Below are 288358 nucleotides of genomic sequence, written 5' to 3'. Positions count from 1 at the left end.
CCCGGTCAAAAAATAGATATCTGTGTGATCGAACTCGATATCACGGCCTCGAATCACAAACTTCCCATCAACAGGATTCCAAGCCCTGATTAGGAACTCGAGAAGATCAGGTTGTGCTCGCAGGCGCGGAGTGAGGAAGAATTTGAGCAACCCGCATGCCCGCATTGCATTACGGCACCCAGCATCGGCAAATGCCACTATATCCTCATTATCATGAGCTCGCTCTTGCCAAACAAATGCCATTGTGTCCTGCATAGCCACAAAAAATCATTAGAGCCCTGACCGTTGAAATTTATACGTTCAAATTGTTAAAATTTTAGTTTCGCGGCGTCAGCGCGACTGTTTTTAAAACAGTCGCGTTGATAATGGCGCCCTTTGTTTTTTCCCTTGGGTCAGCGCGGAAGCACACCTGTTTTCCGCGCTGATCCGGGGGTGGTATGTGTAAAAATTATTCGATCAGCGCGGACCCGATGAGGAAATCCGCACTGACCGAGAGCGAATTGAAGTTCACAAAATTCGCCCAAATTACCACTTCCCACCGTGGAAATGCGGCTAAAATGACTCAAAATGAAGCGCAGGAGAAGGAGAACCTACTTGGAACAGGTTGCAGGGTGGTTGATGTCCGCACGGGATGGAATTTGGTTCGTCAACCTCGCAGCTCCACAACATCCTCCACGGCTCAAAATGGTAACAATGGTAAAAACCTCCTTTTACCCCCCTATTTATGGTAAAATTTTATAATTAACTATCATTTCTCATAAATGTGGGTTTTGTGTCATGTTTTTTACCATGTGCTTAGTGTCAATGTCATTTTACTATGTTTTTATGCATGTGGTACATATTATCTCGAACAAGTTTACGCGTGCGGTGTTTCTTGTGCAGATTCTCATACCGGTGGGGTCACGATGGTCTTATACACACTTGGTCCCAAAACGTCGTCTTTAAGCTCTTTTTCGACGTAAAGCAAGAAAATATGGCCGAGTCCCCCCTCTCGACTCGTTAAAGAAATGAGAGGCGGTCGCCTTTAAAGCTCTTTTTTCGACTGTTTAAACTAAAAAGATTACCGGGTGTTTGTTGTTTCGCACTCGTTATTGGCTCCAAAACGACGTACTTCTGACCGCTTTTTTACTTTTTCGGGTCAAAGTCACTACTTACGAAAAGTACTCCTCGATCATACTGGTCGGGCGGTTCTTTCGAGCATTGTTTTATACTTTTTCGGGCTCGAGAGACACAACTTTACGAAAAAGGACCCCCCTGGAGTTTTCTTTTCCGCTGTCTTTTCAGACTCTCTAAACAGGAAAAGACGCCGAGTTCTTCCTTTGTCAGACTCGTTAAAACTTAATGACATTGGATACCGTCGAAATGACGCTTTCCAAGCATATGCTATCCCCGTCAAGCTTGTCGTCCAAAAATAATCGGGGTACCTGCCAGAAATGGTGGGGAAAATGGAACTGTAATAATCGTCGTGTCGGCAGTATGTCGCTCTTGAACATGGCACTAGTTTGCATTCGTGTCTGGGTGGGAATTTCTCATCTCGTTTTACACTAGCCTCCGTGGGTTTGGGTTATCCTATTTGGCCTCTCATCTGCTCATTGTCTCGTCACCATGACCTCTGCTCATTTGATGTCAGATACTGCCAAATCCACTGTCGTGCCGCCGATATGTTCAAGAGAAGTTTCCCTCTGCAAACTTACAACCTCCCTATGATACCTCACACAAAATATCATATCCTTCTCTGTCTCGTGTCGATGATTTGGGAAACATTATGGCCCACCTTTGATCAAGGTCACTTCCTGTCGACTTCAGCTCATTATCTAGGAAGGTGACTTAGAGACTCCCTTCAGGTGCCTTAGAGCCGGCATGCCTCAATGGCAGTTTCTTCATGTTCGATGTGAGGTTTTCATCATTGGCCTCCGATCGAATGATTCTGCGGGTGTTCGACGCCAGCTCATTGATTCACACGCCGCGGATTGTACCTATAAGTACCTTGAGGACCATTGTCATTATTGGTGGTACCTCTCGCGTCTGTTAACAGTTTTCATTATTGGCTGGTAATCAGATGATGTTCATGCATGTTCGACTTCAGCTCATGTATTCACATGCTTGGACTTGTACTTTGTTCGGGTCGGGTTGGAGCGCAAGACCCTAGTTTTTGTCTGTTGCAAACCGGGTTGCGATTTTGTGGATTATTATTACATGACTCATTGATGGATGGCTGCACCCATACCTGAGTCTTTTGGGATGGCTGCGACCATACCTTATTATCATCATGGTCTCCTCAGCTAGGTGGCTGCGTCCATACCACAGACCTTCTTTGTATGTCTTTTGGATGGCTGCGCCCATGCCTAGACTACATGTAATAGAGATATCAGTTGTACATACGTGCAGATTCTTCCTGGTGGTGTTCCATTTCAGCGAGTTTTGTAAAGCATTTCACCCCTCCCACTCTCTCGGGCTTCATGCTTTAGTGGGCATCTATTACACAGTAATTTGTCACTGTCTGTGTCATGAATTCAAATTAATCATGCTCATGCTCTCTAGTGTTGCCAAATGACCCACTCTTCCAAAGTTTTTTCCATCATCGCGACTGTTATTAAAATAACCGCGCTGACTGGCGCCTCATAATACAACGAATGCGTTGCCAGCGCGGAAGCACACGTGTTTTCCGCACTGGTCGAATTTCATGAACCAGCGCATCCTCTGTTTACATTGAGTCACGCTGACATAACCTTCTCTGTTATTCAGATGCGATGTCAGCGCTCCAGTGCAGTTATACACCCGCGCTGATCCTGTTTGGGTGAGTTTGTTTTAACAGCCGACCTTCCAGATGACTCCAGACCTGGTTGTTGGCCTTGTCAATGTCGCCCTACCTTCTCTGGCATGTTTGTTCGTCATTTGAGCCACCTTCCTTGGAGATAATCTCATCCTCCCACCATTCATGGAGACTCCTTCTCCTATTTAAGCCTCTACCATTGCCATGAGCAGCTAGTTTTTGACAGTGTGGAATTGATAGTGCTTAGAGTGCTGCTGCTAGTAGGTAGTTGGTGTGACAAGTGTGGGATTGCTAGAGAGCTTAAGGAAGGTTGTGAAGTGTTGCTTTCTTGTGTGAACTTGTGTGAGAGAGAGTTTTTGTCTTGGGAGACCTACCTCCAAGGGTGAATGCTTAAGAGACTTGCTGGCTGGACCCTCTTGAGAAGGATTCGACGTCAGAACTTTGGTTGTACTCTTCTCTGTTATTGATTAATAATAGATGACTACTATTATGGTTCCACTCTCATTTGTCTTTGTAATGGTTAATGTGAGTTATGTCCTTTCTGACTGATGTATAATTGCATTTATTAGATTTCACGCTTGTGTTTGTGTTTCTCTTTGTGTGTGCAGGTGTCTATCCACGAGGATTATGGAGGATCATGACCGGCCAAAGTGAAGGAGCGAGAGCGATGGCTCTTCATCAAACAATAGCGTTAGAATCCAAGTAGGTGTTCATTGCCTACCTTTTATTTGCAATTAGGAACTTGCATAGTAGCATTGACTGATTGTTGCTAGACCCATTCTGGGCTAGTAGGGATCGCCTCTATCTGTAGAGGGGATTTACCTCTCCAACAATCTCCATCAGCACCTAGAATATTTTTCTTTCCCTTATACTTTGTGCATCCCTGATTGCCCATTGTGAAGTGTACTTCGCTACCTCTAGAAGGTCTTGCGTGATCGTCAGGAACCGGCTATCTTCAAGCAGCTCCCATGCCACCAGTACTATCAACAACAAAAGCCATGCATAATGGAATGTTTTACCCTACTCCTATGCCTCACGAAAGTTCTCAAGGAACTCTCCACATAGATAGTTTGCCTAGTTGAACTGGACCCCTTCTGCGCATTACGCTGCTAATGCAACCACCAGTGCATGCACCTCATCCGCCTGGCACTTCCGCATCACCTTCCCTGCCAATATCTGTGTCGCAACCTTGACATTAGGGTTTTTAATGCTGGAAATGATGTAACCTTGCTTTTTCTTCTCCAGTTTAAATTTCTTTTTCATGGCCTCCATGATGGCAAAATTTTCACTCTTTCCTTCTAAAATGTTTGTCGGGTCCTCCCCTATGCAAGGGAGTTGGGTAATCCTATGAATCAGATCGTCTGTGATGGGGATGGGATCCTCTAGCCACAAGCACCCATCATACACCAAGCAGAGCAACTGCCTGATGACAAAAATGGTCATTAGGGAGCGATGATAATGTGGCACCCAGAGCAGGTTTAGCAACCCTACTTTCTAAACTCCTCTCAACCATTTGTGTGGCTCCAACTCTATTATTCCAAATGATGCATCTTTCTTCTGGCACATTAGCTGCATGGTCACGAGATGCAGGAACTTCTGGTGGTCTGCAAGGTTCCAATCTTCAAATTTCAGCATTGGCACCTGTCCCAAGTGCGCTCCTTCAAAAATAATGTCATCAGGGAGCGCAGAGTTTGCAAAGAGCTCTTGCTCTCATCTATATCCTTGGGCACCTTTGCTTTACCATTTTGCGGAGGAACATATGTAGGTAACCTGGTGGGAAGGTATGCACCCTGGGTTTCGACCTCCATCTCTACATCCTCCTCCTCAACTAGGATTTCTTCAAACTTTTCTTCCACAATGACCTCCAAATCAATAGCCTTCCCCTTTTCTTCCATGGTGAGCTTAGTCCTCAATGGATTTCTAGGTGATACGTGCACCGGTACCATGGCCTACTTGTCTTTATTAGGTCTCAACATGTGCGGTGATTTAGGGATTTTAGCGACTATCCCGGTGCTCTCTGGGGTTTCAACTTCTGTAATTTCTTGGGCGGCTTCCTCAGCTGTCATTTCTATGGCTTCCTCGAGTGCTACCATAGTGCGATTCCACAATTCTCTCAATGTCTCTAGCAAATGCTCAAACAATGAATTCTCTTTCAAAAGATCGAACAAGTCTTGGCTCATAAATATCTGAGCACACAACATCTCAGTTCTCAAATTACCAAGTGTTGCTTGCTGGATAGCCCTTTATAATTTATAGCACCTTTTTAATTTGAATTCAACTGTTCCCCCCACATTCTGTCCATTAATGCTAGATTGGTGGCAGGTTTTCAAGAATCTAGCCCATAAATTTCACCTTAAATGCCTGTCGCTCACTCTATTTGGTCTCAAACCAAGCATCACACCATGAATAGTGACTGTAATATTCACTTTCCGGTTGACCCACGTGGCAGCATAGCTACCTTCATGCTGTCGCGGACCCTATGACACTTTGCTATTGCTCGCAGTCCTGACATCGCGCAGTCCCCGGGCATGGTAGTTTATAGTCATGTGCCTCCTTTCAGCTGCATGGAGCACTAAGCCTATGCTTCCGTGGCATAGTTAGGTGGTCGAGCCACCTATGTATGGCTTCAAATGATCGCCATTCACTTTTCCTGGGAAGGGCTCTCCATTTAACTTGACCAACTGTACCGCACCTCCATCTGTAATCTCCTTAATAACATACAACCCTAACCAATGCATTTTGAATTTCCTTGGGAATCTATCAAACTTACTATCATACAAAAACACCAGATCGTTTACCTTGAATGTGCGTAGCTTAATATGTCAATCTTTCCAAGCCTTTTCGCGCTGCTTTTGGACCTGCTGGTGGAATCCAACAAAAAATCGTTCTTCTTCGATCTCTTCCAACTACGCAAGGCTCTCCTCCAGGGCTCCGTGATCCATCATACCTGTGAGTCCTACTATGCATAAACTAGGCACGATGTATTCCATAGCCATTATGGCTTCTAGTTCATAGACAAGCCTAAAAGGCATCTGTCCCATCAGCTTCATGCATGTTGTCCGATAAGCACATAACACTGCAGGTATGCATAGGTCCCAAGCACTTCGCTACGCGTTGCATACCTTGTTGAATGCTTCTACACGTGGAATATTCTACGTGATTTCTATTCCTGCATAATGTCTTCCTAACATTAAGAGCCATCCGCAAGGTCGCCCCCCCAACACATGCTCATTAACCATGTATTTTACCGCGGAGTTCATGCGCATCTGTGCAGGTTGTGGTCTTCTCCATATGCCTACGTCCACTTGGCTAGATGTGCATGTGGATCATCCTGTTCATCCTACTTTTCTGCCAATCACATATTAGGCTTCCTAAAGTGTGATCTCATCCTTCTCCTACATTTGCGCCAATCATCAAAGCTTCATTTGTGTGTACCCCACCATCTTGCAGGCATAGCGCACAGTACCTAGTCCAAGGCCTGGAAGTGTTGCTTTTCCAGCACCTCCCTTTCAAATGCATCCAAGAAGGTATATACCTCATTTAGACCATCATAAGGAGGCATATCTCTTACTTTTGTCGACACACAGCACAACAACCTTGTCATCATATTGCAGTTCAACGTAGTTACTTCGTGTAATCGATTCTACCATCGTTCTGTTGGCATTATGTTTTCTGGTATGGCTATATGTTACAGATGTTGTACTTGATGGCAACTCCCGTGGCAAGGCTCTCAATTTGTTGAAAATTAAGACGTACGCAGGAAATCAGTTTAGAAGGTGCGTACCCGCAGGTACACCATGTAGGGACCGCGTCCAGGTACGCAGGCCAGCCGTTCAGGAGGTGCGTACCCCCAGTGCACACATTTCAAGGCAAAGAAATTCATGTGGGGTTTTCTTATGTGTTACTCTTGGTATTTAGCCGACGGTATTGGGTTATTATGGTGTCGGCTCATGGTATTGTTCCATGATTTTAGGAGGAGCTTGCCTATATAAAGCAAAGGAGATCACTTGGCTAAGCATCTTTTGCAATTGAATATCTTTAGATCTGAAATATTGGGTTATGGTCTTAAAAGCTTGATCTATATGAAAGGGAAGTTGAAGGAGAATCTGTGAAGGGTGATCTCTCGAGCGCATGATCAGATCTGAGCAACTATGCCACTCTGGTGGACTGCCTATTCGGCCCTAATCATAAGGACGCAGGTGTTTAACAGAAGAGCTGCGTGGGTACGCAGTGCAGAAACAGGAGATCTGTATGGGTACGCAGAGCAGAAACAGGAGACCTGCGTCGGTACGCAGAGCAGAAATAGGAGACCTGCGTCGGTACGCAGAGCAGAAGGAGAGTTGCGTGGGTACGCAGAGCAGAAGAAGGAGAGTTGTGTGGGTACGCAGAGCGACTAAGGTTCAGGTGCGTCCGCATAGTAAAAGTACGCGGCGCGATAGTATTTTTGGGTGCGTCCCTGCAGTAACAGTACGCAGCGCGATAATGTCTCTGGGTGCGTCCCTACAGTAATAGTACGCAGCGCGGTTCAAGGAACAGTGCGTGGGCACGCAGCTCGGCAGAAGGATCCCTGCAGGTATACGCAGGAAAGCAGAAGGTGAACTGCGTAGCGACGCAGGCCACAGAAGGGAAAACTACGTATCTGTCTTAAAATGTTCTGTTGACTGAATTTTTCTATTGATAAGGTGTTCTGGGTTAGTTCTGTTATTGCTGATCTGATAACTGTAGTGGACTGTAACTTTTATGTACTTAATGATCATTTGATGCTTTATGAAAAGAAGTAGGGGGTTGTAGCTCCCTTCCAGGAGAGACTGGAAAACGAGAGAGAGAGAGAGTTGTAGCTCTCTGCAGGTTGTAGCCTGCGTACTGGTAAAGGACTGCACCAGTACAAAACCATTGTAAAAGGAGTTTCTAATTTGAAAGAAGATAGAGACATATTGCAGCAGGTGGTTTTCACCCACATTGGGTTTCCACCTTACATCTTGTGTTCTTTGGTGTGACTATCTGTTTTCTTTGTTCATGCTCATTATTTTATGGTACTGATTCAAAGAACAAATAAGGAAGATTTATTAAAAGAATTAGATAATACTGATTCACCCCCCCTCTCAGTATTATTTCCAACAATTGGTATCAGAGCAGGTCCTTCAGAGAAGCTTGATCGCTTGAAGGTAGATCGTTCATCATGAGCAACTACGAGAGAGAAGCATCAATCAGGCCACCAGTTTTTGATGGGACAAACTTCAATTATTGGAAGATAAGAGTTACTGCCTATCTTCAATCTCTTGGTACAGAAGTTTGGGACATAGTAGAGACAGGCTACGCTTTTCCTTCAGCTACTCGTACAGATGCAGCTGAGAAAAAGAATTATGAAACAAATGCGAAAGCAGTCAGTACTCTATTAGGATGTATATCTCAATCAGAATTCATGAAGGTAATGCACTATAAATCCGCAAAAGAGATATGGGACAAAATTGTCACGAGCTATGAAGGAGATGAACAGGTAAAGCGTGCTAAACTTCAAACTCTCAGAATTCAGTATGAGACTCTCAAAATGTATAATGATGAAAGTGTGGCTAACTATTTTCCTCGGGTAAATGAGGTTGTTAATTGTATGAAAAATTTGGGTGAAGAAATAAAAGAGGCTATTGTGGTTGAAAAGGTTCTAAGATCATTGTCCCCCAAGTTTGAATCTAAAGTATCTGCAATAGAAGAAAAGGAAAATCTACGAATTCTTACTATGTCTCAGCTACATGGAATTCTAACTGCTTATGAAATGAGAAAGGGAGGTCCATCAGACAGAAGAGAAGATGCTTTCAAAGCATCAGGCAAAGGAGATTATTATGAAGCAAGCCACGTCCCAGAAGAAGAGGAAGAAGAATCAAATTTTGTCAGAAATCTTCAAAGGGGTTCTGGAAGGTTCAGAGGTAAGTTACCTTTTAAATGCTTTGCTTGTGGAAGAGTAGGTCATTATGCTGCAAAATGTCCTTATAAGGATAAAGGAAAGGAACCTGCTAGATGGAACAAGAAACAGAATGCAAATAAAAAAAGCTACTACACTCATGAAGATAGTGATGGTCTATCAAACAGTGATGAAGATGAACAAGGTAATGAATATAAGTTGTTAATGGCATTTGAAGATGATGATTATATGGATGCTATAGATGTGGATAACCTTTATGATGAAATTACTAGACTCAAGAGATGTATAGAAGAAAAGAACATGATCATTGATACTCTACAATTTCAAATTGATGAAAAGGAAAAACATCTTGAAAAATTAGAAGGTGAAATTGTTGGTCTTAGAAAAGAGATTGAGAAAACAAAAGCTATTAATCTCAAGTTTGTCAAAGGATCTGAAACTTTGGATGAGATTATCAATGTGCAGCGGTCTCCACTAAACAAGACAGGTCTGGGCTATAATGGAGAAACTTCTCAAGCATCCACCTCAAAAAGTTATCTTGATGCAGCAAGAAGAAATGAGCAAAAGCAAAATGAAGATCATCAGGTAAAGCAGGGACGAATTACAAACAGAAACTATCAGGGGCAATCCATCTTAAGGGTGAAAAAAAGCTACAACCAGCCACAGGTAAAATCTTCTCAATTTGGTTCAAGAATGGATGACAATAGAAATTACAATCATTTGGCCGGTAGATTTGATAACCGCAGAAGTTTCTTCAATGGACAATGCTTTTCTTGCCATAACTTTGGTCACAAAGCAGCTCAATGTGTTGCATATAAAACAATCATGACTAGGGAAGCTCAAAAACAAAGAAGTATGACCGGGATTAGAAAAAGGACCTATAACAACTTTTCGGTTCTTGAAAATGAAGTTGAATGTTCTATTTGCAATAACTTTGGTCATGAAGACTCTGAATGCAGGAGTAGATTTCAGCAGAAAAAAGAACAAGCCTCAAGCACCAAAACATGGAGAATAAAGGAACCACAAACAGAAAGATGTGGGATAGCATTTTATGCAGAGGGACAGGAAAATCTATGGTACATTGACAGTGGATGTTCGAAGCATATGACAGGTGATAAAGAAAAACTTGAGTCTTATTCTGCTCTAGAAAAGGGAAAGAAAGTCTCCTTTGGAAATGATACTCCTGCAACTATAAAAGGAAAGGGCATTGCTCAGTTAAAAGAAAAGGTCAAGGCTGGAAATGTTTTGTATGTTGATGGATTGAAGCACAATCTTCTAAGTGTCAGCCAGATGTGTGATCAAAGAACCAAGGTTATATTCAGATCAAATGGATGTCTTGTTCGTGATCTTGATACAGGTAAAACAGTGATCAAAGGCAAAAGAACTCCAAATAATCTGTACATATTTGAAGAATGACAACAACAATGCTATCTGAGCAAGGATGATGAGCACTGGTTATGGCATCGGAGGTTGGGGCATCTAAGCTTTTCACAAATAAGGAAAGCATGCAAATATCAGGCAGTTCATGATCTTCCAGATATCAAAATTCCTGACAACACCATATGCAAATCATGTCAGTTTGGAAAACAAACCAGAACTAACTTTCCAGAGAAGGAAGGATCAGCTAGCATGCCTCTTGAGCTAGTTCATACAGATACATGCGGTCCATTCAGGAAAAGAACACCTAGAGGAGAAGAATACTTGATATTATTCATTGACATTTCTCCAGGTTTTTCTGGCTAGGACTTATGAAGCACAAAGATGAAGCATTCGAAAAATTCAAATCCTTAAAAGCCTTGGTTGAAAATGAATCAGGTCACAAAATTAAGTGCCTCAGATCCGACAGAGGTGGGGAGTTTACCTCAAATGAATTTTTCGATTTCTGTGAAGAACATGGGATAAGAAGAGAATTCTCTACAGCTAGAACTCCTCAAAAAAATGGAGTTGTGGAAAGAATGAACAAAACATTCCAACAAATGGCTCGTGCTATGCTTGATGAATCAGGAACTCCCGCAACTTTCTGGGGTGAAGCTGCACATGCTGCGGTTGTTATTCTCAACAAAACAAATGTCCGGGTGAACAGCACTCAAACTCCTCATGAGCTCTGGAGTGGTAAGACTCCTTCGGTAAAGCACTTCAAAATCTTTGGGAGCAAATGCTATATCAAGAATACTGATGAGCAGCTTGGCAAACTTGAACCTAGAGTAGATGAAGGCATTCTTCTTGGTTACTCTCCACATAGCAAAGCATACAAATGCTACAATAAAAGACTTGGTAGAATTGTTGACAGCATTGATGTAGTGGTTGATGAGAAGGGATACATTCCTAGGCAAGTACATCATGAAGACATCGAAGAAGATGAAGGCTACCCTCAAAGACAGAATGATGAAGAAGAAGAACCTCAAGAAGAACCTCAAGAAGAACCAGAGGAGCAGACAAGAATAGAAGAAAAGACTCCATCTAGATATGTTCAGAAGAATCATCCAGAATCTCAGATTATGGGGTAGAAAGAAGCAGGTGTACAAACAAGAAGAACAGTTGCAGAAGCTTCAAGCTATTTGGCTCTACTCTCCTCTACTGAACCACAAAGTGTGAAAGAGGCATGCAAAGATGAATGTTGGGTGAAAGCAATGGATGAAGAACTTGAGCAAATCGGAAAGAACAACACTTGGGAGCTGGTTCCTAGACCAAAGGATAAGAATGTTATCGGAACAAAATGGGTCTTCAAAAACAAATTGAATGAAAATGGAGAAGTAATTAGAAACAAAGCCAGACTTGTTTGTAAAGGGTATGTGCAGCAAGAAGGAATAGACTTTGAAGAAACCTTTGCTCCTGTTGCAAGACTTGAGGCCATCCGAATGTTCCTTGCTCTCTCAAGTTTTCAAAATTTCAAAGTATTTCAAATGGACGTGAAATCAGCCTTTCTGAATGGAGACCTGGAAGAAGAAGTATACATTGAACAGCCAGATGGGTTCATTCTTGGAAATGATCCAAATCTTGTATGCAGATTGAAAAAGGCTCTCTATGGTCTCAAACAAGCTCCAAGGGCTTGGTACTACCGTTTGGACAAATATCTTCATCAACAAGGTTTTTCAAAAGGATCAGCAGATAGCAATCTTTATATAAAAGTTGAAAATGACAAATTGCTAATACTTGTTGTGTATGTAGATGACATTATTTTTGGGAGCAATGAAGAAGCTATGAGTCAAAGCTTTGCCTCGGTCATGCAGAAAGAATTTGAAATGTCTTTGCTAGGAGAACTGACATATTTCCTTGGTTTGCAAATCCAACAAAAAGAAGGATGAATCTTTTTATCTCAAACCAAGTATCTCAAACAGATTTTGAAGAAATATGGTATGGAAGATGCAAAACCAGTATGTACACCCATGGTCACAGGATGTAGCCTCAGTGCAAATGATGAATCTGCAGCAGTACATCAACCAACCTACAGATCTATGATTGGAAGTTTACTTTATTTGACAGGTACCCGACCGGACATCATGCATGTAGTTGGAATAGTTGGAAGATTTCAGGCAAATCCGAAGGAGACTCATCTTCAGGCAGTGAAGAGAATTTTCAAATATCTTCAAGGGACTCAAAATTATGGCTTATGGTATCCTAGAGATACAGATCTTACACTTCATGCTTATACAGATGTAGATAGGGCCGGAAGCGTGGATGACAGGAAAAGCACAAGTGGTGGTGCGTTCTTTATGGGTTCCAGACTGGTATCTTGGTTCAGCAAGAAACAGAGTTCGATTGCCTTGTCTACAGCTGAAGCGGAATATGTTGCTGCTGCATCTTATTGCACTGAACTCCTTTGGATGATGCAGACTTTGCAGGATTTTCAAATCACTTGTACACAACCTATCCCCATCTTATGTGATAACACAAGTGTAATCAGCATCTCAAAGAATCTGGTTATGCATTCAAAAACCAAGCACATACCAATCAAGTACCATTTTCTCCGGGAACAAGTACTTGAACAGAAGGTCAAGTTGGAGTATGTTCCTTCTAAGGAACAAGTTGCTGATATTCTCACCAAACCATTGCCCAGGGACACTTTTGAATACCTCAGGCAAAAGCTGGGGGTTGTTGATGCATCATCTTATTGTTGAACCTTTTCTGATTGATGGTACAGGTTCAGGGGGAGCATATAATGCATTGTTGGCATTATGGAGGATGGTCAGAAGGAGATCTTGGAAATAGCTGCAATATGTCTCTATCTCTTTCATGGTGGATTATGGTTCTTTGTTGCAGATCTGGTTCATTTTCAGGGGGAGCATGATCTTAGGGGGAGCATACCCCTTTGCCCTTGATGTCAAAGGGGGAGAATGAAGCTGAAGTTTGTGAGGTTGCCATCAAGTCCAAAGGGGGAGATTGTTGGCATTATGTTTTCTGGTATGGCTATATGTTACAGATGTTGTACTTGATGGAAACTCCCGTGGCAAGGCTCTCAATTTGTTGAAAATTAAGAAGTACGCAGGAAATCAGTTCAGAAGGTGCGTACCCGCAGGTACACCATGCAGGGACCGCGTCCAGGTACGCAGGCCAGCCGTTCAGGAGGTGCGTACCCCCAGTGCACACATTTCAAGCAAAAGAAATTCATGTGGGGTTTTCTTATGTGTTACTCTTGGTATTTAGCCGACGGTATTGGGTTATTATGGTGTCGGCTCGTGGTATTGTTCCATGATTTTAGGAGGAGCTTGCCTATATAAAGCAAAGGAGATCACTTGGCTAAGCATCTTTTGCAATTGAATATCTTTAGATCTGAAATATTGGTTTATGGTCTTAAAAGCTTGATCTATATGAAAGGGAAGTTGATCAGATCTCTCGAGTGCATGATCAGATCTGAGCAACTGTGCCACTCTGGTGGACTGCCTATTCGGCCCTAATCAGAAGGACGCAGGTGTTTAACAGAAGAGCTGCGTGGGTACGCAGTGCAGAAACAGGAGATCTGCGTGGGTACGCAGAGCAGAAACAGGAGACCTGCGTCGGTACGCAGAGCAGAAACAGGAGACCTGCGTCGGTACGCAGAGCAGAAGAAGGAGAGCTGCGTGGGTATGCAGAGCGACTAAGGTTCAGGTGCGTCCGCATAGTAAAAGTACACGGCGCGATAGTATTTTTGGGTGCGTCCCTGCAGTAACAGTACGCGGCGCGATAATGTCTCTGGGTGCATCCCTGCAGTAATAGTACGCAGCGCGGTTCAAGGAACAGTGCATGGGCACGCAGCTCGGCAGAAGGATCCCTGCGGGTATACGCAGGAAAGCAGAAGGTGAACTGCGTAGCGACGCAGGCCACAGAAGGGAAAACTGCGTATCTGTCTTAAAATGTTCTGTTGACTGAATTTTTCTGTTGATAAGGTGTTCTGGGTTAGTTCTGTTATTGCTGATCTGATAACTGTAGTGGACTGTAACTTTTATGTACTTAATGATCATTTGATGCTTTATGAAAAGAAGTAGGGGGTTGTAGCTCCCTTCCAGGAGAGACTGGAAAACGAGAGAGAGAGAGAGTTGTAGCTCTCTGTAGGTTGCAGCCTGCGTACTGGTAAAGGACTGCACCAGTACAAAACCATTGTAAAAGGAGTTTCTAATTTGAAAGAAGATAGAGACATATTGCAGCAGGTGGTTTTTACCCACATTGGGTTTCCATCTTACATCTTGTGTTCTTTGGTGTGACTATCTGTTTTCTTTGTTCATGCTCATTATTTTATGGTATTGATTCAAAGAACAAATAAGGAAGATTTATTAAAAGAATTAGATAATACTGATTCACCCCCCCTCTCAGTATTATTTCCAACACGTTCTACTTCTTCGTCAGAATCAAAAGTGCAGGAACTCTCACACTCCCATGTAATCCTCCCATCCGCGATGGGATTCACTAGTCTTGGTCTCGAGTTTTTATCTTGTAGAGGCAGTCCAGATCATCATCACTTTCATAGTTGCGGATTGGCTCCGTATAGCGCAATCCTTCATCAGGGTCTAGGGGTATAATTATGCGTAGTTACTTCTTTTCAAAGATCATTTTTTGATTTTTTATATTAATTACCCCATTCATGTCAGTAGCCCAATCAATTCCTAGGAGCATGGGGTAGGGATTGTTGTCATCAACAATCTCTATCACTTCAAAATCAACCAGTGCGCTCGCTCCCTTAATATCCACAGTTATTCCCTACAATCGTCCCATGGGTATTATTTTCTACTAATTGGCCATTCTTAGCTGAATTGGAGACCACTGTAGCGCAGGTCTTCCCATTCGATCCCATGTTTGTTTCGGAAGAACATTCACATTTGATCCTAAATCCAGGATGACTTGATCCATCTCATATTCTCCGATCTACGTGGTTAGCCTCATTTCTCATCCCATCCTTGTCTTATGCTTTCCAATATTCTGGACTACACATGGTTCTCCTGGCGTGGTCCCAGTGCATCTGTTGATGATTTCCTGTAACCCTTTCATAGCTTTACTGTCACGCAGTAACTTCATACAGGTTTCCAGGAATGTTGTGAGCATAGATGGGTCCATTTCCAAATTCAGTTTATTTTTACTTCTTGAAGTGGAGGCATCAGCGAAGCTCTTCTTAGCTTCCATGAAGGTTTCCTGAGTGCACTCCAAATCAAATTCTGCTTCTTTCACCAGAGCTTTGCGAACCCAAGTACTATCTTCTGGCTGTTTGCCTTTGTCAGCTCCCATAGCGATTCCACTTCGAAGCATAATGTTCGCATTCGGATCTTCCTCACACGACTCAGACCTCATCATCTGTAGGTTCTGAGTTATGGGAGGCGGTAGCGCTCCTTTGTCGCATATCCAAGCTATCAGCGTAGGACGAACTTCTCTCATGATCAAACAATGTGCAATACAAACACGATGGGTGCATTAGATTTGTGCAATCGTGGGCATAATGTCTTGGCCCTCTGCAATTGTAGCAAATCAACTATCTGCGACCTTTTCCAAGTCCTCCTCTGCCTCGGCCTTGTCCGCGCCCTGAAATCCTGTTCGCTCCATTCCTGCATTCTGGTCAAGGGGCTACATTTTAGCTTGAACTCGATAGGTGGGATTTCTATCCATCATCAACTCATAACTTCTGCAAGTTCATTCATCATGTCCCACCGATCTACAAAATTTTCAGATTAACTATTATGAATTTTGCGTATACTTATGTAGCAAGTGATAATTGTCCGTGGCATGTTTTCCAGTTTTTTGAGAGATCACACACCACAAAGCAGGTGCCGCACTAGGTCCTACTTAAGCTTCTAGTCTTAAAGGCATTGGTCCTCCTCCAACGAGATAATTTGTAAAAACCAGGAAGTGGTCTTTGTCATGACCCCGAACCTTGAATTTCACACACCACACGTCTTCACACACTTCTGGTCGAACCGTCCTATCCTCTTTCAGACTCTACATCTCAAGGCATAGATTCTTCAGCTACATGTGGATTTGCTAAACTTCTAGGTTAGGACCCTACATCGGGGTCTCATGTAGCCTCATAGCAATCTCTAAGGCCTCTTCCTGAGTCGTTATCTTTTGCTGCGATAACACACTCCTTAAATGTGGTAGTAGCAAAGCTACAAACCACTCGCGATGTTGTCCATCCAGCAGATTCATATTGGCTTCGCGAATCGTACATTTCAGCCTCTGATCCAACTCCCAAGGAGTCTCACCTGGTAGCATCGTAATCTCTTTAAATCCAATGATCAACTGTGCTTCATATTTAGGCCTACTAAATTCTCTATTTAGCCTTACTTAGATATCCATGACTCTCGCATTCGGGTTATCGTTGGAGTACTTAATATACTAGGTTAGTGCATGATCCTGCAGGGTGCTAACCAGCATCACCTTCTTCATATGGTGATCTGTAACACCTTGTGCTTCCCATACAACCCTTACAATGAACCATAATTGGTCCGGATCCTCATTTCCCAAACCTTTGAACACAGGAAACTTCATTGTGCTTGCCATATTGAATCACGGTGGTGGTGGAGTTGGTATGGGTGAAGATGGAGGTGATGGTGGTGAAGCTGGTGGTGGTGTGGATGGAGGTGGTATTCACAGAATTCTTTGCCTTATCAGATGAATGACACTTCGCAGAGAGACCTTCGCAAGCTCTTCCTTGTTTCCTCATGGAAGTGAAATCAAGGGGCTATTTTCTGGACCCTTATTTCCTTTATTCCTGTAAACCTTTCCACTTCGTGTAGCCCCGAACATCAAGGTAAATTCATAACCCTCTTTTCGCACAATAGCATTTTAATCCAAGTATTCAAAGACTTTACGTACTTACCTCGTGGTCCTTTGAGAAAGCGTCACTTTTCCTCACTGTAGCTGACTGAGGTATTAACCGCGGACTCAGTAACAAATCCTCCTATAATATGATCGATCCAATGATCAACAATGCACATGATCTTATCCTCTGATGCTTCCAACCTTCGCACTAACTTTGGGGTCCACATAATAGGACCATAAATTTTCCACCTTCCTTGGCTATTTGCTAGCTTCGTGATCCACTCGTATAGCTCAGTAAGGAAGGACGCGGAGAAGATTTTGTGGATATCCATATACAGGTAGTTGTCTAACCACTCTTCTTTTGATAGTTGTGGGTTTCCATTCTCCTGCGTCGTGAACTCGTGAATTATTCTGCCCAACCAACCTTCGATTTCTTTCTTAGTTGGATTCCAATGATACAACATCAGACATCTCTATGCAGATTTCGGTCCTGGCAACAGAACCATTTTTTGGCTTATGGGGGCCTGAGCCAAGTTCGGAGCTATTTAGCCAAACAAATCCCTACACTACTGGCCCTTTCAACATCAGCTCGTGGAGCGCAGACTTAAGTCTCACTCAAAGTAGTATGGGGGGATGCTGGAACCAAGTTTCCGCACCCTTGAGATGTTTGTGATGTCGATTTAGTCCAACTAGACCTGCCTTCGTGCAGGTGGCTTTGTGCACTATCCCAACCTTTAGTACCCTCGCGAAGTGGCACAATCATCTTTCATGCAGCCCTAACCAGGGGTTGAAATGATTTTGCACTGCTATGGTAACGATCTACGCTATGTCCTAACCTAGACTAAATATCTTACTTATCTTATTTAGTTGATCTTAGTTAGCTTCACATAAATAGATATTCTATCTTGCATTCACTTAATCAACACCATTATACACATTCACACATCATATATATATTAGAAGCGAATTTCAAACCCAATATAATAGATGCATAAAACATGAAATAAATACGCAGAATCGATACGAAGCTTCTCTTTATTAATACTTCCAACTGATATAGACTCGAATTTCCCTGTGCACTCAACTGCAGGGCTCCGCGCACTCAGCTACGGGCTACTAGGCCTCTACGCACTTAGTTGCAGAGCCTTCTCCTACTCTACGACCCGAAACTAGACTTTACTCCACAGATATGACTTAATCCTTCATCATTGCTTCTTCTTAGATTCGGTTCTTTTACTACTTAGAGCCTCGCTCTATTTATACAATCCCATGGTCCATGGACCATGGGTAGATCTCTACAACCAACATTATAATAACAAAATTAAGGGTGGACAACCCTATGACTCTTTAACAAACTAGGCACTCCGCACCCACAAAATGTAGAGTCTTTACATCGGAATTACAAAATTGTCCAAAATCTGGGCTCTAAGCCCAAAACTTCCCTTGGGGGATCCCGCACCCAACAATTTTTAGTAAATAAACTGCATTACCCAATTGATAAATTATTGAAATTCTAAATCAAATCATAAATTTTGGAATACATTCACATAAGTAAATTGAAATTTTTCAATAGAATTTTAATGAACTAGTTTTGAAGCTAGATAATTTTAATAATAACATCTTGAAATTTCACTTGAGTTTTAAATTTACTTTGACTGATGATTTGAATAGTAAAAAGAGAGAGAGTTTTACTTTATTATTTGAAATTTACAAAGATGACTTTAAATTCCATTTTCCACTTATCCAGTGCCTTCTCAATGATTTTATTAAATTGTAAAGTGTATAATTTCAATAGATGTTGGGAAAACCTTTAATTCTTTAGTTGAAATTTTAAATATTTACTTTCATGTTTTACATCATAATTTACCCGAGGTAACATTTGTAAAATTATGTTTCTAATTTGTATTACACATATTTTTAAGAGGTCAAATCCCTTAATCATCCAAACATAAAATTTTAAATATTCTTAACATATATCTTCCCCCCGTTTTGTGGACAATGTTTCCCCATTTTATGGATATTCTTTTCCCATTTTTAGGAGTTTTTTATTTAGGAATACAAATGTTAATAAATTTTAATGATATACCTTAATTAATGAAGTTAATCTTTTAATTGTTGTGTTTTAAACTTATATGTGATTTAAAAAATTAATCATAATAAGGTATTACGTATGCATATTTATAGTGTGATTTTTCTTTAGTGTCACTTAGTTATAAGCCCTACTTAGTTTTGTTCTAATCCCTTTTGTTTATTTATATTTCGTATTTTAGGGTGCGATTTTTTATCACAATAATAAAAGAGGGAGTCATATGATGAGGGAGGTGCATGGATAAACCTAAATAAGGAGCTAAGAATTAATTGGGGTCAAATTGGTGACAACATTTGGCTCCAACTGGGGATGATGCTCCCCCGCGGAGGATCAAGAACATAGACTAGAATCCTTCATATTGGGCATCGAGTCGAAAAAGGAAACTGAAGAGACAAAAATTAATAAAAGGAAAATATTTTTCATCTTAAAATCTCAGTCAATCGATATCAAGAACAAAACAAGAATAAATGTGAGGTCCTAGTATGTATAGATTAACAAGTTCAATGATTATTTACATACATAAAATAAATATGTTTGTATATTTAGTGTATTTGGGTAGCTATGATAATGTTTAATGGAAGATTATTATAAATGATAAATGTCCCACTTCATAAGAGCATTCAACACCATAACAAGTCACATCTACTTACAGTTCATGATCTAGGAATGACTTTCATTTTGGAATAAGCTTGAAACTATGAAGATTAGTTGTTAGGGATTTGGTTCTCTTTTTGTCGCATGACATGAATTTCCAGAATCAAGTGTCACTCGACTTCCAACAAGGGTCCATAGCCTCGACAGAGTGATCCTCTATCCTAAGGTAAGGAAATTTTTGGATTCTTGTTTTTCTCTTCATGTTAGAGGCCCTTTTTTCAATTTATTAGCAAACATAACATTCACATGATGAGAGGATTACACACTGGACTTAGTCCAATACCACTAAACTTTCTCCGCTTCCAACAAGAGTTCATAGCCCCGGTGGAGATGTCAGCATGCATCATTGGAAGTTACCTCAACAGAAGGAGTGGGAGGATTACACAGTAGGTTTTAATCTAATGCCACTGGCCTTGCTTCACTACCAGTGAGCTTGTTCAATACCCCAACGGAGATACCAACATGCCCCACCCAAAAAAAAATCAGTTTCTATCCCTAGGGTAGTATGGTGATAAGGGAAGGTCTCATGCATGTTTATGATGTGACTAACTAGTTCCACTAAAGTTTCAATTATATATATGAAAACCAAATATTATGGTTATAGGTCTAGCCCTGATAACTTAATGTGATCTCTTGGTATCTATGTGTAAGTAGTATGAAAGAGGGATGTGGTGAAGAATATTCAATATGAAATTGACACTAAATAAATTGAGATTTGAGCCCTTTAAATATTGTTACCCCTAAAATATGATTTACAAACCAAGTCTTTAGAAATGTATTTAAAAATTTCGTTAATATGGTTGATACTAAGGACTCATATATGTGTATTCAATTCTACTTTGATCGCATAGATACTCTTCAAGATGTAAAAGACTTAATCTTTATTCATTCTAAACCTAGGAAGCATAAAAGGTTTATTTATGTACATGGTTTATATACAATATGTTTCAATGACAATTTTTATCATAGCAGTTGAAAAGCTAGTGTAATCAAGCAAAAAATTTATCAATGGAAAACTTCCTAACATTGGGCTCCAATCTTAACCAAAGCTGTAATATAGGAAGCAAAGAGTAAGTTTCATCAACTAACATGCTTCCTAGAAGAGAGTAGATATAAAAGCAGCATGAGATTGATGTTCTTTTAAAAACTTGATTCATCCATTCCTCCACAAAGTCATGATATCCTATTTGAAAATTTAAATGATCAAAATTTTCAAATGTAAAATTTTTAACAATCATTTCATAAGAGGAATTATTATTGGTTTCTAAGATGGAGATAAAGTTAGTTCCATGAAATTATTCAAATAATTCATGATTGAAAGCTGGGAAAGATTATCCTTCATATTTCAAATTAAAGCTTGTAGTACTATGATCCAATTCCATAGCATGTTATGAAAGAGATTGTAAATGAAAAGCATTATTTTCATTATACAATGCAACAACATCTTCATTTTGAGTAAACTTGTCATCATTAGAGACATGGGAAACTATTCTTTCCTCGTTATAATAATCATGTTTAGAAAGATGTGAATTTAAATAATGATTATCTTGTAGGATATTACATCGGTTAGAGCTATAATAACTAGGAGGAGATGAAAGGAAATAATTGATATGTTTAATTTCAATTTCATTTGTAAATTATTTTTTCTCATAGTTACCATAAATAGGTTAGGAATTTGTTGATTCATTTAAATTATCATAGCGCTCATTCTAACATGTATCAAAAATATCTAAAGTATGTTCAAAACAAGAACTAAACTCGTGACCAGATTGTAAGCCTACTTCATCATCACATCGATCATAAATAGGGGTTGGGAAAATTCAACATGAACACCGGGCGAAGTTGAGTCAAAATAGCCAAAGATATGTTCATTTAATAGCTTCCCTATTACATCACAAAGAGGTTTAAGAATAGGATCAATAGTTGGAAGAATATCTTTCTTTATTAGTTGTTGTTGAGGAACTTCACGAATATGTGACAAAATGTCTAATTGATTAGGTGTAGAATCAATCGTTTCAGATGTAAATTCTCCTTTATTATTATCTTTATTATCCTCTTTTAAACATGAAATTAAAGATAGTTAAGAACCATTAGGAGTTATAGAATCTGAAAATTTCTCTAAACATAAATGTGTTGTGTGATTTTCTATTAAAGAAAGAGAAGTGTTTTGTTCATGATCTTCAAGATTTAACAACACACCATGTTCATTAGCACATACATTAGAAGATAAATTTTCAAGGTCTTCAAAGTTAGACTCATTAATGTTGTTCTCTATTTTAGATTCATAATCTATTTGGGTTTCTTCATTGTTGTCATCATATTGATTTTCAAGGTTGTTATGATTATAATGTTTGTAACAATAAAGGTAAAGTAATCCTATAGGAACATACATCTATGATAATCATGAAAACTTGTATGGAAATATTTTGGAGAGGAAATTGTACCAGAACATCATGAAGAGTCACTTTAGGGACACAAACATTAATTCACTACCCATAGAGCTGGAAAGTACCTCGACGGAGTTGCTTGCTTCACCTCTCTAGGTAAGAATCCTTTCTCTTCTTTTGCATTTATTTATTTATTTTGTATAGGACTATGCATCTTCACTTATTTATTTCACGGGTAGAAGAGGGATCCCAACTTATTGAGAGAGGAGATGTTTTCCCTTTAGAGAAGCATATATAAGACCTCAAATATTGGTTTTCTCGTTTAGATTTTCCCCTTGTCCTTATCTACTTGATTGAATCATATTGAAAACATTAAAACATAAAGACATGAGTGTAGGCATGAGGTTACAAGAATAGACATGGATATCATGGTTTGACATAAGTCTCTCCTAATGCATAGATCGTATTTTTTGTCGAAACATCATCGACCAAAATATGTAACCAAGACAAGGAAGAAGGACAGAGAGTTAGCCAAATGTTTCAGTGTCACAAAGTCCTTTTCTATTCTACCACATTCCCTTTTGAACCAACAAATCATCTTCATGCAAGGTCGCATAAAAAGAAAGGAAATACAACACACAACAAAGAAACAAAACTAGAAGACACAACAAAAAGTGGCTAAAGTAAAACATGATGCAAAACTAAAACCAGAAAACATAAGAAAAACTCTAGGAAACGAATGTAGGATGAATGCGTAGGTAAACTAAAATGCAACTAGACCTACTCCTAACCTAAGCATCTAGAAGTTTGAGGTCATGTATAATGAAATTTCCAATGAAGCCACCATAACTACTTCTGACCTACATTCACAAAGATATAAGCAATTAAAACTAATATAAATCAATGTGCAACAGAACATATAAGAACTTGAATAACTTGCAAAAAAATTTGAAAATCATGTTTGTCACCATAAAGATAGATCATAACCACTACTTCTAACCATCTCGCATCCTTACCCTTTTTATGAAAATCATCATTCAACAAACCTCATAATCTTCCCATGAATGTGTCTCCATCTACACCAAACTCCTTAGAAAGAACGCGAAAAGATTGAAATTTTCTATTTGTGACAAAGCTCACCAGGTAAGACTATTCCAACCATTCAATGATTGGATAGTAAAATTCATGATGATCATCTTGAAAACCCTAAAATATTTGAAAAAGTGAATTTTTAATTATAGGCATGAGATTACGATGAGAATATTGTGAAGATAAATGTGTATGATCATATTCATCAAGTTTGTCAAGAGTGTGAGGACTCAACATAACCATCCGTGAGTGTGGAAGTGCCTCAACCACTTGACAAGTACCGAGGTAGTGAGATGTTAAACCACAAAAAACAAAGGATGTAAAACAACTATCATTGGATTTTATGATGGGAAAATAGTAAATTTAATGACAGTCATTAGGGACAAACTCATGATCATATGGGATTTTCAAAGCATCAAATTCCCAATTAACAAAGATAAATCAATTTGAACAATTTTTCAAATTCTATGCATAATAGAATCAATTTCCTCATGTGATGAGTGTAACAAACCATTTTCTTGTAATTTGTTACACACTGCACTAGCATTGTAATTGTTGAAAGAAGTAAAAATGAGCGCTAGTATAACAAACACATGAAACTAGCCAGGGTAAAACGAGTGAAGAAGAATTTGATTCATCAAATAATATATGAATTCACTGATACTGAAGAGGATTTTAGGTGCAATGAAGAAAAATATTAGCATCATAATATTCACAAAAAGGATCAGGAGCTCAATGTTTTCAAAATAATGAGACAAGTATGACTCCTTTGGCTAAAGGCAATCTTTAGAATAATCAACTTCACAGTTCCATGATTCTATGAGAGACACATTCCAAACCCGAGTTTGATATAGGAGATTTGCATGAAGAAGAATCATCTAGAAAAGAAACTTGAATCTGATGAGAAATCAAATCTTGAAAGTTCGAAAGATTATATCCACAGTGCCAAATATATTTCAAGAAAGAATTTACATCAAGTGAAACCATGCAGAAAGAAGAGTTTTTCGATAAAAAATAGACCTGACATAGTTCGACAGTCTTGCCAAAGTTGAAAGATCCTGACATAACCATCAACGGAAGTTGAACTGCCTTGACTCCTTGGTGAGTCCCAAAAATTTCAGGGATCGTAAAATCACATTCTGAAGATTGAACCAGATCGTGCATAGTGTGAGGATAATTTCTTTCATTGATTTTGATGAAATCACTATTAACCGAGTGGTAGCCATCTCTGTCACTGAATTGATAATATTTTGCAACTTCGACAACCAAATTACCCAAGGCGAAAGATTATTCTGACAAAAAATCTTGAGATGTCTGAATCAGAGAAATTTCATGAGCAAGATGATTTGAAGAGTTTTATTCATGCCAAACAAGAGATGATATGGGATGGAAAGGATACTCAATGATTTGATTATTTTTTCTTTCATCATGAACAACCTCACTACTTTGTGTCAATTGAGAAGTGAACTCATGCAAAGAATAACTTGAAGAGCATGGAGTATCTTCATCGCATGTAGATGCATCGCAAATAAGAGAGCACAAGGGATAGCGGGATGAATAACAAGTTTTGATAAGAACATTTTCTTCGACTAAAACAGATTCCAAATCTAAATATTTCAAATTAATTTTTTCATGAGAAACTGAGAGATCAATTGGTGCACTTGTACATTCATCATCACATACATTAATAGAATCATCATCATTAGAATGATTATTGCCCAGTAATACAAATATAAACAAAATGATTTCATTTGATTCATTACCGAGATTAACATATTGGTCAAGAATGAGGAGGCACCATCTTCACACACAGGATTTTGAAAAAGAGAGGAAATATTGAAATAATCTTCACCTTATTGCTCGTCTACCTGTGTAATGTGACTATCTTGAACCCAATCATAATTTGGACCAACAACTTGAAAATTGGGAGAGCAGGGAAAATTTTAAGAACCCCCCCTAAATTTATAAATATAATAAATGGGCGAATCTCCATGGTATATAGGAAAAATGGAAGGCGATTTTATCAATAATATAATATGTATATATAAATTTTTGGCGAATCTCTCACCAGGCATGGCAAATATTTTACTCAATTATAAAATCTTGTAAGATCTTGGCGAGTCTTTCACTAAATAATAAAACTTTGTAAAGTCCTAGTGAATCTTAGCATAGGCTACATGCTGGTTTAATTCCCCCATTTAAATAGGCTACATTCCAAGTGAATACCATGGGTCAATACCATGTGCCATTTTTATTTTTATTAATTCTAATATTAGGGTTAATAATGGTTTTTTGCATGGTATTAATAACAATCTAGTCCATGGTATTTGTCCCATAGTATTTTGGCCATAGGTTTCACCTAAATATAACCCATTTTTTGAGTGTTCGTAAATATAAGGTGACTTATGGAGTAAATACAAAAAAATGTTTTATTTGTTTACCATACCTCTCGTTTATTTATATTTTTATTAATTTACCATACCTCTTTTACAAATATGGTATTTGGCCCATAGGATTCACTTAAATAAAACCTCTTTCTTGAGCCTTCATAAATAGAACGAGGGTTATGGACTAAATATAAAAAGATGTTTTATTTATTTACGATACGTTTAGTTTATTTATATTTTTATTTATTTACCATACCTTTTGAGTAAGTATAAAAAGACGTTTTATTTATTTACCATACCTCCACTTTACTTATATTTTTATTTGTTTACACCCTTACATGTATATAAGGTGACTTATGGAGTAAATATAAAAAATGTTTTATTTATTTACCATACCTCTCATTTATTTATATTTTTATTAATTTACCATACCTCTTTTATAAATATGGTATTTGGCCCATAGGATTCACTTAAATAAAACCTATTCTTGAAAATGGGCGAATGGAAGGTTGTAAGTCCTAATTTCAAGGGCTAAATTTACCTTTTTTACCCTCTCCCTTAAAATAAGGTGGGCTATTTGAGGTGATTTGTAAAAATGTCAAATGATACAAAATATTCGCCCACTAAAAATTTAAAACCCCTTAATTTCGCCAAAGGGCGAACATTCGCCCCTAAAATTATCCTTGTGGGAGAGTGCAAAAAACTAGTTGATGGAGCAAATTGATCAAGTGGATCATGGTACAAAGAGTCATGGCATGTAGATGATAGAGGATGAGAGAAATATGAATAAGATTTAAGACTAGAGTTATGAGTATTAATACCATCTTGAGGAATATAAAATTTTGTTTTCACAGTAGGCTTCATGAACCATTCCGGGATTTCCTCTATTGGATTTGAATCATGAAAATTGGAAGGAGGATGAGAATATGGATTAGGAATTCGATGTACATATTTCCTAACTTTACGATCATCTCAATAAGGCACCCACATCAGAATTGAAAAGGAGGAGGACAAGGAACAAAAGGAATAACATGTTCCTCCTATAAAATTAGGGGTGTCTCTTGGTTTACAAGAGTTTGGGATGAAAAAAAATTAGGTGGTATGGATTCATAGTGAAAAGAGATATGAACTGAATTCTCAAACTTTTGTTCCAATAAATCTCGATCCATATCTTGTCCAGGAAATTCATAACAAAGGAGAAGGAATCGATTAGATAAATCCTTAACTGATTCATCAAGCTCCATTAAAAGTTGATAGATTATTTTATAAACATCTTGGTAATCATACCTATCAAATGCTAAATGAAAATTGAAGCTCCTCGGTGAGATGGTTAAGAGAATGAATGGAAGAAGGTGGTAGAGTGTCACACCATCGACAAACTTGACCTTCAAGGGTGAGACAAAAAACAATACAAACCACATATTCACAATAAATTTCATAATATTCATAGAACTTAAGAAAAAGAGATGCATGCTCAACAAAGGACATATCACCCTCACCATCGAACTTGAGTTGAGACAAGTAATGGAGAGACTTATTGGGGATTGAAATTTTACTAGGGGACAAGTTAGAAAAACACCCTAGGAGCATGATTTGAGGATTAGACGTTTAAGATAAGAGGTTCAAAATCGACTCAAAGGGCTCAACTTGTCATATGGCCCTCTTTTTAGCACCATTTTGTTGACGGTGCTAGAAAATTGTCAACCAAGGGGTATCCACAATGTGAAGTCGCAATTGGGCCTCACACCATTTGGAATAGGATCCCCATTTGGGGTATCGTCCCAAATACCATATATTCTTACATATTTTCCTTGGCTCTAACTATCAGCAAGAGAGAGGAGTGAAAACATGCCTTCGAAAATCAAGGGGGTGTGCTTGGTGAGTGTTTAGTCATATGTGTGTCAAAGTTATTTTACTACAAAGGGGGAAGAGAAGTGAGCCTCTAAGAGAGAGGTAACAGTACCACCTTAGTAGAGACACACATAGACAAGAAGAATCCATTCAAAATCCAACAGAATAATCCACAAATATGTGACAGTCATTGAAACCATTACAACAAGAAATATCTATCTAATGTCCAACGAAATAGTCCACGAGGATGCAACAATGGTAATTACCATTACAACACATTCTCAATATGATAAGTACCAAAATAGCCAAAATATTTCAACTACTTTAACACAAATGAAAGAAAACATGAATTACAAATATTCAAAGAATAGTCTTATAAATATTCATAATCTATGCATGAAGAATGTGTTGGCCATAAGTCTTTTGATATTAAGTAAGAGTTCCAAGACACATGTATAAAATGAACACCACTAGCTCCAATAGTGGAGTGTTGAAGCCACTCCTTCCTCCCCAAAAGAACTAGTATGTCTCTCTAATGCCTTGCGAGAGGAGCCGAGGTGAAAAGTCCTTTTGCTCATACAATGAGGGTGTATATATAACCAATGGGAGGTGATGCTTCATCTTCCTTGTGACTCTTTGACTACCCTCATGACTATTTGACTTCCCATGACTTTTCGACTTTACATGAATCTTCATATTTTGTACATGTCCTTTGGAATTCCACTTTAAAACACATTTCTCCAATATTGAATCACATATTCCACAAATTGATGTGGCACATGATGACTCGTGACATGACATGAATTGACATTGATGACATGGAATACATGACAACATGGTAATGTCAAGGCATTCTTTCTTTGTTGCTACTTTCTTTCTGTCTTCTCGAAAATATGGTCCATGTTCTTCTTCTTCCTCCTCCTTATGACTTGAAGATAAGTAGTCTTCCATTTGGTCTTGATATTTCATCTTCTGTTATAGTTCGATGTTATTTCATATTCTTTCTTGATGATCATCTTATCCCCTCAGCTCCTTAGGTGTCTTCTAGTCTATCTTCTTGCTTCATCACCTTCTTTATCATCTTTCTATAGCATGATAGAGTTACTGCATCTGCAATCCACTCATGAAAAAACAACATTAATTCAATAAACCACTAGTTTAAGATGGTGCATATTGATCCACTGACTAAGCCAGAACCGGGTCACAAGCTGGGAAAAAGGCTCAGTGACTACACAATTGCACAACTTAGGTAGTTATGGGTGAATCTTGAGCCTTGATATTTTGCAATTCACATTTCAGGCTGGACTGAGGAAGAAAACTATGCAATCTGGGAGCTCAGTGTGACAGGATGAGGGGTTGGGCAATGGACCAGCCTATTGCATAGTTCTTTGAGGATAGAGGGGCCCAGGTGATTGCGGAATTTCATAGTTCAAGAGATCAGGGATGAGGCTTGAGCCTTGGGATTGCACAATGTGAAGTACTGACTGAGCAGGAGAGAGAAATTATGCAGTTTTGAGAGTTAGTGAGTCAAGTTGATGGATTTTTCACTGCTTCAGCTAAATTCACAGTTCTAGAAGGCAAAGTAGACCTTTTGATTGTCCAATTGCATAGTTAAAGAGCTCATGGTTTGATCTTGAGCTGAGAGATTTCATAATGCATAGTTGGGGCCAAGATGCACTGGTGAATTGTGAAATTTTGTGGGCCAAGGCTTGAGCTTGAACACTAAAACTTCATAGCGCATAACCCTAGGAGACAAAAACTACACTTGTGTAGTGTTAAGATGCAAGGTTGTAACTTGAGGGTTGGGACTGTGCAATGCATAGATCAGGAAGGCCAGAAGAGGCTAAGTTGCTGAGAATTTTCATAAATTTGGCTAACTGCAGTGTTAGAGTTGGTCTGGTCAGTCCTCCAACAGAGATCAAAACTATTTATGCATTTCATTCTTAGGAGTCCCGATTCATTCACCCAGCTGCATTCTGCTAGGAGCATGCCATAATCTGATGGAAAAGGTCATGCTAGTCATTTCCCCTCATGTTTGGCTCCTGCTGGCTTAGGTCTTTTGTCAATGATCACTAAAGTCCATGACAGTCAAGGTCTAGTCCTTTAATGGACAAAAGTCATTTTCGATAATTAGGTCTATGGATTAATCAATTTGGTCTTCAACCATGTCCAATAAAGCCATGAAGGCCAGAGTGAGGCCCTTAAAAATTTATGATTCAAAGAGGTTCATCTTCATGTGGACAAATTTCGATTGTTCTTCAAAACTCTGTTTTGAAGAAAAGTCAAACAGTGTCATTTGTGATAAAATTTTCAAAAAATTCATCAGTTGATTTCTTTAGATGCAGTCATGGTTTCCGTGGCCAAATGCCTTGTCATGCAATCCCTACAAAGAGTGCTGAAAACTTCATCATTTGACCTAAAATTCTGAAGGGAAAAGAGAAATTCAAGTGTTGCTTTAAGTCAATGAAAAAAGCCAAATTGAAACATTAGCAAAGTGGATTTTTGGAGAAGAAAAAATTAAACCCATGACTTCAAAGCCTTTAAATAGAGGTTTCCACAAACAAACAAGGTCATTGTGAAAATCAAGGTCATAGAGAAACGTTGCAAAGTGATTAGAAGAGCAAAGTGCGTGTTTAAGAGTGAGTGGGAGTCGTTTTCCAGAGTGCAGCGCACACATAGAGGGGCGCGGCGCACACAGAGCCACCCCACAGTGCAAAATTTCTACAGGTGCGATGCACACCCACAAAGGCCCGAAACCACGACAAATTTCCTCAAGTTGCCTGTGAAACCCCTCAAATCAATAGGTAGGCTCTATATCATGGCTTGCTCATCAAATTTTGTGAATGTTATGGTGGTTCATGGCTATGTTTAATTGCAAAAAAACTCATAAAACCAACCACAAGAAAACACCAAAAGCCATTGTTGCTAGGGTTGCATAATTGTGGTGTTGATGCCAAGGTTCCATTATCACCCCTCATTTTCCCTTTCTTACCATTTTTCCCTATCCCCCCTATCCCATTTTTCCCTATTCTCCCTACCCTAAAATATTATCAAACCCCTATTCCTTATCCCTCCACTCTTTGGTCAATATAAACCCCAAAACCCTACCTTATCAAAACCCCAAAACCCTACCCTATCAAATCCCCAAACCCTCCTATATATCCCTAAACAAAACCTCTCCCCATAACCCATATTCCCATCATATTATTCCCCTCCTAATACTCCCTTTTTTTTCATTGTTCCCCTTGGTGGCAGATATCACAACAACACCTAGTTTCACACCATCATCAAAGGGCAGCCCAAGTACAGTACACACAACAGTCATGGCATCTAAGCATTCATCAGAGTATGAGATGGAGACACAAAGTGATTCATCCTTGGAAGAACAGGCTCCTAGGAGACATCACAAGAGTGGCAAACATGTTAGGGATGAGCCAACCACCCTCACTGAATTGCAGGCCTTCCCTCTTGCCATGTCATGCTTCCAGCATCTATCATGTTTTGAATTTTGTCAAAGGGTGGCTAATGTTTGAGTTCATCATGAGTTGGCCCATATTTTTGTGCTTCACCTACATGGAGATCACTCTATCTTGGTCGGTGTCACCTTCACACTGACACCTGAAACTGTCTCATTAGCAACCGGCATACCAAATGTTGGAGAACCATGGCACAAGAAATGAAAGGTTGATCGGCAGCATTATGAGCCTTACATTAAGGCCAATTTCTTGAGGTGGCTCACAAGATTCTTTCCATTCCGATATTTGAAAGATGAATATGCTCCACTCATGAAGCTAATCATGAAGTACTTCAGCTGTGAGGGGAGGTTCTCTCATCTATATGTCTATCACATCAGGTTGCTCATGCACTTTACCAGGGTATGGATGATGAACATCCCTTATTTAATTTGCAGGAACATAGAGAGGATGAACACCTTCATGCAGCACAAGACCCCTCAGCAGAAACTTAACAGTGTTTATCACTTTGCTCTTATTAAGATTTTGGTGGTTCATCAGCTGGGATTGCAGGGCATTACTTGGGATGATTTCATCTCCCGTGACCTCTTTAGCACTTCACAGGTATTATCAGAGGTTAAGCATGAGGGTGAACCTTCTCGTTGGTATGAGTGCCATGAGACTGCTAGTGTGTCGGTTTTCATCACATATCAAAAAGGCACCAGACATTTGTTTGCAGTGGCAAAGCGAGTGTCATCTCCACCCGCAGTGGAAGGGGCCTCACTTCCTCCATCAACATCACAGGAACAGGACAAAGGCAAGGAGCCAATGCAGGATGAGGGGCCTTCAGGTGAGCCATTAGGTGAACGAGAGAACGAATTCGTTCTCCTTCATGATGATGATACAGATACAGATCTGCCAAGTGCACAACTTAGAGAGATCATCCAGGAGAAAAAATCAGAGATCGAAGCCTTATCCCTTGACTTGGAGAGGGATAAGTGGAACATGAAATATCTGGAGCAGAGGAAAAAATAGCTTTAGGATCATCAAGCGATCATGGAGCTACAAAACATTCGTGAGCATCGCCAAGCTGCACAAAGGAGAAGAGTTGAGCTCACGTCATTGGAGCAAGAGATTAATGAGGATCGGGAGGCCAACCTCGAGAGAGTTAACATGCACTTATAGGGGATTGCTAGACAAGGCTGACAAGGACCATGCATTGTTGAGACACATGGCTTTCCACTACATGGCGCGAAACAAAGTGTGCAAGGCCTGAATCAGTGATTTGAAGGCAAAATTGAGGAAGGCAATCAAGAAGCAAAAGAGGAAAAGGGAACTAGATCGACTTCAGATATTGGCTGAAGCCTCTCTGGCCCAGCATAGCACTTCATAGAGAACCTCCAGCCCAAATTTCAAAAAATTTGGGGCAATTTTGGTCACATGACAAATTTTTGGGCACAAAACAGGGTTTTTCTCCCTGTGCGTCGCGCCACTAGCACGACGCTTAGGATTGGGAGCTCCAAATCACAAATGGTTTACATTTTTGGATTTATCATGCAAAATCATGACTACTCGTGCTTGGACAAGAAATTTGGGCATGATTTGAGTCTCCAGGAGGTCAAAAACACTCAAAAAATGACCTCTCTGCCCCTATTTTGACACACAGGAAGCCGTCATGTGAGAATGAAGATTTGGAGGGGAAAATGAGCACCAAATTCAAAAATTCCACTTGATTTGGAAAGAAGACAGGCTAGGCTTTCCAACAAGCACACTTGGGCACATTTTGGACTCCTGCAGGTGCCTCAAAACAGCCTCCAAAGTGGCGCGGCGCATATAGAATTAGGCGCGGCACATATAGAGAAAAGGGCCAAATTCACCTCCGTTTCGCGACATTTCGATTCGCGACTTTCTCCAAGTGGGCCCGCTCATCTACACTACACATTTTTCAGCACCTAAGGCAAAATTTAAAGTATTTCCACTAAAGGTTGGCTTCTATCCAAGTGGCAAAGGAATGCGAGTAGTCACCCAAGCCATTTGTCATTTTTGTAACGTTGCACCTGTAACTAATGGTTGGCTTTCCACTTCCACTTTGTAATGATTCGAAAAACTCCCCAACTCTTGGTCATTCTATTTCCTCATGGCATAGTCTATTTATTGTATGCAAACCATTTGCAAAGGGTTGGCTTGTAATTTCTGGGAGACTGTGGGAGAGAAACTCAGTTCTTCATTGTATATTTTGACAGAGGATTAATGAAAGGCAGTGGCTCTGTTTCATGAGATTCATGTGGTTGTGAGTGTAGCAAATGTGTCTCTTATGTTTCATATGCATTTCGTAATGTTTCATAGTTCATTTCATATTCATTTCCAATGAAATTTTCTAAGTTAGATAAGGTAGAATTCATTTTTATTGCTCTGCCTGTGGGAAAATTTCATGTTCAGTGTTCTTCTTCTGTTGAAAAGGATTCATGTACTTATGCCATTTTCACCCTCCTAAGCAATTCCTCCATTCCGCGTTATTTCATACTAAATTTCTAGACTTTCTGCCTATCTTGCCTCATGAAGTAATCTGTGCCTTTGTATTAAATTCTCTGCTCATTGTTGTCCGTTGGTCCCATACCATCCCAGAAACTCAATCTTTCATAAAAAATTACTTCTTGTATCCATATTTACTTACTAGCCTAAGATCAATATTTCACTGTTAGTCATCTCAGACCATTCCGTTTACTTATTCGTTGAGCGTGACTCGGAGAGAGCCCTCTCCTATTCTGGTAGGGCTAGCTACCAGACTGAGCGTGGTTTGTGGTTACCCTGAATTTTGCCTTCCTTCAGCCTAAGGCAGATTTAGGTACTAACATAGTGGCGACTCCGCTGGGGACGAAATTAATCCCCTTACTTCTTGATAATTATAAGCTTCCGGATGATAAGTTTAAGATTTGATAGGCTGAGTAAGTTGTTCAAGTCCTTCTTGTTTTTTTGAAAATAACACGCTGGCTTCGAGACGATATACCAGAGCCAATCCAGATCTGGATCCTCCTCATATTTACGAAAACCCCAACTTGATTCCAAGACTCCTTCATCAAGGGAGAACTATAACTCCCGTGTTCAAATCCCATTCATGTCCTGACATTTTTGAGTATCTTGAAGAGCTTGAGTTTGATGAGTGGTTTGAAATATCATTGTTCGAGACCAAATCCGAAAGGGCTGTTGACTATACTGTCCCCAATCCACAATTTCTTGTAGACTTGGAGATGGAAAGGGCTAACCATTCAATTGATAATTACATTATAGCTCAACTTCAAACTCCAATTGCTATCCCCTTACAAACTATGCACACTCCTCCAACACCTCCAAGGCCAAATCCACCAAGAGTGATGGCTGCCCGTTTTTCACCCCTGGTTCTGCCTCAAGTTCTAGATGATATGCCCGCAGATTATCAAAGAAAAATCCTATTTTTTGATGGCACTCCGAATAGCATTACTGCTCAGCAACATGTGGATAGAATGGCATATTTCTATGAACTTCATGAGATCGATGTGGAGAATGTGGCAATGAGACTCTTTGTACAGACATTTGTAGGTGAAGTGAGGAAATGGTTCAGAGGTTTACTGGCGACAAGTATCACTACCTTGGCCGACATACAAAGACAATTTTTAAACCGATGGGAAGTGAAAAAGGATCCTCTTCAAATTCTGGCTGAATATGAGCAAATCAAACGAAACACTGGTGAGTGGGTCCAAGACTATTACATTAGATTCAATTCAGTTTATAACGAAATTCTAGATCATCTAAGGCCACCTGTGGGACTAGCCATGGTGAAGTTCCCAAATAGTTTCGATGCTGACATGGCTTATCAATTAAGAGAGAGAGAACTGGCCACAATGGAAGACATGCAGAAGATAGCGGTTAGCGTTGAAGCGAATATGTTGACCAAGAGAGCTAGAGAAAAGGCAGAGAATAAGGTCACCGTAAAAGAAGAGTCTTTCTTGGTAGATCAATTACTACAGAAGGTAGAGCAGATGCTTGAAAGGGTGAAACTTGACAAACCGGAGCCACAAGTTAGAAATCCTAACTTTTGTGGTCAGCAACAACCACAATATAGAATAAGACAGAGAGATTAGCGAGCCCAAGAGCAGACAGCACAACAGCCAGTACAAACACCTTTGCAGCAAAATTTTGTGCATGGATCGGAGTTAGATGAGGACGGGAATATAATAGGTGAAGAAAACCACCACTTTACTCCTGATGATTTGCCTATTTATCTCACTGAGGATGAGGAGTATGCAGAAAGTTCGGTTATACACAAAGATGTAGATTTCATTCTAGCAAACGACACCATCTTGGAGGAAGAATCAGATGAGTACCAAAGAGGCTATATGAATGCTCTATCCGCCCAGCAGCAGCGATATTCACTTAGAAACAGAGATGTGTCGGTCAAACCAATTCAGAAAAGGAAGGATGTTGAGGCATCAAAGAATGATTCATCAGTTACACAAAGGAAAGGAAAGGAGGCGGTTGGTCCGGAGAGTAGCAAATCACCATCAACAGAACAATCACATCAGCAAGTTGCATCGAAAGAAAAGGAAAAGAAAGAAATCCCAGTCAAAGAGGTAGAAAAGATTCCCGCTTTTAATTTAGAGAATGAGATTTCTAAATTAAAGGTATCCATCCCCTTGACTGAAATAATGAGGAACAGTAGTTATAGAGGGCAAGTATCTAAAATGTTGAATTTGGACCCAATGTCCGACATGGTGAATGTCGAAGACGATCAACCTGAAATGATTTTTGGGCCAACATTGAATGGTGAGTCTCCTGATAGTGATGTGCCACCCTTTTATATCAGTTTAAGGTTGCATGATTTTGTGTTACATAATGCCATGTTCGATTTTGAAGCTTCTCACAATCTCATGCCCAAGGCTATCATGGATAAGCTTGGTCTGGACATCACCCGGCAATACCATGATCTCTATTCGTTTGATTCCAGCAGAGTAAGATGTATAGGACTCATCAAAGACTTGGTTGTGAGTCTGGATCAGCTCCCAATGAAGAATGTTTTGATGGATGTTGTTGTAGCAGATATTCCTCCCAGGTTTAGCATGCTTCTTTCCAGGTCTTGGGTAGCAAAATTGAAAGGGACACTACAGCTAGATTTCTCCTATGAAACGATTCCGGTGTTTGGCCAAATGAGGAAATTGTAACGGGAACAAAAAATGAAATACATGATCACAAGTAAGGAGAAACCAATAAATCATCCAATTAATTATGTACATACAGATTTAGAGTCTTTTGTTTTGTATTTTGATAGTTTCAATGATATCGTTAGTCAGTTAGTAGAAGTAGATGATATTCCAAAAATAACAGAAAATTTTAGAGGAGTTTTAAAGAAAGAAGGACAAGAATAGCAGAGCACCATTGAGCGATCAGCTGAAAGTAATGGACAGCAAGCAGACCAAGCACAGCAAACAGATTTTCAACACTTGCAAGAGGAGGAAGAAGGTTTGTGGACCATGGATTTCGATGGAGCAATGGGAAATGATGGCGCTGGAATTGGAATTTGGGTACGCAGTCCTTTCTCCGCCCCGAACAAAGTGCCTAGTAACGTGCGGGTATGCTCTTACAAGTTGGCTTTTGATTCTTCAAACAATGAAGCTGAGTATGAAGCTCTAATTGCTGGCCTAAGATTCTAAGAAAGCTGAATGCTAAGAGGATTTCAGTATATGGCGACTCCGAATTGGTGATTAAGCAGGTCAGAGGCGAATATTAAGAAAAACATCCTCAGATGTGGGCTTACCGTAATGCAGTCCTAGACATCCTAAAATTATTTTTAGAATACACCTTGACATGTGTGCCTCGTATACAAAATAGTATTTTTGATGCTCTTGCTAAGGCAGCAAGTAGTTTGAAGATCCCAATGAACTCTAGTAATAAATTCAAAATCCATGTCAAGCATCGTCCGACTGTCCCAGAAAATCAGAGATATTGGCAATTTTTCCAAGATGATGAGGAGATTGATGATTTTCTGCAAAACAAAGGTAAGTTCAAAGAAACCTCAATTGATGTAGAAAATGACGATGGTAAAAGTAATGGTACAGATGATGTGCAGATCAATCAAATGGACGTGTTGCAGCTAAAGAATAACGTTATTGCTAAAGGCTTGATACCTTTAAAAGAACTCTTCGATCAAGATGATGTGGCCCGCAAACCAACATTGCAGCCAACAGAGAAGGGTGTGGAAGAGGTCAATGTCGGAACAACTACTAATCCTAAATTGGTAAAACTGTCTAAAGCATTGCCACCAAAGATCAAGGACAAATATATCAATTTGTTGTCTTCATTTGTAGATGTGTTTGCTTGGGACTATTCTGACTTAAAGACATATGATACCAATATAATTCAGCACACTGTACCCATCAAGCCCAATCAAAAACCATTCAGATAGAAGTTGAGAAGGCTAAATCCAAAGTTGTTGCCATCTATTGAAAATGAGATAAACAGGTTGTACAAATCAGGGATCATTGTTCCCATCAAATTTTCAGATTGGATCTCTAATTTGGTGCCCGTACGAAAGAAGACAGGTGAGATTCACTTACGCATTTATTTTAGAAATTTCAATAAAGTTTTGTTGAAAGATAATTATCCACTGCCCAAAATGGACCATATACTTCAACGAGTAGTGGGAGCATCTCGTATGTCACTACTTGATGGTTATTCTAGATATAACCAAGTTTCTGTCCATGAACATGACCGAGACAAGACAACGTTCACCACTCCATGGGGAACCTTTCATTACACTAAAATGTCTTTCGGTTTAAAGAATGTGGGTGCCACATTTCAATGTGCAATGGACTTGGCTTTTGCAAATGAGAAGGATGTCTTTTTGGTTGTGTACCTGGACGATTTGACGGCGTTTTCCAATTCTGATGAATAGCACATGTACCATCTAAAAACTATCTTTCAAAAGTGCAGAAAATATGGCTTGTCGCTGAATCCGAAAAAGAGCTTGTTCGCCATGGAGGAAGGCAAACTACTCGAGAACATTATCTCAAAAGATGGAATTCGTATTAACCCAGCACGTGTGCAAGCAATTCAGCAAATTGATCTACCCCAGAATAAGAAAGAGATACAATCTTTCAATGGTAAAATGAATTTTCTACGCCGCTTTGTACCTAATCTTGTTGAGCACCTAAGAGAGATGACAAACATGCTTAAGAAGGACAGCCAAGTGAAGTGGACGGAGGAGGCTGTAAAATCTTTCAATTTAGTCAAATTGGCTCTTTCTTCATCTCCCGTTCTAGTCAGCCCGGACTACACTCAGGATTTCATATTGTTTTCATTTGCTTCGGAGCACACTATGGAAGCTGTGTTATTGTAGAAAAGAGATGATCATGAAAGACCCATTGCATTCTTCAGTAGAGCTATAAGAGATGCAGCCTTAAAATACAGCATCATTGAGAAGCAAGCCCTTGCACTTGTGAAGGCATTGAAAGATTTCCGGGTATATATTCCACATTCTCATATTTTGGCCTATGTTCCTAACGCTGCTGTCAAAGATGTTTTAGTGCAGACCGATCCGGAAGGAAGACAAGGCAAATGGATTGCAACCTTGCTGGAATATGATGTGGAAATAAAGCCCACAAAGCTGGTTAAAGGACAGGGATTGGCAAAGTTAATGGCCGAATCAAACTTGTATGCCTTGGACATAAATCTGATCGCTGCTATGTTCGATGAGAATGAGGAAGCATCATCAATTCAGGTATCTAAAATGTTTGCTCTCTCTCCATGGTATTCAGATATCATATATGTGCTTAAAAATTTGTCACCACTGCCTGGCATGACTAGAAACAAAGCGAGAACACTCAAGTTGAAAGCTGCCAAGTTTTGCATTCTTAATTCCGCACTGTATTGGAAAGATCCCGGTGGCGTTCTGTTAAATTGCTTGGTGGAAAAGGAAGCAAAGAAGGTCATGGAGGACTGCCACCAAGGAGACTGTGGTGGTCACCTTTTTTGGAAGTCAACAACAAATAAAGTTCTGAGAGCAGGGTACTATTGGCCGACATTGTTCGCTGATGTATATAAGATGGTCAAGCACTGCCATAAGTGTCAGATTTTCGAAGGAAAGCAGAAGTTACAGCCTTTGCCACTTAATCCTATTGAGGTGAGTGCTCCTTTCCAGCAATGGGGATTGCATTTCATTGGTGAAATTCATCCCGCTTCTTCCGATCAGCATAGATGGATCCTCACAGCGATAGATTATTTCACGAAATGGATCGAGGCAATTACCACCAGACAAGCTACTGATGCGGTAATCATTTCATTCCTTGAAAATAAAATCTTGTCTCGCTTTGGTTTCCCGAATAAGTTAATCACTGATAACGGAGCAGCTTTCAAATCAAAAAGGATGGTAGAGTTTTTTCATAAATATCACATCATTTTGGGTCACTCAACTGCCTATCATCCGCAAGGCAATGGATTGGCGGAGTCTTCAAACAAATCATTTGTCAACACCATCAAGAAGCTGTTGGAAATAAATAAGAAGAGCTGGCATAAGAGGTTGGTCAATGCACTTTGGGTAGATTGGGTCAGCCAGAAGAAATCCATTGGTACGTCACCGTTTGAGCTTGTTTATGGAGTTGATACAATATTTCCTACCTCTCTCGCTGCCCCGGTAGTCAAACTTCTTCAGGAGGTTGGCAGTGAAGAAGATCCCATGCAGAGAAGGTTGAATCAAATGGTCCACTTGTAGTAGACTAGAGAAGAAGTTTTCAAGAACACATCGAAATTGCAGGAGAAGATCAAGAAAATTTATGACAGAAAAGCAAAGGTGGATAAATTTCAGTTGGATGATGTGGTGCTGAAGTGGGATGCAAGGAATGAGGAAAAAGGTAAGCACGGTAAGTTCAAGAATCCTTGGAAAGGTCCTTTCAAGATTGCAGCATATCGGGGTCAGAATGACTTTCTTTTGAAGGAAATGAACGGGGAATATTGTCCAGGAGGGCCGATCAATGGTCGGCTGCTCAAGCGGTACCATTTCTGAGTTATTAACGCTACTTCCACTGTCATTGTAAATACCATTTTTATTTCAGTTTGGTTTGAGTTTGTCAAGTTAGTCTTCAAGTCATTTCAATTTCAAGTTTGAGTAAATTTTTTGGTCATTTTAGTTTCATAAATGAGTCAGATTCCTGTGTTGTTTGTCGAAAAAATGATTCCATAGCCCAATGGACGAAGGCACTGTCTAGCTCTTCCATAGATCTGCTGTTCTTGGAACCTCCAAGGAGCTACCATCCCCCATTGGAGCCAATGTTAGAGTCGGTTTGGTCAGTCCTCCATCAGAGATCAAAACTCTTTATGCATTTCATTTTTAGGAGTCCTGCTCCATTCACCTAGCTGCATTCCGCTAGGAGCATGCCATTCTCTAATGGAAAAGGTCATGCTAGTCATTTCCCCTCATGTCTGGCTCCTGCTGGCTTAGGTCTTTTGTCAATGATCACTAAAGTCCATGACAGTCAAGGTCTAGTCCTTTAATGGAAAAAAGACATTTTCGATAATTAGGTCTATGGATTAATCAATTTGGTCTTCAACCATGTCCAATAAAGCCATGCAGGCCAGAGTGAGGCCCTTACAAAGTTATGATTCAGAGAGTTTCATCGTCATGTGGACAAATTTCGATTGTTGTGAGTGGGAGTCATTTTCCAGAGTGCGACGCACACACAGAGGGGCGCAGCGCATACACAGAGCGCAGCACACACAAAGCCACCCCACAGTGCAAAATTTCTACGGGCGCGACACACACAATGGGCGCGGTGCACTAGGTTTGGCGCGCGGTTCACACCCACAAAGGCCCGAAACCGTGCCAAATTGCCTCAAGTTGCCTATGAAACCCCTCAAATCAATAGGTAGGCTCTATATCATGGCTTGCTCATCAAATTTTGTGAATGCTATGGTGGTTCACGGCTATGTTTAATTGCAACAAAACTCATAAACCCAACCACAAGAAAACACCAAAAGCCATTGTTTCTAGGGTTGCATAATTGTGGTGTTGATGCCAAGGTTCCATTATCACCCCTCATTTTCCCTTTCTTACCATTTTTCCCTATCCTCCCTATCCCATTTTTTCCTATTCTCCCTACCCTAAAATATTACCAAACCCCTATTCCTTATACCTCCACTCTTTGGTCAATATAAACCCCAAAACCCTACCTTATTAAAACCCCAAAACCCTACCCTATCAAATCCCCAAACCCTCCTATATATCCCTAAACAAAACCTCTCCCCATAACCCCTATTCCCATCATATTATTCCCCTCCTAATACTCCCTTTTTTCATTGTTCCCCTTGGTGGAAGATATCACAACAACACCTAGTTTCACACCATCATCAAAGGGCAGCCCAAGTACAGTACATACAACAGTCATGGCATCTGAGCATTCATCAGAGTATGAGATGGAGACAAAAAGTGATTCATCCTCGGAAGAACAGGCTCCCAGGAGACATCGCAAGAGTGGAAAAAATGTTAGGGATGAGCCAACCACCCTCACTGAATTGCAGGCCTGCCCTCTTGCCATGTCATGCTTCCAACATCTATCATGTTTTGAATTTTGTCAAAGGGTGGCTAATGTTCAAGTTCATCATGAGTTGGCCCGTCTTTTTGTGCTTCACCTACATGGAGATCACTCTATCTTGGCTGGTGTCACCTTCACACTGACACCTGAAACCGTCTCATTAGCAACCGGCATACCAAATGTTGGAGAACCATGGCACAAGAAACAAAAGATTGATCGGCAGCATTATGAGCCTTACATTAAGGCCAGTTTCTTGAGGTGTCTCACAAGAGTCTTTCCATTCCGATATTTGAAAGATGAATATGCTCCACTCATGAAGTTGATCATGATGTACTTCAGCTGTGAGGGGAGGTTCTCTCATCTATATGCCTATCACATCAGGTTGCTCATGCACTTTACCACGGTACAGATGATGAACATCCCATATTTCATTTTCAGGAACATAGAGAGGATGAACACCTTCATGCAACACAAGACCCCTCATCAGCAACTTAACAGTGTTTATCACTTTTCTCTTATTAAGATTTTGGTGGTTCATCAGCTGGGATTGCAGGGCATTACTTGCGATGATTTCATCTCCTGTGACCTCTTTAGTACTTCACAGGATTATCAGAGGTTAAGCATGAGGGTGAACCTTCTCATCGGTATGAGTGCCATGAGACTGCTAGTGTGCCAGTTTTCATCACATATCAGAAAGGCACTAGACGTTTGTTTGCAGCGGCAAAGCGAGTGTTATCTCCACCTGGGGTGGAAGGGGCCTCGCTTCCTCCATCAACATCATAGGAATAGGACAAAGTCAAGGAGTCAATGCAAGATGAGGGGCCTTCAGGTGAGCCATCAGGTGAACAAGAGACCAAATTCGTTCTCCTTCATGATGATACAGATACAGATTCGCCAAGTGCACAGCTTAGAGAGATCATCCAGGAGTAACAATCAGAGATCGAAGCCTTATCCCTTGACTTGGAGAGGGCTAAGTGGAACATAAAATATCTAGAGCAGAGGAAAAAATAGCTTGAGGATCAGCAAGTGATCATGGAGCTACAAAACATTCGTGAGCATCGCCAAGCTGCACAAAGGGGAAGAGTTGAGCTCACGTCAGTGGACCAAGAGATTAATGAGGATCGGGAGGCCAACCTTGAGAGAGTTAACATGCACTTAGAGAGGCTTCTGGATAAGGCTAACAAGGACCATGCATTTCTAAGACACATGGCTTTCCACTACATGGCGCGAAACAAAGTGTGCAAGGCCCGAATCAGGAATTTGAAGGCGAAATTGAGGAAGGAAATCAAGAGGAAAAAGAGGCAAATGGAGCTCGATCAACTTCAGATATTGGATGAAGCTTCTATGGCCTAGAATATCACTTCATGGAGAACCTCCAGCGCAAATTTCAAAAAAATTGGGGCAATTTTGGTCACATGACAAAATTTTGGGCACAAAACAGGGTTTTTCTCCATGTGCGCTGCGCCACTGGCGCGGCGCTTAGGATTGGGAGCTCCAAATCACAAATGGTTTTGAATATTTGGATTCAACATGAAAAATCACGACTACTGGTGCTTGGACAAGAAATTTTGGCGTGATTTGAGTCTCCAGGAGGTCAAAAACACTCAAAAAATGACCTCTATGCCCCTATTTTGACACACAGGAAGCAATCTTGGAAGAATGAATATTTGGAGGGGCAAATAAGCACCAAATTCAAAAATTTCACTTGGGTTGGAAAGTAGACAGGCCAAGCTTTCCAACAAGCACACTTGGGCACATTTTGGACTGCTACAGGTGCCTCAAAAAAGCCTCCAAATTGGCATAGCGCATATAGAGAAAAGGGCCAAATTCACCTCCGTTTCGCGACATTTCGATTCGCGAATTTCTCCAAGTGGGCCCGATCATCTACACTACACTTCTTTTGGCACCTAAGGAAAAATTTAAAGTATTTCCACTAAAGGTTGGCTTCTATCCAAGTGGCAAAGGAAGGCGAGTAGTCACCCAAGCCATTTGTCATTTTTGTAACGCTACACTTGTAACTAATGGTTGGCTTTCCACTTCCACTTTGTAATGATTCGAAAAACTCCCCAACTCTTGGTCGTTCTATTTACTCATGGCATAGTCTATTTATTGTATGCAAACCATTTAAAAAGGGTTGGCTTGTAATTTCTAGGAGACTGTGGGAGAGAAACTCAGTTCTTCATTGTATATTTTGACAGAGGATTAATGAAAGGTAGCAGCTCTGTTTCATGAGATTCATGTGGTTGTGAGTGTAGAAAATGTGTCTCTTATGTTTCATATGCATTTCGTAATGTTTCATAGTTCATTTCATATTCATTTCTAGTGAAATTTTCTAAGTTAGATAAGGTAGAATTCATTTTTATTGCTCTGCCTCTGGGAAAATTTTATGTTTAGTGTTCTTCTTCTGTTGAAAAGGATTCAGGTACTTATGCCCTTTTCACCCTCCTAAGCAATTCCTCCATTCCACGTTATTTCAAACTAAATTGCTAGACTTTCCGCCTGTCTTGCCTGACGAAGTAATCTGTGCCTTTGTATTAAATTCTCTGCTCATTACTGTCTGTTGGTCCCATACCATCCTAGAAACTCAGTCTTTCATAAAAAATTGCTTCTTGTATCCATATTTACTTACTAGCCTAACATCAATATTTCACTGTTAGTCATCTCAGACCATTTCGTTTACTTATTCGCTGAGCGTGACTCGGAGAGAGCCCTCTCCTATTCCAGTAGGGCTAGCTACCAGACTGAGTGTGGTTTGTGGTTACCCTGAATTTTGCCTTCCTTCAGCCTAAGGCAGATTTAGGTGCTAACATGCGAGATTAGTGAAACTGATGTGAATAGTGATATGACTTGATTGTGATCACACACGTAGACACTTGAGAACACAACATAGATCATATGGAACACATTAACATATACTCCCCTTAGTACGAAAACCTTTGCGACAAATTACAACAAGTGCTACACTAAAAATACACTTTGCGACAATAATGATGATTGTTATGTGGTCTTATCCCTCTTGCAGACAAGAGTGATCTCCCTAGACTCTAGAGAAATATAGTAACAAACAACTAGGAACTGCTACCTTTCTCTAGACTATGATTTATTGAAACAAATACTATGATAGAGGCCACTTACCATTTAAAATAAATGATTGATGAAATCCCCTTCAAATATTTCGACAATCTGCTCCTCCTCGATGTTTTAGAGATGCTCCCTTCTCTTTCCACAACTTCTCCATGATGTCCTGAAAGAGATCTACATAGACAGAAACAAACATAAGATCAAAGCATCCAATAAATAGAATAAGAGATAAATGGACTAATTAACTCAAGCATGTATCATAAACTCATTAATATGCAATCACAATCTATGTAGGTGATCAAGGAATCCTACAAATTGTATCAACAAAGATATAATTGAGAAAGAGCAATTTTTTTATATATTAATAAAATGGAGAATATCCTAACAACCATGAAGCCTTGATGTTGCAAGTCCCTTCCCATAATATCCAACCCTCTCCTTGAATGAATATCCTTCCGACCTTATTCCTACTGTATAAGCCTAGTTACAATAGTCCTCCTCAATTCTCAAGTATGGGTTAGCTTTATAAGCCAAGAATAGGAAGTTTGGGATCCATTTTCCAAAGGATGAGATCCACTAATGGTGGGATAGGGATTCCACAAAGAAAGTGATTTGCTCCATGATGGGAGGGACCAGGACATAATAGGAAACCATTTGAAACTTGTTGGTTGAGATATATGCAACCAAAAATGCTTCTAGACTTTACTTTTTATTTTACATGTGTTAAGTCATGTTCATAGGTCACAGTGTAAGACATTTCATACTTAAGCGTAGTTCCCATTGGAATTTTTTGCGTATGCACAAAAATTGACTAGGGAATTGTTAAGGAAGCCAAAAATAGGGTTTGAACCATGGGATCCAAGAATTCCACTTTCTTTGGATAATTTAGATCTTAACTTTGCATGGGAATGCTTTGGGACACATTTGTGGATAGCGAAAGATCCAAACTGATGGGCATTTGCCTAATGCAACAAAATGACGTGTAACACGAGTCACAAGGAAACTGAAAATTCATTGTCATTTGTTATAAATAGCTCCTCATAATTCAATTAAATGGCTTGGATTCTTGGAGTCTTTCCTTGGCTTCCCTTGAAGCACATAATAGATAGATCATTCTTTAGAGAAGCAAGTTGTGGCTTCATGTTCACTACTGGATCTAGTGTTTCATCTATGTAACAATGTACTTTGGATCTTTCATTTATAATCATAATATTTGTGAGCAAACACTTCTTCATGCATGTATCATGGATATAGTAGGACTATTCTTGTTAGGTTTGTGGTATATGTTGTTTCAATTACATACTAAGTCTAATGAACTAATTCATTGCTTAGATATGGATATTTTTTAATAGGTGATTTTATACTTTCATGATTGTTGTTTATCATGTAAAATACTTTGTAGGTAATCAACAAGCCTTTCTCATCATTCCCACGTCCCCCCTTAGGATAGTACTATTACTTCCCTAACCAAAGGCCCATTTCCCTTTACCAACCGTGGAAGTTACTTGTGCATCTTACATTGGTTTCACACAAAGCTTACACTCTTGGTTCCCCAAAGAGGTATTGCGATCTCTTGTGTATATATTGTAACCAAGGCACATATTTTAAAACCTTTGCAATGGTGGCTGGACCATACAGCCAGATGGGACTCCTACACCAAAAGGTGTGAGTTCTAATTGGGACCTCAAATTGGGGAGATCCAATTACATGTTGGCGGAATCCAACACCATCAACAAGATCTTCCCTTTATATATTTTCCATGATTGCTTGGTCTCCTTCCTCTCTCCTTTTGTGTTCTCCTATTCCATAGTCAAAGCATTACTTGAAGTCTCACTTGTGTTTTTTTTTCTCATTTCCTTGTTAAGGATAACTGTTATATGGAATTTATACCTACGGATAAGTACATTTTCAAAAAAGTGGGTAGTTTCACTTAGAACAACAAAAAGAAAGTGGTTTAACCTTTTCCTATAATAGATAGATGAGATGAAGGAACTTACTTGTGATATTTCTCTTCCTTTGATCTCCTTTGAATTGCTCTTGTCACTCCCACTCGAACTAAATCTGGTCAATTGGTGCCTATCAATAGAAACACAAGACGACAATGATCAAAGTGCATGATCTATCTACTATAAGCAAATGGAATTGACAACATTGAAACATATATGCATCATAGATATGAACAAGAATATGGGAAACAGAACAAAAACCTTTATTGATGTAGAATGATGATTTACACCCAACGCGGTTCGATCCCGTGTCACTCATACAGCTTTAGTCCAAACCCTCATCACACCAAAAGCACATCAATCCTACATCATAACATTACTTGACATGAACTCAAATCTCAAACCAACATTATTTCTCTACAATCTTCAAATTCCAGCCCCTTGATCACTATGATGAGTGGTCAATTTATAGGGAAATGTAGATGGTTATGTCATAAATTGGGCATTGAATGGTTTTCCAAAATTGGAGTTAGATTCCATGGAGAAAGGGATGAGAAAATAGAGGGGTAATTGATCCATAGCCTATCCAAATTCGACCTCATAGGATGAAATAAGAGTTGGGCATCCTTATAGAATTCTTTAGGATCAGGGAATATTCCTAGAATCCTATGTCAATTTCGCTCATTCTCACCCAGCGCAGGTCAAACTGGGCCTAAGTGCACTGCAGTGTAGCCTGAATGGGCCTACTTACTCTACAACGCAGTTACCCCTGACCAAGGCTACGCTGGTGTCCCAAGGAGGCATTTCAACAGGGTTTCAGGCTAGGAAGCTTCCATGGATGAAAGCATTCAATTTGATGATTTTTTTAGGGCATGTAGCAACTGAATTAGGGTTTGATGAGCCCTAATTGTACTAATTTGAATTTCGAAAGTGATGTGCCCAAATAGACCTATAACAGTTGCCCCCTAAATAATGAAGTCGAAAATGATAATGTCGAGTGATATGCTTTATGATGTGATGAGGACAATATGAAGCAGACAGTGACCTGCATTGATTACAATACATAATATTATGATATCTTTGATTTTTGCATGAATTGCTGAGGAAGGGCATACCCATACTTAGCATATAAACGTTTAATTACATGTACATAAATCAGATAGTTGTCTACAGATATAGACCCATGATAGGATGAGCATTTGTGTAAAGCCATTGTACAAATGATTTAGTACTCTCCTGAAATTGTACCCGGATGGATCAAACTAGATCCGGGGTCTTCTATCTTGTCCAATCGTTCGCTCAAGTACGAGTCTAACCATGTGAAAATGTGATCTAAAGTCAAACATGGGAAGACACCATTTGATTACCAGCTAATGATGTAATTTGTTGACAGACACAAGAGAAATCACTGATAATGATAATGATTCTCAAGGTACTACATTACATTGTGCATGGTGTGAATAAATGTTTTGATGTCAAACACCATACAAAGTCTCTCGGTCGAAGGCCTATGATGTCAACCTATCATTGGAAGCGAGAAACTTTCCATTGATGTATGGAAGTCCCAAGGTGCTGGAAGGGTGTTTCTAAGTCAACTTCCTGAATAATGTGCTGATGTCGATAAGAAGCGACTCATCACAGGAGGGCTTTGATGTATCCCCCATCAACAACACGAAATGAGTGTAATGATTTTGAAGATAGAATGTGACTGATGACACAATGTTCAGGAATGGCAGTCATGAAAATGAAGGTTTATGAGTATTGCAAAGGATGAAGTTTATTGAGTGACTTCTCTTGAACATGTCAGTGACACTCAATGAATTGGAAACATTGACCCAAAACCAAAGTGATGGATGGTGTTGTTAGCATTCAGAATGAACCTCAAGGCTGAGAAGAGGAAATTCTGAGGTAACCACAGACCACGCTTTTGATCTGCCATCTAGCCCTGCTAGACTAGAGACGACTCTCTCTTTCCCAACTGAGGGTAGCTGAAATAAATGAAACTTAGGCTAGATATGAAGAACGAGGATTTGGTTGAAAATTGTGAGTCGAAAATAGCAAGAGAAGGGACCATTGGGCTATGGAATCGAGGCTAGTCTTTGCCGGCAAACTTGGGGCAAAGTAAGCGCAATGTTCAGCCAGATTAAAGATATAATGAGATAAGAAAAGAGGAAAAAGACCACTGCCCTGTAGGATTAAATCAGGGGATGGATCTACAATGGCAACTTTAGAAGAAAGAGAAGCATAGGGTTACTCAACAGAGCATCTAACAGAGGATGGATTCTGAAAAGATAACCACTACATTAAACAACATAATCATTGTGAAAGGAGCATCGTGCGTGGATGGATTCCTAACACTTCCCTTAGAGAATGCTGTAACAAAATTAGCAGAAAAAACAAATCATGGAAATGAATTTACAAGAAAAACATGTTGCACATTAAACACCGTGATGGATCCTAAGTCTAAAGGGCAAAGATTGCTCCAATAGAAGAATATTCAGAAAAGTTTAAGCTTTACACAGTCCAATAGCAGCTTTCCTCTGCTGAAAAATTCAAACCCTTTACACTTTGAAATTCATAAAATATATACAATTAGCTCATCCCCGGACTAATGGAGTCGATCTCAAACATCTCCCTAAAGAGAGAAACAATTACATTAAATTTGGCATTCCCTGCGAAGAATAGGGACCGAATTTATGAAAATAGGGGTCAAAGATGAACTCATATCTCTTGAACCATAATACTTGTTACAAAACAGAAATAGATAAGGTTATTTTGAGAAAAACCTCTCTCAAATTTTGGAAACTAGGTTCCAGTTACTCAGAATTAGTGCCACAAAATAATCTCTAAAACAGGAAATCATTAAATATTTAAATCTGTAAAAATACGTTGTAAATATCTAGTCAAATATTCGAATTCATGACACTAGTGAATAAACTGAAAGAATTTTTTGTTATATTGCTTTTGGTTGACAAAAACTCCTTGGGTTTCTCAAAATTACTTTCCATCTGTTATAAAATGGTGCCAAAATAGAATGACTAAAACGGTAAAACAAATGCAAAATTTGTTTTGTTTTAATGTAGACTTCAAATCTCACTATATATCTCCCACATAGTAACACCTGTGCATAAATTGAAGGAGTTTTTTTTTATTTGGTAGGTGATTGAAAAAAACCTCTTTCGCTTTTGTAAAATTCATGTCCATTACTTCAGAAAATGATTTTGCAGTAAACTTGTCCCTATGTGCAGCAAATGACCTCAAAACCCCAAAAAATCATGCCAATCACCTTCATAAATCAATAATATTGAAACTAATGCTTCCACACATTATAGCTCACATAATCGACCATAGTTCACTGGATTTGCAGCTATAAACCATGAAAAAGGTGAAGGAAGTTTTCACAACGTAAAATTATAAGAAAACATGCATCATGCATAACCAAGAATCAATCATTCATTTCAATCATATCTTCTGATCTAGGAACTGGTTTCGGGCATGCAATATACCATTAGAAAGCTCTTTCCGAGTTGCTTCTGATGAACATAATTAGGCTATGATTTGCACTTAAACTCATGTGAAAATCATCTCTGAAAACCAGACATTGTAAGAGCCCATTTTGATCCCTGGGGACAGGCTTCGAAGACTGGAACTAACATTGGCCTTATCGGGGATGGTAGCTCTTTGGAGGTGTCAAGAACACCATATACCAAGTGTCTCATCCATTGGGAATACAGTCACAAACAACTGCAAATTTGAACAACTTATGCCAACCAAAAAAACACACATACTGCAACTTGTACATTAGGAAACTAAAACAAATGCTGAAAATTGAAATGTTGCTCTGGGCAGCTTATTTATGTACAACCCTACCCTACTTTGCTGCAAATCACTAGATAAAGTGATGTTGTAATGCCAAATTAACCAATCAAGCAATTGTAGCAATGATTATGCTTGGTAATGCTTGAAATAGAACATAAATGTAAATGCTGATAGCCATACATGTAGAAAATGAGTGTGGCTATGTAAAATGAAATCTGGCTTGTTATTCAAACTAGATTTTTTTCCATATATGCCACAACAGGATCAAAGAAACTAGACTTTGTTTTCTGCCCCAACTCCTCAATACATGCTTCCAGCTACAAATTATTAATGCAAATATCCAAGGGCAACTTTACCTTTCCTTCCTTATGCTAGAAAAGGTCCCCAAAGAACAGGAATTGATAGTCCAGATCCTGGGACTGTATTTGGATCTGCAATTCAGTTAGATATTCTTCAATTTTGATAGAAAACTCTTGCAAAATTTTTATCTTAACTTCATGGCTACATCGACAAGACTTCAAATAAGAAGAAAGAGAGGAAGAAAAGTTCTAATCTACCTCATCATCCGTGCACATATCTTCCCATTCTCTAAAGCGTTGAATAGAGGTAGCCCCTACTTCAAATTATTCCTCTTTCTCCATCCATGTTTCAAGAAATGTATGCCAAAAATATGCAAATGACATAATAGATCTGATAGGAAAACTTTTGATCCATTGTCTACATTTCCCTTTAAATGAATCATAAAACAATATGATAAAAATATCCTCTTTCTTGACTCTAAGAGATTCTATAAATGTTTTGAATTTGCTACATGTTCAAGAGTCAAAGTCAAATATTCCCCATTGAATTTAGGGCCATTGCTAAAAAGATATGCATCTTTCGGTAATTGATTAGGAAAAATAGGAAGATTAGAAAAATCGATACATGAATACCTTGAACAAATAGAAACAACATCTAAGTCATTCATTTAGCCAATGGAGCCACCATCAATACTTTGGAACTTGAGATTTCAAACAATGGAGTCATCAGGTAGATGATTTCAGCATTCATATGTGTCTAACTATTGTCCACCATCAACAATCAGATCTACATCTTGAACGATCTTTCCTGGAGAAGATCTGTCACCTCATCCTTGGCAATGGCGCCAATATGTTAGCACTCAGAATGAACCTCAAGGATGAGAAGAGGCAATTCTGAGGTAGCCACAAACCAAGATTTTGATCTAGTATCTAGCCCTGCCAAACCAGAGAGGGCTCTCTCTTTGCCAATTAAGCATGGCTGAAATAAATGAATCTTAGGCTAGCTATGAAGAATGAGGATTTGGTTGAAAATTGTGGGTTGAAAATAGTAAGAGAAGGGACCATTGGGCTATGGAATCAAGGCTAGTTCCTGCCAGCAAACTTGGGGCAAAATAAGCTCAATGTTCAGCCAGATTAAAGATATAATGAGAGAAGAAAAGAGGAAAAAGACTACTGCCCTGCAGGCATCAATCAGGGGATGGATCTACAGTGGCAAATTTAGAAGAAAGAGAAGCACAGGGTTATTCAACAGAGCATCTAACAGAGGATGGATTCTGAAAAGATAAACACTACATTAAACAACATAATCATTATGAAAGGAGCATCGTGCATGGATGGATTCCTAACACTTCCCTTAGAGAATGTTGTAACGAAATTAGTAGAAAAAACAAAGCATGAAAATGAATTTACAAGAAAAACATGCTGCACATTAAACACCGTGATGGATCCTAAGTCTAAAGGGCGGAGACTACTCTAATAGAATAATACTCAGAAAATTTTAAGCTTTACACAGTCCAATAACAGCTTTCCTCTGCTGAAAAATTTGAACCCTTTACACTCTGGAATTCATAAAGTATATAAAATTAGCTCATCCTTGGACTAAGGGAGTCAAGCTCAACCATCTCCCTAAAGATAGAAATAGTTACATTAAATTTGGCATTCCCTTCTAAGAATAGGGACTGAATTTCTTAAAATAGGGGTCAAAGATGAACTCGTATCTCTTGAACCATAACAATTGTTACAAAACTGAAAGAAATTTTTGTATATAAGGTTATTTTTTAGAAAATCCTCTCTCAAATTTTGGAAATTTGGTTCTAGTTCCTGGGAATCTGTGCCATAAAATAATCTCTAAAATAGAAAATCATTAAATATTTAAATCTGTAAAAATAGGTTGTAAAGACCTAGTCAATTATTCCAACTCATGATACTTGTGAATAAACTGAAAGAGGTTTTTGTTATATTGCTCGTGGTTGACAAAAACCTCTTTGGGTTTCTCAAAATTACTTTCCATGTGTTATAAAATGGTGCCAAAATACAATGACTAAAATAGTGAAACAAATGCAAAATTTGTTTTGTTTTAATGTAGACTTTAAATCTCACTGCATATCTCCCACATAGTAAAACTTGTTAATAAAATGAAGGAGTTTTCTGTTATGTGGTATGTGATTGACAAAAACCTCTTTCACTTTTGTAAAATTCATGTCCATTACTTCAGAAATGGATTTTGCAGTAAACTTGTCCCTGTGTGTGGCAAATGACCTCAAAACCGCAAAAAATCATGTCAATCACCTCCTTCATAAATCAATAATACTGAAACTAATGCTTCCACACATTATAGCTCACATAATCAAGCATAGTTCACTGGATTTGCAGCTATAAACCATGAAAAAGGTGAAGGAAGCTTTCACAATGTAAAATTATTAAAAAAACATGCATCATGCATAACCAAGAATCAATCATTCATTTTCATCATATCTTCTGATCCAGGAATCGGTTTCGGGCGTGAAATGTATCGTTGGAAAGCTATTTATGAGCTATTTTTGATGAACATACTTAGGATATGATTTGCACTAAAACTCATGTGCAAAACATCTCTGAAAACCTGACATAGCAAGAGCCCGTTTTGATCCTTGGTGACAGGCTGTGAAGACTAGAACTAACATTGGCCTTATTGGGGATGGAAGCTCCTTGGAGGTGTCAAGAAAAACGTAGACCAAGTGCCTCATCCATTGATAAATATGGTCAGAAACAGCTGCAAACCTGAAAAACTTATACCAACCAAGAAAACACACATACTGCAACCTTTACATTAGGAAACTAAAACAAATGCCGAAAACTGAAATGCTACTTTGTAAAGCTTATTTGTGTACAACCCTACCCTACTTTGTTGCAAATCACTAGATCAAGTGATGTTATAATGCTAAATTAACCAATCAAGCAACTCTAGCAATGATGATGCTTGGCAGTGCTTGAAACATAACATAAATGTAAATGCTGACAGCCATACATGCACAAAACGACTATGGTTGTGTAAAAGGAAATCTGGCTTGTTATTCAAACTGATTTTTTTTTCCATATATGCTGCAATATAATCAAAGAAACCAGACTCTGTTTTCTGCCCCAACTCCTCAATACATTCTTCCAGCTACAAATTATTAATGCAAACATCCACGGGAAGCATTACCTTTCCTTCCTTCTGCTAGAAAAGTTCCCCAGAGAATGGGACTTGACAGTCCAGATCCTAGGACTGTATTTGGTTCTCTAATTCAGTTAGATATTCTTCAATTTTGATGGCAAACTCTTGCAAAAAAATGAGCTTAACTTCATGGCTACATCGACAAGACTTAAAATAAGAAGAAAGAGATGAAGCAAAGTTCTCATCTACCTCATCATCCATGCACATATCTTCCCATTCTCTAAAGCCTTGAATAGAGGCCGCCTCTATTTCAAATTATTCCTCTTTCTCCATCCATTTTTCAAGAAAGATATGCCAAAAATATGCAAATGACTTAATAGATCTGATAGGAATTTTTTTGATCCATTGTCTACATTTCCCTTGAAACGAATCATAGAACAATCTGATAAAAATATCCTCTTTTTTTGCTCTAAGAGACTCTATAAATGTTTTGAAATTTGCTACATGTTCAAGAGTCAAAGTCAGATCTTCCCCATTGAATTTAGGGCCATTGCTAAAAAAATATTCATATTTTTGTAATTGATTAGGAAAACCAAGAATATTAGAAAAATCAATACATGAATACCTTGAACAAATAGAAACAACATCTAAGTCCTTCATTTAGCCAGTGGAGCCACCATCAGGGAAAATTTTAAGAACCCCCGCTAAATTTACATGTATAATAAATGGGCGAATCTCCATGGTATATAGGAAAAATGGAAGGCGATTTTATCAATAATATGATATGTATATATAATTTTTTGGTGAATCTCTCACCAGGCATGGCGAATATTTTACTCAATTATAAAATCTTGTGTTTATTGAATACACAAATGAAATCATTGCATTTCTTTAAAATATCTTTTGAAATCAAAATTACCGAAATTACATATTGATAACCTAGTGGGTGTAGGATAAAATTCACCCGTGCCATTCACAAAAAGCATGAGAAAAAACCTAATACTATATATAAAACCAAGAAAAATTCAAATTCATCACTTCTAGGGACGTCGTAACCACCCTGCCAATACACAATTATGTTCCTGTTTGCAATTAGAAAAATTACCCAAATTACAATCTGTTTACTCCACTTCTAGGGACCTCGTAACCACCCTGCCAATACGCAAGTATGTTCCTGTGTGCAATTAGAAAAATTACCCAAATTACAATCTGTTTACTCCAGCATAAGTTAGAAAGTTATAGAAGGATGACTAGTGCAATCAATCCATTCCTTTTAGCCCTGGATTTGTTTCAGTTTAAAACAGAAGTATACAAATATACTTGTCCAATGTCTATGCTTTAACCATTCACCTTAAGATGTTTTTACAATATAATTTCCTAAGTCTGTTTAATATCTTCATTATCATAAAAACCAACCTATATCCATCTTAACTCCACATCTACCACTCTTAGGGGGATGAAATCTATTTATCCCTCTGAGCACTTGGTAGACCCAGAATTAAGATGGATCTAAGATAGAATTTCCCCTTTAAATAGTCTATGCTCACATGAATACCATGGGTCAATACCATGGGTTATCATAAACCTGGAGCTTAAAAATTACTATTAATAATTTATAAAAATTAATAAAATTAATAGTTGGATTTTATTTTATTTTTATTTTAACCAAGCTAAAATGTTTAACATACATTAAATTACAACATCCATTTTTACTCTTGATCGGATCAAATATTTTTTCACTCTATGCTAGTTTGCATATCATGATATTTGATACCTCTCGAGGGTTAGTAGATCCACAGTAAAGATGGATCTATGCTGGTTTAATTCCCCCATTTAAATAGGCTACATTCCAAGTGAATACCATGGGTCAATACCATGTGCCATATTGGTGAATACCATGGGTCAATACCATGTGCCATTTTTATTTTTATTAATACTAATATCAAGGTTAATAATGTTTTTTTGCATGGTATTAATAACAATCTAGTCCATGGTATTTGTCCCATAGTATAAATATAAGGTGACTTATGGAGTAAATATAAAAAAATGTTTTATTTGTTTACCATACCTCTCGTTTATTTATATTTTTATTAATTTACCATACCATTCATAAATACAAGGTGACTTATGGAGTAAATATATAAAAAAAAAATTATTTGTTTACCATACCTCTCACTTATTTATATTTTTATTAATTTACCATACCTCTTTTACAAATATGATATTTGGCCCATAGGATTCACTTAAATAAAACCTCTTTCTTGAGCCTTCATAAATAGAACGAGGGTTATGGACTAAATATAAAAAGAGGTTTTATTTATTTACCATGCGTCTAGTTTATTTATATTTTTACTTATTTACCATACCTTTTGAGTAAGTATAAAAAGACGTTTTATTTATTTACCATACCTCCACTTTACTTATATTTTTATTTGTTTACACCCTTGCATGTATATAAGGTGACTTATGGAGTAAATATAAAATTTTATTTATTTATTTACCATACCTCTCATTTATTTATATTTTTATTAATTTACCATACCTCTTTTATAAATATGGTATTTGGGCCTTTGGCCCATAGGATTCACTTAAATAAAACCTATTCTTGAAAATGAGCGAATGGATTCACTTAAATAAAACCTATTCTTGAAAATGGGCGAATGGAAGGTTGTAACTCCTAATTTCAAGGGCTAAATTTACCTTTTTTTACCCTCTCCCTTAAAATAAGGTGGGCTATTTGAGGTGATTCGTAAAAATATACTATGATACAAAATATTCGCCCACTAAAAATTTAAAACCCCTTAATTTCGCCAAAGGGCGAACATTCGCCCCTAAAATCACCCCTAGCCACCATCAATACTTTGAAACTCGGGATTTCGAACAATGGAGTCATCAAGTAGATGATTTCAGCCTTCATATGTGTCTGACTATTGTCCACCATCAACAATCAGATCTGCAACTTGAATGATCTTTCCCGGAGAAGAACTGTCACCTCGTCCTCGACAACGACACCAATATGTTAGCACTCAGAATGAACCTCAAGGCTGAGAAGAGGAAATTTTGAGGTAACCACAACCAAGCTTTTGATTTGGAATCTAGCCCTGCCAGACTAGAGAGGGCTCTCTCTTTGCCAACTGAGGGTGGCTGAAATAATTGAATCTTAGGTTAGCTATGAAGAACAAGGATTTGGTTGAAAATTGTGGGTCAAAAACAGCAAGAGAAGGGACCATTGGGCTATGGAATCGAGGCTAGTTTCTACCGGCAAACTTGGGGCAAAGTAAGCGCAATGTTCAGCTAGATTAAAGATATAATGAGAGAAGAAAAGAGGAAAAGGATCACTGCCCTGTAGGCATCAATCAAGGGATGGATCGATAGTGACAAATTTAGAAGAAAGAGAAGCGCAGGGTTACTCAACAGAGCATCTAATAAAGTATGGATTCTGAAAAGATAACCACTACATTAAACAACATCATCATTGTGAAAGGAGCATTGTGCGTGGATGGATTCCTAACACTTCCCTTGGAGAATGATGTAATGAAATTAGCAGAAAAAACAAAGAATGGAAATGAATTTACAAGAAAAACATGTTGCACATTAAACACCATGATGGATCCTAAGTCTAAAGGGTAGAGACTGCTCCAATAGAATAATATTCATAAAGGTTTAAGCTTTACACAGTCCAATAGCAGCTTTCCTCTGCTGAAAAATTCATACCTCTTACACTCTAAAATTCAAAAAAATATATACAATTATCTCATCCCCAGACTAATGGAGTCGAGCTCAACCATCTCCCTAAAGATAGAAACAGTTACGTTAAATTTGGCATTCCCTGCTCAGAATAGGGACCGAATTTCTGAAAATAGGGGTCAAAGATGAACTCATATCTCTTTAACCATAACACCTATTACAAAACTAAAAGAAATTTTTGTATATAATGTTATTTTTGAGAAAAACCTCTCTCAAATTTTTTAAATTCGGTTCCAGCTGCTCAAAATCTGTGCCATAAAATAATCTCTAAAATAGGAAATCATTAAATATTTAAATCTGTAAAAATAGGTTGTAAAAATCTAGTCAAATATTCCAATTCACGACACCTGTGAATAAAATGAAAGAGGTTTTTGTTATATTTCTCGTGGTTGACAAAAAATCCTTGGGTTTCTCAAAATTACTTTCCATCTGTTATAAAATGGTGTGAAAATATTATGACTAAAACAGTAAAACAAATGCAAAATTTGTTTTGTTTTAATGTAGGCTTCAAATCTCACTGCATATCTCCCACATAGTAACACCTATGCATAAAATGAAGGAGGTTTTTGTTATTTGGTATGTGATTGACAAAAACCTCTTTCACTTTTGTAAAATTCATGTCCATTACTTTAGAAACTGATTTTGTAGTAAACTTGTCCCTATGTGTAGCAAATGACCTCAAAACCCCAAAAAATCATACCAATCACCTCATTCATAAATCAATAATATTGAAACTAATGCTTCCACACATTATAGCTCACATAATTGACCATAGTTCACTAGATTTGCAGCTATAAACCATGAAAAATGTGAAGGAAGATTTCACAATGTAAAATTATAAGAAAACATGCATCATGCATAACCAAGAATCAATCATTCATTTCGATCATATCTTCTGATCCAGGAACCAATTTCGGGTGTGCAATATACCATTGGAAATATCTTTCTGAGATGATTCTGATGAACATACTTAGGATATGATTTTCACTAAAACTCATGTGCAAAACATCTCTGAAAACCAGACATAGTAAGAGCCCATTTTGATCCCTGGTGACAGGCTGCGAAGACTGGAACTAACATTGGCCTTATTGGGTATGGCAGCTCCTTGGAGGTGTCAAGAACAATGTAGACCAAGTGCCTCATCCATTGGGAAATATGGTCACAAACCATTGCAAAACTTAACAACTTATACCAACCAAAAAAACACAGATACTGCAACCTCTACATTAGGAAACTAAAACAAATGCCGAAAACTAAAATGCTGCTTTGGGTAGCTTATTTATGTACAACCTATTGGAATAATACTGAGAGGGCGGGTGAATCAGTATTATCACATCAATAAAACTTTTTCATTTCCATATTCACATTCATATATGCTACTTCCACAACTTCTTATGATTCAGTTAGTTGATCCTTAATGAGTGCATTAGAACATTATCAACCATATTAACAGTAAACAGGTGCAGTAAAATAGAACAGATCATCACACATAAGCCACGCACATGAACACCATGATATAAGGTGGAAACCTAATGTGGGAGAAAACCACCTGCTGCAAGTCATCTCAATCTTCTTCTTAATAAGAAAATCCTTTTACAATATTTATGTACTGGTGCAGTCTTATACCAGTACGCAGGCTTCTACCTGTAGAGAGCTACAACCCCCATAGTTCTTGTACTAGCCGATCCATTTACTAGTACGCAGGCTGCTACCTGCTACAATGCTCCAAAGTTTTCAACTGCTAATGGAAGGGAGCTACCACCCCCTTAGCTCTTGTACTAGCTAAGATACTAGTATGTAGGTGCCGGCCTACAATCTTCTCTCCTCCAGGTACCACGTTTCATACATTTTCAAGCTGGATACTCCTGAAGCACAACACATAATCTGAAAGGCCACGTTTCATCCAATTTTCATACTGGACCCATTAATATCATTGAAGCACATAATCAATCAATCTTCTGAATCACCCAAACACTAGATCAATACATATACAAGGATAATATATGTGTTAGCACCCAGATCTAGTCCATCAGATCACATAAATATGAGTCATTATGATCCTGATCCAATATTAGTTCTCATCCATCAATACTGAAGCTAAACACAATCAACCAAACAGGATATGCAGAATACTGACACCTTTAAACTGTCATTAGAACTCATCAACAACCAGAACCACCTGTGACTTCAAATATCATAGCTCAAATTGTATATGCTACTACAATGAACCAAACCTGCATATATACGCGCTTACACCAAAGCCAACCCACGTACAGATCTATAAATATTCAAACATGACTTGCAGCGATTTCAAACTTAAGTTATACCCAGTTCAGATCATTTTTCAATATACAGATCTAGAATAAGCATAATCAAATATATAGAGATAGTTCATTTCAAACCATTTGATCCCGATCTATCCTTAGATATTGTTCTCCATCAACCGGTGAGATCCCTCTTTAGCTCAGATCCAGATCTGAACCATAACCCAATCACAGTATTCCAGATCTAGCACTTTATCAGATATTCAATAATTCAGATGATGATTTGCCAAATGATCTCCTTACTCTTTTATAGCCTTAGTCCTTTCTCAATACCACGGTCCAAAACCATAGGAACAAAAAACTGTTGGACTAATACCATGAACCAACCATGAAAGTGCGTGAGATCAATACTTTTGGATGCAATACCACGGACCAAAACCATAGGATCAAAAACTGTCGGACTAATACCATGAACCAACCATGAAAGTGCATGAGATCAACACTTTTGGATGCAATACCATGGACCAAAACCATAGGATCAAAAACTATTGGACTAATACCATGAACCAACCATGAAAGTGTGTGAACTTTTCTCTTGCATGAAGGGAACTTTTCTCTGCATGAAAGTGCGTAAACTTTTCTCTACATGAAATAAACTTTTCTCTGCATAAAAGTGCGTGAACATTTCTCTACATGAAATAAACTCTTCTCTGCATAAAAGTGCGTGAACTTTTCTCTACATGAAATAAATGTTTCTCTGCATAAAAGTGCATGAACTTTTCTCTACATGGAATAAACTTTTCTCTGCATAAAAGTGCGTGAACTTTTCTCTACATGGAATAAACTTTTCTCTGCATAAAAGTGCGTGAACTTTTCTCTACATGGAATAAACTTTTCTCTGCATAAAAGTACGTGAACTTTTCTCTGCATGGAATAAACTTTTCTCTGCATAAAAGTGTGTGAACTTTTCTCTACATGAAGGAAACTTTGTTGCACTATAGTTTATCAAATAAATTTGTTGCACTATAATTTATCATTTTTGTGATTTGCCATCAAGTACAACACTTGTCTCATAATTCCAACAATCTCCCCCTTTGGACTTGTCATACTGAGAATTGTCAACTGATATCTCTTCCGTAGATTCATCTAGATATATATAAGTAAGTTGATCTTCTATGAGTTGTTTGCCATCAATTACAACACATGCATCATAATGCCAACAATCTCCCCCTTTGGACTTGATGGCAACAACACCAAATCACTCTCCCCCTTTGACATCAAGGGCAAAGGGTGAACCAAGATATTCTCTTTCCTAAATAAACATTCCGCTGTCCATACTCCCCCTGAGTACCTGCTGAAATCTCTGAATGAGCTCCCCCTTTGTATATGCTAAGGTGTACCAATCTGTCCATGCTACATGTTGAAAGCTCTGCTCTTGCTGAATTGTGTTGTTCATGCTCCCCCTGTATGTAAGCAAGGTCTGCAAAAAGGTGTTCTACAAGAACATGACTCTATACATCATACGTGACCTTCCTAGCACCAAATACTCATACATACATCCATCTCCCAACCAAGTGGGGATATACCAAAAAATGACAACCAAGTACATTACATCATTCATCCCAGGCATAGTGGGGAAACCAACATAGGCCGTTACATGACCTTGATATGACTGAAATATTTCATCAAATGACTACAATAGATAGATACACACTATTACATCATGAGTCTTGATATGACCTTTACATCAAATGATATACATGACATTTATGACAGAGACCAAACACCTAAATAAGATCATGATAAACATCAGCAACGACACTGAATGATCTACTCCATAGCATCTGTCACCAGCAACTTGTATTAGTGCATGAATCATCAAGGTATGTCCGTATCAACTCATCCTTTTGAACAGAATTCTGTATATACAAAATCATTCTATCATATGTGAGAAACACCATAGCCATCCAGATCTGCATGGACCAAGTATAATCAATTGGGAATATCAATCAACATATGTACGAAACAACCTATCATCATATAGGTAAGAACTCATCATCATCAAGTCTCCAACAATGCAACTTTGAATAATCATCCATGTATCCATCCAACAATCCTCATCCATATATGTGCCAAGAACAATAGGAATCCTGCATCATAACTGTAATATATGATCTTTATGCATATGACGACTCATCATCAAGTAAAGAAGATGTGAATTCAAGCTATGTACTTCTCCTTATCCTTATGAAGATCACCATGTAAGCACCATTAGAGGATCAACCACAAATCTGATCTAAATATCAACTATGTAACTCCAAGAATCATCTGAACAACTCATAACCATATCAAGATGAATCATTTATCCATATAAGCATCATCACCAAGGACTATTAACCATAATGCCAACAATGCATTAAAAGCATATGCTCCCCCTAAACCTGTGCCATCTTGTTTACTGTCAGATATGATCATTCATATCAGCAAGAAGTATCAATACATCATCATTATCAAGTTAGAAACAAAACACTTCTAACCATCAAGTCATTTCCACACATCATCAACAAATTGTAACCATTATCAAACAGCGCAAATAATAAACCGAATCATGACTGATCCTTTTCCTGAACCTGTCCCTACTACCTTTCCTCAAACAATCATATACGCGACTATGCCATAACCAACTCGCGTATATACGTGACTTCTCTTTAAGAAACTTGCGTATGAGATTTAGGACACTGAAGTTTTACACTTCCAGCTCCCTCTAATTCTATTATGTATGTATGTTGTGCTGTGCCGCCTCTTTCTGACTGTACTTCTTTCTTCTTCCACATCTTCAAGTGTGATGATGATGTTTTCTCCTTTTGGTATGGTGCCCATACTTTGTTCCTGCATTCCTTAGCTATATGTCCAAGCTTGTTACATGTGTAACATCTTACATGTCTCATATTTCTTCTATAGCAATCAACAGCTCTGTGACCAAACATATTGCAAGCAAAGCAATATCCATTAAAGTACCTTGAATGTGATGATCTTTCTGCATGATGGTCTTGAAACCTTCTTCGTCTACATCTGGCTGCAACATGTCCAAGATTATGACATACATAACATTCAACATTATTCATAGGAGGACTTTGAAGAATTTCTTTCCTTGGTTGATGATGAGATTGACCTTTCATCTCCTTATTGAGCATTTCAGATTTTGTAGTCGAGTCCCTTGTCTTACTTTGTGAACTAGATTCACCTTCAATAGATTCATGAAAACCAAGACCAGTTTTGATAGCAGGAGACCTTTGACTATTAAGAATATCATCCAAGACTTTAGCACTATCTTGAAATCGTAACAGTTTATCCTTTTCTTCTAATTTATCTTTTAGAATATTTACCTCAACTTGATGTTGCTCTTCCTTTTCAAGATACTGCTTCTTCACGTTTTCTTCAGCATTTCTTTCTTCTTCCAACTGACGTCTTAGTTCAAGAACTTCATTTTCATGAGCTTGGAGTAGTTCTTTATTCTGCTTCTTTGATTCTTCAAGATCTTCTTTTAGCGAGTGGATCATGGCTTCAAGACTTTCATAGTAATTGGATCTATCTCTGAGTTTCTTGATGGTTTTGCTTCTTTCATTGACTTCATCTCTTAGTGATGTTACTTCATCCTGCAACTTTTGATATTTGTCCTTGAATAATTTCCTTACCTTGTTTCCTTCCTCTAGTTGAGCTTTTAGTTTCGCAGCTTCTTCTTTGAAGACACATTCCCTTTTGTTCAATAGATCTTGTTGATCTCTAATTTTGTCTGTAAGCCTTTTAAATTCTGCCTCTATTTGATATCTTTCTTGCTCACCCATAAAAGAAAATTCAGTTGTTTCGCTATCAATTTCATCTTTTCCAAATGGATAGATATCTGGAACATCAGAGGATAACAAATTCTTACCTGATAGTTCATCTTCATTCTGAAATGATTCTGAATCTGAAGTGCTTCTTCCACATAATCCCCAATCGATTCTCCCACTGTCATAGTTCTTCTGAGATGTCTTCTTCTGCTTAGGTGCTTTCATCTTAAGCTTCTTTCCCATTGTTCCACGGATCTCCTTCAAGCGATCAAGCTTCTACAAAAGGACCTGCTCTGATACCAATTGTTGGAAATAATACTGAGAGGGGGGGTGAATAAGTATTATCACATCAATAAAACTTTTTCATTTCCATATTCAGATTCATATATGCTACTTCCACAACTTCTTATGATTCAGTTAGTTGATCCTTAATGAGTGCATTAGAACATTATCAACCATATTAACAGTAAACAGGTGCAATAAAATAGAACAGATCATCACACATAAGCCACACACATGAACACCATGATATAAGGTGGAAGCCCAATGTGGGAGAAAACCACCTGTTGCAAGTCATATCAATCTTCTTCTTAATAAGAAAATCCTTTTACAATATTTATGTATTGGTGCAGTCTTATACCAGTACGCAGGCTTCTACCTGCAGAGAGCTACCACCCTCTCTCGTTCTCCAGTCTCTCCTGGAAGGGAGCTACAACCCCCATAGTTCTTGTACTAGCCGATTCATTTACTAGTACGCAGGCTGCTACCTGCTACAATGCTCCAAAGTTTTCAACTTCTAATGGAAGGGAGCTACCACCCCCTTAGCTCTTGTACTAGCTAAGATACTAGTACGTAGGTGCTGGCCTACAATCTTCTCTCCTCCAGGTACCACGTTTCATACATTTTCAGACTGGATACTCCTGAAGCACAACACATAATCTGAAAGGCCACATTTCATCCAATTTTCATACTGGACCCATTAATATCATTGAAGCACATAATCAATCAATCTTCTAAATCACCCAAACACCAGATCAATACATAAAATAGGATAATATATGTGTTAGCACCCATATCTAGTCCATCAGATCACATAAATATGAGTCATTATGATCCTGATCCAATATTAGTTCTCATCCATCAATACTGAAGCTAAACACAATCAACCAAACAGGATATGCAGAATACTGACACCTTTAAACTGTCATCAGAACCCATCAACAACCAAAACCACTTGTGACTTCAAATATCATAGCTCAAATTGTATACGCTACTACAATGAACCAAACCTGCATATATATGCCCTTACACCAAAGCCAACCCACGTACAGATCTATAAATATTCAAACATGACTTGCAGCAATTTCAAACTTAAGTTATACCCAGTTCAGATCATTTTTCAATATACAGATCTAGAATAAGCATAATCAAATATATAGAGATAGTTCATTTCAAACCATTTGATCCCGATCTATCCTTAGATATTGTTCTCCATCAACCGGTGAGATCCCTCTTTAGCTCAGATCCAGATCTGCACCATAACCCAATCACAGTATTCCAGATCTAGCACTTTATCAGATATTCAATAATTCAGATGATGCTTTGCCAAATGATCTCCTTCCTCTTTTATAGCCTTAGTCCTTTCTCAATACCACGGTCCAAAACCATAGGAACAAAAAACTGTTGGACTAATACCATGAACCAACCATGAAAGTGCGTGAGATCAATACTTTTGGATGCAATACCACGGACCAAAACCATAGGATCAAAAACTATCAGACTAATACCATGAACCAACCATGAAAGTGCGTGAGATCAACACTTTTGGATGCAATACCAGGGACCAAAACCATAGGATCAAAAACTGTCGGACTACTACCATGAACCAACCATGAAAGTGTGTGAACTTTTCTCTTGCATGAAGGGAACTTTTCTCTGCATGAAAGTGCGTAAACTTTTCTCTACATGAAATAAACTTTTCTCTGCATAAAAGTGCGTGAACATTTCTCTACATGAAATAAACTCTTCTTGCATAAAAGTGCGTGAACTTTTCTCTACATGAAATAAACTTTTCTCTGCATAAAAGTGTGTGAACTTTTATCTACATGGAATAAACGTTTCTCTACATGGAATAAACTTTTCTCTGCGTAAAAGTGTGTGAACTTTTATCTACATGGAATAAACTTTTCTCTGCATAAAAGTACGTGAACTTTTCTCTGCATGGAATAAACTTTTCTCTGCATAAAAGTGCGTGAACTTTTCTCTACATGAAGGAAACTTTGTTGCACTATAATTTATCAAATAAATTTGTTGCACTATAATTTATCATTTGTGTGATTTTCCATCAAGGACAACACTTGTCTCATAATGCCAACAATCTCCCCCTTTGGACTTGTCATACTGAGAATTGTCATCTGATATCTCTTCCATAGATTCATCTAGATATATGTAAGTGAGCTGATCTTCTATGAGTTATTTGCCATCAAGTACAACACATGCATCATAATGCCAACACAACCCTACCCTACTTTTCTGAAAATCACTAGATCAATTGATGTTGTAATGCCTGTTAGAGCCTATATTTTCCTCAGGCTAAAAAGACAAGGTTCTAGGTCCACAACAAACCACGCTCAGCCTCGTAGCTAGCCCTACGAGGACAGGAGAGGGCTCTCTCCGGGTCGATCTCGGAAAAACACAAGCGATGGGGCTCGAGATGACTTAAATAAAAGCTAATTTTAGGCTAGGTATGAAGTACAAAGGTTTGATTTGAGTTTCGGTTTTGTGTTGGAAACAGGGAAAGACAAATTAGGCTCAGGGATGAGGCACAGTTTCTACAAAGTTCTGATTGGGGCAAGGAAGGCAATCATTTTGATGCTTTAAATTGATTGAATGTATAGACCAGACTGGTGAGGAGCTAAGGAGAGCAAGAGAGTCTCAAGAATTCTCCTTAAACAGATGAGAACATGGAAATTTAAACAAATTCAAAGGCAGAGCATAACAGTTAATGGATTCCACCTTAATCACTCATTTGTTCAAATTCAGAAAAAGAGACAAGAAAATGATACACATAACACTAATAAACTTACAATTACTTAGAGAATCACACCATCAAAACATAAAGCCACATGGATCCCAAACAGTGCTGCAAAACCCTGGTCTTTCCTTAGCCAAAAATGCAGAGATAGAATGTACAATGATATGCCAAAGCAATCCCAAGTGTCCAAACCTGAAAATGACTTAGGAATTACATGATATAGACTAGCTCAACCCATTCCCTTGCCTCTATGGGTCGAGATAATCATTCTAGGAGCTGTTTCAACCAATTCTAAACAAAGCACTAAAATCTAGGCAATCAAAACAACTTGCCTCTATAAGGTAGGAAACTAATTCATTCATTAAATTTTCACTTTTTAGTGAATGAATCCTCTAGAACAAGTAAATAAGTGCCAAAATTACATCATGTTTATCCAGTTACATCAAAACAGATCAAAAATTGCATCCAAAGCAAAACTAGTCAAACTGGCCGAATTTCTGAGCTGGAAGGTGAAAAATTGAGCAAAAATCCTCTATGCGTCGTGCCAAAATCTGTATGCATCATGCCACTTTGGAGCTGATTTTGAGGCACTTCCTGAAGTCCAAATTGAACCCCCAAGTGTGCTTTTTGGAAAGCCCTACCTGTCTACTTTCCAACCCAAGTGTAATTTCTGAATTTGGATGTCATTTTCCCCTCCCAAACTTCAATCTCCCAAGACTTCTTCCTGTGTGTCAAAATAGGGGCAGTGAGGTCAGTTTTTGAGTGTTTTTGACCTTCTGAGGACCCAAAACTTGCCCAAACTTCTTGGCCATGCACAAATAGTCATGATTTTTCATGCCAAATCTAAAAATGTAAAAATTTTGCAGTTTGGAGCTCCCTATAAAAAGCGTGCGCCAAGTGGCGCAGCGCACAGGGAGAAAAACCCTGTTTTTTGTGCAAAAAAATTCCAAAATGCAAAAATTGCTCCAAATTTCTTGAAATTTGGACTGGAGGTGCCCCATCAAGCATAATTCTCAGCCAAATAGGCTTTGGTCAAGATTCAGAGTCTATCCTCCCTTTTATGGTGTTTTAGTGCCCTCCTGGTGCATGCAGTTTCAGTTGTAAAGTCACTATCTTGGTCATATAATGTATCGGTGCCCGCCTCCATGGTGTTGAAAGTCTATGCCAAGTGTATGTTTGGTTTGTTGAGAATGAGAAATGAGAACTTGGTGTCTTGTTTCAATTCCAAATGTGTGCCAAAGGGAAATGAGGGATTGTGGCAAAAATGGGACAGTGGGAATAATGAAGTCTTGCCAAGTGGTAGTTTGCCCTTTGACGATTTCACAAACTTTGGAGGAGGGGACAACCACTGAATGTTTGAGTAACTTGGTATTTTACAAATGAGATGGGGAAATAGGAATGATAGGGAATGATGTGACTTAGGGATAGGAAAAGGGGGCTTAGGAGTGAATGAGGGAGCTTTAGGGATAACAGCTAGGGTTTGGGATAGTGGGAGTTTAGGAATATAGGGTTAGTGAATTTATGGATATGGGGATGAAACTAGAAAATGAATGTGGGAAACAAAGAGTGTGGAAGTTAGGGAATGGAATTTGGCAACAAGACACCAACTACAAACCCTAAGCACTTGTTTGTGAGCACAAAAGGTATTAGGGTTTGAATTTTCTTTTACACAAACACCATATATTGCACGAAAAACTCCTTCACTAGCAAGGAAGAGGGCTTAAATTACTTGAAAACTAGAAGAGTTGAGTGAATTTGGAAATTTGAGGGAGTTTTTTAGAGAAATCAGGCTTTTTAGCCCAGTGCGTCGCGCCAGTGTAAATTTACACTGGAAATTACTGCCCAATGCGTCGTGTCTTCCCACTACGCCGTGCCTTTTTCCAGGTGACTTTTGGAGGCCTTCCCGATGTCCAAATTGGGTGCAGGATAGATCTTTGAAAAGGTCTTTGAGTCTAATTTTCAACCCAACTAGATTGTTTCAATTTGGATTTCATTTCCCTGTCAAAAATCAAATCTCCTAAGACTGGTCAAAATGTGCCAAATGAGGCTGCTTCAAGGTAGAGTGCTATTGCAGTCAACTTTTGAATGCCTTCCTCAACTCCAAATTGAGCTCATGATAGCTCATTGGAAATATCTTTGTGTCTATTTATCATTTGACTCATCAAGAAAGTCATTTGGCCAACCGATCTAGGAGAAAACTTGATTTTCCCAACGTCACTTCAGAGGTGCATCAATTCTCCTGAGGCAATTGTATTTTTGACATTTCTCTAAAACCATGACACCTGTGTAAAAAGTGAAGGATTTTTTTCTTCCTTGGCCTGTTTTGGACAAAAACCTCTCTTGGTTTTTCCAAATTCATCTTTCCTTGCTCAAAAACATCATTTGAGTAAAACCTACCCCGATGTGTGGAACAGTGGATTTGTCGAAATGAAGCGAAATGAAGGGGATAGGGGGATTCTAAATTCTTTAGGAAATTTTTCTAGGTGGGGAGAGATGTTAGGAAATAAGGGAAAGTGGAATCTCAGAAATTGAGTGAGGGGAAGGGGTCCAAAAAGGCAAAACACAGGCCTAGCCTAGAAAATAGCCAAGTTGTAGCAAGAAACTAGGGTTAGTGTGAAAATGAGGAATTTGGGGGATCTCAGTGATGGGAAATGTTTAATAAGGTACATTAAGGATAGGGGAAGGTGGATGAACATCAGGATACAAGTTTTTCTGATGATTTGGTCGTCCAAGAGAAATTGCCTTCAAAACCCTAGGAGAGGGAAATGAACTTTACCTAGGCGCAACTGAAGCATGAACAAGGTGTAAAATGACCCAGTGGAACTTGACATGATGATGAAAACCCTCTAAATGATGGTACACTCAGCTGAATGACGACATGGACTGACATTTGGACAACTTTGGAAGGAGTAAAAGCAAACCCTAGACCTAATACCTAGTGACCAAATTTTTCTTGAAGGCTCACTAAAATGACAAAATTTGACCTTAACACCTTAAAATCACTTTGTAAGAGCATGTTTGATCACTAGAGGAAGGCTGCAAAGACTGACACTAACATTGACTCCAATGGGGATGGTAGCTCCTTGGAGGTGCCAAGAACGACAGATCTTTGGGAGAGTGGACCAATCCCTTAGCCATTGGGCAATGGAGTCCATTATTTCAACAAACCAACATGACTCAATTTATTGACTGGAAATTTGACTCAAACTAACTCGATGCAAACTGAAATGACTGAAACAACTTGACTCTAACAAACTAACTCAAAATGACTAAGACCTGAACTTAAAACTTAAAGCTTGGTGGTAGTACATGACCACCTGTGTTTCTTACAAGACAATATACCATCAAAATATATCAAAATTCCAATGTAACCAATCAAGCAGATGCCTTCTTGATTGATTCTCTTGATCAGATCTTCTGGTCAACAATAGATACTTGTAACTGGGCATCCAAAAACATAATTGACCATGGTCTCCTTCATCACTGAACACTACAATAATCACCTTCACTACTGACTGCAACAGATTTGCCAGAGGATCTTGAAAAATGTGAAGTTTGTCCTCCTGATGAAAGATCAAGGTGTCTTTATCCTTTGCTTCTGATTTTCCTTCATAATGTACTTCAGTATGAGTATGTTCTTGATCCTCAAAAAATTCTGAACAAGTAGATGAGCAGATTTCCTCTTCAAAAAACATTTCAGAACATGAGACATATGAAGAAGAATCTGAAAGGGAATCCTGAATGGTCTAATCTTCTGTAGTCTGAATATATTGTAGGTCATATTCATATGCTATGACAGCCAAATTCTCATTACATTCATCAATCATGAGAAACGAAATTTCAGATGTTTCGTGAAACCCAACACTATCACTTCTATCATCTACCAACGATTCATCCAAGGAAACTTTTTCACTTACTTGAACAAAATTCTCATCTTGTTGTTCATGAACCGACTGGATTACCTCTTTATGAAGACTTTGTTCTGGATTCATAACTCTGTCTTCTTTATTCCAGATGTTTTCTGCGGTAGAGTTCTCCTTCGTGAGATTCAACACAAGGTATTCTTGGTCATCACAATCTGAATCTAGATCTGATATGGCTGACTTAACGTTGTCACTTTTTGATTTCGAAACTTGACTTCCCTGCATGTTGTTTTCTTCTATGGACAGATCTGAAATGACACTTTTTCTTTCATCACTTTCAGCTATATGGACATCTTCAACCTGCTGATCTATAAAGCTGCTTACAGGACTGTCATCCTTTTCAGAAGAGGAAAAAGTTCCACCATCACCTTCTTGACCATGTGCACACTGTAGATCTGCGTTAACTTGAGCTGGAACATGACCGTTCAAGAGTTGATCTATCTCGTCTTTAGACAGAGGAGATAATACTTTTTGTTTTCTTCTGCTCAAACAGTGATTGTCTTCATTAATTTCAAGTGAAGGAGTGTACAAATTTTCCTCATACTACTGATCCATTTCATGTAATTCCTGTTGGCTATCAAGATGCAAAATTCCTTCATCTTCCACCGTACTAAGATCTTGATCCTGCTGCAAATTTTCATGATCGTCTTTATGCTACTGAAATGGATTTTCGTACCGGGCTTCCATGATCTCATCATCCATGAAATTATCATCTTCCTAAACTTTCTCAAGATTTTCAATAAAACTATGAACATGGCTACAACAGTCCTGAACTAAAGCCAAGGATGGATATGATTCTTTATGCCTTTCAAAGAATATTGCATGAAAATCTTTTAAGCAATAAATAGAAGCAGGTGGAAAACTTTCATACCAAGATCGGGCTTTGTCTTTCAGAGTAGCCATAAACATTTTCATCAAACAGTCTTCAGGAAAATTGATCTTTAATTTATACACATGAATGTGAAATTTCACCAGATGAAGAGCAGCATCATTACCTTCCACATTTCTGAACATAGGGAAATTCTTTGACCAATCTACCTTGGGCATTTTATTTGGAAAACTTGGGATGTGATCTCGGCTCATGGGAGCATATCTTCTTGCAACCCAATCCGTCCTGAAAACCTTAAAGCTACTGATCTTCCTATAGTGGAATCACCATGAAGCATTGATTTCTGGATTTTTCAGTGAATGGTGTCGCCAGGTGAGTGATTTCAGCCCTCTTATGTCTAATCGTTGTCCACCATCAACCATCAGATCTGAACTTGATAGATGTACTGGGGCAATTAACAAGTTAGATGTCACGTTTACAAGCTAGACCAGAGATTGACTGAAGCAGCGTTTATCTACTTCCGCTAATGCAAAGCAAAAGCATTTCGAAGGCTACCTGGAATAACCTCAAGCTCCGTCTGTAGCTTATAAAAACAAATGACATGAACAAGCAAACCATTTTCTTCCCTAGTATGGTCACCACTATGTTAGAGCCTAGATTTGCCTCAGGCTGAAAAGACAAGGTTCTAGGTCCACATCAAACCACGCTCAGCCTCGTAGCTAACCCTACGAGGACAAGAGAGGGCTCTCTCCGGGTCGATCTCGGCAAAAGACAAGCGATGGGGCTTGAGATGACTAAAATAAAAGCTAATTTTAGGCTAGGTATGAAGTACAAATGTTTGATTTGAGTTTTTTGGGGTTTTGTGTTGGAAACAGGGAAAGGCAAATTGGGCTTGGGGATGAGGCACAGTTTCTACAAAGTTATGATTGGGGCAAGGAAGTCAATCATTATGATGATTTAAATTGAGTGAATGTATAGACCAGACTGGGGAAGAGCTAAGGAGAGCAAGAGAGTCTCAAGAATTCTCCTTAAACAAATGAAAACATGGAAATTTAAACAAATTCAAAGGAAGAGCATAACAGTTAATGGATTCCACCTTAATAACTCATTTGTTCAAATTCAGAAGAAGAGACAAGAAAATGATACACATAACACTAATGAACTTACAATTACTTAGAGAATCACACCATAAAAACATAAAGCCACATGGATCCCAAATAGTGTTGCAAAACCCTGGTCTTTCCTTAGCCAAAAATGCAGAGATAGAATGTACAATGATATGCCAAAGCAATCCCAAGTGTCCAACCCTGAAAATGACTTAGGAATTACATGATATAGACTAGCTCAACCCATTCCCTTGCCTCTAGGGGTAGAGCTCATCATTCTAGGAGCTGTTTCAATCAATTCTAAACAAAGCACTAAAATCTAGGCAATCAAAACAACTTGCCTCTATAAGGTAGGAAACTGATTCATTCATTAAATTTTCAATTTTTAGTGAATGAATCCTCTAGAACAAGTAAATAAGTGCCAAAATTACATCATTTTTATCCAATTACATCAAAATATATCAAAAATTACATCCAAAGAAAAACTAGTCAAACTGGCCAAATTTCTGAGCTGGAAGGTGAAAAATTGAGCAAAAATCCTCTATTCGCCGCGCCAAACTCTGTATGTGTCGTGACACTTTGGAGCTGATTTTGAGGCACTTATTGAAGTCCAAATTGAGCCTAATTGTGCTTTTTGGAAAGCCTTGCCTGTCTACGTTCCAACTCAAGTGGAACTTCTGAATTTGGATGTCATTTGCCCCTCCAAAACTTCAATCTCCAAGACTACTTCCTCTGTGTCAAAATAGGGGCAGTGAGGTCATTGTTTGAGTGTTTTTGACCTCCTGAGGACCCAAAACTTGCCCAAAATTCTTGGACATGCACCAACAGTCATGACTTTTCATGCCAAATCCAAAAATATAAACTTTTTTCAGTTTGGAGCTCCCTAGAAAAATCGCACGCCAGGTGGCGCAGCGCACAGGGAGAAAAACCTTGTTTTTTGTGCAAAAAATTTCCAAAATGCAAAAATTGCTCCAAATTTCTTGAAATTTGGACTGAAGGTGCCCCATCAAGCATCATGCTTAGCCAAGGAGGCTTCAGCCAAGATTCGGATTCTATCCTCCCTTTTATGGCGTTTTAGTGCCCTCCTAGTGCATGCAGTTTCAGTTGTAAAGTCACTGTCTTGGTCATATAATGTATCGATGCCCGCCTCCATGGTGTTGAAAGTCTATGCCAAGTGTATGTTTGGTTTGTTGAGAATGAGAAATGAGAACTTGGTGTCTTGTTTCAATTCCAAATGTGTGCCAAAGGGAAATGAGGGACTGTGGCAAAAATGGGAAAGTGGTGACAATGAAGTCTTGCCAAGTGGTAATTTGCCCTTTGACGATTTAACAAACTTTGGAGGAGAGGACAACCACTGAATGTTGGAGTAACTTGGGATTTTACAAATGAGATGGGGAAATAGGAATGATAGGGAATGATGTGACTTAGGTATAGGAAAAAGGTGCTTAGGGGTGAATGAGGGAGCTTTAGGGATAACAGCTAAGGTTTGGGATAATGGAAGTTTAGGAATATAGGGTTAGTGAATTTAGGGATATGGGGATGAACCTAGAAAATGAATGTGGGAAACAAAGAGTGTGGAAGTGAGGGAATGGAATTTGGCAACAAGAAACCAACTACAAACTCTAAGCACTTGTTTGTGAGCACAAATTGCAAGGCATTAGGGTTTGAATTTTCTTTTACACAACCACCATAAATTGCATGAAAAACTCCTTCACTAGCAAGGAACAGGGCTTAAATTACTTGCACACTAGAAGAGTTGAGTGATTTTGGAAATTTGAGGGAGTTTTTGAGAGAAATCAGGCTTTTTAGCCCAGTGCACCGCGCCTTCCCAGTGTGCCGCGCCAGTGTAAATTTACACTGGAAATTACTGCCCAATGCACCGCGCCTTCCCAGTGCACCGCGCCTTTTTCCAAGCAACTTTTGGAGGCCTTCCTAGTGTCAAAATTGGGTGTAGGATAGCTCGTTGGAAATTTATTTGAGTGTAATTTCCAACCCAACTAGAATTTTTAAATTTGGAGTTCATTTGCCCTATCAAAAATCAAATTTCCCAAGACTGATCAAAATGTGCCAAATGAGGCTGCCTCAAGGCAGAGTGCTGTTGCAGTCAACTTTTGAATGCATTCCTCAACTCCAAATTGAGCTCATGATAGCTCATTGGAAATATCTTTGTGTCTAGTTATCATTTGACTCATCAAGATAGTCATTTGGCCAACCAAGCTAGGAGAAAACTTGATTTTCCCAAGGTCACTTCAGAGGTGCATCAATTCTTCTGAGGCAATTGTATTTTTGACATTTCTATAAAAACGTGACACCTGTGTAAATATTGAAGGAGTTTTTTCTTCCTTGCTCTGTTGTGGACAAAAACCTCTCTCGGTCTTTCCAAATTCATTTTTCCTTGCTCAAAAACATCATTTGAGTAAAACCTACCCCGATGTGTGGAACAGGGGATTTGTCGAAATGAAGCGAAATGAAGGGGATAGGGGGCTTCTAAATTCTTCAGGAAATTTTTCTAGGTGGGGAGGGATGTTAGGAAATAAGGGAAAGTGGAATCTCAGAAATTGAGTGAGGGGAAGGGGTCCAAAAAGGCAAAACACAGGCCTAGCCTAGAAAATAGCCAAGTTGTAGCAGGAAACTAGGGTTTCTGCGAAAATGGGGAATTTGGGGGATTTCAGTGATGGGAAATGTTTAATAAGGTACATTAAGGATAGGGGAAGGTGGATGAACATCAAGATACAAATTTTGCTGATGATTTGACCGTCCAAGAGAAATTTCCTTCAAAACCCTAAGAGAGGGAAATGAACTTTACCTAGGCGCAACTGAAGCATGAACAAGGTGTAAAATGACCCAGTGGAACTTGACATGATGATGAAAACCCTCTAAATGATGGTACACTCAGCTGAATGATGACATGGACCGATGTTTGGACAACTTTGGAAGGAGTAAAAGCAAACCCTAGACCTAATACCTAGTGACCAAATTTTGCTTGAAGACTCACTAAAATGACAAAATTTGACCTTAACACCTTAAAATCACTTTGTAAGAGCATGTTTGATCACTAGAGGAAGGTTGGAAAGATTGACACTAACATTGGCTCCAATGGGGATGGTAGCTCCTTGGAGGTGCCAAGAACAACAGATCTTTGGGAGAGCAGATCAATGCCTTAGCCATTGGGCAATGGAGTCCACTATTTCAACAAACCAAGATGACTCAATTTATTGACTAGAAATTTGACTCAAACTAACTCGATGCAAACTGAAATGACTGAAAAAACTTGACTCTAACAAACTAACTCAAAATGACTAAGACCTGAACTTAAAACTTAAAGCTTGGTGGTAGTACATGACCACCTGCGTTTCTTACAAGACAATATACCATCAAACTATATCAAAATGCCAATGTAACCAATCAAGCAGATGCCTTCTTGATTGATTCTCCTGATTAGATCTTTTGGTTAGCAATAGATACTTGTAACTGGGCATCCAAAAACATAATTGAACATGATCGCCTTCATCACTGAACACTGCAATAATCACCTTCACTGCTGACTGCAACAGATTTGCTAGAGGATCTTGAAAAATATGAAGTTTATCCTCCTGCTGAAAGAGAAAGGTGTCTTTCTCCTTTGCTTCTGATTTTCCTTCATAATGTACTTCAATATGAGTATGTTCTTGATCCTCAAAAAATTCTGAACAAGTAGATGAGAAAATTTCCTCTTCAAAAAACATTTCAAAACATGAGACATATGAAGAAGAATCTGAAAGGGAATCCTGAATGGTCGATCTTCTGTAGTCTGAATATATTTTAGGTCATCTTCATATGCTATGATAGCCAAATTCTCATTACATTCATCAATCATGAAAAAAGAAATTTCAGATGTTTCGTGAAACCCAACACTATCACTTCTATCATCTACCAACAATTCATCTAAGGAAACTTTTTCACTTACTTGAACAAAATTCTCATCTTGTTGTTCATGAATCGACTGGATTACCTCTTTATGAAGACTTTGTTCTGGATTCATAACTCTATCTTCTTTATTCCATATGTTTTCAGCAGTAGAGTTCTCCTTCGTGAGATTCAACACAAGGTATTCTTGGTCATCACAATTTGAATCAAGATCTGAAATGGATGACTTAACGTTATCACTTTTTGATTTCGAAACTTGACTTCCCTGCATGTTGTTTTCTTCTATGGACAGATTTGAAACAACACTTTTTCTTTCATTTCTTTCAGCTATATGAACATCTTCAACCTGCTGATCTATAAAGTTGCTTACAGGATTGTCATCCTTTTCAGAAGAGGAAAACGTTCCACCATCACATTCTTGACCATGTGCACATTGTAGATCTGCGTTAACTTGAGCTGGAATATGACCATTCAAGAGTTGATCTATCTCGTCTTCAGATAGAGGAAATAATACTTTTTGTTCTCTTCTGCTCAAACAGTGATTGTCTTCATTAATTTCAAGTGAAGGAGTGTACAAATTTTCCTCATACTGCTGATCCATTTCATGTAATTCCTGTTGGCTGTCAAGATGCAAAATTCCTTCATCTTCCACCATACTAAGATCTTGATCTTGCTACAAATTTCATGATCATATTTATGCTGCTGAAATGGATTTTCGTACAGGGCTTCCATGATCTCATCATCCATGAAATTATCATCAACCTAAACTTTCTCAAGATTTTCAATAAAACTATGAACATGGCTACAACAGTCCTGAACTATAGCCAAGGATGGATATGATTCTTTATACCTTTCAAGGAATATTGCATGAAAATATTTTAAACAATAAATAGAAGCAGGTGGCAAACTTTCATACCAAGATTGGGTTTCGTCTTCCAGAGTAGCCATAAACATTTTCATCAAACAGTCTTCAGGAAAATTGATCTTTAATTTATGCACATGAATGTGAAATTTCGCCAGATGAAGAGCAGCATCATTACCTTCCACATTTCTGAAAGGTCTTTGAGTATACTTTCCAACTCAACTGGAATTTTTCAATTTTCAGTTCATTTGCCCTGTCAAAAATCAAATTTCCCAAGACTGGTCAAAATGTGCCAAATGAGGCTACCTCAAGGTAGAGTGCTGTTGCAGTAAACTTTTGAATGCCTTCCTCAACTTCAAATTGAGCTCATGATATCTTATTTGAAATATCTTGGTGTATAGTTATCATTTGACTCATCAAGAAAGTCATTTGGCCAGCCAAACTAGGAGAAAACTTGATTTTCCCAAGGTCACTTTAGAGGTGCATCAATTCTCCTGAGGCAATTGTATTTTTGACATTTCTCTAAAAACATGATGCTTGTGTAAAACGTGAAGGAGTTTTTTCTTCCTTGGCCTATTTTGGACAAAAACCTCTCTCAGTTTTTCCAAATTCATCTTTCTTTGCTCAAAAACATCATTTGAGTAAAACCTACCCCAATGTGTGGAACAGGGGATTTGTCGAAATGAAGTGAAATGAAAGGGATAGGGGGCTTCTAAATTCTTGAGGAAATTTTTCTAGGTGGGGAGGGATGTTAGGAAATAAAGGAAAGTGGAATCTCAGAAAGTGAGTGAGGGGAAGAGGTCCAAAAAGGAAAAACACAAGCCTAGCCTAGAAAATAGCCAAGTTGTAGCAAGAAACTAGGGTTTGTTCAAAAATGAGGAATTTGGGGGATCTCAGTGATGGGAAATGTTTAATAAGGTACATTAAGGATAGGGGAAGGTGGATGAACATCAGGATACAAGTTTTGCTGATGATTTGACCATCCAAGAGAAATTGCCTTCAAAACCCTAGGAGAGGGAAATGAACTTTACCTAGGCACAACTGAAGCATGAACAAGGTGTAAAATGACCCAGTGGAACTTGACATGATGATGAAAACTCTCTAAATGATGGTACACGCAGCTGAATGACGACATGGACCGACATTTGGACAACTTTGGAAGGAGTAAAAGCAAACCCTAGACCTAATAGCTAGTGACCAAATTTTGCTTGAAGACTCACTGAAATGACAAAATTTGACCTTAACACCTTAAAATCACTTTGTAAGAGCATGTTTGATCACTGGAGGAAGGCTGCAAAGACTGACACTAACAATGCCAAATTAACCATTCAGGCAACTGTAGCAATGATGATGCTTGGCAGTGCTTGAAACAGAACATAAATGTAAATGTTGACAGCCATACATGTACAAAATGAGTGTGGTTGTGTAAAAGGAAATCTAGCTTGTTATTCAAACTATAATTTTTTTCCATATATGCTGCAACAGGATCAAAGAAACTAGACTTTGTTTGTTGCCCCAATGCCTCAATATATTCTTCCAGCTACAAATTATTAATGCAAACATCCAAGGGCAGCATTACCTTTCCTTCCTTATGTTGGAAAAGGTCCCCAAAGAATTGGACTTGACATTCCAGATCCTGAGACTGTATTTGGGTCTCTAATTCAGTTAGATCTTCTTCAATTTTGATGGAAAAATATTGCAAAAAATTGAGCTTAACTTCATGGCTACATTGAAAAGACTTCAAATAAGAAGAAAGAGATGAAGCAAAGTTCTCATCTACCTCATCATCTGTGCACATATCTTCCCATTCTCTAAAGCCTTGAATAGAGGCCACCTCTATTTCAAATTCTTCCTCTTTCTCCATCCATGTTTCAAGAAAGATATGCCAAAAATATGCAAATGACTTAACAGATCTGATAGGAAATATTTTTATCTATTTTCTACGTTTCCCTTGAAACGAATCATAGAACAATCTGATAAAAATATCCTCTTTTTTTACTCTTAGAGATTCTATAAATTTTTTGAAATTTGCTACATGTTCAAGAGTCAAAGTTAGATCTTCCCCATTGACTTTAGGGCCATTGCTAAAAAAATATGCATATTTAGATAATTGATTAGGAAAATTATAATATTAGAAAAATCGATACATGAATACCTTAAACAAATAGAAACAACATCTAAGTCCTTCATTTAGCCAGTGGAGCCACCATCAATACTTTGAAACTCAGGATTTCGAACAATGGAGTCGTTAGGTAGATGATTTCAGCCTTCATATGTGTCTGACTACTGTCCACCATCAACAATTAGATCTGCAACTTGAACGATATTTCCCGGAGAAGATCCGTCACCTCGTCCCCGATAATGATGCTAATATGTTAACACTCAGAATGAACCTCAAGGCTGAGAAGAGGCAATTTTGAGGTAACCACAGAGCAAGATTTTAATCCGGCATCTAGCCCTGCCAGAACAGAGAGGGCTCTCTCTTTGCTAGTTGAGGGTGGCTGAAATAAATGAATCTTAGGCTTGCTATGAAGAACGAGGATTTGGTTGAAAATTGTGGGTCAAAAACAACAAGAGAAGGGGCCATTGGGCTATGGAATCAAGGCTAGTTTCTATTGGAAAATTTGGGGCAAAGTAAGCGCAATGTTCAGCCAGATTAAAGTTATAATGAAAGAGGAAAAGAGGAAAAATATTGCTGCCCTGCAGGCATCAATCAAGGGATGGATCTACAGTGACAACTTTAGAAGAAAGAGAAGCACAGGGTTACTCAACAGAGCATCTAATAGAGGATGGATTCTAAAAATATAACCACTACATTAAACAACATAATCATTGTGAAAGGAGCATTGTGCGTGGATGGATTCCTAACACTTCCCTTACAGAATGTTGTAACGAAATTAGCAGAGAATAAATAAATAAATAAATAATAAAAAAATAAAAATAAAAAAAATCATGGAAATGAATTTACAAGAAAAGCATGCTGCACATTAAACACCGTGATGGATCCTAAGTCTAAAGGGCAGAGACTGGTCCAATAGAATAATATTCAGAAAGGTTTAAGCTTTACAGGTCCAATAGCAGCTTTCCTCTGTTGAAAAATTTGAACCCTTTACACTCTGAAATTCATAAAATATATACAATTAGCTTATCCCTGGACTAAGGGAGTCAAGCTCAACCATCTCCCTAAAGATAGAAACAGTTACATTAAGTTTAGCATTCTCTTCTAAGAATAGGGACCGAATTTTTTAAAACAGGGATCAAAGATGAACTCGTATCTCTTGAACCATAACACATTTTACAAAAATGAAAGAGGTTGTTGTAGATAAGGTTATTTTTGAGAAAAAAAAAACTCTCTCAAAGTTTGGAAATTAGGTTCTAGTTTCCCGAAATTGGTGCCACGAAATAATCTCTAAAACAGGAAATCATTAAATATTTAAATTGTAAAAATAGGTTGTTAAGATCTAGTCAAATATTCCAATTCACGACACCTGTGAATAGATTGGAAGAATTTTTTGTTATATTTCTTGTGGTTGACAAAAACCTCCTTGGGTTTCTCAAAATTACTTTCCATCTGTTATAAAATGGCACCAAAATACAATGACTAAAACAGTAAAACAAATGAAAAATTTGTTTTGTTTTAATGTAGGCTTCAAATATCACTACATATCTCCCACATAGTAACACCTGTGCATAAACTAAAGGATGTTTTTGTTATTTGGTATGTGATTGACAAAAAACTCTTTCACTTTTGTAAAATTCATGTCCATTACTTCAGAAAATGATTTTGCGGTAAACTTGTCCCTGTGTGCAGCAAATGACCTCAAATCCCCAAAAAATCATGCCAATCACCTCCTTCATAAATCAATAATATTGAAACTAATGCTTCCACACATTATGGCTCACATATTAGACCATAGTTCACTGGATTTGCAGCTATAAACCATGAAAAAGGTGAAGGAAGTTTTCACAATGTAAAATTATAAGAAAACATGCATCATGCATAACCAAGAATCAATCATTCATTTCGATCATATCTTCTGATCCAGGAACCGGTTTCGGGTGTGAAATATACCATTGGAAAGCTCTTTCCGAGCTTCTTCTGATGAACATACTTAGGATATGATTTGCACTGAAACTCATGTGCAAAACATCTCTAAACACCAGACATAGTGAGAGCCCATTTTGATCCCTGGTGATAGGCTGCGAAGACTAGAACTAACAGGTGTGATAGACCATAGGTATGATAACCATCAAGTAGATAACCCAACCCAAATAGTCACTGAGATGAAGTGAAACTGTCATGTTCAAGAGTGACACTCTACCATAAAGTGATTTATCCCTTTTCCCATTTTCCCCAATCATTGTTGACCAGTACCTCTTTATTTTTGTAAACAAGCTTGAGGAGGATAACATATTCTTGTAGTATAATTCCACCCTTTGGGTGAATCCATTGCTATGTGATGTTTTAACAAGTATAGTGAAGGTGAAACTCAGTCTTGTCATGATGGACAAGTTTGTAGTTATTTGATGTTTTAACGAGTTTAACGACAATGATAACTTGATCCCTTTCATGTTTAGAGAGTTTCAAAAGGGACAAAAAGAAAACTCCACAAGTTCTTTTTCATAAATTTGTCTCTCAAGTCTGAAAAAGAATAAAATAATACAAGAGAGAACCTATTGACCATGTTCGATCAACGTATTCCTTTTTCGTAAGTAATCTATCTCAGTCTGGAAAAGGTTTAAACTTATACTAAGTAGATGTCATTTCTATTCCATTTACGAGTTGAAAAGGACAAGTGCCCAAAAATGTTTGCATGTTTAAAGAGTCAGAAAAGAGCTTGAAAGGAGACCCCCTATTTTTATTTTCTTTTAATGAGTCAAGAAAGTAAAATACTTAGCGATCTTTTTACTTTTTACGAGTCAGAAAAGAGCTTAAAGGTGACTCGTCCTAGAGGAACGAGTGGTATAAAGGGTAGCAACTAGTTCTGGAAATGGTGGAACTTCTCAAAACATGTAAATGGTCAAGAGGCTGGATAATAAAACCACTCATTGCAATTGTTCTTCAAAAAGGGTAAAACAACCAAGTGAAAACTTATGATTGGCCAAGCAGATAATGACAATGGAAGGAAAAAAACTAAGGCTCATCTGATAGAAGAGGCTGATAGAATGGAAATCACAAGGGTTAAAATGGAGATGGGTTCATTTTTACACAAGCTTGAACCATAGGGAACTATGCTTGGTTTCAGCTTCATGTTTAGACAAGCTTGAAATGAAAAACTATGCTTCGATTCAGTTTCGATTTTACACAAGCTTGAAACAAGAAAAAACTATGCTTGAAATTGATTTACATGCCACCAGCATGATGACTCGATTCTAGGTGCGTGCCCCTCAAGCTTCATTACATTCACCTAAGTAGACTACTCATGGCTATCAGGGGGATGGAATGAAGGTTCATTTACGAAATCAAGTGAAAGACTCGACTAGGATTTTACGAGATCTAATCAAATTGTCGAATTGGAACTTTGCTCCAGGGGACCTTGTTTCATTTCTTAATGAGCTTGACACAAGACAAGGAACTCTGCTTAGATTCCTTTTTTCATTTTTTAACGAGCTTGACACGAGACAAGGACTTATGCTCTTGGACCTGTTTCATTTTTTAATGAGGTTGACACAATAAAATAACTATCCTCATATTCCTTGTTTCATTTTTTAACAAGCTTGACACAAGACAAGGAAGCTCATATTCCTTGTTTCATTTTTTAACGAGCTTGACACAAGTCAAGGAACTATGCTCATTATTTATTGATCATGACCCATAAGAGTTCATGACTTCCAAGAGGTTCTCATCAGATGGGAGAACAATGCTCTGTAAGGGATACATAGCAAGGAATCCATTAGAGAGATCTAGTTCCAATGCCCCCAGTACATAATTCCCAACATCACCGAATTGATCGTTAGTTGATTTAGGCATGGAATGGGTTGCCACATAATTGACCCATGACGGGGAAGATACCATTGGAACAAAAGGACCATTTAGGGAAAATGGTTGACTAGAAGTCATATTTGGACCAGGAAATGAAAGTTGGTCAACGGTAACAATTCTGCCTTCATGTGGGAAACACATCACTTGAAAGAGTGTTGAAACAATAGCTCCCATGTCATAAACATAGTCATGCCCAACAATTAAATTGTAATATAAAGGGCCTGTGACTACCATCACATTGAGATAAACAAATTTTCCTCCCAAAGTAATAGGCAAACTAAGGAAGGATCGCTAATGGTTGACTGGTTCCTTTGTTAAAAGCCAATAGATACTAGGTAACAGGCACAAGTAGCGGCAAACCAAGTGCCTGCCAAGTAGTGGAGGAAGGGATAGTCATAAATGCACCTTGATCTATAATAGTGCAAGACACAATCATATTATAAACATGTACTATGATCTGGAAAGGCACATAAGAAGGAAGACGACATCCTTCCAGTCGATTCCAATGAAAGGAAGTGACTAGACTACTTGGAGGGGGTACCGTAAGAACATAAGAATTACCCCCTTGAGTTACGATAATGGGAGGATTTTCCTCCTGTCTTGATGGAACATGAGGGTTGCCTCCAACCTCATTGGAATCTGAAGAAACAAAAAGAACTTGAGTGGTATCATACTCACTCTCTATAGCAAAGGTACGATTAACTGAAGGTGAAATCGGGTCAGCTATTTCCTCGACCTTTGATTGGTCAGGTATAGACTCATGGGATTCACATTCAGAGAGAGTGGGTTTGACCGACGGTTGATTTGGATCAGTCAGTTCATCAACTAGTGAAGGATTAAGGGAGAGTCTCCTATAACCAAATGGAAGTCACTGCGAAGAAGAAGGACGATTATCCAACACTTTTTGGGCTTCATCCAGATAGGTACAAAGGTGAATGGGGTGATTCCCTTCACATAACCTATAGGGAAACTTAACTTTACCCTTCTTTCCATGAACTTTACTACCACTAGTTGATGGTGTGTCACCAACATGATTTCTAGAAGTTGGTGACATAGGATGATGTGAACGAGAAGACCATTCTTCTAAGATCTGAGGAACAACATAACAATTTCAAAGAATATGGTCTCCCGTATAAATTTTACAAGGATATCGAAGTTTGTGAGGCTTATCGGATGGTTTCTCATCAAAAGTTGCATTCGAAGCAATGGTTTCTTGGTTGCCCCCTTGCTGAATTTTCTTCTTCTTCTTCTTCTCCCCTTTATTCTTATTCTTACCCACCTGGTTACTAGTTTCAATACTTTCACCAGGAAAAGAGGAAGAAGGGGAGGAAGAAACAATTAACGAAGAAGGTAAAGGGTCAACTTTAGGATCAATAAGAGGTTGATTTTGTCTAGTTGTAGGAATATTCATTTGCAGGGCCAAGGAGGTTGAGAACAACCATACTAAAAAGCCATGGTAAGTCCTAGAAGGGACAATGTAACCATATAAGGAGAACTAATATTTCTGAAAGGAGGAAAAGGACTAGGATTTCCATCGAAAGGAATTCCTTGACCGGTAGACTCCGGAGTTGTTGCCATATGTCTCAGCCTAAGATCAACTAAGGAATGACATGGAGGATGTTATCTGTGGTCAATTAATTTTATTTTATTCAAAATAATATAACAAAACAAAAGAGGGATAATCTAGGCAAAAGGATTACCAAGTAACTGTGAACTGCAATATACTGCCTCAATAAACCAAGGACTTAACATACATGCAAGAAATCTCTCTGGATGTTGTTTTCAATGTCTCAGTATACAATGTGACCGAGTCAGTTACTTATGGATGGATAACAACCTAATGTAGTCCTCCCAAATATACCCAAAAATACGTGGATGCCCAATCCGTGTTAGTGTTGTCTAATGCGAATCCGAACAGTGAGAGCATTCCTTTATACTTTTCGTACAATAACACCACCCTATATACCCAAAATTACATGGACGAGCTACGATATACTTACATACGGGGAATGAGGTATAACACTCAGAATGTATCACAAACAATTAGCGATAGCTGCTATGTTTAACGACGCTAGAACACGTCTCTAGTGTAGACCTCTAGAGGTTATGCATTAAGTTACAATGCTCCATTCGGTTAATTGAGATAAATTTTAGTTGATATTGTTTAAAAGTTTTCCTTTCAAGTTCACCGTGTGATGTTTCTAAAACTCCTAGAATGAAACTATGATGAGAAATATTATTTTCATTTGATTTGAACAATGAAAACTGTAACTAAAAGGGATAGAGCAATCAAAATCTTTACACAAAGAGAATATAGCACATCTAATGCGACTTTCCCTATACTATTCCGACAAGCACACACAAACTTCTAAATGCATAATGCATGTAATTTTTTTCATTCCTTTAATGTTTAGATGAAAATAAGGAAACTAAATGCACAACCAATCAATCAATGCTTTTCATAAGAAATGAAGACTTTACGACAATTTCTTTTTCAAATAAGTGAAGACTTTACGACACTTCTTGTTCAGAAAAGACTAATCGATGTAAGCTAACCTTGACAATGAATTGATAATGATAAAGAAATATCTTAAGAAACACTAAACAATCAAGGCCAAATTAGGGATAGGAGAAGAAATGTAAATTGATTTCAGAGTCATAGAAAACATTCATCTTTCAACAAACAACATCAGAAGCAAATTTGGAAAAAACCAAGCGGAAAATAGGTTTTTTAGCCTGACAAGGATCAATGCAGCCCTGAGTGGGAGACAGTACACTGCAGTGCACTATCTCTAAGCTAAGGTTGCTCTTTTGCGCACTGTGTCAAGACCAACACTGCGCTGGTGCTATAGAGTCCAATCAGGAGACATTTAAGCACACTTTTTGACCAAAAACACTTCGAAATGACTAAAAGGAGATCAATGAAGTCAAGTAAAGTCTACTAGGATGTAATATGATGAGGAAAAACTACCAGGAATGACACTCATTCCCCAGTATGGTCGCCAATTTGTTATATGGAATTTATACCTAGGGATAAGTACATTTTACCTAAGCAGGTAGTTTCACTTAGAACAATAGAAAGAAAGTGGTTTAACCTTTTCCTATAATATATAGATGAGATGAAGGAACTTACTGGTGATATTTTGCTTCCTTTGATCTCCTTTTAATTACTCCCATCGCTCCCGCTCTCGAACTAAATCCGCTCAATTGGTACCTGTCAACAGAAATAGAAGACGACAACGATCAAAGTACATGATCTATCTACTATAAAAAAATGGAATCAAAAACATTGAAACATATATGCATCATAGATATGAAAAAGAATATGGGAAAAGGAACAAACAATTTTATTTATGTAGAAAGAGTTACACCCAATGTGGTTTGATCCTGTGTCACTCAACCAGCTTCAGTCCAAACCCTCATCACACCAAAAGCGCATCAATCCAGCAGCATAACATTACTTGACATGAACTCAAATCTCAAACCAACAGTATTTCTCTACAATATTCAAATTCCATCCCCCTAATCACTATGATGAGTGGTCAATTTATAGGGAAATGCAGGTGGTTATGTCATAAATTGGGCATTGAATGGTTTTCCAAAATTGGAGTTAGTTCCCATGGTGAAATGGATGAGAAGATAAAAGGGTAATTGATCCATAGCCTATCCAAAGTTGACCTCATAGGATGAGATAAGAGTTGGGCATCCTTTTAGAATGCTCTAGAATCAGAGAATATTCCCAGAATCCTATGTCAATTTCACTCATTCTTGCCCAACGTAGGTCAAAGTGGGCCTAAGTGCACTACAATGCAAGCTTGAATGGGCCTACGTACTTTGCAACATAGTTACCCTTGACCAAGGTTGCGCTGCCCTAATAGTACTGATTTGAATGTCGAGAGTGATGTGCCCAAATAGAACTGTAACAATAACACAAATAACATCACAAAACTTTATAGTGTTCGAGTTAGAGATATATTTTTTCACAACCATGACCAAGCCACTCTAAATTTATGGAAATCAGTAAAAAATCAAAAGATCACTAGCCTCATCATTAAAGTGTTCTACTACAAAACTTATTTAACTAGGGACAATGTTAAATTCATTTACATGATAAAAAATAAACCCACCTTCTGGCATATTCATATTAAATAAATGCTTCATAATAAATACCTTGTTGGAAGTTGATGGTTTTTAATATAGTTTAGCCGCTGCTATCATCAAATCCTCCATTGTATTTTCTTTTGAAATGTTAAAAGCCACTGAGGCTACCATGCACAACCAATTTGAAGCAAAGGGGTTTTTGGTACATTTTAGCCAATGTTGACATCAAACCCTCAATTATCTTTTCTTTTGAAATGTTGAAAGCCATTGATGCTATCAATCAAAACCATATTGTTCCTAGTGTCTTTCTATCAAGAATCTCCCATTCTTTGTCTTTCACAATCACTAGCTTCTTTGATACTCTGCCCAATGATAGAAAACACATTTTTTCAGATACAAATAATCCTCCATTTGCATCTTCAATAGCTAGTAGTTTTGGCCATTAAACTTCTCAACCCTAAAACCATATTTCACTATTAGTCTCACTCAAACCAAGAGCCCTCCTTTGCTATGAGTTTTATCATCCAAATAAACCTTTGTCTTTGATAATAGTTGTTAGGAATAAAATCTCAAAGCAATAAAATAAAAATGAACATGGAAATAAAACATATAATGAAACAAATGAAGGAAATGAAAATATATGTATTTCAACCAATTTGGGTTATGTTCATGGAGATATAGCCAATACTTTTATTTCATCGAACAAAATGAAGGGACGACAACCTGCAACACTTCCACAACAATATCCTCTTCTCTCCTCATAATTTTCTCCCTATCAATTATAATGGTATCTCAATAATACATAGTTACAAAACAATCCCCTCATAAGAAAAGGGTTTCCTTATAGGATAGAAAACCATAAATTGGATCTATAACCTAAATATCAATGGTCCAAATTAGCTATGAAATTACAATATTTTAGAAGGAAAAATTTCCAAAAAATTCTCTTTGGGGCTGCTACGCAAGAACCCCTACGAAGTGGGGCTCCAAATAATTTTCTTCATCTCCTGTGCCCCCCAGTTACAAAAGTACTTTGGAAATACGCCTTATACCCCCATCAGCAACAAGGGTCAAAATGTGATTGAAAAAAAAACATTGCAATGAGGAAGATAATCAAGCTCCACAAAAAACATCATGAAGGTAAATTTCTTCATTTGTGTTCATGGTTACATATTTTTGGCATTTACTATAAACTAAAATGGATATGTATAATAGGATTTTCACCATTAGAGGCTTCACCTATCTTGGTTTATCTATTGTAGAAGAATCCCTCTTGTTGGGAGCCTATCAAGTTGTGAGCATTGTTTTCAGTTATTTTACTGTGCAATTCAAAGTTTTTTTAATTAATTCATATCATGTTTCTGTGCATATATATTATTTCTCTCTATATTGTTATCTTTCAACTTTCCTAGTTTTGTTTTAAAATCTTGTTTCAATACTATGCTTTCTTACTTCATTTTTTCGTATAAAGTTGCCCTAGCTAGTGTTTCTTTTATTTATTTTTATTGTTAAATAGGTTTTCCATTGGTTTTGTTACACTAGTGCATGTAATATCAATGTTTAATTATCTTCATAAATGTGGGTTTAATCCAACTTCAGGATGGCATGATCAACTTGATTTTTAATGAAAATTTGACTACTAACCTAATGGTCATTCTAAAATATATTTTCATGCATCAAGGAGACTTAGTATCCTTAGGGAAGAACAATAGCGCAAACTTGTTTAGAAAATCAATATCCTAATAAGTAGTTAGTTTTATTCCTTAAATCAATTCCCATAATTGCTTTAAGAAATCTTTATGGTTTCATCCCAGACTTCATGTTCACTATCCCTAAGATATTTCTTTCCATGGTGAGACTTGAATTTCACTTTTGAGCATAAACATCATGTTGTTGGATTCATGATAGGAATTAGGTTTGCATAAGGTGTCTAATAAAAGTCCCAATAGTCTAGTAAACCAACATATTCAACCTTTTGAAGGAAGGAGCTCTCACTTGAGGCATGTTTGATGACAACTAAGTGATGTTTATAGTATTTAATATTTAGTTGGGATGCCAAGTCCATTAGTTAATCTTTAATCACATTCATTTAGTAAAATAGAACTTAAAGAATGTACAAAAAAGGCAATAATGTAAACATAATCCAAATACATCACTAGCACACAAACATGAGTAAAACTATCCCAAAAACATATGTTTCTCATAATAATTGAACACTAATTGATTAACTAAAATATTTACATAGCATTCCTCTTACATATAGGCCAATGAGGTGGTTATAGAGTCTTGAATATGCTAGAGAATCCACCAGTTGTAATCCACTCATACAAAATTGTTTATGCTTTTAGCAAAATGCATAAAGGGTCAGAGAGACTGTGTGTAGAGTGCTTATAATATGAATCCTTGGATTTTGCACACTCAAGTTTCTAGAATTTCACTTACTTGAGATTACACCACTTCATGTCTTCTATAGATTCATCTTCTTCCAAACTCGACTTTGTACCAATACTGAGAAGAAATTTGGCCATAACAGATCCCACCTGATGACTTGAATTTTAATGATCACTACTTATGGTGGCCTCCCTAGTGTTGTATGAATGCATGTTGCTTATTTAATAATCATGGTTTTTGAAATTTCAACTATTTAAATGGATGTTCAAATAACCAAAATGAGGGTATGGATTCCTTGGATGGAGTTAAAGTGTGAATTAAATCTAGTCATCATAGATAAGTTCATCATGAAACATGCAAAACACATATTTCAAATGATATGATTTTTAGTTATGCTTCCAAGCATCCCAATATTAGTGGTAGCACTAAAAATGGGGCAAGCTACAACATTTACTAGATATAAACTTGCTCTAGACTACAAATGGTCATGTTTGAAACTAGAGTTAGAGGGTCATAAAGCAATATTTGGCACCCAAAGTCTAAGATTTTTTGTTTTTCTTTTTTTAGTTGAGAAATGTTTGGATGTTTACTTGGAACCAAGGAAAACCCTATTTCCATGTTTTCTTACTGTTATGCAGAATTTACTATCACAGACAAAGGTGAATTCCCTAGACCTAGTGTAATGGTATAGAATAATAGAAGAAAAAGAATATATAATTTTCATTAGAGAAGTTAGAGAATGGTAAAGAGGCCTACCTTGAATCTGTAGCAAGCTTCTCATTCGTCCTCGATCGTAAGATCCAATTGTAGCTACAAGTGCTATAAGTATAACTTGCACACACAACTGAAACAAGCAATGGATCTATGACAACAAGTAGCATAATATAACATATCTATGCAATGAACCAACAAGGTATTTAAATACATGAATGTAAACATAATACAAAACATATATGAAAATAAGATACTCTTTGTATTAATAGAAATAGGAGAGAATTTACAACCATAAATAGTAGTTGGTCTTATAGAAGTGTCCCCAAGTTGACTTGTCTTTCCTTACCACAAATCACAACTCAATATCAGCCCTAATGAATGAACATGATGACTCCTTTAGGTTAAAGGAAGCAAAATAAGGGCACAATCAATCTCCAAAATCCAACCTTGATGCTATGGATGGCAGCAAATTTATAGGAGAGTGATGGCAGTATAGGATTTACCATAATGAGCTTAAGATCCATTTATGATGGGAGAATGAGCTCAAGGGATAAGAAGTGAAGTCTCTAAGGTAGGATCAGATAGGATTCGAGCTCTTATCCATGGTAAATAGCTAAAACAACCCTTGGAATCTTCTAGAATAGGAAGCTTAAGAATTTTTTTTTAATTTTCCCAAATTTCTAGAATCAGCACACTTGCAGAAGGGAGCAACAAGTGTCGATCAATGTTGATGCAGAAGGGAGAAATCAGCGCTGAACATAGGTGGATAAAGGGACATGGTGTGGTGGGGCTAAAAACATTTACTTTGAGTTATTAATCCCAAAAACTCATAATGTTTGTAAAGGTCATGCTTAGGGCTTTGTAAGGGGATGATGGCAACATGTTCACAGATGTTGATTGATTCGGTTTGTAGGCCTATTAACCAGATGTGAAAAAATGTCCTATAACATATTTCCCCCTGAAATACAAATTCTGAAATGATAGCTAATGACTGAAGTGCTTTACCTTGTGACAAGTATGGATCAAGAACAACTAGTTGAGATCATCATCTGTTATAATACATTTTCATCATGATATCTTTGTTAAGGGAGGCATACCAATGCTCAACACATAAGCTAACATTACATGTATATTGATTAAAGATTCATGTCCATTGATGACAGAGAGTGGACCCATGCTTGGCTGATTGTTTGTATGATCATGGCCATCATGCTTTGCAATCTTGCATTAATCCTAAAATCGTAGCCCAAATGGATGGAACTAGATTCAGGGTCTTCTATCTCGTTCACTTGATCATGCAATGTATGAGTCTAACCATGCGAATAAACGAGTTGGACTCGAACATGGTAGACACCATCTGGTTACCGGAAAATGATGTAAGTCATTAACAAACATGAGAGAAACCACTAATGAATTTAATGTCTCTCAAGGTACCATAGTATAATCTGTATGGTGTGAATGACTAAGTTGAATTCGAACACCAAATATAATATTTTGATCAAAGGCCAATGATGAAAACCTATCACTGAGAGCAAGGAAACTTGTCATTGATGTATGAAATCCCCAAGGGACAGAAGGGAGTTTCTAATTCAACTTCTTGGATAATGAGCTGATGTCGATAGGAAGTGATCCATTACAAGAGGGCCTTGATGTATCTAGTATCAACGACATGAAATGGATATCAATATTTGAGACAAAATGATGTTGATGTGGAACTGGTTCAGGAATGGAATACATGAATGAAGGCTTAGAAGTATCATAGAAAATATCAACTAAAGGACTTCTCTTGAACATATTGATGACACTTTATAAAGTTCGAAGTATCGACCCAAAACCAACGTGAAGGCTTTGATATGGTGTGATGAACCAACATATAATCATATTTCCCAACCCAATAGTCACGAAAATGATGTGAGAGAGTGTCATGTACAAGAGCGACTCACTGTTATTAATAGGTTAAGTACCATATTTTCCCAATTTCCTCAACCATTTCTGGTCAGTACCTCTCCATTTTTAACAAGCTGGAGGAGGGTAACATATGATTTATTTGTAAGTTAATCCTTCGGTGAATCCCTATGAGTATATTTAATGAACCTTGAGAAGGAGTGGTTCGATCCCATCATGTTCGATGAGGCCAATGTTATTTGATGCTTTTACGAGTCCAACGGAAGTGTAACTCGACTCCTATTTCATGTTTAGAGAGTTTTAAATATATGTGAAAAAGAAAACTCCAAAGGTTCCTTTTCATAAATAATCTTTTGAGACTGAAAAGATATAAAATGATACTCATGAGAACCTCTTCGCCATGTTCGACTAAGGTATTCCTTTTTCGTAAATAGTCTATCCCAGTATGGAAAAGGGTTAAACTTATACTGGGCAGATATCTTCTCACTTACTTTAATGAGTTCAAAAAGGAAAGTGCTCGAAAATATTTTCATGTTTAGGGAGTCGGAAAAGCGCTAAAAGAGGACTCTAGGGGGTTCCTTTTTCGTGAGTTTATAGAGACTGGAAAAGTTATAAAAGTATGCTCCATAGTCAAAATGGTTTTTTTTAACTCAAAAATGCCATTAGTTCCTTCAAAAAGTCATTAACCTACTCAGAACATCATCAAAATATTAAAAATATATTATACATGGTAAAATTGGGTCGAATTTAGATCAAAATAATAAAATATAAATAAATATTCACAAAAATGACTATAAATAGGTGAAAAGTAATTTCATTTTTAACATTTCACACTTTACCTCTTGGTGAGAGAGCTCTAAGTGCATTTTTCCCCCAATCTTCAGCAGCTGATTGTGGCCAATCTGGTGGATTATTTTCGGTGCCATCACTTCTAAGTAGGAGATATTACCTTCCTCTTTCTTTTTATGGTTTTGGTTTTTCATTTCGTGCAATTTTTTTCAAATTTTGAGTGACTTAGTGCCTTAATTTTTTTCCCTAGCTCCAACACACCCTAGAAATGTCAAAAATTATGGCGAGCCAGCAAAAAATCAATTGTGGAGAACGCTGCACTAGACTATCTCCCTTTAGTAGGGTGTGCTGGGTGCATTTTTTATTTTTATTTTACTCCTTTCACTCAAATTTCTCTCAAATTTTTGCTTGGGATTTATTCTAGTGATTTTTTTTTTCATGTTTTAGGTATCTATCAAAATGAAATTGTTTTGATTTGGTGAGAAAGAGATGCTGCCAATGATCCAAAAATCATTTAGGCATTGACAAATTGTGGGCTTCTCAAGCTCTTTTGGCTTCCTGGGATGAGACAACAGATGGAACTATTTAAGTATCTTGCCAGGGCATGGGATGTGCAGACACAATCCTTCAGTCTTAGAGAACATATGCTCAACATACAGGTCAAAGAAATCTATTTCTTGACAGGTTTATTGAGGAGAGGTGCTCCTATCTCACTCTCTTGTTCAAGAAGGGGTGGAGAAACTATCAAGGATTATATTGCTGCAAATTGTAGACCTCGATCCGAGCCAACAAAAGATGGGAAAATTGAGATAAAGGATGTGGTTTGTTTGCCTCTCAGGACAATCCTATTCATTATTTCTAGATTTTCTGGTAGCACTACCTTTCATTTGACTAACAGGTCCCAAATCAAATATGCATTAGAATGTATAGAGCCAAAAAAATTAGTTGCAGCGATGGAGTATCAACAAACATGAAGGAAAAAATCACCAAAGCAAGGGATGTACATTTGAAAAACTTTGGGTGTGGTTCCATTTTGATCTCATTTCCTTTGGAGAGGATTCCATTACTCCATCCACAATATATCTCATTTGAGCTTCCAGATCCTAGAGTGCCACAGATGAGATGATGGGTAGACCTCATGTCTAGACATGTTGGTCCATCATCCATGAGTTTCACGCTTGTCTTCTTTCAATGGTTGTGTATGCAACTCATTATGGTTGAAGACTATCCATATGCTGGGATGGATTACCATGGGGATCGAAAGCTTGTACTACCTGAAGGCCAGCAATGGAGTGGCATATGTAAAACGAGATCATTTTGATTCTTTTTTTATCTTTGAGTTTTACAATTTTTTTGGTATTTTTATGTATCCAAGACTAACTATTGATTTTTACATGCAGACATTGGACCCATTTGACTAGTGGGATCATCCTATCTTCAACGTCCTAGAGACCCACAATAGACACATGTTTGAGTACAGGTTGTTGTAGGGCCATGAGAGGTGTTACATGATCTTAATTTGGTTGAGACTCTTACAGAGTTTGAGTGACATATTGAGGGATTGACCCAAGGAATTCTAGAGACTAGGTTCAACCAAATCCCTATGAAACTACAACAACATACTATCGGGTGAGCGTATTAGTCAGCTACTGTGCAAAGTAGCTCATGCAGTTGTTTGTTATCATGAGCACCATCAGGATTAGTCTACTAGGAGGCTATAGAGCCATATTTTGACTACATGTATTTTTTGATATGATAGGCCATGTGGCCATATGTGTCTTGGGCACATATTTTTGTAAAACCAAAATTATATATATATACAACTATCTACCTATTAGTGTTTCTCATGTGTTCTATTATCTTGTTCAATGTATGTGATGTGAATTGGATTTAATTTACATATGTCACAAATGTCTATCTAAAAAATTATTTTCCAATGCATTTTTCAATGTGTTTAGACTTCTAGGAATGTGTTGATATTGTATATAATCAAAATGTCTTTCCAAAAGGCGGACCCTTAAAAACATAAGAAGAATAGTTAGACTTCTAACTAAATATAAATTCTTCAAGTGTAGTACATAAGTTGTGAGTCAAGTCTAACAACTATACAGTGGATACCATGAGAGATAGAATCAGAAAATAGTTCGATCACTGTACTATACTCAACGATATTATTGGTAGAGTGACCGATGAAAATCCCTTGTAAACTCATTAACACACCACTTGGAGCATATATAGGCCACACTGCGAAGGAAAGATTATGAATACTACGACTAGAACCATCATCATAACCAAAATATGGTTGAAGGGATGCCAAAATTTGCAAACCAAATGTAAAGAAAGATTAACATAAACAATAGGAAACTCTGAAGGGAACACACTGCAGACACACTCAACAAACCTATAAACAATATGTACACAGTGAACTATGCAAAAATGAATTAGCATGTTATTTTTTGAGGTACATCCCATTTCTGGGCTATGCCAATGGTACTCCATAAAAATCAATAATCTTGCAGGATCCTTCCGTAAGAACACATTTAACAATGTACATGCCTACCCACATTGGCTCAAAATTCTTAGATTGTAACTTATCAGACTCATGATCATACAACAAGACAAGGTCACCTTCCAAGAAGGAATGAGGATTAACATTCTTATCGTCTCACACCTTAATGCATTTATTATGGGCCTCATTAGCCATTGTGGCATCACGCCAGGTTTCATATAAATGTGTCAGATGGAAGAGATCCTCTTGTTTTGTGGAAGTGGCAGGGAGGAGTTTGATAGCAAGTTTTAGAGATGGAATTCCACATTCGATAGGAAGGATTGCATCTAGTACATACACCAATTGAAATGGCATGAATCTGGTAATAGTCCAAACATAGTTTTGATATGCCAACAAGGTTTCATAAAGGATAAGATGGAAATCTAACTTATGGATCCCTATCATGCGTTGAAGCATCATTTTCAAAACTTTGTTGATCGCTTCGACTTTCCCATTCACCTATGGGTACTAGGGAGTTGATATCTCATGGTGAAGGCCCAACTTGGCAGTTAGCTCAGACATCATGTGATTACATAAATGCTTCCCATGGTCTATAACTATAGCCTATGGTATACCAAACCTTGCAATGATGTGATTTAAGAGAAAGAGAGTAGTTATTTCGTTGGTGTTATTATATGTAGGGATCTCTTTGGCCCATTTGGTAAAATAGTCTACCACCACAATAATGTACCCATGCCCACCGATCGAGTGAGGGTCACATATCATAAATTCAATGCCCAATTTTGTGAAAGGTCCAATGAAAATGAAAGGGTGTAAAGGAGCTGGTGGAGCATAGGTTTTACAATCATACACCTAGAGAGATAACACTTTTGGACCGCAATGATACAATCGTGAAAGATAGTAGGCCAAAAGTACTTAACACATAAAATATTTTGTATGGTGGCATAACCAAACATATTTCCACAAGCCCCAACATGGCATTCATTTAGATCTTTCTCTACCTCCTCATGAGTGAGGAACCATTAAAAAATTGTATTGATACTGTGACAATAAAGGTTGTCGCAAATTATGATATAATTTTTGACTTGGTATCAGATATGTCACTGGTCAGATAGAGAGGTATTGCATTACAAAGTTTGGTTCTAGACATATATGATGATGTCACCATACAATGACTTGTCTAGAGTATAATCATCATATGTCGCTTTAGTTTTGTAAGTGGGAAGGTCGCAGATCAATTCAACAAAGACTAAATATTTCTTGGATTTGGATTTGATGAACTCCAAATTGAATTCCCGGAGGATGAAAATAAATTTGGAATAATTTCCCCAACCAATTGTTGTGACAAAATGTACATCATGGGGTTGGAGTTAGAAACAACCATAGTCTTGCGAAGCGGGATATAGTGGTGAAACCTTTAGACAACTTGGACAGCCACCAAAGCTAACTTTTCAAGATGAGTATATTTGATATCAGTATCATTTAAGTTTTGAATCAAATGATAAATAGGATGTTCATCACCTACATCGTCTCTTTGACCAATACCATAGCAATGGTAGTAACTCCAATGACGAGGTACAAGAAATAATTGCATTGATAATCCAGTGGATACAACAATGATGCTTGAACCATAACATATTTTAAAGCATCAAATTCCTTTTGGGAAGTGCCATCCCAATGAAAGGGAACCACTTTCTTCAACAATCGAGTAAATCCTTTGGTCAATTCAACATAATTGGGAACAAATCTCCGTAGAAAGTTAGCCTTCCCTTGGATTCGTTGTAGTTGAACAAGAGAGGAAGGAGTAGGAATATCTAGGATTGCCTAGACTTTAAATGGATCAATATAAATTCCTTTCTTCGACAAAACGAAGTCTAGAAGTCGTCTGGATTTCACACAAAACACACACTTGTGCGGATATAGCCTGATGTTATAATGTTGACAACATACAAATATAGCCCCAAGATGCATAGGATGATCCGCACGATGTTTCGAGTGGGAAGGTAAGGAATCCAAATATGGTTGTACAATGTATTTAATATTATGGGAGGAATAATTAATTTCCCTCTGAAAATTTTCCCCGACATTTTTTAATCTGAAAGGGAAATTTTGATATGAAAATGTGCCCCATGGAAAAATAAACACAATTTTATGTTGGTCCAATGGGAGAATATTGATATGATTATAGCAGGAGAAACCATCCTTAAATGAAAATATTTCACCTCAAGCACAATTATCAACAATCTGGTCAATAAACGGAGTAGGATAATTTTCCATAGGACAAGCACGATTTATGTCCCATCGACACACACACATATGGTTCCTTGTTTTTACATGATAAGAAAAATTTTCAACAACTAATCAATGAGAGGTATTAGGTAAATTATACCATCATGAAGAAGTTTTCAACTTCAACCTTAATAGCAACAACCTTCTTAAGATGGACTAGATGTAGGAACTATTGTATGGTTTTAGCATCAAGATATGTCCTGATTTCATGTACAACAATGTTTGGATTTATACCTAGAATCTCTTCATATGACTAGGCGAAAACGTCTCTAAATTCTTGGAAAAGGGATTTATAGGTCTTGATCTCATCAGGAGAGAAAGACACACCAATATGTACATTCTCAACAATTATGGGCTTAATTGAAATATCAAGAGGGATAGTTTCTTCAATACTAGGCAAATTCTTGTCAGAATTGATATCGTGGATAGATAAAAAATTCATAGATATCTCAACGACATTGGGTGAATAGATATTACTAAGATTATCCTCAAAGGAAATTGGTAAGGAGGAACAATGATGATTTTCGTCCCATGACGCATCATCTAACATCATGACCTCCATGATGCTTTCATCAGTAGAGAATGTACTGAATAAAGGATCAAAATACATACCATAATCTAAGGAATGATCAACCCAATTGATCAATGAGAAAAAACTCAGAGTGTATCGAATAGGTTGAATAGATGGCTTCGTATTGAATCTCAATAGGACTGAGTGACATGCGGTCACCAAATTTTTCAATATTAGATGCATTTGATACTATCCACTGATCAGATGTTGTAGTACAAGATCATATCATGTTGATGTAGGCAACCAATTTCAAGTTATTAGGAAGGGGAGAAGGAAGAGATGGGGGCAAATAAAAGGTTCCCATAAGAGAAGAATCCTTAAGAAATCCCACCCCAACATGCTAATATGAATGTGACGTTTCTCCCACAAGAGGGATTCTTCCAGTAACTTGAGAATTATTGGAAAAGAAGGTGAGCTAATTAATGGTCACTATGTGCCCCCAGTGAGTGAAAACTATCATTCTGAAATAAGTCAAAACGACAACAACCATAGCATAAACCCATGTACAACCTAGTAGGAGGTTAGCTCTTCGGCCATATTTCTACCTTTAGCAACATATTTTGTTATAGATGGTAACATAGACTTATAAACCATTCATCTAATAATTGGTCACGAATGAAGGTTTTGACTAGATGATGGTGACATCCCCACTCATGATTATGATAAAAAATAGGAGTGGAATCAGATTGTTTGAAATTGGTCAAAAGTTTAGTTCCAATCTCATAGTGAATGGGAAATTGAAAATGAGTTAAGAACGTGGTTGCTAAGGTGTTCAAATTGTTGAACGAAGATCATGGTAATTCAATATAACACGTTTTTATTGTATTGGTAAGTGTCCGCTAGAAAAGATGCAACCGAATAGAGTCATCATTTAAAGAGTTCGAAGAACACCATAAATTATATGGCATGATGTGTATAGATGGGTTTTCTCTAGGATTTCCAATGAACTTTGGGATATCATTGGAAAATTTCACAGGAATAACCAACCACCAGTGAGAGTGAAAAATGGGATCATCTGTAAGTTGGGTCAGATATGGAAATTCAAGAGTTGCCAAAAATAGAAAATTTGAATTAAAATCTGGTGGAGGGTATCCTAGGTAATATGGGATGGCTTGAGAAATAGGTATATGCACTCCTAGATAGGGAGGATTCTGATAACCTTGATAAAGATAACCCTATTGCATAATTCTGGGATAACCTTGTTGTCTAGTTCCACGATAACCTTGCAATGATTGAAATGGTTAGGTTTGCATTTGCTAACCTTGGTACAAAATTTGAGGAATACCTTTATATGGTTTCCATGTGGGATTTTTCATCATCCCTACGTAAGGTAGGATGATTGTGTCTTTTCCATGCCATAAATAGGTTGAACGATTTATATTTGAGGAATAGCCTAACCAGGCAGTGGATGTTTTAAGGCACCTTGAAAAGGTTGTGTAAGTGGGACTTTGGAAATCCTAGATATTGATTGAAAGGATTGAGTTGAAGATGCAGCTACAAAGGTTTACTTACATGAACGTGAGCTTGAAAAGGTTGAGACACAGGTTGACAAATTGGAATCAGATATGTAGGCAGAACAAGTTGATAGGTTTGAATTTTATTCACAACTGATCCAAGTTGTATAGGCAATGTAGGTTGCCAAGAATTGATAGTCATTCCTAGATATGGATGACTCGAATGAGGTTGGGAACTCATTTGCAATATTTGATTAGGATATTGGAACATTCCGACAAGAGGTTTCCCCCTACTGGAAGAGGATGGGAATACAAACAAAACTAACCCCCAAGAGGAGGGTTCCCAATATGGGATGGATTGGGTTGTTGTAGGTGTCCATACCCACTAACATAAGGATCATATTGCTACTCTACTGAAGGTTGAGAGGGAGGTAGAGTAGAATACTAGGTAACTCTCATCAAAGAAGTGCCAGATGGTATTCTAGAAGAAGATGACATGGGATAAGTCCATGGACTAGATACTGCACGAGAAAAGGCACCAGATAATGATTGGTAACTAGGAGAGACGGACGGACCACAATAAAATTGTGTCTCTAGTGATGTTGCAAACATAGAAGAAGATGCAACATGGGTCATCTTGGTCATAGTAGTAGATATAGGCTGAGAAACCACAACAAACTTAGTCATGGTTAAATTTCCAAAAGATGATTATTGGCGAGGCAAACCCAAGGGTGTTGAAAGGAGATTAATTAGAAAAACAAGCTTGTGATGGAGTATGATGATAAGGAAAAGAATGGGCCTGGTAAAGATGTTTCCCTCTAAAATGGATAGGAGAAGAGGGTTGAGGCTCTTCTTGAGGAATCTCCTCAATGCTCATAAGACCACGTGGAAGTGGTTCACTGTTGGCTCTGAGACAGAGGAAGAGAAGAGGAAGTGCCTGAAGTAAAAGGTGTAGTTAACTAAGGTGCCGCATGTTGTATAAGCACAAGTTGTAATGTTTTTGATACAAGATATTCAGGTTCAATAACGTTAGGTAATGAAATCTCAGGTGCTTCTATTTCGACTGTGTCAGAATCACTAGCTAGCGAAGATGTAATCTCAGGTTTAGTAATCATAGGAAAAAAGGATTCTAGTGGATCAAAATCATATGGAGGACCAAAAGGAGTAGCTCCCGAAGAAACAGATTCGGTAATCTTCATATTTGTTTTTATTCTAACGATTTCCAAGAGTTACCTCAGGTGGAAGAGGAGGAAATACTCTCATCCTACACGAACGACGGAGTTGAGGGGGTTGTTCTTCCACATTGATTTAATAAATTTTAGAAATTGACAATATAAAATAAATAAATAAGGGGAATCTAGGAAAAAGGTTTTACCAAGCAACTGTGAATTGAAATATATAACCTTGGAGAACCAAGGATTTAAGTACAGGCAGGAAATATCACTGAATGTTGTGTTTGGTGTATCATAGTGTACAAGGAGGCTGAATCATCTACCTAAGGCAAGGATAACAACCTAGTGTGGACTTCCAGAATATGCCCGAAGGTACATGGAATTGAAGTCCGTGTTAGTGTAACCATACGATGAGAGAATTATCATATACTTTTCATCCATGGAGTGCCATCCAATATACCTAGAGGTACGTGGAGAATGGTATGATACACTTATGTACCTAGAATAGGATATCACCCCTTGAATGCAATGTTGGAAAAAAATGACAGCTCCTATGTTTATAGACACCAAAACATGTCTCTAGCCTAGACCTCTAGATGCTTGTGTTAATGTTTCAAATGCTCCTTAAGATTGATTCAATAAATTTTAAAGTTTATCTTGGATTAAGTTTCAGTTTTCAAGGCTTAGTCCAAGTTTCACTTGAATATCCTAAATATGCAATCTAGCATGATAAAATGAATTTTTTTCTTTTAAATCTATGTACAGGAGGGACGAAATAAAGAGTAATGCAACATACAAAATGCAACAAACAAACTTTGTTAAATGAATCTCCCTAATGCAACTATTTCAATTTCCAATTTCACACACAAGACCCTAAATGCAATGCATAATGAAAAATGAAGAGATTTTTCTTTTCAATCATCTTAATTTCCAAATGATATGAAAACTAAGATGCTTGCTAAATCATTGATGATAGAAACCACACAGAATGATTACTATAGTATTAATTTCTTCAAACAATCAATGATCAAGCAAAATTTCTCCAATGACCTAAATGACAAGAACACAGAAAAAACCAAACAAATTCATATCAAAGGCTATCAAAACCAAAAGAAAACTAAGTGAAGGATTTTAAGGGAAAAGGACACACTCATTAATAGTGGGAAAACAAGATGGACCAAAGAAAATTAGAGATAAAGGTAAGAATAACAACTTTTTTCATCTTACAGGGATCATAACATGTGCAAAACATGTACTAGTGCTCTACAACATAGGTACAAAGAAGGATAAGGTGCGTTGAAGAAATTTGTCTCTAGACCAACAAGTGCATTGAGGAAGATCTGACTAAATCAATCAAAATTATTTTAAGAGGTGAAAAAGGTGGTAAGGTAAAGGAAACTACTAAGGGAACGAATTTTTCCTCAGTGGAGTCATCAATTTGTTATGTTGAATTTATGATTGCGGACAAAGGTGAATTCCCTAGACCTAGTGGACTAGTCTAGAACAACAGAAGACAAATAATATAGAATTTTTCCTTAGAGAAGTCAAAGAATGGGAAAGAGGCCTACCTAGAATCTGTATCAAGCTTCTCATTCCTCCTCACTTGTAAGCTCTAATTGTAGCTCCAAGTGCTATAATTAGAACCTGCACACATAACTGAAATAAGAAAAGGATCTGTTGGACACCTAATCCTAAAGGGTTAGTGTGGAAGCCAAAAAGACTAAGTAGTACAAGAGACCTTGGGATCTGAAACCCAAGAGTCACAACATTGTATTATAAATGTACATCTATTGTTAATAAAAAATGAACTCACTGATTTATCTTTCATATGTTTGAGCTGTCCATGTGTGTTTAACATGGTATCAGAGCCACTTGTGTTTTTGTGGCCTGTTATGTGCATGGCAGTCCTGGCCCTTTGTCTGCATAAACGCATCTGTCCACAATATTCTCTGTGCATATGCCTAACATAGCGCTGCCACTGCTGAGTATATCGCCCTCTGTCCCTCTGAGCATGAATCTTTGAATGTATCGCTGCCCATTATCTGCGCATCAGTTTTTTCCTGAGCGTTGTCATCCCCTCTCTGCGCTCTGCCCATATACTCTGTCGATTCTCTACTGCCTCATGAAACCTATGTCCTGAGCGCCTCTGGAGATTGCGCCCTCTGACCATGAGTAATTGATGTGCGTTTTTTTTTACCTGAGCGTTGACGCGTTTTGAGCGTTGATGCGTTTTTGAGCCTGATGCGTTCATGTATTCCCTGGAACGCTGCGTTGAAGCTCTGTTGTCGTAACCATGCTATATTTCTAGTGAGAGCGCCCTCATACAAGAATTTTCCAACGGGAGTACCCTTGCCTGCAACCATGATCTTGGCTGTGGTGCCCCCACTTATAATGTTGACGGGATACCATCTGGGAACATTCTAAGTCTTGAGATTTTGTGTAATTGTGGGCGGGTGTATTCAGTTGGTTCTGCTGAGCTGCTGAGAGTGAACGCGTGACGACGACGAGGTCCCTCATTCTGTTCTATTGCATCAGAAGAATCCTATAAATCTAACAACTGTATATCTTACAGACATTTCATGTGGCTATACAAGATTTTCGTTTGCTGTGGCCTTGACCCGTAAGCAGCCGCTGTCGAATTTACAGAAGGTGGTCTCGGAGATTTCACCTTCACCGTTGTCCTGCGTGCGCTGGAAGAGGACCAACGAAATTGACAGAGACATACAAAGGTAATGGTGACTGCGTTTTTTATTGAAGACTAACATAGTTTTTGCCAGAAACCAAGATGCCATGCGAAGGAAGGAAAGCCTGTAATGGTGATTGCGTTTTTATTGAGGCCTGACAGTTGAGCTGGCGCCGTCGTGAGTTTTTCCCTCTCTTGCATAGCCCATGTATTTTATGTGCAGGCATTTTTGCAACCGTTGGCTGTTGCCCTTGCTTTGTATTTTCCCAGGAGGAGTGGGGAGCCCCGATTGATAGAATTCCGCATGTTGAGGAGGAGGAGCTAGAAGGGGAGTTTGAAGTGTCGATCGGATCTCCAGATTGCGAGCTTCGTTGAACACTGAGGCATAGTAGTTCTGCAAGCCGTGCCAAACTAATTCTTGAATAATATTTCGAAACTACTAAAATATTATGCTCAATAACACGCTGCCTTAAGTCCTCAGCAGCTTTATCACCTAAAAATCCTCCAGGCATTGTTCTTTCCTACCCAAATTCAGCTTGGTATATCTCCCAAAATGGAACCCATTGTATCACTTCCATAGTAACAAAGTGCTTCTGTTTATGTGTGTTTGACAATGAATGCAAACTACTCCACCCTGCTTGCAGTAATCCAGATTTGAGCGCATGGGATGAACCCCTGAAGTTCGCTTTGTAGCAGAGCTTCCTTCTGGCTTATTTTGTTCTTTCGCATCCCTTTGGCGATTATTCTCAAGAGCTTGCTTCAACTTACACCCAAGTGTAACTGACAAGGCACTTGCAATAGTTCCACCCAATATAACAACCCAGTTCAGCCCCTCTTGAGGGGCATTTTTCATTGAATTCTGTACAAAAGCAGACTTCCGAATTTTTCCATTTTTTTCAGACGACCTCATAATATTCAAATATATAGTGCCAACTACCACTTAAAGTCCAACTGCAACCTTTGTGTCCTACAGAAGCTCCTCTTCTTCTGGTTGTAGTAGCGGTGGTGGTGTTGACAATTGGAAAGCAAACCCTAGAAAGCCTCATGTAAACGTGCGCGTGGAAGATCTAATATCGCAGCATTCACTTTAATGGTGGTGTAAGTGCTACGGCTGGTGTTGTTGTTGAAACTATTATTTACCCTATTGATACAATAAAGACTCGCTTACAGGTAGCACGAGTTGGGGGTAAAATTCTTGTAAAGGGCTTATATTCGGGGCTTGCAGGAAACCTTGCAGGTGTTTTGCCGGCATCAGCGATATTTGTTGGAGTTTATGAACCGGTGAAGAAAAAATTGTTAGAGATTTTTCCGGATAATTATAATGCTGTTGCTCATTTGTTAGCAGGCGCTGCTGGAGGTGCAACAGCTTCTCTTGTTCGAATGCCAACAGAGGTTGTCAAGCAAAGGATGCAAACAGGGCAGTTTGCCAATGCTCCTGATGCTGTGCGCAGTATTGTGGCAAGCAGGTTTAACATTCAACAGTCTTGGATCCTTTGAAGATCACAAAACTGGGATCTCATTGCCTGAAATTTCGACTGAAATCATTCCAGTTTCCTCTATTCTCATCGTTTGCTTAGAAGATAGCTGAATTTACTCATGCATTATATTATTGTAAAGGCTATGTAATTGTTTTATCATTGCGACTAAGACATGGTATGCGACTAAGACATGGTAATGAAAACCAGCCACCATTAGCACGAGTTCCATGAAGAATAGAAGGGACGAGTTTCTTATTCTGTGACTGGATGAGTTCTCTTTTACAGTGGGGTCGAGCTACTATAGTAGGAGGTCAAAACACCTGTTAATAAACTGCTGGCAGCTTATAATGGTCAAGGTATTCCTCCGAGTGTGAAGATTTAACTGTGTGTTGAGGCTGCCTGTCATCACAAAGAGGTTCAATTTGGGGTCTATTGTTGACTGTTTTCATTAAACAGAGATTAGATTTAGAGATTTGATATGACAGTATTGACACATTATTCTTTGTAAATGCCTATGATAAAGCATCTATTGAGTTGGTACTGCTGACATTGTTGATCTATAGACATGTATTGATGAAGTGAAGTATGATTTCACATTCTAGGGTTTCAGAGAGCTTGACATTCCTTGATTCCACTGCTGCATAAAGATTTTGGTGAGCTGATTGTAATCTTTCATATTGCACACTGATCATTTGCTGACATTTATAAAGGATATTGCTGTGTACTGTGAGTAGATATTACTTTTCTGCATTGAGTAGTAGTTGTGATCAGTTTTTTAAGGTGAAAATCAGACATGGCCAGAACCAGTGAAGTATTACAGTTCCTTAAAACTCTGATATTATCTACTGTTGATGACACATTACAAATCAGTAAGGATTTTCTCTCAGAAATTCAGACATGTCTACAAAATGCACAGGAAAAGATTGATTTTTTGCAGCTTGAATCAAAGCTACAACAAGAAGAGCTACATCAAAATAGACACCATTCTGAACCTGTTTTTGTTCAGAACATTGAGACAACCACCCATCAGCAGCAAGTCAATAATGTTACTGTTCATTCAAATAAAGCAGCAGTTGTATATGCAGATGTAGAAACTCAGTCTGCACTTCCCAAGACCATCATCAGACCTTGGGAACAACTTGTCCACAACAAGCATAGAACTGGTCTTGGATATGACAAGGACTTGTCCTTTCATATTCCAGACTACTCAAAGCCCATTCAGTTTCAGAGTGCTGGATTCATTGATGACAGTTCACCTGCTTCTCATGATAGTTCAGCTTCAGCTGTTCCAGATTATGCCCCTCTTCCACAGCAACAACAACAACAAAAACAACAGATCGTGAAATGCCAACACTGTGACCGAGTTGGCCATTTGAAAGATCACCGTTTTGATCTTCATCCATGTAAGCACTGTCATAAAACCAACCATTCTTCACACAGATGCTTCAAAAACAAACATCCTGCAAGAACAAAGATTCATCTTGGATGGATCGCTTCTTGGCAATGGGCATCAACAGCCAAGAAGATATTCCAAACACATGTCAGAACTTGTTCCAGAATATTGAACAGTCTTGCAGTTGAGTTTTCTCCATCTTCTCGCCTTGTACCTGACATGGGGAGAAATTATGGTCATCTACAAGCTTCAAAGTCACATCAAGCGAGCCTGAGCCACAACCTGCCACACCAGTTTCAGAGTTGTAGCCAGAGACAAAGATTCCTGAACATGCCTTCAGTTGGCAATCTGGGACACTTCCTCTAGCAGAAGACTCCAGCGTCTTGCCAGTTTTGGAAGAGTTCCAGGAATCGGAGAGTTGTTGGTCATCCTTAAACCATCACAGATTAAGAACACTTCCTCTAGCAGAAGACTCCAGCTTCTTGCCAGTTTTGGAAGAGTTCTAGGAATTGCATTAAGCATTCCAGAGTTGTTGGTCATCCTTAAACCATCACGGATTGAGAACGCTTCCTCTAGCAGAAAACTTCAGTTTCTTGCCAGTTTTGGAAGAGTTCCGGGAACTGCACTAAGCGTTCCAGTGTTGGTGGTCATCCTTAAACCACCGCCCTTCTTTTACCAACATTTCATAGAGCACATTCAGCCTAGTGCTGCCATGCATTTTTGCACATTTTGTATTACAGCTCTCTTCTTGGACTCATACATAACCCTTCAGATTAAGGGGGGGAATGTTGGACACCTAATCCTAAAGGGTTAGTGTGGAAGCCGAAAAGACTAAGTAGTCCAAGAGACCTTGGGATCTGAAACCCAAGAGTCACAACATTGTATTATAAATGTACATCTATTGTTAATAAAAAATGAACTCACTGATTTATCTTTCATATGTTTGAGCTGTCCATGTGTGTTTAACAGGATCTATGAAAACCAAGTAGCATAATATAACATCTCTATTTAATGGATCAGTAAGGCATTGAAATACATGAGTGTAAACATAATGCAACACATATAGGAAAACAAGATAGTATTTATATTAATAGAGATAAGAGAGACTTTATAACCATAAATAGTAGTTGATCTTGGAGAAGTCTTCCCAAGTTGACTTGTCCTTCCATGACACAAAGCACACCTCAATATCAACCCTAATGCATGAAGATGATGACTCCTTTAGGTTCAAGGAAATAGCATAAGGGAAAATTAATCTCCAAAAGCCAACCCTGATGCTATGGCTGGTAGTAAATTTATATAAGAGGGATGGTAGTTTAGGATTTACCATAATGAGCTTGAGTTCCACTTACGATGGTGTTGATGATGCTGGACCCACCAACATTTAGGGGATCTCCTTGATATGAAGTCTCAACTAGACCTCACACTGTTTGGAGTAGGAGTCCCAATAGTGGGTGGTAATGTAATTCCTTGACCGTGGAAGCACATAGAGGAAAGCATGATAACTTTAGGTGAGAGCAAGTGTGAGTCAAGTGCGATGCATGAAGGTTATAACACATGGAGGGGAAAATGAAGTGTGCCCCTTAGAAGCCCGTAATAGTACGCAACTTGAAAGGAACACACGAGTGAAATGACATCACAATATAAAATGAATAATAGTCCACAAATTAAGGTGATGAGCTAATCCAACAACACACATTCAACATGATTCATACAAATGAAAACAAATTAGTTCATAAGAATATTCTTAAGTTAAGTAACATACATTTCCAATACAACAAGAATGGTCCTACTATATTAACACCATATGCATGAAATTATGATGGCTCTAATTTTATTATTATTAGTGAAATTTCTATCCATACATACACCATTGACGACCACTAGCCCCAATATTGGAACATTACTGTCAAGAACACCTGCTCCTCCAAAGAATTATACTTTCTCTACACTATGGAGAAGACAAGTCTCTTCAAAATACTCCTAATCTCTTTCTAAGCCTAAGCCTAGCCAAAAGCTTGGCTCCCCAAAATCCCCTTACATGAGTTATGAAGTTCTATTTATAAAAAGAGGGGGTGACTCTTCAACTCCCCTTTGTGACATTTGGACTACCCTCATGACTCTTCAACTTCTTCACTAAATGACACATTACATTACATGATGAATTTTCAAATTCCATTATTGACACTTCGAATTTCACTTACAACATAATTACAAATAATATTACATTTTCCACATGTACCCATATAACATAGAATAGGTGGAGACAACCTAACAAGACACAAAACTATGATTATGGAGCTTGGGGAAATTCTAGCTTAGCAACCTCCACTTGCTGCTCATCAGTCACATATTGGTGCCAAGCTTGGTACTATGTGATGGTATCCCTAGAATTCTTAACAGATTCTTTCTAGAACCAGACTCTAGACTCCATGGAATCTGGGTATATTATCTTGGAACTTGTGTCCAACTTGTTATAAAGCATGAACATCATTGTCTTGATCTTGACAGGACCACCGATGTACTTCTACAGGTTGTGTGTGTTCAACTCCAAGTATTTCTTGGTGGCTTCTCATCTTAGCTACTACAAGTACTCATCCATCTCCATCCAGACTTGGTTCTTGGGTTTAGCATCAGTGAGGGAATCAATTGATGGGATATGGTGTTCTCTCACCAAGAAATCTAAGTTATTGTACAACGACGCATATGAGGCATGTGTGCTTCCAATGAATGAGGTGAGCTGCTTGCTTTTCTGAATCAACATTCAAACCTTTTATTTATCCAGCTCTTCCTGTGGCTTCATCTTCTTCACTAAGTCAAGTGAGGCCCCTTTGTACAACATTGTCCACTCTTGTACATGGGCAATGGAAGCATGTATGTTTTGAGAGTTTGAACAAAATATTTTCTCCACTACGACAGGCCATGAAAATGTACAAATTCTTTATGCACGGTGAAAAATATGTCATAGGGCTTCCACATGGTTTCTCCAAGTGATAATAATTTAGAAAGCATTGTTTTCCTCATATCCCCCAATGTGAAACTACATTATGCACTATTTCTTGGATTTGTTCTACCTCTTTCCTGGTAGCTTGCAAGCTCTTTTCCAGTTGTTCATTCTCGACTCTTAGATACTAAACTTTCGAGCTTGTTGCTCCTGCATAAGCCAAGCTAGATTGGGAAATGGTGGTTGGATGTTTCCTAGTGTCCGATACTATCACCATTTCCTTGATGAATGTAGGTGATGCGTGATCATCCTGAAAGTGCTTCCTACATGCCTATATAATCCTCTTCTAAAACTCATCAATTGATAGCTTGTACACATCCATGACTAAATCATCATTAAGGAAAACAACATCTCCTTGATCTCTTAGGGTTGGCTCTACTACTGGAGGTGGTGGAGACTCAAGGATGACCTATGGTCATTTCGGCATCAGGTTAGTGTCTTCACATTAGGACTCATGTTTCAATGCCATGTTTGTCACTTCAATCAATTACTCAATCTGTTGAGAAAGCTCCCGATCCTACATCTGTTCACCCTCGTCCTCATTTGTCGCCTGTTCTGGCTCATCAACCTATATCAGAATTGTTTCCTCAATCATCGCTCCTTGCCTTTGTTCTTATTCCCGCATCTACTTCTCTTCTCGTTCTCTCCTCCTCAACTCCTACTCTTCCTTCAGCTTCTTCTCTATCTTCTGGAGCTTCAATTTTGCTTCATGCAACCTCTTATTTTCTCTCTTCGTCCGCTCTGCTCTCTTCATCCTTTTCTCCCTCTTTTCTTCCGCTGCCAAAGCTTCCTATGCTATTATAGGATCTTCCATCATTTTTCATCTTTTCTCTCCCTATGGATCGTCATCAATATTACCCTTTCCCTCGTCCTGCACTAAATTGCTGCCTTCTTCTACTATTTTTGTTGCTTCCAGAGTTGCTTCTATATACAAAGAAACCTTCCAAGTTCTTCCTATACTGATCGACTCATTAAGTTTGGAGGCATTGTAACAATACCTCCAAGGATTCTCCTCCGGCCAATGAAATGTATCATTGATCCACAAAAAGTAAACTCTCGTACAATGGTATTTGCAAATACCGTGGGGACTATACGGATTAAATTCCTTGGTGTAAAACCTTAATTTCATTATGTCCTTAGCTTCAACATTTTCATATTTCAAGCTCTTAATCTCATATAATCTGATCCACAAAGGAAGAGTGAGCCGTGGTGCTTTCTTCTTCCTATGCAATCCTACTGAAAACCCTGTAGCGAGGTGATATGAAACTTGATTGGTTTGTTAGTGGCATACCTTGGTAAGACATGCGGAGGCTTCTCTCTACCAAACATTTTTTTGAAGGTGCCACCAGGAGAGGCATACCAATTTGCAATGTTTACCATCGCTTCCATTACTTCTTGGGACATGAAAGGTAAATCTTGCTCAAATATAAGCTTGTATAATGGGATAATAAAATGGCAAGTTAACCTTGTCATAAATCCTTGATAGTTGCAGTCAGAAAGAAAATTGCAATAGATGTTCACAATAGTCTCTTGAGGTGTCCATGTCTAGCTCATGCCAGGGAACTACTGTTGTGCACAAATTGCATCCAGTAAGTATGCGGACATGTAAAACCTTGCTTGCTCATTCTTGGGTGGATTTTAAGCCTTGGACACATGGGACTTCAATTATTGAGCCAACAGATCTGACCAGTTGAATGGCCTCCCATCACTTACCAACTGGTCCAATAAGATTTCCCACCCTTCAGGGAAGGTCTTTATGCTCTCTTGACCATATATTCTACAGGGAAAGATGATCAAGAACTGACAAGCCTTCCTGAGGGATTCATCTTGCAAACATGGGTGTGTGTTTGTCTAAACTTCGATGACTCTTTCACCCAGTGCTTGATAATGTCTCTTGTATTCACATAGCTATGGGTGGCATAGAAAAGTGATTCCATCTGCTTCACCGACTCGGGCAAGTGATACATCTGATGAAAGTCTTCTTGCTTGAAGGTGGAAAGCTTCCTCTGATCCAGGTGGATGTTGATGGCCACCTGCCTATCCCACTTGGACCCCCACAACCATCTCTTTCAGTTTTTCAGTTCCTTAATTGTAGCACAATTTACTATTTTTAGCAGTTTTTCGGGTCCTAAACTTCCAGAGCCGTTTGAGGCCCTAAATGACATTTTTTTGGGAAAACTGGTAGCAACATGGGTCTATGGACTAATTTTTCTCACTCAAAAGTTGTAGTCCTCCAATAGATCTTTATAATGAGGTATTGAGCACGTCAAACAAAAATTGTATGCCAAGGTTATGACCCCGGGACGTTGATGTACCAATTTACCCAAATGGGGCCCATAGTTTGCCGCTTCATCTCCTAGGGTTAGGTTTTTGGATGTTTAGGATTTTCCATTGTTTCTAAACAATAAATAGGCCTTCGAGCCTCATTGTAACATAGTTCAGAGGCACGTAGCCGCCACATCTCTTCTCAGAGTTAAGCTACCATTGCCCTAGTTGGTTTGTTTCAATTTCTGTTTGTAAGCATATTTCAATATTTTACATTAATGAAATGAAGTATGATTTCTGTTGCATCTTTGTATTTATGATTATATTTTTAGTTTGTTGCATTCCTGTTTAAATCTAGATCAGTGGCATCAGAGGGGTCTTCTCTTTCTCTGTTTTTCTTTGCATGTCCCCAACGAGGTCGGGATATAAGGAGTTAGGGCTTGAACTAGTCGAACCTTTACAAGACCAACCTCGCAAATCCCGACAACCTACCATGGCGGATGAAAATAAAGATGATGGGGTAGGAGATCCTATCAAAATATTGCTCGAAGAACCCCTCGAGTGACAAAGGAATGCAATGATGGAAAACTTTTCCTAGATCCTTCAGCGAATACCCAGGGGCGATGCATCTGCTTCCAACAATTAGGCTGGAAATGCCACACCCTTTAAGGTTCAAGTTAACTTTGAAATCCCCATATTCAAGGGTCAGATAGATAGATGCGGTAGATAAATGGTTAAATATGCTAGATGGTTGTTTTTTTGTTCATTATTTTTCCGGCCGAGAAAAGATCACTTTTGCACTTCTCAAAGTAGCCCCCCACATCAAGGACTGGTGGGAAACCTACTGCGAGTAGAAAAATGAAAGTACAGGCTCACTATTTTCAGCTGCACCCACTTGGAATTCATTCCAGGATGCCATCACGGAGCAGTACTACCCTGTCAGGAGCTATGAGGACAAATACATAAAGTGGACCATGCTAAGGCAAGGAAGGAACCAAGATGTGCCAAAATTCACAAATATTTTTCATACCCTTCGCACAAAGTTGGGTATCAAGGATTCTAAGTTGAATTTGGTACTTAAATACCATGGAAACCTACATAGGTACATCTAGGACGAGATAAAGTTCTTGGACATCTCATCGCTCAGCATGGCGTACCGATACACTTTCAAGATTGAGTAGAAGTTTAAACAGAAGAAGCGAGACTTTGGATCCACGAATCCAAAGCAAGGGAAAGGCTTCCCCAAACCACAGAACCAAGAACAAAGCTAAGATGGGGCAACCCAAGACAACCCGTCAAAGCTGAAAGAAAATAACAACACCATAAAGTCAAAGAAGGACACATGAAAGTGATGTGAGTTCCACGAGAGCCCCACTCATAACACAAGTGAGTGTCAGACCAAGTAGTCATTGGTGGCCGAGTTGAAGGCTGCAGAATCAGATGCATGTTTTTACCCTGAGTCAGAACTTGATAAGAGGAATGAATGACAAAGGGAAGTAGATCATTGACACGGAGCCCAGCGCCACTGTTTCCACCACCAAGATTCATAAGAATGAGCCCGAAGACCCAAAGGAGGGGGAGTTTCTTTTCCACTCACAAATGTGGGTGAAGGGTTCACCGTTGTAATTCATTGTCGACAATGCCATCCAAAAGAACCTCATTTCAACGGAGGTCGTGAAGTGGTTGGGCCTACCGATGACACCACACCCATAATCATACAGTATCAGTTGGCTTCACCAAGGATGAGATCTTCGAGTAAGCTAGCAGTGTCGCCTTCCCTATAGCATCAAGCCCTTCATAGATGAGGTATTGTGTGATGTTGCACCTCTTGATGTTTGTGATGTATTATTAGGCCAACCATACTTGTGGAAGCGACATGCTGTGTATGAGTCAAGGCCTCACGCTGTTATTATTTCTTTGGGTAATTCATTATACAAGATAATAGAGGTAGCCCCACCTATCACCACCTCTTTGATCTCTGCTAAGAAATGCAGCAAGATTGTCTCCCAGACTAGGAAATCCATTTTCTGTTTGGTTCACTCCCAAAGTAAGGAGAAAATCATCGCCACATCCATGACCCCACAAAGGGTTTCTCCACGTAGCAGCAGCAGCAGATGGATACAGTCATGAAATAATATAGGAACATCTTCTCCTCACCCATAGGGGTACCGCTACACTATTAGGTCAAGCATTCATTCGATCTAACTCCTAGAGCACCTATACCCAACGGGTTGATATATCGCTGCTCCATTCTAGAAAATTCCAAGTACAAGCAATGACATGATAAGAATTCGGTACCACACAAGTTTCAAGTGGGCGACAAAGTCTAGTTGCATCTATAGAAAGAACACCTTACAAGAGCCCATCAGAATCTTAGACCACTACGATATGGTCCTTACACAATTACCAAGGTTGTGGGAAACAATGCTTTGGTGCATATAATTCCCCCATTCCTTCACTTGCACCGAGTGTTCAATGTGGACCACCCTCGACCATGCTTCCCACCATTACTGGACACATCAAAGGTTGCAAAACAGCTCACCAGGCTCCAAGTTTAGTAGAATTTTCCTCATCTCATGGAGGAACTCAACGCAGTGGGGAACATTGCTTCCTAAGGGGGGAGGAATGATCCAGGTGGATGTTGGTGGCCACCCACCTATCCCACTTGGACCCCCACAACTGCCTCTTTCAGTTTTTCAGTTTCCTTAATTGTAGCACAATTTACTATTTTTGGCAGTTTTTTGGGTCTTGAACTTCCAGAGCCATTTTGAGGGCCTAAATGACGTTTTTTGGGAAAACTGGAAGCAACACTCAAAAGTTGTATTCCTCAAATAGATCTTTCTATTGAGCTATTGAGCATGTCAAATGGAGATCGCATGCCAAAGTTACGACCCTGCGAAAGTTGATGTACCAATTTACCCAAATGGGGCCCATATTTTGGTGCTTCATCTCCTAGGGTTAGGTTTTTAGATGTTTAGCATTTTCCAATGTTTCTCGATAATAAATAGGCCTTTGAGCCTCATTGTAACACAGTTCAGAGGCATGCAGTTGCCACATGTCTTCTCAGAGATAAGCTACCATCGCCCTAGCTGGTTTATTTCCATTTCTATTTGTAAGCATAATTTAGTATTTTACATTAATGAAATGAAGTATTATTTCTGCTACATATATGTATTTATGGTTATATCTGTAGTTTGTTGCATTCCTATTTAAATCTGGTTCATCCTCTTGCTGGTACTACTCAATGTCATAGTTTGTTCATCTGTATGTGGGACAATCCAGCTAATGATGTCCACAAACGGGAAGGCAGGATACCTACTTGAAACCTATGTAACCTTGACTGCTAGATGATAAGATAAACTTGCCAGTCATCTAAGTCTTCCTTAAAGTCCTCTACAAAAGTGTCTTTGATCTATTTCCATGTCAGTGTTGTTTCCTTCTCAATAAACAACTGAGTATTTGCATACACTAGTAAATCAACTAATATTTGTTCAACTACTACCCCAGTACTACTCTTAGCAGTTTTCTTTGATACAACTCTCTTGGATGCCATGTTAACTATGATTTTTGAAGAGATGCTCAACAATTTTTGTATCTATGAGACAGAGATGGCACTCATGGCAAGCAAATGCCAGTTTAAAACAAAAACAACTTCAAGGAAAGTTCAAGTAGCAAGTTGGGCACTTGATGTGAGGGATTGTGCAGTTTTTCTTTATAGGAGTGACTGGATGACTATGGGAACTACGCACTACATAGTCCAAATAGTCCATGTGGAAGCTTGATGACTGGAACTGCAAAATGCACAGTTCATTCTAGTCCAAGGCTTGGGAGAGACTGTGCATTACACAGTCTCAGTTGCAAGGTTAGGAGCATGGCTCCTAGAAGTACATGGTGTGTTAGGAAATTATATATTACGGAGCAATGGAACACATAAAATATTGCAGAAATATAAACACAGAAAACGCACAAAACAAGAGAGACACAGATATACGTGGTTCACCCAGTTTGGGCTACGTCCACCCCGAACAGCCAGTCCTTCCTTTCTATTATCCAGCAAAATGAAGAGACACAACCTACAACAAATCCGCTGTAATATCCTCTGTTTTCTCTCACAGTCTCACCTCTCTATTTCTCGCTCACAGAATACACATCTATCTCACAGCCTCAAATACAATACCCTCATACAAAGAGAGGGGTTGCCTTCTAGGGTAAAAAACCCTAAACTAAACATAAGTTCTATCGTCAGATCATCTGCCTAATGAACGACCCAGATTGACTAGAAATTACTATACTTTTACAAGGAAATTTTACAGCTGTTTTTAGCTTCGGGGGTGCTGCCCCCGAAACCCCCCGCCAGGGGGGGGCTCCCAAAGGTCGCAGCCGCCCCCCCTGGACCCCCCCTGCAGCAAATATTTTACGGGCGGCGTTGCCGCCCCCATTTCGAACTGGGGTCCTATGTGGCGATACCTTTGAATATAAAAGATAATCAGGCTCCACACCCAACAATCTCCCACTTGGAGACTGATTGTAGCAACTCCACGCTGCTCCATTTGCTGGACAATGACTCCTCTTTGGACCTGGCTGTTTCTCATCTTCATCGTCATCCTCGAAGACCAACTGAAACTGAGCATATTCTCAGTTTCTCCCTGGTTACAACTTTTGTTAGCATATCTGCAGGATTCTGGCTAGTGTGTATCTTTTCCAGCTTCAACTCTCCATCTTCCAACACTGATCGTATGAAATGGTACTTGAGTTGTATGTGTTTAGTCCTGGAATGAAATGCTGAGTTCTTTACAAGATGAATGGCACTTTGGCTATCACTGTATAACGTGCCCATATCATTCTCCTTACCCAATTCACCCATAAACCTTTGTAACCAAATCATTTCTTTACTAGCCTCTGTAGCAGCAACATACTCTGCTTCTGTTGTTGAAAGTGCAACAACACTTTGGATTTTTGAAACCCAACTGACAGCTGTTCCTCCAACAGTAAATACATATCCTGTAGTGCTCCTCCTGTTATCTCTATCACCTGCCATATCTGCATCAACATATCCTTGTAGGGAGATGTTTGAACCACCAAAGCATAATGCTTGATTTGTGGTACCTTTCAAATATCTGAGAATCCATTTCACTGCCATCCAATGTTCCTTTCCTGGATTGTTCATGTACCTGCTTACAACTCCCACTGCATGTGCAATATCAGGCCTTGTGCAGACCATTGCATACATTAAGCTTCCAACTTCTGATGCATATGGAACTTTAGACATATAATCCATGTCTTCTTGGGTCTTTGGGCACATTTCCTTGCTAAGTTTGAAATGGCTAGCAAAAGGTGTACTAACTGGTTTTGCATTGTGCATGTTAAATCTTTTCAACACCTTTTGTATGTACTCATTCTGAGACAATGTTAATTTACGATTTTTCCTGTCTCTAGTTATTCTCATACCAAGGATTTGTTTTGCAGCTCCCAAATCCTTCATTGCAAATGAATTTGCCAATTTTCTTTTGAGCGCATTTATTTCCTGCATGTTAGATCCTGCAACAAGCATGTCATATACATACAGTAACAATATAATATAGTTGCCATCATTTTGCTTTTTCAAATAAACACAATGATCAGAGTGACATCTAGTATAACCTTGTTCAGACATAAACTTGTCAAATTTTAGATACCACTGTCTTGGAGCCTGTTTTAAGCCATACAAGCTCTTCTTCAACCTGCACACTAGTTTCTCCTTCCCTTTCACCTCATATCCTTGTGGCTGCTGCATATATATCTCTTCCTCCAAATCCCCATGGAGAAAGGTTGTCTTTACATCTAAATGCTCAAGATGCAAATCTTCAGCTGCTACAAGACTTAAAATAGTTCTAATTGAAGTCATTTTAACAACAGGAGAAAATATTTCATCAAAATCAATACCTTTCTTCTGTGCAAACCCCTTCACCACAAGTCTAGCTTTATACCTCTGCTTTCCTCCATCTTCTTCCTTCATCCTGTAAACCCATTTATTCTTCAATGTAGTTTTTCCTACAGGAAACATGACTAAATCCCAAGTCTGGTTATGCATTAAGGAGTCCATCTCTTCTTCCATGGCTACCTCCCACTTCTTCCTGCTTTCAACCTGCATTGCTTCTTCATAACATTCAGGTTCACCGGAATCAGTCAACAATAAATAATATAATGAAGGAGAGTATCGTTGAGGGGGTCTACATATCCTGGTAGATCTTCTAACACCACTTTCAGGTGTTTGGGGTGCCTATTGCTGTTGTGGTGGTTGCTGTTGTTGTGGTTGTTGATTATTATTATTTTCAGGCACCTTTACTTTTTCAGTGATTTCATCAAGAACTGCATATTCCTTGTTTTCCTTTTCCTGTTTCTTTTCCTACAACTGATTCTTATACAAGACCTTTTCATTGAATATTACATCTCTGCTCCTAATGATTTTGTGATTTTCGTAATCATATAAGCGATAACCAAAATCATTAACACCATATCCAATAAAGGTACATTTCTTTGACTTTGCCTCAAGCTTTGTTCTATTTTCTTTATCAATATGAACAAAGGCCTCACAACCAAAAGGCTTTAAAATAGAGTAGTTTACCTTTTTACCTGTCCATGCTTCCTCTGGAACACCACCATCCAAGGAACTTGAAGGCCCTCTGTTTATTAGATAAACAACAGTATCTACAGCATCTGCCCAAAACTGTAAAGGCAATCCTGCATGCAATCTCATGCACCTTGCACGCTCCATGATTGTTCTGTTCATCCTTTCTAACACACCATTTTCTTGTGGTGTTCTTGGAACTGTCTTCTCTCTGCGAATTCCATGCTCTGAATAGTACCTATCAAACTCTTTGCTGCAATATTCACCTCCATTGTCTGATCTAAGACACTTCAATTTCTTTCCTGTCTCAATCTCAACCAAAGCTTTCCATTTCTTGAAAGTATCAAATACATCAGATTTATTCTTAACACAATAAATCCAAGTTTTTCTAGTTGCATCATCAATAAAAGTAACATAATAACGAGATCCACCGAGAGATGATACCTGAGCAGGTCCCCATACGTCTGTATGCACAAGCTCTAATTTTTCGTTCTTCTTTTCTTTCCCAACTCTGAGAAATCTGACTCTCTTCTGTTTTCCATAAATGCAGTTCTCACAGAAGTCCAAATCAACATTCTTCAAACCCGGCAACAAATTCCTTGAGTGAAGAATCTTCATCCCCTTTTCACTCATGTGTCTGAGCCTATGATGCCATAATGCTGCATCTGCTCCTCTACAAGTTAAAGCGTTAACAGAGTTAGAAATACCATTGCATAAATACAATGTACCAACCTTTTCGCCTTTTGCTATTACCAGGGCTCCTTTAGTGACCTTCCAAGCTTTATCTGTGAAAGTTGTCACACAACCTTCACTGCCTAACTGCCCTGTTGAAATCAGATTTTTCTTTAGATCTGGAACATGCCTTACCTCCTTTAATAGCCATTGGTTTCCATTCTGTTGTTTTACAAGAACCTTACCCATTCCAACAATTTTACAGGGTTTATCATCACCCAGACGAACTTGTCCAAAATCTCCTTGAACATAGTCATGAAAGTATTTCTTATTAGGTGTGGCATGGAATGAAGCCCCTGAATCTACCACCCAGGAATCAGTAATATTTTCGAAAGAAAGAATCAAAGCATCTTGTAACACCTCACCTGTCACATTTGCTTCATGATTGTTTTCTTGCTGTGCATCTCCTTCTTTTCCCTTCCGAGATCTACAGTCTTTCTTTAGGTGTCCTTTCTTTCCACATTTCCAGCACACTATCCCCGATCTGGACTTGGATCTACCTTTCCTTGATTTACTGCGATATCCTGAGCTCTTTCCTCTTTCCATTTTTCTTCCTCTAGACTCTGCACTCAAAGCATTTCCCGATGTCTCACCGGAGCTTTTCCGTCGCATTTCCTCGCTAAGGATAGCACCGACAACATCATCAAACTTTAAAGTACTAGATCCAGAAATGGAGTTACTAATGGCCATTACCAAACCATTCCAACTTTCTGGTAATGAGCACAAGAATAACAGAGCTCTAACTTCATCATCAAAGTTTAACCCTACAGAACTTAACTGACTTGTAACTGTATTAAAATCATTTAAATGGTTTGCAACAGATCCACCTTCCGACATATTCATATTAAATAACCGTTTCATAAGAAATACCTTGTTTGAGGCTGAGGGTTTTTCATATAGTTTCGACAACGTCTGCATCAAACCCTCTGTCGTGGTTTCCTTCGAAATGTTGAAGGCGACTGACGCAGCAAGGCACAACCGTATTGTTTCGAGTGCCTTTCTATCGAGAAGGTTCCATTCTTCGTCTTTCATACCCGTTGGCATCTTTGTTTTTCCGCCCAATGGTAGGTATAGATCTTTCTGATACAGATAATCTTCCATCTGCATCTTCCACAGCGAGAAGTTTTGGTCGTTAAATTTCTCGACCCTAAACTTACCATCTTCCGTCATTGCTCCCACTCGAACTAGGAAACCTTCTTTCCTGCGAGTTTATCAGCCAAATAGACCTTCGGCTCTGATACCAGTTGTTAGGAAATTATATATTACGGAGCAATGGAACACATAAAATATTGCAGAAATATAAACACAGAAAACGCACAAAACAAGAGAGACACAGATATACGTGGTTCACCCAATTTGGGCTACGTCCACCCCGAACAGCCAGTCCTTCCTTTCTATTATCCAGCAAAATGAAGAGACACAACCTACAGCAAATCTGTTGTGATATCCTCTGTTTTCTCTCACAGTCTCACCTCTCTATTTCTCGCTCACAGAATACACATCTATCTCACAGCCTCAAATACAATACCCTCATACAAAGAGAGGGGTTGCCTTCTAGGGCAAAAAACCCTAAACTAAACATAAATTCTACCATCAGATCATCCGCCTAATGAACGACCCAGATTGACTAGAAATTACTATACTTTTACAAGGTCGCCCCCCCCTGGACCCCCCTGCAGGGAATATTTTACGGGCGGCACGTTTCGAACTGGGGTCTATGTGGCGATACCTTTGAATATAAAAGATAATTAGGCTCCACACCCAACATGGTGCATAGTTGGAACCAGCCTAGGCTATGCTCTATGGAATTCTAGAATCCAAGCCAGAGGTTTGAGTCTCTATATTGCGCAAAGCAAGCTGTGTAGAGTGAGATCTGGGTAAGGCTAACCATATCTACTCAAGGGGAGTGCGAAAAACAAGTAGATCTGAAAGATAGTGTGAATCTGAGTGCATATATGACTGAGTGTATATGCATGCATGTGAAACAAGTTCAAATATTGATTAAACTGAAGGAAAAGGAAGAATGTGAGGAGAGTCATCACAACAGCGACCGTTGGTGCAAAAGCAGGAAAAATCATGTCACAATTGGGAAAGGAAATATATAACTTGAAACAACACTTATACAAGTTAAAAATTTTAAAATTCCAACAATCATGCAAAGAAAAAAGTGAAACAACACTCACACAAGTCAAAAAACAAAAAGCGATAGAAAAAGTGGCAAAATACAACAAAAGAAAAATTCACCCAGAAAAGCGGCGATGATTGCATTGAAGGCTCCTTGATCTCCTCGAGAATGCTAGAGCTCCAATATAGAGTGTGAAAATGAGCTTTACAAGAATCGATTAAATAGATTTAGACAAATTATGGTTTATGACTCACATGCCTAAAATCAAGGAAAAAGTGACGCTTGGCAGAAGTTTCTAAAAATAGCGCAAGTGCCTCCTTTGGGAAACTAAAAATAGATCCCTATTTTTATGGATATTTTTGCTTTTTGCTTTTTCTTTTTCCAGGGAAACATTCCATGCACACTATTGGGAAACACATCACAGTTCTGGGAGCTGGGCAACTTTCTGAGTCAGTGCACTGTGCAGTTTCTGAGATCATTGAGGGTTGCAAATTTATGGGCTTAGTGCTGGGCTTCCCCCTCACGACTGTGCATTTTCTGAGCTCAAGGCTCACTGGCATTCATGACTACACAATTCCCAACTGCAAGGCTAGTGTTCCACAACATTTTGTCACTGTCCCTGTAATCCTCATTCCTTGATCCTGGAGGACCTCTACAGTGAACCCCACATGCTTTGCCTTCATGAAGAAACTCCCATTTTGTCCCTCTTCATGAGCAGATAAATTCCCTTTTGCACTATTTCCCTTGAAACTTCTGTTTTGCCTAGTTTACAAGACCAGCGCTAATGGCCTTTGTCTCCCTCATGTTGATGTGAAGAGATTCGCACTACACGTCGCGCCGACCCGAGCGACTTAGCTGTGTTCTAGTCGCGCTGGTCCTATTATGGAAATTTTTTAAAATTATGAGTCGAAGCTTCTAGCTCTAGAAGCTTCATAACAGAATTTTGGTAAATGGTTGGCCGGATGGGGTCAAGGATGATAGTTTTGGCTCCTTTCCCCTATAATGATGGAACTACCTCAACGAATAAGTCCTTCTCCCATGAGAAGAAGATCCACCTCCCATCCATATTTCCTATATAAACCTCCCTTCTTCCCAATCACAAGCTAGTTAGAGTGTTGATGTTAGTGTGCTTATGCTATTTTGTTTTGGAGTAGACAAGCTATTAGTTGTAGTTATCTAGTTGTGTGAGGGAGAAGTGTGATTTGGTTTGGAGTGAAGCCTAAAGGGAAGAGCTTTAAAACTATTGTTGATTGAGGCCATCATGGAATGCTAGTAGAAGTGTGTGGGAACCTGGTCTTGTCAGAGGAGGACTGCAACGTCAAGATGAATGGTTGTAATCTCTCTTTGATATTAATATATGAAACTATCGATTGATTTCCTACACATTTTTTAATATTACATATTCATGGATTAATGTTTCTTGACTTATTAAGTAGGTTGAATTGCAATTTGTCTATTATCATGTTTGTTGTTTGTTTTTGTTTACTTGTTTCAGGTGCTTGAAGAAGGAAGCGAGAGATAGCTAGAGTGAGCAAGTGAGGACATCATCAAGCAAGATAAGTGGACCAAGAGGTAGACCCTCTTGATTGATTCTAACCAAAGGAAATATTCCATAGAATGTATCTGTTGTGGCTAGACCCATTATTGGGCTAGAGGAATTCGTTAGCATCCGCACTTATAATTTTACTTCACCACAAATTGGCGACTCTGCTGGGGATCCCAATCCTTTTGTTTGTCTTGGATTTCATGATTTCGTGAGAAATTTTCTAGTTTCACTTTTTCCCTTTGGTTCTATTTCTTTTCTCCTACTAATTGGTTTGTGTCTAAAATTCATAGTAGCAGATCTGGTCCCCGTTTCAATTTTTTTCTTAGCTTCCTCGACCAGCGTGCTAAATTCGCTGACAATCACACCGATTAGTGCAATTTGTTGAGAAAGAGTGGCTCCGACCAGCCTTTTGTGCTTGTTGTCAGTTGGGCAGTCGCACCGATGCCTATAAGTGAGGATTAGGGCCTGAGCCCAATCTTGGCCAGTGTGTTTTTCTCTTATGATTTTGATCCCATAAGCCTTTTAAACCATTTTCTCCCTGACTAGTAAGCTTCATTTAGCTTGCTTGGTTTATCCCACCCTCTAATGTGTTAAGTCTGGCCCTGTGTGAAGTTCTTTTTTATTTTTTCTATGAATCCCTCGATCGGCGTTATTTGTAGTACTAGTTAGTCATGCCGATCAGCGCTACTTTTGGCCCAAAAGTCGCTCTGGTCTCTCAGTTAAGAAAAATCAGAATTTCTCCCATTCCAGTGCCAGTGTGTCTTGACCCTCTAACTCTCTTCCACCCAGAAGTGACTAGGATGCTTTGTTTTCAATTGAATGAGTGAAAGAGCCTCATTTGTTCTCTTATTTCGAGTGTCTCTTTTCTCTTTCCAATCATAGATTATATTGCTTGGTTTATCAATTGAAGAATTTATGTGTTTGGTTTGTTCGACTCAGTGAAGATGTTGCTTTTAGTTTCATTTATAATGCTTTCGATTTGATTGATTCTCGTTTGTTCGGAATTGTGAAAACTTTCATTTAAAGTGCTTTATGTGAAAGATTCATTTTTCATTTTATGAAAAGAAGAACATCATTCTAGTTTACTTAAGCAAAAATATTGCATTAGAAGCATTACTGAGAAGCTAGAATTGCATCATCATAAGCATAGGAAATGAAATGAAACTTCTTTTTTTGTTATAGGAAGATTAAGTGCATTTATGAGATTTATTAGTGAAAGATTTCATTCTTCGATTGTTGCATTAATTTTGTGTTCTCTATCTCTCAATTAGTGATAACTTTCATCGAAGACAAAGTTTTCTTTTCTCATATAGTTGCATATAGGATTTTTGTCCGATGACAATGGTAGGGCCTTGTAATTGAAACCTAATTCAAGATCAACTGTTAAAATTTATTGAATTAACCTAAGGAATCATTGAAACCTAACGCTCACATTTAGTGGTCTAGGCTAGAGACGTGTTCCGACGTCTTTAAACCTAGAAATTGTCATTCTCTTCGGCACTAGACACCGCTAGTACAGACTTGTGCTCCCCATACCATCGAGTATATAATGGGAGACCCCACTAGGCTGCAATCCTTTTATCCTTAGGAATCTAAGTTGGTCCCTTGCAAACTAATACAACGAACACAACATTCAGGGAGATTTCCTGCTCGTACTTCTTGGTTCACCAGGAGGTATTCTGCAGTCCATAATCCTCTTTACCTAGATCATCCAGAGCAATAATTTGATCTTTTTGACTCATTAAATTTAAAATATCATTTGAGTGCTTGTCCTTTCGAGCTCATTAACTCCGAAAGTGACTAGAGTCACCTTTCTCCCTTTTCTCGACTCTTAAAATATGAAAAGGCCAAGTTTTGTTTGAGTGCTCTAAAATTAACTTCCCACGAAATATTTCTAGTAAAAGTTATCTTCCTTAGCAATTCTTTAGGGTTTATTCTAATTGCAACATTTCCAGAGTCCACCAGTCAAGGGTTCCCCTCGGATGGGAATCCTAGTCCTTTTCCTTCTTTTGGAAATGTTGGTGCTCCTTATATGGCGATGTTGTCCCTCCCTAGGTTAACCATTGGTTTACATGTCTGGTTATTTTCGACCTCGGTGGTCCCGAGTGCCCCGACTCTTATCCAAATATCTCCTTCATTCAAATCACATCACGATGATTCTAACGTTGACCCCTCGCCTTCTTCCCCCATTTCTTCACCCTCCTCTTCTACTTTGCTTGGTGAAAGTTTGAATTCTAGTAACCAAGAGAAGAAGAAGAAGTCAAATAAGCAAGAGGCCAACCATGCAGCTATTACTCCAAATGCACCCCCCCATCGACAAACCTTCTAATCCTTCATGAAAGGTAAAATTCCCTTGAAAGCTATGTAAGGGTGACCATCTCCTTCGAGACTTTCTTGGCATTCCCAGCGTCTTAGAGGTATGGTATCAAAACCTAAACCGACCATCCCCGTTGACCTTTGGAGATCATGTCGATGTTATGCCTGTAGCTAATGATGGTGAGAAGAAGGGAAAGCTTAAATTCCGCTATAGGTTATGTGAAGGAAAGAATATTCTTCACCTTTGTCCTCTTATGGATAAAGCTTCCATAGTTTTGGAAAACCTTATAGCACCTCAACCCCAACTTCTTGTTGGTTATCAAAGGCTTTCTTCTAACCTCTCCTAGTTGGTAAAGAGATTGACTTGGATTCATCACTTTCCCATCCTACTCTTCCTGAGCAAGACTCCCTTGTGTCTGTTCCCGACCAACCATTGGTCGAAAAGAGTGTTGACTTGGTTCTTCCACTAGTTGCTCACTCTATTCCGGACGAGAGTGGTGATCATACTGCTCATGTTCTTATTATCTCCTCAGATTCTCATGAAGCGAAGGGTGACCCTCCCATCCCAGTTGTTCAAGAGAGTCCTTCTCCTATTCCTATAAAACATGGGGGCAATCATATGATACCCCCACAAAGTAGTTATGTCATCTCTTTTGATTGGGGTCCATTGACTGCTTTCTGCCTCCCATCTTTTGTGCCTTTCTAGATCACAATACAAGCCTATAATATGGTAGTACATGGAAATATATTGGATGAAGGCGTGTCCATTAGCATCATGTCTTCTACTACTTGGAAAGCTTTGGGCTCCCCATAGCTTGTGCCTATCACCTAGAATCTATTGGCTTTCAATGGAGGAACCAGTCACCCCTTAGGGATCGTTCTAAAGTTCCCTATTACTTTGGGAGGAAAGATTGTCTGTATAGACGTGATGGTAGTCCAAGGTCCGTTAGATTTAAATCTTCTCCTTGGATGCGACTATGTTTATGTCATGGGAGCTCTTGTTTCTTCACTTTTCTGTGTGGTTTGTTTTCTGCACGAAGGGAGAATTGTGATTATTGATCAACTATCGTTCATTGGTCACCAAGTGCCTCCTTTTCAACCATCATCCTCTATCGACTCTTGTTTGCAAGTAGTACCTTCCCTACCATAGGTCAATTATGTGGCCACCCATTCCGTCTCTGCATCTGTTGATGATCACGCAGATGGTATTGTACATTATATACTGGGGGCATTGGAACCCGATCTATCTTTGGTACCAAATGACATGTATTCCTCCCAAAACGTGGTTCTTCTATCTAGTGAAGACTTCTTGGGAGCCATGTTCTCTTATGGGTTGTTATAGACATTTTTGTGCCTTACAGCATTGAGCATGAAATTTCCATAATCTAAGGGATCCAAAGTCCCTAAACATGTTGTTCCTACCCCTAGAGGAACAAGGCCAACTAACCACAGCAATTCACAGAAGTTCACCACCTGAAAAAACTCAAAAAACAAGCCAATTCTGGATCATGTCAACTGCTCCACTGAGCATCTGCACTGAATGTCAACTGCTACACTGGCTACCTGCGTTGAATGTCAACTCCAACACTAGCTACCTGCGCTGAGCGAGTTTGGACATGTGGCAGAGTCATTCCTCAAGGTGTCAATGCCCAGGAAGCTTCCAAAATGACACTCGCATCAAGGAATTCGACTGGTGATGAGTAAGAGGTTCCAAATCTCCAAGTGGAAGCAAGAACCTCCAAGTGGACTCAAGAACTGAGAGAGGGAGAGGACACTAGTCAGATCTCAAGCTGACTCATCCTCTCTCCAAACATCTATATATGGATCTCTCCTCCATGGGATCTAGAGGCTGGAATTTGGTAATTGCAAAGAATTGCTGTTGGTTTGTGACTGGAAACATTGGGTGTGTAATGCTTTGAAGGGAGCTGAAGAAGGAATTCCATTCTGCTGGGAAGGAGATGCTGGATTGGAGCCCTATGGGTTGTATCTCTTCCTGAACCCTGTTACTTATCAATAAAGCTATCTTGATTCTTTCCTATATGCTGGTGTATTTTGTATGATTGCATTAGTATATTTGATTTACTTCTAATCCTGAATCATTTATGAATATGTATATTTGCCTTTGTATTGTGTTCTTCTCTTGTCGCAAGTAGTTGTTCTCTTGTCACAGGTAGCTGTTCTCTTGTGATCTCGTGGGATTCAAGTAGCTGTTCTCTTGATCAAGCGAGGAGGCAAGTAGCTGTGGACACACAAAGAGAAGAGGATCTAGTTCGAGGGACAACCGGAAGACAACGGTAAGTCTACCGATCTCCTCTCTTTCACATTTCATAAAGGAAGAAATCATGATAGTTGTATTCGTTTGTTGCTAAGGCGCTGTCACACCTTAGGTGGATAGGATCGTCCTACATAGGCATTTTTCTCCACAACAAATTGGCGACTCCACTAGGGAAGAACTTGTCTATTCATTTCATTTGTGTTTCCATCATTTGTTTACTTCATAGACTTGACAGCAACTATTGAACTGCATCTTTCCTGGATGCAAAGTAGAAAGTTGCTGCTTTGATCCAGTTGTTGGACTTTTCTATGATCTAAACTAGATCCACAAATGATTTGATGATCCTTGTGATAGTCTTTAGTACCTCTCAAAGCATCCCTCTATTTACACCTTGCTTGTGTTTCTGATTTGGCCTGAAACAGTTGATTTTTGAGCATTTTGTGACCCAGAAACCAAGGGAAACGAGAGTTTCTCTTTCAGCGCAGGCACTGTGAAGGCAGTCTGCATTTCAACGCAGGTCCCGAAGTGGCTACCTGCGTTGAATGTCAAACTGACAGTGTTAGACCTGCGCTGAACCAGTGTGGCCTTGTGCAGCTGGGGTTCTTTGTCCTCTGTTGCCCTGTTTTGATCTCTGTTTTTGCAGCCTTTAACAAGCATAGGTGCCAGTCTGATAAACCCTTTCCTTTGCTTGAATTCCGCCTCATTTTTGTACAAAAAGATTGTGAATGTTTTTATGTGTTTGTGGCGTCATTTACAGTCTTCCTTTGCATGAGTAAAGTAATCATCCTGTAGCCTTTGATTCAGATCTGATTGATAGTGATCTTAAAAGAGAGTTCATTGGCTGTTTTTCAGATTGATTATAGTTTTACTTTTGCTTATTGGTTTGAATTTGTCTCTTTCAAAGTGTCAAAACAAGTCTTTATTTCGAAAATCACAAAGTGATTGTAATCTCTTCTACCCTTGTTGATTTCGAAGAAAGTGAACTTGTTTGTATTGATCATCTTAAAAGCAAATTCAAAGTTGTGCAAAAAGCTTTCTTTGTAGGCATTTATACTAAGAAAGTGGAAAACAAACACCTGCATTGTGCATTTTGCATTTGATAGTTTGCATGTTGGATTTAGGGAAAGTGCATTAGAGTGTGCTGATTGCTCTTTGAGAAAATATAGTGTTATTCTTTTCCCTTAGTAGCTAGGATTTTCAAAGTTGAAAGATAATAAAGCTTGCTTATCATCTTAGACTACATTTAGGAAGTTGTATCATACATCTCGTGGTGAACCTTGAAAGGCAAACTTTAAAAATATCAACCTAAAATAAACTGAATGAACCTAACAACGCTTTGTAACATAACGCACAACATAGAGGTCTAGGCTAGAGACGTGTTCCGGCGTCGTTAAGCCTAGTGACTGTCGATCTCGAAGAAGGTGGGTGATTCCTCCTGAGAGACGGTAGCGCTAGTACGGATTGTGCTCCCACGTACCGTCGCGTATATATTGGGAGACCCCTATAGGCATATATCTTTTATCCATAGGAAGCCGTGTCGGCCGCCCTACTGATCGCAATGCAGTGAACACAGCATTCACGAAGATCGACCACCCGTACCGTAAAAAGTATTCTGTGGTTTTGCGAAAAGTTTGGCACACCCTCTGCCTAGAACTCCAGAGCAGTTTCTTTTGGCCTTTTTCAGACTCTATAACAGAAAAAGTCCATCCGAGCATTTGTCACTTCGGGCTCGTTAAAACATCGAAGGAGACTAGAGTCATCTTTAGCTTTTTCTCAACTCTTTAAAACTGAAAAAGCAAGTTGTGTCTAAAAGCGTCGTTAACAATTTATTTTAAACGGAACAATCACCCTTTAATTCCTGCGTTGATCTTTAGGTTGGAAAGATGGAGCACACCAACCAAGGAGTTCCCTTGGGTGGAAATCCTAGTCCCTTCTCCTCCTGGGGAGATGTTGGTGCGCCCCACATGGCCACATTGTCGCTTCCAGGACTGACAATTGGCCTACCAGTTTGGCTCTTTTCAAACAATGTCGTTCAGAATACCACCATTCCTGAGCAGTCGAGTCAACAATTAGATCAGACAAGAGTTGCCTCCCAGCCTTCAACTTCATCTTCCTCCCCTCCTTCCTCTTCGCTTGAAGGGACTGGTCGAATTAAAAACCAGGCTCCTAAGGAGAAGAAGGAAAAGAAGAAGAAGGAGCCTAAGGCGACTGGGGGCAAATAAATGTCATCTAACAAAAATCCACACACCGCACTCGTAAGGCCTAAATCGCCATGCGTCATATGCAGGGGAGACCACTTCCATAGAGATTGTCCCTGTATCCCGCGGATACTAAGAGACTGGTCCCCCCGTTTGCACAATTTGGTAGCATCGACCTCTGATAGTCATGTCGACTGCTCACCGTCAACTAGTGGGAGTGAAGCTTCAGGACAGAGCAGGAGAGCTAAATTTCCCTGCAGACTGTGTGAAGGCGATCACGCCATCCACCATTGTCCCTTCTTAGACGAGGCAAAAAGAGTTCTGGAAGATCGCCCGATTTTATGAGCGCATCTCCCTCCTGGATATCAAAGACTCCTGCTAAGTCCCTCACTAGTTGAAAATCCGGCTGAGCCACTTAAGTGGTCAGCCGAAGCATCTGTCATTGAAGAAGAACCGTCTGGATCCATGCCTGACGAAAGTCAAAAGGTTGATACGGCAGTTGACCCGGTTTTGCCTTCAAAGGCTCCATCTTCGAATGACACCATCACAGAGGAGAATAAAGACGACACCGTCCAGGTTCTCTTCATCAACACCGACTCTGATGATCAAGGGGGCAATGCCACCATTCCTTTATCGCAGGAAGGAAGTTCATCAGAGCGATATCCGGCCGTATATTCGGTCCCACCACCAAGCAACCTCGTTGTGTCCTTTGATTGGAACCAACTAGGCAGACCCCGGTTGCCAGCCAATATACCATTCAGAATTATTTGTCAAATATACAGAATGGTAATGGCTGGCACTATCATTGATGAGGGGGAATCTGTGAGTATCCTTTCCTCTATTTCTTGGAAAGCACTTGGTTCGCCAGCGCTTTTACCTGAGATGAGAAATCTATCAGGTTTTGATAAAGGAATCAGTCGACCTTTAGGGATCCTCCCCAATGTGCCTATAACATTGAAAGGGAAGACCATTCATATGAACGTGATGGTCATTCAAGGACCCTTGGATTATAACCTACTCCTTGGACGAGACTGTATATATTGCATGGGAGCTGTAGTCTCTTCACTCTTTAGAGTAATGTGTTTACAATTTGGATCTGAGATGATTGTTGACTACCCATTTGGCCTGAGGAAGGGAGCTGCCTTGAAATTACTTGTGGTGCAACCCTTTGATCGATACACTCTTCATGCTCGTGCTCAATCATATGATTGTTTACCCATTTTGAGGAACAGCTGCGAAGAGTGATTTCACCTAGCCATCCTTGTAACACTGCCGTGCTTGGAAAATTCCAACCTGTACCTGGAATCAGTTGCTATCCCTGTTTATCACTCGTTCCTCAAAAGACGAGTCTTCTTTAAGATCTTTTCAATTGACTCGTAAAATATGAAAAGGTTGCCGAGTTTTGGCCTTCTAGCTCGTTAAAGGACAAGAAGAGCCATCCCTCCTCTAGATTTTAATCTTTTTGGACCTGAAGGATTATTGCACAAAAAGATCGAGCGCTTGTTTTTTTCGGCTCGTTAAAGATATCGAAAACTCATCCCTTCTGTATTGTTTTATACTTTTTCGGACTTAAGGGATTAGATGACGAAAAAGGAATTTTGGAGTTAAATTTATGTACCTTTTCAGACTCTCTAAAAATGAAAAGGACCGAGTTATCCTTGTCGTTAGACTCGTTAAAATTATTAAATAGCGACAAACTTGTCTTTAGACGAGAACGAGTTTCACTATTGCTAGGCTCGTTAAAACATAGCGATGGGCTTGCCCGAAGGGCAGGTTATAGAACAAGCATATGTTATCCTCCTCAAGCTTGACAAAAATAAAGAGGTACTCGTCAGTAATGACTGGGGAAAAATTGGGAAAAATCAAGAAAACTTTGATGGTAGCAGGTCGCTCTTGAACATGACACTTTTCCTCCGTATCACATTCGGGTTGGGTTGTTTCATTCACTGGTCACATCACCATGGTCTCGCCATACCATCCATATTTGGGGTAATGCTACCAATCCATCGTATCAGTGTCGCCATATGTTCAAGAGAAGTCGTTCAGAAAGAGTCAACCGGGTCCCATCCACTGCCATACATTATCCTTCATCCATTCATGACCGCCACCCTGAATCATATGTCACAGATCATTTTCACCTCCATTAAAATCATTAGCTCCGTTCCGTGTCACTGATGTGGGATTTAAGGCCCTCCTATGACGGATCGCTTCTTGTCGACATCAGCTCATTATCCAAGAAGTTGATCTAGGAACAACCCCTTCAGTACTTTGAAGCTTGCATGCCTCAATGGCAAGTTTCTCACTTCCGGCGACAGGTATACATCAATGACCTTCGACCAGAAGATTTTGCGTGGTGTTCGACGCCAAGTCCTTTATTCACACCACGTGAATTGTACTGCAGTACCTTGAGGGTCATTATCATTATCGGTGATTCCTCTCGCGCTTGTTAACGGTTTACATCATTGACCGGTAATCAAGCGATGTCTTTCCATGTTCGACTTCAGTGCAATTCTCACATGGATCGACTTGTACTTAGAGTGAAGATCGAACGAGTTTGAAGACCCCGGATCTAGTTTCATCCATCCGGGCTGCGATATATATATTCAGGAAAGATAAAGACATTTGACATGTACATCATTGCAGCAGATGATCATCCTACTCAAAGGATGATAATTTCGCCAAAATTATCAGTCTACCATCAGACGATCGTCTGTTCTATGTACAAAAATGAATTTATAAAGCTGAGCATGGGAATGCCCGCCTCAGCTAGATCATGAAAGCAGTATGAATCATAATGTATTGTATTGTATTTTATTACAGGTCTCCTCCCAGCAGATGGATGAACTTCGGACCCTCCTGGATAAAGCATTTCACCCGATAAACGGCCTCATACTTTAGGGGGCAACTGTTATAGACATTTTTGTGCCTTACAGCATTGAGCATGAAATGTCCATAATCTAAGGGATCCAAAGTCCCTAAACATGTTGTTCCTACCCCTAGAGGAACAAGGCCAACTAACCACAGCAATTCACAGAAGTTCTCCACCTGAAAACACTCAAAAAACAAGCCAATTTTGGATCATGTCAACTGCTCCACTGAGCATCTGTGCTGAATGTCAACTGCTACACTGGCTACCTGCGTTGAATGTCAACTCCAACACTAGCTACCTGCGCTGAGCGAGTTTGGACATGTGGCAGAGTCATTCCTCAAGGTGTCAATGCCCAGGAAGCTTCCAAAATGACACTTGCATCAAGGAATTCGACTGGTGATGAGTAAGAGGTTCCAAATCTCCAAGTGGAAGCAAGAACCTCCAAGTGGACTCAAGAACTGAGAGAGGGAGAAGACACTAGTCAGATCTCAAGCTGACTCATCCTCTCTCCAAACATCTATATATGGATCTCTCCTCCGTGGGATCTAGAGGCTGGAATTTGGTAATTGCAAAGAATTGCTGTTGGTTTGTGACTGGAAACATTGGGTGTGTAATGCTTTGAAGGGAGCTGAAGAAGGAATTCCATTCTGCTGGGAAGGAGATGCTGGATTGGAGCCCTATGGGTTGTATCTCTTCCTGAACCCTGTTACTTATCAATAAAGCTATCTTGATTCTTTCCTATATGCTGGTGTATTTTGTATGATTGCATTAGTATATTTGATTTACTTCTAATCCTGAATCATTTATGAATATGTATATTTGCCTTTGTATTGTGTTCTTCTCTTGTCGCAAGTAGCTGTTCTCTTGTCACAGGTAGCTGTTCTCTTGTGATCTCGTGGGATTCAAGTAGCTATTCTCTTGATCAAGTGAGGAGGCAAGTAGCTGTGGACACACAAAGAGAAGAGGATCTAGTTCGAGGGACAACCGGAAGACAACGGTAAGTCTGCCGATATCCTCTCTTTCACATTTCATAAAGGAAGAAATCATGATAGCTGTATTCGTTTGTTGTTAAGGCGCTGTCACACCTTAGGTGGATAGGATCGTCCTACATAGGCATTTTTCCCCACAACATGGGTCATGAACAGAGTTGTGAACATAGTTCTTTTTTTGTGTCAAGCTTGTTAAAAAATGAAACAAAGGGTGTGAGCATAGTTCTTTGTCTTGTGTGGAGCTTGTTAAAAAATGAAACAAGGTTCTCGAGGATAGTTATTTCACTATGTCAACCTTGTTAAAAAATGAACCAACTCCCTTTTCCAATTCGAGTCTTTGATTAAGATCTCGTAAAATTCCAATCGATTCTTTCCTGGATCTCAAAAGTGAACCTTCATTCCATTCACCTAGTTGAATGACATGAAGCTTGGGGGGCATGTACCTCATTTGAGTCATTATATTGGGGGTATGCGAACTTATCACAAGCATAGTTTTTCGTTTAAATATTTTGTAAACACAAAACCGAATCCAAGCAGAGTTATCCATGGTTCAAGCTTGTGTAAAAATGAACCCATGCCCAATTTACATCTCACGATTATTGTTTTTATCAGCTAATTTTTTCTAGATGAGCCTTGGTTGTTTCATTCCATTGCCACCTCTCTTTGTCCGATCATATGCTTTCACTTGGTTGTTTTTCCTTTCCCGAGGAACCACAGTGATGAGTGGTTTTTTTAGCCAACCTCTTGACCATTACATGTTTTGAGTAGTTCCATCATTGCCAGAACTAGTTGCCACCCTTTATACCACTCATTCCTCTAGGACAAGTCATCTTTAAGCTCTTTTTTGACTCATAAAAAATGAAAAGATTGCCGAGTATTTTTCCCTTTTTGACTCGTTAAAAGAAAATAAAAACAGGAGGTCCGCTTTCAGCTCTTTTCCGACCCTTTAAAAGAGAAAACATGGCCAAGCCCTTGTCATTTCAAACTCGTTAACGGATGAAAAACGTCATGTTCCTAGAATAAGTTTACCCCTTTTACGGGTTGGGGTGCACTATTTACGAAAAAGGTACTCCTTGACTGAAATGGTCAAGTGGTTCTCTCAAGTATTGTTTTCTACCTTTTCGGGCTCGAGAGACACAAATGTACAAAAAGGGACCATGTGGAGTTTTCTTTTACATGTATTTTTCAAACTATCTAAACATGAAAAAGATACCGAGTTACACATTTGTCGGACTTGTTAAATTATTAAATGACATCGGATTCATCATCATGATGAGCATGAACTTCTCCTTCCTAGGGCTCGTTAAACTTACTAGGTCGAATTCGTCCGAAGGATGAACTTATAATGCAAGCATATGTTATCCCCTTCAAGCTTGCGATTAAAAAATAATTAGGGTACCTGCTAGATATGGTGGGAGAAAACTTGAAAATCTATTAGTTGTGTCGGTAGCTCACTCTTGAACATGACACTCTTTGCTTCGTGTCGGGTTGGGACATCCTCCTTTTCATCATTGACCTTACTGGGTCTTGGCCATTCATTTTTTCCTTCCATTTGATCCCTGCCATGTCATCATGACCACCGATCCTATGGATCTAAAAGCTGCCAAACTTCCATTTGTGTTGCCGATATGTTCAAGAGTTGTCCTTTTGCAGTTACACTTACCTCTGATTCTATGTATCATCCAAAATCATTCTGCATCCTCTCTTCTCACATCGATGATGTGGGATTCATTATGGCCCTCCTTCGACACAGTCGCTTTCCGTAGACTTCAACTCATTATCCGAGAAGTTGACCGAGAGACTCCTTTCTAGTACCTTAGAGCTTGCATGCCCTAATGGCAAGTTCTTCGCTCTCGATGACAAGCTCACATCATTGGCTTTCGATCGAGTGATTTCATGGGTGTTCGACTTTAGTTCTTTTATTCACATTCTGTGGATTGTGCTAATAGTACCTTGAGGACCATTGTCATTAGTGGTGGTTTCTCTCGCGCTTGTTAACAATTTACATCATTGACTGGTAATCAAGAGACTTTCTAGCATGTTCGATGTCAACACATCTATTCACATGTTAGAATTGGTACTTTGATTGGGTCGTGTTGGATCGCAAGACTCAGATCACAAAAAGTCCAAGTTGCGAAGTGATGTTACATGGTTATGTTGATATACATGTCTCTTTCAGATGGATGGTTGCGACCATACCATGAGTTATCACATGTGAACCTTCTCATTATTGGATGGCTATGACCATACCTTGGTTTCATTATGATCCTCTTTGACAGATGGCTGCGACCATACCTTGGTTTCATTATGATCCTCTTTGACGGATGGTTGCGACCATACCTGGATCCATTTACATGATCATTCTCTAGATGGTTGTGTCCATGCCACGATTCATGTATCATTTGACAGAGTTCTCAGTCTATGTATATGTATCTATACTTTCTTACAGGTTTTCTGATGGCAGGTTGGTTCACCACACTTATTTATAAAGCATTTCATCCCTCACTCTAGCTCAGCCTTCACGCTTTAGGGGGCATCTATTACACAACATTTTGTCACTATCCCTGTACTCCCTGTTCCTTGATCTTGGAGGACCTCTACAGTGAACCCTGCATGCTTTGCCTTCATGAAGAAACTCCCATTGTGTCCCTCTTCATGAGCCAATAAATTCCCTTTTGCACCATTTCCCCCGAAACTTCTGTTTTTCCCAGTTTACAATAGCGGCACTAATGTCCTTTATCTCCCCCATGCCAATGTGCAAAGATTAGAACTACTCCTCGTGTTGACCAGAGTGACTGAGTTGTGTTCCAATCATGCCAGTCCTGTTATGGAAAGTTTTTTAAATTAGGAGTTGAAGCTTCGAACTCTAGAAGCTTCATAATGGAAGTCTGGTAAATGGTTGGCCGGATGGGATCAAGGATGATAGTTTGGGATCCTTTCCCCTACAATGATGGAACTACCTCGATGTATAAGTCCTTATCCCATCAGAAGAGGATCCATCTCCTATCCATATTTCCTATATAAACCTCCCTTCTTCCCAAGCACAAGCTAGTTAGAGTGTTGATGTTAGTGTGCTTATGTTATTTTGGCTTGGAGTAGACAAGCAAGCTATTACTAGTTGTAGTTATCTAGTTGTGTGAGGGAAAAGTGTGATTTGGTTTGGAGTGAAGCCTAAAGAGAAGAGCTTTAAAACTATTTTTTATTGAGGCCATCATGGAATGCTAGCAGAAGTGTATGGGAACCTGGTCTTGTTAGAGGAGGACTACAACGTCAAGAAGAATGGTTGTAATATCTCTTTGATATTAATATATGAAACTATCGATTGATTTCCTACATGTTTTGTAATATTACATATTCATGGCTTAATGTTTCTTGACCTTTTAAGTAGGTTGAATTGCAATTGGTTTATTATCATGTTTGTTGTATCTTGTTGTTTACTTGTTTTAGGTGCTTGAAGAAACAACCGAGAGATAGCTAAAGTGAGCAAGCAAGGACATCATCAAGCATGATAAGCGGACCAAGAGGTAGGCCCTCTTGATTGATTATAACCTAAGGAAATATTCCATAGAATGTATCTGTTGTGGCTAGACCCATTATCAGGCTAAAGGAATTCGTTCGCGTCCGCACTTATAATTTTACTTCACCACAACTATTTGCCCTCAAGAATTAAGCAATTTTATATGGAAAGCCCAGAACTACTATGGGACAAAGTAAGGAGATCAACTTGTGAGCTAGAAAATCAACTAAGCAAGAAAACACAAGAGAAACTAGAAATATAAATCTCAGTAGAAGCATGGATACTTGGATCAATGTGAGATGAGAAAGGCTCCAAAAATCGAAGCATAGGCAATATTTTGGAGGGTGGTTGTAGCTGCTACAACATTTGTGACACACTAGTAGAACTACACCTCTTTGTATGGACCTTTCTCATGTAAAGTGAGTCTAACTCTTCCGGAAGTATTGTTCAGTTCTTTGATTATCATAACTTCTTCACTTAGCTTGAGTTAAAGGTGTAGTCCCTACAATTCTCCTTATCGGTAGCACACATACCAAGCCAAGTCAAACTAATTTTTTTAGATTGGGTATGAGAGGTATATAGATGAAAAAATAAAAATATACTGTCAGAGTTTTAGTTTCATCCATGGTATTTCTCTACTGCTAGTAGGCTTGAACAGTACCTCAAAAGAGTCACTTCAGGGACACAAGATTTGCTCTGTTGCTAGTGAGCCTAGACAGTACCCTGGTGGAGTTACTTGCTTCACCTCTCTACGCATGACTCCTTTCTCTTCTCTTTCCATTTATTTCAATTTTATTTCATTTTTTTCATTTTCAAAGAACTGTGCATAGGCACTTATTTATTTCATGAGGTGGAAGAGGGATCTCAACTTATTGAGAGCATAAGAGGTTGTCCCTTCAAAGAAGGATATTTATAAATACCTCTGACATACTTGTTAAGGTTTTCCCCCTCTCCTTACTCTACTTCACTGAGTTGTCAAGGGTTAACTAAAAAGGAAAACCGATTAGACTAGGTTGTACTAGTTAAGAATGCAAGCATTGTGATTACACCATGACTGTCTATGAAAGGAACATATGTTCCATCAGGGTGTCATCGAATAGAAGAAATGAAATATTCACATAAATAGAAGGAATAGACATATAACAAAGTTTTGATAGGTTTACAAGTTCCTCGTGGACTTCACCTTGCTTGTCTAAGAAGCCAAACATAGTTTCACGCGGAAACTAACCTATGGGCACAAAAGAAAACAAGCAAAGGAAAGAAGCAAGACAAGGTAAACAAATCAAGAAGCAAATAAGAAATAATAATTACTCCTACTCCTAACCTAAGCAGGACATTGTCTAACTCACGTAAAGTGATTCTTCTAATTTAGCCATCGACGCATTGGTTGGCCCATGTAGGTGAGAGCATGCATGACATGAAATATATATGAGCAAAACAACAAACAAGAAAGATAAAACAATGCAGACTAAAAAAATTGAAGCTTGAATGCATCGGCATAAAAGTAACAATGGAAAGCACATGAGAGACACTTTGCGGATGGACCATGGTTTCCTAATGCATTGCAAGTAGAAGACAAGCATGTACATGCTTTCAAACTTGAAAAATGAGAAAACATGAAAAAAGAAGAAAATTGCTTGATTTTAGACTTTTGTGATCCATACTGGTTTTGATAAATGAGTTGTTGGTTGACGTTTCGAACCATCTAATGTGGTTCATCCTTAGGACAAAGGTTCATTCTTTGTCTTGAGGATGAACCACATTAGATGGTTTGAAATGTTGACCAACAACTCTTGATGTGATTAATATAAAATAATTTAAAAAAAAAACGTTAATTTGCAACAGTGCTTGCTATGTAAAAACCCTCCAATGCTTGAGCAATAGGATCATGTGATATAGATGGAGGATGTGAAAATGGTATTACAGATTTATTTTCAATGTGAACAAGAGAGTGATGAGGAGCCTGCGAAGACTCAATACACTTCTAATTCGAAGTGGAACTGACATCAAGGCTATGAGAACTTGACATAACCATAAGCTAAGGCTGAAGTTGCTTGAAAACTAGGGGAGGTTCGAATTCATCAGAAGATGGATCATCAAATACTGTTTTCTTAGAAAGATCAATAGTGGAAAAATCAGAATCGTGATTGGATGAGTGAATGAAAAGATCATGACAACCCCAATTAGAAAGTTCAAGATTACAAATAGAGGCATCCTCATGATTTGATGAATCATAGAGAGTGGATGACAAACGATAAATTTCACCCTCTATGTTTCTAGAAATATAAGATGAGAGATTGGGAGGATCTGAGAAGATAGATTTTTCCTCTCCACGTTCAAGTGAAAAATTGGCATTCCACATGTTCTATGAATGATCGAAAGTAGAAACATCCGAAAATTAATTTTCACAAGATGGAACATAAATGAAAAAATTGTGGAAGATGTCAGGATAAAGAAGACGAGGTGCAGACATAAGGAGGTCATCCTTCACTATAGATTCATGTTCATATTTCCACACATACTCATAAAAAATGATATCACAGGTTGGTTGTTTAACACCAACGCCATCAATAACTTGATCCTCGTGAACATCACAAGAAAGATCAGAAACAGATGAACACAACAAACCGAACTCTGGAGGATCAAAGGGACCAAAGGATAGAGGATGAGGAGATAGCACTTCAACACAACCATTGGAGTTATAGTCCAAATCTACCCAAAAATCCTAAGCAGGTCGGGTAGGAGGAGATGGTCATAAATCAATAGGTGGATTCTCAACTTCTCCCACCTTGACCTACAAAGGTAGAGTTGTTTGATGAGAAGGGTATGGAGGGTCACCAGGGAAATAAACCTTGTCCATTTAATATTTAAAAGCTCTAACATCGAGGTATGTTGGGAGAGGTTTGAAATATTCTAACTAGTGTAGATTTTTCGAAACGTGAACAAGATATTGGAAACTTTCATCCAAAACTTCCCGGTCAACTTCATCTTCAGGAAATTCAAAATAGTAGTGAAGAAAATGATCATGAAAGTCTTGAAGAGATTCATCAGGTGTTTTTCACAATTTTAAAAGTTTTCTATTAAGGGATTTATGATCATAAATAAAGAAAGCATGACATGATTCACTAACAAACTAATTGAAAGAGTGTATAGAGGTTGCGGGTAATGTGTGAGACCATTTCTTTGTGTGCCATTCAAACATGAGAGAAAAAACCCACACGCAACATCCTCAGATGACATATCATGGATGTCACAGAAACCAAGAAAATAAAATGTGTGCCTGAGCAAGGTTATTCCACCCTCGCCATTGAACTTGATTCTGGACAAGTCATTTAAAATGCTCGTCGGTACTTCAAAATGTGCAGAGTTAGAAAAATATGTTGGGGTAATGATTTGGGAAGAAGTCATGAAATATGTGAAGAAATTAAAAATAGACTTCAAGGGCTCAACTTGTCATCTGGCTCTCCTTCTATCACTATAAATTTTGACGGTGTTGGACCGCTAACATTCAAGGGATCTCCCTGATATGAAGTCCCAACTAGACCTCACACTGTTTGGTCTAGGAGTCTCGACCGTGGGTGGTAATGTAATGCCTTGACCACAGAAGTGCACAGAGGAAAGTATGATAACTTTGGGTGAGAGTAAGTGTCATTAGGGGAATTTTGAGGTCTAAAGTGGACCTCCTAAGGAAATTATAAAATAATAGTGGAAATAATAAAATAAGATTAGATTACATCATCAAATTTTAGAGGGAAAAAAGACAAAACTAATTTTTCAACTAATCTCCCTATTGGTTTACTTAAATTTTGGGCAGAAACATTCGTTGGATGTAAAATTTGATTCCTCATCAAAGGAGAACCCATGTTGCATACTTTTGATGGACCTTACTACTCAAAAAATGAGAAATGCATGAAAAACGTGATTGCAATCACATTTTTTCATGTATTTATCATTTTTCGTGTAGTAGGTTCCATCAAAAGTATGCAACATGGGTACTCCTTGGATGAGGAATTAGACTTTGCATCCAACAAGTACTCGCACTCGAAATTTGAGTAACAACTTAGGAAGATAAGTTCAAAATATGAGTTGAAAAAGTAGCTTTATTATTTTATTATTTTTTAATCTTTTTACTTTTTTAATCCAAAAACGGTGAATCATCCCCCATGGTTGACATCATCATCTTGAATCCTATTGGCTCGTACAAATTTTATTTTGGTTGTACATTTTTCTTAGAAGGCCAATTTTAGACCTCAAAATTCCCCTAATGGTGACCCTGCAGAGAGTCAAGTGTGATGCATGAAGGTTCTAACACATAGAGGGGAAAAGGAAGTGCTCCCCTTAGAAGATTTTAATCGTACACAACTTGAAAGGAACACGTGAGTGAAAGGACATCACAAGCTAAAATGTAGAATAGTCCACAAACTAAGGTGATGAGTTAGTCCAAAAACACACATTCAACAAGATTCATTCAAATGTAAACAAACTAGTTCATAAGCCTATGCGTAATTTAAGTAACATACATTTCCAATACAACAAGAATAGTCATACTATATTAACAACATATGCATGAAATCATGTTAACTCTGATTTTATTATTATAAGTGAAAGTTTCATCCATACATACACCATTGACAACCACTAGCCCCAACAACGGAACATTAGAATAAAGAACACTTGCTCCTCCAAAGAAGTATACTTGCTCTAAATTATGGAGAAGCTAAGGCTCTTCACAATACTCCTAATCTCTTTCTAAGCCTACGACTAGCCAAAATCTTAGATCCCCAAAAGGCCCTTACATGAGTTATGAGGTTCTATTTATAACAAGAGGAGGTGATTCTTCAACTCCCCTTTGTGACCTTTGGGCTACCATCATGAATCTTCAACTTCTTCACTAAATGACACATTACATTACATGATGACTTTTCATATTCCAATATCGACACTTGGAATTTCCTTTACAACATAATTACAAATAGTATTGCATTTTACACATGTACCCATATAAGAAAAAATAGGGTAGAAACAACCTAACAGGACACAACACTATGATTCTAGAGATTGGGGAAAGTCCAGCTCAACAAACTCCACTTGGTGCTTCTCAGTCACATATTGGTGCCAAGCTTGATAGTGTGTGATGGTGTCCCAAAACTGCTTACCGATCTCTTTTTGGAAGCGGACTCTATCCTCCATGTCGTCCAAGTTTATTGTCTTGGAACCTGTTTCCAACTCATTATGAAGAATGAGCAACATTGTATTGATCTTGAAAGGACCACCGATGTACTTCTACATGTTGTGTGTGTTCAACTCTAAGTCTCCCTTGGTGGCTTCTCGTCTTAGCGACTCTAAGTACTCATCTATATCCAACCAGACTTGGTTCTTGGTTTTAGCATCAGTCAGGGAGTTGATTGATGGGATCTGGTGTTTTCTCACCAATACATCCAAGATCCAAGCTATTGTACAATAGCACATATAAGGTTTGTGTGTCGTCGATGAATGAGGGAGTTGCTGATTGTTTTGAATCAACATTCAAACGTTCACTTTCTTCAATTCTTCATGTGGCTTCATCTTCTTCACTAAGTCAAGTGGGGCCCATTTGTACTGCATTGTCCACTCTTGTACATGGGTGATGGAAACATGTATGCTTTTGAGAGTTTGAACAAACTCTTTCCTTCGCTACTATAGGCCATGCTAACGAACAATTGCTTTATGCACGGTGACAAATCTATCATAGATCTTCCACATGGTTTGTCCAAGTGCTGATATTCAACAAGTATCGTTGTCCTCATCTCCCCCAAGGAGAAAACTATATTTTGCATTGTTCCTTAGAGTTGTTTCGCCTCTTCCCTGGAAGCCTACAAGTTCTTTTCCATTTGTTCATTCTCTGTCGTCAGATACTAAACATTCAACCTTGTTTCTACTGCATAGGCAAATTTGGCTTGGGAAATGGAAGTTGGATGCTTCCTGGTCTCTGAAACTATCACCCTTTCCTTGATGAATGTCGATGATTCGTGATCATTCGAAAAGTGTTTCCTCCATGCCTGTATAATCCCCTTCTAGAACTCATCAAATGATATATTGTACACATCCATGACTCGATCATCATCAAGGAGAACAACATCTCCTTTCTTGCTCAGGGTTCGCTTTACTACTAGAGGTTGTGGAGACTAAGGGATGACCTATGGTGCTTTCTGCACCAGGTCACTATATTCACGATGCAACTCATGTTCCAAATCCATGTCTGTCACTTCAATAAATTTCTCAATCTTCTGAGAAATCTCTCAATCTTGCACCTGTTCGCCCTCGTCCTTAGCTGTTGGTTGTTCCTACTCATCAATCTGTATCTGCATTGTTTCCTCTATCATCATGTCTTGCCTTTGTTCTTCTTCCTTCTTCTGCTTCTCTTCTCATTCTCTCCTCCTCAACTTCTACTCTTCCTTTACCTTCTTCTCTATCTTCTATAGCTTTAGTTCTGCTTCACTGAACCTCTTATTTTATCTCTTCCTAGGCACTACTCTCTTCATCCTTTGCTCCCTCTTTGCTTCTACTTCCAAAGCTTCATTTTCTATAATAGGATCTACCATCATTTCACAACTTTTCTCTCCATCTGGATCATTAGAAATCTTCCCCTTTCCCTTGTCATGCACTGGAATTCTTCCTTCTGCTACTGTTGTTGTTGCTTCTACAAATACTTATGTCTATAGATATGCCTTCCAAGTTCTTGCTATACTGACCGACTCATTGAGTTTGGAGGAATTGTAGCAATACCTCGAAGGATCCTCCTCTAGCCAATGAAATGTCCTGTTTATACAACAAAAGCAAACACGTGTACATTGGTCTTTGAAAATACTATGGGGATCATACAGATTAAAATCCTTGGTGTTGAACTCAAATTTCGCTATGTCCTTAGCTTCATAATGTGAATCTTTCGAGCTCTTAATCTCATATAATATGATCCAAAAAGGAAGAGAGCGCCATGGTGCTTTCTTATTCCTATGTAGTCTTGTTGATAACCCTATAGCGAGGTGGTATGAAACTTCTTGCATGATCAGTTTGTTAGTGTTATACTATGGTAAGACATGTAGAGGCTTCTCTCCACTGAACATTATGATGAAGGTGCCACCTAGTGAGGCATACCAATATGCAATGTTTACTATCACCTCCATTTCTACTCAAGACATGCAAGGTGGATCTTGCTCTATTGGGATGGGGTCCCTTGGGTCAGTTTTGGGGAAAAGGCCCAAGTTTTGATGTAAAAAGATGTAAAGTCTCCGCAAATTGTGGTTGTAGAGCGCGTAGCTAGTTAAGAGTCAAAAAGGGTTTTACCCTTCTTTTATGTAACATGAGTCGCCTTTTGAAGATCTACCCATGGTCCGCGGACCATGGGATTGTATAAATAGGTGTTTCTTATGGATGTCTAAGGAAAGTAAGAAGAATTCTATGGGTATGAGTGAAGAAGTCTAGCAAAAAGATAGAAGTGTTAGAGGAGGGAAAGGCTCTGAAGCTGAGTGCTCAAAGGCTTGGAGTAGTGTCTGCAGCTGATTGTGCTGACCCTTGCAACTGAGTGTGTGGGAAAGTCTTGAGTCTGTAAGCTTAACTGAATATCAATAAAGAAGATTGTTGCATAAATTCCTGTGTTTTATCTATTAACTTTTGTTATGTATGAATGCGCTTTATGTTGTGATGAATAATGGTTTTATGAAATAATGATGTATTGATGCGTGACTTTACTTGATCTGCATTGTTATTTGAATGCAATTAATGTTAAGTAATTACGCGAAGATTATAATTCTTTCTGTTAAAGTTATAAAACACTTAAGTAGATCTGAGAAAATAATGGTCTAAGAGTAATATATTATGCGCGTAAATAGCTAATTCACTTGTTCAGGGTTCGAAAAAGCCAGCCGTAGACCTTCACGGAGGTCTAGAGGTTGATTAAGGGAAGTTCATCAATAAGCCATAAAGGCTTGTTGATCTATGCGAAGGTGGATCTAGGTCACAAAAGGACATCACACTGATCTGTGGGTGCAAAAACTTGGTTCCAACATCCCCCCATACTTCTTCGAGTGAGACTTCAGTCCGTGCACCGCGGATTGATGCCGAAAGGGCCAATAGTGTAGGGATTTTTTTGGCGCAACTAACTATGAACCTAGGTTAGGACCCCCTAATCCAACAAATGGTTCCATTTTTAGGACTGAGATCTGCATAAGGATATGTGTGATGTCGCATCATTGGAATCTGACCAAGAAGGAAACTGAGAAGTGGTTGGATAGAAAGATCAATGAATTCGCGGCACAAGAAAATAGGAATCTGCGCTTGACAAAAGAACAGTGGTTGGACAGATATTTGTACACGAAAATACACAAAATCTTCTTTTTCACCTTCTCGATCGAACTACACAAATGGAGCGCTAAATTGGCAGACGCCCAAGGAATTTGGAGGCTTGACGGTCCAATAGTGTGGACCCCGGAGCTTGTGCGGAGGTTGGAAGCTTCTGAAGATAAGATCATGCGCGTAGTTGATCACTAGCTTGATTGAGTCATTGGAGGATTTGTTACAAAGTTCGTGGTTGATACCTCAGTCAGTTACAGCGAAGCAGAGCGACGCTTCTTCAAGGGACCGCGAGGTAAGTATTTGAGATCTTTGAATACTTGGATTAAGATTCTCTTGTGTGAAAAGTGGGTTATGCCATTACCTTGATGTTTGGATCTATGTGAAGTGGATGAAGCTTTAGAAATCAAGGAAAAATAGGTCCTAAATATAGTCCATTGATTGGACCTCCTTCAAGTGACGATGAGGGAGCAACACAGGCTTCACCGCAGAGCGTTGTCTAGTTGATAAGGCAGGGTTTTCCACAAATACCTCATCTGTCCACACCACCTCCACCTTCACCTCCACAACATACACCTTCACCCACACCACCACCACCGTCGCCATTGGTCAACATGTCAAATATGATGAAGTTGTCATTTTTCAAAGGATTAGGAAGTGAGGATCTGGATCATTTTTGGTTTGTTGCGAACGCTGTGTGGACAACACAAAAAATTATGGATGATAATATAAATAAGGTGCAGTTAGTCACCGCTCTACAGGACCGTGCGTTAACATGGTATGTTAAGTATTGCACTGACAATCCATTAGCGTCGTTGGTAGATACTCCAATTGCTTTGAACAAGGAATCGGTAAGCCTAAATCTTCCTCACAGTCAGTAATTGGATTTAAGGAAATCATGATGAGGCCCGGTGAAATGCCATTGGAGCTAGATCAAAGACTGAAGTTCGAGATCCGCAAAGCTAATATGAATCTCACAGATAACCAGAACCGCGATTGGTTTATAGTTGCACTCCTTCCCCACTTATGGATTGCTTTATCGCAACAGAAGATAGGAACTCAGGTGAAATCCCTAGAAATCGTGATGAGATTACATGAGACACCTATCCAAAATGTTTCTTTGGGAGTTCAACATATTCATGTAGAGTTTTAGAACCTCTCCTTGGATTTGCATAGCATGAAAAAGGAAAAATCACCTCGGCTAGAGGTGCACGAAGAATTTTGGTATCTCAAGTGTAAAAACCAAGGGCATGATAAAGATCATTGCGTTGTATTCGCGAATTACATCACAGGAAGGGTCCTATGCCCCTGAGACAGGAAGATCCAACAGGACCAAGTGCGGGGCCTGCTCTATCGTGCGCTATTTGTCAAGTAGCCAAAAAACATGTAACAGACAATTTTCATTTGCTGCAAAAGTTTGTTCAGACACCACAACAATTCTTCTGCAATTTCCACAAATTGGCAGGCCACGATGAGTGCCAATATCGAAGCTATGAATTACTGATGGAGAGGATGCCTAAACATCAAATGCAAGTAGAAACTTGGCTTCCAGATTAGGGTTTTGGGGGAATGTGTAGAGGTTATCAAGGGTGCGGACAATTCCGAGGAGGAGGAGGACCTGGTAGGGGTCGAGGGCGGGTCATTTATTACAATTACGAAATGCCGGGACACTACACACAAGAGTGTACGAACTAGACACACCTGTCATGTCAATACTGCACTCATTTTGACCACACAATCGAAGAATGTCCTATGCTGATGGCAAAGATGTAGGAGAAGAAGGCGCAACCTTAGCATCCAACCCATAACTTACAGATGATGAGGGCTAAGCCCCATGAAGAGGACCTGAATGTGAATATCGTACTGTGAAGTAGGATTGCAACTAGTGACGATAAGGGAAAGCAGCCTTAAGAAGGTGGATGGGTCCACAAGGCCCCGGAAAAGGAGGTTGGATTTTATCTAGAGTGTACGAAGGAAACATTCATGGAAGTAAAGAAAGCTTCCCTGAGGCCTCTACCTCAGGAAGTTAGGGCAAATTTCCTGCAGAAGTTGACCCCTCTGTGCTTACCACCTTCTTGGAGACTTGTATGAAACTACTACGTGATAGCAAGGCTATAAAAGGGCTACAAGAGTTTATAAACAAATGCGCCAGTAAGGATAATACATCTAATGGACCTCACATAGTCAGAAAGATTGGTAAACATAAGACAAGAATAGGGCACGAGATGAGGCTTACCGAACAAATAGGAGACTATGAGATGGACTAGGTTATTTTGGATTTGGGGTCTGACGTGAACGTATTGCCTAAACAGACCAGAGAAATAATGGAGAGACCTGTGCTATAGTGGTCTCTGATTCAACTGAGGATGGCGAACCAGTACAAGATTATCCCTATGGGACAATTACAAGGAGTTATCATAGATATAGAAGGTGTGAGCACACTAGATGATTTTGAAGTAATAGAGCTTGTTGACGATAGCAATCCATACCTCGTGCTCCTGGGAATTGATTGGGATATTGACATGAATGGGGTCATCAATTTGAAGAAGTGGACAATGTCGTTTGAAAGAAAATCGCTCCACGTTGTAGTACCATTGGACCCTCCGTAAGGACTACGCTATACTGAACTGGTCCACGACTATGAGGAGAGATGATGATTTGGATCAGATCTATAAAATCATAGCATGAGATTAATACTAGGTTAATCCAATAGCTGATGGATGAATTGGATGGGACCGTGAAAATTCATGTACCTCATATCAAACGAAGAGTTGGAATATTGGAAAAACAGGTTGCATGAAGTATCCACACTATGCTTCAACATGATGACCAAATCGTTACGATGTGTGTTGTCGGAGGTAAGAAACTTACCTTATTACAATTTTTTAACTGACATAGGTAAATTTTCGGATGCTTTTGAAAGAGAATTTCCAGAGGATTACCGCTTTGAGGCATTGGACTGGGCATTGTGCGCTACACCCACTTGGTGGTGGGGTACGCACAAAGACAACTTTGATGAGTGGCACAATTACATAAGGATGATGAGAACGCAATTTGGTCATCCTAAAGTATGAATAATTGAGAAGTATGATGGTAGGAATGATCCACGCGATCATTTGGTCAAATGGACTAAGGTATATGGAACAGAACTACAGCTAGAATGGGTGCATTTATTCTGTCACACTCTAGACATAATCCCTATGAACTGGTATTTGGAAACGAATCTCTGCCACGGCTCCGCGGAGTGGTCTGTCTTAACTAAAGGGTTCATGAGGACATTCAACATTGAAGATGGGTTTGAAATCATTGATGAGGTGCTGTAGGAGGTTAAGGTAGTGATCTTCCGAATCTCATAGGATCCTTTGGAATTGATTCAACCAGATTGGAGTATCTAGCTGCGTCATGCACTGGAATGCTATAATATGACTACTAAAGTAGAGGATGAGGATCCAAGGAATATCAATATCCCAGAGGCAAAAGGAAACCGCGAGGTTGAGGGACCGCAGATAGAAAATCTTGACATCACTGCACCATTGAAAACTAGGCAAGTAAATATTGGCACAGAGGCGGAGCCAAAGTTTTTGAAGATATGGGATTACTGGGATGATGCCACAGTAGATAAAGTCATTGAGTTGCTCCACGAATATCAAGATTTGTTTCTTACAAAATTTTTGGGCTTGAAAGGCATCATAGGCAACTTGGGAGTGATGAAAATAACTTTGAAACCAGACATGAAGCCCATTAAGAAGAGGCCATATCGCCTTAATCACAAATACAAGGAAAATGTCCGCTTGGAGTTGGATAAGATGCTTGAGGCAAGAATTATTGAACCAATGGAGGAATCTAATTAGGTGAGCCCAATGGTAGTTCAAGAAAAGAAGCAGAAGGTAGAGATAATGATTTGTGTAGATTTAAGAAAGCTTAACGATGTCTGTGTTCATGATCCTTTCCCAATGTCATTTACTGATGAGGTATTGGAAAATGTGAGAGGATAGAAAGCCTACTCATTTACTGATGGATTCTCTGGATACCATAAAATCAAGATCACACTAGAAGGCTGAGTAAGACAACCTTCACAATGGAATGGGGGTATTTTCAGTACACATTGGTGCCCTTTAGACTCAAAAATGCGTCTACAATATTCTCTCGCTTAGTCATTGCAACATTCAAAGTATTTATTTAGAAATTCTTGGAGGTATATTTTGATGACTCGACAGTGTTTGGGTTACTCAAGCACCATGTAGCTAGTCTATGCTTAATGTTGGATATGTGTTGAAGTTATCAGATCATGCTGAACTTGAAGAGGTACTTGTTCTGTGACCCTTTTATAATTTTGGTAGGTCATGTGGTGTGCAAGAAAGGACTAATGGTGGACCTTGCTAAGATCATGATCATAATCAATTTGGAAGCCCTAAGGAGTGTCAAATAGCTGCACGCAATGCTGGACCATACTAGGTATTATCATAAGTTCATTAAGGCTTATGCTCAGATTACCACAGCCATGGAAAAGTTACTAAAGAAGGATGCTACATTCTGTTTGGATAAAGAATGTCAGTGTAGTTTGGATGTCTTGAAGGAAAAAATGGTCACCGCACAGATATTGGTCTTCCTAGATTGGAAGAAGGAATTTCATGTGCATGTTGATGCCTCGTGTATTGCATTGAGAGCAGTGCTGACACAGACTGGTGAAGGGGAAAGGGATCATCCTATAACATTTGCAAGCAGGATGTTGTCAAAGTTTGAGAAGAATTATTCAACGACGGAGTGCATATGATTGGCGATGGTGTACGCGCTCCAAAAATTTAGGCATTTCCTATTGGGTGGACATTTCAAGATGTACACAGACCATTCTGCATTGAAGTATCAAGTCAATAAGCCTGTGTTGGGGGGGGGGAATATGTAGATGGCTACTGTTATTCCAATAATATGATTTTGAGGTAATTGTTAAACCAGGAAGGTTGAATGCAGGACCTGACCATCTGTCTCACATTGAGATGGGAGAGGAGGCTACTAATTTGGAGGAATGGCTACCCAACGCACAGCTCTTCGTGGTGTGCATATTGGATAACCAATCGCAGATATTATCCACTTCTTGACTACGGGGATGGCTCCAAAAGGATACACCAGTCAGCAGAAGAAAGAGTTGGGGGTGCGCGTGGCTCATTTCTTGGTAATTGCAAGCCATTTGTACAAGATAGGATCAAACAAGATAATTCAATGACATGTTCCCAATATCAAAAGAAACAACATCCTTGCAAAGGCTCATGGAAGGGATGTAGGAGGGCATTATGCAGGGAAAGAAACAGTGCAGAAATTTTTGCGCACTAGGTTGTGGTTGCCAACACTGCATAAATATTCTAAATCATATTATAGGGCATGCAATGCATGTCAAAGAATAGATAGACCATTGCGAAGGGATCAGCTGCCTTTAAATCCACATGTGTCATTACATCCATTTGAGAAATGGGAAATTGATTTTGTAGGACCGATTCAGCTCCCAGGCAAGAAAACAGGTACACGATATATCATCACCGCGACCAAACATATGACCAGATCGGCAAAGGCACATCCTGTGAAGGATTATACAAGGGAAAAAATAGCAAAGTTTTTGTTTGAATATGTGTTGACCAGGTTGGATTACCTGAAGGTATTTATGAGAGACCATGGTACACATTTTCTCAATGAAACAATCAACGCACTGACAAAAGAGTTCCAGGTTTACCATTAGAAAAGTACACCACATCATCCTCAGGCCAATGGAATAGTTAAGGCTTTCAATAAAATATTGGAAAATGTGCTAACAAAGGTTTGCAATGCGCAATGGAATGATTGGGACGTGCATGTACCGATGGTATTATGGGCATATAGGACTACTTGCAAAAAGCTAACAGGTCAAACACCTTTCCAATTGGTTTATGGTGTAGAGGTTGTAATGCCTATGGAATATATCGTGCCTAGTCTATGCATAGCAACTTTCATAGGAATCGTGGACCGTGGTGGCTTAGAAGAACAGCTCGCGCAGCTAATGGAGCTCGAAGAAGATAGGTTTTTTTCTAGATTCCATCAGCGAGTTAAGAAGGAACGCAAAAGAGCTTGGCATGATCGGCACATCAAACTGCACACCTTCAAGGTAAATGACTTGGTTTTATTATATGATAGCAAGTTCACTAAGTTTCCAAGAAAGTTTAAGATGCACTAGCTGGGGCCCTACGTCATCAAAGAAATTACAGATGGTGGTGCAGTTCAACTCGCAAATTTGAATGGAGAAACATTTTCAGGAAGGGTAAATGGAAGTCAATCGAATCCATACATAGGGGATCCGGCTCAATGACTACATGATGGTAGGATAGTCATAGCGCTCCAAGTAGTGGCAAGGGAGTGTGGGACTATAAACTACACTGCCCAGTTTTGGGAGCTATACGACAGAGGGGATCCACAGAAGAGGGTGATGTCACAGTACCAGAAGCGGTGCAAAGGGAGCTATGTGACAGAGGGGATGCACAGAAGAGGGTGATTTCACAGTACCAGAAGTGGCACAAAGGGAGCTACACAACAGAGGGGATGCACAGAAGAGGGTGATGTCATAGTACCAGAAGCGGTGCAAAGGGAGCTACGTGACAGAGTGGATGCACAGAAGAGGGTGATGTCATAGTACCAGAAGCAGCACAAAGCGAGCTACGCTCTGAAAGGAGATACCACACACCATAGCCAGAAAATGACCGTTACAGTCATTGTTCATGATTCGATAGCTAGGAGACAGTTAAGAGGAGTAGGGGGTGGAATTTAAGGCTGAAATCTTTGAAGATCTGCCACCAAATCAGAATTTATGAATGGATTTTGGGGGGAACAGTCGGATTTGAATTCAAATTTTCCTATAAATTACGCATGGTCATTCAGCAGGGAACACTTTGTATCCTTAGGATTTTTGAAAAGTGTTGTCCGTCGTTTATGAATCCTAAGTTTGTCACAGATTTGGTTACAAGATCTGTGTTTGATACTTTACCTAAAGATACCCAGCAGTTTATTCTCAACACTATGTCTAGACCACGAGAGACATCAAGCACCAGAGGTACTGTTGCCTCCCAGGGACTAGCTCCGGAAGTTGTAAGCATGGAGGCTCCGACTCTTGTGCCTATAGTGTTGATGTTGCCTAGGACAAAGCCTACACCAGTGCATGAAAATCCCAAGCCCACGAAAGACAAGCAGAAGAGGCCAATGTCAGTGCGTGAGTCACTGAGGAAGCACTCTGCTACCTAGGTGTAGAGCAAAGATAAACAGTTGATGAAGGATAAGGAGAAAGTTATAGATTTGCAGGCCGAAGAAGGCGTGGAGGATATAGATGCTAAAGGCATGGAGCCCATCTCTAAATTTCTGGAGTACATTCCTCACCGTAAGGGAAAGTTGAAGGTCACTAAGGACCCATATGCAACGAAATTCCTCATAAATACACCCCTGCTACCAGAAAGTATCACCTTTGAAGGCCCACGCCTACCGCAGATTCCCCATTTAAAAATGGAAGACTAGGATTTGGCAGACCATGAGAGGTTCCCCCACCTCGCAAAAGAGAACTACTTGAAGCGGGTGTAATATAAAGAATCTAGTATCACCGCATTGGAGCCAATCGAGTGGATTCATGGAGTGAATCATTCAGGGCTATTGAACCTATTGTGGGTGCCCCATTACCACCGCTCCAACATCAATATCATCTGTTTCAAGGAATTTTTGACCCTAGTACATGATGGATGTTTGTGGTTGAGCGCACCAATCACAATCACAAACATGCTTATCGATCAGATCACGCTCCTGCCACATTCAGGCTTGAATTCGACCAAGAAGTTTGGTGGAAAAAATAGTGAGCGCGACCTGGAAAAAATGATGAAGAAGAAGTTCGATCTAGTTAATAATCCACACGGATACTCCATCACGTCTATCACCAACCCCGCAGTGAAAATTTCAATGCAGATCGTCGTTGGTAAGGTCATGATGAAATGTTGCACGGACAAGGTTCTGATGCTAGTAATCTCTTTAGTTACACAGTGTGCAGAAGGCATGCAGTTTAACTGGTCGTGCTACCTCTGCAGTGAGTTCCTTGTGAATTTTCGCGAGGCTCAAGATGAGAGAAAAACCTTCCACTACACGTGGTTGTTTCTCTCCATCGTGCTAGTAGCTTGGGAGCTGCCGGAGGACAGATAGTTTCCTCCCTTAGAGAAAGGATTACCTGAGACTACATAGTTTGCCTCCCTTTGGGCCACAATAGACACCGTGTGGGTCACAAAGACAAAAATTTTCTAAGTGTTTATGGAGGCAAGCATTCACATGGCCATCAAACAGAAGCCACGATTGTCCCTAACTGTGTTTTAGAAATTATCAGAGTACGTAGAGTTTAAGGCAGACTTCCACCGTGTATATATCAGGGTGCGGAAGGATCCACAACATAAGTGGTTTGATATACCTTATCTTGCCACAGACGATGCCATTCAAGAGGTTATCAAGCGTTGGTTGACAGATTGGCATTCTCCATTTGATTGGGCCGCAGGCAGTAGTAAAGGCATCAAGAGTTCCGTGGAGAAAAAGAAGAAGGAGGTAGCAAATTAGGTGGTCTAGCAGTTGGCCGAGAAGCGAAGGAAGGAGGTTGAGGAGAAGGCTCGGCTGGAAAAGGAGCGTGCTGCAAAGCAGCAAGCTGAATGGGAACAGTGTGACTCTGAGCGGAGCGATAAATCCCCTTCACCCTAGACCAAGGAAGAGGATCAGTGAGAGCAGGGTGGTGGTTGAGATGAAGAATAGAGCATTCCATTTCAGGTGAAGAGGTATAGGGAACAATAGAAGGAGGGGCCTTGGAAGAAGTCAAAAGCAACAAAGCCACCGTTGGATCCCATCATGCTCATAGAAGGCGATCTCGACGAGATCAGAGATAAAGTGCGTGATACCACAGTAGAGCTATTGCAGTAGTTCGAATAAAATCACCTGTAGTCACTAGGCACTCTTTAGAAGGATCTGTGTGAGCTGCAAATCCAAACCAACCGAATACAGGTGGGCATGGGGCAGGTGAGTGCTACACAGGTGAGCTTGGCACTAGGGACTAGTTAGGTTGCAAAGATGGTCAAATCAGTCTATCTTTGGGTAGTAGCACTACTCGAAGGGTCTTTAAGCGAGGAATCGGTCGATGACAAGGTCATCGTGAGCACTCTGAAACACATTGGCCTCAACCTCGCAGCAATCCCCAATGCATATCTTCACACGCTACAGACATGTGTGACAGTGGAGATAAGGATGTGGGAGAAACACACTCTTAGCTTAATCAGTGAATACCAGCTGAACAATGAGAAAATGTTTACCAGGAAGACAAAGGCCTTGAAGGCAAAGGAAACAATCCATGTGTAAAGTGCCCAGCTTACGATCGCAGTGGCAGAAGCATGCAGGACAGTGCCAGAGTTACACATACCTAAGGAGGCACCACTTGAGGCCAAGATCAGGAAGTGTTAGAAAATTATATATTATGGAGCAATGGAACACATAAAGTATTGCAAAAATATAAACACAGAAAGCGCATAAAACAAGAGAGACACAGATATACATGGTTCACCCAGTTTGGGCTACGTCCACCCCGAACAGCCAGTCCTTCCTTTCTATTATCTAGCAAAATGAAGAGACACAACCTACAGCAGATCCGCTGTAATATCCTCTGTTTTCTCTCACAGTCTCACCTCTCTATTTCCCGCTCACAAAATACACATCTGTCACATAGCCTCAAATACAATTCCCTCATCCAAAGAGAGGGGTTGCCTTCTAGGGAAGAAAACCCTAAACTAAACATAAGTTCTACCGTCAGATCATCCTCCTAATGAACGGCCCAAATTGACTAGAAATTAATATACTTTTACAAGGCAATTTTATAGTTGTTTTTAGCTTCGGGGGCGCTGCCCCTGAAACCCCCCGCTAGGGGGGGGCTCCCAAAGGTCGCAGCCACCCCCCTGGACCCCCCTGCAGCGAATATTTTACGGGCGGCGTTGCCGCTCCCATTTCGAACTGGGGTCCAATGTGGTGATACCTTTGAATATAGAAGATAATCAGGCTCCACACCCAACAGGAAGCTTGCAGCAGGTATCCATGATGCCAAGGCAGAGGTGGCCAGAGTTTAGTTTGAGCTGAACAAGAAAATCACAGAACTGGAGCTCAAGTCACAGCCTTCGACCCCGCTAACAGTTAGGGAACAATGTGAAGCTGCTGTTAAGGATGGAATAGCTACTGTCAATGCCACAGTAGTGGACTACACAGCGTTTTTTGAGCAGACCATGGAAGTAGTGACGACCCTACAGGAAGATCCCAACCTACAGAGATTAAAAACAGAAACCTTTGAGTTTCAGCAGCAGTACGATGAAGTGCAGGCGACGGCACGCATAGTGGCTATAGCACAGCACCTTGCCACATTACAGGAGGGGAAGCAACTCCTTACACGAGTCGAAGCCACACAGAAAAAAGAGGCAATACTTAAGGCGGAGTTGGATCCTTGGTTGGAAGAAGCCTACCAAGTCTCCACCAACATATAGGAAAAGTTAGCGAACCTGTAGCTTACACAACAGAAGATCAAGCAGGAGAGCGAAGGACCAGCCACAGAATAATTGGTTGAATAGGTTAAGTAGGAAACCACACAAAGTACAGATGAAGTAGTAGTGGTGCAGGTGGAGCTAGGGGATCTTTGTAGCAATATCTTTGTGCCAGCTGAGTGACTTGAGGGCGAGCCATGATATTTGTGTTGGGGGCCTGTTGGGATGGGGTCCCCTGGGCCAGTTTTGCAGAAAAATCCCAAGTTTTGGGGAAAAAGCCCAAGTTTTGATGTAAAAAGATGTAAAGACTCTGCAAATTGTGGCTGCAGAGTGCATAGCTAGTTAAGAGTCAAAAAGGGTTTTACCCTTCTTCTATGTAACTTGAGTTGGCTTTTGAAGATCTACCCATGGTCCATGGACCATGGGATTGTATAAATAGGTGTGTGTTAGGGATGTCTAAGGAAAGTAAGAAGAAGTCTTTGGGTACGAGCGAAGAAGTCTAGCGCGGAGATAGAAGTATTAGAGGAGGGAAAGGCTCTACAGTTGAGTGCGTAGAGGCTTGGAGTAGTGTCCGGAGCTAAGTGTGTAGACCCTACAGCTGAGGGTGCAGGAAAGTTTTGAGTTTGTCCCAGGAAAGTTTTGAGTTTGTAAGCTTAACTGAATATTAATAAAGAATATTGTTGCAGGAATTTTTCCATTCGTGTTTTAGAGAGGATCAGAGCTACATATAGGGATGAGTACACTGTATGATTTCCATGTTTCAAGCACTTCAGGGTATGCCACAGAAGAGTGCAGGGCGTGTGATAAAATACTATGTCACAGATTCCCCCTAAAGCATGAAGGAAGAACAAGGAGTGATGGTTGAGATGCTTTACTAGATTTTGTAAGGACAAAAACAAACATTGTAAGGAGACCTGCAAATCAAGGATGCATTTACATATACATATACGATATCAAAACATGAACCTACGATATGGACATAGCCATCCAGATAGTAAGGACTATGAAAACGATCCATGGCATGGGCACAACCATCCAAATGAGAAGGATCATTTGTAAATCTAAGATCCAAGGTATGGACGCTTCCACCCAATATAAAAGGATCACCATAAATGTAAAGTCCCACGGTATGGTCACAACCATTTGTATAGAAGAAACTTGTGTACAATCATGAACAATACATAAATCCACACAGCCTGAGTTATATCAGACAAAACTCAGGGTCTTGCGCTCAATCCCAACCCGATCAAAGTACGAATTCTAACATGTGAATGAATGTGTCAAAGTAGCACATGCTAGAAAACCACCTGATTACTGGCCAATGATGTGGATCGTTAACAGGCACGAGAGAAACCACCAATAATGACCATGGCCCTTAAGGTAAGACAGTACAATCCGTGAAAACGAAAAATGAAGCTAGATTCGAACACTCATGGAATCATCTGATTGAAGGCCAATGATGAAAACTTGTCATTGGATGCGAACAACTTCCCATTAAGGCATGCAAGCTCTGAGGTACTAAAGTGGAGTCTCTAAGTCATCTTCCTGGATAATGAGCTGAACTCGATAGGAAGTGACCTGTCAAAGGAGGGTCTAGATGAGTCCCCCATCATCAACATGAAATGAGGAATAAAGTGGAATGAAATGAATAGGATCCAAGACTGTAGCAAAGGGTCAAACAATGTATAGGTAATAGACTACATATAGGACTTCTCTTGAACATCGGTGACATGACTCCAAAGTGTGGCAACATTTGACTCAACATAAGACCAAGGGCCATGATGAAAAAATGGAATAGTCATATGAGAGGAAAAATGGATCACCCAAACCTAGAAGCATAAGTGACAGAGAAAGGATATCCCAAACCCAACACTAGAAGCAGATGAGTGTCATGTTCAAGAGCGACATGTTGCCTATACAAAGGATGTTTCACTTTCATTTCCTCACTATTTCTAGCAAGTACCCCAATTATTTTTTATCACAAGCTTGAAGGGAATAGAATATTCTTGTCATATAAGTTCATTCTTCGAATGAATCCATCCTAGTAATTTTTACAAGACCTAGGAAGGAGAAACTCGATCTCATCATGGTGACGAGTCTTTCGCTGTAAAAATTTTTACGAGCCCGATAGAAGGATAACTCAATATCTTTTTCATATTTAGAGAGTTTGAAAAAGAGATGAAAAAGAAAAATCCATCATGACCCTTTTCATAATTTGTCTGTTGAACCCAAAAAGGTAGAAAAAAGTATTCGAGAGAACCTCTGACCATGTCGACCAAGGGGTACCTTTTTCGTAAATAGTCAATCTCAGCCTGAAAAATGGGTAAATGTATACAGAGACAATGTTATTTCATTTAATTTAACAAGGTCTAAAAGACAAGTACTCAATGGCCTTTTCATGTTTCGAGAGTCAGAAAAGAGCTTAAAGATGACTCCAGGGTGGGGTTCCATTTTTGTTTATCTTTAACAATTCTGAAAATAAGTAAAACAAGAACTCATTGAATCAATTAAAAATGATAATTGTATCCACCAGAAAGTATCGGTAACTGTACAAAGATAACCACATGGCACTAATATCGACAAAAATAGTAAAATATTGGCAAAAAATGAGTTTAAAACTTATAATAGACCCAAAAAAAAAAAAATTCCATTTCACTTGGAGTAAATTGGAGAGTGCATTTTACCCCATTTTCTGCGATTTTTAGGCAAGTAGTGTGGGAGATCAAGGGCATCATTTCTTGAACCATCAGCTGTAGGCAAGAGCTTTGCCTTTTCTCTTACATTTTATTTTGTTTTCATGCTTTTTTATTGAGTCTTTTCTTTCTAGAAAGAAGGATTTCAATTTTTTCTAGCGGGGACAATCATCTTGGGTTTACTCATTGGACTCATGATGGCCACCCCTAGGCCCGAAAGTCTCTCGCGCTGGCATCGCGGGTTTAATAAAAACAGACGCGATGGCAGCAGGGAAGAGAAATTGAAGAAAAACTTCCCCTTAGAGAGAAATTTTTGAGTTTTTATCCATTTAAAGCCACCTAATCAATGTTTAATGGTTGTTTTGCAAGAGATTTCGACAACATGGTCACCAAATGGAAGGAGAGAGGCCATGAGGAAAAAGATCACCAAGGTGCCCAAGATCTGGAATGCGTGAATTCTTTGAGGAACTATGGGCTACTGAAATTCTTTCGAATCACAAGACTCAAAGCCTAAAATGAGTTGCTACATTACCTGATCAATTTATGGGATGTTGATCAGGAGATCTTCATTATTGGAGACCAAGAACTGGACTTGGTAGTCGTAGACATCTATTTCATTACTAGATTGTCTAGAATAGGGGAAAGGGTTCAACTCTTTGGATCTCATCTTGGAGGTGAGAGCACAAGTGCCCTAATTAGGAGACATTGCCTGAGTGCAGATAAAGCAGTGAGCGGGAAGGTAAAGATATTGATTGTCAATAATATTCCCTTGAGGATCATTCTACACACCATGGCTCGTATAGCCAGGTCACATGCTTTACATGATATTTCAAAATCTCAATTCCAGTATGTGGTAGACTGCCTTACTCCAACAGTATTCAACTGGTTTGATGGGTTATTGGCCAATATGAAGAGGCAAATGACCAAAGGTAAGTGGGGAAAACTAAATTAGTTAAGCTTTGGTTTGATCTTGGTCACTTTCTTTCTAAAGTGTATGCCCCTATTTTGGTATAAGTGGACAAAGATGTCAGATACTGCTCCACAAGATCCAAGGTTGGTCAGATGGAGTGAGCTCATGCCTCAAGGAGGAGGGGGATAGCACATGCATATCCCTTTTTTTAGTTGGTTTTGTTGCCAACTGATTGTTGTGGATGACTATGCCTATATAGCCACATATTTCAGATGGGATCCAAATCTACCTCTGCCACCAGGTGAACAATGGACTGATGCACATAAGAGTTGCTTTTTGGATTTTTCAAGTTTTATGAAGGTTTTTTATCAAAGTGTATCTAAGATATAGCTTGTGATAAATGTGTAGATGTTGGACCAAAAAGGCCTCCTGTCATGTGGCCAATAGCACGACAAGTAGCACGTCAGATAAACGATGCTGCATATGAGGAAGGAGCAGATCCCATGGTGGAGATGGAATGCAATCTGGAAGTGATCACCTGCGGGGTTCTAGAATATGTGACTATAGACAACGTTCCACTACAATACTAAAGGCATATTGTCAGAGTATTTGTGAAACTGCATCGATTATTAGGCCGAGTGATTAGAGTGGTATCGTGTTATCACGAGCATCATGTGGGCGAATAGCCTTTCTAGTTGTTTTTTTCACTTTTGTATGATTTGAAAGCCATGTGTCTCATAACACTTCATTTTTTGAGATTTTGATGGAAAACTCTGATAGATGCGATATATATATATATATATATATATATATATATATATATATATATATATATATGCATGTTTTATTTTCTACTTATGAGTTCATGTATCATGATGATATGATCAGTTTTATAAATTACGCAAATGTATATCAAGAACATAATTTGATAATGCATCTGTCAATGTATTCAAGTTACGTGAAATGTGTTGATAAGTGATAAAATCAAAATTTATTTCCAATAATCGAACACATAGATACATACGCAGGATTTGTGGATTTCTTACTGAGTAATGATTATTCAATTATAACACAAGAATTTGTGAATCTAATTTAACAACTAAATTTCTAATGCCAAGAGAAACTGCTTCTGATAACAGTTCAATGATTGCACTGCATTTGGCAATATTATTAGTTGTCCATCTGAGGGAAATACATTGTAAATCGATCAACTCGGCATCAAGGGAAAAGAGTGCCCATGTTGCAGAAGACAATTTCTGTGTGCTACAACAAGCACCATCAGCAAAAATACCATAATGGTTTGATGACATCTGCAAACCAAGTGGAACACGAGGTAAGCAAGAAAAACATGTCTGCAAAGCAAACAATCACACCAAAAAAATCAAAACTGAACACCAATGAATTCACACACTAATGTACAAAGGTAATTACACAAAACTCATGGATAATACTTTTTTAGATACAACCATTACGAGGCTGTGAAAATGCATTTCCTTCGTAGTCATCTAGCTCATAGGCACCTTTTTTCAAGACACATTTTACAATATATGGCCCATGCCACATAGGTTCGAACTTCCCAGATCCCAACTTATCGTTGGCTTGATCATATAGGAGGACCAAGTCACCTTCAACAAAAATGCGTGGAGAAACAGTTTGATCAAAATGGGCTTTAACTCATTTTTTTTGTGCTTCGATCACCATTGCAGCAATACAATGGGTCTCATCAAGCCTCTTGAGCTAAAGTAACCACTCCTCTTCGGGCCAGGTATCAAGGAGTATTTCAATAGCTAATTTCATTGAAAAGATTTCACACTCAATCAGGAGTGTCACCTCTAAACTATAAACCAACTGGAATGTGGTGAAACCAGTGGTTGTCTTAGTCAAATTCCATTAAGCCCAAAGAGCCGAGAAAAGCATGAGATGCCAATCCTTTTTATGCTTCCCAATGGTTCGTTGAAGCATAGTAATCAAAACTTTATTAATTTCTTTAACTTGGTCATTGGCCTATGGATAGTAAGGAGTTGAGCTATCATGGAAAAGACCCAACTAAGCATTCAACTCTACCATCATGTATTGATGAAAATGTGATCCGTAATCATTGACAATGGCTTGAGGGATGCCAAAACGAGCTATGACATGGTTAAAGAGGAACTGAGCAGCAATGATACCATCAACATTATATGTGGGCATCGCCTCGGCCCATTTAGTGAAGGAGTCGATGGCGACGATGATATAGCCATGCCCCCCAGTTGAGCAAGGGTTACATGTCAGGAAATCTATGCCCCATTTAGCAAATGGTCCAATGGTAACGACTGGGTGTAAGGGTGTTGGCGGGGCTTGCTGCTTGCGTTATAAATCTAACATTCATGGCACTTCTAAATGCCCATAATACAATCCTTGAAAATGGAAGGCCGGAAATAACCGGTGTAGAGGATCTTATAAGCAGTGGCATAGCCTAACATGTGACCACCACATGCCCAGAGCAGCAATCATTCAAGACTCATTAAGCCTCTTCAAGCGTTAGACATCTGCAAAGAACAAAGTCAACACCGACTCAGTATAATGTATCACTAATAATCCGATAAGGTTGAGACTGATGCTGAATGCAGAATCGGTTAGATCAAGAAAACTCATATCAAAAGGTTTGGGTCTAAATATAAATAATGATATCTCCATACCACGAGTCGAGAGTGTTTATGAGAAACAAAGTTTCATTAGGGATCTTCTCAGTATAATTGGTGGAAGTGTTTGCGGAAGGAAGGGTGCAAATCAACTCGACAAAAACAAGTGATTTCTTTGATTTGGCCGCAGCAAACTCCAAATCAAACTCTTGTAGGATAACAATCCATTTAGAGTATTTTCCCCCAATCAATTGACGAGTCAAAATATAAGCCTTGGGGTTGTAGTAAAAAATCACCTTGGTCTTCTGTAGAAGAATATAATGACGAAATCGTTGAACAACATGTACTACTACCAAGGCAAGTTTCTCGACATCAGCATATCGAGTTTAAGTGTCAATAAGATTGTGACTTAAACAATAAATCATGTGTTCATTTCCATCATAATCATCTTGGACCAATACCATAGCAATGGTACTATCGGTTGCGGCCAAGTAGAGGAAATAATCATGGTGATAGTCTGGGGGATGAGATAAAGGAGCACCAATGAGCATGTTCTTTAGGGAATCAAAGGATTGTTGGGAAATTTTATCCAAAATGAATGGGATCCCCTTTTTGAGAAAGTGAGCAAATCCCTTAGCGAGTTCAACGTAGTTAGGGACAAAGCAACGAAGAAAATTAGCCTTTCCTTGCAAAATTTGCAATTGATGGAATGACGTAGGAGGGGGTAAATTTACAATAACCTCAACTTTGAGAGAATCTATTCGGATACCTTCTTGGGACACAAAAAAACCCAAAATCCAACCGGATTCTACCTGAAAGACACCTTTATGCGGATCAAGATGAATATTATAGTGCCGACAATGCAAAAATATGGTTCGAAGGTGGTCAGGACGGTCACGACACTTAGCAGAATGAGTGGTAAGGCGTCTAGATAAGGTTGAACAATGTGTCTAATATCATGAAAAGCGTATGGCATTGCTCTCTGAATGGTAGCACCAACATTTTTCAAGCCAAAAGGGAGATTCCTATAGGAAACAGTCCCCCATGGACAAATGTAGGTCGTCTTGTGTTGATGAGAAGGTAATCTATTGATCTATTTATAACGAGAAAAACCATCCATAAAATAGAAAATATCACTGCCGACACACTCATTGATGATTTGATCAATAAATAGAGTGGGATAGTTATCTTTTCGTCATGTGTGACTGATGTCATGATAATCAACACAAACTCAAATCGTGCCCTTCTTTTTAGTAATAGGTACAATGTTAGACACCCAATCTGTCAATGGGATAGGGTAAATAAAACCATCTTTTAGAAGTTTTTCAACTTCTTCCTTAATAGCAGTAGCCTTCCTAGGATGCACGGGACGAAGCTGTTGGCGAACTGTCTTCGAATCAGGATACATGGGTATTTCATGCACCACAATAGTTAGATCAATACCAGGAATTTCCTCATATGACCAAGCGAAAACATCGCAAAATTCCTTGAAAAGGTTAGTGTAAACCTTGATCTCATCAGGACAACAGGAAACTCCAATGTGGATGTTCTCAACAATTCCATGTTTAATGGAAATTGCAAGTGGCATGGTTGCAGTAATATTTCCCATATTACCTTCAGATAAGACTTCATGCACCAAAACAAGTGTTTGAAGAGGATGCGTCGGGTTATGTGAAACGAAAGCTTCAAGACACAAATGAATCTCACTTAGGCTTGGAAGAAACGAGGAACGATGATGAATATCGTTCCAAGGAGTTTCCTTAAGATACATAACCTCAACAATACTCTTGTCGGTAGGTAATATCTCATTCAAAGGATCCGGGGAATCCCAAGAACTAAGCCAAGTAGATTCCGCATAGGTATCCAAGTTCATATTGAGAAAAACATGATTTTCTGAAGCAGCTGATGAAGCTGAGACAATTTCATGATAAGCTTGTTCCAACGGATTTAGCGGCATGGAATCACCAAATGAATCAATCTGATCTAGAGAAGGAATAATCCATGGATCTGTAGAAACGCAGACCATATTGATTGAGGCGACATGCGAAGGTGGGAGATAAGAAATTCCCATTAAATCAGAATCTTTGAAAAGACCTTCCCCCACTCTTTCACATGGAATTTCGGTATTTCCCATATATGGGATGTTGCCATTCAAGGCACTAGAAGAGAAAAAGGAAAATTGGTTGACGGTGACAAGTTTTCCTTCATGAGGAAAACACAGCACCGGAACATACAGGAAATGACAAAAAACATGGCCTGGCTCCAACTTCACCCAAGTAGAAGGTTGTAATTCAAATTTGCATTTACAACTTCCAGTTCTAGCTCGATAGTCTTCCCTTCCAGAGCAATGGGAAAACTTGTGAGAATACCATAAGGATGGGAGCCTCTACCATCAAAGGCCTCCAAGGTGTTCGGGGATTGGTTAAGGAGTGGAGAGCCAGTGGCTTTCCAACATGAAAAATACATGATGTAGGTGGAAGCACCTTCATCAATGGCAGTCCAATGGATCATCTTTCATTTTATAATAACTTGAATCAGAAAAGAAATCTGATGAGGAAGACTAGTAACATGGTTTTCAAGATTGAAGGTAATAAAACTAGAATCAACAAGATCAATGGTTCCTATAGCAGACAATAATTATTTCCATTGCGTTGGACATGTTTGGAGAACTTCGAACCAAAGTCCCTTTCAATAAACGACTAACTTCAGCACGTCGGGGAAAATCCTTGGTATAATGGTCTTCCTCACAAATGAGGCAAGGATAGTTCGGATTTTGTTAGGAGGAACTTCAGTATGATAAGTATATAGGGATGCTCTCATCGACTGGTTATGCATTAGATAGCGCTAACACAGACTTGTGCTCCCCATACCTTTAAGTATATATGGGGAGACCCCATTAGGTTTTTATCCTTTATCCACAAGTAACCAAGTCAGCCACCTTGTAAACGTGATACACCAAACACAACATTCAGGGAGATCAACCATCATACATCAAGTCCTTGGTTTTGGCCAAGGTGTATATAACAGTTCATGGTTACTTGGTAAACCCTCTTGCCTAGTATTACCCATTTTGATTTATTTGTTGTTTCATGTCATAAGATTAACTACCAAAGATAACATGATGAACCCATGAAGTTGCTACTTGGCCCCATATTGAGTAATTCCTTGTAAATTTTATTTCTTAGTAGCCCTCAATGAATCATCTCTTCTTCTTATGCTCTTGAGAGAAAATCATTGTGGCTGAACCATTGAGTTCACCCCATAGTTCCCCTTTGTTTTCTGATACTGAAGGGTCATCACAAGGAGTTCATCCAGAACTTCCATAGTCACTTGAAGCTCAAGTCTTTGAAATTGGGATTGTCTCGAGCATCCAACCCCTTGCTTATCGTCCACCACCTCGAGATTCTTTGTCACCTCAGGAACAAAGGTTTGTTTTATACCCTTCGAATCCATTATTTGATCCTTTTGTGATATTTCCTCAACTTCCTTATAGTCCATATGATCAACCTGGTTTTCCTTTGGAGCGACTCCACTAGGGACAAAGACGATCCCTCTAGCCCAATGAGTGGGACTAGAAACCTATGTGACAATCTACTAAACACTTTCATAAGATACAATCAAAATAGAAGAGGAAGATACCCTACCTTGTTTTGATACTATAAAGTCATCATTTGTTGAAGACCTCTAATCGCTTGCACCACAGGCTCAGTCCTACCTCTCATGGTGTTTGAATTCCTACACAAGAGATTGAGGCACAACAAAAAATACTAATACAAATAGCATAATCAAAAGTAACCTACTTAATAGATCAAGGAGCATTAAGATAAATGATTCATTAACACACACATTTATGGAAAGTGAAACAACAGTTGTACATATTAATAGAATAAAGGAGGAAGCATACAACCAAGCCTTGATGTCAATAATTTCTCCTTGAGTGAATGTCCAAATCCAAGCTCAAGCTCTCCAAGCACTCCTTCTCTAATCCAAATGAGTAGGATGTAAGCACAATCTCAACATAAGGGTGCAAATAGCCAAACAACAACCATTTGGGAATGGGAAAAGATGAATATATAGGCAAGGAAAGGGAGTTAGGATCTCTCCAAAAATAGGATAAGGCCCTCATCTCAACGAGGTAGCTCATAGGGATAAGACCAAAGGGCCAAGTTTAGAGAACTCGACATCATCCATGTTGAAAAACCTCCAACTCATCATTCTGGAAGCCTCTAGATCACGAAGCTTATTTTCCTCTTTGGGAAAAATTGCCTTTTAGGGATCATCATGGGTATCCAAGCCAAAAGTGTGTTGGTAGTGCGAGGATAGTGAATTGCAACTAGCGACTAGCATGGGTAGATAATGTCAGGGGAGCGATGCTCCTCAAATTAGGGTTTTAGAGCCCTTTTTCTCAAGGGAATTTCAAGGAATATTTCCATTAGTGTTTTAGAGAGGATATGGGTTGCATATGTGGATGAGTACACTACATGATTGCCATGTTTTGGGCAATTCAGGATATGCCACAGGGAAGTGCAGGAGGTGTGAAAAAATATTGTGTAACACCTTGCCATCAATCCTTGATAGATGTAGTTGGAAAGAAACTTGCAATAGATGTCCACGACAGTCTCTTAAGGTGTCCTTATTTAGATCATGTCAGGGAACTATTGATGTTTACAGATGGCATCTCGTAAGTATGTGAACAGGTAAAACCTTGCTTGCTCGTCCTTGGGTAGATTCTGAGCCTTAGCCACATGGGATTCAACTATTGAGCCAACATATATGATCAGTTGAATGACCTCCCATCACTTACCAACTAGTCTAGTAAGACTGCCCACCCTTTAGGGAAGGTCTCTATGCTCTCTTAACCATATATTCTGTAGGAAAAGATGATCAAGAAATGACTAGCCTTAATGAGGGACTTTGTCTTGTAAACATGGGTTGATGTTTCTCTAAACTTTGACGACTCTTTCACCCAATGCTTGAAACTGTCTCTTGTATTCACATAAATATGGGTGGCATAGAAGATTGATTCCATGCGCTTCACCAGCTCAAGAAAGTGATACATCTGCTGAAACTCTTCTACCTTGAAGGTGGAAAGCTTCCTCCCTCTAATACTTCTCAATGTCATAGTATGCTCATCCATATGTGAGACAATCCAGCTGATGATGTCCACACACAAGAAGGAGCGATACCTGCATGAAACCTTATATAATGGTTAAGAAAAAACCTTGTATAACCTTAACCGTTGGATTCTAAGATAAACCTGTGGTTCGCCTAAGTCTGCCTTAAAGTCCTCTACAAAAGTGTCTTTAATCGGTTGCCATTTCAGTGTTGTTCCATTCTCAATAAACAACTAAGTATCTCCAAACACTAGTATATCAACTGATATCTACTCAACTTTAGCCCATCACTACTCTCAACAATTTCCCTTAATGCAACTTCCTTGGATTCCATGTTAATTGTGATTGTTGAAGAGATGCTCAACAGTTTATGTACCTGTGGGACAGAGAGGGCACTCATGGCATGCAAATGTCAATTTAAAAACAAAAAAACTTCAAGGAAAGTTCAAGTAGCAAGTCGAGCACTTGATGTGAGGGATTATGCAGTTTCACTTAACAGGGTTGGATGAATGATTGTGGGGACTGTGGATTGTGCAGTCCCAACAGTCAATGTGGAAGCTTGATGGATAGAATTAAACAATGCATAGTTCAGTCTAGGCCAAGACCTAGGAGCAACTGTGTGTTGTGCACTCTCAATGGCCAATATGGGAGGCTGGATCCTGGAACTGCGTAGTGCACAGTTGGAGCCAGCCTAGGCTATGCTTTTTGTAACTCCAGAAGCCAAGCCAGAGGCTTGAGTCTCCAAATTGTGTAGAGCAAGCTGTGCAGAGTGAGATCCGGGTAAGGGGACCTAGATTTATCCATGGGGAGTGTGAAAAACAAGCAAATATGAAAGATATTTTGAAGCTAAGTGAATATATGACTAAGTGTATATGCATTCATGTGAAACAAGTGCATAAATTGATTAAACTGAAGGAAAATGAATCATCTGAGGAGAGTCAATGCAACGACGACCGTTGGTGCAAAAATAGGAAAACTCATGTGACACTTGGGAAAGGAAATATATAACTTGAAACAAAACTTCTACGAGTTAAAAGAATTTAAAAGAATTTAAAATTCTAGCAATCATGCAAAGAAACAAGTGAATAAACACTCATACACGCCAAACAACAAAAATTGATACAAAAAGCAACAAAAGACGACAAAAGAAAAAATCACCCTAAAAAGAAATGAAAATCACACCAAAGGCTCCTTGATCTCCTCGAGAATGCTAGAGCTCCAAGATCGAGTGTGAAAATGATCTTTGGAAGCATCGATTAAATAGATTTGAACAAATTACAGTTTATGATGTGCATGCCTAAAATCAAGGAAAAAAATGACACTTGATAGAAGTTTCTAAAAATAACACAAGTACCTCCTTCGAGATACTAAAATTAGATCCCTATTTTTTATGCATTCTTTTTTCTTTTTTCTTTTTTCTTTTTTATTTTCCAAGGAAACTTTCTATGCACATTGCCAGGAAAACATCATAGTTCCACAAAATGGGCAACTTTCTAGCTCAGTGCATTGTGTAGTTTCTGAGCTTAGTGAGGATTGTGCAATTTCTGGCTTAGTATTGGGATTCCCCCTAATAACTACGTGTTTTCTGAGCTCACGTCTCACTGCCGGCTAGGACTACACAATTCCCATTAGCAAGGCTAGCTTCCCTCAAGAATTTTACAGTTTTCTGGGGCAAGCCCAAAACTACTATGGGACCAAGTAAGGAAATCAACTTGTGAGTTAGAAAATCATCTAAGTAAGAAAGCAAGTGAAACTGAAAATATAAGTCTCATTTGAAGCATGAATACATGGATCGGTGCAAGATGAGTTGTTGTGCTTAAGAAGGAAGGTTCAAAAATCAAAGCATAGGAAAAATTTTGGAGGGTGGTTGTGGCCACTATGACATATGGGAGGATGAGATCGAGGGATAAGAGCTGAAGTCTCCAAGGTAGGATCAGATATGATTCAAGCTCTTATCCATGTTAAATAGTTAAAACAACCCTTGGAAGCTTCTAGAATAGGAAGCTTCAAAATATTTTTTAATTTTCCTGAATTTCTAGAATCCATGCACTTGTAGAAGGGAGCAACAAGTTTTGATCAGCGTTGGTGTAGAAGGGAGAAACCAATGCTAAACGTATGTGGATAAAGAGATAGGGTGCACTACAGATAATTTTTTTTATTTTGAGCTAATAATCCTAGAAACTCAAACTTTTTGGAAAGGTCATGCTTAAGGCTTTGTGAGGGGATGATGACAACATGTTCATGGATATTGATTGATTTGGTTTGCAGGCCTATTAACCAGATATGACAAAATTGCTTATAAAAATTACTATGGGTGAGATTCTAATAGATAAGATATTAGCATACTTGGAAGTACAAAAATATTGTTGTCTCTTGTGGGGGGTAGCTAAAACTTTAAATCAACTTTTTTTTTTCTCCAGTTGCCAAGTTTGCATGGACCTAGGCTCAAACCCTATGTAATTAGCACCTCTCTCCTTCCATTTCATCATGGAAGGATGTCACCTATTAAGAAACCATCTCCCCTGGGATCTTGGGTTTCTTTTTTTCTAATTGTTAGTGCATGATGAAATGATTTAATTCATTTGGAAGAATGTTCACCTTGATCTATTATTTAATTTAAAAGAGTCTTCTTTCTCTTTTTCTTATATGATGATGCCATGAAATGTGTCTGTTTGTTCTTGAAATTCATTTTGCAACTACAAAAATTCACATGAAAATGGATCATATAGAACAACTTGTAGACTTTTAGAGTTGCCTTTATACTATGAGCTAAGAGCCACATGATGCACCCCATCCCTTGTCAACATAGTCTCATTGAAGTGAGAGGAAATATTGTCAGTAAGAAAACATATAAGTTAAAACGAGTAGGGAGCGTGGGTATAGTTTGTCTCCCCCCTCAAATAGGACTAAAAATTAGTGTTTTACATTGGCCATGGCCATTTTCAATAATCGAAATCCCCTAATCATTCTAATGATTGATTGGAAAAACCCATTGATGTGTTGGAATAAGGAATTATTGAGAGGGGGGATTGAATTAGTAATAGTCAATTTCTTTCAATTTCAAGTATAAGTCTTTAAATCTTTTCACTATGGTCAGTTACTTCTCAGAGATTTCATACACAATACAAATGATCAACAAGATAAGACATTCACATGTACATACAATCCATCACATGAGCAACATACACATATTGACACATGTATTTTTATGTGGAAACCCAAAGGGAAGAAAACACCAATCTGTTTGTTATTATCATGTAAATTAAGCACCTACTTAATTACATAAATTTTATTGTGAGCACCCACTTATGGGAGGAACTAGCCCCCTTAAGATAGTAAGAACCTACTTACTAAGAGGCATCAACCTCTTATGAATGCAGGCCACCACCTACTCTAACGATTGTTCAACATTTCATACAATTTTCAAACTAAAAACAGGGGAAATTACATATACAGAGAAATGCAAATTGGATTCATTGCAATATTATTATTCTGATCTTGTCTCTCTACACTTCCATAGGAACTCTTGACCTCACATAGACGTATTGGCCCTTTCTACCCCTTGTCTCTGAACTATGCTCCTTGTTGCTCCTTCATCTCTTAATCATAACTCTCTGCAACAATTTGCCTCAGTTCATCACTTGGGTCATTTTCTCAACATTCACATGCTCCACTCCACTCTCTTCAACTCACACAACAATATTGTATCCCCCACTTTGCTCAATTGTGCTCCTATGTTTTGTTTCTTTCTTGCACATTGGTCGATGTTGCCTCTGCTGCCATCCACACTTCCTGAGAGTGTACTCTTCAGTGTGGTTCTCCATTCTATTGTTGCATATGACTTGGCCATTTCTCCTGTATTAAACATTGGTAATGGACTCCTAAGAATTTCTCCATACTAAGAATTAATTCTTATTCGAACTGCACACTCCAACTAGGCTCCCCGTGCTAATTAATTTCCCATAGAGCTTGAAAGGTACTCCAGCATGTCTTCTCTTTTCTTCATTTAATTCATTGATTCATGCATAGGAGATCAAAAGAAGCTTTCTTTCAACTTAATACAGGCCTAACACTCTTCTCTGCAAACTGTAGTCCTTGCTACCTTGACCTGATGATCTTTATCGTCGCCATTACTCCTGCAGAACCAACTCTTTTGCATGCATATACTTAGCTGCTGACTCATCCATCTACATACACCTTTGTGTTGCAATATCAGATCCAAAAATATTGTAACATTACACCACAATACAATTTCAGAGCCCAAACATTTCGTAACTTTATTAAGAAAATGTTATGATATAATGAAATCTCGACTAGCCTTTAGCCTCATTCACTTAAAACCTTCTTCCTTTTCCTCCACGGGACCTGGTGTTGTGACCGGTGGCATAACACTTAGGTGCTAATGATCATGTGCTAAAAAAATAGCTCAAAATTGTCAGATTGGTGTGGAACCTAAACGACCATGTAGTGCTTGTCGTCATGAATCTGGTGCAATTCGTTTGGCACGAAACAGACACCATATGCTCCCAGAACCATGTTCTATTTGTTTTTCCAAACAGGTAAATCTTTGCAAAATGTGACAGCCGAGTCGGCAGTCCGTACTACTCACGTGGCATTGACTATGTAGGCTGACATGGCAGGGTTGACTAGTCAACATCCTTCGGTGTATGGTATGGTGCCAAGTGGTAGTTTTTTATTGGTTTAGATTTGGCAGATTTTTATTGATCAGAAGGTGGTCAACCACAAGTTGACACATGGCCTAGCCAAAGGCCACCACATGGCAGCCCGGGGGCAACCAAATTTTTTTTTGAGGTTTGGGTGGCAACAGCAAAGGTCACACCGAGGACCTTTAAGCACATGACCAAAGCCTCCTACCAACACGCCACACTAATAGTTCTTAATAACTATAGTGTTCAACGTTTATTTGAATACAATGTCCGCGCCATTTTAGGGAGGGGCCAACCCTTGGGCATGTGCCACCAATGTGACCACCATCAAAAGAGGAGTGAGGGCCTGACTGATAAGGGTGCACTATTGGCCTTAGCCCCAGGCACGTGGTCCCCATGTGCCCATAATTTTTGGAATTAAGGCGTTAGAGGCAATTTAACATGCCTGACAATTTCGCCTCGAAATTGGCAAAATTGGCGCTCCATTAGCGCGATTTGGGGCAAATTTGTAGGATGGTGCCATATTTTGGGGAACTTGCAATGTGATTAATAGAAAGACTTGGAAAAGTCATAACTTCTTCATTTTTGACCAAATCAGGAGCATAAAGAGGCTAAACAGGTATTATTGGGCATTTTGGAGCCATTGGAACAATTTTCAGAGCTATCTGAGCATTGTAAACTGATGTATTCACACTTTTGAGCATAATAGAGAGGGTCAAGCCATTGGAAGTTGGACCAAGGAGACGTAGCCCATGCAAGGTGAACTGCTTCATCATGTTTTGTTGTGATACTATTTTGGTGATGTTCATGTCTGTTGTATGTTGTTGTTCAGTCATTTTCTTATGTTAATTTGTACATAAAATTTACATAAAAACACTCAAAAACTCGTGTTTAAACTTTCAATTAACCTCATGAATCCTTGAGAATTTCTAACATATTCTGAAAAGGAATTTAGTACAGCAAAAAAATTATCCCATGCAAATCAAGTTTGGTATCAGAGCTCTAGGTTTTCTTTGTGCAAGAAGGATTTAATTGTTTGCAAGTGAATGCCATGCTTACAAGGTTGAAGCTCAAGAGAGGAGAAGGGAAGCTATTTGAAAGTCCTGAAGTTGGTTCAAGGAGAAGGAGTGCAAGGTTGCCACAATCTCCACCACCAGTTCTTCCTTAAGTTGCAGTTGAGGCTTGAGTGAGCATGTCACATGAAGGAGAGCCTACAAATATGACAGAAGATGAGAATTTTTTTAGAAAGGCTTTCTTTGAGATGACAGAGATGGTGAAGGTCCTATATGAAGGGAGGAATACTAGACTATAGGGTGAAAGCTCCAAGCCTCCAAAAGGACAAGGTTATTCAGGAGGAGGAGGTGATGGAAATGGTGGTAAACTTCCACCCTCTCCACTAGCATCATCTTCTTCTTTAACTTCACATGCATCTTCATCCTCTTCCACTAATACAACCCTTACTCATACTCATCAACATACCTCAAAAGGAATTGGTAAAACATCGTTGTTAAAACTTGATGTTAAATTTGAACTGCCCATGTATAATGGTGAAGTGAATGTAGAGAAGCTTGAAAATTGGGTTCGTCAATTGGAGGTCTATTGCAGAATCCAAAACCTTCAAGATGTTGACATAAAGATTCAGCTAGCTTCCTTGGGGATGGAGGGTGTAACACTAGTATGGTGGGAATCAAAGACACAAGAAGAGATAAAAAAAAACATGGTAAGATCTCAATTTCTTGGTCTGATTTCATTATTACAATTAAAAGACAATTTTACCCTCTAGCATATATGCATAAATCCATCATGAATTGGTAGAAATTTAGAAAAATTAAAGGTCAAAATGTGCAAGATTACACCCAAGAATTTAGTAAAAGGTCTCTAATATTAGGTTTAAATTTGTAATCGCAAGACACGTTGCTGAAGTATATTGGGGGTTTACACATTTCCCTTAGGCATACTAGCATTATGTTTAATCCCAATAATCTAGATGAGGTGTGTGTCCAAGCCACTCATCTTGAGGCAAGAGGAAAAATTACACCAGAAGAGGGTAGTAAAATTCCATTTAAGGGTAAAGGAAAAGAAAAGGGTTTCAAAGGTAAAGGAAAGAAAAATGCATCCATTAAGAAGGAAGGAGATAAATTAACATGCAAGCATTGTTCCAAAGAGGGTCACGATGAAGCTCATTGTTGGAAGCTTCATCCCAAAATGAAACCAAGAAATTCAACAACAAGGGAAAACAAAAGATAGCTACAACCACTCAACAGGATTTGGGATCTTATTTGAGTGATGAAACTAAAATTATAGCCATGGGTATGAAAGGAAAAGAATCCATTGCTAGCACTAGTACATCAAATTTACACAATGAAACTCCAAATGTAAAGAAGAGGATAGAATTTTTTCACATAAGGGTAATCTCAAAACATAGAAAACTTGATACTCTTCTCAATAGTGGCTCTCAAGCCGATCTTATCTCTAAAAGCATTTTCAAAAGTTTAAACATGGAAACCATTCCAAATCATAAACCATATCCATTAGAATGGGTGTGTGACAATGCACAATTGCAAATAACTAGAAAATGTAAACTGGAATTTTCCATTACTGCAAATTTCATAGATGAAGTGGTGCTTGATGGTGTGCCATTAGACATATGTGGTATAGTTTTGGACAGCTCGTATCTCTATGACAGAAAATCTATATTCCATAGACACAAAAACAAATACCATTTGTTCAAAGATGGAGTAGAATATATTTTAAGAGCTCATAGCAAGAAACTAAATATTTCACTTGTTAATGCGAGGCAGATGAAAAGACTAGTGAATTTTAGCAAGAATTTTGTGCTTCTAATGATCAAACCCAAGAATGATATTGATAATGAAGATTTTCAAGGTTTTGACTCAAGATTTAAATCTGAATTGGTTGATGTTGTTAACCAATATGATGAGATGTTTTAGGAACCAAAATGATTGCCTCCCAAGAGAGGAACCCAACATGAGATATAGCTACAACAAGATAGTCCTCTTTCTAACATTGGCATGTATAGGATGTCATTGATGGAAAGTGTAGAAATTAAAAAGAAAATTCAAGAGTTGTTGGATAAAGGGATCATCACACCAAGTTCTTCGCCATGTGGTTCACCTATTCTTTTGGTGCCAAAGAAGGATGGAACATGCGCATGTGTGTGCACTTTCATGCATTGAACAAGATTACGGTAAAGAACCGTTACCCACTACCTATTTAGATTATTCACTTGATCAATTGAAAGATGAAAGGTATTTTACTAAGTTGGATTTAAGGAGTCGTTACCATCAAATTAGAATTGATGAAGGAAATATTTGGAAGACAACATTCAAGACAAAACAAGGTTTGTTTGAATGGCAATCTGCGCCTTTTGGTTTATGTAATGCTCCTGATACCTTCATGTGTGTGATGAATGATGTGTTGAGGCCATTTCTTGATTATTTTGTTATATTATACTTCGATGACATCTTAATTTTCAGTAAAACTTGTGATGAACATGTCATGCATGTGAAAAAAGTACTTGATGTCTTAAAGAAAGAATAGTTGTATTTAAAGATGTCAAAGTGTGAGTTTGGAAAAACTTATTTAGTTTACTTGGGTCATATTGTTGGAGGAGGTGAGTTTAAAATAGATCCCTCCAACCTTGATGTCATTTTGAATTGGCCAAGGCCCAAAACAGTTACTGAGGTAAGAGGTTTTTTGGGAGCAGACCAATATTAGAGGAAATTCATTGCTAACTTTTCTTCTATAACGATTCCTTTGCATGCATTAACTAGTGTAAAAAAGGTTTTTCAGTGGGGAGGAAAAAAAAAAAATGCCTTTGATTCATTGAAGGAAAATATCAGCTCCAGTACTTTCACTTCCAGACTTGATACAGTCATTTGAGATCCAGACTGATACTAGTGACTACACCATGGGTGCAGTCCTCATGCAACATGGTAAGCCTATATGTTTTCATTCAGAAAATTTTAATGGTGTAGTGATTAATTATCCTACATATGATAAGGAATTGTATGCATTGGTGAAAAGTGTGAAAAAGTGGAAACACTACTTGATGGGTAAGGAAAAAATCATTCACACTAATCATCAGCCATTGCAATACTTGCAATCTCAATCTAAGTTGCAGCAATCAAGGCACTTATGATGGATGGGTTTTCTTCAACGATTCCACTTGGTAATAAGGTATAAGAAAGGTATATAAAATAAATTTTTTGATATGCTTTCTAGGCCTATTATTAGTGTAGCTACTTTACTCATGCATAATTTTGTTTTGCATGAAAGTTATATTGAGAAATATGCATTAGAAAATGACTTTCAGGAGGTTTATGCAAGCTTGAGTCAAGGTAACCAAGTGGATGATTTGGATTATCATTTTCATGATAGCTTGTTGTACCATCTTGTTAAGCTTTGTATTCCACTGGGAGAAAGAGTCAACATCATAAGAGAGGCACATACTTCTCTTATTGCTGGTCATTTCGGTCTAAGTAAGACGGTGGCACATCTACAGAGGTATTGTTATTGGCTTCATATGCTTGAAAGTGTGTCACATTTTATTAAATGGTGTTCATTATGTGAAATTAGTAAGCCTTGTAATAGGAAGTTAGGATTGTAAACACCACTTCCGGTACCTTCAAGACCATGGGAGAGTGTTTCTATGGATTTTGTAGGAGGTCTTGCATTGTCAAAAAGAGATCATGATTATTTGTATGTAGTTGTGGAAAGGTTCAGAAAAATGTGTATTTTGATGCCATGTAAAAAGAAAATTACACTTGAACAAACTACTCAGTTATTCTTTCAGAATGTATGGGTACATTTTGGATTTCCCACATCCATTGTTAGTGATCGAGATTCTCGCTTTGTTGGGAATTTTTGGTCAAGCTTATGGGGATTCATGGACACCAAATTGAAAAAGAGTAAAACATTCCCTCCACAAACATATGGTCAAACAAAGCTGGTGAATAGGACAGTGATGCATCTTATTTGTGGGTATTACAACAAGCATCCTATGTTGTGGGATGAACATTTGCACTACATTCAACATGCTTACAACCGGTCCAAGCACTCTTCAACTCAAACATCACCATTTGAAGCATGTTTGGGATACTTGCCTAGGTCTCCTTTGGATTTCATTTTTGGAAAGGATGTTCCTATTGATGGTAATACTGACATAGACAAAGTAAGAAGGTTCATTTAACAAATCCAATTGGTACACAAAAGAGTTCAAGAACAACAGGAAAAGAGCCAAGGAAAGTACAAAGCAATGCACGACAACCATCATGTAGATCACAAGTTCCAAGTCGATGATGAATTTTGGCTTCAAATTAGAAAAGAGAGGCTCTAACAAGAAGGTAAAAAACTGAAACCAGTTAAATATGGTCCATTTATGATTCTGTAAAAGATTGGTGATAAGTCCTTCAAGTTGGATTTTCCTTCATATATGCAAATTTATGTTGTTGTTAATGTTGAGAACTTAAGTTATATGAGCCTCCTTTGGTTGAAGATCAAGGATAAAATGTCCAAATTCCTTCCATTGAGGATTTTCTCCTGAATACCTTGATGAACTACAACAAGACACCATTCTTGACAAAAGAACAAGGTCTTCAAAACGAGGAAATGTGGACTACCTTCGAGTGGGGCTCAAAGGAACAAATCCTTCAAAAGCAAAATGGATCGAGATTGGGAAGGTGAGAGAATTGTACCCTAAACTGCTAGACAACTGAAAGTGATCTTTTGGCATCCAAAAGGCTTCCAGAGGGGAGGAATGACCAGGTGCTCAAAAAAATAGCTCAAAATTCAAATTTGTCAAATCGGTGTGGAACCTAAACTATCACATATTTCTCATCATCCTGAATTCGGCCCAACTTGTTTCGTGTGAGACAAACACCGTATGCTCCCAGAATCATGTTCTTTTTGTTTTAGCAAATAGGTGAATTTTTGTAAAATGTGACAGCCTAGTCAGTAGTCCATACTATAGACGTGGCATTGACTCTATAGGATGACATGGCAGGATTGATTGGTTAACATCCTTCGATGAATGGTATGGTGCCAAGTGGCAGTTTGTTATTGGTTCAGATTTGGCAGATTTTTATTGGATGGAAGGTGGCCAACGACAGGCTATCACGTGGCCCAGCAAGAGGCTGCCACATGGCAACCCAGGGGCCACCAAAAGTTTTTTTGAGGTCCGAGTAGCAGCAACGAGGGTCGACCCCATGACCTCCAAGCACATGACCGAAGACCCCTACCAACATGCCACACTAATAGTTCTTAATAACTATAGTGTTCGACGTTTATTTGAATACAACATTTGTGCCATTTCTGGGATGGGCCAACCCTTGGGCACGCACCACCAATGTGACCACCATCGGAGGGGAAGCAGGGGCCTGGCCGGCGGGGGTGGGCTGTTGGCCTTAGCCCCTGGCACGTGGCCCCCATGTGCCCAAAATTTTCAGAATTGAGGTGTTAGAGGCAATTTAATGTGCCTGAAAATTTCTCCTGGAAATTGGTGAAATCGGCGCTCCGTTAGCATGATTTACGGCGCATTTATAGGATGGTGGCAGATTTTGCGGAATTTGGGATGTGATTAGTAGAAAGACTTGGGGAAGTCATAACTTCTTCATTTTTTGACCAAATTAGGAGCAGAAAGAGGCTACACAGGCATTTTTAGGCATTCTGGAGCCATTGGAATAGGTTTAGGAGCTATCTGAGCATTGTAAACTAATGTATTCAAAATTTTGAGAATAATAGAGAGGGCCAAGCCATTAGAAGCTGGACCAAGGAGATGTAGCCTAGGGAGGCTAAAATCCTTCATCATGTGCTATTGCGATACTGTTTTGGTGACGTTCATGTATGTTATATGTTGCGTTCAGTCATTTGTTTATGTTAATTTTCACATAAAATTTACATAAAAACACTCAAAAACTCATGTTTAAACTTGCAATTAATCTCATGAATCCTTAAGAACTTTTAACATATTCTAAAAATGAATTTAGTACAACAAACTAATTATCCCATTCAGATCAACTAAGGCCTTTAGGCTCCTTACGGGGGCCTAACTGATTGTGTATTTTCTCTCGCCCTTAGTTCTTTGGGTCTCCACAACAAAACACCAATCCACATCGGAATCCACACATATCGTAACTTTATCCAACATCTATTTAAAGAAAGGTTCCAAAATATCCAACCTTCAATATGCTCCATGGAACTTAGGTGTTAAGCCTCGCTCTATGCCCTTGATTCTATTAGTTTCCTTGACCAAGTGCCAACACATCGGAGCCCCTTTCATCATAAATTTTTCAAATATTATTTGTATAAGATTTACAAGATCTTCAACTTTTGATATATCGACCTCCAAGGTGACATCATGTTGATGTCATCATCCCCGCGTGGTGCCTCCTTATTGATGATACGTGTCATAAATATTTTCCCTATTAGGCCACCCGAAATATTGAATATGACTACCATGTTTCCTCGGTACAAACATGTCATTCTGACGTCATATGCCACTGTCAACTCCTTAGGGTCAATCACCTGTTTCCATGTGTTCTATAGGAGGAGAAAAAAAGTGTCCCTTGTTCTTTGGTTTTTCAACGAATTTCCTTTGTAATTCCTATTCCTCACATTCCTTGACGCTTTCAAAAGAAATAAATTATTAAGAACTTACGAGATTCCTATCTCTAAAATGCCAAAATTCGCCTGCTCCGAGGTTCCGATATGCTGCCTACTCAATCCATATGATATCAGGTCCCAATTTTATGCCTACTCCAATATTCTAATTTCACCTGCTTCCCTGGGTTCAGATCAAAACTTTCATAAAAGGGAATTAAATTGAGGTTACTAAGTTCCAAGGTCCCGAGGTTCTGAGTCATTCAAAGTTTTGCAGTTCTGCCACGATCTCTATTGAGTTGGGAATTGTGGCCAACCTTGTTGAAAAGTGTAACTAGGTTTGGTCTTCATAATGACATGTGTAATTGTGGTTTTATGTAATTGATGAATATATATATATATATCTATATATATATATATATATATATATATATATATATATATATATATATATATATATATATATATATATATATATATATATATATATATATATATTATTGTAAATCTTGTCTTATGGGTTTCATGAGAAAATAATTTTATTTTTAATAATGCCTCCAATTGTGAGCCTTTAGGATTTTTCATTTAGTCATAAAAGTCAAATTGAGTCAATGTCATGTATGAAGGACCATTCTTGGGCGTGTTACATTTTGTATGAGTCATTAAAATAAGAATGAAATCCCTCCAAGACAAGCACAAGACCTCTCCTTCAAGTCGACTTAAAAATAGGATAAATGATATCCTCCAAATGACACGTTGGCTCACGTTCCAACAAGTCGACTTATTTTTATGAGGAAAAAACTATAAATAGGGCACTCAGCATCATTCATGATCATATTTTGGGTCAGGTAGTTCTAAAATCTAGACATGCGAAAATCACCTAGAAGGAAGCCTAATCATCAGTGAAGGAAGAAGGGAGTAGATTGAAGTTATTAACTTCATTTTTGGGTATGTTTAAGGGTGGTTTTGTTGTCACACGTGCAAAGAAGAAGTTGTAGTAAGGTCGAGATCCAAGGTAACCGAATTGGGATAAGTTCAAGTCATAAGGGAGGTCGAGACAAGCTAGAAGAAGACCTTATCCAAATCCAAGAAAGTGAAGGCATAAGATAAGGTCTTGTGCATGCAATAGGGTTTTTGAATTAGGATTGCAGACTTAATTCAAGGAGGCTGAAGATTTGGAGTAGAAGGAGGTCGAAGTGAAAGAGAAGCTAAGAAAAGGGAAGTAGCAGAAGTTTGACTATCATTGTCTAAGGATCTCATCAAGGGAACCATGTCTTGGTATTGGAGTGCGAAATAGTTCAAGGGTCTTGGTCTTTGTATTCATCAATTGGAATCTCTATAAGAAGAAGAATTTGTTCGGGTTTTCCTCTCAAGTGGGAGAGGTTCTGGCCCTGGTGAATAGCCTACATTATGTGTCTCTTGTCTCTTTATTGTTTATTCATTGGTCATTTTTTGATGAAAGAATAGCACAATAATAATCTAAAGAGAAGAATCTAATCTAAGAAGTAAAAATCATTCACAAGCAGTTATCTCTCAAAGAAATCATATAATACTTGATGCCCTAGATTTCTAAACATGGTATCAGAGCTAAGGTGACTAAGTCAAGGAAGGTCATCTTATCAAGGGACACTCAAGGATCAAATCTCGAGGAAGGAATCAAAGTGAAGATCATCTTAAAGCCAAGATCTACAAAGGAATCATCTTAACCCTAGATCAAAGAAGTCTACAAATAAGTATTGGGATCATCATCAAGAAAATAAGGCCAAAACCATACATCTACTCAAGTTGAAGAGATCTACGAATCAAGGTAAGCTTGAATTTTATTCACCGAAGAAAATATCTTCAAGATGAAGATCACATCATCATCAAAGAAGCATTCCTGGGTTTCGCTCTCGATCACTTTGAATTTGAAGTGTTTGGATACTATTCATCCAAAGCTAGATCAAAATGTGTTGTCATCAAGACTCTAAGGTGATCTCTCTGTCATTGAAGCAATATTCCTACCATTGAATACATCATCAAGAAGTCATCATTGATCTTCATCAACAAGACTTCACCATCAAAGGATCCTAAAAAATCTCCATCTCTATGAGATCAAGTATAATTATTGAAGAAAACTATCTTCATCAAGGAGAATTTTTATATTCTCTATATCATCATAAACATCAAGGAAGAAGCAAGAATAAGGAGAATCCTATAAATTAATTATATTTATGTCCACATCTGAATATGTTAAAATGTCTTTTTTCAAGGAAAGAAATAAATTGGTTGGGGCTTCAAACTATCTTGCATGGAAGAAAAGGACATATTTGAATCTCATTTAAAATGAGGTTATGGAACTTTTCAAAGTATCTATCACTAAACCAAGAAGGGAATATGCTCAATCTCTTGAAAAGTATATTAAAGGGGAAGTTAGGGTTCAAAGGATTCTCATAGAACCCATCAAGGATCCCCTCATCCCATATGTATCCAAACATGAAACTTCAAAATAAATCTATGACAAAATAGTAGAGTTGTATTCCAAAAGCACTACTAGAGAAGTCATCTCATTAATTCAAGAACTATGCAAGTTGAATATGTCAAGGGAAGATGGAATAACCTCATAATTTATGGGGATATCTGAAATCTGAGATCAACTACAAGATCTGGGAGAAGTCATGTATGATAGAGAAATGACTGCAATTGTATTAAATGCACTACCAGAGGAGTGGGGTAAATGTACTTCAAGTATTTATGGGATGAAAGAAGCTAATCCATTCCATGATCTATGGTTATTGTGCAAGATTGAAGAATTTAGAATAAAGGCCAAATCTGATGTGGGGGAAGGTGAGCAAAATCAAGCTTATGCTACAATGACAAGAAGAAAGGGAAAATTTGGGAAGTCTGGTTATCCGAAAAAGAAGAGGGACTTCACTAAGATCCAATGTTATTGGTGTCAAGAATATGGGCACTACAAAATATATTTTCCTATGATCAAGAATTACGATAACAAAAGAGGAAGAGAAGAAGCCCATATCACCGAAGAAGTCGAGAATGTTGAAAAAAATCCAAGAATGAGGAAGTAAAATATGTCTATTATGATTGACATAGCCTCCTCATCTAAGTTCTTTCCAAGTTCCTAAGTCTTCTATTGTAATATATGGATATCATAAGAAAAATTATGGGTTGCATCAAGGCATCATAGAAGCATTGAAAGCAAGAGCTCGGGACATCATCATAGAGAAACATGAAAGATGGTTAAAATCTATAGAAACCATCAATGAAGGATGTAGCTCTTAGGACACTCATTGAAAAAACATAAGTGGAACTTATGGAAAATAAACATATATTGATGGGGATAGTTTAGATCCTCAAGTTTCTCTAACGGAATCTTCATTGAAAGGTTCACCAATCAAGAGGGGAAGCAAGTGTTCCATCAAGAATTCCAAACTTGTAGAATTCACGGGATGATGGTATGATGACATAAAAGGTGAAGCAAATCAAGCGATTGAAGCTCTTTCAATCAAGGAAGTTGTTGCAGGAAGTCTAGATGACCCAAAGAAAAATGAGGTATGTATGCATACATTTGATATTATAGAGTCATGTCATATGGTTGCAGGTATCATGGATCAATGATCTATCTTGAGAGAATAATCAAAAGGAAGGATCTCCTCTCTTGAAGGAATGTAGGAATGCATGGTCACACATTCACTAGATGAAATCAACATAATATGTCCTCATAAGAAGTATGAGGTGGTTGACATTAATTGGAGGAACTCTGATTGTAAGTTCCTGAGAATGAAATGTGTGAAGAAAGGAAGGAATAGATTGTGGGATATGCAACCATGGAAAAAGGAAATCAACATCCATAGGCCAAGAATATTACACTAGGATATCTCCATGAAAGATATGAAGATTATAATGGAATCTAGAAAAAGAAAGAGACCCTTGACAATATATATATATTTTTGGGTGATGTATCGATATGTATGCAGGATGTTGATGCAAACTAGAAGATGTCATGATGAAATACCCTCACAAAGGTAATTTTGTTGTTCATTTCGTATGAAATATTTGGATGGGCTTATGTAGGGCTATCAAGGGAAGTTCTATGGATATATTCCACCATCGATTCCCATGTAGTAGGATGAAAAAACCTTATGGAAACAAGGCATGAAGAAGGAAGCATGGCATGAAGGAAGGCCATATATGAATAGATGGATAACTGTCTAAAGTTGACATGACTGACTCATGGATGAAAGTGATGGATGGTTTGTGCCCTATGAAGAAGTCCCAGACATGAAGACTCGTAGATAACAAAAATAAGTTCATGACGTTATGAGGAGGAGTTCTTCAACCAGTTGATTGTCTCCACCTGAGGACTTGTTTTAGGTCCCTATTTAAGAGGGAGCCTGGAAACAAGTGTCTTACTTGGTATAAACTTGGAAGAAAAATTCCTAAGCCAAGAGGGAGATTAGGTACATTACTTCCGTAGGAATGAGTACATTCCTTTATTGGAATATATATGTCCTCCCTAATTAAGAGGGAGAGATAGACACATAATTCTTCTTTTCACCTAGGAATACGTAATGGAGAATTGCGTAAACATTTGGAATTCGATGATCTTTGAGGATGTGTTAGGGAATCCAAGATAAGAGTAGTCGTAGAGGACCAATATTCTTTGAGGTCTAGAAATCCAAGATAAGAATAGTCCTAGTGGAACACACCCTGAGAACCCGCGTGGGTTATGTTCCAAGAGAGACAATGATGAGGGTGTCTATACATCATTGGTCTCGTCAACATTGTGCTCATATCTCATGGATAGATAGAGCTATTAGTCGAGGCCTTTCTATGTAACAATGTTGGTTGATATGATTCTATAAAGATGGGTTACCAATTTGACTCTTCTTATAAGAAATTATTCAAATTGAGAATGACCAAGTACCATTATGAATACCTCCCTAGTTAAGAGGGAGTGTTGAAGAGTGTAACCAGGTTCGGTCTTCATAATGACATGTGTAATTGTGATTTTATGTAATTGACGAAAAATAAAAGGATATATATATATATATATATATATATATATATATATATATATATATATATATATATATATATACATTATTGTAATGCTTGTCTCATGGGTTTCATGAGCAAGGAATTTTATTTTTAATAATGGCTCCCATTGTGAGCCTTTAGGATTTGTCATCTAGTCATAAAATTCAAATTGAGTCAATGTCATGTATGAAGGACCCTTCTTGGGCATGTTACATTTTGTATGAGTCATTAAAATAAGTATAAAAGCACTCCAAGACAAGTACAAGAACTCTCCTTCAAGTCGTCTTATAAAATAAATGATCTCCTCCAAATGACACGTCGACTCACCCTCCAACAAGTCAACTTATTTTGATGAGGAAACAACTATAAATAGGGCATCTTAGCATCATTTCAGGATTAGATTTTTGGTCACGAAATTCTAAAATTTAGAAGTGAAAAAAATCACCTAGAAGGAAGCCTAATCATCAACAAAGGAAGAAGGAAGTAGAGCGAAGTTCTTAGCTTAATTTTTGGGTTTGTTTTAGGGTGTTTTTTCTATCACACGTGCGAAGAAGAAGTTGTAGTAAGTCCAATATCCAAGGTAGCTGAATTGGGATAAGTTCAAGTCATAAGGGAGGCCGAGAAAAGCTAGAATAAGACCCTATCCAAAGTGAAGAAAGTGAAGGCATAAGATAAGTTCTTGTGCATGAGATAGAGTTTATGGATTAGGATTGCAGATCTAATTCAAGGAGGCTGAGGATTTGAAGCACAAGGAGGTTGAGGTGAAAGGGGAGCTGAGAAAATGGAAGTAAAAGAAGGTTTAGTATCGTTTTCTAAGGATCTCATTAAGGGAACTTGTGTCTTGGTATTGGAGTGGAAAATAGGTCAAGGGTCTTGGTCTTGGTATTTGTCAATTGGAATCTCTATAAGAAGAAGATTCGGTTTGGGTTTTCCTCTCAAGTGGGGGAGGTTTTGGCCCTGAATGGTAGCCTATATTTTGTGTCTCTTATCTCTTTATGGTTTATGCATTGGTAGTTTTTTGACGAAGAATAACACTATAATAACACAAGTAAAATAAAATCCTAATCTAAGAAGTAAAAAGCATTCACAAGAAATTACTAATAGAAGAGAAATCACTTAACTTTTATGCCCTAGCTTTCTCAACAAACTTTGGCTATATTCCAAGACTCGTCCAATCACTTGTTAGCTCTGCTTTAATGGAATTATGTCACCCAATTTTGACTGGAAATTACTCCTAATCCAAGAGGCCATTTTCAGACTTCCACATACCATTGGAAATCTATTTCAGAGCACTTTCAAGTGGATAAGGTCTGACGTAGTCTTTGAAACCATTTTCTACCTGAACCATGGCTGAAAACTCTCTTCCTGGACTCTACCTCAATGCAGGTCCAGTTGACATCAATGCCAGCATACCAAGTCCCACCAATTAATCAGACAATGTCAATTGTCCAATAGGATGATGCTTTCCTAATCACTGGTTGGGACCTTTCCCCTAATAACCATGACGTTCCCTCATTTACTACTATCTTTATTATGTCTGGTGTTTATATTCAAGTTATGACCCTTGTGACTTTTCTATTTTTCATTTGGAGAAATGCTTATAATAGATCCTTGTATTATGGTATATTGGCATATACCATATCACATTTTATAATTATGATAATATTCGCAAGTGCCTATGTCAAAAGTTGCACATATGTCCCACCTTTTTTTTTATGAAGGGATGTACATAATGTTTTATTAACAAACAAAAATACACTTAAATTGAAAAAATTTATACACTATATTACAAAATTGAAAAACCCTCATAATAAAAAAGAATGTTTGTTTGATTATGATTATATTGAGAGGGGGGTGAATCAGTATCCAGACCAAGGGCCTAGGGGATGCCTACTATATGGAATGTTTCATCGGTGGCCTCAAGGAATCCATCAAGGCACATGTTAGAATGCATCAAATAACTACTTAGTTGGAATCTTGCCACAAATATTTAGCTGCAATAGTTGTTGTTATTGCCCAATCTAGTCATCCTCCATTCACATATAAGTTACGTCCCACTCCCCCTAATATCCCCACCCAACCCCTTTAGGTGCAAAATGTGTCACCCACAGAACTGGCCGAAAGGTGTGTTACTATTGTGATGACAAATATTCCCCAAGATATAAATGTAAGGAACCAAAGTTATTTTAGATTGACATTAGTGAACATGGTTCTAATGACTAGGCCCCGCCTAGTGAAGTGTTTGGGGAGAACACAATGGAACCCCAAGATACTGCCATAAATACTAAAACAACATTTGATGAGCCAACTATATCACTCCAAGCATTAGTAGGTTATTCTTCTCCATGGATGCTTAAAATCAAAGGCTTTATTAAGCATCGACAAATGGTGGTATTGATTGATAATGATAGCACTTATAATTTTCTCCATAAATGGGTTGTTAGGGCCATGCATTATTTTGTATGAGTAGTATCCAATTTTCAAGTCATTATAGCCAATGGGGGACCATGAAATGAGAAGGTCGTTGCGAGAACATAAAACTACATAAGGGGGCCTATCACCTTAAAACACACATGTTTTCCATTGAAATGGGAGGGTGTGACATTGTCCTTGGAGTTGAATGCTTCAAACACTCGACCCATTACCATGGACTTCCAAGAGCTATACGTGAGCTTCAAATAGAATGGACACACTCATATGCTATGTGGGCTCTAGGAAAGTGCCTCCATTATCATTAGCTCGCATAGAATGGAGAAGCTTCTAAAAAAGAGACACCATGGGGTCATTTCACAATTCAATGAAATCTAGGACATTGAATCAAGCCCTTCTAATATTCGTCTAGATCTACAAAAGATTTTGATTCACCACAACCATTGTTAAAAAATCCAAGGAACTACCCCCTTCTCAAGATGAACATAATCATAGCATTCCTTCGATTCTGGGTAGCCAGTCTCCCAATGGTTGGCCCTATAAGTATCCATTTGAATAAAAGAACAAGATTTGAAATACTATTAAAAGAGTTACTAGAGGTAAGTTTGATTCTTCCTAGCACCAACCCTTATTCATCGCTAGTGGTCATGGTCTTAAAGAAGGATGGGGAATGGTGCATGTGGTTAAAAATAGCAACAAGAAAATCCTATTTTAATTTTTCCTTGAATTAAATTGGAAATTAAATTGTAATTCTATTCTCATAGCAGCTTGTAGCAGTTAAAAAAATTGGCTCAGTAAATTTGAGTTGGAAGTCTATCTAGAGTCATGTAGAGTGATCCCTAAATTTTAGGGGCCCAGGTTGAGTTATTATTTAGTTGTAATTATTTAATTCATTTTAACTGAGTTAAATTCAATTAAACTAGTTCTAACTATTGGAGGAACTGAGTGGTCAAGTGAAATAAATTGGATTTAATTCACATGCAGTGGTCAATTAGATAATTGGTAGTTCACTTAAAAATAACTCATTCATGTCAATTTTGAGAAAGATCCAGTGGATATTAGAGTTCTGGGACAATGTACTATCAATTGTAAAATCATATAAATTAAACTGATGGTGCATGCAATCAAAAGAAGGCCTATGGATGGATTATGTCGTTATGAGTGAGGAATTTCAGAAGTAAATATGTGAAAATTCCCAAGGGAACAACCCAAGGAAGTAGGAGCTTGGCAGGCATCAGATTTGGCTAAGTATTGGCCGGTTTATGAAGCAGTGAGACAGTTTGTACTTGTGCAGAGATTGTTTGGGTTGAACAAACATTATATTTTCTTCTCAGATCTTATGGCTAATGAAATATATAGATAGTGTCATTTTTAGTTGTTCCTTTACCTAGAAAAATATTTTTTTATGTGCGATTGAAATTCTTCCTTTTTTACTTCGTGATTTCATCGATCAAATTTTGTTTCCGCTGATGAGTAGAGTAGATTCCAGTCTTTATTTTAGCATATCACATAAATAGTTTGAATATATAGTAAAAATATACATGGTATCAGAGCTAAAATCACTATAGAAGAGGAGAATACGATTTTTTTGAGCAGATGAAATCAAATTTGCAGTTTCATACTTCAAAGTCAACGGGATGTCATTCTACAGTTTGAGACTTGAGTATGCCCTGGAGAGCAGCTCAAATTACATAGCTTGGAAGGACATGATGGAGGCAATGTTGGAAGAAAACAGGCTGAAGGAATTCATAGATCATGATATTCCAAATCCTCCAACATCTGATGCTAAATATCTAGCTGAATGGAGAAAGTGTTTGGCAAAGGAGAGAATGATTATCCTAGAAGGAGTTCTTATTTGAAATGTGGGTTTGATATCTTGTTATGCTTACAGCAACCTCCCACATAGTTAAAGAAATAAATGATCTAGCTTATATATGACATTTGCAGAATTGAATACTTGAAACAGGTGTATGTTTTCTTTTAACTGTTTAAATGCTTTAAGTCCCTTTGTTTCTGCTGATATAAAACACATCTAATAGCCATATAATGCAGCAAAAAAACAACCACACATAACAGCAAATTTAATCTAGGAGTTCACCCGAATATCATGGGCTATGTCTCCTTGAGATTTTGTCATTTTGACTTGGCTCTTTGGGATTATGGCAAAGTTTCTTTTACAAGTTCCACACTTAACTCCAAATGTTATTGAACTAAACCAATGGTCTTAGAATACCATCTACATCCCTATCATGGCTATCATCAATCTGCAAACAGATCTAAGCTCCCTTAGACTTGATTCCTTCAATCATTTATCTGAGCTACCCTGAGCTTCTTGATGGTAGTAACTCCTTCAGAATTATTTAACTATCACTGAAACTTCATCCACTATCTCCAACACATATCAAACACTGAAATAGATTGAACATTTGCTCAAAATGAGCACTGCATCCCTAGACTTGGCCTTCCTCCATGGTTGGCATTTGGATGCCTGAAACTTCCCTATAGCATCTCGGCCTTTAGAAGTCTCCAAATGCTTTTGAAAATCCCTACAATCGATTCAAAATGCTCATTACAATCAGGAATGACTATTGGTTTTCTGAGAACGAGTACTAGTAGCTCTTACAACTGCCTCCAACCCCTGGTGGCCCTGAGCTCCAAAATCTCCTTGGATGGAAATCTCTATGAAGATGACTTCCTCAGCTTCTCTAGACTATTCCATTGGCTTTAGCAAACTATAATTAGCCTATCTAGCCTCTTGTTTCACTCTCTCTCATCTCTCTTCACTACTTGAAAACTGCTCCTGGAGTGCATTTAATCAATATCCCCTAGGGATATCCACCAATTTTGGCGAATTGCACCTAAATTCAGTTAAACTTAGCATAACCCCTAAGTTTAGTTGGTCTTCCAAGCTGAACATCATAGGTGACTGTTACAATTAATGTTGGGCATGCATATGAGGTGGTATAATCCTGGTGGTTAGCGATAATCCTCACCAAAAGCATTTCAAATAGCAGAATCTCCATCGTTGATCTATCTCACTTGATCCAACGGCTATCACGTCATCCTCTTACCAACTAACCCGGACGATCTCCACCATCAATGTGACCCGTCCAACCAAACGGTTGTTGTGCAATCTCACGTGAAATCTTGCTCGATCAATATTAGATCGATAGTGTATGAGAAAAGCAGTTTTCCCGTGCTACGTGTTGCTCGCTAATGGTAATCGCGTGAAATTTAGGAATACCACTTACCATTTTTAGGGCATGCGAGATACCAATTCCCACTTTCCAAATACTATCCACATGCTTAATTCACACTTTTAAGAGAGGCACTTAAGGAAAGGTTTAGTGCTTAAACCAAATTAATCTTGGTCAAATGTCCATAAATTGCAGTTTACTGGACTTTTAAAATTGTGATAACTCCTTCATACGGTATTGGTTTTTTGAACTATTTACGGCACCAAAATTAGGAATACGAGATCTATCCGGTCACTTAGGTTTGACACTCTTTTTAACACTTTGAAATTTGAGCTATCATTAAGGTCTTGGATCAATATCTGATCACTCCTCCCCATTAGGAATCTTTTGGACCCCAAAAGACTAATATATTGATCTGTACAGTAGATGAGAGTACATCACCCTCTCTTTCAACCTCCATATACTTTCCTTGCATGGATAGTGTCTTTGAACCAAAACTCGAAGGTAGTCAACACTTCCCTTCTTGGATGTGCTTGTCATCATGTTAAGAATTGTCTTCCTTGAACTCATTCAGAATTTCTGTTGAGAAGTTTACAGAAGGTAGCTGAACATTGCTTCCTTAATCATTGACCCAAGGTGGCTCAAACAAACGTGAGATTACATCGTAAATATATGCATATTTAACTGAAATTTTCATATGCACCAATGAAAGTATGTTTTACTAGGTCAAGAAGTCAAACCACTTCTGACCAAGCCACTCCTATGGTGACTTTTGCTGCTGCAAATATTCTTCTGACATCTTGTCAAAAACAACATAATGCAAAAAAACAACTTGACGAGATAAATTCACATCATGTGAATCATCACCATGTCTCTTACATCTTGTGTACAAATTATCGACTAAATCACAAGCTGACAAAAACATACCTTTTTCAAACAACTGACTCTCCAAGTCAAGCATGTACAAAAAAACTTGATGATTCTTCTTCAAAGTAGAAAGAATTCCACCTCTTGTGAAACACTTCATCATTATCTCCCTTTTTCAATCTTGGAGACAAAATCAACTTTTCCAAGCTGACATGACATTTCATGCATGTTTAAACAAAGCAATCGACCACCAAGTCAATTACACTTACATGTTCAAATATAATGAAATCATCAACATTCCTTTGTTCATACATACCATTCTCATGCATGTATTCCATTCTTCAACTTTCTCTCAAGCACAATCATAAGTGCAAGATCCTCAATCATATGTAAATGTACTTACAAATCTGAGATGAATATAATTTGCTCCAATAAAGTGAGTCTCATACTCAACTTTTTCATTCACGTTTTTGGTAAAACCCTGCAACTTGCATTCATTGGCAAAGAGCATGCAACCTTAATTGGATAAGAACTCTAACCATTTCTTACCAATCCACATCAAAGGCACTTCCTTTAACTTCACATTCACATCAACATGTGGATCATCCTGAAACACATCAATTATGGAAACTTCCTTTCCATTCTTGCCATTCTCTTTTTCCACCTTATTCAAATTTCGTGGAAGCATTGTTGGATTCAAAATCCAACACTTTTCAGCAATATGTCCTTGCTTATGGCAATAATTGCAACACATCTTCATCCTCTTTACAGCATAATTTGCCTTGTCCAATGAAACTTTGGCTTCTTGCCTCCTTTCCTTCAAAAGTTTCTTGTATGTGGCCATTTTCTTCCAACATCTAGAAACACTATGGTTAACCAAACCACAAAAGGAACATGCAATTTTTTTCCAATTCTTATGTGGAAATTTACCATGCTTAACATAATCAAAATAAATTTGATTGAAATCAGATTTATACCTTCCTCTTTCACCTTTGTTGCCTTCATGAGAAGGTGAATTGAATGAAGAAGTGGATCCCTTTAGAACACCATCAATTTCTTCAATGATTTTAGAGATTTCATGACTCTTTTGTTTGAGTGCATGCTTATGAACACATTCTTATTGCAAATTATGTTTCAAACAATTGCATTCCCCATGAATACAATCTTTACAAACTTGAGGTAGAGAACCTAAAATGAAACTCCTTCTAGGAATTGTTTCAATTGCCCTCATGGCTGCTTTGGAACTTTCTCCACAAGATTTTCCATAGCCAAGACCCAAATACTTAGGCCTTTCCTCAACCAGTATTGGCTAAACAATGCCCTGTGCATGTTTGCCCCATCATTTTCCTTCATAGCCCATTTTTGACATCAACTTGGACCCTATACCTCTTGTATGTTTTTCAAAAGAACCAACATAAACATTCTTAGAGGAAATTGAAGACAAACTAGAATTGTTTACCTCTTCTTCAAATTGATGCTTGACTAAGGCTTCTTTGGAAATAAGGAGTTGTGTCTCCATCTCATGCATCCTTTCTAGGTTCATATTTTCAATATGAAGTTGGCTCTCCATTTCCTGCAACTTGTCAAAAAGAAACTACTTCTCTTCCTTCATGGAATTCAACTGCTCTCAAAGTTTGGTGCTCTTCCTTTCATCTTCATACATTTGTTTCACCATATCCATCATGATGAACAAGTCTTGCTTCATGTCTTCATCAAAGAATCTTATGACGGAGGAGGATTTCGAGAACTCACTTTTAGAAGTTCTCATTATCAAAATGAACAAAAGAACTTCAACAAAATTCACAAAGCTTGGAAAATCTATTGACAAAACTTTTGAACTAATGGCAGTAGAGTTAAACTCTTATTCAAGAATCTTTTTGCAAACAAACCCTCTTGTGCTTCAAGGGTTACCTTGAGGTCCTTTGGGTAAGGAGAATCCCTTCAATCCTTCTTCCTTCTTGTCCTCTACTGGACTTAGCTATCAATAGCTTTCCCTTCACCTTTGCAAACTCAAACAACAGTCAGTTTACAAACAATCAAACAGTCAAATTATTTGCACTGTTTAAACACCTTTCAAGTCAAACAAGCAACCTTTTTCTCTGTCAATCAAGCAACCTGATCTGATACCACCTTATCTGAAATGAGGGTTTGATAACTTGTTATACTTACAAGAACCTCCCACTCAGCTAAACAAATAAATGATCTAGCTTATATATGACATTTGCGGAATTGAATACTTGAAACAGGTGTATGTTTTCTTTTAACTATTTAAGTGCTTTAAGTCCCTTTGTTTCTGCTGATATTAAACACATATAACAGCCATATAATGCAGCAAATAAACAACCACACATAACAGCAAATTTAATTTAGGAGTTCGCCCGAATATCGTGGGCTACGTCTCCTTGAGATTTTGTCATTTTGACTTGGCTCTTTGGGATTATGGCAAAGTTTCTTTTAAAATTTCCACACTTAAGTCCAAAGGTTACTGAATTGAACCAATGGGCTTAGAATACCATCTACATCCCTTTCATAGTTATCATCACTCTGCAAACAGATCTAAGCTCCCTTAGACTTGATTCCTTCAACTTTGAGCTACCCTGAGCTTCTTGATGGCACTAACTACTGCAGATTTCTTTAACTTTCACTAAAACTTCATCCACTATCTCCAGTACATATTAGACACTGAAATAGACTAAACATTTTCTCAAAATGAGCACTGCATCCCCAAACTAGGCCTTCCTCCACAGTTGGTACTAGGCTACCTGAAACTTCCCTGTAGCATCTCAGCCTTTAGAAGTCTCCAAATGCTTTTGCAAATCCCTGCAATGGATTCAAAAGGCTCATTACAATCAGGAATGACTATTGGTTTGCTGAGAACGAGTACTAGTAGCTCCTACAACTGCTTCCAACCCTTGTGGCCCTAATCTCCAAAATCTCCCTGGATGGAAATCTCTATGAAGATGACTTCCCCGGCTTCTCTAGACTATTCCATTGGCTTCAACAAGCTCTAATTAGCCTAGCTAGCCTCTTGTTTCACTCTCTCTTGTCTCTTTCCGTTGCTTGAAAACTGCTCCTGGAGTGCATTTAATCAATATCCCCTAGGGATACTCCACCAATTTTGGTGAACTGCACCTAACTTCAGTTAAACTTAGCATAACCCCTAAGTTTAGCCACTAGGCTGGTTGTTGGCGGTGACTATTATAATTAATGTTGGGCATGCATATGAGGTAGTATAATCCTGGCAATTAGGGATAATCCTCACTGGAAGCATTTCAATTAGCAGAATCTCCACCGTCTATCTATCACGCTTGATCCAATGGCTATCGCGTCATCCACTCACCAACTAACCTGGACGATCTCCACTATAAATGTGACTCATCCAATCAAATGGTTGTTTTACAATCTCGCGTGAAATCTTGCTCGATCGATATCAGATCGAGAGCGCGCGAGAAAAGCAATTTTCTCGTGCTACGTGTCGCCTGCTAAGGGTAATCGCGTGAAATTTAGGAATACCGCTTACCATTTTTAGGGTGTGTGAGATACCATTTCCCACTTTTTGAATACTACCCATGTGCTTAATTCACACTTTTAAGAAAGGCTCTTAAGGAAAGGTTTAGCACTTAAACCAAAATAATCTTGGTCAAATGTCCATAAATTGCAGTTTACTAGACTTTTCAAATTGCGATAACTCCTTCATATGGTATCGGATTTTCAAACCATTTGTGGTGCTGGAATCAGGAAGACAAGATCTATCCGGTCACTCAGGTTTGTCTCTCTTTTGAACACTTTGAAATTTGAGCTATCATTAAGGTCTTAGATGATTATCTGATCAAGTTCGAGATCATATTTTCTCGAAACTCCACGGTAAGGAAACTCCATTTGTAATGTGAAGGGCATTGACATACCTATTTCAAAATAGCAGTCACCACATGAACTTGATACCAAAGGACAAGCTTATAAAGATCAAGATGGAGAAGGATGACTCAATTCTAAAATACTTGACCAAGTTCACCCAATGTTGGGATGAGCTTGGAAGTGTCAGGGTTAGTGTTGTAGAAGACAGTTTAGTTTCCTAGCACTTCTAGGACTTCCCAAGAGCTGTCACAACTACTAGGACTTAGTTAATGGGAGGGAGAAGCTACCAGAGAGGGAGCGACTGTGGTATGACTTGGTTTATAGGAAGAGATTCAGTGGAACACCAGATATAGATCCTCATCAAATCATGATGATGAGGAGAATTGTGCCTTAGATGAGAAGGAAAAGAAAGGGAAGGGGAATTCATCCCATTGCAAATCATATTCCAGTCAGGGTGGAAAGAAGAAGGACATGTCAAAAATAAAGTGTTTTCACTGTCATGAGCTAGGACACTATGTCACAAAGTGTCTACACAAGAAGGCCAATAAGAAGCCCTTAGGAGGAGCATTAGGTGAAGCTCTTGCTTCGCAATTTGAACTAGATTTTACCCTCATCGCTTGCATGGTGTCATTGGTGATAGGTAGTGTGCAATACCTGGACAGTGGAGCTTCATTCCATATAGCCAGCAACAAAGAGCTCTTCAGTAACTTGGAGGAGAATTATCTCCAGATGCATATAGAGATGGGTGGTGATGGGAGGTATAGTGCAACCAAAATTGGTACTGTTACCTTTCAAAGGGAGTCTGTTTCTCCCCTCACATTGAGAGATGTCATGTATGTTATGGGTTTGAAGAAGAACCTAGTTTCTGTTTCCATGTTGGAGGATCAAGGCTATGATGTGATATTTAGTAAGGGAAAGACTTTAATGTGTCGCATAGCCATAGGAGAAGTGAAGTGGATAGCGGTTCTAGTGAAAAACCTCTACAAATTGGAGGTAGAAAACCGTGCTTCTTTGAGCACAAAAGCAGAGAAGTTGTAGAGCCGAGAAATTGGTGAGTTGTGGCATAGAATATTTGGTCACTTGCACGACAGAGCTTTGAAGATCATGGAGAAAATTTCTACGGGACTTCCAAAGGGTGCGATAGAGAAGAGAGACACATGCAAAGGGTGTACATTGGGGAAGTACACCCAATCTTCCTTTCATGACAAAGATAGTCGAGTGCAAGTGATTCTTGATCGAGTTCACTCAGATGTGTGTGGACCATTCTCGACATCATCCACGACCAAGCATAGATATTATGTAATGTTTGTTGATGATTTTTCTCGTAAGTGTTTGATTTTCTTCATACAGAAGAAAGATCAGACATTCACTAAGTTACGTGAATTTAAAGCACTTGTTGAGAAAAACACTAGCAATAAAGTTAAAGCTCTCATAAGCAATAATGGTGGAAATTATGTGTCGAATGAATTCAAGAACTTATGTTCTTCATAAGGCATTCAACAGGAGTTGATAGTACATCATAACCCACAACAGAATGGGGTGGATGAAAGGAAGAAAAAATTATTGTGGGAGTGGCATGGATGATGTTACATGATCAGGGCATACCATTACACTTGTGGGTTGAAGCATGCAACACATTTGTTTATTTGCAGAACAAAATCCCTCATCAAATTCTCAAGATGAGTACACCAAAAGAGGTTTTTCAGGGAAGAAACCAGATGTGGCACACTTGAGGATCTTTGGTAGATCAGTCTACAACCATGTTACCAAAGATGCACAGAAAAAGCTAGAGCTAACAATTGATTTGGGCATATTTTTGGGGTACAACGATACACCTCACAACTATCGGGTGTACCTTCCAACCAACAAGATTACAGTGGTTCACAAATATGTGAAGTTCGACAAATAGAAGGCCATGAGATGTTCCCCTGAGAGGGAGATTAAGCTACATGTAGTTGAGGAGATTTTAGCTCCAAAGGAGGAACCTCATAATGATGTGGAGCAGCGACATGTAGAGGAGTAGAGAGTGAAAACACCCACTCATTCATAGACTTCTAGAGATGGGATAAAGAACACTAGAGAGGTTGATAGGTCATTGCCTAATGCTAGAGAGAATGTGTGAGAACCCACATCACTGTGCAGGAAGAGGAGGTCACCAGAGAAGCACACTGGCTACATGTATTTGATGAGTGAGAGTGTAGAGATTGATCCATCTTCATTTTAGGAATCAGTGCAGCAACCAGTGTGGGTTAATGTCATGGTTGAGGAGTATAACTCCATTGTCAGAAATAGTGTTTGGGAAGTGGTCCCAAGACCAAAAGACACGTTAATGGTGAGTTCCATATGGCTTTCTAAAGTGAAGCATTCAGCAGATGGGAGTGTGGAGAAACACAAGGCTAGATTTGTGGCCATAGGGTTCTCTCAAGTGGAGGGAGTTGATTAGGATGACATGTTTTCTCTTGTAGCAAGGTACTCATCAATCAAATCTATTCTAGCATTGTCAGCCTAGATGGGATAGAATATACATCATATGTATGTAAAGAAAACATTCCTCAATGGCATGATTGAGGAAGAGGTGCATATTGAGCAGCTTGAAGAATTTGAGACCTTCAACAGAGAGTTGCATGTTTGCAGACTCAAGTGAGTGGTCTATGGACTGAAATAAGCACCCTGTGCTTAGTACACTAGGATTAACAACTATTTCACTGGGTTGGGCTTCACCAAAAGTGAAGCAAATGTGAACCTTTACCATATTGTGGTTGAAGGAAAAAAAATTATTATTATTTTATATGTTGATGATTTGATTCTGACAGGTGATGAGAAGCTGATCAAGTCTTGCAAAGACGATCTTGCAAGAGAATTTGAGATGAAGGACTTGGGGCTCATGCATTACTTTCTTGGTATGGAATTATGGAAAGGAGATGAGGAATTGTTTGTCTCTCAGGCCAAGTATGCCAACAAGATACTAAAGAAGTTCCACATAGAGAGCATAAAAACCATATAGACTCTTCTAGCTAATAGCTTGAGGAAGGAGGATGCTACTTCAAGTGAAGTAGTCGAGGCTACTATTTATAGATATCTTGTGGGTTCATTTGTGTATTTGGTGAACACACAACCAAACATGTGTTTTTCAGTCAACCAACTTAGTCAAGCCATCGTTAAGCCAACCAAAATGTATTAGAAGGTAGCTAAACATGTTTTGAGATACCTTAGAGGCACCACTCAATTTGGTCTTTGGTACAGGAAAATAGAGGGAGTGAATATTCAAGGCTTCACAAATGTAGATTGGGTAGGGAGTCCATATGAAAAGAAGAGAACATTAGGGGGAATCTTTAGTATTGGTTCAACAACAGTTTCTTGGTACAACAAGAAGCAAAGATCAGTTGAACTTAGTTCAGTAGAAGAAAAGTACATGGTTGCTAGTCAAGAAGCTTGTGATGCTATCTGGATGAGTAGGATCCTTGTTGGTTTGTTTGGTCAGTAGATGGATCCAACAGTCATTTACTATGACAATCAGAGTTGTATCAAACTCTCTAAGAATCTAGTTTTTCATGATCGGTCCAAGCATATTGACATCTGGTATCACCATCTACGAGATTGTGTGCAGAGGAGAATCATGTTGCATAAGTACATTCCTACAGAGGAGCAGGATGCAAATATTTTTACAAAGGCAGTGTCAAGATGAAAATTTGAGTTTCAGAGAGGCAGGATTCAGGTAGAAGATAATCCCTTTCTTCTTGAGAGGGAGTGTTAAAAATAACAACAATAAAATCCTAATTTAATTTTTCCTTGAATTAAATTGGGAATTAAATTGTAATTCTATTTACATAGCAGCTTATAGCAGTTAACTAAGCTAATTTGACTTAGTTGGCTAAGTAAATTCAAGTTTGAAGTCTATCTAGATTCATGTAGAGTGATCCCTAAATTTTAGGGGCCCATGTTGAGTTCTTATTGAGTTGTAATTATTTATTTTAGTTTAACTAAGTTAAATTTAGTTAAACTAGTTCTAATTGTTGGTGGAACTAGTGAGTGGTCAAGTGAATTAAATTGGATTTAATTCACATGCAGTGGTCAATTAGATAACTAATCATTCACTCAAAAATAATGCATGCATGTTAGTTATGAGAAAGATCCATTTGAGATTAGAGTTTAGGGACTGTGTACTATCGATTATAAAATCATCTAAATTAAACCGATGGTGCATGCAATCAGAGGAAGGCCTATGGATAGATTGCGCAGTTAGTGAGGAGTTTACCAATTAAATATGGGCTAATTCCCAAGGGAACCGTTCAAGGAAGTAGGATCTTGGAAGGCAACATGTTTGGCTAAGTATTGGCTTGAGCTGGTTTGTGAAGCAGTGACAAAGTTTGTACTTGTGTAGATATTGTTCAGGTTGAACAAGAATTGTATTTTCTTCTCGGATCTTCTGGTTAACACAATATATAGATAGTGGGCTTTTTAGTTGTTTCTTTCCCCAGAAAAATATTGTGTTATGTGCAATTGAAATTCTTTCTTTTCTGCTTCATGATTTCATCTATCAATTTTTGTTTCTGGTGATGAGTAGAGTAGCTTCATGTCTTTTGTTTTAGCATATCACTTTAGCAGTTTGAATCTATAGTAAAAATATACACATGTGTCTTGACTTTGGTGCCCTCAATAAACTCACTATAAAGGATAAGTTTCATATCCCTATGGTCGATCACCTCCTTGATGTACTCCATGGCGCCCAATTTTTTACCAGGTTGGATCTTCATTTAGGCTACCACCAAATCATAATGAAAGTACCAGACATTCCCAAGGCATCTTTTAGAACCCATGAAGGTCATTATTGTTTTTTGATTATGCCCTTTGGTCTCTGTAATTCCCCATCATCCTATAAAAGTCTCATGAATCACTTTCTCAAGCCATATCTCAAAAAGTTCGTCCTAGCATTTTTTAATGATATACTCATCTATAACAAAACATGGGAAATACATCTTAAACATTTTGATTAGATATTGTAGCTTTTATAAGATATTAAATTATTTTCCAAAGTTTCTAAGTGTTCTTTTGGAATGGAGGAGGTGGAGTACTTGGGACACACTATGGGTTGTGAATGATTAAGGGTGGATCAAAAAAATATTCAAGCAATGTAATATTAGCCACAACCTCAGACCTTGGAAATTCTACAAGGATTTTTTGGGTCTCACGGGATACTATCACATACTTGTCAGAAATTATGGATGCATTTCCAGACCCCTAACAAATCTTCTGAAGAGAAAAGCATTCCTCTAGACAGAAGCAACTCAACAGGCCTTCTTGGATCTCAAACAAGCCATGTGTTCCACCCCGATTTTGGCCCTCCCAATTTTACAAAACCCTTGTGATCAATTGTTACACCTTAGGGACCGACATTGGAGCAGGAAATAAGGTCAACCAATAACCTTCACAAGCCAACAATTAAGTGGAAATAATTTGGTTTAATCCACTTATGAGAAATAAATGATAGCCATCTTACATGTAGTAGACACTTGGATACCATACTTTCTTGGTCGGTGTTTCCAGATCTGAACTGACCACCATACTTTGAAGTATTTCTTGGATTAATGCTTATCCTCTCTGCAACATAATAATTGGCTTACCAAAATTTTGGGCTATGAATATGAGATTTTTTATAAGAAGCATCACAACAATGTTATGGCAGATGCCTTATCTCGATAGTTTAAGGAGGAAGACACACTCTTATATCTATTTTTCCCATACCATCTTGTATTGAGGAAAGCGCAACAAATGATTTTCCCAGCTATTCCAAAGGATACAAGGGGATCCTAACCCTCCATTAGGTGATACTAGGTAAGAGAATATTCTTCAGTATAAGGATCATTTGGTTCTATCCCTTGACTCCAATCTCAAACCACGCATCCTAGAAGAGCTACACTCCTCACCTATTGCAGGACACTCAGGCTTTCAGAATACTTGTGCTCGTTCATGCCACTCTTTCTTTTGGGAAAGGACGAAATAGGAAATTCTTATATTCGTGGTTGAATGTAATGTATTCTAGCACAATAAAGAGGAAACAATGAAGACACCTAGAACATTAAACCCTTTCCACTACCTGCTTATATATGGAAAAATTTCTACATGGAATTCATTACAGGTCTCCCTAAATTAACAAAAAATCAATCATCATGGTGGTACTTGAACGACTCTACAAATATGCTCATTTTGATGCCCTATTTCACCTATTCACTCCAACTCTGGTGGCTCAAGTTTTTATGGATCAAATTTTCAAACTGCATGGCATGCCTACCTCTATTGTGTCTAACAAATATCTAACCTTTACTAGTAATTTATGGCAGGAGCTTTTCAAATTACACAACACACAACTCCAAATGAGTATAGTTTATCACCCCCAAACGGATGGTCAAACTAAAGTAGTTTAAAAAAAATTAGAGACCTATCTATGGTGCTTTGCTTTGGGAAAACAACATCAATGGGTGTAATGGTTACCTTTAATTGAATCGTGGTATAATACGAATTATCATGAAGCAACAAATATGACACCATATGAGGTGGTGTATGGCCAACTCCCACCTTCGCCAACTTCTTATCTTTTTGGATCTTCCAAAGTACAAGCATTTGATAAGTTGCTTCAAAATTGAGTTGCTACTCTTTCACTTATAAAGGAGAAACTCCATCAACTGCAAAAGTAGATGAAGCAATAGGCTAACCAACATTTCGTCGAAATGTATTTTCATGTGTATGACCAAGTTTTTCTTTGACTCCAACCTTATAAGCGGACGTCTATCAAAGAAAATGGCTTCCAAAAGTTAGCTCCAAAATTTCATGGGCCTTATCAGGTTGTTTAGTGTATTGTCTCTGTCACCTGTAAATTGGCATTGTTGTTCACTTCCAAAATCCACCCCATCTTCCATGTCTCTTGTCTCAAAACAATTGTGGGGTGCAACTGTAGGATTCAAACCATACTTCCTAAATTGGATGAGGAAGGTTTTATTTGGCTCCATCTGGAATAGGTCCTAGATTCAAGGGAATTACATCTTCGCGATTACGCTATCAAGGAAGTCCTCATCCAGTCGAAACACACCTTACCAGAATATGCAACATGGAAACCAACAATTATTCTCCAAAAAATTCTACAACTCTAGCCTTCGGGACAAGTCTGTTTCTGAAGTGGGAGGGCATGTTAGGGTCTGACCCTAACCCCTTTATTAATGTATTAAACCCAAGTGGCCCTATAAGGGTCATGATTAGTTAGTTTAATAAATAAATAGAGTAAGCATTATAAGTTGTTGACCCGCATTATTAAAAAGGGACCACAATTAGGTATAACAGGCCATAAATAATAAATAAAGTGGTTAACCTGCATTATGCAAGGGACCATGAGTATTTAGTGTTTTTGGGTCTCATAAAACTATATAGTGTCGAAGATAATAAGGAAATTCTTATCTTTCATTGTGTAATTGAGCTTTTCCCTACTGGAGGTTGCCCCCTCGAAGAGGCAAGTAAATAGTAATTCTACAAATCTTAATAATATACTTCCATTGCATCTCATTGTGTTTTTTTTTTTTTTTTGGTGGTATGGCATATTTCGCACTTTTGATATTTTATGTAGGTCAAGCATACTACAATGAGCCTTTTGATTGATTGTCTCCCTTAATACTTTGAATTTTGTTTCCTTCGAACCTAAATTCTCCTTCTCTATTCTCATTCCATATGTAGTGAGGATACCATATAGAGCATCCATTCTTAGTTTTTGAAGGTTGGTTATCTCTTTAATGCCTGAGAATTTTGGATTGAATATTGAGGGAAGATATATGAGTACTTTGTGCACAATTATCTATTCTTCAATTGGTTTTCTAAGTTTGATTATAGTATTGACAATCTCATCTACATGAGGAAAGAAGGCTACATCAGTTTCATCTGCATCCATCTTCAAATTTCCAAACTATCCTTTATGAGTTTGAAGGTTTTCTCTTTTCACCCTCTCATCTCCTTCATAGCCACTCTAAAGCTTGTCCCAAATCTCTTTTGTAGATTTGCAGTGCCTCACCTTGACAAACTATGTATTTTTTAGACCATTCAAGATGGCATTTTTTGCTTTTATATTGTTTGAGAATTTATCTTTATTATATGGATCAATTGCAGGAGTTGTAGGAACCTGATAACCATTCTCAACAAAAAGTCAAATATTAGTTCCTAGAGACATAATATAGGTACTCATACATACCTTCCAAAAGGCATAGTTTGTTCTATCAAATAGGGGAGCTTTGTTTGAGGAAGAACCCTTATGGTTGGTCGTGATCCCTTGTGATCTACCTTCCAATGGTTAAATTTTCTTTGAAGGAACCTTTCTTTGATAGAAATTGTTGGATTATTGTTTACTAAGAGGGGGGATGAATCAATATAATGTCCAATTTTAAAAATTAAAATAATTCACACCTTTTAAGCATCAATCATACAAGAAACACATCATAACACCATATATGTGTGGAAACCATTAAAGGGAGAAAACCAAAAAGCTTACGTGTAAGAATATTCTCATATGCACCAACTTATTGTTACATAATTTGCTAGAACTAACCAAAAGAATATACACATCCCATGATTTTATAGGAACCAACCTAAAGGACACAAATATCTCTTGGTTTTAGAGGCATCAACCTGGAGGAGACACCTATCCCTTGATTTTATAGTGAGTTTGGTTTATGCTCTTCCTTATTCCTCTTAACCCTACACTCTGCTCTCTTCTCTATAGTTTTGCACACGCTTCAACTCTAATCTTCTCAACTCTCCACACTTCTCTCTACTCTGTATGTATAGTTTTTCTAATGCCATTATTCATTACAAGGACTTATCGCTACTCCTCTTGCTTATTCAATAATTTGTGTTGGTGTATTTCTCTCTCATTATTTTTTGCTATCCTTCCTGAGTACTTACTCTCTTCACATATGCATAGTCTCAACAAGTTGTTTCAATTGTTTTCCTCTACTTTCATAGTTTATAGCCTTTCTTTACCATGGGTGTCAGTATGTGGTATTGATCCATGCTATTGAGGATTCTTTGAACAACTTCAACATGACACACTCTATTCACACAGTATTCTATTTTTCTCCTAAAATATCACATGCATCTCTATATTCTTGATCATACACCATTTACGTACAGATCACACACATACGCTTTAACAACATTTTTTTACGCTAGCAATTACTTTCCCTATCTTAGAAATCTTTAGCTCTGAGAGCTTTATTTTACCTATAGTGTTTTTATTTTTTCTAGCACCCTTTCATCCAACCAACCACGAGATAGGTTCTTTAACCCTTTAACACTATGCGACCACATTTTGTGTCTGTGTTATTTGGAAATCATGAATGATTGGAACCATGACCAATTGTACTAAATACCCCTCCATCTGTCATTATAATAATTCCCCTATAGATATAGCTCTCTAGGCCACATATTTTAACTTTTGTTTCCATGCGCTGAAACCATGTCCTCCACTGTGAAACTTCGATAATCTGGAACTGTGACCTTATACACTATCCCAATAATAGTATAATCATAAACCTATTAGAAAAATCATTATTTGGTAGTCATTTTCACCCTTATCTACAACCGACAAATATTCCTCATCTCACCAGACCGCGCCATACCAAAACCTCTAAACTAGTTTCTCATTCTCATACTCCAGTACCTGTCAATTGACGATATTTTCACATAAGGTTTTCCAGATCTACTAATTTTCGGAAACTTCCCCATCACAATGGGAATCCTCATACCACACTACTCTAATACATGTTCATTTCATTCTCTCTATACTCTAGTAGTCTAGTATAAGGCCAACACTGAGCTATCCTTTGGATATGCTAAAGTTAGCTCAAAATGTTGGCTTTAAAACATTTTAGTTAAATTAAAATACACAAGAAAAACTTGCCAAACATGGTCCTAACACAAGTCCCAAGACCTCAATATTGCAAAATAAATCTATAATGGACCAATCACAACCTACCCCATGGTCATTTTTCCAATTCATCTTGGTCTTGTAATACCTCATAAGTTATCTGCTTTGACCAATCAGGGCCTTCCACATGTCTTAGTGTCGACTTGTACTTTCCATGCGTCACTTGCCAATCATCTAATTAGGTCGCTAAATCATCCAAAAATGAATGCCAAATGTCACTCACTTATGTTTCCATGTCATCATATTTTCCACTAATTTGTCCACATGGTGCCACATCAGAATGCTACTATGTCATACCATATATTGAATCAGGTGCATTCCTTGCTTCAACTACTATGCATGTGTGAGCCCAATATGGGTATGGTCATTGGATTAAGGTATTCACAACCATTCAATCCATCATGCACATAACCTTAATTTAAATTTTTCCATGTTGTGAAATTGATTTAAAATGGGTCATTGATCTTTATGCCTGGTATATATCTAGACTATTGATCATCTCAAGGTCAATGTTATCAAGGTTTTGCCAAATTATTATTCAAAAAATGATTTGTGTTAAATACAAAATTTTACACAGTCATCCAATGAGCTTGCAATCTAATTTGAAAAAAATAAAAAAAAAACCCCTTCATATCCATTCTATTTCCTCAACAATTGATAGTTAAACTCTGGTTTTAACAATATGATTTCGAAGTCTTAACAACCAACTAGAATCAATCGCCATACTACATTCTAATGTTTATTTTTCCATGATGTAATACCGAATTAAAAATAATAAATTAACCACACTATAAATTATTAAATTTCTTCTATGCATGCATCCTTACTGCAACAATATTATCACTCACATGCAAATTTTATAGAGTAATAAAATAGCAGGAAATGGTTACTTGGAATATGCATCAATTCAAAAGATAAGTGTGTTGTTTGCAAATTCATTCACAATACTCCACCAAAACCAAAATAATATCATATCTTGAGAGAATATATTACAACAAGATAGTTATTTCCTTTAATGAATCGAGAGAGGATTCATAATGGAAAGAATTGTTGAAAATAGCAACAAGAAATGTTAAACATAACATCTAGAAATTCCAATTTAATTTGTCCTTGAATTACATTGTGAATTAAATCATAATTCTTTTCTCATAGAAACTTGTAATAGTTAACTAAGTTGACTTAATTAACTTAGGAATTCCTTGTTGGAAGTCTATCTCGAGTCATGTAAGTGTGATCACTAATTTTTAGGGGTGCAGATTGAGTTTATTTGAGCTGTAATTAGGTAACTCAGTTTGACTGAGTTATAGATAGTTTAACTAGTTCTAACTGTTGGAGGAACTAGTAGACGTCTAGCAGTGAGTTGGTGCACTAGTGCATCCTCAGTGCTACTCCAACCAACTGAAGATTCTCTCATGAGAAACTCATGCATGTCAGTTTAGAGAAAGACCCAGTTGAGAATAGAGTGCAGGGACAATGTACTATCAGTTGTATGATTTTTTGAGTTGTACAGATCATGCATGCAATCAGTTATGGACCTAAGATTTGATTTCACAGTTTTGGAAGCATGATTTCCCAATTAAATATGGATTTATCCTCTTACGAATTGCGCAAGGAAATAGGGTCTTGGAGAGCAGCATAATAGGCTAAGGTTTAGCTTGGGATAGCTTGTGAGCAATGGGTTGATTATACTTGTGTGAGGATTGTTCTAGTGAGAACGAGCATTGTATTTTCATCTTGGATTTCTGATTAATGCAATATAGATAGTAGGGCTTTTGAGCTGTGGATTTCCTTGAATAAATAATGTGTTATGTTCCATTGATGTTCTTCATCTTTCTGATTATTGTTTTCATTGATCATTGGTTTTTTTTGTTTAAAGAGTAGACTAGATTCTTGTCTTGTGTTTTAGTACATTACATGAGTTGTTAATCTACAAGAAAATATACATGGTATTGGAGTTATATTTGTATAAATAAATATACATGGTATTGGATCTATATTTGTATAAATAAATCTACATGGTATCAGAGTTGAAGACAATATACTAGAGGAGATTTTGAAGTTTTGAGTTTTGGGTTACAGGTGAAATTCAAATTTGCAACACATACTTCAGGATCGATAGATGGCCTTCTACGGTTTGAGGCTCCAGTATGCCTTGGATGGCAACTTGAATTACATATCCTAGAAGGATATAATGGAGGCAGCGCTGGAGGATAATGACCTCAAGGAATTCATTGATCAAGACATTCCTAAGCCACCATCATCGGATGCAAAAGATCTGGTCGAATGGAAGAAGTGTGTGACAAGGGCGAGGCGAATTATCCTTAAGGGAGTTCGAGACCACATTGTCTCGAGTCTCCATGGCAAGGAAACTCCGTATGCTATGTGGAAAACATTAACAAACCTATTTCAAAACAACAATGACCATAGGAATATTGCAATGAAGGACAAACTTTGAAAAATCAAGATGGAGGCGGGCGAGTCAATTCCAAATTACTTGACCAACTTCACCTATTATCAAGATGAGCTTGGAAGTCTTGGAATCACTATTGCGAGAATGGTATGGTGAGCCTAGATCTTCTAGGACTTCCCAAGAGTTGGCATAGTTATCAAGACTCTATCAATGGGAGGGAGAAGCTGTAAAATTGGGAACAACTGTGGTCAGATTTGGTACAAGAGGGGTTTCGACGGAACACCAGAGATGGGACCTCTTCCAAAGAAGTAGAAGAAGACTTTACCTTAGCGAGTAAGGGAAAGAAGGCCAAGGGAAAGAAGTCCCAAGGAGAGGTGGGCGACAAGAAGATGGACTTGTCGAAAGTCAAGTGTTTTCACTATCACAAGCATGGGCACTATGCCACGAATTTCCCACAGAAGAAACCAAGTAAGAAGGAGCCTGAAGTAGTTGCAACTAGTAAAGATCTAGCTTCACAATTCGAACTTGATTTCACTCTCATTACATGCATGGCCAACACTGTAATGGGAGGCGTGTGGTATCTTGATAGTGGTTCCTCGTTCCATATGATGGGGAACAAAGATCTCTTTAGTGATTTTGAGGAGAAATATCTTAAGCAAAGTAGAGAGTTTGGAGATGACGAGAGGTATAGAGCTACCAGAATCAGTACAGTTACCTTTTAGAGGGATTCTGGCTCCCCTCTTAGAATCATAGATGTGATGTATGTTCCAGGACTAAAGAAGAATCATGTTTTAGTCGCAATATTGGAAGAACATGGCTATGATGTGATTTTTAGTAAGGGTAAGGTTTTCCTTAGACACATCGCCATGAGACAGGTGAAACATATCAGTGCATGAGTCAAGAACTTGTATTCTCTTGAGGTTCCATATGCATGCAAATCCTTGAGGAGAAAGGAAAAGGTTATAGACTTGGTGGTTGAGATGGAGAGTAAATTACCTCTCAACATGCAACCCCTGAAGACGCCTCATAAGCAGTCTTAGACAATTGTGAAGCAACCATAATTGTAGAAGCAGAGAGGAGACCGAGTGGAGAGATCCACTCAAGCAGAGAAGAAACAATCTTAGATAATTTGGAGTAGCCACAATTGGAGAAGCAAAGAGGAGACTAAGTAGAGGCATCCACTCATGTAAAGACCTCTAGTAGGGGGGAATTTTGAGCCAAGTGGGTTGAGGGACCACATCCAGCCATACCGCTAGGTGTGAGGTGGGGTGATGTGAAGGGATAGTCCCAAGAGGGTTGAAACTAGGCAGGGTCCATTGAGAGTTTTTATCTCATGGATTGTACCTTTCTACGAGAGCCCAAAGTACATAGTAGCAAGAGGAACTAGTAGTGGTTGATGTAGTCAGAGATCAAAGTGATAGAGGCTAGAGAAGTCAAATACTAAAGAGCATAGAGTAGAGTTGACAACAATGTAGAAATGCAGAGTCAATGGAGGCGTAGAGTTTTCAGTCGACATAGGCAAAGCTTGTTGTAGTCAAAGACTTTGATGATAGATGCATCATACTAATTCAAGTTGGATGCTTTTTTAGTTTCAAGAGTTGTTGTAGCAACAACACTAGAGGGAAGTGTTGCATGTATAACATTCCAAAGTTTCAGGATCGAGATAGAGTTGAATTCCTTTCTTGTTGAGACGCAATGTTGAAAATAGCAACAAGAAATGTTAAAAATGGCATCTAGAAATTCCAATTTAATTTGTCCTTGAATTACATTGTGAATTAAATTGTAATTCTTTTCTCATAGCAACTTGTAATAGTTAACTAAGTTAAGTTCACATAGTTAACTTAGTAATTTTGAGTTGGAAGTCTATCTGGAGTCATGTAAGTGTGATCCCTAAGTTTTAGGGGTTCATATTGAATTTATTTGAGTTGTGAATCTACAGTAAAATCTACAAGAATTAGTTGTATCCTCCTCTTACACTCATACCTCAAATCCTTCTCTATTTCTCCACATACTTTCTAATTTATAAAAAACATCCTAAATCTAAAATAGGATTAAGGTCCATAATAAGTGGATCATACCCATTATTTTAGTAACTAATTTGGAAAATTAAAAACTAAGACTACTTTTTATTTTTTTCTAGCCTAATCCATAATATTCAATGATAATGTTTCTAGAGTATATCTAATTATTAAAAAATTAAAACAACTGCATGAGGAATCCCAAGAACAAAATATCCTTGGACTCCCGAAGAACAAAATATCCTTGGACTCCTGTCTAGGAGATCTTTAACCCTTTGTTATAACTTGTCTTTGGTTGAAATTTTTCATGATGACTTAAATTTCTTCTGGAATCCCAAGGTTCTCCATTAAACAAATGAGTCTATTTTTACATGATGTTGGAAGCTTAGCTCTCTGAATCCTTCTGGCTAATTCCTTTAGGAACTTCTTTGGAAGGACCCAAACCTGTACAATTGAAACCATCTTTCCTGCGCATGAAACAAACATGTTAGAATCAATTTGAATTTTTTTCTTTATGGTTCCCAAGGTATTTTCTTTGTTGACTGCATCCATTTCTTGTCCAAGATATTTTGCATTATGGTTGTCTTCATCTAGAATTTGGTGTTTTTCACACATTAACTTCTCACCGATTTCCAAAGCAAACTTCTCCTTGACATTCTTTTGTTCGTTTATTAAATTATATTCATTCATAACCATTTCTGCCATGGATATTCTTCATTGATCTCTATTTTATATCATAAACATTTCTTTGATTATCATATTATCATATTCATTAAACATATTTTTCTTTTCTTAAAACAAGTGATTTATCTCAAATACTGGTTCACATTCCTTGCATGTTTCTTCATCCTTCAAAAATTATTTGTTATCCAACATTAACATCTGATTATTGTTTCCATCCTTTAATGGTAGAAGTGTATGTAATTTCCCATCTTTCTCAAAACTATAAGTGTTTTGGTTTCCATTATGTGTTACATCCCTGTCATATTGCCAAGGTATTCCTAACAGAATATGGCAGACGTCCATTGACAAGACATCACACACAATTTCATCTTTATAACTTCCAATTTGAAATTTTACCTTACATTGCTTAGTAACCAAAACTTGATGACCGTTTTTAACCAAGAGACCTTATAAGGTGTAGGATGTGGTGTCTTCTTTAAGTTTAACTTTTCTACCATTTCAACAAAGACTATATTATCTATGCTACCGCTATCAATCACAAGTTTGAAGCACTTACCTTTGGACTTACACATAGTTCTGAATAAACTCCTCCTTTGCTCTGGTTCTTTGGTATTTTTTCCTACTTGGATCAACACTCTTTTTAATAGCAAAGATTCACCTTCCTCGGGAGAATTTACAACTGCAACTAGATCTCCATCCTCCCCCTTTGCCTCTGCCTCATGAGTACCCCGTTAGCTGTTTGATATATTTTCAGGACATTCCAAAGACATGTTTCCTAATTGTCTACAATTGAAACATATGGGTTGATCATTTCTTCCTTGACCTCTGCCTCTAGAAAATGATCTCCTCACTCTAAAATCAATTTCTCTTAGTGTTTGACTACTAGAACTTCCTTCTTCTTCCTTTAGAGACTATACTCCTTGTTTGTTGGTTTGTCCTTTATCCTTTACATGACTTCTTCCTCTACTCCTTAGTTTTTGTTTCTCGACAGTCTTCTCTTCTGCGATCAAATCTGCTTGATATGCATCTTCGACAATTTTCAAAGGAAACAAGCTAATTTCATCTTAAATCTCAAACCTTAAACCAATAATGTACCTTGCAACTTTATCATCATTCTCTTTTCCATGTCTAGCCCTAATGTTTAATTTGTAAAATTCCAAAGTGTATTCTTTCACGGTCATGTTCCTTTGTTTAAGGTTTTGCAATTGCCACCATCTTATCCCAAACTTTAATTTTGGCTTTTCCTTTCCTCCTGCATTTAGCTTGTACCTCATCCCACCATAGGGTTGCATGTCCTTTAAGTCTAGCCACTACATATTTGACTTGCTTATCCTCGTCAACATCCTCATAATCAAAGTATTCATCTAATACATGCATCCAATCCATTAACTCATTATCATTCAAGTTACCTTCATATAATGGTACTTTCATTTTTGGCCTGGTAGACATCTTGGCAGACATCCTCAACATTTTATCCTCTGTCGTTTCCTCTGCTTTTTCCTCACTAGAAGCCTCTTCTTCATCATCACTGACAGCTCTCATGCCAGCTCCTCTTTTTTGTGCAACTTCCATGGCTTCCATCCTCTCATGAAGTCTCTGCAATTATATCTGCAAAGCAACATTTGTTGTAGACTTGCCCACTCGTGCTCCCCAAGATGCCCCTCTTGTTTCTCCTCTTCGATCTTCCATAACTATTGTTGTTTCTCTGATACCACTTGATGTCAAGGTTCTACCAAATTATTCTTCAAAAAACAATTTGTGTTAAATAACAAAGTTTACAAAGTCATACAATGAGATTGCAATATGATTTGAAAAAAAAATAATAAACCACTTCGTATCCATTCTATTTCCTCAACAATTGATAGCTAAAATCTCGTTTTAATAATATGATTTTGAAGAATTAACAACCAACTAGAATAATTCAACATACTACCTTCCAACGTTTAATTATCCATGATATAATATTGAATTAACAATCATAATTTAACCACATTAGAAATTATTGAATTTCTTATATGCTTGCATCATGACTGCAACATCACTCACACGCAAATTTTATAGAGTAGTGAAAGAGAAACAAATGGTTGCTTGGAATATGCACCAATTCGAAAAGTAAGTGTGTTGTCTGTAAATTAATTTTCAATACTCCACCAAAACCAAAATAATATCATATCTTGAGAAAATATATTACATCAAGACAATTTTTTCCCTTCAATGAATCAAGAGAGGATTCATAATAGAAATAATTAGCTTTCTCCTCCTCTTACACGCATACATCCAATATTTCTCTAGTTCTCCACATACTAATCTATAAAAATCATTCTAAATCTAAAATATGATCAAGATCCATAAGATGTGGATAAGATCCATTATTCTAGTGACTAATTTGGAAAAATCAAAACTACGAATACTTTTTATTTTTTGCTAGCCTAATCCATAATATTCAATGATAATGTTTCTAGAGTCAAATAATTATTACAAAATTAAAATCATTGCATGAGGAATCCAACTTCCTCAAAAAATTAATAATATCTAATAAAGTTTATAAAAAATTTGTCAATGCTCCTGCATCAGTTAATCATCTTAGAAACACCAAGTTATGGTTTGTGAAACACCATTTTTTTTTCTTCAATGCCTCCATGGGTGTGCCATGAACACACTCCCAAACACCCTGCTTGGCCTTCTGCTTCTTAAATTTCCTTGCTTGAACTTTTGTTGTGCGAATTTCAGGATTCCATCTGGTACATTGTGGAATCATCAAGTTTCATTAGACCAACTTCTTATTATGCCCCATGTTTTCACCCTTTATTGCTTGATCTTCATTTGGCTCCCCTTTAAGAACTTCCTTGTGCACTTCTTTTAATATTAATGACATTGCAGTCTTACTCATACTTCCTTTCATATCAATGACATTGTAGTTAACCTCAAGTATAATACACAATGGCCAACAATATTATTAATAGATTGGTCTAATGATAAATGTGTGGGAATTTCCTTGACTTTCCTAAGTTCAATTTCTAATAAATAAGGGATCCTTATGGTCATGTGCATAGGAGAGTAAATGAGTTTACTCAACCACAAATTATAATATTCCACTAGTTGGGTGGGGAAATAAATTCATAGCTCTAAAAAAAAAGGTGCTTTTCTCTTATTTAACTTTGTTGTAAAATAATGTTAGAAAAAGGAGACGGTGCTCATGATTACACATACACAAGCATGGTGTCATGGATTGTAAATCTTATAAATACAAGCACACATATACGTAAGTAAAATTGTGAATTAAGATAACAAAGTACAAGATGTTGAGTACTTAATATATTCATATAAAAGGGAACACAACATTCAATAAGTATCTAATTTGAAATGTATGTTGGCAAAATATATTAATATAACAAATACTACTATGTTTTGTGGTCATTAAGTCCTCATCAATGGAATGAAGCTTTGCCATGTCATCATCTCCAATGGGAAGAAATAAATGATAATGTGCATTGATCGAAAAAAAAAAGAGATAAGACTCACATTGAAAGAGAGTAAGAGATACATTGTGAAACGCTATCCCAAAGTATAATATGAAACAACCTGCATATATTTTACCTTAGAAACAAACATGGCATTCAATGAGTGTCCAACTAGGAGCACAACATACATTGGTCAATTTTATCCGTAGGCCAAATATTTTGATGTTTTGTATGGTTATTAATTTTTCATTAATGGAATGAAGTTCCTCAATTGTATTTATTAATTTTAAGAAAATAAATGCTAATATACTTTAAACTTAAATATAAAAATTGTGAATTTATTAAATTAGGTGAATTATTTTTTTTAATAAACAACACTGTATAGTTAGTTTTTCTGCTATTTAGTTTAATTATTGAACTTTGAAAGGTATGAAACAACTATCACATTTGAGCAGGGGCTACATTGTAGATACTCTTATTTAGTTTAAATATAGTCCAATTAGAGTAAAAAAACAAAACTTTCATTGAGAGTAATTGAAAGAAACGTAATCATAATAATGGACAAAGTATAAGACTTAGTTTTAAATTTTATATATGTAAAGCTTTGGACTTGATTTTATTAACCTTCAGTTAATCATATTTTTCAAATTCATTGTTTCAAAGTTAATATTCTTGACCAAATCTACAAATTTGTAGACTGTAAAAGCGCATACAGTCATCATATTACACATTAGTATCGAGAATTTAAGCTCGCGACATTAGAATATAGATTATGATATTATATATAATTAAAAATATTTGTTTATATATATATATATATATATATATAGAGAGAGAGAGAGAGAGAGAGAGAGAGAGAGAATTAAATTAATAATAATAATAATAATTACAAAAAAATATAACATCCCTAAATATAGCTCTTGATACATCATTAATATTTGGAGAATATCTATTTACGCATCCCCTGATGATGGACTCACTTGGTAGTCTGAAACGTTGGGTACAAAAAACTCTATAACAGGTCATTCCTACTCTTCTAAAACTATCCTCACCTATATGGATTCATTATTTAACAACATCAAATCCTACCATGGAAGGGATATGATCGACAGCGCATCACAATTCGAGAAATTAAGATTATCCAGAGCTAAACACATTTCCCTAAATATAGCTCTCGATACATCATCAAGATTTGGATAATATCTATTGGCGCATCCCCTGATGATGGACTCACTTGGTAGTCCGAAACATTGGATACAAAAAACTCTATAACAGGTCATTCCTACTCTTCTAAAACTATCCTCACCTGTATGGATTCATTATTTAACAACATCAAATCATACTATGGAAGGGATATGATGGACAGCGCATCAGAATTCGAGAAATTAAGATTATCTAGAGCTAAACTCATTTCCCTAAATATAGCTCTTGATACATAATTAAGATTTGGAGAATATCTATTGATGCATACCCTGATGATGGACTCACTTGGTAATCCAAAACATTGGGTACAAAAAACTCTATAACAGGTCATTCCTACTCTTCTAAAACTATCGTCACCTGTATGGATTCATTATTTAACAACATCAAATCCTACCATGGAAGGGATATGATGGACAGCGCATTAGAATTCGAGAAATTAAAATTATCCAGAGCTAAACTCGTTTCCCTAAATATAGCTCTTGATACATCATTAAGATTTGGAGAATATCTATTGACGCATCCCCTGATGATGGACTCACTTGGTAGTCCAAACTTTGGGTACAAAAGACTCTATAACAGGTCATTCCTACTCTTCTAAAACTATCCTCACCTGTATGGATTCATTATTTAACAACATCAAATCCTACCATGGAAGGGATGTGATGGACAGTGCATCAGAATTCGAGAAATTATGATTATTGAGAGCTAAACTCATTTCCCTAAATATATCTCTTGATACATCATTAAGATTTGGAGAATATATATTGACGCATCCCTTGATGATGGACTCACTTGGTAGTCTGAAACGTTGGGTACAAAAAAAACTCTATAACAGATCATTCCTACTCTTCTAAAACTATCCTCACCTGTATGGATTAATTATTTAACAACATCAAATCCTTCCATGCAAGGGATATGATGGACAGCGCATCAGAATTCGAGAAATTAAGATTATCTAGAGCTAAACTCATTTAACTAAATATAGCTCTTGATACATCATTAAGATTTGGAGAATATCTATTGACGCATCCCCTAATGATGGACTCACTTGGTAGTCCAAAACGTTGGGTACAAAAAACTCTATAACATTTCATTCCTACTCTTCTAAAACTATCATCACCTGTATGGATTCATTATTTAACAACATCAAATCCTACCATGGAAGGGATATGATGGATAGTGCATCAGAATTCGAGAAATTAAGATTATCCAGAGCTAAACTCATTTCCCTAAATATAGCTCTTGATACATCATTAAGATTTGGAGAATATCTATTGACACATCCCATGATGATGGGCTCACTTGGTAGTCCGAAACGTTGGGTACAAAAGACTCTATAATAGGTCATTCCTACTATTCTAAAATTATCCTCACCTGTATGGATTCATTATTAACAACATCAAATCCTACAATGGAAGGGATATGATGGACAGCACATCAGAATTCGATAAATTAAGATTATCCAGAGCTAAACTCATTTCCCTAAATATAGCTCTTGATACATCATTAAGATTTGGAGAATATCTATTGACGCATCCCCTGATGATGGACTCACTTGGTAGTCCGAAACGTTAGGTACAAAAAACTCTATAACATGTCATTCCTACTCTTCTAAAACTATCCTCACCTATATGGATTCATTATTTAACAACATCAAATCCTACCATGGAAGGGATATGATGGATAGCGCATCAGAATTCGAGAAATTAAGATTATCCAGAGCTAAACTCATTTCCCTATATAGCTCTTAATACATCATTAAGATTTGGAGAATATCTATTGACGCATCCCCTGATGATGGACTCACTTGGTAGTCTAAAACTTTGGGTACAAAAGACTCTATAACAGGTCATTCCTACTCTTCTAAAACTATCCTCACCTGTATGGGTTCATTATTTAACAACATCAAATCCTACCATGGAAGGGATATGATGGACATCGCATCAGAATTTGAGAAATTAAGATTATCCAGAGCTAAACTCATTTCCCTAAATATAGCTCTTGATACATCATTAAGATTTGGAGAATATCTATTGATGCATCCCCTGATGATGGACTCACTTGGTAGTCCGAAATGTTGGGTACAAAAAACTCTATAACAGGTCATTCCTACTCTTCTAAAAAAATCTAACATGATTTAAAAGTGGAGCTAATCTAAATTTTTCTTATATTAAATAAAATTTTATTAAATTAATAAAAACTCATATTTAATAAGAGTTGTAATTGTGATATAATAATTATTTTCTTATTAAAATAAATATTATTTAAATAATATGATTTTTTTGCGTGGTGAAATTTAGTGTGGGTTGAAGCCTTGTCATATCACTAAAATTCCTTAATAATTACATCTTCGATATTCCAACAAAAGGTTCAAGCAACCACTGCAAAAATCAAATGTAGATTCTTCATTTCCTTACACTTTAATACATTCCTTGAACCCTATAGAGAGCGGTCTTTTGTCTTCAATTATGAAAATGCCATGTGGAACATGCAAATCATCATAAACTTTCATGTATTGCAAAGCACAAATGTTGCCCAAAAACCATGATGAACAATAAGTCTTATGGAAAATGAGTATTAAATAATATTAACTATTCTTCCAAAAAATTAATATGAAAACCACACTTTAGTGGTCTAAAATAGTAAATAAAATAACTTATCATGTATGGAAAATTAATACAGGTGGAATAACTTTATTAACATTAACATTTTCACATAATAGTTATTAACTAATTAATCTCTTTATATATATATATATATATATATATATATATATATATATATAGATATATATATATATATATATATAATTTTAATACGATGGAACACAAATCAACCAGAAGCAGTGGATATACAAAAAGTTTAAACCCATTCATTCTCAAATTCTGCTACTCCCTAATCCCTAGTTGAAACCACTAGGCGTTTATATGGGGAGTCTCTGTCTCCTTAATAATATACAATCAATTAAAAAAAATTATAATGTTAAATATTTTAAATTTCAATTTGTAATAACGTATTAAATGGTATAAAAACGATTATTTTTTAATAAGAAAAATTTGACTCAAAGTTTGAATTATGTATTTCAAATAAAATTCCATGGTCATGCAATCAAAATTCCATGTTATCTTGGAAATGTGTAAAATGTTTATTTAAAAATTTGGTACACACATTTCCATGAGGTTTCCAAATAAACAAGCACATAACCATAACCATGTGCCTCGTGGGCGGTGGACCTCCATAACGATAACCATGTGCCTCATCCAAAAAGATAACCATGTGCCTTGTGCCTCATTTTGTACTCTCTAACGCTTAGCTCTCTGTGTTTATGTGAACTGATGAATTATCTATGTCCGCTGACAAACAAAAATGTGGAAACATTGAAACGATAACAAAAAAGGCAGAAAAGGGAAATATTCCAATGGAGCCAAAGCCATCGCTAACGTACTAGTGAGAGAGATGAACCTGCACACGTTACAGTTTGAAGGAAGAAAGGTATTGCTTCCCTAATGACCCTAGGGACCCTATCCCAACAAGTCCCCAACACAAAGATCATGACTCGCCCTCGATTCACTCAGCTAGTGTCTCTATATTGATGTGTAGACCACAGAGCTCAACTTATAACATTGCGACTTCATCAGCGCTCTTTGTCGCAACCTACTGCACTTCGTCTACCAATTTTCCTGTTGTCGGGCCTTCCATTGTCAGGTGCATTATCCTCTATGTCTGTTGTAGCACCTTTAGCTTTTCCTAAAGTGACAAAGTAAGCTCACAAGCTTCCTCTAGCCATGACTATAATATGGCCTTTAGAATAGCCTCTTTCCTCTGCAATTCTTTCGCCTGTCCTTGCAGCTACTTTCCTTCTTGTAACTTCGTGAGGAGTTGTGCTGGATCCAAAGTGTGTATAGTTGCTTGAACCTCATCATACTTATGTTGTGTCTCTCAGATGTCAGTGTTCAACTTCTGCAAGTTCTGGTCCTTCTACAGATTTGTCCATAATTCCATTGCTTCGTCGAACATCATTGCATAGTCTATGACTGCATTATCCATTGTGATCATATTTTCCTTGGTTGTTGCTCTGTGTTTCTCCTAAACCTCTAGCAGAGTCGTTGGCTGCAACTTCAACTACAGCTCTGATATATTCATTTGGAAATCAAAGGTAACCCTGTGAACCTCGTCCTTTGATGAACATACCACAGCAGCCAACTTCCTTACTTTTGCCAAAGCTTCGACATCCTCCGGGATATTCAATTCTGGCATTGTTTTGTAGGCCTGCTAGATCGTTGTCTCTAGGCTTTGACTTCATTTTTGCATCTCCTCCTTTGCCTTCAGCGCCTACGCTTTCTCCACAAACATTTGTTCATTATTTACCTTGAACTCGCTGATGACTGTGAGGGCGCTTTGTTCTCTGATCCGCAACTCATCTGAAACCCCTTGATGTAGCGCGTGGAGGGTCTGGAGAGGTAATGTGGCCAAATTCACTCCCATTTCTTTCATGGTACTAGGCATAGTGCGATCCTCATTTGACTCTCCACAAATGAACCCTTCTGGAAATGGTATGACTTGGAGGTCCATAGTCAGTTCCAGCTCTGCCACTGTTCCACTTCCTTGTGTTAGGCTCTCTTGCACCCAGTTCGCTTGCCTGACACTTGCCTGGATCCTGCTATTCTAGATCTGCAACTCGTGGAGATCCTTTTGGCTGCTCCCCAGCTTCTGCATATACTGTTGTTTGAACTGTTTCCACAACTTTGTTGTGGTATCGCGGACCTTATCATCGATCTCATCGAAATCTCCTTTTGTAAGCACCATTAGATCAATGTGCGTCTACTTATCAGAGTTATGCTTCTTTCATTGTCCAATAGTCTACTTCTTTCCATGCCTCTTCAAGGTGAAGGGAGTGCTCTACTCCTCTCCACCACCTCCTTCATGCTCTAAAAGCTCTTACTCATCGGTGTGATGTCAAGCTGACTTTTCGACTTCTTGTATCCCGACACTCTTTCTCAGCCTATTCTTTGGTAGTGCCCTCTTTCTCCACAACTGCCTTAGCATCAACTTCTGTTTTCTTCTGCTCAGCCAAAGCTCACGCGGCCTTCTCAATTACTTCCTTATGCTTCTGCACAGTGGTCAAATATGCAGCAAAGGTCTGTACGCCCTTACTTGTACCCACCCCAAGCTCCATGGGTTTGTTCCACTCTGCTAGCCAAGTCCCCACGATATCCTGCACATCCATCTCAGAGACAAAATATGGCAACTTGTGCCATAGGTACTTTGGGTCCTTCTGCGCTCTGATTGACACACTGTGGAAATCGGCCTTGAACTCCTCGTAGGCCATCAATTTCTCAAACAAGGTTGGGGAGAACCTTGGCTTGTGACTAATAACCATGCGAAGGTACATCTCCATCAGAATCCAGAGGATTTTCAACTCCTTGATCCTTTCCGGATCCTTTGTGTCCCATAGTGAAGTGAGACTTGCTGCCTCGGATAAATCTTCCTTCTACGGGGGAAACTGACTATCCTCCGAGAATCTCCAAGCTACTAAAACAATATACAGTAATAGCCACGCATAGTGGAAGGTTTTTCTCTCTTCCTAAGCTTCCTGGTAGTTTGCTAGGAACTCCTTGCATAGATATCTTTCCCAGTTGTATTGAACACCCTTCGCGCACAGGGCTACTAGTAATACTAGTAGCACCAAAACTTTGTCTATGCGACACTTCCTCATGAGTTTTCTTGCAAAAATCTGATCAGCGAACTGCATTTCTTGGTCGTGAATAGAGTGGATAGAATATCTACATGACTTCTTAACAAACCCATATTCGGCCTTTATCTTATTTGCTAATTATTTTTCCCAAGTTTTCCCTCCAAACTCCTTGGAAGGGTCTGCTCCTTTGTAAGGTATCTTTGTTATCTGATGGATTAACATGTTTGAAATTAGGTTGGGCTCCCCAAGCCATAGACACCCATCGTGCACCAACGCAAGGATCTGGCACACACACACCATGTTGATTGTTGATCTGTGAAAATGCGGCACACAGAGCATGTGCAGCAACCTTGCCTGCTCGACACCTCTGACCCACTTCATGGGTTCAAACCGCGTAACCCCAGTCTCTTCATAATATATCTTTGTCATATATTTGTTGGTCACCAAATGTGGGAACCTCTCATGGTCCGCAAGGTCCCAATCCTCCATTTTCAGCATAAGAATGTACGCTAATGGTTTTCCTTCAATTTGTTGAGTCCCTATAATACTAGTGATTACCCCATTACTATTGTAGTTATACCCCTTATTAATATTGTTGTGCCCCTATTGCCCCCATATTGTTATTACTGTGCCCCATAGAATCCCTTTATTGTTATTTTTGTGGCTTTATATTATTATTGTTAGGTCGGCTGGATTATATTGTGACTCCTTAGACTCCTATATATAGAAAGGAGGTTTTGTCATTTGAATCATCCAAGAATTGTTCATTTATGTAATGTAAAGGAGGTTTCCCCCTCGAAGAGGTTGAATTCTCAGGCGTTGATCTATCTTTTCTATCTTTTCTTGAGCTGGTTTCATAACATTTGGTTTCAGAGCTTTGGATTCTAGGGTTTCGCTGCTCCAAAGAGGTCATCGTGGAATTTTCGATATAACTTTTTTCTGTGATGTTTCAGAAGTTTCAAAACAAACCCATTCGAGAAGAAATCACGCTGAACCTTGGGTCCGAATTTCAGAACTTTTCGCACTATATTTGCGGAGATATGATCTGAGGAAGTTGGTCTTTTTGCAGACTCCTGAATTACATTCCAAACAGGTGACCTGGGGAAAATCATCATAACTTTCTCTCTGGGGATTGGATTGAAATTTTGTAAGAAGGTACAGAAAGAGGACGGACTGTAGTTTCTTGTATGCATTTTTTAGATCCCAAGGTTGAAACAGTGACTCGTGGCACGTCGTACAAGTTCGCTCTACTGAACTAGTCTATAATCAAGTCACTGTGGGAGATTTCGCATAACTCTTCCTTGGAGAATCTAATTTGGATCAGACTTGTGGCATTGGAAAGAGGACACAGAGGGCTACTTCAGGTCACAAATTTAGAACTAGATGATTGGAAAGTACAGAGATACATCAGAGGCAATATCGAGCTCCTACAAAGTGAAAAAAGGTGTGTAGATTTTCTTAAATTTTTACTTAAGCTTGGTTTGAAAATTTATTTTGAAAGAATTCAAAGGGCTAGTAGAGAATTATTATCGGTAACTAATGCCCCAAGGAAAGAAAATGTAAACACCTAGTAAGGAACCTGAAAGCTCTAGCATGACTCATGAAGAAGAAGAATAAATGCTATATGATATATCAAAATTACAAGAACAAGTGCAACAAGTGTCACTTGCACAAAAAACAATAGAATCTAAGATGGATGGTTTAAGGAAAGATGTAGAAGCTAATATGGATTGTTTAAAGAAAGGTGTAGAAGCTAAAATGGATTGTTTAAAGAAAGGCACAGAAGCTAAGATGGATGGCATGGAAGCTAAGATGAATGGCATGGACGCTAAAATTGATGGCATAGATGATAATATGGAAGAATTGAAGATAAATATGAATAAGTTGCTACAAGAAATGGTCACTAATGGTGAAAGGGTACTAAAGGAAACTCATGATGAGAACAAAAGAAATGTTAATCATGATTCCATAAACTCTAATGTTGGATCGAAGACCCACCATATTCCAAAAATCAATATGAGGAAGTTTGATGGCAAGGATCCCGCAACATGGATATTACAGATGGAGCAATTTTTCGATCTCAATAATGTGCAAAACACACAAAAGGTACGTATGGCAACTTTATATTTGGAACCAAATCAGTTTGTATGGTATCAATGGCTTTGCTCTCATAAACAATTTATCGCTTGGGCAATTTTTACGGAAGAATTGATAACACATTATGAGGATACAAAAAGAAACACTTTTTTAGCCAATTGATAAGTCTCAAACAAAAGGGTTCAATAATGGAGCACATTGAGGAGTTCCAAAAATTGAACATAAGGGTAAGAGATATTCCAGAGGAGCATAGGATTGATGTGTTCATAGGGTCTTTAAAGGATAATATCCAACATGATGTTCACCTTTGGGAACCTGATTCATTAGAGAAGGCATTCAGGTTAGCAAGAAAAATGGAAAGCAAAATTATGGCAACCAAGAAGCATACCACTCACAACTATAAAGACGGAAGTGTTGTTGCCCCTAGTCTTCCACAACCTATAAGGTTGACACCACAACAATTGGAAGAAAAATGAGCAAAAGGGTTTTGTTACAGTTGTGATAGCAAATACACTAAAGGTCATAAGTGTGCTGAGAAGAAATTATTCTACATAGATTGTGAAGAGGAAGAAGAAAAAGAGCAAGAAAGGTAAAAAGAAGAGGATATACTCCAGGAACAAAACCTAGATACAGAACAAATGAATCCGACCATATCTTGTAATGCATTGGCGGGAATTACCACTCCTCAGACCATCAAGATACAATGAAAAATCAAGAAGATAAAGGTAATAGTGTTGATTGATTCAGGAAGAACCCACAATTTTATTCATTGTAAGGTAGCAAAAGAATTGAATTGCTTCCTATATCCAGCACTAGAGTGTCAAGTGATGATTGCAAATGGAGGAACAATAAATTGCTCTGGAAAGTGCCATAATATCAAGCTATCCATGGGAGAATATGTATTGACTAGCCTAATGCTTTCCATTCCAATGGGAGGTGCTGATGTTGTACTAGGAGTCCAATGGCTACAATCCTTGGGTACAATAGCTTTTAATTTTCAAGAACTTTTCATCAAATTTTCTACGGAAGGAAAGGAAGTTGAATTAAGGGGTATTGCAGGGAAACCAAGAAAGATAATCAGCTCTAATGGTATGACAAAGCTTCTAAAAAAGGAACAAAGAGGTGTAATTGCACAATTATGTTCACTATATGTTTCCACATTGGAATCATCTATTTCTCCATATCTCCAAAAAGTCCTGGACAATCATTCCAAGGTATTTGAGACTCCCAAAAGTCTCCCACCTATGCGTGATCATGATCATGCTATTCATCTGATTCCAGGAAGTGTTCCTCCAAACATCAGGCCGTACAGATATCCCTATGTCCAAAAGAGTGAAATTGAACGTATGGTTGCAGAAATGCTAGAGGCTGGTATAATTCAACCGAGTCAAAGTTCTTTCTGTGCTCCAGTAGTTTTAACAGCCCAAAATAAATATCTAATTAACTTATTAACATTAAATTTAAATAAGAGTTGCACTTACCTAGCCAAATAAACATGTAATTAATTAACTAAATTCAAATTTAATGAATAGTGCTTACCTGTTTACCTGTGGTAGAAGTGGGCTTACCGCAACAAGGTTTTGGGGACGACTCTCCACCCAACCGTATGCTCAATTGTGCAAGGATTTGCTACAACTGGCCACCCTCGAGCCCTCCATCAACGTACTACTGCCAGTCACTCCTAAGTCTTAGAACTCCATTCTCCCAAGAGAATGCAAGATAGAATCTCGGAATGATGGAATGCAGGAATGCCTCTCATCTTCCTCACCATCTATTAAATAGAACAACATTGGAAGGGGAACCACATGCACACACTCCAAGTGTCTACATGCAACTTTCTTTTGATTTTTAGCTTTCTTGTTTTATTTCTTTACTTTTCTTTTGATTTTTATCTTTTCTTGTTTTATTTCCTTCTTTTTGATAGTTTTCTTGTTTTATTTCTATTTATTCTTATTTAGAGTTTTAGTATGGTTATTACTATTTTTATTTTTATTATTTTTATTTATTTTCTTTGTATCATTTATTATTTAACATTTATGATTTATTATTTATTATAAAGTGATTTATTTATTATTATTTATTATTTCTATTATTAATTATTATTTATTAATTATTTTTATTATTTATTATTTATTATTATTTATTATTTATTATTATTTATTATTTATTATTCTTATTATTTATTATTAAGGGGAGGGATATTACATACTCTCCCCCTTTAAGGAACTTCGTCCCGAAGTTATGTTGAATTATGTATTATGCATTATTTTTATTATTTATTATTTATTATTTTATTTACTTCTTGTTGCCAACACCCTCTGCTGAACTAGTATAACCAGCACACATCGAAAGTCCCCAACACCCCGGGAAATCTCAAGGAATCTCTGTCCTTTTTCCCACTTTCGGAACCAGGCTAAGCCTGACCCGGTCTGTATCCTAGTCCAAGGCTGGCCCCAAGGCTCGCGCCTGACTCAGACCTCATCTGCCCCAAGGCAGGCATCCGGTCCGGTACTCAATGACCCCGGGCATCTCGCAAGGCTGGCCCACTCCCTCCACAACTACTAAGGCGCACAGCCCCAGGCATCGAAGTCCTTTACATCCCTTCCAGACTTCGGCATCCCAATCTAATAACAGGCACCTAGCCTAGAACATTAGGCACTTGGCCTCCTCAAGATGGTCCCATAGCTCTTCTAGAGCTATCCATCAAGAGCTATACACAAGACAAAGTAACCACTGGCATATGTAGTGTTGATTGAGTTTTCTCCCCAGCCCATATGGTGTTACTTATTCTCCCTCGTGCGTATGGGCTCGCACGAGATCATCAAATAAACTGGCCCTCTCGGCCCATTTGTGGAGTCCTGTGAATCATATGCATCCAATGCATTAACCATACCATCATAGTATCATAGGAAATAATCCGCATGCCAACTCTTGCATGTCATCATAAGAACGTTCATCTTTGTTAATTGCAACATTATGAATAATAAGGAATTGCATGCTCATGCATGTCATAGATTTGTACGGAACTATCGCATGCTTCAGTTATACCATCAACATAATTATATTAAAGAAATATCATGACTTCTCATAAATGAACCACATGTCAATAATCCTCATATTATAGCATCGTAATTCCTATGCCACGTTATGCATATCATATCCATCATGAGTATTGAACATTAAATACCTATCATCACTTAGTAAATGAATATGTCAATATATCTTGACATAACATCATAATACCTCTGCATATTGCTACTATCGTATGGATACCTTATCACTATAAGAACCATATGTACATCATTATGATAGCATGAAACATTATCAATATGTTTTCATCAAGTTGTCAATTACTTTTCAATAATCAGTTCGACTTCTTTCTACTAGGTAGTTGATTATTTACACCAACGGTATAATCATCTAAGTACATCGTTAAATTTCACATGAGCCTCATCATCTTGAGTCTTGATCTCTCATCATATATTCTTCCTAGTGCTAGCATCATTATTTAACTCATCTATCTCAAAATTAAATCCTTTGATTTTACATCCATTTGCCCTTTGGCTTACTGATTCCAATACCGCTATATGCAATTGCATATAAACATTTTTTCATCATGATTTAATTTTATATCATGGTTAATTTACTTGCAAGGATTTGTTAATCCATGTTGACTTATTTAACAATCAGCACTTCATTCACAGAAATATTTTCTGATCTCGTCAAGTTCGTAAAGTTCGTATCTCAATACCACTTGATTGCTTTCTCATAAATTCAGTTTCATCAAGTTCGGCAAAAGACTTTTTCTTATTAAATAGTATCATTATTTTATATTTTGAAACAGTTGGAAACACTACTACCATCATTGTCCATGAGAAACTTAAACGTGGAAACGACCTCTTTTAACGTTATGGAAATTCCTACTCATGAAACAATGAGTCAAGTACAATCTCTATTAATTGACTTTCACTTCTTTTGTCACTATGTACACAATCCTTCTCAAGGTATCCGTCTAAAATTTCTAGCAACATTCCTTCCTATATCTTCCTCGTTTATTATCATTTGGTCATCATGCAACTTCACACCTTCACATTTTTTTAAAATATGTAGATCATCATTATGACCATTACCTATGGTGTTTCTAGCTCTACTCATTAATACCTTGAAAAGAACTTTCTTCTTGATAGAACATCCCTTCATTTTCTCCTATCCGATATTCATAGATATATTTTTCTTTTTCTCCCTGTCTTGATTTCCTACTATTCCATGTCTATTGGCTTCAAAAATGGAAGTTTCTTCACTTCATTCTATTTTATTAAATTGACTTGAATTTCTCACCTCCAATCATTGTGGTTTTTCCTCCTCTCCTATAGCACTGATATACCTTGGAAATGTTGTTGCTATTTCCAACTTGGGTAAGACCTGATAAATAAATTCATTAAGATAGCTACCATGTGTAATCCACTTTTCTTTTCCTGTTTTAAGACATCAACATAATAAAATCTCCTTATCATATGTCTTGTTATCCATAATTCATTCATACAGTTAGTCACCTATGAAAAATTTTACAATGTGGCTCTCCCATTGTTATAGATGTTGTTATGCACACAACTTATCTTCTCCAATCATTCTATTTATCATACCTTACAGGTTCCTTAAAATAACCTTCATTATTACCTTGATATTGCCAATATTTTCTTCTTTATGTGCATCATCCTTAGATAGACCTTATAGTGATACCTTTAGAGTACCAAGTCATGATTATACCAACTCTTCCATTATGTTCTAAAATCGGTTGTTTCTTCTTATTGATTTCTTACCCCTGTTGTGATACTTCTTCTCTACAATCCAAGTTGGCCATAATCACATGAATTATCATTAGTTATCATCCCAAAAATTTGCAAGATTCTCCTTTCCATTTCTCCTTAGACAACTTTGACCATTATATGCAATTAACCTTGAATCACTAACCTCATGTAACATTATACTCAACTTCTGAACTTTAATCCAAATTTATATGATTTTCCACTGAGACTAGATATATACTGCAAAACCCAACTGATTCACTCAAAAATGAAGGGAGCTTCAATGGTAGCTTGATTATGTTTAGTAAATGAGCAGATACATGTAATCTGAATGGCAATTGCAATGAAAAATTAAATTTATTAGAAGATCATATTGAGAAAGTTGTGTTCTTGCAATAATAGACCAGAGGAATGCCAAGAAACTGCTATTGCTAAAGGACAATGAGAACAACAATCCAACCCAAATATTTAGTGAATAGTATGATCAACATTCAAGGAATGTTATCTCTGTGTTTTTAGATTAGATTGAACAATGAAATAATGAACAGATGCTAGTGAACAATGATCATCTAAAGGTAATAAGATATCAGAGTTTATCCATTGTCAATTGGAACAGATTTCACTATTTTAGAGCACTTTAATTGGTGACAAATTTCCACTTCAATTATCCAAATACATCAAGTGCTATGTAAACTGTGTTGTAAAATGAACCGGTGGTGAGTAGTTATACCAGCAGTAAAGATTTGTTACATGCCAGTATACCATTTCAATAGTGCAATCTTTTAGAGAATTGTACATCGTCAATTATGGGTAGATTATCAGTATCCAAGATTAAAAGATTAAATTTTTTATTGTAGAGTGAAATATTTAAGTATCTGTTTAAGCAAACTTAACTTATGTTAGAAGAACTAAATGGACTTCTTTAACAAAATAAATCGTTAAACAAATTTATTGAATGTATCTTGAGATTTTTATGGCTATTAAATAATTACTCTCAGGAAATTTAAGAAATCAAACCATGAAAGAAATATTCCACACCATAATAAGAAGAGACACTGTCACCCGACCCAGAACCGGATCGGATGACTGGGAAGGTTATTCCTCCCCAACACCAAAATAAAATCATTTTATTAATTATATGGCCTGCTTGCAAGCACACCCGCGAAGGTAACACCATATCGAATCCCTTAAATTACAATACGTTTAGCCATATTAACTGCCCCGATAAGACATAAATTGCCTGCATAGGACATAAGATTGTAAGCTTGCGGCCATGGATATGTTCCTGCAAATTCCATTGTTCCTTTCGACAACAATGTCGAGAAATATTCATACACTATAATATCAATAGTACCATTTCCTCATCCAAGGAATAATCATAGCCCGATCACATAATCTCCACCCACTCAAATAGCCAACTACATACTTGGTGGCTTTCCAGCTCACAAATGCAAAAGTTGTTGGTGCTTGGACCACAGTGTTTAACAACAAGCAGCAATCATTGCAAAAGGGCGAGCAATTATTTTCATTCATATTAGAAGGAATGAAATAGATTAGTGGACCTCCTTGCCAATAATCTGGCTTTGTGTTAGCTCACACAGAGTTCTCTCTCAACTGTCACCTGGTTCTCTCAATGTCAAAAGTACTCTTATGGGAGGTAAGCATCATGATGTACTCTCAGCATGATTACACAGATCTAATCAAGAAAGATTAGAGCAAAGATGATAGCATTCCAGCACATGACAACTAAGCATTATTCAGTCTATGTCCAACACTGTTTTTTTCTTTGGAGAAGATCAAGACATTATGTATGCTACACCAAAAGCTGCAAGGCTTACATCAGAGATAGACCTAACAGATTTTACATTCAGTCAAAATGAAATCGATGCGAGTAGATGACCCAATGGGAAGCATAGAAATCCATGAAACCTCTATGGAGATTATTAAAGATAAATTAAAAGACCATGTACAAGACATAAAAGGCTACATAAAGAGATAGAGGTGTTGAACATTAGGTTAAAAAAATTGACACTACCCTTGTCTCACTTAGCACATCCAAATCTACAAAAGGGATTGCACCTACTTCGGTAAAAGAAATCCTGGAGCAAGTTTATTTTTCCACTGCTTCAAACAATTTTTTTGAGATATTCTCCTATACATTTAAGATGAAGGGAATTCACTTTTCCTTTAAACAATTTAGCCTAGAAGATTCATGCTTATGACAATGCTTTCTAGAAACACCTATCTAAATTCAAAACTTTTAAAGACAAAGAAATGACAAAAATTTTGGACCGACTTACCAGTATCCTGAGATGACATTGCCTGAAGTTGAACTGCCTCATATTGTAAAGGTTAAGGAATGGTCATATTATATGTGTTGAAAAAAATTGCAGTTCCTTTAGATTCTTAAATGATGTAAGGGGCCTGTAAAATTATTAGTTTATATCACCAGATCAACAAGACATGACCAAATAAGTTTTTCGAAGGAACTAAACAATCAAGGTGAGGAGGGATTTCATTGCGAAGCATGCTACGGCTTGGATCAAGAATCTCCAACTGCTTGCAATTTGCAATCTTGGGTGATATTTCCCCAAGCAGATTGTTTCTAGAAATATTCAAGACCTTCAAGGCAGTCAACTTTCCAATACTAGATGGTATGTAGCCTGACAGATTCTTGAGATTAAGAGACCATACCCTGGACAGATACTAGCTGTGTAATCTGCACCTCCCCAATCACGATAGAATCTGAGGCCATCCACCCGTTTAGATTATTCAATGGATACACAAAACTTTTCTTAATCTCACTGAGATCTTGTCATTATTGGTTCAGCCCACTGAGCTGAATGACTAAGGCTACAAAAAGAACAATTCTCAATGGAAAGAAATCGGCTCTAAAAGGCCTTCATGATTATTTGAAAATGCCACTGTTCTTAGCACTACAAAATGTCCCATCTTGAAAGTAGTAAAGAAGCCATTTCCAGCAGAGAAAAGGTGTGGTAATACAATGGATCTGAATATATGTGATCGATCTTGAGGACATTTGGAACTGCACAGTATAGAAAACAAAGCATAATTGCAAGTTCCAAGGCTAAGAAATTTCACTGGAGACCTTACTTTAGAAATGGAGATTTTATCAAACAAGCTATCAGACAATGAGATCTGGCAAATTCAAAGAAATTCTGTGGCAAAATTGCTAATTATGAACCTGGTATTCCTTCTCGTATCTTTTCTATCAAAAACTTTTTGTGGATGTAAAAGACATAGACCTACCAGCTTTATATATTCAGTTAAAAAGTCCTGGAAAGAAGTTACTCTTCCGTGTGGTTAAGTCATGTGCATGCTAAACCCGGCGAGAGTTCGAATCTCTCAGGCGACGCATCAAACTTTTGTTACCTTTCCTGATACATAAACAGCAACGCTATCTCTGCAGTTAACAACCGGTTTCAGATTCAAGGAAAAGCCAATGGTTATTCAGTACGGTCACGCGGTTAAGGAGAATGACAAGTCTACAGATTAGAAAAAAAAATGATCACGCAGGCTCAACATATGGAATATATAAATCATGTAAAATCATATGGCTAGATCTGCAAATTAAGGATGTGATCAACATAGCCTCGGAATTATACAGAAAACTAGTGGAGGAAAGATATTTGTGGATGTGTCAATCTGCAAATTGAAGGATTTATTTAATGCATTCTCAAACTGTAGGATGGACATGCTGAGAAGATCAAAACAGCCAAAAAAAATCTTGTTTTAGATATTTATTTCCTAATGAATGTCTTGACTAGCTCAACCATGCAGATGAAAAGATGTCACGATTCTTGACAAAGATACAATACAAAGATATCAAATTCAGATTTAAGGGAGTACTGGAACCTGGTAGATATACCTTGCCGTTATGATTAGAATAGAAGATCACTGATTTAGCATGACCAATCAGTCCCAAGGATGGACTTACATTCATTTAGTGCCCAGGTTTTAATTGCTTATTAAATGTGTTTTTCCATTTTAGAGGTATCTCTGAGAATTTATAATGACGACAAATGCTTCAAAGCATCCTAATCCATTACTAGACTTAAAAACACATGCATGATAAAACTCAAAGTTTCAGAAAAATGGTTTATGTCAATTGAACTTCATTCTTCTTCTACAACATTTATCTTACCATAAACTTCACTCAGCTTTCAATGATTGATAGATTCAAATTTCTGGACGGTGCAAATAGAAAAGCAGACCTCGAAAGTCTTATTCAGCAAAAGACACACATGCACCAACACTCCATGGCCTACCAGAAGAAACCTCAAAATGACATCACATAACATTGCAACGAAGGCCCTAAGGGTTACTGCGAAAATTAACTTGTAGGGGAATAAGCATCCTGTAACTTCAAAAACAAGTCAAGTTAAATATTCTGACAAAATAATTTCTTTTTTTTTTTTTAGATGCCCATAGGCCCTAAGGGTTGAGCCCTCCTCTGATACCATATGTAACAGCCAAAAATAAATATCTAATTAACTTATTAACATTAAATTTAAATAAGAGTTGCACTTACCTAGCCAAATAAACATGTAATTAATTAACTAAATTCAAATTTAATGAATAGTGCTTACCTGTTTACTTGTGGTAGAAGTGGGCTTACCGCAACAAGGTTTTGGGGACGACTCTCCACCCAACCGTAGGCTCAATTGTGCAAGGATTTGCTACAACTAGCCACCCCCGAGCCCTCAATCAACGTACTACTGCTAGTGACTCCTAAGTCTTAGAACTCCGTTCTCCCAAGAGAATGCAAGATAGAATCTTGGAATGATGGAATGCAGGAATGCCTCTCATCTTCCTCACCATCTATTAAATAGATCAACATTGGAAGGGGAACCACATGCACACACTCCAAGTGTCTACATGCAACTTTCTTTTGATTTTTAGCTTTCTTGTTTTATTTCTTTACTTTTCTTTTGATTTTTAGCTTTTCTTGTTTTATTTCCTTCTTTTTGATAGTTTTCTTGTTTTATTTCTATTTATTCTTATTTAGAGTTTTAGTATGGTTATTACTATTTTTATTTTTATTATTTCTGTTTATTTTCTTTGTATCATTTATTATTTAACATTTATGATTTATTATTTATTATAAAGTGATTTATTTATTATTATTTATTATTTCTATTATTAATTATTATTTATTAATTATTTTTATTATTTATTATTTATTATTATTTATTATTTATTATTCTTATTATTTATTATTAAGGGGAGGGATATTACAGTAGTATTGGTGCACAAGAAGGACGGATCATGGCGCATGTGTCCGGATTATAGGGAGCTCAACAAGCTCACTATTAAAGATAAGTTTCCCATTCCTGTCATTGATGAATTACTAGATGAATTGCATGGATCAATTTACTTCACCAAGTTGGATCTTCGTTCAGGATATCATCAAATCAAAATGAAGACTGAAGACATTCTGAAAACAACATTTAGAACTCATGAGGGTCATTATGAATTTTTGGTCATGCCTTTTGGCCTTACCAATGCACCTTCAACATTTCAAGGTTTGATGAATTCAATTTTCAAACCATTCCTTAGAAAATTTGTGTTAGTATTTTTTGATGATATACTAATCTATAGCAAGTCTTGGAAGGATCATGTTGAACATGTTGACAGGGTGTTACAACTATTGGAGGAGAAACAATTATATGCGAAAAGATCCAAATGTTTCTTTGGAGTCCAGGAGGTGGAATATCTGGGTCATATTGTATCTCATGAAGGAGTTAAGGTATACCCTAGAAAAATTAAATCCATTAAGGAATGGAAAATCCCCACATCCATAAAGCATCTGCGAGGATTTCTCGGGTTGACAGGGTATTATCGCAAGTTTGTCAAGAATTATGGGAGAATAGCAGCACCTCTAACAACATTATTGAAGAAAGATGCATTTTCATGGACTCCGGAAGCAACAAAGGCATTTGAATGTCTTAAAGAGGCAATGTGCCAAGCACCAGTCTTAGCTACACCGGACTTCACAAAAACCTTTATTGTGGAATGTGATGCTTCAGGAAATGGAATTGGTGCTATTCTAATGCAAGATGAAAGACTCATTTCTTTTGAAATTCATCCAATCAAGGGAAAGTTTTTACACAAAGCTATTTATGAGAAGGAAATGTTGGCAATACTCCATGCACTTAAGGAATGGCGACCCTACCTAATGGAAAGACACTTCAAGGTAAAAACGGATCATGATAGACTTAAATACTTTTTAGAACAAAGATTATCCTCTGAAGAGCAACAAAAGTGGGTCACAAAGATGTTGGGTTATGACTTTGAAATCATCTACAAAAAAGGGAAGCAAAATGTGGTGGCAGATGCACTCTCAAGAAAGGATGAGGATGTGGAAGAATTGTTGTGCGCCATTTCTATTATCCAACCAGATTGGATAAACGAAGAAAGGGAGGAATGGAAGAATGACGAAGAAGTGTGGGCACTTATTCGAAAGTTACAACAAGATTCCAGTACATCTGATACATTTAGCTGGCAAAATGATTTGTTATGGTACAAAGATTGCTTATACCTCTGTAAGAATTCCCAGCTAAAACAAAAGATTCTTATGGAATTGCACACTTCTTCCTTAGGAGGGCACTCAGGATTTTTATAAACTTACCACAGGGTTAAGAAGGAATTTTTTTGGGATGGCCTTAAATCAGATACTCAAAAGTTTGTGGCGGAATGTTTGGTTTGCCAACAAAATAAAGTTGAAACAATTAAGACACCGGGTCTATTACAACCTTTATCCATTCCAAGCCAACGTTGGGAGGAGGTTTCAATGAATTTTATCACAAGTTTACCCAAGTCTGAGGGAAAGAGTGTCATCATGGTGGTAGTTGATAGAATTACCAAGTATGCACACTTTTGTGCATTATCACATCCATTTAAAGCCAATATAGTTTCTACTGCATTTATGGAAACAATTCAAAAGCTACATGGAAACCCAAAGATTATTGTAAGCAACAAAGATCCCATTTTCACTGGAAATTTTTGGACAGAATTATTTTCTTGTCTTGGTACTCAGTTAGCTCATAAATCATCTTATCATCCTCAATCTGATGGGCAAACTAAGATAGTAAACAAATGTTTGGAAGGATATCTTCGTTGCTTTGTATCTGATAAATAGACACAATGGGTCAAATGGTTGCCTCTGGCTGAATGGTGGTATAACACTTCCTTCCATACAGCAACATAAATGACCCCATTTATGGCACTTTATGGGTATCAACTACCATCCATCACATCATATTTAAGAGAAAATTCTAAGGTTCAGGCAGTGGAACATCACATCGAACATCAACAACAAGTCCTCCAACTCTTAAAGGATAACCTCGTGTTGGCACAGAATAGAATGAAACAACAGGCAGATCAACATCGCAATGAAAGAAGTTTTGATGTAGGTGATTGGGTATTCCTACAGCTACAACCATATAAGCAAATGTCCCTCAAGCAAGCTAAGAAGGATAACAAATTATCACTAAAGTATTATGGTCTGTACAAGGTGTTACAAAAGATTGGTACTATGGCATACAAATTGGAGCTTCCTGCAACTTCTCGATTGCACCCAGTTTTCCATGTTTCATGTTTAAAGAATGTTATAGTTACAAGCTCCCAGTTCAAACAAGATTGCCAGAACTTGACGAGGAAGGAAAAATTATATTGGAACCGGAAGCAGTCACAGAAACAAGAACTCAACAGCTACGAAATCGATCAATTTCGGAGTATCTTATCAAGTGGAAGAAATTATTTGCTGAGGATTCCACATGGGAGGATGAGAATTTTATAAAAAAGTATCCAAAACTGCTCAAGCATTGAGGCCAACACTTTTTTGAAGGAGAGGGGCATGTTGGGTCCCTATAATATTAGTGATTACCCCATTACTATTGTAGTTATACCCATTATTAATATTTTTGTGCCCCTATTGCCCCCATATTGTTATTAATGTGCCCCATAGAATCCCTCTATTGTTATTTTTGTGGCTTTATATTATTATTGTTAGGTCAGCTGGGTTATATTGTGACTCCTTAGACTCCTATATATAGAAAGGAGGTTTTGTCATTTGAATCATCCAAGAATTGTTCATTTATGTAATGTAAAGGAGGTTGCCCCCTCGAAGAGGCTGAATTCTAAGGCGTTGATCTATCTTTTCTATATTTTCTTGAACTGTTTTCATAAAAAAATTCCACTTGTTCATGAAACAGGGGGGTCGAAACTGAGAATTTCTCGGAATCGGGGTCTTTTGTAACCTTGGTTTTTTCTTTCTATGGAGGGATATACGCTGGGAGCCGTGAGATAGGCTCGAACTCTTCAACATCCAATTGCTCCACACCTTGGTATTCCTCCTCCTCCAAATCAACCACTTTCTTCAGTTGTTTGTCTTTTTTCTCCTTTTGTTGGACCTCTGAATTCTTCCTTGGTAACTCTCTCACTGGCATCGTTTTCTTCTGCTTTTCTTTGGCAATGGATTTTTTTTGCGAAGGTGAACTCGACGTGGTAGGCATAGGGGTTGACACTTCCATACTTGAACTCTCATGGCTCGGCACGTCAGAAATAGCATCTTCTGAACTTACATATTCTGTGGGGTTTGTATCAGTCATCCATTCTATGAATAGATCTCGGGCTTCTGCAGTGTAGTTTGCAAACGAGGGGCATGTCACGACTCCTCCCAAAATTGATGATTCATAAGCTTCAAACATAAAAGTGCTGAGACAACTCTCAAAATGAAAAGAGTTCTTTGCTGGACCAACACACGTAATTTATAGGAAGTTTTGAATTCAAATCCGACTGTCCCCCCCCCAAATTTTGATAATCAATGCATCTTTGGCAGCATATCTCCAAAGATTTTCACCATCAATAGCACCTCCCCACTCCTCTTATCTAATATTTGGCCATCAAATCATTAATAGTAACCCCAACAACTACCTTTAGACCCACCTACGCAGCACCATCCTCCATGGTGCATCTCATCCAACATAGCTTCACCTAGCACACCACTGTCATCCATCATGAAACCTCCCTACCATGTTTTTCACTTAATCGGGCAGTGTAGATTATATTCCCACAACTCCTTTCATCCTCCTGGGTTACTGAGACTTTCCTACTTCCATATACTCATCAAGCAGGGGTAGGATCCCCTATGTATATCTTCAGCTGACTTCCGTTCACTTTTCCAGGGAATTGTTCCCCATTCAGCTTCGCAATCTGAACTGCACCACTATACGGATCTCCTTAATAACATATGGCCCCAACCAGTGCATTTGAAACTTTCCTGGAAATTTCGTGAACTTGCTGTCATACAACAACACTAAATCATCCACCTTGAACATGCACATCTTAATATGTCGATCATGCCATGCCTTCTCGACTTCCTTTTACACTTGCTAGTGAAATCCTGCAAGGAAGAGGTCTTCTTCTAACTCCATGATCTGTGCGAGCCGTTCCTCCAAGGTCTCGTAATCCGCTATCTTTGTCAATGCTACAATATGTAAACTTCGCACAATGTACTCCATAGGCATTACAGCTTCAATTCCATAAACCAACCTAAATGGCATTTGTCCTATCAACTTCGTGCAGGTTGTCCTATAAGCCCATAACATAGTGATTACGCGCATGTCCCAATCATTCCTCTGCGTGTTGCATACCTTTGTCAATGCATGCTCCAAAATATTGTTAAAAATTTCCACCATTCCATTCGCCTATGGGTGATAGGGTGTGCTCTTTTGATGATACACCTGGACTTCTTCAAGCATCGCGCTAATTGTTTCATTCAAAAAATGTGTACCCCTATCATTCATCAAAATCTTACGGCATCCAAACCTTGTTAAGACATATTCGAATAGAAACTTTGCAGTAGTGGTGGTTGTACAATCCTTCATTGGTTGTGCTTTCACCCATCTGATTAAATACTCTATTGCGGTAATAATATACCACACGCCTGTCATCTTTCCTGATGGTGTTATTGGACCTATAAATTCAATGGCCCATTTATGAAATACCTACAATGAGACTTGAGGATTTAAAGGAAATTCTTCCCTTCACGAAGGCTTCCCTGTCCTTTGGCAAGCATCGCACGCCTTGCAATATGCCTTAGAATCCTTGTGCAATGTTGGCCACCATAGCCCAGTGCACAAAATCTTCTGTGCAGTTGCTTTCCCTAAATAGTGCCCTCCTGTAACTCCTCCATGGGCTTCAGCTAGGATACTAGCGCGTTCACATTCTGAAACATACCTTCGCAATATCTCATCTGATCCCATCTTATATAAATGACCCACAATCACTATAAAATCCACATTGAAAACTACTACATGCTCAATAATATCGGCATCTAGCATCTTGTCCAGTTCCTAGCGCACCTTCTCTTTATATTTTGGATTCAGCCAATAAACCCACTGCTTAACAGGCTTTGCATCTGGCTTCAATGTGATCTTCATAACACCTAAATATTCGATAATCCCTTTCAAATCTGAAAACTTTTTTAGGAACAAATCCTAGTGCTGGCGTAGCAACTCAACTATCTTATGAACTGTATCTTCGTCCCAATATTATCCTATCTTCACAAACTTAGGCTCTACGTCAGATCCAATATTTACTTGTCAAGTTTTCAACAGCACTGATATAACAGGGTTCGCCACCTTCGGTCCTTCAACTTCGCATTGTCCTTCAGTTTCAGGAATAGTAATATTCTGTGGACCATCCTCTTCTTCTGTAGCAGTCACATTATAACATTCCAACGCATAGCACAGCTATGTACTCCAATCTGGCTGAGTCCATTCTACTGATTCCTTCGGTGTTTGGAATATAGCTTCTTTTATTACTTGTAGTGCCTCATCAATGCTCTCAAAACCATCTTCGAAATTGAAGGTTAATAGAAAACTCTCCCTTAAAATTTCCCACTCAGTTGTTCCATGGCAAAGCTCTGTTTCCAGATACTAGTTCATTGGGATCGTATCTAACGTATGACAGAAAATATGCACCCATTCTGGTTGTGGTTCTGTCCCCCAGGACTTAGTCCATCATGAAAAATGATCACGCGGATCATCCTTCCCATTGTATTTTTCTATCATTATAGTATGAGCATAGCCAAACCTTAACTTCATCATTATTTTGTATTCTCTCCATCTCGTAAAGCTCTCCTTGTACTTACCCCTCCAATAGGTAGGTGTAGCACACAATGCCAATTCCAGTGCCTGGAATCGATATTCTTATAGTACTTCCCTTTCAAATTCATCCAGAAACAGTTCCACATCAGTCAAACCATCATAATGCAGAAGATTTCTTACCTCAATCGAGACACACCTCAGTGACTTGGTCATCATATTGCAGCGGAGTGTAGATACTTCATGCAGCCAATTCTGCTAGTGTTCAAGCTCTTCATCTAAGTCTGAGGTGCAGGAGCTATCCCTGTCCCATGCAATTCGTCCATCGGCTGTAGGATTGATCCAATCCTCATCTCGCATTGTTATCTTGTATATCTAATCGATATCATCATCACTTTCTATGTATTCATGCATAGGTTCAGTATAACACATTCTTTCTGTAGGGTTTAGTGGCACTACAACCTTGAGCGACTTCTTCTCAAAGGACATCTTTTGCTTCTTCAAGTTGATTACCCCATTCATATGAATAACGTAGTCAATTCCTAGCAGCGTGGGGTATGGGTTACTATCATTCACTATCTCAATGACCTCAAAGTCAGCTAGCACACTCACAACCTCAATGTCCACTGTTACACCATATAAGCACCCCATTGGAATAATCTTATGTTGATTTGCCATGTGCAACTGAATATGAGACTACTGCAACACAGGTCTCCCCATCCTTTCCCATGTCTACTTAGGCAAGACATTCGCATCAAACCCCAGATCTAAGATTACCTGATCCATTTCATATTCACCTATATGTGCAGTTACCCTCATCTCGCACCCCATTCGCACCTTATGCTTACCAATATTTCTTACCGTGCACTACTCAGTAGGAGTCTTTTCCTTATTAACCCACTTGTATATTAAGTCTTGCAATCCTTCGACTTCTTTTTGATCACGCAGTAACTTCATACAAGTCTTTAGAAAAGTAGCTAGTATGGAAGGATATACTTCTTGCATCACATTAGTCTCTGGTATTTTCTCTTGACTTCCTGAGGTGGAGGCGTCAATGAAGTTCTTCTTTGCTTCCATGAAAGTTTCTTTAGCGTGATGAAGATTAAAGTCTACTTCCTCCTCAGCAGCCTTGTGTATCCATCCATCTTCCTCGGGCTTCTTACCTTTATCTGTACCAGTCGTCATACCACTTCTCAACATAATATTTATGCTCTGATCCTCTTCACGGGATTCATCCCTTATCATCTGAATGTTCTGCGTAGGTTGCTGGGGTTGCTCCTTATTTTCTTTCATTTTTTCCATAAGGACCGGGCATTCCTCTGTGACATGGTCAAACTGTCGATAACACTGACATGATGGATGCGTGGGGTTTGTACAATCTCGCACGAAGTGCTTTGCTTCGCCAAAGTTATAGTAGATTACCTACCCATGCCCTTGTCCTGGTCCAGCGCCTCTTCCTCTTCCTCAACCTTGGAATGCTCTGCGCACTGCACCTACACCTTGATCTTGAGGCTAGTTCTCCACCTTGATTTTGTAGGTAGGGATTCTATCCATCATCAACTCATAACTCCTACAATGGAATTCATCTTGTCCTACAGACTTACAGAAATTACAAAATAACGTTTGAGGGGTTTGTACAAACTTCTGCGATAGATGGAAATTATCAGTAGCATGTTGTCCTATAACCTGGCAGATAGCGCAGCTCACATGCTCGTCCCAACATTATTCTCTAGTTTCAGGGGTACATACCCTCCCCCTATAATATAATTCTTAAAGACCGAGAAATGGTCATTATCATGTCCATGGCTCTTACACTTCAAACAGCAGATCTCAGCACGCACCTTTGGCTGAGCTTCTTTTCCTTTATTCGGGCTCTGCAATTCCAACTGTAGGCTCTCCAGTTGTAAATGAATTTGTTGCACTCCTAGGTTTGTATCCTGGATAGATGAGGCATCCAGCCTCATCGCGATCTCCAAGGCTTCTGCTTGGGTTGCTATCTTTTGTTGTGACAGAGGTATTCTTAAATGTGGCAAGAGAAATGTTATAAACCAATCGCGATGTTGGGAATCTAAGATTATCATATTATCCTACCTGATAAAGCACTTCAACCTCTGATCAAAATACCAAGGTGTCTCATCTATCTTCTGTCGAATCTCCTTAAATTCAATTACAGACTGGACCTCTGACTTAGGCTTATTAAACTCCTTGTTCAAATCTAGATGGGTATCTGCCAACAACGTGTTGGGGTTATAAGTGAAATAATTGATATACCATGTTAATGTGCGATCTTGTAAGGTTGTAACCAACTGTGCTTTCTTAATATTATCATATGTGATATGTTGTGTTTTCCAAATAGCTCTTGCGACAAACCAGAATTGTTATGGATCTTCGGTCCATGTTCCCTTACAAATCGACATCTTCATCGCATTCACCATGTTTAATGGTGGAATTGGAGGTGGAGGGGGTGAAGTTGTAGGTGTATGAGGCGGAGGTGGAGGTGGAGGTGGGGTAGATGGATGGGGTATCCTCACAATACCTTGCGTAATTAAATGAACTACTCTTCGCGGCGTAGTCAACAATGTCCCTTCGTCGTCACTTGAAGGGGGTTCAATGAGCGGACTATATTCTCGACTGGATACTTTGTTTCTTCTAAAGAGTCTCCCACTTTGTGTAGCCACAAACATCGAGGTAACTGCATAACCCACTTTTCACGTAACAACATTTTAATCCAAGTCTTCAATTATTTCAAATACTTACCTTGTGGTCCTTTAAAGATCCTTCGTTCTACTTCGCTATAGCTGATATTTCAATCGATTGTGAAATAAGTCACAAATATTCCTAATGAGTGATCAATCTAGTGGTCCACAGCCCCCGTGATATTTCTTTCTGATGCTTCCATACTTCGCACCAGTTCAGGAGTCCACACTATAGGGCCTTCGAGCCTCCACGTCCCTTTACTATCAGCCAATTTAGACAACCACTCATATAATTCTTCAGGGAAGATAAAAAATAACACATCGATCTCATTTGTGTACAAAAATCTTTGTAACCATTGTTCCTTGGATAATTTAGGGCTCCTGTTCTCCTGAGCCATGAATTCATGCGATTTTTTATCAATCCACTTATCAAGCTCTTTCTTCATAAGAAACCATTTATCACGCATCTCTTAGATATATCATGGTCTCAGGAATTGAACCATTTGTTGGCTTAAAGGGGCCTAACCCATCTTCAGAGTTGTTCGCGCCAACCAACAAAACCTAACTGCTGGCCCTTTCGGCAACAACTTACATAGCGCAGGCTGCAATCTCACCCGAAGCAGTATTGGGGGATGCTGGAACTATGTTTTTGCATTCAAGGATATGTGAGAAGTGGTTCTTAAGCTCCTATAGCTCATATATGCCTTAGCGTAGATCGGTAGTCTGCTATGACTTTCCACTGCAACTTTAAGAAATCGGCTTCTAGACCTTTACGAAGGTCTACAATCAGTCTTTGTGACCCCAAACAGGTAAATTATCCACTTTCGCAAATTAATCAATAACCCTAGGTCTGACTATGCGTGGATCTATCCAATTCATTATAAATGGTAATAAAATTAACCCTTATCTTCGCAAAAATAGATAATCACTTAATTCATGCATAAATAAGATAGATTCAGTGGTTTCGCATAGAATTTATTCATTATTCCATAGAAAACATATTACGAAGCTACAGATCATAACATAAATAGAATCAACAGTAATGCAAAGAGTGCAAGATAATTCTTCAAAATTTGTCTTTATTCATTCTCAACATTTAGATTACATACTCTTTCACCCTGCGTACTCAATTGTAGGGGTCCGTGCACTTAGTTGCAGACTTGCCAAGGCCTCCTGCGCAATTAGTTGTTGGTTTGTATTTTTTGACTTGTTGGGGCTTGACCAAGGTTCTAAGTTAATTAGCCAAACAAATCCCGGTACTACTGGCCCTTTTGGAAATAGTTCGCGGAGCGCAGACTGAGGTCTCACCCGAAGTAGTGTGGGAGGCTGCTAGAACCAGGTTTCCACACCCTGGAGATGTCTGATGAGTTCGAATGGTCTGCGGTTTGTCCCTGTGCATAGATTGCTTCGCGCAGTTTCTTGTTCCTCGTGGTCTGATATACTGCCTTCGTGCAGCCTACCCAGGGTCTGAGCGTTACACTCTGCATTATTACCCAAGACCTTGTTTATACTCCAATGTTAGCTAATTATCTTTGCCTACTTGAGTGCTTTAAGTCATACTTAACAACATAAAACATTCATACAAGTGCACACAGTAAATAAAAGTATATTTGTGAATTATATCAATCATGCATTAACCCAAGAACAGATACACAGAATTATAACCAAACTTCTCTTTATTGATTCTTTCCACTATTACAGACTCGACTCGCCATGCACACTCAGCTACAGGGGTCCGCGCACTCAACTGCGGACTACTAGGTCTCTACACACTCAGCTGTAGAGCCTTCTCCTACTTTACGACCCAAAGACGCACTTTACACTGCGACTCAATCACTCAGACTTCTTATCCTCATCTTCTATTCTTAGTTAGTCTTATTTTACACTTAGAGCCTCGCTCTATTTATACAATCCCATGGTCCGTGGACCATGGGTAGGTCTATCCAACCAACATTACATTACAAAACTAGGGTGGACAACCTTGTGACTCTATCATACTTTCGCAACCCACGCCCACAATTCACGGAGCTTTACAACAAGATTCCGTCAAAACTTAGGCTTTGCGCCAAAACATGCCTTGGGGGGTTCCCATGCCCAATAGGCCCCCAACACAAACATTTTGACTCACACTCGAGTCACTTTGTCAGCGCGGTGATCTTTGCGCGGAGTCCCTCCAACTGTTCTCGAACGGTGTGGAGGTTAGCAGCGCATTGGGCTGCTGCTTGCTAGATTTTTTGCATTCGTTGTTCTGAGACCTCTGTGTCCGAACTGGGTCTCTGCATCTGATCCGGCATCCCCTACATTTTTTTGTAATCCTGCGCCTTTGTCCGGATCCTTGGAGCGTGAAGACTGTGCTTCTATCGGCTAGTCAGATAGCTGGGCCCCCCGTGTAGGGCTTTAAGCAACTTCCATTTTCTTTGCCTGGGAAAGGCTCTCCATTTAGTTTGACTAGAAGTACCACACCTCCATCGATGACCTCCTTAACAATCTATGGTCCCAACCAATGCATTCTGAACTTTCCCAGGAATTTTTCAAACTTGATGTCATACAGCAGCAATAAGTCATCTACCTTGAAGGTGTGCAACTTAATATGGCGATCATGTCAGACCTTTTCACACTGCTTTTTTACCTGCTGATGAAAACCAGCCAGGAACGGTTCCTCCTCGAGTTCTTCCAACTGCGTGAGCCTTTCTTCCAGAGCTTCATGGTCCGTCATACTTGTGAATGCTATTATGCATAGACTAGGTACAATATACTCCATCGGCATGACAGCTTCCACACCATAAGCTAACCAGAAAACTATTTGTCTCGTCATTTTCTTTCACGTTGTCCTATAAGCCCATAGTACTGCAGGTACGCGTAGGTCCCAATTGCTTCACTGTGTGTTGCACACTTTGGTTAGCGCAGTCTCCAATATTTTTTTGAATGCTTCTATTGTCCCATTGGCTTGTGGGTGATACGGTGTGCTTTTCTGATGATACACCTGGAACTCTTTTATTAGTGCGTTGATGGTTTCGTTCAGGAAATGTGTACCACGATCACTCATTAAGATTTTTGGATAGCCAAATCGATTCAACACATGTTCAAACAAAAACTTCACAGCCATGGCAGCCATGCAGTATTTGACCTGCTACGCTTCCGTCCAACGAGTCAGGTACTCCATCGCGGTGATGATGTATCGCACGCCTGCTTTTCCCTGAGGTTTGATAGGTCCTACAAAGTCGATTGCCCACTTTTTGAAGGGTTGCAGCATCATTTGTGGATTCAAAGGAATCTCATCCCTTCGTGATGGTTTACCTGTCCTTTGACATATATCACAGGCCCTACAGTGTGCTTTTGAATCCTAATGAAGGGTTGGCCACCACAACCCTGCGCGGAGAATCTTTTGTGTGGTCGCTCGTCCTGTATAGTGTCCTCCTGCAACACCCCCATGTGCTTATGCAAGGATCTGACTCCACTCAAATTTAGGCACGTATCTTTGCAGTATCTCATCATTTCCCATTTTGTATAGGCACCCCACGATGATAGAAAATTAGCCGCGCGCATCACCAGTTCCTTCTTCTGCTGGATGGAGTATTCCTTCAGCACGGTCCCAGTTGTTAGAAAGTGGATTATATCTTCAAAGTGCCCATCCGCGACGCGCACAGCAAAGAGCTACGCGTCAAGTAATCCTTCCTCCAAACTGGTAGGTTCCTCACCCATCTCAATATGCGACAGGTGATCCGGGCCTGCGTTTAGGAGTCCAGGCTTTAACACGACCTTAAATTCATATTCTTGGAACAATAAGAGCCACCTGCATATCCGCCCCCCCAACATAGGCTTATTGACCAAGTATTTCAACGCGGAATGGTCTATATACATCTTGAAATTTCCTCCTAGCAAATAGTGACGGTACTTTTGGAGCGCATACACCATAGCCAACCCCTCGCGCTCGATTCTGGAATAGTTCTTTCCTTCTTTGGACAACCTGTGACTTGCAAACGCGATAGGGTGATCCAAGACTTCTCCACCCTCTTGTGTGAGCAATGCTCCCAGCACTATACAAGACACGTCAACATGGACATGAAACTCCACATCCCATTTTGGGAAGACCAGGATTGGGGCGGAGGCTAATTTCTCTTTTAGTACATCCAGGCTCTTCATGCAGTCATCATTCCAGTAGAACATGACATCCTTTTTCAATACTTTCTCCATTGGCGCGGTGATCTGTGCATATCTTTTGATGAACTTCCTGTAGTACCTTGTATGTCCCAAGGTTTTGCGCAACTATTTAACACTTCACGGTGCTTCCAAATTCAGAATTACTGCAATCTTCACAGGGTCTACCATTAATCCCTGTTTTCACACCACATGTCCAACAGGTTCCCAAAGGGAACGAGGAACGCAAATTTTTTAAGGTTCAGTGCGATTTTGTGTCATCGGTAAGTATCAAGCATCAAGCGTAAGCTCACTACATGGTGCTTGACCAACACAAATACAGTCCAATCAGCCAGGTAGACCTACAAGAATTTGTGGATATATTCTTTGAATGCGGCAACAACTATGTGTGTAAAGATGGCTGGCTCGTTCTTTAACCCAAACGGCATGACGATGTATTGAAAGAAGCCCCATTCAGTTGCGAAGGTGTTCTTGCTCCAGTCTTCCGGCATGATTTTGATCTGGTGGTACCCTGAGAACCCATCAGTGAAAGAATATGCTTCTTGCCCACGGCATTTTCCAATACTTCATCTATGAACAGGGTCGGGAATGGGTCATGCACACAGTGGTCATTCAATTTCCTAAGGTTCACGCATATTCTTATCTCTCCCTTCTGCTTCTTCTCATGTACTACCATAGGGCTTACCCAGTCAGATTCTTCCACCGGTTCAATAATTCCAACTGCGATCATGTTGTCTAATTCTACACGAACCTTTTCCTTGTACTTCGGATTCAAGCAGTAAGGCTTCTGCTTAACCGGCTTCACGTCGGGTTTTAAGGTGATCTTCATCATTCCTAAGTCGCCAATAATCCCCTTTAGGTATGTGATATTGGTCGGGAATAAGTCTTGGTACTCACGAAGTAACTCAGTGACCTTATCCACTGTGGCATCATCCCAGTAGTCACCATGTGTTGAATACTTTGGTTCGGCCTCCGTACCAATGTTCACCTACATTGTCTTTACCGGTGCGGTAATGTCAGGGTCTTCAATCAACCATCCTTGAACCTTGCAATAGCCTTCAGTTTCTGGAATGTTAACTTTGTACGGATCTTCATCATCTTCTTCAATGTTTACATTGTAACACTCTAGTGTGCAGCTCAGCTGGGTCACCCATTCAGGCTGCAGCACTTCCATTGGTTCCTGGGGTATTTTAAAGATAGTTGCTTTTACTGCTTGTAGCACATCATCAACAATATCCCACCAATGATCCTCAAACATGAAGGTTAATAGGAATCCTTCGTGCATGATATCCCATTTGTTCGTGCCGTAGTGGAGCTCCATCTCTATATACCAATTCATGGGTATACTATCCAGGGTATGGCAAAACAGGTGCAACCACTTAGGTTGTGGTTCTTCCCCATTAGACCTTTGTCTATTTTGTGAGGTGTGCACGTGGATCATATCGTCTGTCATACTTGTCTCTCAATGGCATCTGAATCTTCCAAAGCCGCATGTGCATCATCCTTCTACATTCGCACTAGTCCTCGAAACTTCTTTGGTGCGTACCCCACCATGTTGCGAGAATAGCACATAGTACCCATTTTAAAGCATCGAAATGTTGTTGTTCCGGCACTTATTTTTCAAATTTGTTCAGGAACTCCTCCACTTCACCTAATCCGTCGTACATAGGCAGATCCCTTACCTCTGTTGTTACACAGCGTAGCGACCTTGTCATCATGTTACAGTTGAGTGTGGTTACCTCGTGTAACTGGTTCTGCCATCGTTTTATCTCTTCATCAGAATTTGATTTGCAGGAGCTTTCATGCTCCCAAGAGATTCAGCCAACCACAGTTGGATTTACCCAATCTTCCTCCTGTGTGGTTATCTTGTAGATGCAGTCTAGATCGTCATCGCTATCATAGTCGCGCATTGGCTCTGTGTAGTGAGATCCTTCCGCAGGGTCTAAAGGTACCACTACACGCAATGACTTTTTCTCAAAATCATCTTGCGCTTCTTTAGATTTATCACTCCATTCATGTCAGTGGCCCAATCTATTCCGAGTAGCGCGGTATAGAGATTGTTGTCATCAACAATCTCTATCACTTCGAAATCTACTAGCGCGCTTGCTCCTTCGATGTCTACTATGATTCCCTACAATCTCCCAATAGGTAGGATCTTTTGCTAGTTCACCATTCGTAGTTGGAAAGGAGACCATTGCAATGCAGGCCTGGCCATGCACTCCCATGTCTGGTTTGGCAGGACGTTCACGTCGGATCCTAGATCCAAAATCACTTGATCCATTTCATATTCCCCGTTCTTTACAGTTAATCGAATCTCCCTTCCTGTTCGCGTTGTGTGCTTCCCAAGCTTTCGGACTACACACAGCTCTCTTGGCGTGGTCCCAGCACATCTAGTGATGAGTTCTTATAGCCCCTTCACAGCTTTGCTATCGCACAGCAGCTTCATGCATGTCTCCGAGAATGTAGTGAGCATCGATGGGTCCATTTTTGGCTCCAGTCTATCTTTACTTCCTGAAGTGGAGACATTTGCGAAGCTCTTCTTAGCTTCCATGAATGTCTCCTTAGCACGCTCCAAATCAAATTCTGGTTCCTTTGTTGGAGCCTTGCAAACCCAGGTACTTTCTTCCGACTGCTTGCCTTTGTAATCCCCTGTCGTGATACCACTCCAAAGCACGATATTTACATTTGGGTCTTCCTCGCATGGCTCAGACCTCATCATTTGCAGGTTTTGAGTCGCGGGGGGTTGGAGTGCTCCTTTATCGCGCAACCTCGCTATCAGCTTGGAACAGTCCTTCGTTTCATGATCAAACTGTGTACAATATAAGAAGGATGGTCTCGTTGGAATTATACAATCGTGCGCATAATGCCTCGACCCTTTGCAATTGTAACATATCAATTTTCCGATACCTCTTCCTGGTCCCATTCCACCTCGGCCTCGTTCGCACCCCTAAAATCCAGTGCGCGCAATTCCTGTATTTTGATCGAGGGGTCATGTTTCAGCCTGAACTCTGTAGCTCAGAGTCTGATCCATCATCAGTTCATAACTTATACAGATGTGCTCATCATGGCCTACTGACCTGCAGAAATTATAGAACAACTGCTGGGAATTCTATATAAACTTCTGTAATAGATGGTAGTTATCTATAGCATGCTTCCCTCCTATCTAAAAAATCGCGCACCCCAATGTAGGTGCCATGATTTTTCCTATTTTTTCCTCCAGTATTAATGCCATTGGTCTTCCTCCCACGAGGTAATTCGCAAACACGAGTAGTGTTCCTTGTCGTGCTCCTGGCCCTTGTACTTTACACACCATACCTCATCGCACAATTTTGGACGAGCCGTCCTATCTTGTTTCAAACTCTACATCTCAAGGCACAAGTTTTCCAACTGCGCATGAATCTCCGGGACTCCCAGGTTAGGATCTTGTATCGGAGTCTCATGCAATCTCATCATGACCTCCAAAGCCTCAGCCTGAGTGGTTAGCCTTTGTGGCGACAATGCGTTTCGTAGATGCGGTGTTATCGAGCCTACAAACCATTCATGGTGTTGCCCGTTTGTTAAGGTCATGTTCGCTTCACGAATTGTGCACTTTAGTCTTTGATCCTACTCCCATGGGGTTTCACCTGGTAGCATTGAGATTTCTTTGAATCCAATGATCGACTGTGCCTTTGAATTTGGCCTGCTAAATTCTTTGTTTAGCACAGTCTGGATATCCTCTATCCCTGCATTTAGATTGTCATTGGAATGCTTAATGTACCAAGTCAGCGCGCGATCATGTAGAGCGTTGACTGACGTTGCCTTCCTTATATTGTCATCTGTGACACCCTGTGCTTCCCATACAGCTTTTATCACGAACCAAAATTCGTCCGGATCTTCATTCCCTACTCCCTTGAACACTGGTAGCTTTATCGCGCTGGCCATACTGCTTCACGGTGGTGGCGGAGGTGGTATGGGTGAAGTCAGGGGTGAAGATGGTGAAACCAATGGTGGTGTGGGTAGGGGTGGTATGTGAAGAATTCTCTACCTTATCGAGTTGATCGCACTTCTTGGCGAAACCTTCGCGAGGTCTTCTTCGCCCCCTCGTGGAGGTGATATCAAGGGGCTAGTTTCTAGTTTTGTTCTACCTTCATTTCTGTAGATCCTCCCACTCCGCGTACCCCCAAACATCAATTTATTCACATAACCCGCTTTCCACATAGTAGCATTTTAATCCAAGTGTTTAAAGATTTAATGTACTTACCTAGTTGACTAAAGTATCTACACGAATTCAATGATGAATCCTCCTATGATTCGATCCAACTAGTGATTGACAGCGCATGCGATCTTATCGTCCGATGTTTCCAGTCTGCGCACCAATTCTCGAGTCCACACAATTGGTTTGTCAAGTTTACACCTTCCTTGGCTTTCTGCTAGCTTCGCGATCCACTCATACAACTCAGTAGGGAAGGATGCAAATAAAATTTCATGGATTTCCATATATAAGTAGCAATCTAGCCACTCTTCCTTCGATAATCGCATATTCTTGTTTTCCTGCATCGCGAACTCATGAATCCTTATGTCCAACCACTCTTCAATTCCTTTCTTTGTCGGATTCCACTGATACGACATCAGACATCTCTATGCAGATCCTGGTCCCGGTAACAGAACCATTTGTTGGCTTGTTGGGGCCTAACCTAGGTTTAGAGTTAATTAGCCAAACAAATCCTGGTACTACTAGCCCTTTTGGAAACATTCTGTGAAGTGCGGACTGAGGCCTCACCCGAAGTAGTATGGGAGGGTGCTAGAACCAAGTTTTCTCACCCTAGAGATGTCTAATGAGTTCGACTGGTCCACGGTATGTCCCTGCACACAGGTTGCTTCACGCACTGCATTATTACCCAAGACCTTGCTTATATTCCAATGTTAGCTAATTATCTTTTCCTACTTGAGTGCTTTAAGTTATACTTAACAACATAAAACATTCATATAGGTGCGCGCAGTAAATAAATAGTATATTTGCAAATTATATCAATCATGCATTAACCCAAGAACAGATACACAGAATTATAACCAAACTTCTCTTTATTGATTCTTTCCATGGTTACAGACTCGACTCGCCCTGCGCACTCAACTGCAGGGGTCCGCGCACTTAGCTGCGGACTACTAGGTCTCTGCGCACTCAGCTACAGAGCCTTCTCCTACTCTACGACCCAAAGACACACTTTACACTGCGACTCAATTTCTCAGACTTCTTATCCTCATCTTCTATTCTTAGTCAGTCTTCTTTTACACTTAGAGCCTAGATCTATTTATACAATCCCATGGTCCGCGGACCATGGGTAGGTCTATCCAACCAACATCACATTACAAAACTAGGGCGGACAACCCTATGACTCTATCATACTTTCGCGCCACGCGTTCAGAATTCATGGATCTTTACAACAAGATTCAGTCAAAAATTGGGCATTGAGCACCAAAACATGCCTTGGGCAGATTCCATGCCCAACATTAGCTGCAGGAGACTTCCATTTTTGCCTAAGTATAGGAAGCATAGCCTTCCTGCCTTAGCACTCACCCAAACAATCTCTTTCTTGACTTAGCCTACTTATTTCGTTCTTCTAGACTCGCTATGACTCAAATATATAGCATTCTCAATACAATACCATGGTCCGCAGACCATGGGTGAGTCTCAAAACCAACCTATTTAATTATCCAAATAAGGGGTTAAGACCCCTCTGACTCCTATCTACCTACGCACTCTACATCCACATTTCGCAGAGACTTTACATCTTTTACAAAAACTTATACAAAACTTGGGTTAACTAACCCCAAAAATGACCCTAGGGACCCTATCCCAACGCAAGGAATATTGTGTTATTATATACATTGAATTAAGATAATATAATTTTTTAATTTAATTTCACTTTGTAACATAAATTTCCTTTGGATTTGATTAATTGAGGAGTTTAAATTTATATGAGTTAATGGATATATATTATAATTATGGAGGATTTGAACATGATCCAAAATCAAGTATTGTAAAATTTGTAATTTGTTTTGGTATGTTTGAATAGAAAAATGGACTTATTCACTTGTAGGGACTATTTAGGGCTAGATCTCGCTTTGGTGATTTAAGATCCATAAACTTTTGAAGTTGGTTAAGGCGTTAAACAACCATTTTGAGGTAAAAACTTTGAGAACAAAGTTTCAAACTTCTTGAAACTATTATAGACATTAAATCCTTTATAGAAATCAAAATATCACCTCAACCAAAGTTCATATGTGAAAGTTATGGCTCTTGCAATTTGACTTATCCTATTGAGCACCATGATATTGAGAAAAAGCCACATCAACTCACATTACTCACATATGTGGAGCTAGTCCCATGTGGAATTTCAAGAAGTTTTAAAGGGTCCAAAATCCTAGCCCTAATCAACTTAGACTTGAGGTATGTAAAATTCTTAACCCTACCCCTAGATGGTTTCCATACCATGTTAAATATTGAGTAGCTAAAAAAGAAAGGGGTTCTTATTTTATTGTATTGTTTTTTTTGTATTGATTCATTATGACACTAAGTACAAAATTACTCCAATCCACTAGACAACATCAAAACAAATTTAACTTTTCCATGCAATGTTGACTAGAGTAATGAACACTTGAGTTAATGAAGGGGTTGTGTTACATAAAAAGAACAAGCCAATAATGTGATATATTAAGATCTCACAACTCTAACGATGCATTGTCGTGTGTATAAATGTCTCAAAAGAAATGTTCTCACATTGATCATGGTGATAGGATAGACAACCATAAATGTGGCCATTGTATAATATTACATAATGTTTTGTAATAAACACATTTGGAAGAAGATGGCATTACATTTCATTCGCCCTTAATGATAGCTTCAAACATCTTGGATAAGTGGAAAAGTCTATGTCAAAATTTTCTATTGTCAAGAATAAGTTACTAAGTGGAACAATGTACAAATCCATCAATATGATACAACTATATCTTCAATAAGGTGCAATGATAAGACACCAACTATTGTCAAAAATTCATGCAGAATGGCTAGCAACACAAATATGCTCATAATGAAGTGCCAAGCAACTCCAGATAGAGTGTAATCTTCATAATCAATTTGTATCCAAATTTTTCACCCACGCTACTTAGGAAATAGTGAAGCAAATAAAGAGTTAATTAAAAGGAAGAACATCCAACAGTGAAGGCATGAATCAACATAGCAAGTCCTTGATGTGTCAAAAAACAATCTCTCCAAGAAGCCATGAATGATAGTTGAAGATGAAGTTGAATGTGATCCAACATGCCAAAAGTATCGATGATCAACAAGAGTGCTTCAACAAAAAACTTGAACATGATCTCATGATGAACATCAAGTTCAAAAAGTGTTCAATTATGCCCATGTAACATAAAATAGTATCCCATCACAAAAAAAATTGTGCCAAGAAAAGCACCAAAATTCTGTCATTAAGAAATTGTCTCAAAATAGACCAATCTCATAATCAAATACAAAAATATGTGGTCATTATTATCCTCAATAATAATTTGGCCAAATCAATAAATACTAATATCACCATTACTAAGTATAAAGTTTTATGTATTTTGCAAGTAAAAAAAAAATTGAAAATGATTTTTGCATCAACAAAGAATGACCATTTTAAGTCCCAATAATTGGGTTTAACCTTGAATAATTAGGAATAAATGAAAATCATCAACATCAAATAGAATAATTCATTGGATCCAAATATTTCATTACATAGAGAACTAAAAACTTCACTAAAAATTGATATCAAATGACAAAGTTATGGCAATTTAAAAATCAACATCAAAATTTTAATGCTAATCTAGCAAGATAAACTAGAAGTTCCACATGGAAAATAATTGGTATTAATAGAACCTAGAACATGTTGATATGGAAAGGTATAAAAACCAACATGGCATGTGTTGAAAATGATAGATGGCTAGGTATGAAATAGAACATGGCAATTGAGTTTGCAAGTTATGTTTGGATGTACCTACTAACGTGGATGTGTTGATTGAGTGAATGAGCCCACATAAAAATGATGTGGCGGATCATTGAAATGATAAATATATTCAACAATATGTTAGTTAAATTTAGAGGGAATGGATTTTGAACCCAAGACCTCTTAAAAACCAAAAACATAACATATTATTATAACCAATTAATTAAATTCATGATATTTGATATCAAACTCATTTGATATATTGTTGAAAAATTAATTTAAAAACATATTACAGTGAATGAGTAACTCATGTTTTGAAAAAAAAAAAAATCTCAATATCTGAGGCAAAGAAAAGTCAATTATAACAAACAAATAATTGTTCTTGGCTAATTACTCAAGATTACATATGTCTAATCAAGTCAACCCAAAAATAAATCAATTTGAATAGATCTAAAGTGCACCCACAAATCTTCAATATTAGATGTGGCCCAAACAAACACCAAATTTAGTGATGTGAACATTAATCTTGAATTTTTAGCATGAGTAAAATGTATTGGTAAAGTCATATCTAGAAATTAAGAATTTGTAAAAACTCGGCAAGAGATTTAAATCCAAACATAAAAATCTAAAAAAAATGGGCTTAACAATTGAAGTCTAAGAAGTTAGACTAATAGTTATAAAATGTAAATTAGATATATTTGTAAATCAAAATAAAAAACTTCGATCATTATCTTGACTGATCATAGAAGAAAATATTAAATCCCCTATCCAATATTTCAATAAACAAAGAAGTGCATTCAGATATAATACCATGAAAGACCAAGAAAAATATGTAAAAATGTATTACCAAGATCTATCATATCTAAACTCACATGGAAAACATCCAAAAAAAAAGAGACAAAAACTTTGTTGAGAAATCAGGAGGCTTATGATTTAGATTATATTTCTCTTTCTTTGATAATTACTTGTGAATTTATAGCCATTTTCCTACTATTTTTTATTCTTTCATCAAGAAATTACCAAACGTAAAAACATGAAGATCCCAATACACAAGAGACACAAGCTATAGGCACTGAGCCAAGGAACTCTAAGGGAAAACCCAGAAAATTCTCTTCTTATAGAATCAAATCAAAGTGAGACATCCAAGACCCATAACCAACCCTCTAGATTTCAATTCAAAGCCTCCTTTTGCCCAATAAATTCATTATCAAGAGACCAACAACAAATATTCAACAAAAATGTAATAAGGCAGAACTTCCACGAATCAAACTTCAAGAGAAACTCTTGTTCAATTTCAGACTTCATTCCTCCTCTTCTTATCTATCCTCTCTATGATATTTTAGACCAAATCAACCAAATTTTGTGTCCAAATGAGCTCAATTCACCCTCTATTTATACTATCCAGAGGGATTCAAATCGACATGTCCTTTGGCCCAGGGTTGACTTGGAATCTATAGGGGTTTTTGACCTAAATTACATATGTAAAAAATATTTTTCCTTTTTCTTTACAATAGGTCCAAATAGGACTTTGACTCTTTGACTCAACAAATCCTAGAGGCATGAAGAACATGCTTATATAATAATAATAATAATCTTATTTTTCTTCTACATAAAATATACAATGATATAAGTACAAACATCATTATGAAACTGAACCTAGTTACATTTTCCAATACTTCATCTTAACTATGGAGGTATTCATATGACCATGGAAAGGATACTTCCCAAATTGAAATATTATCATAAGAAGAGTCAAATTAATAAGCCATCTTTAAGCATCAACAACATAACCAACATTGTCAAATCATAACACATCAAGGCCTTGACTAACAAGCTCTAACTCTCCATAAGATTAGAGCACAATGTTGGGAGGCATACATATGGACACCACCACAACTTAATCTCAAGGCACATAACCCATTTGGATGTTCACCATGTATGTCCTTCTAGAACTATTCTTATCTTGTATTCCCAATCCTCAAAGAATATCGGTCCTCTTTGGCCACTCTTATCTTGGATACCCTGTTAAATCCTCAAAGAGTGCCAGTCCATGGGACTACTTTCTATCTCGGATAACGATCCTCAAGGAGTAAAAGTCCTATATGCTTTTCCAATCCTTCATTCTCCCTCCTAGTGTGATACACTAGACGTGTGGCGGTTATTCCTATCCTAGTGCATGACACATATGGATAATATGATGTCCATCATCACTCCCTCTCAACTAGGGAGTAGGTCCTTACTCCTCAAACAAGGAGGAGATTTCTTATTCCCTCTCAATCAAGGAGACATCATCACAATCCTTAGCTGGTCTCATACTTCATCAATAAATCAACTACTTGTTCTTTCGTGGAGATATAGTAGTAGCTCGGGGCTTCTTTCTTACGTTACATCATATGAAGGCTTCAACCTTTCAATCATTTTATGGATCCAAATTATTTCACACTCTAACTTCATGACAGGGCTTTTCGGCTCCTCACAACACCATAACATATAAAACTTCGATCTTTCTAGATCCAATTAATCATCAATCAACTTTATCATCAACTGGTTCATCTCTCTTGTTCAAGGAGCCAAAATTTCCTCACAGCTTCTATCACATATCTTCTATAGAGTTATGCCTTATATTTTCAAAGAGATATCATAATATCAATTATGTTCTCATGTTTGTTCAAGCCATAAAAAGTTTTATACACACAATCCATGATCAAACCACGCAGCTTTATGCACAACATCCTCAAGAAAACTCTCCTTCCATCATGTTCACATGCTTTTGCAATATGTCCTACTAGGGAGCCAAGTCATATCCCAAGCAGATCATCAATATCAGAGTTTCCAAATTATAATATCCTATAGTCAAAGTGTCATGACAAATTCTACTACTTTCTCCCTCTAAATTCAACATTCCTTTGCATGTTCTATTTTCATATTGCAGCAATATTTTGTTTCAGCTTTCAATCAACAATGTGTTAATGGAATGAAATCAACTGGAAGCTTTAATATCATTAGGGTCATCACAAATCCTTCTTTCCATCATGCTCATTGTTATCAAGGATTCATCATCAAGCACAAGTCTTGCTTTACTTTATCCTTTCAGCGTTCTCATCTTGCTTCCACAATTTTGACAACCTTTATTATGTGTCCATAATACTCACCAGCAAGTACAAATAAGAAAAATATACAAAGACAAGAGCATGATCTGAAATCCTGTTAATTTAGGGTTTTTGTGATTTCTCAAAAATGTACTTTGAGGGTTCTAGTTACAAACCCTATATATTCCTTCATCCAATCTTTATAAGGATTTTTACTTTCATCGGACCATCTGTTATCACCCAGGTTGTTCCCTATGACTCCCAAGGGAATACGGCCGGGGTAACCACTAACCAATCTTTGGGTTACAGTTCCTAGCCTAACTGCAACCAGAGAGGGCTCTCTCTTTATGATTTATCTTTGCTATAGTTGTGTTTTAGGCTAGCTATGATGCTCAGGTTTTTGTTTGTGTTTTGGTTGAAGGATCTCTTTCAGTTCTTATGATGTAATACTTTGATGATGATTTTCCATTGGGCAATGGAGTCTAGATGCTGTGAGATGATCTTAAATGTTGAGTAGTGTTATAACTGCAAGGCCTATTGTGTACTTAGCAGACAAGTTCAATATTTTGAGTGATGATGCGTGTCAACCAGCAGAAATCTGTTAAGAATTTTCTGTTATGTTGGTGAGATGAAAATGAACACAGAGCACAGGAGCAAAGTTATGAATTCCTGTGACAGTGACCTATGTGAAAGATGTATTCTGAAAGTGCAGCAGATTAAGAATCACACTTTATATAGATTACACCTGAAGAAAACATTTATAAGCAACACAGACTGAACTCAGGGTGCTCAGTGAGCAAATCCTGGGAGTTATTCTTTTTCTCTGCTGCTCAATACTGGAAATCAGATAGCGTATATGGAATTATGACAAAACAAAATGAACATGGAGAGAGTTACAGAGACTTATTGCATGGTAAGATACGCAGGGATCCAGCAGTCATAAACAGGCACAGAACATCCTCAACACATCATAGCATCCACGAAATTCCATTGCTTTCCTTTATTGACTTTCAGAAAACAATTACAGCATAAGAAACCGTTCAGGAGAAATTTCCAACAACCCTTGCTACATTATGCGAAGGGGTTTATATAGAAATATGTATACAAAATATCTCAGGTATTGAGTCATCTGAGAGAGAGAAAATATCTTCAGTAGTGTTCAGAAAGTAGGCGAGAAGTTATTACAATGTTAAATGCAGCGTAAATGCCATTTATATCTGTCAGAGGATTGTTTGACTTTTAAGGAGTCACTGAGTCGGTTGCATTACTCTGCATTAATCCTGTAGGTACGCATTTACTTTTGCCTGCGTAATGAGTTCTCGGCTTTGCCAGCTGTGGTTCTCCTTTTTCTGCTTTGTTGGCCGCTTCATCTGCTGAGTTGGCTCAGCTTTGAATTTATGATGCCTGCTGACTTTGCTGACTGTTCTTTTTATCAAAATTTGTAGAAGAAACAGGAATTGATGTATGGCTTAATGTTTACAAAATTCTCTGGATGGCATCTGTCCACCATTCCTGTGTAGGGAGCTGATGCCTGAGGATGGCCTCCATTGTTTCCTCAGCTTCTGTATACTTGAAAAAATTCGGGGCTATATCAAATAAGTGATTTATTTCATTCATTACAAAAAGTAGATTTTCTATTTTACTATAGAAGATCTGTCCTGTAATAGGCCCTGTGTCTTCTGAACTGCTGGCCTTCTCATTTACCTGTGATGAGGCAAAAACATTCACTCTCTTGGCATATTGTTCATGGGTGAATAATCTCCCTCCGCTGTTCAGTAAGCTAGGGAGTCCTTTACTCTCCAATACTTGGAATCTCTCCATGAACCTGTTTACCTCTGTTTGCATATCCTGGGTTCTTCTGTCCAATGTCTGCACCAGATTTCTAAGAGTAAGAACCCTCTTGATCATTTGGATAGTCTCAGTTCTGTTTGCAATTCCCATGATGGCCAACTGAGAACTTGTCTTGTGATTGAGCACATTGATCATTCTTGTAGCAATTTCAGGCATATTCCCCAATAAGGCCCTTGATGTTCTGATTTCCCTCTGTGCCTTTGGAATGAGCTCTAGTTGCTCATGGATTGTCTCAATGTATGGCCATTGGTTGTTGATGGATTTACCAATATTGGACCATATCATTGCTCTGATTTCAGCTATGATTTTATCTAGCTTTAGCTCGTTCTCAAGCTCCTTGATTTTGTCTTTAAGGGCTTTGATTTCCCTGGCCTTCTCTCCCACTTCTCTTTTTGTTTTGTCATGCCTTTCATTTACCTTAGCCAGCTGCTCCTTTGTTTCATTCAGCTGCATCATTTGAGCTTCTAAAGCTTGTATTTCATTTTTTAGCTTTTGCATGTCTAGGCTCTGATCTGTGCTGATGGGTGCTTCTGCAGTAGATGTGGCTGGTTGTTCAGCCTGCTGAGGTGGAGGTACAGTAGTAGGAACAGTCTCCTCAAGATTTATGACCTGTGGAGGAGGCTGAGATGTCTGTCCTTCTTGTACTTGTTGTGATAATGTTTGGGCAGGTACTTGTGCAGCTTCATATTGCCCCAGTTTTTCTTGTGCCTTGATAAGCTCTTTGTAAATGGAAATTAGCAGGGCAGTGGAATCCTGCTCATACCTTTGCTTTGCTACCTCATCAGTCTGTGGATGGATAGTGGCTGGAATTTTGATCTTCTTTCTTAGTGCAGCCATATCAGCATCTCTAATTTTCAAGATCTCTTGTATCCCTTTGATGTCATTGGGATTGTGCCCAATTTCTATAATGATTTCCTCCAAGGTTTTGATCCTGTTGTCTTTGGCCTGAGAAGAGGCCCTCTCTAGCTCTAGCTGGGAAGCTGTGGCATTCAGACTGCTTGTTAATTTATAGTTGTCCAAAGTCTTATCGGCCAATGAAGCATACACCATTTCTCCCGTTTGTTTATGCAGCTCAATTTTGTCCATGGGGTGTATGTCTTTGGCAAGGACCTCTAGGTTGGTCCTGAGGTAGTCAGCAGAAGACTGTGGTTTGAGTGTCGTAGGCATGAAGTGACTCATTGTCAGTTTGCCCTCACTTACATCAAAAGCAGACATAAGTCTCTGCTGATTGGAAGGAGCCATATTTAGTAAGTGATTATACAATTGCACCTTGATCGGGTCACTCCTCCTCTTAATGTCTATAAACTGCTGCTTTATGCTCACTTGTCCTTCTTTCTGCTGGCTGGAGGAGCTGACCTCCCCTCCCATGGTCCTGTCCTGTTCCTGCTGGAAGGAACTTGCTGAAACTTCTTGACTGGGTGGGCCCATGCCCAATGCATCTCTTATTGCTACATCATCCTCTGGGAAATCATTAAGTCTTTGCCTTTTCTCTCCCTGGTCTATGGAGGATGTGAGGGGAGTTTCTCTTTCCCTTTCCTAAAGACAAATGTATCCTCCTTTTGCGGGGTTTGGAGGACCGAGGCATCAAATGTGGTATCTTGTCTTGGAGGCAATGTTGTTTCAGTGGTCTGAGGGGTCTCCACTGTTTTCTTTTGTTGGTCAAGCTGCTCCTGCCCTTGCTCTTTTTGCTGTTGTTGCTCTTGCTGTCCTGATTCTTCTTGCTGCCCTGGCTGCAGCCCTTCTGCTTGCTGCTGTTGTTTTTGTTGCTGTTCCTGCTGTTGCTCCTGCTCCATCTCTTTCTCTGCCTCCATTTCCTTTTCCTTTCCTTTTTCTGATACTTTTCCAGCAACTCTTGTAGTTTGCTGTGGGGTGGTTGAAGAGGAGGCTGCTGCTCCAATTTGTGTGCTTGGCAGTGAGGGGACCTGTGCATAAAACTCAAGGTCAGCCATCTTCTTTTGGTTGTTTAGAGCTCTTTGATTAAGCTCTTCTTGAGTCACATTTTCTTCTAAAGTTCCTCTTTTCCACTTGCTTTGGTTGGCATATTTTTCTATTTGAGGGAGGCTATAATGACCATAAGCAGACAGTTTGTATTTGAGTCTCCTCATTGTGATGAAGTTGTTGGGGTCATAGGGTTTCCATACGAAACTGTACTTGAGACCAAATCCCCCCAGTGTTGCATCTGCTTCCTTCCACCCTTCATCCCTTTCATTGTAAATGAAATGGCCAAGTTGGCTCTTGATTTTCAGCTGTGCCTTCTTGCCTCTGCCTGAGAAGTGGAACATATCCACAAAGCCAAACTGTCTGAAGTATTCTAAGGCAAATAGCCTCATGGGCACAAATTTGGGTAGTCTAAATGGGGGAAACTCACACCCATATATTCTGATGACGGTGTGGTGTTGGTAGAGATACCAATCCCCAATACTGTATACTTTTGATAGCTGAAGGAGTCTTTTCATCTCATCTGTCAATCTGGGAGGAGGTGAACCCAACAGTAGAGTCAAGGCTGGATGGATGAAAAGATCAATAAATTCACAGTAGGTGTATGGAGAATGGCTCCTTACATGAAAAACAGATGTCCAGTATACAACTGATCTCAGATTGCCCTGTGCATCTACTCTTTTCTTTGGGAAAGAGAACTTATCATGCTGGAAGTAAAGGAGCAGATGATATAGGTAAGAGGTGTATCTAAACACCCTTTCTCTTGACAAATTCATCAACTGATCATGCATCTTGTCTGATATGTATGTGGCATAATCATAGTGGATTGGTTTCCTTCCTGGGAAAACATCAGCATCATTTGTATAACTGTTTCATCTATATGTTCTATTGAATCATATCCCAAGATGGGACTGATCATGTCAACCAGGTCTTGGCCCAATTGGTTGAGGTAAACGCAGTTGATGGGAGGAATTTGCAAAGTGTCAACCTTGATGAAGAGCTGGTTGATCTTAGTGATTTGGGCCTCTGTGGTTCTGGCTCCCTGTACTATTAAATCAGCTAGTGACAGAGGGACCAACTTTTGATCTGTCTGGAATTGCAACATCTCCCTGATTGCTTCAGGGGTAATGAGGAACAGAATTGAACCTTCAGCATCTAGCACTGCCCTCTGGGATGCATCATAGTGTTCAGCAACTATGTGCACAAGCTCAGGGAATTGATTAACCTGAGGAAGCTTGAATATTGGGAGGAATGAATCCCAAATTCCCAGGATGTCTGTCCCCCTCTCATGTTTGATCTTTATCTCATTTAATATTTGCAGATGGAACCTGCTTCTGCTCAGCATTTCCTCTGTTATCTTGTAGTCCAAGTCTGCCAATGCTCTGGTGTTAAATGTTCTATTAGGAACATTCAGGGGAGCCACATTGAGGGCTATAGGAGCTACAGGGGGGTCCATGACTCTTGTTTTAGGATTTCCGTCTGCTCAAAGACTGTGTTACTATGCAGAGTAACAAAAACAAGGTTTGTTTGCAGAGAAAGATGGTTTAGCAAGTGGAAGGTGGAAATAAGGCCGCAGCAGTTGAAATACTGCCTCTGTATGACTCTGTGGTAGCGGAAATGTCAAGGGGATACTCTCTTACGGTATATTTGTCCCCTGCAGGTAACGGGCTCACGATTGCGCGAACCAGTTGTAGTTTTGTTTTTAATTATCAATAATTGGCTTGACAGAGGCTAAATAACGTTTCTGGTTAAACTTAAATGGCAATTTAGTGGTTTTCAACGGTGAATTTCTGCTCCTAAGGCCTGCTACTCATTTACATGCGAAATGTAGGCGAAAATGGAGTTTTAGAGCACAAACGAGCAATACCTGTAAAATTGGATCGGTCAGAGCTTGTTGGCGTTGAAGGAATAGACGCTCTGGCGGTCGGGAGACGGTTTTCAGCGGCTGGTGCAAGATTGGACGTAGTTTGCATGCAGAGCAGAATAACGACGAACACACCAAAATGACAAAAAACGCGAATTTTTGGCTAAAATAGACCTTTTGACGCTTTTGGCGCGAATTCGTGCTGACGTCAGCATGACGTCATTGGGTGACGTGGCGGGATCTGGTTGGTACACGGTGGCGGTGACATGGCAGGACAGGTGGACCAATGGCAGGGCCAGGGGGTTGACAGGGCAGCGTACCTGGGTGACGGGGCGCTGACATGTTGCTGACGTGATGATGACGTGAGTGGGCGGGATAAGGGGATCCGGAAACCAGCAGTGGTTTCATATCGCACCGCCTCCTGTACGGGGGCGGTATCGGTCAGTAGTACCTCCGACGTGTGGTGGTGAGGACACGTCGCAGTGGAATGACGTCCTCCAGATACGGACGTCGGGAGATATCTATCGGTCATCGGATGGGCTCCGACGTCACGATGATCGTTAGATCTACGGACTTTGATCAGACGGCGGACGTGGGGCAGATGTGACGGGAGGTTAGTACAGGTATCGGTCAGACGTCGGAAGGGGTCCGACGCGATCAGGGCCGTCGGATCTGTAGGTCTTTGATCTAACGGTCGCCGGGGAGGTGACATGTGTGGAATATACGGATGAGGGCGGAGGCAAATAAACCTGCTTTGAGCGCTTTTCTAATGTATTTTGATAAAAACAATTACATGCGCCTGACCTTGATTATGTGACGGAAAGAGGGTTTTAATGCTTTTTTGCCCTTTGAAGCGGGTAAGGTGGTTTTTTTTAGGGTTTTTCCATAGGTTTTATGTGCAAAAAGGGGGAGAGATAGAGGAACTTGCTCATGAGGGAAAAGGGGTATTTGGCAGAGGTTTATCAACATGACCTGGTGTCATTTGATCCCTGACTTGTGACTTTATTGGCTATAATGCCAAGGGGTGAGTATTTATAAGATTTTGGGATTTATACACCTTGGTGTTAGTAATATTAGGGAAAAGGGTGATATAAGGGATTTATATAATAGGGTTAGTGTTAGTATGGAGGAGGGGGTAAGTGGAGAGAGAACCATTAAGTTTATATGAAACAAACTTGGTTTTAAGAGTAGATCAAAATGAAAAGAACTTTAGACAAGAAATGTGGCTTCTTAAAGATTTAAGAAACACCATGGAACCTTAGTCTTTTCCATGAATCTTAGCTGATAGGGGAATGTTAGAAATGAAATTGGAGGGGAGATGGGGAAATTAGTCATGCTTCCTGCTGAGAATTGATGAAGAAGGACACCCTTGTCACTTAATCAACTTTGCTTTGATACCTACCATCACCATTCTTGCAATAGTAGGGATAACCTTTCTGCAACCCCAACTACCTACCCAGCTACTTACCTAGCATTTTATTTCTTCTTGGAGGGTGCACTTGGACTTGCAGACCCTTACTTGCCTTTTCTTTTCTTTGGCTTTTTCTTTTGTTTTTTCTATCTACTTCTCTCCATTCTATCTCTTCCAAGGTCCCAGATTAGGCTGTTGGGATCCTTTTCTTCTCTACCTAAACTAGTTGTCTGCCAAGATTAAGCAGTTTGGACAGACTTCTTTCTCTAGTCTATAGCACAAAATTGAACACATGGCATGATCCAGATTAAACTGTTGGATCATCCATCAAAATTTGAAATAAGGTCATCAACATTGAAACACTTTACACACCTTTTTGTTCTCTAGGAAATATGGGATCTTTGTGAACTCAAAGCAGAGCATATTTGGACTTTCTCTTGCCAATCATGAAATATGAAACCTATTGGTATAGGTATCCAACAGTGGCTCCACATGGGGATGGTTTTTCTTTTGAAAGACCAAGAACAACAGGTCAGATTGCCTTGCTCTTTAGCTGCCCATACCAATCTTTGAAACTTGCTGCCTTAATGTGTCAAAATTGTGTGCTTCTTTCTTGGAAGACCTCTGATTCTATTTGCCTCTTGCTGCTTGGTGAATCACTTGGGAAAACTGCTTTTTACAATCTAAAACAGAAAATAATATGTACATCTGTATATATACAATGAATCCTTAGGTTCAGCTCATGGGGAATAGTCAAAGTAGTGCTTCAGCATCCTGCCATTGACAGGACCTTCATCCAAGTCAGTTTCAGTCAGACTTTCAAGGAAGTAGGTGTTGTTACCTTGGACTGCTTGGACAGCAAATGGTCCTCTCCATAAAGAATCAAATTTCCCATGTTTTCCTTTCTCTTCTCTTCTTGCATCCCACTTTAAGACTTTGTCCCCCACATTGAAATCTTCTGCTTTGGTTCTTCTATCAAAGGCCTTTTTCAGTTTCTCTTGTAATGTCTGCACTCTGCTGAAAACCTGTTCTCTGGTCTGCTGCAGGCAAATTATCTGGTTAATCCTCCTTTGCATGTCATTTGGCTCTGCTTGGCTCTCTTGCAGAAGCTTCATAACCGGTACTCCAAGTGATGAAGGAAATCTGGCTTCTAATCCATAGACTAACTCATATGGGCTGGTCCCAATTGATCTTTTAGTTGTTAGTCTATCTGCCCATAAAGCGTTGACCAGTTTCTTGTGCCAATTCTTTTTGTTTTCTTCCAGCACTTTCTTTATGATGTTTATTAAACTTTTGTTTGATGATTCAGCAAGGCCATTTCCTTGAGGATAGTAAGCAGTAGAATGGCCCAAAGTAATGTGAAATTTATGGCAGAAGTTCACCATTCTCTTGGATCTAAAGGCAGCAGCATTGTCTGTTATTATCTTGTCTGGACAGCCAAATCTAGCCAGTATATTGTTTTCCAAAAACTGAATAATCACCGAATCATTTGCTTGTCTGCATGGGGCAGCTTCAATCCACTTGGTGAAGTAGTCTGTTGCTGTTAGGATCCATCTGTGTTGCCCTGAAGATGAGGGATGAATTTCCCCAATGAAATCCAAACCCCATTGTTGGAAAGGTCTCTCAGTTGCAATGGGCTTCAAAGGAAGTGGCAGCAACTGTCTTTTGCCTTCAAACAGTTGGCATTTGTGACATGAGGCTGTGAATTTCTTAACATCAGAGAACATGGTGGGCCAGTAATAACCAGCCCTCAATATCTTGTCCACAGTGGACTTCCAGTACAAATGTCCACCACAGTCTCCAGCATGGAAATCTTGCATGATATTGTTAGTTTCATTCTCTATTAGACAGTGCAGCAAAATGCCTTCATGGTTCTTCCAAAGTAAATTTCCATCCATCACACAAAATCTAGATGTTTTCATTTTTAGGAACCTACACTTAGTTCTGGACAGTCCTGGGGGAGCACACAGGTTTTGTAACACATAACAGATGTCAGAGTACCAAGGAGATTGTTCAAAGGCTACATTGATCTTTGGAGTCGCCAGCTCTGTTTCACTGTCCAGTTGGTTGATATCTAAGGCTTGGAAATTTGCTTCTGTCATTAATTTGGCCAAACCTTGCCCTTTTATCAGCTTTGTGGGTTTTATTTCAATGTCAAATTCTAGTATGTTGGCAATCCATTTTCCTCTCCTACCCTCCAAGTTTTCTTGGGTGAGAATGTCTTTGACAATAGGACTTGGTACATAAGCCACAACATGGGAGTAGAGGATGTAAATCCTAAAATCTTTAATAGCTTTGATCAAAGCATAGGCTTGTTTTTCCATAATTTGATACTTTAGAGGGGCATCTCTAAGAGCTCTGCTGAAAAAAGCAATAGGCTTCTCATTCCCTTGGTCATCTTTCTGTAATAAAACAGCAGCAATAGTATGTTGGGAGGCAAAGGAGAAAATGATAAAGTCTCTGTCAAACTGAGGATTGGTTAACACTGGGGTTTGAGTCAAGGCCAATTTTATACTTTCAAAGGCTTGTTTTGCTTCAACAGTCCATTTGACCTTTGAATCTTTCTTTAGCATATTGTTTAGTAATCTGATTAATTCTGCTAAATTCGGGATAAACCTTCTTAAAAAGTTGATTTTCCCTAAGAATCCTTGCAACTCCTTGACATTCCTTGGATGAGGCATTTGTAGGATAGCTTGTATCCTATCTGGATCAATTCTTATGCCATCTTTTGAGATAATGTGTCCTAAAAGTTTCCCTTCTTCCAAGCCAAATAATGACTTCTTGGGGTTTAAGGAAATGCCATATTTCCTGCATGTTATGAAAATCTGTCTCAAATGTTTCAAGTGTTCTTGGTCAGATTTTGAAAAGGGTGTGAGATCATCTAAGTAAATGACCAAGAAGTCATGAATCTCTTTTGCAAAAGCAATGTCCATTGCTCTTTGAAACGTTGCCCCTGCGTTTTTTAATCCAAAGGGCATTTTCACATACTTGAAAGTTCCCCATGGGGTTGTAAATGCAGTTTTGTCTTGGTCATCAGGGTGAACTAGGATTTGATTGAAGCCTGAGAATCCATCAAGCAATGATATCCTTGAAGCCCCTACTACTCTTTGAAGAATGTGATCCATTTTGGGTAAAGGGTAGTTATCTTTGAGTGATACTTGATTCAAATTCCTTAAGTCTACACAAAGTCTAATCTCACCAGTTTTCTTTCTTGTAGGGACCAAATTTGAAATCCACTCAGAGAACCTGATTGGTGCTATGATACCAGCTTTGAACATTTTATGTAATTCTTTCTCAATGGAAGGAAGGAGCACAGGATTGATCCTTCTCAATTTCTGTTTGAATGGTTTTTGATTAGGCTTGAGGGGAATGGTGTGCTGGATGACAGAAGTATCATAGGACTTTAGATCCTCATAACCCCAAGCAAAAACATCTTGAAACTCTTTAAAGAGGTCAATATATTTGGGTTTTTGATCAGGGGGCAAAGCAGCAGATAGTTTTATTATTTTAGGCTTGTCAGTGGTACCAATGTTGCATTCTTCAACTGCTGCATCTAACGGCTGCATCTTTGGCTTCCTAGGGATGTCATTTGAGTCAAAAATATCCTCTAGTGGGGTAAGGCCTACTGGAAGGAAATTGTCTTTGAGTTGTATGATTTCAGTTTCAGCGTTGCTTATCTCTTCACAGTCAATTTGGTGAATTTGCTGAATGTTTTCATTGTTGAAAATGGTTGGACTCAGTAGTTGTTTTGCTGTTCTAGGTGACATTGGATGAGCAGATTGTTGAAACAGTATTTGTGATTGACTTGCTCCATCAAGTATTTGTGATTGACTTGCTCCATCAATATCAATATTTAATCCTGTAAACTCTTGTTGCAAGGTTAAAAAATTGTTTATTTGCATGTCATCCTCAAATACTTGCCATTCTTTGACATTATTTGGAATAGAGGGTCTGTATTTGACCTCGGCCGTGAAACAGTTATTGGGTTCTAATGGGAATTTGAAGGTGCTGGCAAACGTTGCCAAGCTGTGTGCATGGAGATTGTGGCCCCTTGAAATTTTTGTGATAACAAACTCAGAGAAAGTGTCTAAAATCTCAATTACAGCAGATCTGTAGGACCTCAATCTTTTGTCATTAGTGACAAAGTTTCCTTTCACTTGTTGAATTACTAGATCAGAGTCTCCCATGATGGAGAGCTTAGGAGCTTGTAATGACTTTGCTAGCTTTAGGCCTAGCAACAGAGCTTCGTATTCTGCCATGTTGTTAGTGCATCTAAAATTCAATCTATAAGCCCTGCCTTCTGCATAATCTTTCTCTTTGTTATGTATCCACACTCCAGCTCCTGCCCCTAACTTGTTGACTGAGCCATCAAATTCTAGGACCCACAGGATGTCTTGCTGGACAGGAGATTTGAAGTTCTGTTCATGGGATGGCAATGTGAGCATGAGTTGGGGTTTCTTTTCCCCTTTGTTTTCTAGGACAATTTCATCACTTGTTTGACAATCTTTGATAACCAGAGGAGGGCTAATGTGTATTGTTGGGCTGATTGATGTTTCGCAGGTGTTACTTGTTTGATCACTGTTTTGTTCTTGTATGAGTGTTTCGGTCCTAATGTCATTGTTTGAGAGGTCTGCGCTGTTATTGAAGAGGATGAAGGAGTCTATGTCCGAATGGACAGCATATATTGGAAAATTTTGAGGCTTTTCTTCACTGCTGACCATATACTTCATGAGTGTTTCCCTGTAAAGTCTTTTTGGTTGCCCAAAGACAGAGATGGTTGCATATGACATATCTAACTGCAGGGAGCCTTGGAGCTTGGCTCCCCATGATCTTGATAACAGCATCCCATATTTGGGTGGGATATCAGCGACTACAACATCCATTAGAATGGTTTTGTTGGGAAATTGAACCAGGGACACACATAAATCTTTTATTAGGCCCAAACATTTGACTTGGCTAGAATCAAAGGAAAACAGGTCTTTGTATGGTCTTGTTATATCCAAATTCAATCTTTCCATGACTGCTTTTGGCATAAGGTTGTGAGAGGCGCCTGAGTCGAACATTGCATTATGCAGTATTTTATCATGAACATGCAGGCTGACATAAAAAGGTAAAACCCCTGTGACTATTGTTTTTCCATCTACCTCTGGGCCAAACAGTAATTCTGGAGTGTCATCTAGCACATTTACATCATCTTTGCTATTAGTGAGTTGAAGGGAATTCTTGATCTGCTGTTTATAGATATCATGCTTGGCTAGCTCTGAGAGGGGAATTGCTATCTTTAGCTTGCCAATCTCTGTGGCTAGGTCAAAAGGTTTGTCAACTTGGGTTTTAGAGTCACGGGTAGCAGTCTTTTCTTTGTTCATTGAATCTTCTTGTTGGATTTCATCTTGACTTTGAGACCTGCCCCTTTTACTCATGTTTTGAGGGGTAAAATTTGAATCAGGGTGAGAGGACAAAGTTGCCATGGGCTGTTGTGGTGGTGACGGTAGTTCAGTAACCTCCTCAACCATTACTTCTTTTGTAGGCCAGTTTGTTTTGTCATTAGGTTCTGTGACTGATGTTTCTTTAAACTGCTGTTTCTCCTTTATCTTTTCAGGCTGATTTACATTTACAGTCCTACTCCTTAGTTTGTATTGTTTATGGACTTCATAGACAGCAGTATCATATCCTTGTTTAAAGTCAAAGGATTCTCCTGATTTAGTTTGGAATGTTTTGCTTTCATCCTCCTCATGGTCTTCTTGTGTTAAGAAAACATGGCTTTTACCATCTAGACCCATTAAGTTAATTTCAGGATCTTCATTGAGCTGATTGTCTGTGGAAGTTTCTGCATAGTTTTCTTGAAAAGGGGGTCTAATATCTTGGTCAGCACTTGTTTTTCCTATGTTTGGGTTCTGAGTTCTCCTAAAATTCGGGTTTCTAGGAGGGTTACTTTGTGATGCCTCCCATGATGATTTTCTTTCAACTGATTCCACTCTTTCACCCAATCTCTTCATGCTGTTTAGTATTGCATCCAGCTTTTGATCAAAACCTGAGGGCTCTTCTCTGAAGCCAGCCTTCTTTTCCAACTTTGCCCTGTTTCTTTTGGCAATTAGGTTAGCCTCTACAGTGACTGCAACCCTTTGAGCTTCTGCAAGGGTTGGAGGATCTCTTTCTTTCAACTGATAGGCCATATCAGAATCAAAACCGTCAGGGAAGTTATACAGGGCCAAATCAGGAGGGGGCCTTAAGTTCTGGGGGATAGCATTATATACATTGTTAAACCTAGCACAATATTCCAAAACTGTTTCTTGGGGACCTCTTTTAATAGTGTTATATTCACCAAGTATGTGGAGAGGATCTTTCTTCTTCTCCCATCTCTCAGTAAAAGCTTCGTAAAGCTGATCAGGTGTTGCAATGGAGTTTGCATTGAGGGATCTAAACCAAGTTCTAACATCCCCAGTTAAGCTTTGGACAAAAATTCTCATTCTGACGCTGTTATCATCTATTTCATAGGTCTCAAAGTGGTCTTGCATCTTCTTAGCATGCTGAACAGCTGTCAAAGGGCCATGGGAGTCAAAAAATGAGATTTTGGTTTGGTAGTCTTGGGGTAAAGCTGGAGCATTAGCTGGTATCTGCAGAGGTGCATACCTGTTGGCCATGTTTATGGGATTTACAGGGTTGACAGGAATAAATGGGACGGCAGGGATTACAGGTGTAACAGGGTTAATGGGATGGGTAACAAATGGGGAACTGGTTGAAAGAGTATGTGCAGATGGTGAAGATGGAAGCGGAGGGCTTTGAGGTGTTGATGATGAACTAGGGGAACTAGGGGTGGACCGGAAAAGAACTTTGCAAGGAGTAGGAATAAGGATAGGTCGATCTGAACTTATATCTAAATCAGCAGGCTTCTCCTGCTTTTGCTGTCTCCTTATGTTCTTTGGAATGATATTTGGATTATCAACAATGATGGGTTGATTGGGGTCAGGGTTTGCCCTAGTGTGCCTTGGGTTTCTTTTGGGAGCCAGCTTCTAAATATTCTTTTGAATTTGCACAAGAAGTTTATGTATGCAAGGACTGGATGACAATTTTTGGAATGGCTATATATGTTTCAAAGCTAGGATGAAGATTCCCCAATTAGCTCTTCCCTAAAGCTGTCCCTGTATTACAGAAACAGTCCTAAGGCCTCTTGGCTAGTTTCAGGCTTGATGGTAGCTTTGGAAGATAGATAGTAATTGAAAAATCTTTAAGAAGTCCCCAGTGGAGTCGCCAATTATGTTAACACCCAGGTTGTTCCCTATGACTCCCAAGGGAATACGGCCGGGGTAACCACTAACCAATCTTTGGGTTACAGTTCCTAGCCTAACTGCAACCAGAGAGGGCTCTCTCTTTATGATTTATCTTTGCTATAGTTGTGTTTTAGGCTAGCTATGATGCTCAGGTTTTTGTTTGTGTTTTGGTTGAAGGATCTCTTTCAGTTCTTATGATGTAATACTTTGATGATGATTTTCCATTGGGCAATGGAGTCTAGATGCTGTGAGATGATCTTAAATGTTGAGTAGTGTTATAACTGCAAGGCCTATTGTGTACTTAGCAGACAAGTTCAATATTTTGAGTGATGATGTGTGTCAACCAGCAGAAATCTGTTAAGAATTTTCTGTTATGTTGGTGAAATGAAAATGAACACAGAGCACAGGAGCAAAGTTATGAATTCCTGTGACAGTGACCTATGTGAAAGATGTATTCTGAAAGTGCAGCAGATTAAGAATCACACTTTATATAGATTACACCTGAAGAAAACATTTATAAGCAACACAGACTGAACTCAGGGTGCTCAGTGAGCAAATCCTGGGAGTTATTCTTTTTCTCTGCTGCTCAATACTGGAAATCAGATAGCGTATATGGAATTATGACAAAACAAAATGAACATGGAGAGAGTTACAGAGACTTATTGCATGGTAAGATACGCAGGGATCCAGCAGTCATAAACAGGCACAGAACATCCTCAACACATCATAGCATCCACGAAATTCCATTGCTTTCCTTTATTGACTTTCAGAAAACAATTACAGCATAAGAAACCGTTCAGGAGAAATTTCCAACAACCCTTGCTACATTATGCGAAGGGGTTTATATAGAAATATGTATACAAAATATCTCAGGTATTGAGTCATCTGAGAGAGAGAAAATATCTTCAGTAGTGTTCAGAAAGTAGGCGAGAAGTTATTACAATGTTAAATGCAGCGTAAATGCCATTTATATCTGTCAGAGGATTGTTTGACTTTTAAGGAGTCACTGAGTCGGTTGCATTACTCTGCATTAATCCTGTAGGTACGCATTTACTTTTGCCTGCGTAATGAGTTCTCGGCTTTGCCAGCTGTGGTTCTCCTTTTTCTGCTTTGTTGGCCGCTTCATCTGCTGAGTTGGCTCAGCTTTGAATTTATGATGCCTGCTGACTTTGCTGACTGTTCTTTTCATCAAAATTTGTAGAAGAAACAGGAATTGATGTATGGCTTAATGTTTACAAAATTCTCTGGATGGCATCTGTCCACCATTCCTGTGTAGGGAGCTGATGCCTGAGGATGGCCTCCATTGTTTCCTCAGCTTCTGTATACTTGAAAAAATTCGGGGCTATATCAAATAAGTGATTTATTTCATTCATTACAAAAAGTAGATTTTCTATTTTACTATAGAAGATCTGTCCTGTAATAGGCCCTGTGTCTTCTGAACTGCTGGCCTTCTCATTTACCTGTGATGAGGCAAAAACATTCACTCTCTTGGCATATTGTTCATGGGTGAATAATCTCCCTCCGCTGTTCAGTAAGCTAGGGAGTCCTTTACTCTCCAATACTTGGAATCTCTCCATGAACCTGTTTACCTCTGTTTGCATATCCTGGGTTCTTCTGTCCAATGTCTGCACCAGATTTCTAAGAGTAAGAACCCTCTTGATCATTTGGATAGTCTCAGTTCTGTTTGCAATTCCCATGATGGCCAACTGAGAACTTGTCTTGTGATTGAGCACATTGATCATTCTTGTAGCAATTTCAGGCATATTCCCCAATAAGGCCCTTGATGTTCTGATTTCCCTCTGTGCCTTTGGAATGAGCTCTAGTTGCTCATGGATTGTCTCAATGTATGGCCATTGGTTGTTGATGGATTTACCAATATTGGACCATATCATTGCTCTGATTTCAGCTATGATTTTATCTAGCTTTAGCTCGTTCTCAAGCTCCTTGATTTTGTCTTTAAGGGCTTTGATTTCCCTGGCCTTCTCTCCCACTTCTCTTTTTGTTTTGTCATGCCTTTCATTTACCTTAGCCAGCTGCTCCTTTGTTTCATTCAGCTGCATCATTTGAGCTTCTAAAGCTTGTATTTCATTTTTTAGCTTTTGCATGTCTAGGCTCTGATCTGTGCTGATGGGTGCTTCTGCAGTAGATGTGGCTGGTTGTTCAGCCTGCTGAGGTGGAGGTACAGTAGTAGGAACAGTCTCCTCAAGATTTATGACCTGTGGAGGAGGCTGAGATGTCTGTCCTTCTTGTACTTGTTGTGATAATGTTTGGGCAGGTACTTGTGCAGCTTCATATTGCCCCAGTTTTTCTTGTGCCTTGATAAGCTCTTTGTAAATGGAAATTAGCAGGGCAGTGGAATCCTGCTCATACCTTTGCTTTGCTACCTCATCAGTCTGTGGATGGATAGTGGCTGGAATTTTGATCTTCTTTCTTAGTGCAGCCATATCAGCATCTCTAATTTTCAAGATCTCTTGTATCCCTTGATGTCATTGGGATTGTGCCCAATTTCTATAATGATTTCCTCCAAGGTTTTGATCCTGTTGTCTTTGGCCTGAGAAGAGGCCCTCTCTAGCTCTAGCTGGGAAGCTGTGGCATTCAGACTGCTTGTTAATTTATAGTTGTCCAAAGTCTTATCGGCCAATGAAGCATACACCATTTCTCCCGTTTGTTTATGCAGCTCAATTTTGTCCATGGGGTGTATGTCTTTGGCAAGGACCTCTAGGTTGGTCCTGAGGTAGTCAGCAGAAGACTGTGGTTTGAGTGCCGTAGGCATGAAGTGACTCATTGTCAGTTTGCCCTCACTTACATCAAAAGCAGACATAAGTCTCTGCTGATTGGAAGGAGCCATATTTAGTAAGTGATTATACAATTGCACCTTGATCGGGTCACTCCTCCTCTTAATGTCTATAAACTGCTGCTTTATGCTCACTTGTCCTTCTTTCTGCTGGCTGGAGGAGCTGACCTCCCCTCCCATGGTCCTGTCCTGTTCCTGCTGGAAGGAACTTGCTGAAACTTCTTGACTGGGTGGGCCCATGCCCAATGCATCTCTTATTGCTACATCATCCTCTGGGAAATCATTAAGTCTTTGCCTTTTCTCTCCCTGGTCTATGGAGGATGTGAGGGGAGTTTCTCTTTCCCTTTTCCTAAAGACAAATGTATCCTCCTTTTGCGGGGTTTGGAGGACCGAGGCATCAAATGTGGTATCTTGTCTTGGAGGCAATGTTGTTTCAGTGGTCTGAGGGGTCTCCACTGTTTTCTTTTGTTGGTCAAGCTGCTCCTGCCCTTGCTCTTTTTGCTGTTGTTGCTCTTGCTGTCCTGATTCTTCTTGCTGCCCTGGCTGCAGCCCTTCTGCTTGCTGCTGTTGTTTTTGTTGCTGTTCCTGCTGTTGCTCCTGCTCCATCTCTTTCTCTGCCTCCATTTCCTTTTCCTTTCCTTTTTCTGATACTTTTCCAGCAACTCTTGTAGTTTGCTGTGGGGTGGTTGAAGAGGAGGCTGCTGCTCCAATTTGTGTGCTTGGCAGTGAGGGGACCTGTGCATAAAACTCAAGGTCAGCCATCTTCTTTTGGTTGTTTAGAGCTCTTTGATTAAGCTCTTCTTGAGTCACATTTTCTTCTAAAGTTCCTCTTTTCCACTTGCTTTGGTTGGCATATTTTTCTATTTGAGGGAGGCTATAATGACCATAAGCAGACAGTTTGTATTTGAGTCTCCTCATTGTGATGAAGTTGTTGGGGTCATAGGGTTTCCATACGAAACTGTACTTGAGACCAAATCCCCCCAGTGTTGCATCTGCTTCCTTCCACCCTTCATCCCTTTCATTGTAAATGAAATGGCCAAGTTGGCTCTTGATTTTCAGCTGTGCCTTCTTGCCTCTGCCTGAGAAGTGGAACATATCCACAAAGCCAAACTGTCTGAAGTATTCTAAGGCAAATAGCCTCATGGGCACAAATTTGGGTAGTCTAAATGGGGGCAACTCACACCCATATATTCTGATGACGGTGTGGTGTTGGTAGAGATACCAATCCCCAATACTGTATACTTTTGATAGCTGAAGGAGTCTTTTCATCTCATCTGTCAATCTGGGAGGAGGTGAACCCAACAGTAGAGTCAAGGCTGGATGGATGAAAAGATCAATAAATTCACAGTAGGTGTATGGAGAATGGCTCCTTACATGAAAAACAGATGTCCAGTATACAACTGATCTCAGATTGCCCTGTGCATCTACTCTTTTCTTTGGGAAAGAGAACTTATCATGCTGGAAGTAAAGGAGCAGATGATATAGGTAAGAGGTGTATCTAAACACCCTTTCTCTTGACAAATTCATCAACTGATCATGCATCTTGTCTGATATGTATGTGGCATAATCATAGTGGATTGGTTTCCTTCCTGGGGAAAACATCAGCATCATTTGTATAACTGTTTCATCTATATGTTCTATTGAATCATATCCCAAGATGGGACTGATCATGTCAACCAGGTCTTGGCCCAATTGGTTGAGGTAAACGCAGTTGATGGGAGGAATTTGCAAAGTGTCAACCTTGATGAAGAGCTGGTTGATCTTAGTGATTTGGGCCTCTGTGGTTCTGGCTCCCTGTACTATTAAATCAGCTAGTGACAGAGGGACCAACTTTTGATCTGTCTGGAATTGCAACATCTCCCTGATTGCTTCAGGGGTAATGAGGAACAGAATTGAACCTTCAGCATCTAGCACTGCCCTCTGGGATGCATCATAGTGTTCAGCAACTATGTGCACAAGCTCAGGGAATTGATTAACCTGAGGAAGCTTGAATATTGGGAGGAATGAATCCCAAATTCCCAGGATGTCTGTCCCCCTCTCATGTTTGATCTTTATCTCATTTAATATTTGCAGATGGAACCTGCTTCTGCTCAGCATTTCCTCTGTTATCTTGTAGTCCAAGTCTGCCAATGCTCTGGTGTTAAATGTTCTATTAGGAACATTCAGGGGAGCCACATTGAGGGCTATAGGAGCTACAGGGGGGTCCATGACTCTTGTTTTAGGATTTCCGTCTGCTCAAAGACTGTGTTACTATGCAGAGTAACAACAACAAGGTTTGTTTGCAGAGAAAGATGGTTTAGCAAGTGGAAGGTGGAAATAAGGCCGCAGCAGTTGAAATACTGCCTCTGTATGACTCTGTGGTAGCGGAAATGTCAAGGGGATACTCTCTTACGGTATATTTGTCCCCTGCAGGTAACGGGCTCACGATTGCGCGAACCAGTTGTAGTTTTGTTTTTAATTATCAATAATTGGCTTGACAGAGGCTAAATAACGTTTCTGGTTAAACTTAAATGGCAATTTAGTGGTTTTCAACGGTGAATTTCTGCTCCTAAGGCCTGCTACTCATTTACATGCGAAATGTAGGCGAAAATGGAGTTTTAGAGCACAAACGAGCAATACCTGTAAAATTGGATCGGTCAGAGCTTGTTGGCGTTGAAGGAATAGACGCTTTGGCGGTCGGGAGACGGTTTTTCAGCGGCTGGTGCAAGATTGGACGTAGTTTGTATGCAGAGCAGAATAACGACGAACACACCAAAATGACAAAAAACGCGAATTTTTGGCTAAAATAGACCTTTTGACGCTTTTGGCGCGAATTCGTGCTGACGTCAGCATGACGTCATTGGTGGGGTCAAGGTCGGATGACGTCATGCTGACGTCATCGGGTGACGTGGCGGGATCTGGTTGGTACACGGTGGCGGTGACATGGCAGGACAGGTGGACCAATGGCAGGGCCAGGGGGTTGACAGGGCAGCGTACCTGGGTGACGGGGCGCTGACATGTTGCTGACGTGATGATGACGTGAGTGGGCGGGATAAGGGGATCCGGAAACCAGCAGTGGTTTCATATCGCACCGCCTCCTGTACGGGGGCGGTATCGGTCAGTAGTACCTCCGACGTATGGTGGTGAGGACACGTCGCAGTGGAATGACGTCCTCCAGATACGGACGTCGGGAGATATCTATCGGTCATCGGATGGGCTCCGACGTCACGATGATCGTTAGATCTACGGACTTTGATCAGACGGCGGACGTGGGGCAGATGTGACGGGAGGTTAGTACAGGTATCGGTCAGACGTCGGAAGGGGTCCGACGCGATCAGGGCCGTCGGATCTGTAGGTCTTTGATCTAACGGTCGCCGGGGAGGTGACATGTGTGGAATATACGGATGAGGGCGGAGGCAAATAAACCTGCTTTGAGCGCTTTTCTAATGTATTTTGATAAAAACAATTACATGCGCCTGACCTTGATTATGTGACGGAAAGAGGTTTTAATGCTTTTTTGCCCTTTGAAGCGGGTAAGGTGTTTTTTTTAGGGTTTTTCCATAGGTTTTATGTGCAAAAAGGGGGAGAGATAGAGGAACTTGCTCATGAGGGAAAAGGGGTATTTGGCAGAGGTTTATCAACATGACCTGGTGTCATTTGATCCCTGACTTGTGACTTTATTGGCTATAATGCCAAGGGGTGAGTATTTATAAGATTTTGGGATTTATACACCTTGGTGTTAGTAATATTAGGGAAAAGGGTGATATAAGGGATTTATATAATAGGGTTAGTGTTAGTATGGAGGAGGGGGTAAGTGGAGAGAGAACCATTAAGTTTATATGAAACAAACTTGGTTTTAAGAGTAGATCAAAATGAAAAGAACTTTAGACAAGAAATGTGGCTTCTTAAAGATTTAAGAAACACCATGGAACCTTAGTCTTTTCCATGAATCTTAGCTGATAGGGGAATGTTAGAAATGAAATTGGAGGGGAGATGGGGAAATTAGTCATGCTTCCTGCTGAGAATTGATGAAGAAGGACACCCTTGTCACTTAATCAACTTTGCTTTGATACCTACCATCACCATTCTTGCAATAGTAGGGATAACCTTTCTGCAACCCCAACTACCTACCCAGCTACTTACCTAGCATTTTATTTCTTCTTGGAGGGTGCACTTGGACTTGCAGACCCTTACTTGCCTTTTCTTTTCTTTGGCTTTTTCTTTTGTTTTTTCTATCTACTTCTGCCCTTATCTCTTCCAAGGTCCCAGATTAGGCTGTTGGGATCCTTTTCTTCTCTACCTAAACTAGTTGTCTGCCAAGATTAAGCAGTTTGGACAGACTTCTTTCTCTAGTCTATAGCACAAAATTGAACACATGGCATGATCCAGATTAAACTGTTGGATCATCCATCAAAATTTGAAATAAGGTCATCAACATTGAAACACTTTACACACCTTTTTGTTCTCTAGGAAATATGGGATCTTTGTGAACTCAAAGCAGAGCATATTTGGACTTTCTCTTGCCAATCATGAAATATGAAACCTATTGGTATAGGTATCCAACACCATCGAATACCAGAGTTTTCACTTCAAGTCCTAGGCTTCAGTTTAATTCAACCCTTGCTTAGGGTTTTACCACATACCCCATATTATCCTTTCAAAATTTTGTCCTGCAAAACCTAGATGTTATTTACCAAGAGCTAGGGTTTTCTTAGAAGGAACAAGTAGTTTTTTAACTCAATTTAGATCCTCAAGGACTTCAAAAACATGCAAACGATCATCTACAAAACCCTATAAACCTTTTAGACCCTAAACATTATACATAATTCACATAGATCATGGGAATTATACGCACCTCTTAGAATTTACCTCTTCTCTTCCTTTACAGAGACTTGGTCTTTTGATATCATCATCTTCATTTAAAAGGAAAACTTCTTAGCACAGGGATAAACCAATCCATTCATGGACCTTTTTATGCTTCAGTCTTTTGTCCATCAATTATCATCAAGCCATACATAATATTCCTTCAAAGTTCCAGGTCAGCTTCATGTTGAAATATATCTTCATATATGTATTTAAATAAATATCATGGTTGTTACACATAATTGTCATCGATATTTTGTTACAGTTCTCAATAATGAGAACATTTCATAATCCATCATTGTCATGCATTGTAATTCTATCATACAATTATATCAAGGGTCATGTAGTGTGTTACTTCTATCCATCCAACTATCATCATATGCATCACGGTTAGTGTCATATAATGGCTTATTGTCAACATGATCACATCACTATTTTTGTCAAGGGCATAACCCCACATATGATATAGTTATCTGAGTCATCGAGAGTGCCAACCATTATACGTTGTCATACAAGTCACGAAGAGTACGAGCTACCACATGTTGTATATAGAGAATACTAGATATAACAGGTCAGAGGTACCATTGATAATGTGGGCAACATGAATGTAAGTCATAGATAGCTCAGATAAATAATGTTTTCATGTCATAGAGATGTTGTATAGATTCGAGTCACCGAGGATGCAGTCCATCAGAGAATGTGATGTTACTCGTTGTGTTATAATTTGATTTATTGTAATGAAGTGAGCTACTAAAACATTAATTAGAGCCTCAGACAAAATGTTGGCCTCATAAGAGATGAAACCCATAGAATACAGAGCATGAACCTCGGGTAAAGTGGGCCCCAAATAATTGTTGTGATCCATTGAAATATACTATCCAATAATAAATCGATTCCACCACTATAATATAGTCCTTGAGCCACATGAAGGATTTTGAGCTACATAAATGTGATTTATAGATTGAGGTAGTGGGATTCAGAAATAGGTTATGTAGGTCTTCCATAGATGTGAGATAATGAGTTCCATATATATGTCATCAAGTCACTACAATTGTGAACCATTGAAATAACGATCCATGGAGCGATGTCTTGATGCTACAAACCATTATAGTACACAACCATATTGTTTATTTTCTATGGTACTGGAATCTAGGTTAGGGTCTTAGAATATTTGATGCTACAATCCAAATACCACAACAAATAACTTAGCACAACACAATATAAACAACAGTAAATCAACTAATGCACAAATATAAACAACCTTTTATAATTTTTCAACAACCCAACTTTGTTATATTAGTAAATTGCAATACAACTTTCTAAGGCTCCCATACAAGGGATAATGGCCCTCATACATCCATAAATACAAGATACAAACTAGGGCTTTTTGTCAAACAACTATGACAACCAAACTGCCCTGATCAAGATACATTGATCGTCTAGTTGATGTAGCATGCTTCACAATTTCCTTGGTCATACCCTTAACACAATTGTTGGTCCTTCTACTCCCAATCTACAACGCCACCTCTATCAATGGTCCTAGTTCTTTAGGTCACTGAACATGGTTTTAGGATCCTATAATTTATAGGATCTCAAGGTAATTGAGTATTATATCTCAAGAATCCTATTTTGTAAATACTTGTTAATCTGTCAATGATTTCCAAAAAAAAAAAAATGAAAAGAGGGTATAAAGAAGAAAAAAAAGAGAAAAAGAAAACTATTGAAAAAGAAAAAAAGTTTGAACCCCACCAAAAGAAAGAAAATCAAGAAACAATAATACTGAAAGTGTTGCAAGTCTAAATGCCACTACTCATACCTAGTTTTTGCTTCCTTTCTAAAAAATAAAGTTGTGTGCATCTTGTTCGCCACAAGCACTAGCTTTAGTTTAATCATATTGTTTAATCATGATTAGACTTCTTTAAATTTCTGTATATTAGATAGAGAATAAAGGTTTATCCAACAGTTTAATCTGGGTAAATCATTAGTTAGGTAGAAAATGAAATTGACCCAACTATTTAATCTAGGTCAATAGGAGAAATAAAGGATAGGTTAGATAGTTTTTATTTCTACATAAAAATAAAAATAAAAATAAAAATTAAAAAAGGGTTTTCTAGTCTAAATGCACCCTAGAGATCAAAAATAAAATATGCTAGTCTAGCTAAGGGTAGGTAGATTAGGTGGTTTGCTTAAATATTAGCATGCATGAATTTTATCCTAAGTTTGAGGATATGGAAAAAAGGGAAAAAGTGCATGCTATGCATAATATATTTCAAAATATTTTATTATTAATCCCTTATCCTAAGTTCAAAGGATAAATATGTGTGCGGGGATAAAATACTTCATATCCTATATTTCCCCCTTATCCTAAGTTTGAAAAGGAAATGATACAAGCGCAAGTGGACAAATATTTTATGTCGTTTGTGATTAACCCTCAGTCGCATTCAACACCTGGGGATCTGATCCCTCACTCCATCCACGTCCTTGTTCTTTTTCAACCCCCCTCGTATTCTCCCTTTACCACTGGTGAGGCGGGGGGGGGGGGGGGGGGGTGTGCGGTCTAGAAGGTGGTTTCTCCCGCCGAGCCCTAACCCCTACGTGGCATGTCACGATGATTTCTTACCCCCCCCCCTCGACCGATACCACTTACTTCCCATCACCCCCTCCAGAAACCACTTATCCATTATCTGTTCCTGTCGCGCCCCACCTCTCTTCCTCCACCACTCTCTGCCTGCCACTTGTCTAGACCATTGGGCCAATTAAATGTTTTCCCAGTCGAAATACCTGTTTCTCATTTCATTTTCCTGGGTAACCGTTCAGTAATGGTCATGTGCCATTTCCAACAGGACTTTGCCTCAGTGTTTAAATAAATCCAAAGCCCTTCATTCTCAATCTTGTACTTCCCATTGTTTTCTGTTATTCATAGTTTCCTGTTGTGATCTCCATCAGAGTTTCTTCGCCACCAGGACTCTGACATTCACTAACCTGCCTTTTCCTTTTCGCTTTATAGACTGTTATCGCCTCTAAGCCGGGTAAGCCCTCTGCATATTCATATTGTTCAGAAAACTTCTACAGTCATGCCTCCTAAAACTAAGACCTAGGACAAGGCCATTAACCTATTAATTCCACCTTCTATATACTTAGATCATATACCATTAACTGACAAAGATTACAGAATAACTGAAACTCTGTGTGACTGTGATTTCTTGGAGTTGCATTGTTGGTTAGAGGATAAACACACAGATAAGACTGATGAGATAGGACTTTTGGAGTCAAGCCTCCCCCACTATATCTTTCCTTTGACATTCCAAGCCCCAGAATTTACCACAAGATGCCAAGATTGTTATGTCCCTGCCCAAAGAGCCATAATTTCCCCTACAGGTAACATTCTTTTCACCATTACATCCAAATCTATTGACCAAATGATGTTGGCCCCTTCTATGAAAAATGTTGCCCCTTTCTCCCTAGAATCCCTCACCCAGCTTTATCAAAAGCTAGATTTTTCCCCCAGAGCTAGAATTTTTGAGATTTTCTTCCCAAACAATGGCCAATTTCCCAAGAAGGATCCTCCTTATCCTTCTTCCATTTTCCCTGATTAGGGCAAACAGACTATTTCCATCCTTTCTTACATTGTAGGCTATCATTCTTATCAGTGGGTAGATGAGCCCATTTTAGGATTCCTCTCCACATTTTCCATAGACATCAAGCCCTCTACAATTTTCAATTTCAGTCAATTCTTGGCCAACAATATCCATGAGAAATTCATTAAGTTTCCTACAGAACAGGTGTTCAGTTACACCTCTGTTTTAATTTACATGTTCATCTACTATCAAGCAGAAAAGTTTAGTTTTTCATTGCAGAAGTTGGATGATGCAAGGGACCAACAACCAGTGATATTTTGGACCTCAATGGTCATGAAAGAACAAAAGGAATTCACCTACAAGCAATTTGTAGAAGACTTTGTTCATCCAGATATGAACATTCTCCATAGTGTAGTGCAGCCCATAATCAGTGAGGAGATCAAAAGAATTATTCATCTATGAAACCAAGCAAAGACCGAATATTGGTACATGTATCAAAACTACACATATATTAGAGTCTATGGTTGTCCCTGAGCATATAAACCCAGTCAAATGCAGTACGAGCAGCAAAAGCAGAATCAACATGATCATCAGCAAGTATAGAAGCAGGTTCAGTGTGGTTTAAGCCCTCTAGTGTTAGTGCTATCGCTAGAGCCTTCTAGTGTTAGTCAGAACAGCGTGGCCCAGGATCTCTATTTTCCCATTCCAGGTTAAGCTGTAGGCGTACAGTCCGCACCCCCGACCTAAAGGTTGGCATCTTGTTAGGAGTCTTCCCCGGCCGCCGGGTCGATGAACCAAGGGCCTGTTCTCGCTTGCTGGTTGAACCCGAGGCTTGACGAAATCACTCGAAGCTGGTCGAAAACGAGGATGCGCAAGCAGGCTCGACTGTTAAGGAGAGGGCTGGCAGAAGAGGACCTTTAGGTGCTCGACCAAAAAGGAGAGGTGGGCTGGTCGATTAACCGAGCGAGGGCTGGTCATTCATGAGATATATTATATATGTAATTACGCTCTCTCGAATCCAATCACCGAGGCCCGGTAGGCCCCTCCCCCTATAAACTCCCCAAGTACCTCCCAATGAGGATCTTTGCACTGGCTTATATCAGGAAGATGTTGAACTCAGATAACATCCACTTTGTAGTGGCCAATAAGAAGGCACAATTTAGAATTAAAACACAGGTGGGACCATTTGTGTGCAACACAAGGACAGTAGGTGAGGAGGCATATAAGATATTGAAGGAAATGAAGTTCACCTTGAGCTTCACATGGTCTTATGACCCCTGCGGCATCATTTCAAAACTCGTAGTGGACAATAAAAACACTCCCTACATCCATATTTCTAGGCCAGACATAGAGAAATATGCCAACCAATTGGAGTGGGCAGAAAATACCCTGCAAGAAGCTGAAGAGCAGCTTGTTTACACTTCTAGTTTGCAGACTCTCGTTCCTCAGGAAAAATATAGCAAAAGGTAGAGGGAGGAAGAGTCATCATATCCCACTGGGAGTGAAGCTAAAGAATTTAGAATTAGTTATAGAAAGATACCTAAGGTGACTCACAAACTGGAAGTAGACAAAGAGACTGAAGAACAGGCAGCTATCATCATCACAGATTCACCACCTGCAACCACCAAGTTCACTACTACATCTAAACCTTCATCTTCATACATTCATAAGGAGAATGGGTTAAAATCACACATTGTCCAAACAAAAAAAGAGAAGACATTGTTTGATAGGTACAGAGAGATAAAGCTCAGGAATCAAATCTTGAAGAACAACACTTACAACCAATTCTGGAAGCAAACTAACAGCTCACAGAGTAGACTTCTATCAATGTTTGATACTAAGCATGGTAAAATGTAGATGGCCTTTCTTGAGGCCCAGACTTCACAGACCAAATCAACAGTTGACTACAAGAGCACCACCTTTGAGTTAAGTACAAAGGACATACATCCCATTGATCAAATGGATATGCACAAACAAAATGGTGAGATGATATCCTCCACTCTGAATAACACTACCATGTCCTTATCCAAATTACAGGTTTCTTTTGCAAATGTATAGTCACAGTTGAAGATGGAGACAGTCTCCTCCTTGGTCAAAGATAATAGGATCAAGTCTTTGGAAGACTTGGTGATCAAGATAGGGTATGACCCTAAAGATGTTATTGTTGTTGAAGAGATTATTAGGAAGAAAAACTTGGACATTGCAGCATTAAGGAAACAGCTCAAACTGCCAGCTACAGAAGATCTAATGACCAAGGACATTAAAGAAGGTGAAGCTCAGAAAGCAGACATGGTGAAATTAGTTATTGACAAAAATATACAGATCAGGCAAATGGAAGCAGATTTGGAAAAATTGATAAAGGAGAAGGAAGACAGTTTGAAGATGGCCATTGTTCCCTTGGATGTTGTACCTCTTTCTCAAATTCCATCAACATGAGAAACTACTGCATCTACTACTTCAACCTAGACTCCCAGTGTTGAATAGGTGACACAAACACTACAAAACATGTCATTGCAGTCAAAGGAAATTGAGACTTTGCAGGGCCAACTCAAAGCTTTGGAAGTCTATAAGGCCAAAGTTGAAGCTGCTCGAACTGCTGAATTGGAGAAATCCCAAAGACTGTTGGAAAAGTTGCAGCGGGTAGAGAGAGACACTTCAATTGGCCAGACCTTGGCCCAAGCCAATGAAACAATTTTAATGAACATACTTGACTCATTGAATGAGATTTGACCTTCTATCCAAATCATATTTGAGCAGAAAGAGTTAATAGAGAAGGCCACTGAAACTATTGTGCAAGGAAGGGAAAAAATGGGAGAAATTCCAACAAAAGTTGCCAATATTATCAAGTTCTTAAACGCAAAGTCTATATATGAGTTGGAGGAATTGGGAGTCAATGACAGAACTGCTACCATTCTGGAAGTCAAGAAAGTCTTAACAAAGAGAAATCTCGTTGGCGAATTGGAGGAAAGGTGCGAAACCTTGGAGTTGCAGGTGAATAGATTTACAAATAGGATTTAAGCCTTAATGCAGAAGGGACTACCCAGTATCTATGTCATCAATGAAAATTTTATCACTCAGGAGGACTATATCCTGAAGATTAAAGAGGTAGCCAAAAGCAGCATTAAATTCAGTGGAATCAAAGGGAGTATGACAGCAAAGGCATTTATGGAGACCATGTCAAATGACTTTCATGTGCAGAATGAGGTAAAACATATTTTTACAGTGAAACCAACTTTTTCTAAATATACAGAGGTAGATGAAGTCTACTGCGGGGTGACAAAGTTAACAGTTCCATATGAAGAGAGATGGGAAGAGTTACTTGATTTACTGGATTAAGGAATAACACAGGAGAAGTAAAAAGGTCTTTCCAGTGCAACATCCAACACAAGAGTCATTTCAGTGTTGCATTATGTTTTGGGATGACTCAGCAACTGAAACCATCCAAACAAGGCCACTATTCTCCTCAACAACCTTACGTGGCCTATTCTTTTACCAAGATTAGATGATATTAGTTTGTAATTAGGCTAATAATACATTGTCGATTTGACAGCGATTTTGTAAAGAGTTATTGTAATTTTTATTATAAATACTTGATTGTTTGAAGTATTAGTGTTGATTTCTGAATGTAATTTATGCTGCATATTGTAATTTTGAAGTACTAGAGCATTAATAATACAGGGACCTTTCACAGGATTCATGTGGTGTGTTAATTGGTGATGTGTTTCTTGTCTTTATTTGTTTAAACATTGTTATTTATTTTCTCTGTTATTCTAAATCTGAATTAATCAACAGAAATTGTGATAAACAGGATTCATTATCAAGAGCGCCCTATTTTGGTTGTTGTTAATTTTAATGTTTTCCACTTGAAGTCAGGTCAAAGAATTATTAATTGCTCTTTGATCTCTACTAAACCTTACACTTCTGTTTTTCCACCATCCATTTAAATTTCTGAAAAGATCCAGTTAGTGCAACCTATCTTTCCTTGTGAGAACTCCAAAAATTGATGCAAAACCCCAATTTAATTCATAGACTCCATAGCTCAATGGAATATAACACTCAAATCAACCAAACCAATTAAACAAAACAAACAAGTACATTCATAACTAGCCTAAAATTCACATAAAACAAAGTTAAATTTAATATAGAGATCCCTCTCTGAAGCTGGCAAGGCTAAATCCCAGATTCCAAAGTGGTTTTGTTTTCCAATGTGTTTACTCCCTCAACCTCAAAAATACAGAATGAAAACATAGTGGAGACCATACTGGGGAAGAATAACTTTTAATCCAAAACATTATTATTCCCTGTTTTTCATCAATATTTCATTAAACAATTGTGATATCATTATTATGAAATACATGAACTGAGGTTATTATTTTGTAAATATTCTACTGTGTCATTGAGTTGATTTTATTTGTTTGGTGATTTTGGCTCCCAAAAGAGTTTTCACTAGATCTCACCTTGATCCCAACCCTGTTGAATTTGTAGATAACCCTGAGAAGCTGGTGAGAAAGAAGAGTTATACAGAGAGTCAAGGTAGTAATAGCCCATATTCTAGATTCAATTCTCTTCTTGAGAATATTCCTTTGTCAAGGTCTAATTCTCTTCCAAAGAAATTTGAAACTTTAAAAGATATGGAATTTGATTTGCCTTTCTAGCAAAGTTTGTTTAGATCAAAGTCAGAGGATTTTGTAGATCAAATTGTAATATATAAAGCCATACTACAACCATATATACCCCAAACCCAACTCCCTTTAACAGATCCTAATCTTGAATCTTTACAACAATTTGACAAATTACAAGGTCTAGTTTCAGTGTTGGACCAAGCTGTTGAAGAATCCTTTATTCAACAGTTGGTTGAATTTTCTGCCTTAACAGTTGCAGCAGCCTCTTTGTCTAGTCAGTCCTCCCATTCAGTTCATCAACAACCTCTCAGTCCTACTCATTCCATAGTATCAACCTCCTCGCCTTTGATTTCTCAAACTGTTATTCCTACTATCCCTGTATGTATCAAAACTACACCTACATTAGGTCCATCTTCAAGTCAATCTTCCCGAACAGTTATGGCAGGAAGGTATGCACCTTTGGTGTTGTCGGGCCAGCTAAATGCTATGCCTGGAGATTATCAATCTAAAATTGTGACCTTTGATAACGTTGGTGCTTATACTGCTCAGCAGCATGTGGATAGAATTAATGATGTGTTTGACCTCCAAGAATTAGATGAAGCTGATGTTAAAATGAGATTGTTTGCCCAAAGTTTAGGAGGTGATGTCAAGAAATGGTTTAGTTGTTTACCCGCGGGAAGTATAGCCAACTTTGATGCTTTCCACAAAACTTTATTAGCTAGATGGGAGATCAAGAAGAATCCACTTCAACTCCTAAATGAATATAAAAGATTGAAAAGAAAACCAAATGAAAGTGTGGAAGAATATTGTGAACGGTTTAATATTTTTTACAATGACATTCCACAAGACATCAAACCCTCCCCTTGACTAGCTCTGATTTATTTTCTAGATGGATTTGATGTAGACATGGAATATCAACTTAGGGAGAGAGACTCATCAAAAAAGCCAAAATGAAGTCTAAATGCAGAGTTACCATAAAAGAAGAACCTTCTACTTCTGATGTTGATCATAAGATTGATAACTTAGTAAGAGTAGTAAATCAAATGATGCAAAGAGTGAAAATTATTGAACAAACTCAAGTTAGAGCAAACCAAAATGGCCCTCAAACTAGAAACCAAAACTTTAGAAGGAATGTTCCCCAAATTAAACAAAGAGAACAAAAGGGTCTAGACCAGCAGGTTCGGCCTCCTTTTGAGGAAAATTACACAGATGATGAGGGGAATATTCAGGAAGATTTGGAGGATAATCAAATAAATTTGCTGGGGATAAATGATGATGAAACAATTTTCCTCACTCAAGAGGAGCAGGAACTTTTTCTCATAGCCCAAACTGAATTGGATTCTGAAGAGTCAAATGAATACAAACAAGGGTTTGAATATGCCATAATGGAAGTCAATAGGTAGCACAACCTTAGAATCAAAAAGAATCCAGACACCCTCAATGCCAAAATCTCAGAGAAAAAAAAAGAAAAAAAAACTGCTAAGAAGTCATCTGAAAATGAACCTAGGAAAACCACAGATAGTCTTCTTAAGAAAATTGTGGATAATTCTGGTAAGAAAAGGGTAGAAATCCCTGTCAAAAAGGTTGTTGACAGTGTTTAAAAAACTACTCAAAAAGATGTCCCAACCACCAGTCAACAAAAAGAGCCTACAATAAAACAAATCACAAAGAAAGATGAACTTCCTAACTTAAGTAAGATTCAAACATCTTTCAATATCGAAAATGAATTGGAAAAATTCAAAATCACTATTCCTCTCACAGAGTTAATGAACAAAAACATGTACATACCCCAAGTAATGAAATCCTTAAACATTGGGGAAGACACTGACTCTGTAAATCTGAATGATGACCAACCTAAACTCTTATTTGGACCGGAAGTTGAGCCTAACCACAGGAAGGAGGAGTTCA

Source organism: Pinus tabuliformis, chromosome 9 (assembly GCF_031772625.1).
Source record: "Pinus tabuliformis cultivar Carrire ecotype Pingquan chromosome 9, CPIR1, whole genome shotgun sequence".
Classification (NCBI taxonomy): Eukaryota; Viridiplantae; Streptophyta; class Pinopsida; order Pinales; family Pinaceae; genus Pinus; species Pinus tabuliformis.
This window is presented reverse-complemented; position numbering follows the sequence as displayed.